The sequence below is a fragment of the Anabrus simplex genome, chromosome 8 (assembly GCF_040414725.1).
Source record: "Anabrus simplex isolate iqAnaSimp1 chromosome 8, ASM4041472v1, whole genome shotgun sequence".
Taxonomy (NCBI): domain Eukaryota; kingdom Metazoa; phylum Arthropoda; class Insecta; order Orthoptera; family Tettigoniidae; genus Anabrus; species Anabrus simplex.
In genome coordinates, this window is record NC_090272.1 from 164,765,040 (window position 1) to 165,053,397 (window position 288,358).

General features: G+C 39.5%; 2 protein-coding genes across 2 annotated transcripts; one reads left to right on the forward strand and one right to left on the reverse strand.

Moving 5' to 3' along the window:
- The first annotated feature begins 20,662 nt into the window (after window positions 1-20,662).
- On the forward strand, window positions 20,663-130,034 carry LOC136878912 (NHL repeat-containing protein 2). The gene is made up of 11 exons (XM_067152516.2): window positions 20,663-20,934; window positions 35,874-36,040; window positions 36,132-36,291; window positions 41,484-41,773; window positions 47,480-47,617; window positions 56,738-56,961; window positions 65,976-66,201; window positions 84,046-84,258; window positions 91,348-91,461; window positions 109,197-109,371; window positions 126,690-130,034. The coding sequence occupies exons 1-11, from the start codon at window positions 20,772-20,774 to the stop codon at window positions 126,926-126,928; spliced, it is 2,109 nt and encodes a 702-aa protein (XP_067008617.2). The 5' UTR covers window positions 20,663-20,771; the 3' UTR covers window positions 126,929-130,034.
- Window positions 130,035-171,020: 40,986 nt separating this feature from the next.
- Window positions 171,021-189,942, reverse strand: LOC136878914 (tubulin alpha-1 chain). Its single transcript, XM_067152517.2, has 3 exons — window positions 189,785-189,942; window positions 181,535-181,757; window positions 171,021-172,235 (listed from the first exon to the last, which is right to left on the reverse strand). Exons 1-3 carry the CDS (start codon window positions 189,785-189,787, stop codon window positions 171,109-171,111), a joined length of 1,353 nt encoding a protein of 450 aa, XP_067008618.1. The 5' UTR covers window positions 189,788-189,942; the 3' UTR covers window positions 171,021-171,108.
- Window positions 189,943-288,358: the final 98,416 nt, after the last annotated feature.

Sequence of the window (288,358 nt, forward strand, 5' to 3'; positions counted from 1 at the left end):
AAAACACGTTGGATAAGAAAAAGCACCCATCATGATGGCAAAATCCCATTTTTTTTAAACTTCCATTGTAATTTGGCCATCGGTATACTGTTCGTAGTCAGTTTATGGAAATCTTGTACCGTGTAATTTAGGCCTACATCGACTTTTTAACATTATGTTGAACTCGAGAATATGGTTTTGAATGATGTAAGTATTGATTCTCAAGTTCTGGAATGCATTATATTCAATTCTGCCTGTCACTAATCACAGTCAAATTGGAAAGAGAAAAAATAACATCAAAGCTTCCGAAATTACGGTTATTCGTGACCTTGAGCTCAGCTGGAAAGCGCGCTCGCTGTACAAGTCAGTACGAGTGCGAAATTATACAAAGTTTTTAAATGTAACGTGCGCGAATAAAAGGACTGCAGTTTTTATAACATTTTAACACACGAACGTGAAATTCCCCTTCTTATCATAGGACTAAAACAGTAATAGGCAATCCCAAAACCTCCCATGGCTTTATGTATGTAAGGTGCAACAACTGTTCTGGTCTCGATAACATAATCGTATACCGTACGATAAGATTAAAATACTAAATTTGTGTTAAGAAGGAGCAGTTTCGATTCCTGCCTGAAAGCTCGGTGACTATACAGTGCCCTGAGGGAAGTGCCGAAAACCTGTTCGGCGATACACTCGGAAAAATAAAATAAATAAACATGTGACCCTGGACAATAATGTAGACGTTTTGCAAGTACGAACATTTGACGAAACTTGTTCCATCTTCAAGTAGAGCTGTCGAAATGCGCTCTGTCTCCTTCCAATTGTTGTGGACACTATGATTTCGATTTTCTAAAACAATACCACCTGAATGAGTCGATCGCTTTTCCGGTATAGTACTTCCTCAAATTATCGCAATGACGGGACGTTAACACCAAGATCCGTAAGTATGCCATAGCCTCATGAGATACAGTTACTTGAAAAACACGTGATCGAGGATTTAGTGTTGATGGGACTGAAATTTCTGGACGGTTGATGCGGGAAATCGTTTCTTCGAGGAACGGAAAATGCAGGATTTTTACAACATGATTTAATTAGGATGCTTGCGGGACCACGTAATTTGAACGGATAATATGGGAAAACGTTGTTTCCGGGAACATATAATCGAGGTTCTACTGTAGTTCTTTTCCATTGCTTTTGAAAGGTTTAAACTGTGAATCATTGTTAGTTGCCATGCAGTAACGGATCTTAGAATATTCTTTGATGCGGCAAGGGTTGGCATTTCTGAAGTACGACTTGGCGGTTAATTCGAAAACACATAATTCGAAGTCCGATTTTTGCATCCCAACGACTTCGAATTAACGAGGTTTTACCATATCGTAAAACTGACATCGAAGTTCGCCGGTGTGTCTGTTTAAACTGTTTACATTGCATGAAAAAGAATTATCCACCACCGGTCTTGTTAATGTCTGCGTGAAGAAAAGACCGCATATGAAAAGTGTTTTAGACATGGCGTGTAACGAATCTGTAAGTAATATAGGAGAGGGTACTATTGATGCAAAAGACAACAAATCTTTAGATCTACAAGGAATCGAGGCTACTGCATTTGCCTGGTTTGAAAATAGGAAACCACGGAAAACCATCTTCAGGGCTGCCGACAGTGGGATTCAAACCCACTATCTCCTGGATGCAAGCTCACAGCCACACGCTCCTAACCGCACGGCCAACTCGCCCGGTAAGTTCAGATTAATGAAATACCTAGGCCTACTTGATAATTTTCATGGCAAATATATTTTATAGCAGTGATAATGCATTTCTCAAATATGTTCAGGCAAAGCAGCTATAATCGTAAATTTGCACGTTCATATTTGTGTAAAGACCACGTGGACCTCGCGGAGTGATACGAAATGTTTGTTTATGCCTATGTTACTCTTTCATTGGAAGGAATTTTTGTTCATTTCATTTTTTTTCAAAATGAGCCTGCCTAAAATTAGGTTGCGGGAATTATTCAGTGGCAGGGATTATTCACGTAAATACGGAATTATTAAATTTTTTCATTTTAGAAAGTTGTAGTAGTCGGGAAAATGATTTTCATATCAAATACTTTTCTTTTTCTTTCCTCAAGGATAAATTATCTTATTTCTGCAATAGTTTTTTTTTGTGGGCACCTCCTCATAATCTGTCAGCCATTTGGTAAAACTTTCTGTAGCATTTAAAGTTAAAAATTTCATGATTGTTCCGTATTGAATAGAGAAATATACAATATTAAATAGAAGGAAGAATCCACCTTTCAATACTCCGTTGTTTAGTTGAACCAAATAGAAGTTACAACCTGTTCATTTGGGACCGGTTTCAACACATTTGAAGTGTCATCATCAGCCAATTAGCAAAGCAGTGCAAAAATGAGGTCATAAAGATCTAAAAACAACTAACACAATGATCACAGGCAAAAAAATTAACACTATTTCATGCCGAAGCAATTCGAATTGATGTTCATAACACAATGATCACAGTCAAAAGAGTAAAAAGAACACCACTATTTCGTGCTTATGAACTTCAACTAGATTTGTTTCGGCACGAAATAGTGTTCTTTTTACTCTTTTGACTGTGATCGTTGTGTTAATTGTTTTAGGTCTTTATGACTTAATTTTTGCACTGCTTTGCTAATTGGCTGATGATGACACTTCAAATGTGTTGAAACCGGTCCCAAATGAACAGGTTGTAACTTCTATTTGGTTCAACTTAACAACGGACTATTGAAAGGTGGATCCTTCCTTCTATTTAATATTGTATATTTCTGTAGCATGTTTTATAACATTTACTTTTTCATATTTATGATCTTAAGACCGCTAGGTATGATAAGGGAGAAATTTAAAACTATGATATTATCAGCCCCAATTTTTTAAACCTCTTCAGACAACTATTATTATTTACGTACTATAAAGGATCTTACCTTGTAATGTATTTATCACTCACATTCTATGAAAGGACTTAGTAATCTATATGACAACACATTTGAAGGCCTCTTGAATGATTATTTTCTACACTCCAGCCAGTTGTTGGGATGGTACTTCGTGGCAAGTCCTGAGCACCTCTCCTAATCCTAACCTATCCTTAATAATTGCAAGTATAAAAACTAGAAAACATTCAACATAAATACTGCTTGAGACAACATTCACACGCATGTGTTCATGGCAAAGTCTTTCGCTTCAGTATAAAGAGAATGTTAAAGCCAAATTGTTTTAGAAATGAAGTGCTTTGTATCTGAAATGGCTTAGTTGTGAGTATTCATGGATATCTTGTTACATTAGCAAGATTTATTTCATGTTTTCATAATAAATGGTGACTACTAGAGATTTGAGTGTGTTCATTGTTTTCCCACTTCTCTGTTATAAAAGTGAAGAAGGCTTAAAACGTTGGCCGGGCTGAGTGGCTCAGACCGTTGAGACGCTGGCCTTCTGACCCCAACTTGGCAGGTTCGATCCTGGCTTAGTCCAGTGTTATTTGAAGGGGTTCAGATACATCAGCCTCATATTGGTAGATTTACTGGCATGTAAAAGAACTCATGTGGGACAAAATTATGGCACCTTGGCATATCCGAAAACTGTTAAAAAGTTGTTAGTGGGACGTGAAAACAATATTATTATTACAGGCGACATACTAATTATGTCAAGACCAGAGGCCATGTTTTGTGGTATTTCTTTGTACTTTACTTTCGTTTTTACATTTTGTTTTACGTCACACCAATGCAGAGAGGTCTTAGGTGATGATGGGATAGAGCAAGGGTAGAACTGGGAAGGAAGTGACCATGGTACAGCCCCAGCATTTGCTGGTGTGAAAATGGTAAACCATGGAAAACCATATTCAGAACTGCTGACTTACAGCTTTGAACCCACTATCTTTCGAATGCAACCTCACAGCTATGAGATGCAAACTGCGTAGCCAACTTGCTTCGTTGTCAGTGTTTAAAAGTGTGTGTGGTATTTAGTTTAGCCTCAGTTCTTCATATATAGTATGCAATTTTTGGGTTTTCTGATCCTGCAAAATGAGATCAACATAGCAAAATTGGGCAAAAACTATGGATTTTGGAAAGTACATACCAATATTAGCATTTTAATGGGGGGGGGGGGGAAAAGCTGTCTCGGATGTCTGTTGGTTTCTTTCTACTGAAACATTAATACGAATAGAGGGTATAGAATTTGTTTGGTTTAGATACTTTGTTTTATGTATCAGAACTCGGGCAGTGTGTTTTTGTCATGAATACACATTATGATCGTGTTTCCACATGAGGATGTCATTTCATGCAATAACCATCAATATACCAACTACCAAGCTTCACGCGTCACTAAAGCTCATAGTTACCGGGACATCGCACAGATCGCAGCATGGGAGAATCAGTCTTATCGAGAACTCTTCGAGATTCTTGAGATCTGTGATGTTGGTCCCGAGAGTTTCGGGTGAGATCATTGACTATCCCTATCAATAAAGTACTGTTTCCCACAAAACAATTGTAATTTAATATTTGTTCAATTGTTTTTCATATTATGATACATATTATAGAGAAGGATGGATATTCATAGGTTGACTTATCTTAGCTTCATTGATTGAGAAAAAGCCTTTGATAATGTGAACTGGAAGCTGCTTTTTCAAACTATAAAGAACATTGGACTGGACTGGAAGGATAGAAGACTGATCAATGAGCTGTATCAGAACCAAAATACAAAAACAAACATCACTGAGGACGAGTCAAGAATCAGAAAAGGAGTTTGACAAGGAAGCCCCCTCTCTCCATATTTATTTAATTTGTTCACTGAGGGAAACTTTTCAAATCATAAAGGAGAAAACAAAGATAGTGACATGAAATGGCGTATGGCTTTTAGTGCCGGGAGTGTTAGAGGACATGTTCAGCTCGCCAGGTGCAGGTCTTTTGATTTGACTTCCGTAGGCGACCTACGCATCGTGATGAGGATGAAATTATGATGAATGTGCCAGCAAAATTAACGAATGATGGTTAAAATTCCCGACCCTACCGGGAATCGAACCTGGGACCCCTGTGACCAAAGGCCAGCACGCTAACCATTTAGCCATGGAGCCGGACAACAAAGATAGTAAAAGTCAATGATGAAAGGATACACTGCATCAGATTTTCTGATAACATCATAATAGGCCTAGTTGCATACACATACACACACACATACATACATACATACATACATACATACATACATACATATATACATACATACATACATACTACACCATTCCTGCATCCAGGGCGGGTGGCAAAGAAATCCAGACTAGCTTGCTCAGGGTCAATTGCCTATCAGAGTTTCTCTTCTTTTTCGTGGATTCGCAGAAGTTGCGAAGACCTTTCTGACATAAGGATAAGTCATTTATCGCCAACACCGATGAACGTCTCCATCGTACCAACTATCAGTTATGTAAAAAAATAATTCCGCATATATCTTAAATTAAAAATGAATATACGAATATAATGCTTATGCTAGATATAAACATAAGTACCAAATATATCTTTATCTCATCTATTTATTCAAATTCTGAGAAATTTAAGGAAAAGAAGGAAATATAGTTAAAAAGAATAATCATCCCCTGTGAAAATTCGTTAATTAACTTTCATTGTTGTATCAAAGATCTTTGATTAAATTGCAATCATAATTATGTACAACAGGAAAATTAAAATGATTCTGTACAACTCAAGTCATTGGAATGAAATCGAGGGTTTATTGTAAAGATCATCTTGATTAAACTTTTAAAGACCATGAATTATTTCAGTTTTTGTTGAATAGCTAGAGTGTTTACTTAAGTATTTACTTGGGACACTTTAAAATTAAGCGATATGAACACAAAAATCATCTGGTATTAAGAAAGCTGCAGAAAGTGTACAAGTTACTCCATGGTAGTTTTCACACATGAAATTTATGCACTACGTATCTTATAGACAAAACATTCAGGTGCATAAATCCTGCAAATCAGTTGTGGAGAGTCTAAGAACATTCCAGAAAAATCTGTGACTTTCTTAAGCTTGCTTAGTTTAAAAACAGATTCTCCTCTGAGGTAGCAGCCTAGAAGGTGTCCTCCTCAGTGGGTAGAAACTCTTCTCAAACCCATCCCTTGATGACAACCAAAAATTATTTTTCATCTTCAAGCAAATCACGGAAGTCACGGTGAAGAAGGTCCGTTGAACTTTCAGGAGCAGCAGCTATATATGACACAATTGAGGATGAGTGTTAAGCAGTCAGCTGTTTTCAGATAGGTTTTGACGCTCACAAGGTGATGTCACACTGCGTGACATAGGCCGTAATAATGTTGATTGAAACGTGGTCTTTTGCGCTGCGTGTGAGGTTTTAATTTTCAGCACTGGATAATTTTTGACACGCTCAATGACATTACGCTTAAGGAATCGTTGCAAACGTTTTCATAAACATTTCAGAAAAAGTAAACTGATAAATACAATGTGAGAATTACAAAGGAGAGCTATGAGGAAGGCTGATAGAGTACGCAAAGTGTAGCTCCACTCCCATTCAGCAGACCGTCTGGCGCAGGGAGAAGGGAAACATGTTGCAGGGAACCAGAAGGATGTGGGAAAGGGAGGAGATGTAGAGGTGTGGCACGAGGCAGGCCAGCAAGTATTCATCTGTTTGTGCGGAACTTGAAATGTTGCAACTTTTAGGCCCCTTAGATAATGCCCTAATGAATGTTGGCGCCCAAAATTGATGCTGACATCTTTTTTACATGTACCTCAATGTGTTTTCCAAGTTTCATCACGATCGGAGACTTAACCATTGCCGATGTTCCCTCGTAAGTATTTTCATTTTATTTATTCAAGTTCAACAACCGCTAACCTATGTCAGTTTTACGAAGTGCATTCGGGCATTGCTGCTATAACTGTTGCTGCTCCTTAGCTCCTTTGACATAGAAAGAACTTGGTTGTTGGGGTAGCATCTGCGAGATGTCTTTCTGCAGTGGTTCCTCTACCTTGAATTCCTTCCAGATAGTTTGAACTGTAAAGGGCTGAGGCAAAAACCTCCCAACATATTTCAGCTGGAATTGCTGCTGTTAAATTGGCCATGTGGGACTGTGTATAATTGTGGACAAGAATGGCAATTTCAGACATCATTACAGGTCTCTTTCTTTTCTTAGTTTAGCACCCTTCATCAGTGTACATTAATAATTGGCGCTCATTGTGATCCCTATCTCCATATGAATAATATCTTATACTGTATGTTATAGAAGACAGTTGCCAAAGTCTTAGTGGCAGGTGGCTGTGCTTAGTTTTATTCCTTTTGGCCAATAGGGAACCCTTGCCACTTCATATTGCTGTTTTTACTCTCTGTGGTGAAATTGCAAAAATGAATTTAATGCTGAATAAGTTAAAACATTGGTTCATGTGATATTTTTTTGACTTTCTAAGAAATAAGTCATTATTGAGCAATATCCAGGTGAAAAGTTTTAAAGGCTTGTGTATTTTAACCATAAAACTGAGTGTAAACAATTCAGAACAGAATATAGCTGAATGCTTAGAATAAAATAAATATATTTAACAAACCAGTGAAATCTTAAATGAAACACATTTATGCAGCTCATGGTTCAAAAGAGTTGCCCATGCTTACTGCATGACTTACTTGACGTATTTCATGTAGGCGTACCTCCTAACTACAGCAGAGGACATAATGTACTTCCACCACCGGACTCTGTTCTGCGCCATTGTCCTGATCCTGATCCAGGTCTTCCCTCCTTTCTCCATCCCTTCTGATATTACATTCCTCCTCCATGTGTTCCCTGATTTGCCTCTTCTCCTGCTACCTTGTGGGTTCCATTCCAGGGCTTGTCTTACTATGTTGTCTTTATGTATGTCCAATCCACTTCCATTTCCTATGACGCATCTCAATGTCAGTGGGTGTTTGATGGGTTCTTCTCCACAACTCTTCATTGGAGATTATTGTGGCCACCATATCCTCAGGATATTCTTCAAACTTCTGTTCACAAATGTTTGGAGTCTGCTAATCAGTTGTTTGATAGTCTTCCAAGTTTCACACCCATAGAGCAGTACTGACTTGACATTTGTATTGAAGATGCGTAGTTTGGTACAGGTGTTAAGGTCCCTAGATTTCCAGATTGGTCTCAACAATCTAAATGCTCCTTTAGTCTTATTTATTCTATTTCTTATATCCTCAATAGTTCCTCCCTCAGTGGTGACCATACTTCCCAGGTAGCAAAACTGCTTGACATGTTTTGCTATAGATAATGGTGCATTATTTCGGTTATTATAGCACATCTCCTTGGTTTTCTTTCCATTGATCTTCAATTCCACCTCTGATGCTTTGGTTTTTAAATCATTCAGTTTTGCTTCCATATCTTTTAAACTGTGGCTAGCAAACACAAGTCATCTGCAAAGTCCAAGTCCTCCAACCTGTCTATCAGTCCCCACTGAATTCCTCTTTGGTGATCCATTGCCTTCATCATAAGAAATAGTATATGTGATAGCAAACATCCTTGCTTAACTCCTGTATTTACTGAGATGGACTCAGACAACATCCCCCGATGTAAAACTTAAATGCTTACTGCATATCTCGGTATTAATTAGCATTTTTTTTTTTTTAAGTGGTTGTACTCAATAAATTTCAGTGTGTTATTTGTTACGTAGCCTTGCCTCAGCAAAGTCATTCTTTTTGTCCCACAATAGATTCTGATTCAATTTCTTCTCTTAATTAGCTTATGGATCCTTATAATAAATACAAAGCTCATAATGAATTTGTTTAATATGTACTTCTGCTAGTTATGCTCGTTGTATTACCAATGATTTTATATAGCTACAAATATTTTACAGCTCTCTCTCCGTTTTGAACCCAAGAATTCAATTTCTGCTTAAAAATACAGAGGCTTTTCTTAAAATGTTGGTACATCAGAACACAGAAATAAGTATTTTTATGCATATTATTTATGTATAACAGACAAAGACAATATTACAAGAATAATTATAACATTAAATTATGTATTAACAACAAAATTTATGGTTATGATCCTCTTGTCATGATATGATGTCTTAAAGTTCACTTAGGACCTCAGGCAAAGAAGTAAATCTGGAAATGATAGCCAGACCGAGCTCGATAGCTGCAGTCGCTTAAGCGCGGCCAATATCCAGTATTCGGGAAATTGTGGGTTCGAACCCCACTGTCAGCAGCCCTGAAAATGGTTTTCCCTGTTTTGCCATTTTCACACCAGGCAAATGCTGGGGCTGTACCTTAATTAAGGCCACGACTGCTTCCTTCCCATTCCTAGCCCCTTCCTGCCCCATCGTCGCCATAAGACCTATCTGTATCGGTGCGACATAAAGCAATTTGTTAAAAAAAAAAAAAAAAATTGATAGCCAGAATTAGGAATTAATAAACATACAGAAAAGAAATTAAAAAGGAGAAAAATGATTTATTTATGAGACTCACCTCTAATGTCTGATGTAGACATTCTGGAAGAAGCAGGCAGACCATGTAACAAAGAAGTGGGCAGGGAACAAGCACAGACCTGCTGTAGGAGGCAGGCAATGTAAACACAGGAGTAAGTAGGGGGGGAAGGGGAGGGAGGACAGAAGGGGTGTCTAAGGTGGGGCTGAAGGATGTAGAAAGAAAGACTGCTGCTGAGATGGGAATTTAAACAGATTATAAAATAAATAATTCTTTTTATCTGAGACATGATTACTCAAGATAGGAATTAAAAGGTCAAATAAAGTCTTTGATTTTTCCAAAATTTCATTTAGATTGAAGTTAGGATCGAAAAACTGTTCCAGATGGATAAAACAATTTTCCGTTTTTGCGTAATCCTATTTCGTGAAGAGATTTCCAAATCTGACTAGAATTTTGAATGTTCAAAATTTCATAAGAGCGATATATTTTAGCATTTCTAATCAACTGTGTTGTGTTTCAGACTTTTTTTTATAGTTTCCAAAATTGTCTGATGTAAGGTATTTCACGTAATAATTAGAGACTGCATCTCTGATTTTAATCTGGTCGCGTGTTTCTTGGGAAAGCCATGGGTTTGAAGGTCTCTTTTCCCTAACAGTACATAGTGGTGCATGTCTGCCATACAAAGTCAGAAGTAATTCATTAAAATTATTTACTTTTTCGTCAGTGCCACTTAGGTACTGAATGTCGTGCCATGGTGTGTTAAGAGCATCTTCAAAAAATGCATCTTTGTTAATGTGTTTAAAGTCTCTATATGTGATTAATTTCAGCTTGAATTTAGGACACTTTAAGGGATGTGCAGCGTAAACCATATCATGTTGGGAGAGACCGGGATCGGGCATCTGACCAAGAGTTAGGATTCGGTTGGTATTAATAGTGATTATTAGATCAAGGAGCGTATGTGAGTTGGCAATGTGATGTGTAGGGTTTAGGGGTAGTATTGTCATATTAATAGATGTAAACATTTCAGTCAATCGTTATGTTTCGGTGGATTAGTTTGTCAAGTCTGTATTAAAGTCTGCTGGTCATACCTGGGTGTTAGTTCATGTAGGGCTTCCTCCAGATTTGTGATGTTATCAGTCTTCGGCATACGATACACTACACCAAGCAAGCACTTCATACCGCGAACTATGAGCTTAACGAACAAGACTTCAGTGCTATTGGAGAAATCACTGGGGGATTTTAATATCACCTTATACTTCACATCATCCTGTATTTAAACATAACCGACACCTCCACCGAGCTTACCGCTCCTGTCATTCCTAACTAATGAATAAACCATTCGTTCTAACCAGAGATGAAGGGTTAGAATGACGCAACCACGACCTGGAGAATAGTATGTCATGCAGGTTGAGAATATTTCAGAGAATTCTGGGAAATGTGGAAGAATGCTCTGGGTGTTTACAAGAGCTATTTGTAACAAGGTAGGGTAGGGCGAAAGATTGTCTTGAAGGTGATTAGCGGTACTTAGGGTGGGGGCTGGGAGATGCAAGTAATAACCTGCTTGGAACTGTGGGTTGGAGAGGCTGAAACTAGAGTCATTTGTTTCCTAGTTGCTTGTTGGTGCCAACTTGAATTTTAACTGTAGATGTAAAAGGAAAAACTACACTGGATAAAATTAAGGACTAAAACTGAAATTAATGATAAAAATGTATAGCTATACTAATTAGTTGAAATTCTGATTAAAGTTCTGTACAGAGGTCTTTAGTTTACAGAATGTCGGCTCATGGTTAGCGAATACAATTGAGATCTTTGCAGTTTGATACAGGTATTTTATAATACCAGTATAAATGGTCTGTTATTGGACATAATAAATTTTCCAGCTAACTCATTCCTGGTTGCCAGCGTTTCACCCCAGTGTGCTAAGTTGGGCTCATCAGTTGGTAATTAACACACCCACCAAGACACACGGCTAGTGCATACCGTGGAGGCCACTGCATAGGCTATTTGGAGCCACTGGCAGTGCCAGTGCACTATGAGAAACTTTGTCTCATTACCAAAATTTGATGCCTGCCTGGCCATCAGATTATATAGATATTGATTCCCATAGGGAACCTGAAATATTTGTCCCGAATGAGTAAATTTATAATACCAATATAAATGGTCTGTTATTGGACATTATAAATTTTCCAGCTAACTCCTGCCATGCGTCTTGGTGGGTGTACTAATTACCGACTGATGAGCCCAAGTTAGCACACTGGGGCGAAACGCTGGCAACCAGGAATGAGTTAGCTGGAAAATTTATAATGTCCAATAACGGAACATTTATATTGGTATTATAAATTTACTCATTTGGGACATATATTTCAGGTTCCGTATGGGAATCAATATCTATATCATCTGTTGACACAGGTATTTTACGAGTTCCCTGCTTAACATAAATTATGCCATCCTTCATCCACACGTTCCGCACACTAAATTTACTTATAGCATCCTGTAAAAGCTGAAGTCCCTCTGGGGTTAGGTCCTCTCTAATTGTTTTGTTTGTATCCCTGAATTTCTTTTTGTTTACAAACATTGCATTTCTTTTCTGGTACAAAACAAACTCCTCAATTATGGGTCTTGGACAGCCATTTTGATTTTTCCCAACCCTATGGGATCTGTCTATTTTGTCCACTGAGAGTTCCACCCGAACTTCACATGCAATATCATTGTCCGTGTTTTCTCCTGCAGCTTCTTCCACACCAAACACACACAAGCACTGTCTTTTTTTTTATACTGCTCTAAACTGTTTTAATTTGCAGTTTCCTCTTTAATTCTCTTATGGTCGTGTCTCTTTCTTCCAGAGTATGCTTTAGTTCCTCGATCACACTTTTATTGAAATTTGTAGTTTCTTTCAGTTGCTCTACAACTGTCTTCGTCACCTGATCCTGGATGAGGTGGCAAGCGTGTTGAGAGTTTCCTTACTGCTCAGCGCTTCCTGCACTGCTTGCTTCACAATAGCTTCCATTGGCACGTCTTTAACTTTGGGGGGCATGATTGTTTTCATAGATATTTTGCTTCAGGTTGCACTAAACACTTCACGAACACTGATGTAAATAACTGTACAAGTTACAGTAATGTATCACACGATTGTCAAACTGCTGAAATTCACCTCTTAATGTCACACAAACCACGAGCCTCATATATTGTGACTATACACTATCCCCCATGGTGGCAGCGAAGGTGTTAAGAATACCCAGACACTTCTCTGTAATAATAAATTGAAGCCTAGATGTCTTCCTGCTGTTTTTACCAATACAAAGGGAGGCAGAGTGCTGTGTGTTGTTCATTAATAAGTACTACTAGGTAAATGGAAGATCAGGGGAACTCAGTGACTTCAGCATGGAATATTTATTGGTTGCCACATAAATAATAGGTCTACCAGGGACACATTTCTACCCTTCTCTAAGAGCCTAAATTGATGTAATTATGAAATCTCAATTTTCAACATGTATGCAAAAGCTGTAAAATGAAATGTCGTAGGGCTTTTAGTGCCGGGATATCCCAGGACGGGTTCGGCTCGCCAGGTGCAGGTCTTTCTATTTGACACCCGTAGGTGACCTGCGCGTCATGATGAGGATGAAATGATGATGAAGACAACACATACACCCAGCCCCCGTGCCATTGGAATTAACCAATTAAGGTTAAAAACCCCGACCCGGCCGGGAATCGAACCCGGGACCCTCTGAACCGAAGGCCAGTACGCTGACCGTTCAGTCATGAGAAAGGACAATCTGAGTCTAGGTGTGTAAATCGGTGGTAGAAATTTATCAACTTCAGGTAAGCTGACGTTACCACATTTTTGAGAAAAATCAAGGAGGACCTAGGAATATTTTATCAGGAAGGTAAAAGACAAAAGTGAGAAGGGTGGTCCGTATCAAGAATATCAAGAAGAGTCACAATAGAAAAAACAGCTGTAAAGATTTAAATTAATAATGAAGATAGAGGTGATTAAGAACTTCATTTTCTTTGATTCTAAAATTAATTACGAAAGTGACTGCACTCCTGAAGTTAATCGTTGGCTGGCACTATGAACACATGCAATGATAAGCTTGAAGAATATGTGGAAAAACAGGGACATGCTACACAGGAATTGTTATGTGTCTTGCTTACTGGCAGAGCATTGTTACAAATCACCAAATCAACATTAGAAGCATGAGATTGGTCAGTCAGCAATCCACATTGGCTTCACCAAGTGGAATGCCTATGTTATGGAGAGCAAATGTGTTCTTGAATAGTAGGTCATCATCTCATAAGACAATTTTTCATGGATGGGTCACTGAATTTGAACAAGTATATAACCTTCCTAACACACACCTTCCTTCTACCTATAATAAAGGACGGCGCGAAAGAAGTTTAAGTGAGCAGAGATTGTTATCGGTGGCATATTGTGTAGGAGGTATACTGACTGGAGGGTGATTGGGGATTTTAATGAAACTATGGAGTGGGTATATGGAAAATGTTTGCCTTCAGAAACAGCAGGAGAGACATGCAGGATGAGAATTACCCAGGCCAATGAAACACATCCAGCATTGAAGGTCTGAATCAAAACAACAGATGCATTTGACTTTGAGCACTGTGTAACATTGTGCATGTGCAAACAAGGTACAGAAAGAAGTGTTTACACTGAGTGCTGAGGCAACTCACAGACACTAGGATGGGACTGGCTCTCATGTATTTGATGTGATTTCATTGTATTGTTACAGGCGATGAAATGGTAGTTCATCACGTGACACCAGAGACGAAACTAATGTCCAGGGCATGAAAACATGCTCATTCCCCACTATCAAAGAAGTTCAAAACAATGGCATCAGCAAAGGAGAGTATGGCAATTGTCTTTTGGAACCACAGGGGTGTGCTGCTGGTTGATTTCCTCACTCAAGGCAGACAGTGAATGCTGCTCATTATTGTGGCATACTACAGCTGCTGCAGAGGTTCCTTTTGCACACAACCGGGACTGCTATATGCGGACATCGTGTTACTGCACGATAATGCCAGATTACACACAGCCACCAGCATTTGACCTCTTACGACACTCCCAGTGGGGGTACTTAGTATTGCTTCCACTTACTTGTGTCAGGCTCCTCACTTTCATCTATCCTATCTGACCTTGGTTAACTCTTATTCTTTTCTGACCCTGGTGTTATTACGTATGGAGGCCTAGGGAATCTTTCATTTTCATGCCCTCCGGGGCCCTCGTCTTTCTTTGACCAATATCTTCATTTTTTGAAATGTCGGACCCCTTCAGTTTTTCCCCCTCTGATTAGTGTTAATAGAGGATGGCTGCACAGTTGTACTTTCTCTTAAAACAACGATCACCACCACCACCAGTGATTTTCATCTGTTTGGACCACTGAAGGGACACCTGGGTAGAGAAGACGTTTCACAACCTGGGCTTAAACTGCAACCTCGTTGGTCACTTGGGGATCCCAATGAGATAATATACTCAGACCCCTCTCCCACAGCTGTTTTGTACAGATATGATATGAAATGTGAAATTTAAACATTTGAATATATGTGAAAATATAATCGCATAATTTTTGCCCGTCATGCTAACCTGTAATGGGAGTTGCATGGTTAGGGTGAGCTACTGTAATTTCAAAGATATCACATCCATCTTTGTTGTCGAGTTTGTTAATGAACTCTTATTCTGCAACATGGGTAACCTTCTTCAACTGGTGTTGGTTTTACCGAATTCAAGCTCTGAAGCAGCAAGAAGTTCCCGTACTCTCTGCAACTAAAAAATGGAGTTACGTTCTACTAGGACTCAAAAGAGACCAAATCACCTGACAGTCTGCTTTATACACCAAGACCACTTGAGCAGTGTTGACACAAAAAAATGGCTACAATATTTCAAACAGTGATAGAAGACAATTTGGTACAGGCCCTTGGTAACTAAGATTACAACTGACTAGTGTAATTTGAGAATCCTCTTTTGGTGAGTAAGTTTGTCTTTTAATCAAATTTTGACATAAATTAATATCATTATAGGCTAAAGATAAAATAATTATATTCATATGAATATAATGTATCTTTATTTCTTCAGCTTGAACATTGGAGTTTGTAGAACTGGTATGGTAAGCCTGCATAGTGTTCTAGTATGCTTATGGGTATTAGCTTCCTCACTCAGTCTCCAGTCAGCATTTAGTGCTGCCACCCAGGTGGCAGACTCCAGATCAATAGTTTACTTAGTGTTTTCTTAATTTTTTTTTTTTTTTTAACTGAAAATCTATCGAATATCTCCCTCAGTAAATTATTAGTGTAGCTTGGCAGGTTCGATCCATCGTCCATATTATCACGCCGGCAGATAAGCAGCTGGCAATGGGAGGGTGGACCGAGCTCGATAGCTGCAGTCGCTTAAGTGCGGCCAGTATCCAGTATTCGGGAGATAGTAGGTTCGAACCCCACTGTCGGCAGCCCTGAAAATGGTTTTCCGTGGTTTCCCATTTTCACACCAGGCAAATGCTGGAGCTGTACCTTAATTAAGGTCACGGCCGCTTCCTTCCCACTCCTAGCCCTTTCCTGTCCCATCGTCGCCATAAGACCTATCTGTGTCGGTGAAACGTAAAGCAACTAGCAAAAAAAAAGGCAATGGGTGGCAAGCAAATGGTTCAACAATTACTCACCAAGTTTGTAGTTAAGCTCTCTACTTCCTTAACTGCTAAATGTCTGCAGTTCGTACAAATTAAGTATTTTTATGTATAATCCCCTCATACCGGTATCTCACACCGATATTTACAAATCTTAGTTTCTACACTACCTTCTCAAATTGAGCATGCAACTTCAGTTCCGTATGCAAAGTTTTTTGAAAGTAGATAAATTAAATGGATAGATGCCAAATTAAAGCTACATGCCTTTCATAGATAAAAATTGAGCCACTTTCTTGCTTTTGCTGATAAGATTTCAAGGAACTTTTAAAACCTTCCTGTTGAGAAGTTTCTTATTGAGTTTTACAAATTAATCGCACTTCAGTAAATGATTGTCAGAAGTGATACAAAAGATGATGTTGGATATCTTAATCCTCTCCAGTCCTGTAATCTTATGAAGGACAGCACTGGGGTTTGAGTTGCAGGACTTGATATTTCTTCTAAACAACCATCACAATTTGTTCTTCCTTCTGCCCGCAGACCAAGTATCCTGCTACCATAGCAATTGAAATGTTGGCCATATTAGCTACAATTTATGAAATTAAATAATAAGCCATTAATTACATTGAAATTACATTAAATCAAGAGATTAATTTATTTCATTGAAATTATATATCTTGGATGGATTTGTCCAATATTTGAAGAATATGGACTGGAACAGTAGGAATTTTGGCACACACAGGGGCTTCTTGTAATGCAGTTCCCGTTTTTCAATAATTTGCTGCATGTTCTCAAAGTTGAGGCTTCATAACTTGGATCAACATTCCCATGTTTCAAGGCAGCTATCAGACCAGTTTGAGTGTTGACTCAATGGCATATATACAAGACCTTACATCCATCATAACATTATCACCCCCACCCTCTTTATGTCTTAAATACCTGAAGAAGAGCTCAGTACCGTCGCTGGAAAAATTCCTTTTGTGGACATAATGGAAATTGTTCCTAATAAGATTTTTACACAGGCCACGTAGATAGGATAAGTAGGACTAAGGCGTTGTATGTTCCCCTTGTGGATTTCCTGATCCTCTCTGAATTACTTTGGGTATTTTCCATGTAGGGCAGAAATTCATTAAGTAACCAATCGAGTCTCTCGTCATCAGTTTTGTTGAAAATAAATTATTTCCATTCTTGGAATGTATTCCATGCATTGCGTTACAAATATCATGGATGTCAAATCATTTTTTGAATGTGTCCAAGAAATTTACTGCAGACTGTTTCTATCTTTTACTTTTTTTAGACATATAATTTCCATGCTCTGTAAATCAGCGGGCACTTCCTGGGAAAATACAGTTTTTGCCCTAGCCACATTTATCATTAGTGTTTCCTGAAAACTTTACAAAGTTTTGACATGTTCTTTGGTTATAGTGTTGCCATTCAGTTCAAAATTCCAATCAAACACTGCAATCTTACATTGTTTATTATATGACTAGAATATAACTAAGAAATAAGAGCCATTTCGTTATCGAATGGATATATATTTTGATGTTTCAAAGTATCACGTTCCCCACATAATGTTTCAAACATTGAAATACTAACCTGGTAATTATCGGTTATTATTCAGAGAACTTGAAAACCACGTTATTTGATTGCTTCAATGGCATCTAATGTTAATTTTGCCACTGCTATCCAGTTAGTGAATAAGCGAAATAGAATGAAACCAGTATTCGATAAAATGTTTAAAATCCCTTAATTGAATAAACAGTATGCTTATATTAGTGAAGTGATCTCTGTCTTTCATTTTGAGTACCAAATATAGGATTTTTGGGTTTGTGGATGAGGCAAATACAAGATGTTCATGCCCCTCTGAAGCCTATAACTGGATGGAGTGGAGATCTCAATGACAAAAAAGCACACAATTTTATTGTAGCTTCACATTATTTACACTTTTTTTTCCAAAAGCTTCAAATTGTTTGGTTAAAAAATTGGCTTTTAGATCTCCGTCAGCTTTCCTATTTAGATTGATACGTTGAGTTTCAAACCCATGTTGATTTTGTTGTTCCTTCAGTTTGCAAAAACTTTTCTTCCACGCAGCTTATTTTACTTCTTAAATTTGAAATAAGAACTTCTTGCTCTGCGTTTCTTCTAACCATTTCCCTTCGCTCCGTTCACAAAATTTTGAGAGGCATAACTTTCATTCTAGGAGAACACTGCATACTTATATCTTTAGCCCTAATTCCATCATTCATATAATGTTCGTATGATGTCATGAAGCTTGTGTTGATATATTTTATCCTCTTATAGAGTATGATACTTTCTTTTTCATTATGGCACCATTTAGGAGGACTTCTTTCTTCAGAAGTTGCCTGTTTGTGTCTTGGATAATCCTCAAAAACGGAGGGGCCAACTTTAGGGATAAATTTATTTGTAGAGGTACTAATACTGAAGTCGGTATCTCTGAAATGCCTACTTCATATAGTAGAGCTATCATTTGGTGTCCAAAGGGCCTGTTGTCTTGCCGTGAAATAGCTAGTATTCATTAGTGCCTTATATTGTGGCTTCGATGGGGCTTTATGGAACAGCACCACTTTGGTTACACTTTGTCTTGGTCACAAAAAGGAACGACGCAATAAACCATTTTATAAGAATTGATATATTTACTACTTTAGTACAGTAACACTAATTAAAAAAGAACATGAAGATATACCATAGCCACTAGGAGGTACGCAGTTAGGGCTCCTCCTGAGGCTCCTGATTAGTGCACTATAGAGAGCAAAGAGGGTATGACAGGGAGCCTGCGAGTGATCCTAGCGGCGACATGAGGAACAACATAGAACCAAGCTTTACAGATGAAACCATCTCTATTTCCCGGCCTTTACGTAGGTGATGGTGTGATCCTAGCTCATTCGGGTGGTATATGAAGGTGTTCAGATACTTCTGCCTTATGTCAGTAGATTTACCGGTACATAGAAGAATTGCGGGAGAAAATTCTGGCACTTCAGCGTCTCCGAAAACCATAAAACTAGTTAGTGGGCCGTAAAACCAGTAAATCATTATTATTAATTCGAGAAAAGTGCTGGGATAGGTAGTACTGTACCTTATTTGAGTTCTTCAGGCACAAATCAATACCAGAAACTCCACATTAACTAAGTTGGTTACACGGTACGAGTCATGTGGCTGTGAACTTCCATTCGTGAGTTGGTGGGTTGAAACTCCATTGTCAGCAACCGTCAAGAAGGTTTTCTGTGTTTATATTAGGGAACTGCCATAATGCCGGAGCTGACTGCTACCTTCACAAACATGGCCCTTTCCCATTCCAGTGTCGCCAAAAACCTGTATGTGTTAGTGCGACGTTAAAAATGAATATACATTTTAGAAGAGTTTCTACGATTCTACATAAGTCTACACATTTCTAGTCATGAAAAACCCCTTGTGGGTGGGGGACGCTGATGCAAAATACACCCACGATATCCCCTGCCTGTCGGATGATTGAATCAGAACCATGAAACTACTTGTGATTAGTACCATCATGCGGGGAACACCATGGGTTGCCTTTACTTGCGAATAGTGTCAGAAGCATACTTAATCATACAGTTAAAATAAAGTGATAATTAGACTATTTACAAAACTTACAAAAATGGACAAAGGAAAACTGATAAGTACCATTGTGAGAAACACCACGGGCCTGGACGTTGCCTGTGATTAATAGCACTATATGAGCGACACTGTGAGTCTGCGTTGCATGTGATTAGTACCCACTATGTGAGGAACGCCACGAGATAGTATGAGTCCCTCTGATTAGTACACCCATGTGAGGAACACCGTGGGTTTGCGTTGCTTACGAGTGGCGCCATTATGTGAAAAACACCCTAGGTCTGCGTTTATGTGCGCGACGTACAATACTTGTGAATAGTATCATAACGATTGGAACACCGAGAGTTTATGCTACTCTTGATTAGTTCCACAACTTGAGACACACCATGTTTTACTAGCGATAAGTACTATTATGAGGGGCCATTGACCTGAATTTTGGACCTCTGCGGATAAGAATCATCGATTCAGAATTGTGCTTTGTAAACTGTCCCTTGGTAAGCAGGGGCTAATACTAATTTTTCAATATAGCCTAGTTTCTGGGAAGGTTAGGCATTGCAGGTCGGATCCACTGATTGTTTTAAGTTCATAGTCATTGCTTATTTTGGAATTATTTTTAACTTTCAGTATATCGTGAGTTAACTCCGCTGACTATTTTAAATTCATATTTATCCTTTCATTCTTCATCATCGCGTTTTAAATTCTAGTCGGTGGATGAATTTTGGAATTTTAAATTGTCATTGCATTTCGTCTCATTTGGTGCCGATGACCTAGATGTCATGCCCCTTTAAGCAACATCATCAGTCATGAAAAATAAATTGCAAACAGCACATGACGCGTTTTATGAAGCCGAAGTATGAAATTACGAAAGTACTTGGAGGTTAAAGACAAACGTCTATGGCAATGAATAATTATAACACGCCACTTGTGCAATAATATTACAGTTGGCCATAAAAAGACACCGCCTACAAGTAATACCGTAAGAGTGTCTTCCAGCTGAGTTTGTTGACAGATAGTGCAAACAAGAGGCAACGTCGCACCTTACCGTCTCTTAATCTCTAATACTCGACGGCTCTGCTCAGCTGTGCTCAGTGCCGCGACGAGGAACGAGTACATAGCAAGAAAAAACTACCTTTACGTAAACTTTTTATTTTGTTTGAACATGGATGAGACGTTTCTAGGTCCTGTTTCATTAGCTTGTGATGATTTATGTGAAGTTCTGACGAATGTCAATGACAAGAATGAAAGAGAAAAGAAAATTGTGGAGCACATCAAGCATTGCACCAACTTAACTAAGGGCGGTAAAATGGTTGATTTTAAACCTGGTGAGTTTTCTTTTCTATATTTAAATAGCAAATTAGAGAAGACAGGTCATTGATTCAGATAGTAACGACTGTTGGCTGTTATCATTAAATTCACTTACTTTTGTATGCAGGTTAGGGTATAGGTGAGGTAATTCTATTTACTTTCCGCCTAAATCAAATTTAACCTGTCATACGTCCTGAAAAAAATTAAATTAATCTTATTTATTAAACAAGAAGGTTTGCTTGTCTAGATCTTGGTGATAGGTTTGCAGGTGTGATTCATTCAGTGCTTCACAGATGATAACACCGTCTTAAAATACTGTAAATTTGAGGGGGGGGGGGGGGGGTCGGAGGCAGGAACTGTATGTTACATAAACCTAATACGGTACAGATGTACAACCATGTCCATACAACGACATTGTGAGTAAAGTAACCAGTTAATGAAAAATCGGAAGATAACCTCTGATTCCCATTAAAAGGGATTGGATGTAGAATTAAACATAACATGCATACTGTATTTAATGCGTCCAAAACTGTACGTTTAGAGAGTTTAGAGATGTTAGTAATTAGTATTTTGCTGAAATCTGTTAGTTCTTATGCATGAAGATAAGCTTGTCTGGTTGCAGTTGGTATTATGTGTTTTACTCGGTCCATCAGTCCACAGACTGGTTTAATGTGGTTCTCTATGCCACTTTATTCTGAGCTAACGTCTTCATCTTTACCTGCTTATTTTATCCTAAATATACTCTAATTAGTTGTCAGAATTATGTCTTGGTCTCTCCTTTTCATTATGGATCAAATTGTGAGTGTCTCAAAATGTATCCTATCCTGTCAATCTCTCTCTCTCTCTTCCTGATCAAAGTTTACCAAATCGTTCTCATCTCCAGCTTGATTCAGTATACCTGCATTTGTTATACAGTCTTTGCATATCACCTTCAACAGTCTTTTGCAACTCATTATTCCAAACATTTCTGTGCTCTTTCTTGTACTGGTAATAAGTAGTTATTTTCTATGTTTCACTTCTGTAGGTATGAAGGTGGATCAGATATAAACAGAATTTTTTAAAAAATTTATTGCATCAACCAAAAAAAAAAATACGCATAGGCTATAGAGATCACTTTTCTACAGTGTCCTGCCTTCGATACACATTTTCTCCATCTGATTGGTAAGTTTTTATTGCCATCCTGATAGAAGAGGAACATGTGCAGAGCCAGTTGCGCGCGAACACTTCTACATTTGCATCATCATCGAACTGCTATCCTTCTAGGTCTTGTTTGAGTGGTCCAGACAAAAGGTAGTCGCAGGGCGATAGATCTGAACTGTACGGAGGGTGTTCCAGAGGCCTCCAGTGAATTTCCTCCAGTTTTTCCCGCGTTAAAGTGTCAATATGCGACCATGCATTGTCATGGAGAAGAATGACGTCTGTTGCTGGCGTCACTTGTTACAATACGCAGCTTTTGCTTCATCCAAAAGGCAACATTAATAGGCTTCATTAATTGTCCTTTGTTCGTGAAGAAAATTTACCAGCAAAACACCCACGGAGTCCCAGAATACGGTTACAAGCACCTTTCCAGCAAATGGGCGTGTTTTGGCCTTGACCGGACCTGCTTCATCTCTTCGTCGCCACTCCATGCTTGCTTGCTTTCTTTGACTCTGAGGTGTAATATTGCACCAAACTTTCATCACAAGTCAAAATACAATGCAAGAAATCCTCTCCCTCCTCGTAGTGATGGAGGAGTATGACAAACTTCCTGGCGTAAAGTTTTTTGTTCCTGGTTGAGGAGACAAGGAACCCACCTGGCAGACACTTTTCTGAAATGGAGTTAATTTCGGATGATGGTTTGAACACTTCCGTAACTTATTCCTATGGCTAAAACAGTTTGCAAAACTTTTATTCGCTGATCTTCACCAATAATGTCACGAACGGCAACAATGTTGTCTGGAGTGATGCTTGTCCGCGATCTCCTTTCATGAGGTTCATAGGGTTCGAACCCCAATGTTGGCAGTCCTGAAGGAGGTTTTCTGTGGTTTCCCATTTCCACACCAGACAAATGCCAGGGCTGTACATTAATTAAGACCACGGCCGCTTCCTTTCCACTTTCCTTTCCCATCGTCGTCACCATAAGGCATGCCTGTGAAGGTGTGATGTAAAGCAAACTGTAGGAAAAGAAAAGTCTTCCTGAATATTTAGGAACATGAACCAAGCTAGTGATGTATTGAGCAGTTGCCATCTCCACCTTGCTCTATGGATGTGAAACCTGGACTCAATCCTGCCGTGATATTAAAAAACTAGAGCGCTTCCACCTATGAAAACTCTGATCCATTTTGAACATCAAATGGGATGGTATAACACAACAATTCATGAGAGACCGGGCGAGTTGGCTGTGCGGGTAGGGACGCGCAGCTGTCCCTTGCATCTGGGAGATAGTGGGTTCGAATCCCACTGTCGGCAGCCCTGAAGATGGTTTTCCGTGGTTTCCCATTTTCACACCAGGAAAATGCTGGGTCTGTACCTTAATTAAGGCCATGGCCACTCCCTTCGAACTCCTAGGTGTTTCCTATCCCATCGTCACCATAAGACCTATCTGTGTCAGTGCCACGTAAAGCCACTAGCAAAAAAGAAAAGTTCATGAGAGGGCAAAGGTGAGCAGTATAGAGGCTACCATTAGTGGTCACCAACTCAGATGGATTGAACATGACCAGCATATGAGAGACGGCAGACTTCCTTGACAAACGTGTATAGTGAACTTAGTACAGGTAAGAGACCTTGTGGTGCCCCTCTGAAGCACTATAAGGATCAACTGGAGTATACCTTGAGGAGCACATACATTGATCCGTGTACTTGGTGTACCATTGCAGAAGATCGTACTCGCTAGTCCACACCCACTTCAGCTGGTGTTGCACAATTTGAACTTGATCGTCGAAGATACGATGAAGAGAAACGTAAGAGACATAAACTCAGCCAGGTCCTCCACCTTCCATTAAGTGCAATTAATGTGGCCATGTGTTTCATGCCAGGATTGGTCTGCTAAACCGTCAAAGACATCTACATAATAGAGTATCTAGATAATGAAAGAATTGCAGGAGAGAAATGAATACTCAGATACAAGTTTCAGTCAACAACAATGAGTGTCAGGGTGACCAGATGTAGTAAACAGAAAAAGGACATTGCGGCCCAAAATCTAGAACATTCAAGAAAAATGTAGGACATTACAGAATAAAAAGCTAAAAATACTCGTGCTGTATATTGATTTTATTTAATTAATGTCAAATTATACCTTATTACATATGAGACCATCTTGATGCCAGCATGCAAAAGATCTCTGGTAATACACTTGGTGTTTACCTGAGAAAATTAAGTAAAACTCAGCCATAGATCACCCAACAGACGTCTGGTTTACTCTGTCATCTAGTAGAGTAAAACGGAACATCAAAATTGACTTGCAGAGAGCCTAGATGGCATTAAATTAAAATGTCTGCACGTGGTAACTGATGCCATTCTTCTTCAATTCCTTACGAACAGGATCAACATAGTAAGTAAGAAGTTTGGACTTAAAATAACCATTCAGAAAACAAAATTCACGGTTATTAACAAGCAAAAGAGAAACAACTCTGTTATTACGCTGGATGGGAACACAGTTGAAAAGGTGTCACATTTCATGTACCTAAAATGTTGGCTAATGGAAGAATCAAATCTGGATGTAGAAACCAAAACCAAAATGGTCATTTCAAGGTATGTTTTTAGTTGGATGGAAAAACAATAACATGATTAGGTATATTTTTCTGAAGTAGGCAACTTGACATCCAATTCACCTTCCACAACACCCCCATGATCCTCCTTAGATACACCCCCCACCCATTTTTTCCTTTCCCTCCCACCCTCTAATAAGCGCTCATTATTCCCCACCCTTTTCTCTATTTATCATCTCCCATTCATTTGTCAATCACCACGGCAAGCTGTTTTGAGTTGAGCCGCACATTGTAATTTCTTTTAAAATGATTTCCTATTTTTTATATTTTTATTTGGTTTTATTCTTTTTAATGATTTAAATTATTTTAACAATTTATATTTGCACTTTGTATTGTCAAAATTAAGGTCTACACTGTTTTCCTAAGACTTCAATTATGTCACCTTTTACTCTTTGGCCAGAGAAACAAATGCCTACAAGACCTGCCTAGCAACAACTATACATAACTGCATATCACAAGTTAATGAGTTATCCTTCAAGTTTTCATATTAGAACAAGTCCTTTAATTCGTTATCGATCTCAAATACATCTTCATACGTCTTCATATGTGAATGCGGCATAACAGGATTGTACTAGACCTGCTTATGAACTTCAACTGGATTTGTTTTGGCACAAAATAGTGGTGTTCTTTTGACTGTGATCATTGTGTTATGAACATCAACTGGAATTGCTTTTTGTCTGTGATCATTGTGTTACTTGTTTTTAGATCTAACATATAGGTCATTAGCCCAGAAGAATTATGTTATTTGTGTAATGACAAACAGGTGGGAACAATAGCAGGAGAGTACTCAGAATGAGGAGATAAAGGCTAAGTTAGGAATGAACTCACTGGATGAAGCTGTACGCTTGGTGGTGGGGTCCAGTGAGGCAAATGGAGGAGGATAAGTTACCTAGGAAAATAATAGACTCTGTTATGGAGGGTAAGAGAAGTAGAGGGAGACCAAGACTCAGTTTCTAACGATTTAAAGATAAGATGTACTGTATAGAACCAAATGAGACCACAGAACTAGTTCTAGATAGAGGATTGTGGCAACGTTTAGTAAATTTTCAGAGGCTTGCAGACTGAATGCTGAAAGGCATAACGGTCTATAATGTATGTACGTATGTGTGTATAACTAGCTGTAGTACCCAGCGTTGCCCGGATAGTTTCTGAATATTTACCTTTTAAGGTTTGAATTACCAGTTATGTGTGAAGTGAATTTTTATAGAATTCCTTTTTGACTTGCAGATTGATATGTTACGATCTATTATGTAGTTTTAGAATTATTTAGATGTGTTTGATTTCAAGTTTTAGATTATTTAATTTTCGAGTAAAACTTTGTCCTTATGGAAGCTCGAATCAACTGGGAAGTATTTGGTCCTGTCAAAAATTAATAAGTGATAACTATATGTATTTAGCCGTCTCACTATAGATACGATGTACAGGATTTCAACTGTCAATGAGACTGTCCCCCTACGAGATAAAAAATCTGGATTATCGCCATTCATCTCACTGACCCTGAAAATTGTAGATTCAACACTGTTTTCGATTATTTTTATATCTCGCCCTCACCCCAAGGGGGGCTGAACATGAACTTTAAAAAATTCGGAGTGGCACTATTCATTTCAGTGACCACGAAAAATTTGGATTCGATACTATTCTAGATTATTTTTATATCACGCCCCCTGCCCATAAAACGGTGCTAGGGGCATCTTACCCCCACGCGGTTTGTCTCCTGATACTAATTGATAAGTGTACCAAGTTTGGTGAAATTGCTCCAGTGTTTTAGGAGGAGATGTGTCATTTACACACACACACACATCCATTTTTATATATACAGTAGTAAAATTTTTAACTTCACCCCGTTTCCATCCCTGCCCAAAGGAGTCCTATGAGTGCCTTACACAACAATATATTTTTTCCATGTAGTAAGTCTTATGTGTACCAATTTTGGTTGGCAGCTATGCCCAAACGTACATGCATAAATTCGCTGCTCTAGAATCCTGGAGCTGACGTTGCCATGGTTACAGCAGTTCATTTCTTTTATCCGATTCCTAGAGCGGGGGTAGTGTGGTGCCAAAATCTCCATAACGGTTGGTTGTAGGGGCTTACCGAGTTTTATTCTTTGCGCCAAGAGGATTAAATTGAGCTTTGTCTCATCCTAATATGACAAATTTGATATTTTACCTATATTAGCCTATTATTTTTATATATCCCCCCCCCCCCGTGCCCCCCACCTCGAATTGTTTTGAAAATAAAATACAGCCCATATTACTCACTGGCAATGTAACTTTCTATACGTGAAGAATTTTTAAAATCGGTTCTGAAGTTTTTGAGTCTATCCGTTACAAACAAACAAACATACAAATTTTTCCTCTTTATAATATTAGTATAGATGATCCTTCATTTTTCCAAACATGTATCTTATTCCTGAAAGCAGATATGGTCAACAAAATCATTTTTGCAGGACTGGAGAACTGCACAGCCCTAGAAGTAAGCCATGAACATTTGAAGTGAATGTTGTAACCTTTATTAATTTTTTTCATAGCTTATTTTTAGAGCTCTGCACGGATGCAGATATCCGCGAAGTTAGTGCCTTGGCAGATGCAAACTGCATGGCAGTGTGGATAATTTTGCTGATAATTTCTAAATAATTGTAGTTATTGATTTTCACTTAGGTGTACTTAGTTTATCTCGTGAAGTCAGTCCTTCATACATTTCAGGCAGTTGTTTTTACGTGTGGTGAAGCAACCCTTGATATTATTGGTATGGGAGAATGGTGATATATAAAATGCCTTGAGTCCATAAAGCCGTAAATCTGACCCAAGCCTAACTGGCTCCTGCCTGCAATTAGTGATAGGAGGGAACAAGGATTCCAAAAGAGAACCGCTCAAGATGTCGATAGTTGTCGCAAGAGGAAATCCTTCACAAACCTGTTACTGTAGGGGGACTAGTGCCAGGTATCAGGCCTATTGTATTATGTCAATACAAAGGACACTAGGAAAGTTTTGCAATACGCAAAAATGGTTGGCTGGACACCACTGTTATGGTGAGGGATGAAAAGAGGGGTGAAAACCAGTCTAGAAGACAGCAAGGCGCGACCTTCACACCAGTTGTTACCAAGCAGTGGGATTGAAAGCAAGTTAATCTGTCAGTGTAGTCTAAAGGTGAATATCTTGCAATTATCTGCTACAATTTTGCTTGTGGATTAACTGTTTTCCAGTGCCTGGAGGAAATGACTCTTCTGCTGGAGAAAGACTGTCCACATCGGACAACAATTTTCTGTTGGTACAAAGAGTTCCAGAGGGGAAATGTTGGGGTTGAAGACGATCCTCATCTGGGCGACAGTTTGAATCAGTGACTGAGGAAAACATTGAAGCTGTGAGGAAAATGTTGCAGCAAGAGAGGCGGTTGACATATCGGCAGGTAGAAGAGACCCTCCACATCCCTGAACCAGCTATTCATTCATTTCTACACGACCATCTCCATGTTAGAAAGGTTTGTTCCCCTCGGGTGCCCCATTCACTTTCAGAGGAACAAAGGGCACATCGAGTGAACTGGTGCTGGAAAATGCTAAAACAGTTTGAAAATGGGACTTCGCGTAACGTCAATAGCATCGTTATGGGTGACGAAACTTGGCTGTATTATTACGATGTCCCAACAAAATCCCAGAACTAGGTGTGGCTGTTTGAATATGAGGGTACTCCTGTGACTGTGCGAAAGTCAAGGTCAGTGAGGAAAAGGATAATTCCTCACTAACTGGGCCATCCTGACTAGGGTAGTGCTAGAAACACAAAGGACAGTTACTGCGAAGTGGTTCAGCGAGACTTGTCTGCCTCAGGTCATCCAGACTCTCAAGCAGCTCCGTCCAAGTTCACAGCTCAACACTTGGCTCTTGCATCACAACAATGCTCCAGCACATCGTGGTAATGTAACAATGGATTTTCTTGCCAGATCAGGGTTGACTGTGCTTGATCACCCTCCATACAGTCCTGATGTGACTTCGCACTCTTCCCAGAAGTGAAGATGAAGGTGAAAGGGCGGCGTTTTGTATCCAACGAGGAGCTTCTGGCAGCATGGATTCAAGAGTGTGTAACGGAAGAAAAGTGGCGGAGTTGGTTCAGTGACTGGTTTCGACGTGGGGAAGTGTATTGAGTGTGGTGGAAATTATTTTGAAAAAGTCTAAAGCATTCACTCACATTGTAAAACTTTCCTAGTGCCCTTTGTAGATCTATCTGCTTCACTACCAGGGGTGTAATATAGTTAAATATCCACGGATAACCATTCGCGGGTGCATACGAAGGAAGTGCAGATGTGGAGCGGATGTGGATAATATTTTGTATAACCACGCAGGGCTCTACTTATTGTAAGGTATTTTGCAGTGTGTCTACAAGTACTCATCTTTCCTTTGAGAAAACGGAGCTTCTAATAAAATGAGCATACTTACAGAATTTGCATTTAACTGAAACCTGCTTGCATTGTCAACATTTCTGAAAGCGAGCAGTCAAAATTCTCTCTTGATCTACTTAGCGGTTTGAGTTTGCATGCAACAGAGAGAGAGAGACATGTAAATGTCCTACGACAATATACAAGTACAGTATTTTACTACCTACGTGTGAAGGGTACACAGAGAAAACGATCAAGGTTCATTTACGAAAAGTTCCAGAAAAATATATTTTAAAGTTTAATTACTTAAAACTTACTGTAGTGTGTATCTAAATGACTACAACATGGTGGAGTAAAATAAATTACTTTTTATATTAAGTACACAGTGGTTTATGTTCTGAAAGTTGGCTAGAAATAATGAAAATGTAGCATAGTCAAAGAGAGTGTAAACATCCTAAGCAATAACGATCAAGATCCAGAGGTTGAAATCAGCTTAATCAGCTTTATTCTAATAAAGCACCACTTCTAAACAGAAGAGTCCAATGTGTAATGCGGAATAAAATGTGAGCACTATAATTAACATTACATGGCACTTCACTGCAGTAATGTTTAATCAACATAATTTTCTTCTCTTCCACTGACAAAGCAGTACTTTTGGGCAACGGGACTGAAGAACTATTTCAATTCATGATTTCTCCTTAAATTAGTTGGTGTAATATTATGCTTTCTCCTTGTCTCAGAATATGCTAACAGTGAGGTAGCCAGTGATTTCTTTTCAGGGTAATAATACACCTGTTCGTGCTAGGCTAAAAATGCTCAGTGAGCTACCTAGACATCTTGTGTTCGTCCGTTTGTATTGGCACGCTCTGTAGGCATAAGAAAAATGGTGCCTAGGTTCGTCTAGCCTGTTCTTCGTTCTTCACCTCACAGGATTCACATTGATTAGCCCAGTCGGATGAGGGTTCTTTGCTACATTTGGGAGCATTTCATTGAATTCCCTTATTGTTCTTTTGTGCAAGAGGAGTGTTATCAAAACATCTCAGTTGTGAGCACTTACAGTCATCTCCTTTTACATAACTTGTGGCTTTAACCTTCTTCCATACATCAGAAATGCGTCCAAATACTTTTCTTTGTTGTATTCAACTCGGGACTTCAATACTTGTCACTCTCCTCTGCATTTATTGTTTTCATTTCACTGACCTTAATATACTGCCTGCAGGACAGTTAAAACCAAAGGAACTGATGTAAAAATTTACATTTCTTTACTATACCATGACAGATATCTGCTTTTTCATATGCAGCAATGGAAACATAATTATTATTTCAGTCAGGCATATGTCAGCTACATAAACCAAAACCAAACCAAATCCCTTGGCACTACAGCCCTTGAAGGGCCTTGGCCTACCAAGCGACCGCTGCTCAGCCCGAAGGCCTGCAGATTATGAGGTGTCGTGTGGTCAGCACGATGAATCCTCTCGGCCGTTATTCTTGGCTTTCTAGACCGGGGCCGCCATCTCACCGTCAGATAGCTCCTCAATTCTAATAACGTATGTCAGCTAGATAAGGCTGCAGTAAACAGGTAAAAAGAAAGGAGGAAAATAGGAAAATGTATTTTGAATTTCCTTTCACAATTCAAACAACAGTCTGATCGTTTCTTTCAAGTTCACTCTCTACATCGTTAGTTGATAACGTGTCTTGATCTGCCAATAGATTGTGAGAACAGATTTAGTAGACCACAAGCTTTTAAGGAGAGAAAAAAGATTTCCGGAACTAATTAAAATCCCCTACATTAAATTCCCTCACAAGTGTTAGGAAAAGTTTGTTTTGTATTTTGACTTTCATTGGTTTGTGTGCGAGCAGGTTCAGCAATGGTTGAAAATATTTCCCTCGCATACATATGACATAAGGCTGTTCTGCATCTAACTGTCATATTTATCCATTTAGTGGGTGGAAATTGCTGCTGAACCTAAAAATGTATGTCTATGATTCTGCACGAAAAGTATCCTTCACTGACTGACGTTGCACTTCGTGAGTCCTTGTTTTCAAGCATGAACTTAATTAAAAATTAGGTACAGAATTGTTTTCTTATGAGCATTTGGAATCATGCATTCAAATCAGTGTTTCAAATTGTTCACCCAACATGAAGGCTATTGTTAAGAAAAGTTCTGCCTAGTTTCACACTAAGAAGAAAGTGATCGTAAACTTTTATTTTTTGCATCCGTTTCCAGTAAACTATAATATATTTCCTTGCTGCCTAGAGCCTTTTTACCATTACATTAATTGTTATTGTTTGAGTCATTAGTCCATAGACTGGTTTGATGCAGCTCTCCGTGTCACCCTATCCTGTGCTAACCTTTTCATTTCTACGTAACTATTGCATCCTACATCTGCTCTAATCTGCTTGTCATATTCATACCTTGGTCTACCCCTACCATTCTTACCACCAACACTTCCTTCAAAAACCAGCTGAACAAGTCCTGGGTGTCTTAAGATGTGTCCTATCATTCTATCTCTTCTTCTCATCAAATTTAGCCAAATCGATCTCCTCTCGCCAATTCGATTCAGTATCTCTTCATTCGTGATCCGATCTATCCATCTCACCTTCAGCATCCTTCTGTAACACCACATTTCAAAAGATTCTATTCTCTTTCTTTCTGAGCTAGTTATCGTCCATGTTTCACTTCCATACAATGCCACACTCCACACAAAAGTCATCAAAAACATCTTTCTAATTCCAATATCAATGTTTGAAGTGAGCAAATTTCTTTTCTTAAGAAAGCTCTTCCTTGTTTGTGCTAATCTGCATTTTATGTCGTCCTTAGTTCTGCCATCGTTAGTTATTCTACTACCCAAGTAACAATATTCATTTACTTCCTTTAAGACTTCATTTCCTAATTTAATATTTCCTGCATCACCTGCCTTTGTTCGTCTGCACTCCATTACTTTTGTTTTGGACTTATTTATTTTCATCCTGTACTCCTTACCCAAGACTTCATCCATACCATTCAGTAGCTTCTCATGATCTTCTGCAGTCTCAGATAAAATAACAGTATCATCGGCAAATCTCAAGGTTTTGATTTTCTCTCCTTGGATTGTGATCCCCTTTCCAAATTCCTTTTTGATTTCCTTTACTGCCTGTTCTATGTAAACATTGAAAAGGAGGGAGGGACAAACTGCAGCCTTGCCTCACTCCTTTCTGGATTGCTGCTTCTTTTTCAAAGCCCTTGATTCTTATTACTGCAGACTGATTTTATACAGACTGTAGATAATTCTTCGTTCTCGGTATCTGATCCCAATCACCTTCAGAATCTTAAATAGCTTGGTCCAATCAACATTATCGAATGCCTTTTCTAAATCTATGAATGCCATGTACGTGGGGTTGTCCTTCTTGATTCGATCCTCTAAGATCAGACGTAAAGTCAGGATTGCTTCACGTGTTCCTACATTTCTTCTGAAGCCAAACTGATCTTCTCCCAACTCAGCTTCAACTTTTTTTTTTCCATTTTTCTGTAAATAATACGTGTTAAATTTTGCAGGCATGAGATACTAAACTAATGGTGCGGTAGTTTTCATACCTGTCAGCACCGGCTTTCTTGGGAATACGTATAACAACATTCTGACGAAAATCAGATGGGACTTCTCCTGTCTCATACATCTTACACACTAAATGGAATAACCTTGCCATGCTGGTTTCTCCTAAGGCAGTCAGTAATTCAGAGGGAATATCATCAATTCCAGGTGCCTTGTTCCTATTTAGGTCGCTCACAGCTCTGTCAAACTCTGACCTCAAAATTTTGTCTCCCATTTCATCAGCATTAACCGCCTCTTCTTGTTCCAGAACCAAATTATCTACATCTTTCTTTACCTTGATACAACTGTTGGATATGTTCCTGCCATCTTTCTGCTTTGCCTTCTTTCCCTAGAAGTGGCTTTCCATCTGAGCTCTTAATATTCATACACCTAGATTTCCTTTCTCCGAAGGTTTCCTTGATTTTCCTGTATGCAGCATCTACCTTTCCTAGGACCATACAATCTTCGACATCCTTGCACTTCTCCTTCAGCCATTCTTCCTTAGCTACCTTGTACGTTCTATCTACATCATTCTTTAATTGCCTGTATTCTTTTCTGCCCTCTTCATTTCTAGCATTACCGAGCTCGATAGCTGCAGTCGCTTAAGTGCGGCCAGTATCCAGTATTCAGGAGATAGTGGGTTCGAACCCCACTATCGGCAGCCCTGAAAATGGTTTTCCGTGGTTTCCCATTTTCACACCAGGCAAATGCTGGGGCTGTACCTTAATTAAGGCCACAGCCGCTTCCTTCCCAGTCCTAGCCCATTCCTGTCCCATCGTTGCCATAAGACCTATCTGTGTCGGTGCGACGTAAATCAACTAGCAAAAAAATAATTCGACAATTCAAAGTGCATATATAATTTTTATAAATAATTTAAATCGTTAAAACGAATAAAAGCAAATAAAAAAGATAAAAAAATAGGAAATAATTTTAAAAGAAATTACAATGTGCGGCTCAACTTGAAACAGCTTGCCGTGGTGATTGACAAATGAATGGGAGATGATAAATAGAGAAAAGGGTGGGGAATAATGAACGCTTATTAGAGAGTGGGAGGGAAAGGAAAAGATGGTGGGGGGGTGTATCTAAGGAGGATCATGGGGGTGTTGTGGAAGGTGAATTGAATGTCAAGTTGCCTACTTCAGAAAAATATACCTAATCATGTTATTGTTTTTCCATCCAACTAAAAACATACCTTGAAATGACCATTTTGGTTTTGGTTTCTACATCCAGATTTGATTCTTCCATTAGCCAACATTAGCCTATAGCATTTCTAGCATTCTTGTATTTTCGTCGTTCATCGATCAGGTCTAGTATCTCCTGAGTTATCCACTGATTCTTAGTTGATCTTTTCTTCCTTTCTAACATTTCTTCAGCAGCCCTACTGACTTCATTTATCATTACTATCCACTCTTCCTCCATTGTGTTTCCTTCAGTCTTTTCATTTAGTCCTTTTGCAACATGTTCCTTGAAACAATCCTTCACACTCTTTTCTTTCAACTTGTCTAGATCCCATCTTTTTGCATTCTTTCCTTTCGTCAATTTATTTAGCTTCGGATGGCATTTCATGACCAACAAGTTGTGGTCAGAGTCCACGTCTGCTCCTGGGAAAGTTTTGCAATCCAACACCTGGTTTCTGAATCTCTGCCTAATCATAATGAAGTCTGTTTGATACCTTCCAGTGTCTCCAGGTCTCGTCCACGTATACAGCCGTCGTTTCTGGTGTTTAAACCAAGTATTGGCAAGGACTAAATTATGATTAGTGCAGAATTCTACCAGCCGACTTCCTCTTTCGTTCCTTTGTCCCAATCCGAATTCCCCTACTGTATTACTTTCTCTTCCTTGGCCTACCACTGCATTCCAGTCTCCCATCACAATTAGATTCTCGTCACCTTTTACATATTGTATTAAATCTTCTATCTCTTCATATATTCTTTCGACTTCCTCATCATCCGCTGAGCTAGTAGGCATATAGACCTGCACTATTGTGGTGGGCATTGGTTTGGTGTCTATCTTGACGACAATAATTCTTTCACTATGCTGGTCGTAGTAGCTTACCCGCTGCCCTATTTTCTTATTCATTATTAAACCAACTCCTGTATTTCCCCTGTTTGATTTTGAGTTGATAATTTGGTAGTCGCCTGACCAAAATTCCTATTCTTCCTACCAATGTACTTCACGTATACCAACTACCTCTAACTTTAGTCTATCCATCTCCCTTTTCAGATTCTCTAATTTACCACAACGATTCAGACTTCTAACATTCCACACTCCGACTCGCAGAATGTCAGTATCCATCTTCCTGATGATCGCCCCCTCTCGTGTAGTCCCCACCCGGAGATCCGAATGGGGGACTAGTTTACCTCCGGAATATTTTACCCGGGAGGAAGCCATCATCAGTACATCAGCATGTCCTCGGGAGTTAGTTACGGCTGTAGTTTCCCGTTGCTTTCAGCCGTGTAGCAGTATCAACACAGCTAAGCCATGTTGAGTATTATTACAAGGCCATATCAGTCAATCATCTAGACTGCCGCCCGTGCAACTTCCGAAAGGCTGCTACTCCCCTTTCGATGAACCATTCCTTAGTCTGGTCTCTCAACATATACCCATCCGATATAGTTGCACCTGCGGCTCGGCTATCTGCTTCATTGGGACACGCAAGCCTGCCTCCCCACCGCGGCAAGGTCACATGGTTCGCAGGGGGAGGTTACATTAATTACCTTTTCGAAATAAATTATGTTGGATTTCAGTTGTTTAAAGGATAGATCATTTGAACATGTGAGAACATCTCAGTCGATCATTTAAGCATCAAGGTTGATGGCTTCTGCCCTACATTCTCTTGCAATATTATTATAAAGAGGGCATTATAGTCATCTTTCATAAAATGTTGAAAGGAAATGCTCATTCCTGGAGATATGACACTGTAGTAATGCTGTTTCATTTACACACAGTCTGTGATATTATCCAAATCACATGTTTTAGGCTATATGCCTATTACAGCTGCAACATCAATTTTCAGACTGGGGGAGGGACATGATAGTCAAGTGGGAGTGTCATGGACTTCTCACCAAGGCGCTCATGGTTCGAATTCTGGCCAGTACATCTGAGATTTTCAAAATGAAAAGTCACATCCCTGTAGTTTGTATTCCACATAAAATTGGAGGTCCCATGGCTATGATCACACTATCAAGTCTTGTAAAACTATAAACTTTATTTTTAACCAAGGGATTTCCTGTTTTCGAATCAAACTAATTTAAAACTTATGGTTTCTTTTCCAGGACTGGAATGGTTCAATGTATCAAAAGCTCTTTCTTTAAAGAAAGACTTGAAAGGAAAAGTGGTTGTACTGGACTTCTTCACATACTGCTGTATTAACTGTATGCACATTTTACCTCATTTGAAGTTGCTTGAAGAAGAGTTTACAGTTCAGGATGGTGTTGTGGTGGTAAGCAGAAAATATATGAGGTGTTCCAATACTTCTCTTGCAGTACATCAGAGTGGAAATTAGACTTAATATATGAGTGTTCTCTGTACAGGTTGGAATCCACAGTGCTAAGTTTGATAATGAGAAGGATTCTGGCAACATCAAGGCTGCAGTGCAACGATACGGCATTACTCACCCTGTAATGAATGATTCTGAAGGAAGTATGTGGAATACATTGGGAATAGCCTGTTGGCCAACACTTCTTGTTTTAGGTGAGTAGTATATTATTAAGTAGCCGTATATCTTTGTAAGACATTATTACTGCTGCCCTTCAAAATAACACAGAGAGAACAGCAACCTCAGACTCGAGGAAGACAGAATTGAATGGATGAAAAACTTCAGCTATCTTGGAAGTGTTGTCTCCTGCAATGGGAATATTAAACTAGAGGTACAAAATATGAGTGTTCAAAAAATCCAACTTCTTCTACCAAGTGCAAAATCTTGTCTGGGGCAAGGCAGTTCCTTGAAGGGCAAAACAGACAAATTCAAATCATACCTTCTGCCATTCGTACATGTTACAGAATTTCCGTGGCTCAAAGAGGATTAGCAAGCACCTGGGTTGATTGGCTGGACAAGGAATTACTTAGAGCAACTTTTAGTATAACAAATTTGAAAATTTTATTTCTTCCTTTTTTTTTTAAATAGAAAATCTGAACGAATAACAAGCAGTAGAACAAGTTATTAATGAGCTCGTCAGCTCTAACAATTAAGGGTTATGAACTTCATATTGTTGGTCCGTATTAAACTGAGATAACATATAAATAATGCACAGTAGAGTTTTCCACCTATTCAATACTAAGTTGTATTTACAGTATTTACATTTCATGGGACTAGTTTCAACCCTACTCGGGGTCATCATCAGCCATAATAAAATATACACAAAATATATGGCAAAATCCTAAAACATGTTTTCTAGCAGTAAGAGTCTTATGAAAAATATAATTTTACAATATGAAGTGTGGTTGAAATGTTGCACATGAAAATGAGAAATATTATGTGTGATGTAGATGAATAATAATTAATACATTATACATGCTAAGAATTCTGGAACAAAAGTGCAAATAAGGTGCTCTGTGTTGTTAAAATATATAGACTCATGGAATTCAGTAGGTCCTGGTGATACATAACGGTTGTGGACCGAGTGCTTTGGCAATAAGAATGAACACAAAGTAAACTGACATATAAAAATATACAGGTATGTACAATGTCTGAGTAACAAAATGTGTAGTTGATACTCTCTGGAAGAAGAATCGATTAAACACTGGATCAGCTTAAGCGGAGAATTTGGCGGTTGGTGTATTGAGTAACCAAGCCGTGTTGATGGGCTGCATGGTTGATTGTTGTGCAGAACGTGAAGTTTTTCTAATTCTTGTTGAGAAGAAAGTAGACACCTCACACTGTCAGCTAAGCTACACAAACCACAGCGCGAGGTCCAATTTGTTTTCTGCTATGAACTGAGAATTCCACCAATTAATATCACCACGTGCAGTAGAAAAGGTTTACCAATAACACAAATGAAATTTCCTAAGCTCTAGGTTAATTTTTAGTCCATGAGAGTGCACTAATAAATTGATGATAGTCATCTAACAGTAGAAGATGAAATTTCTTGGGAGTTTACAAGTTCAAGTCAGTTGGCCTAGATGGCCGTAGAGATGGCGCACAGTTTAAATAGCCGGGAAAGGTGTACCCCTGGTACAGTACACAAGTAAAATGGTTTGGCCATGTAAGGCGAATACAGAAGACACAGATTCCCTGGAAGTACTTAGAGAGGATGGTGCCTGGAAAAAGACCAGTTGGACATCCTAGTAGCAGGTGGTTGGACTTAATCAAAGAACATCTAACAAAAAAGGGAGAGACATAAGAAGATTTGAGAGAAATAGTTTACAAAGACAGAAACAGATGGAGGCATATCATTCACACAAATCCTACCTGGCTTGCTGGAAGGATCCACAGATGATGATGATGATGATGATGATGATGATGATTGTTGTTTACCAAAATGAAGGCATTCACACAGTATCACTCTTTGTACGTTTTAACAGGTGAAGCTCGTGCTAAGGTAACTATGCAGGCTTAATGTATGTTTTTTAGTCTTGAAATCGTAATTGTCAAGTAGAAAATAAACAGTCACAATTTATGAGTGCTACAGAAAAAAGAAAAAGTTTGGTCTGGGAAGACTTGGGAGTAAGGAGAAGAGATGCTTGATTATGTGCTATGTTTCGAGCTGTCAGTGGAGAGTTGGTGTGGAATGACGTAAGTTGACGAATAGGCTTGAGTAGAGCTTTTAAACGTAGGAAAGATCATACTATGAAGATCAAGTTGAAATTGAAGAGGACAAATTGGGGGCAAATATTCATTTATAGGACGAGGAGTGAGGTATTGGAATAAATTGTCAAGGGAAATGTTCAATAAATTTCCAAGTTCTTTGAAAATGTTTAAGAAAAAGCTAGGTAAACAATTGATAGCCCTTTCAGACCTGAAAGAAAACTGGCGGTGTGAATTTTTGTTTGTACGTCAAAACTGACTAAAATGCTCTTAAATACATATATTTTTAGTTTATTCTACAAAATAAAAATGAACATCTGAAAAAAAAGCACCCACACAATTGTGCGTGTCAGGACTTGATTCACTACTTACAAAAAAGAAAAATTACCTCAATGCATGTGAATATACGTATGTACATGATGAAATGTTCTATTTTACAGTGGGGAATAATTTAAAACAATTAAATCTTCATTCAAGCACAAGTAAACGTTACATTTTCTACATTGAGGAAGAGTTTTGCTTCTACTGCCCTTTTGGCAGCAGCAACGTGTCGTCAGACGTGAAAAAAATCTGGAGGTGTCAAAACGTCAAAAACCTACTAAAATGCTCTCAAATACATGTTTTTAAAGTTTATTTTACAAAATAAGAACTATCGGCTGAAAAACGGAACCCACACAATTGTGTGTGTCAGGACATCATTCACTACTTGCAAAAAATAAAAATAAAAATTCAACTCAGTACATGTGAATATGCACATGTACAAGATCAAATGTACTATTTTTCAGTGTGGAACGATTTTAAACAATTAAAATCTTATACATTACATTTCTCATGTAGAGTAGGAGTTTTGCTTTCACAGTCCTTTTTGTGACAGCACCCAGCACTCCTGCATGCATTGCCTGTAAGGAAACCTAGCCCACACATGTGTGTATCAACATTCAAAACCTCATGGTATTACGTACGATGTTGTAAGTACACAATTTACGTTTGCTACACAATTTACACACTTCATTGATTATATTCTGATATTCAGTAAAGCTTCTAGATTAATATGAATGCAACAAATAAATACTTAGTTTAGGCATTACTGCTTCCCGCCATCTTGCTAATGAACTGTATTTTTAAACTCTTCTTCCTGCCCCATGGTGGTCAAGTACTAAATAAAAACAGCTGAAGTACATGCTACTTGACCCGCACAAGCACTGCAGTCCGGTCTAGCGCCAAGAAAACATCAAATAAGCTCAGACAAATAAAATACGAACCCGCACAATTGTGCGTACACGGTCTGAAAGGGATAGAGAATCTGCCACCTGGGCGACAGCCGTAAATGCAGATCATTGATTGATTTGATTGAACTATTGTACATTACATGTGAAAACACCACACTTTTTTGCAGTCTGTGCATTATTAGTACCGGTATCCTTTGCCTTGCATAAAACCTGTAATTTTAAATTTATGTCATAACCTCTTTTGCATTAACACGATGATGCCAAGCCAAGCAAATATTAGAACACAAGCCACAAATTTGGAAAAAAAGAAATCATCAAAACTCGAGAGATTTTGGTATTGTGACCTTGATCTCAGTTGTGATATGTGTGGTGATTTCCGCTGTACAAGCCAGGACAGTTGAGGAATAATACAAATAGACCTTCACCCCATTTTCACACCAGGCAAATGCTGGGGCTGTACCTTAATTAAGGCCATGTCCGCTTCATTCCCATCCATGTCCTTTCATATCCCATTGTCTTCATAAGACCTACCTGTGTCGGTGCGATGTAAAGCAGATTGTTGTAGACCTTCACAAAAATCAGTCTTTTTAAATGGAAGGCTTATTTATAGGGAGGTCAGAAACCATGGGATTAATCGGGTATATCAGCTACATGTCCGTTCCGTTGATTTTAACATGACAGTTCACTGTTTTCAAGAGACATTAATTTTAAGGATCCTCCTAAAGGTTTGTATGTTTTAATGTATATCTTATCTATGTCTTTTAGTTTATAAGAGAATTATTTTTCTTTACCATTTGTTAGCTGATGATGGCTTGAAACAAGCCAGAACATGTACTGACCAATTTTAACTCATCACAAAAAACAAGTTTTGATTAGGTTGACCTTAATTAACAAATAATTTTGTAACAGGTATATGAGCATTAAAGGATTGGTCATGCTGATAAATAATTTTTTTTAATCCTTTAATATCTCGTGCCATTGTCATTTCATCAGCTGCTGTAGTTAGCCAATCATATCGCTTCGCTGGTGAATTCAAATGGGTTTTGCAAGGTGGCGTTGCTAAATGTGCATATGGCTTAAGACCAGCTAGAGGATGCTGTTTGTGAGACCAAAGGAGTAGTGATTTTCACATCTTTTGTGATCCATCCCTTCTGTTTCGCTATGCCTTCATTCTTTGAAGTGTTCTCCTTTTTCTTTTTTGATCATTGTATAGTTTAGGGGGGATGGTTATCTAGTTACATTTCCCCTTAAAATAATAATCACCACCACAAAACTAATACAAAGACAATTTTTAGAACCTATTTTTCAGTCTTTGGGTCTTTGAAAGTAGTTAATTTTAGTATCTTAGTATTAACTTGTAGGGTGTAAAAATAGAATGTCAAAGAATGTAAAAGACTACAGCAATTGAAGAATCTAGCCCTGTATAATATTTACAGTATGTTACCTACTCCTGTTACCAGTATACCCATACTGTTTCCACTCTCTCCACTGTCATACAAATGCACAAAGATAATATTTAACTCCCACTAAATGAATTTAAAACAAGGAGGAGTCAACAGTCGTTACTTATTTCAAAATGTTGTTTAGCTCCCCAAAAGTTGGGTTCACCGGGCGAGTTGGCCGTGTGGTTAGTAGCGCGCAGCTGTGAGCTCGCATCCGGGAGATAGTGGGTTCGAATCCCACTGTCGGCAGCCCTGAAGATTGTTTTCCGTGGTTTCCCATTTTCACACCAGGCAAATGCTGGGGCTGTACCTTCCCATTCCTGGGCCTTTCTTGTCCCATCGTCGCCATAAGCAAAATTAAAATAAATAAAAAAAGTTGGGTTCCTCAAAGCTTTCATTTCAATATAATGTCCATGCAAACAGAAGAAGAGAAAACATTTCCAATCATAGTGTTCTTTCTGTTTTCAGGTCCTGAACATGAAGTGATATACATGAGTATGGGTGAAGGAAATATGGATCTTTTGTTTTTAGTTGTACGAAATGCTGTGACTTTCTACAGGCAACAGAATCAATTATCCAATCATGCTCTTCCCACTGCACCTTCGATGCACCTTTTATCACAGGCAACAGACTCATTGTTATTTCCTGGGAAAGTAGCAAGTTTCTGGAGGAAGAATGATCAAGTCAGTCAATGGTTAGCTGTTTCTGATACTGGTCATCACAGAATTGTGCTTCTGACTGAAGATTTAAGAGTAGAGGTGAGTTACTAGTAGTTTTAAATATATTTGCAGTGACTGTGGACACTTCTAAAATTAACCTTATCCTCAGATACATTTTTATTATGATATTTCCTGTAGTGACATTTTATAATTTGTCCTTTTAAGTGTTGAGTTACTAATTTACTGTTTATTACCTCATTGCTAATTTTTTTCACTCACATGTAAGAAATTTTTAGAAGGCATAATGTTTTACTTATCAGGGGCATGTTAGGCATAAAATGTCTAGGAATATTGGGTCTTTGTTAATTTAACATGTTCATCCTGATGTGTGCCACCAGTGGTACATGATTAAAAAGATTTACCTTACAATAATTGCTTTGTGTTTAGCATTACATTCCTAAAAAGATGACATTGAGTTTTTATACAAACAACATTGTATTTCACATGAAAAAATGAAATGGCATATGGCTTTTGATGCCGGGAGTGTCCAAGGACAAGTTCGGCTCGCCAGGTGCAGGTCTGTTGATTTCACACCCGTAGATGACCTAAATGTCGTGATGAGGATGAAATGATGATGAAGACAGTACATACACCCAGCCCCTGTGCCAGAGAAATAACCAATGATGGTTAAAATAACCAATGATCCCTGCTGGGATTCTAACCCGGGACCCCTGTGACCAAAGGCCAGCATGCTAACCATTTAGCCATGGACCCAGACATTTATAATAATAATTTCACATGAAAGCCCTTGATCTATGTCTGTTTGCGTATTATAATTGTTTTAGAGACATTGTACGCACTTTATTTTGTGCGCCACTGGTGGCGCACAATGGCATTCGGTAATCATGCGGCAGTCTCGTGCTGTCGTGCGCCACCGGTGCTACATGTAATTTCATGGTCGTTGAAGCAGATTTTGAAGCTTTGTAATTTCCAAAACTGCTTGTTTGAGTGCAACACCTCTCATACGCAATCAGTAGGGCGCTCTTTTAATGTATCTGTGAACCTCTCACTTTCAAAAAATTTGAAACAATTTACAGTTCATTAAGGTTAATAAAAACTATTGGAAGACAAAGAGAATGGCTAAAGACAGAACAGCATGGAGAATTCATGCGAAGACCACCAGTGATTTTTTTTTTTTTTTTTATCTAGTCGTGTCAGTAGCACAATACAGATTACAGATGCATATTAGATAAAATATATAAAAATACAATATTATATAAAATTAAACAGTTATTTACAAAATATCGGCCCAGAATTTGTTCACGTTAACAAGCACTGATACTAGCCTGTGCCAGATCAAGTTCTGTGCATTTAACAGGGCATCGAGGGCAATTAATAAGGTACCTTGTCGTTTGTACCACGCCGTATTCACATAGGGTCTGATCCCCCTTCAGGAGGCCCCATTTCTTCATATTGTCCTTTGATCGTCCAATGTCTGCTCTTAGTCTGTTCAGTGCCTTCCATATAGTCCAGGTTTCTCCATGACCAGGGGGAAGCTTTTCCTCCAATTTTAAGCGTTCTGGACGAAAAGAGATCTTCTGATTCCAGAGTAGAAGTTTTCCTTGCATCTGCACTAGCGGGGGATGAGGAGTGCATAAAACTGTTCCTGGACTTCAGTCGAGTTGGTGGTAGTTTGCGTCCATGTAAGGGGGTGGGCTGAGTTGGTAGAAGCCCTTAACCTCTCCACATTTGCAGCTACGTCGCGTCTGATCTCAGGAGGGGCTATTCCTGCAAGGGAGTACAGTTTGTCTGTTGGTGTTGGTTTCAGACATCCTGTAATATGTCTGCATGTTTCATTCAGGGCGACATCGACCTTGTTGGCATGTGTAGATTTATACCAAACGGGACTAGCATACTCCCCTGCTGAGTAACAAAGTGCTAAGGCTGTTGTCCTTACCGTATGAGGGTGGGCGCCCCACTTTGAACCTGTCACTTTACGGAGCAGGGAGTTCCGAGAGGAGACCTTTGCCTTGATGTTTGAACAGTGCTCCCTGTAAGTTAGAGAACGATCCAAAGTAACACCCAAGTATTTTGGTGTGTAATTATGTTCTAGAACTTTGTCCTTCCAATTCACTTGCAGCTTTCTTGAGGCTTGTTTGTTCTTCAGATGGAAAGCACATACTTGAGATTTTGATGGGTTTGGTTTGAGATTATTGGTCTCATAGCAGTGAGACAAAATATCCCATGCTTTGAAAGAGTAGAAAACAATCTCACCACCAGTGATGATGATGATGATGATGATGACAGTTCATTGTTTACGGTTTGCATCATTTTTGTAGTCATATAAAACGGTACGTTTTGCTGGCACTGTTTTAGAAAGTGTAAAACCACTTTCCTATTTTAAATATTTATTATGGATCCTGATGAGATTGAAGAAATCCTAAATGAGAACACATGTGTGTCTGAACTTAGTGACCATATTATTGTCTGAAAGTGAATATTTGTTGTCAGTTACTGAAAGTGATAGTGACCTTATAAGTGTGGTAGAAGAAAGTGAGGAAGAATGAAGTGATGCAGAAAGGAGTGACGGTGATCCAAAACAAACGGTAGTAAGTGCTATTCATAACCATGATACAGATGTTGGTTCCCATAGGGAACCTGAAATATTTGTCCCGAATGAGTAAATTTATAATACCAATACAGTTGGTCCGTTATTGGATATTGTAAATTTTCCAGCTAACTCATTCTTGGTTGCGAGCGTTTTGCCCCAGTGTGCTAAATTCGGCTCATCAGTTGGTAAATAGCACACCCACCAAGATGCATGGTTAGTGCATACCATGGAGGCCACTGCGTAGGCTACTTGGAGCCACCGGCAGTGCCAATGCGCTATGAGAGACTTTGTCTCATTTCCAAAAATTGATGCCTGCCTGGCCATCAGATGATACAGATGTTGATTCCCATAGGGAACCTGAAATATTTGTCCCGAATGAGTAAATTTATAATACCAATATAAATGGTCCGTTATTGGGCATTATAAATTTTCCAGCTAACTCATTCCTGGTTGCCAGCGTTTTGCCCTCGTGTGCTAGGTTGGGCTCATCAGTTGGTACCTAGCATACCTACCAAGACGCTAGCTGGAAAATTTATAATGTCCAATAACGGACCATTTATATTGGTATTATAAATTTACTCATTCGGGACAAATATTTCAGATTCCCTATGGGAATCAACATCTATATCACCTGATAGCCAAGCAGGCATCAGTTTTTGGTAAAGAGACAAAGTCTCTCACAGTGCATTGGCACTGACGGTGGCTCCAAGTAGCCTACGCAGTGGTATGCACTAACCAGCGTCTTGGTAGGTGTGCTAGGTACCAACTGATGAGCCCAACCTAGCACACGAGGGCAAAACGCTGGCAACCAGGAATGAGTTAGCTGAAAAATTTATAATGTCCAATAACGGACCATTTATATGGGTATTACATAAAAATATATAAGTAAAATTTCATAAGAGCTCCCATTTTCATTATTTTTATTACTTTTATTCTTGAACAATTATTATTTTTATATCATTTTCATTATTATTGTTGTTTTTTAATTGCAATGCAAATTTTACATTATCAAAATAAGGTAAATATAACAGTATTTCAGAAAACTGTTCTTGCTTAGTAATCCGTCAGACTTTTTTCATTCGCAGAACATGGTACAATATACTGTATATAAACAATTTTAAAATCTCTAGAGAGAGCTGACGTGAAACAAACAACATTTATCAAAACTAGATGATCAAACAAGCACAAAGAAGAAAGAATCATGCAAATCTCATATAGGTACAGAGATATAATGTTTTTAAATTCCTTAAGGGGGGAGACCTAGCTCAGCACGGGGAAAATAGGCCAATATTCATTCGATTGTTATATATGCTACAAACGTTGTTGACAAATGCTGCACATACCCCAGTATTGCCATGCTTAAGGGCAATCAGAAGCAACTTCAATGATGTCAAAATTCTAATTATAACATTTTAAAATAAAATGTTCAAAATTTCCCGCCTTTTTAACAATATATCACGGTTTCCTTCATAACTCTCTTACTGATTCACGGATAATTATGATTTTTTCAGAGCTTCCTCCCATAATGTTGTACTACAATCTGTACCTCATTCATATAAATAGGATTTAAATTCGATTTTATATAACATTTTTACTTAAAAAGCTATTAATATTTTCTGGTGCTCGGAATAAAAACGCGACAAAAAATCCAAATCACAGTACATGTTAATGATTGAGGTTCATTTTGTAGCTGGAGTTTTGATACACACTTTAAAAAAGGAAAAGTACGAAAATTCTTATAAACTTGGAATTTATAAGGGAAACAGTGATATACTTTTAAAAAGGCAGGAAATTTTTAATATTTTATTTTAAAATATTAAAATTATCAAAATTCTGACATAATTGAAGTTGCTTCTTGTTGCCAGGAAGCATGCCAATACTGGGATATGTGCAGCAATTGTCAACAACAATAGTAGCATATTTAACAATCGAATGAATATTAACCTATTTTTTTCCTTTGTTAAGCTGGGTCTCCCCCCTTAAAAATGCCCAGTCCAGAATGTTTGTTAGGGATATTCAGGCCCAGACTTCTTCTTCTTCAGGTGCCATATCTGGTTGCCCAGACGTCGGCGATTACTCTGGAGAAAGTTTTTCTGTCTTCTGCTAGTCAGAAGAGTCTCTCAGTTGTCTCAATACCGGTCCACTGCTTGATGTTGTGTAACCATGTTATCTCTGGTCTGCCAACTCGCCGTTTGCCCTCTATTTTACCTTGGAGAATGAGTTTTATGAGGCCATATTTGTTTCCTCTTAATATGTGACCTAGATAAGCTGTTTTGCGAACTTTTATAGTTGTTATTAGTTCTTGCTTCGTCCTAGCTCTCCTTAGGACTTCATCGTTTATCATATCTGTCCAGGGTATTCTAAGCATTCTTCTGTGCAACCACATTTCAAAGGCTGCAAGTCGTTTGATACTTGTGGCTTTTAAGGTCCATGTTTCTGCTCCACATAACAGTACTGACCAGATGTAGCACTTCATTAATCTCTGTCTGAGCTTCAGATTTAGATGATTATTACAGAACAAAGAGCTCATCCAGTGAAATGCAGCTCTAGCTTTCTCAATTCTGCATCTGATTTCCTTATCTGGATCCATACTGTCTGTTATGCTGCTGAGGTACTTGAACTGGTGGACTTGTTCTATTTTACAGTTGTTTATTGACAAGGTGACATTTGCATTACTATTTCTGCTAAATACCATTAACTTAGTTTTTGCTACATTTATATTGAGACCATACTGTAAACCTTTGACATGGATTCTGTTCAGAAGTGGGTTAAATGGGGGAGGCCGGCCTTTCCAGATACTTCGTGAAAACAGAAGTCTTCCATAGTCCTCTTGAATCTGAATGCTCTAGGTTCACTTTCCAGGTCTTTCTCCCACCATCGGGAGGCCTCCATCGAGTTATTTTATGGTGGCAAAGAGAGCTGGACTTGGCATGCCTGGCTCATTCCTGACTGGTTGCTGAGCTGCAGGGCCCTAACCCAGTGACGCCACTTGTGACCAGCTTCGGGTTAACTTGCTCCTCCCAAGGTCTTACAGTAAAATGGCAGACACCATCACGATATGTCATTGTATAAAGTGATTATTGTGCAATTTAGTTTTCCATCCTGTATGGTTTATAAATTATTTTAAAATATGCAATTGCCATTAATTTTTTTACTATTTATACACGATTCTCACTAAACAAATTTCTGTGCAGCATGTTGTGGGTGGCTTGGAACCAGGCTTTAAAGATGGAAGCTTTACGGAAGCCCAGTTCAATTGTCCACAAGGAATTGCATTCCAAAATAATGAAATCCTGCTTGTAGCTGACACTGAGAATCATGCCATCAGAGAGGTAAGAGAGTAGGTTCTAGCATTTACTATTCAAGTCTCAATTATTTTTTTTAAATAAATGAATTCTCTATCATATTGGCTTAGGTTATGAATGACTCAAGTATATTTGTCTTGAATTTTTATGTTATTAGCAACTGCAAATTATTGTCATTATGGTATTTATCTTGAGTGAATGTTTCCACAAGTATTATACAGGGTGAATCACCAAAAACTTTCACCCCAAATATTTCTGAAATTGATGTGCTGTTTACAGAGAATTTAAGTGTAACCAAGGGCTCATAACTGTAGCTCATACACAGATGTTAATAATTATTAGAAATTATTTTAGAAAGTTAATTTTTTTTTCAAATTTAAGAATGCCTGTTGACATTAACAAAATAAATCTGTAGGAAATTAGAATGCCAGTGGTGTTTTTATCAGGATTCTAGTACAAGTAGTTTACAAGCATTGTAGTTTGAAAATAGTAAATACCGACAACTGTCTGCTCCAGTGAACTGCTTAGTTATGAGACTATGATGTTCTTATCAGGCACGGCGGGTCTATGTTTGCCGTGTTAGCTGGGCTAACACCATCTAAAATGAAAGATCAACAAATATGTCTACATAATATTACGGCATATAAATTGTTTATTTAATACTGTATAATATACAGTAGAAGTCCGTTATAGCGAGAATTCATAACGGCGGATAATTTACTCGCTATAACGGATTGTCGTTATATCCGATTTTTGTATAAAAGTCGGAAAACCCTTCATGCACTTTAAGATCGGTATGAAACGGCAATTAGTCTGTTCAAAACTTGCGTTTCCGCATATGATATCCACACTACGGCTTACTTATTTGTTATTTTTCGTAATCCGACACTACGTGAAAGTGTACGTTTAATTTCATTCTGAAAAAGATATAGTACCGTATTTTGCCGAATCCAAGATTGAAATCAGACTCAAAATGAAGTTTGTAAAATCATATGAATGCCTTGTTGTACAGTAGGCCTACGCATTTTTATACGCCGAACATCGACTTTCGTCACGCCGTTTTTTTTGTTTTTTTGTTTTTTTTTGCGGCTGCACAGTTATTCTTTATTTCCGCGGGTTTAAGGACCGTTAACTTGACATTGGCATCATAATACCGAGAAGAACTCGTTGAAATTTTTCCAGCAATACCTATTCCATGCGTCTCTACAATACAATGATCCATCAGGAAATTATTCTTGCTGTCTATAAAACTGTTACTTTTACGCAGCGTCAGATATAACCGGCTACCGCTGCACGCACGTCTCGCTTGTCGGGTTCGGCCAAATTCAGCAGCTAGTGATGTATAGTGATGTAGATGTTGATTCCCATAGGGAACCTAAAATATTTGTCCTGAATGAGTAAATTTATAATACCAATATAATGGTCCGTTATTGGACATTATAAATTTTCCAGCTAACTCATTCTTGGTTGCCTGCATTTCGCCCTTGTGTGCTAAGTTAGGCTCGTCAGTTGGGACTTAGCACACCACCCAAGACGCAAGGCTAGTGCATACCGTGGAGGCCACTGCATAGGCTATTTGAAGCCACCAGCAGTGCCAAATGCACTACGAGAGCTATGTCTCATTTCCAAAAAATAGATGCCTGCCTGGCCATCAAATGATGTAGATGTTGAATCCCATAGGGAACCTAAAATATTTGTCCTGAATGAGTAAATTTATAATACCAATATAATGGTCCGTTATTGGACATTATAAATTTTTCAGCTAACTCATTCTTGGTTGCCTGCGTTTCGCCCTCGTGTGCTAAGTTAGGCTCGTCAGTTGGGACTTAGCACACCACCCAAGACGCAAGGCTAGTGCATACTGTGGAGGCCACTGCATAGGCTATTTGAAGCCACCAGCAGTGCCAATGCACTACGAGAGCTATGTCTCATTTCCAAAAAATAGATGCCTGCCTGGCCATCAAATGATGTAGATGTTGATTCCCATAGGGAACCTAAAATATTTGTCCTGAATGAGTAAATTTATAATACCAATATAATGGTCCGTTATTGGACATTATAAATTTTCTAGCTAACTCATTTTTGGTTGCCTGCGTTTCGCCCTCGTGTGCTAAGTTAGGCTCGTCAGTTGGGACTTAGCACATCACCCAAGACGCAAGGCTAGTGCATACTGCGGAGGCCACTGCATAGGCTATTTGAAGCCACCAGCAGTGCCAATGCACTATGAGAGCTATGTCTTATTTCCAAAAAATAGATGCCTGCCTGGCCATCAAATGATGTAGATGTTGATTCCCATAGGGAACCTAAAATATTTGTCCTGAATGAGTAAATTTATAATACCAATATAATGGTCCGTTATTGGACATTATAAATTTTCCAGCTAACTCATTCTTGGTTGCTTGCATTTCGCCCTCGTGTGCTAAGTTAGGCTCGTCAGTTGGGACTTAGCACACCACCCAAGACGCAAGGCTAGTGCATACTGTGGAGGCCACTGCATAGGCTATTTGAAGCCACCAGCAGTGCCAATGCACTATGAGAGCTATGTCTCATTTCCACAGTATGCACTAGCCTTGCGTCTTGGGTGGTGTGCTAAGTCCCAAATGACGAGCCTAACTTAGCACACGAGGGCGAAACGCAGGCAACCAAGAATGAGTTTGCTGGAAAATTTATAATGTCCAATAACGGACCATTATATTGGTATTAGTGATGTATAGGCCTAATCGCGATCGTTGAAAGTCAACGAACGAGTTTATTGCGCCATGGTATGGCCATTTCCGCCCTTGCGTTTTTCGTACACATACCTCACAATTTCATCTTCGACTTCTTTAAAGCGTCCTTTTGCGGACCACTGAATGCATTTTTTTTACAGTACACATTTTTTATAGCTCTTTGTCTTCACGCTAACGCCCAATATTGGCTTTAGTTAGGCCTATGACGTATTTTCTTGCGGCTGCACAATTATTCTACATTTCCGAGTGTTTAATAAACATTAACTTAAAATTGGCATCATAATATCGACTAGAACCCGTTGAAAATTTGCTGGCGAAACCTTTTCCACGTATCTTTAAATTACGACTATCCATCACGAAAATATTCCTGCTGTCTATAAACCTTAATTTTACTAAGCGCCAAGTTCAATAGACGCGTTATGACTCTGCCACTGAGTAGCCATGGCTTTTCTAAGAATTCGAAGGGTTGGATGTTTTGATGCCATTCTGCAGATTTGAGAAACACACAGGCACTGTGCAACCGGTTGTCGCGGCTAGCGATGTGTAGTAAAGACGCGGTCGTTTATTGTCAACGAGTTCTGTGCGCGTGTGAAAAGAAGCAGCGTGGTTACCGCGGTAGTTGCCTGTGGTATCCATTAACTTACTGTTGGGCCGCGAATGCAACAACCCTTGAGTTTTCGCATGAGATTCCGAGAAAAATAAAGTCTTGGATTCGGAGAATACGACATCACTCCAGAGATTTCTGTGGCAAACACCTCAGCTTTCTTGTTCAAACAGCATCACCTAACCTAACCGTATATGTAGCCTATCATGAAAACATATTTGAAACGCATAACCTCCTCGCGAAAAATTTACATGTAAATAGCCGTAACTAAACGCGAGAAGATATGAAATATCCTCTGAAATCAGTGATGTACTGTGCCATATCTTGAGGTTTATCACATTCTTACTTAATTTCCGTATATAACATTAACATTAAGACATCGTTTACTTCAGTCTTTTTTTTTAACGAGTTAACAACTGCTATCGGCTACGTTATTTACGCATTTATTACAAAAACATGTTATCCTCTTTCATTTCGAATTTTCTTTAGAGAACAGCAGTCGATGGGTATTACTAATCAACTCCAACATCGCCTTTGAATGTCAACGAGAGAGCTTGCAAATGCACAAAGTGAGAAAACTATACCGTACCGAAGATGATCGGTTGCATTTTGTTGCAAACATTTCAGTTTTCTTATTCAAACAGCGTCATGTATCCTAACTTAATCGTACTATACGTATGATGAAAATACACTTCAAGCGCCAGTAGAGAAATTATACATTTCTTGCTATAAATTTTCATAATAGCCTTTCCGTAATTTAACCAGACGCGACAAAATATAAAGTAACCTCTGAAATCAATTAAGCACTGCCAAATCTCGAGGTGTATCCCATTCTTACTTAATTGCAGTATTTAGTCTCAAAATTAAGTGGTTGTTTAGTCAGCCTTAATTTTTAACGAGTTAACAACCTTATCGGACACGTTATGTACGCATTTATTACGAAAATATGTTCTCTTTCATTTCGAATTTTCTTGAAGGAACAGCTGTCGACGGATATTACTAATCAACTCCGACATCGCCTTCGAATGTGGACGAGAGAAATCGCTAGTGCACATAGCGAGGAAACAATGCCAAAGATAATCGATCACATGCAATATCATCGCTGGGGTGCATAAATATCGGTAACGGAAAAATCACGCACGCTTAATCGCTCGTAATAACGGATGCACTAGTGATAGGGTTCTCGCTGTAACCGAAGGACCATACACAGTTTAATATAGGAATTTTGAAGGGACAGAAAAATGTCGTCGCTATAACGGAGTTCTCGTTATATGCCGTACTCGCTATAGTGGACTTCTACTGTAACAACAGTAAAACCTAATTCTCTTACGCATAAATTTCACTTTAAGTGGTGAAAGTTTTGCATCTAATAAGTAAGATTCTATTAGAATAAAATTTAAAATTTGTATCTTCAGTGCGGAACAAACATGAGATTTGTTACTTGTAGCTTTGCATCTGTCGAATGATGAAGATATGCTGACTGTGGGCTCTGTTTGCCTTTTCGCAGAGCTAAACATGAGAAGCGTGAATTCAGTCGAGGCGTGCTTGCACATTCAATGCACTCGGAAACACTACACAGAGCTGACCTTGCTGGCTACTAAACATGCGTGATTGCCCCAATCAAGAGGTGAACTTAACAGTAATCATGTGCAATGTTCAGTGGTGGTTGTTTAGAGCATGTCTTCTGCCTGCAACGATTTGTTTTTGCTAAAGGGAGATTCAGTTATGATGGAGGACGAATGCTGCTGTGTTATTGAGGACTTATTAACACATTCATTCTCTAGCTGAACTAATGCTGCTAGGATACAAATTATAGACAATGGGAGACCCACTCCCAGTATATCAGCTATGGTAACAGAAAGAGTAGGCAAAGTGCATCGTCTTAATGATTCCTGGTACACAAATGATACATAGCTGTGTGGCTGAAGGAAATTGTGTTCCTTGTATTGCTGGCCTTGCCTTTTTATTTTCAACAGATACGAATGTTTGGACAACAAAGGGAGTTAGTGATGTTAACAGTTATTATGTACTAAAGAAATGACATGAACAGTCTGTAGAACATGTTAATTCCAAAATAGCTTTACTGAAGTTCAGTAGCAATAGAATAGAGGAATCCCCAAGTTTTGCCTTCAAAATTAATCGGGACAAACATATTGAAAAAATAAAGCAAACGGATATCTAGTTAGTTGTCTAATGGATGCTGTTTGTTTCCTGGTGGAGTAAAAGCAGCCTTTTAGGGGCCAAGCAGAAATCTTGTTCAACATTTTACAAACTAAAACTAATAATGTAAGATATTGTGCTCTCAAGCTCAATGAATTAAAAAGATTTCTGAATGACATTTGTTACTATTTGTTGTTCATTCTTCCTGTCCTTCGCATTACCTTCGCAATTGGCATTTGGTAAATTGATATTACCTGCTACAGTCACATTCCTTTCATGTTGTTTCCCACGTAGGTTATTATCCTATCAAATAATTCCACATCAGCAACAGTGCCTCCCTTTCTAGGCCTGTACGCCCCAAAAATATTAAGTTGCCTATTATCTTTAGAGATGAGCCTTACACCTAGAATATCTTGTTTCTCATCCTTGACATACCGGTACTGTATTTGTAGCTGACAAATTTTTCTTTCTCCAGTATGAATACTCGCCCTTCTACTGTTTTTATCCTGTGTCTACGGTATACACTCTAGTTTTGTGAGAAAATTTCTACATTCATAATATCATTTCTCAGCTATGATTCAACTTCTAGGCCTATTACAATATCTGGTAAAAATATGTCTATTAAATTGCGGTACGTAATTCTATTCCTTTCTTTACAATACTCCTACAGTTGTACACTAAAAACTTTGTCATCCTTACTTATCAACCATACGGTACTCTTATCTCTGCTCCCTAGTCCACCCCATTTCCCTGAATGTACCTCGTATAACCCTTCTAAACAAATCTGCTAACTTATACATACCACGTTAATTCAAGTGAAGGCTGTCTGAGTGCAGATCCCTATCTCCTATCTACCCATTAAGATCTGCAAATCTCGCTCACAGTTTCCCCAATGCCTGCTCCATAGTGTCATTTAAATCCCTGATCACTTTTCACTCTCCTGCACAGTATTTCGATCTCTGCTCCCTTGAACTTCTCATGTGCTTCATTAACCAGATCCCACACATCCCTGTGTTAGTACTATGCCTGCTTGCCTTACATTGTTGGTACCAATGTGAAAAACTACCGCTTTCTCTTTACCCTCTTCCTTCTCTTCTCCTTTCCTCAACATAGCAAATGTTTCATTCTTCCTGTCATTCGCATTACCTTCGCAATTGGCATTTGGTAAATTGATATTGATTGTGTTCAGTTTATACTCTACCACTGAGCGAGTAGCTCCTTAGTTAGGCTCGTGTAGCAGTGAGCTTGCATTTGGGAGATAGTGGGTTTGAATCCCACAGTCAACAGCCCTGAAGATGTTTTTCCATGGTTTCCTATTTTCACACTAGGCAAATACTGGGGCTGTACGATAATTAAGGCCACGACTGCTACCTTCCCAATCTTAGCCCTTTCCCATCCATGCATCCCCGAAAAACTTTGATGTGTCATTGCGACGTTTAACAACTAGCAAAAAAAGAAGGCTCTCCAGACTGGGCCCGCTATCTCACCATCAGATAGCTCCTCAGTTGTAAACACGTAGACTCGTAGAGGACCTCAAACCAGCCTTCAAATCCAGGAAAAAAATCCCTGACCTGGCTGGGAATCGAACCCAGGGTCTCCGTCTTTTACCACCCACAAAGGCATATTTCACACAGCACACATCTGTTAGGAAATTTCTACGACTTCACTCGTAGTTATGTCCTGATAATTTGTTGATGTCACCATCATTTACTTGAAAAATGTGAGGTATTTCCATTCTGTAATAAAAACTGAAAATATATTTTGGAATATTGTGCTTTAAGTTCTGCAAACATAGATGGATGTATAGATAGATAAATCGACAAAATTGAACTGTTAGAAAGAATTGCTAATATACATGATACAATATTTCATTTTCAAGAATTTGTCACATACATTACTTGATACTGTTGATTACATGATTCTTGATGCAGATCTTTAAGTTAATGTGCTGAATGTACATGCTTCTGATTGGAAATTCATGAATTTCTGTTCTGATTTGTTCTGCGACAAATAAGTCATGCAAAGCATTGTACTAAAAGAAACAGTGGCCCTCAATTGCTACTATCCTCTTGTTACCAAGTACACCTTAAGTTTTAACTATTTACAATTGGTCTGAAGAATTTTATGCAATGAAAAAGCCAACAGGCAGACAAATTATAAATGAAGTTGTAGGAACTGCATTGAAACCTTTTGCAAATGTTATTGAATAGTTTTGAGATGAAATATCAAATGAGAACTTTACAAAGGCACAGCAGTTCTCCATATAAACTTATTGAAAAATGGTATGTTTCCATAACTATTTTTATTGCATAAATGAGATTCTTGAGAGGATTTGAAAATGTTACAAGGAAGGATAGGTAAATGATTGGCTACATTAGGGAAATACTTTCTTACTCTGTTCCCCACCAATCAACATTTTGTATCTATGTTTTGTTTTACTTTTTACGTAGTTTATGCTCCCATTGGAGCACTTTTATCAGTCATATACATTAAAGTCTAATAGTATTAAATAGAGTCAACTTCTTCTTCTTCTTCTTCTTCTTGTTCTTCTTCTTCTTCTTCTTCTTCTTCTTCTTCTTCTTCTTCTTCTTCTCCCAAAACTTCATCCTGTCTGACCTGGCTGCCCTTTGGTTGTCAGTAATGGTGTAGGCCTACTACTTCCTTCGTTCAAATATTATGAATTTGAATCATAAGTGTTTATTCCTTAGAATGTTCTTCTCTTCTCTGTCTTCAATTTGGAGCATTGATAAGTTTAATTCTTCTAAATCATTCATGATCTCTGCGAACCAATTGTTCTTTGTAACTAAATAACTGCTTCACTAGTATGGTTTCTGGAAGTCTGAATTCATGACATAAAAGGCAATTTTCCTTTTCTGCATTGTATATAATATTGATTTTCTTTCACGATATACACTTTGTTAGGTAATAATCTCCATTGGCCATCAACTTGGTGTTTCTTATTGATGATTCTTCTGTCTACTTTTTGCAATTTATTGGTTGTTGATTTAGTGTTCAACTTGAAGAGTGTTTTCTGTAGCATAATTTGCTTTGGGTTTTACAACTGTATTGTAATTTTGAAATTTAGCATTCATGGAGAGAGAGAGTTTTTTTTTTTTATAAGTTGGCCAGGTGATTCGCTGTGCTGTTGTCAGTTTAGATGTTCTGCTGTCGATCGATGTTTCCTCTTTTGTGTTCCAGGTTATAATTTCTCCAAGATATTTGAACTTAATCACAATCTTAATTTGTTTGCCTTTGTGTATGTGAATGGCTGGTATTTCAGTTCTGAAGGTCAGCATCATTTCAGTCTTTTCAAATGAGATTTGCAGTCCTTTTTTTGCAACAATTTTCTTGAGTTCTTCAGTTTGAAATTTAGCTTCTTCCCACACTACTTGCTAGTAATGCAAGATTGTTTCCGAATGCTAGGCGATTAAGTTTAATATTTTATTTTATTTTATACATAATATATAAATGCAGTCTTACCATATTTATATCAATTTTTAAAATACCTGCTTTGTTTTAGATGTTATTGAATAATTGACTACATAATTATTGAACTCCTGCTTGCTCATTATTTTTTATCATGAAATAACAATATACCATAAATATTTCTTTATTGTATGGCTATAATTGTCATTGTTTTATAAAATGCTTCAGATCAACTTGAAAACATTACGTGTGACAACAGTAGCTGGTAATGGAACCCAAGGCAGTGACTACACTGGTGGAGGTTTGAAGGTCGAGCAAAAATTATCTTCTCCTTGGGACTTGTGTATTGTCAAGTGTCCAGACTCTGATGCTCAAGTGCTCCTCATTGCAATGGCAGGCTTGCATCAGATTTGGGCTCTGTTTCTAGAGGGAGGCTTGTGGTGGAAGAAAAAGTATGTGTATTATATCTTGCATTTTTTAAACAATATTTTCAAGTAGTTTTAGTGTGTGTGTGTGTGTGTGTGTGTGTGTGTGTGTGTGTGTGTGTGTGTGTGTGTGTGTGTGTGTGTGTGTGTGTGTGTGTGTGTGTGTGTGTGTGTGTGTGTGTGTGTGTGTGTGTGTGTGTGTGTGTGTGTGTGTGTGTGTGTGTGTGTGTGTGTGTGTGTGTGTGTGTGTGTGTGTGTGTGTGTGTGTGTGTGTGTGTGTGTGTGTGTGTGTGTGTGTGTGTGTGTGTGTGTGTGTGTGTGTGTGTGTGTGTGTGTGTGTGTGTGAGGACAGCCGACAGAAAAAAACATGGCATGAAGCACGCAATCTTGATTTTTAGGCCCATGTAATGATAGGCCTTAGATTTTGCCTGGTAAGAGGACTGGGTCTATAATTTATAATAGGTTCCGGCCTTGTGAATTTTGGGAAGTGATCTTAACTGTCGGCAAAGCCGGGTCCGTGGTTAATAACTTTTGTTTTTCTTGTCCTATAAAAAGGAAGGAAGAATCTTTTTAAGATTTGTTTTAGCTGTCGTTGAATGAGTTGTGTAGGGTCCTTCTTTATAATTGAAAAAGAATCATTATTAAAAAAGTCTTTGGTTTTTTTCTATGTAATCTCTTTTATCCATAACTACGGTTGTATTGCTCTTATCGGTAGAGTTCGTGGTTTATAGCATTTAAAAATCAGACATTTAGCGTTTTGATTTTCAAATTTAGCGTTTTGTAGCATCTATACTTCTGACATTTAGCGTTTTATAGCAAATTTGTTAAAAGTAGGCATAATTTGCAAAATTGTACACAACAGTTGGGAGTAAAATCATACTGTTTAATCACAAATTGCTCGTCATGCAGTTTTCAATACACTATGGAAAATAAGACAAATTAGCATACAGTTACAAATTACACACGAAAATGAATATTTACAAATTTACAAACACAATTTCAAAGTGAAAAATACTATTCTAAACGTATTCATATATCACAGTACAGCAGACCTACAAGGAAGAGGAATTTCAATGATGGTTGAAGTACAACATGCCATTGTTTGAATGGTGTCCTCCTTCATTCGAGTCCGCCTATTAGTAACAATCATGTTGTACTTGCTAAAAAAACGCTCTACATCGACGCTGTTCGTAGGGGCCCAAATGCACTGCAGTGCTGCCGAGGCAAAGGAAGGAAACTTTAACTTAAGTGCCATCAACATTTGAAGAGTGTCAGTGGTTTTGTCCATTCTAATGTTCTGCAGCATCTGTTGGTGATATGCCTCGCAACCCTCGACAAACTGATCAACAGTGACACTTCTAAAAAATGGCAACTTATGCTTCAACGACACAAGTGATTTGGGTTCCAGAGCACTGTTTTGCCCTGCAACTGCAGGATTAAATAAATTGCACACTTCCTTAAAAAACACATTAGTATTATCACTGACGCCCATGAGCTTCGAGAGCTTAGTTATGCATTTAAGCATACACTGCTTAAACTGCACCTTAATTTCTTCTTTCTTCGTACTGTTTCTGAAACTCTCCAGCAGGTTACTTGTTTCCAACGGAAACCATCCGTCAGCACACCTCTTCATTTCTGCACAAACAGTGGTAAGATCATCCCACAGCTTGTGAGCATACGGGTAAGATGATCCCTTCAGTACTGTGAGTGCTGCATTAATTTTTACAGATATCTGTGACACAAACTTTATCTGAACTTTCAGCAACAGAAGCATATCCTGATCTGTAAACATTTCCAACACTGAATGGCCACTGCTATTTAGGGAATTCTCATCAAGAGAGCTAAAGAACTCTACCAGGGGTGTGAAGTGCTTGTCAAGATACTGGACTGAGCGAAACCAAGAGTTCCATCGGGTGATGACAGGAGCTGGGAACAACAGTGCATTCAAATCGGGGAAATTATCTTGCAAAAAATTTAGATAGGAGTTCTTCAACTTCCTACAGTGGAGAAAAGCCATCTTAAGTTTTGAAACTAAATTGTTCAACTGTGACAGTTCCTTGAGAATAACATCGCCCACAAGATGCAACTTATGTGCAAAGCATTGGAAGTGAAGAAGATGGTCCCCAATAATTGTATGTAATGCCTGGAAACATGTACCCATGTATCTGGCAGAGTCTGACACGAAACCCAGCACGTTTTCATAATCAATATTATAGTCTTTCAGAGCATCAATGATGGCTCGGCTGCATGATGTCCCGTTAGAGGTATCAAAAAATGAACAGCTTGCCAAATAAACTTAATGTTCAGCAGTTGGCGTGATCATTCTGAATAGAACAGCAAAGACACATCTTCCTCGGCTGTCTGACGTCTCGTCCGCGATTACTACAATGGGCTTCCCGTCCAATGCAGCATTCACCTCTGCCTTTGCTGAATCTCCGCAACGTGGAACATAATCTCTGCTAAGGGTACTGACTTGAGGCAGATCTCCTGATCCTGGGACGTACCTATGGGGCCAATAACATTTCGTTAAACATGCTAATAATAATAATAATAATAATAATAATAATAATAATAATAATAAAGTTTAGAGGTAAGGACAAATACTTAAAGATTTGGTGTAGTGCTGGCCTAGCGAATCACTGAATGAGTTTTAAAGCTTTTCGCTATAAACTTCCATTTATATACATGGAAACAAGCTATTATTTTACATCCTAGATGGTCTGTTAAATTGCAACATTTTAAAATAATGTCCATCCATGTTTGTTTGGTTTTTTGGTTGAAAATTTGAATAACCTAACCTAAAATTCCATGTGAAATCGTCATATTCGAAAACGTGCATCTACGTGGTTTTTGGTACAAAGTTTACCTAACCTAAAATTTAACAAGGCCGTATAGCAATAGTAATACTTAAAAACAACCATCCACGTGGTTCTCTTTGGAGGGGGGAAGAGGAATATAGGCTAGTTTATGAATATTGCACAGTCAGGTAGGCTATACCACTCAAGATGGTGTAAATGTATTAACACAAATATAAATAATGCCCAAAAATATGTCTGAAATCGACACTTACTTTTCAAGGTAGTCTCGGAAAGCAGGATGGTCCAGCTTGTGGATGGGGATATTAGTCTGCAGGCACATCTTCACAGTATCCTCGATGAACGTTTGTTTGTCGGTTTTTGCTCGTTTTGCCTTTCCATCCATTTCTACTATCGTGGCTTGCCGCTTGATGCCACGCTGTTCACATGCTGGTTGAGATAAAAATCGCTCCTTTAGTAGCACATGGTTTTTGCTCTTGCAGTGTTTATCCAAAACATCTTTCTTCTTCCATTCAAGCCTTTGATTGCAAAGTCGGCACATCAATATATCTGTATCGCTTATATAAAAATGTTCCGATTTGTAACTCTCGGCACGCTGTTTTATCGTCACTTCGTTTCTACCCATGGCTAACGGACAATAAATCGCTACCGTACTTTAAAACCGAACTACTCAGCACCTATGTCGAGAATAACCAACTATGATCAAGCGTCAACACAAAGTGAGTGAACGCGTATGCTTGAAAGTGATACCTAGGTTCCCTAGTGCTGAATCGGTAGACCTCAGTTATCTTCGAGATTCGTATTGGCAACCTTTGAAACACAAACTATGAATCGAGTAGGTATCGCCGCGCGTACTCCATTAAGCTGTGTGATTGTTTATTCTTTGCATGGCTCTTTGGCCGTTGGAAGATAGTCTACACATTGAAAGATTTACGGCGCCGTAATAATTCTTTTCACTGAAATAAATAACCACATATATCTTATTTTTAAGAAAAAGCATCGTTTTTAAAAAGACGTGTTTATTTCGGATAAAACCGAGAATTTCGCATAAATTGTGTAATTTCGCATTTTGAACCAATTTCACATTTTATCGCTAATTCGAAATCGCTAAAAACCACTCGCAGGGGTCATATAAGGTGAAGGCACATACACTGACAAAGTTTAAACATATTTCGCATTTATCGCAAATGCTAAAAACCACAAACTCTACTTATCGGCTTTTGTGATTAGACCCAGTCCTCTTTACAAGCTAGCACAGTTCATTCAAACATTTCTTGCTAAAAATTACAAATTTTTTTCAAATAATTCTATTAAGAACACCACAGAATTAATTAATAGATTGGATCATCTTGTTCTTCATCCCTTTCACACCATGTACTCTTTTGATATAGTTAACATGTTTCCCAGTATAAATAGCAATGCACTTTTTCTCATCATCAAGAAGAATCTTCTTGCTAATAGTCAACTCAGTAAGCTAGAAGTTCTAAATTTTATGAGTCTTCTCAGCTTGCTGATTAACAATAATTACTTTACTTTCAATAATATCATTTGTAAGCAGAATGGTCTGGCAGTGGGGTCACTGGCCTCGGGGATTTTGGCAGAGATTTATTTAGATTTCCTGGAAAATAATGCTATAGTCAACAATTTAACGTTCAGTAATATCCATTTCTGGGCCAGATATGTGGACGATAGTTTTGTAATTCTCGATGAACGGTCCACAGATGCAAAATCTACCCTTGATAATCTCAACAGTTGAGATCAAGATATAAAATTTACCTTAGAATCCGAGAAGAATAATCATTTAAATTTTTTGGACTTAACAATTACTCGATCACTTTCTTCTTTTTCATATAATATCTATAGAAAGCCTACTCAGACTGCTATCACCATCAGGAATGACTCTTCCCATCCTCAGACTCATAAAAATGCTACCTACAATAGTCTGGTTAACAGAGCCTTTAGAGTTCCTATGTCAAAAAAGAATTTAAATAAAGAACTCAATTTAATTTGTGCGATAGCTAAAAACATTTTCAAGGATGTCTTCATTGAGAGAATCATTACAAGTTTAAGTACCATCCTAATACTACCCTTTTGAGAAGAAAACTCAAAGTTAGTACTTTTTCGACCTTCATTTTTACAAATAAAATACACAGTATCACCAACGTCTTCAAAAAGCATAACACTGAGATTTCTTATCGAACTAATAATAGAAGCATTGACATCCTGCATAACTCCACTTCAATAAATAATAATAATAATAATAATCGTATGGCCTCAGCTACCTTGTGCAGACATTTCAATTTGACGCCATCTGGCTGTCTGCTCGTCAATTTCGACGTTCCGTTTTATTCTAGGGCCCCACTAGATGGCAGACCGAGTAAACCGAAACTCTCTTGGGCGTCTATGGCTGAGATTTAATGAATTTTGTCGGGTAAACATCAAATGTGTCACCAGAGATCTTTTACATGCCGACATCGTACGACATGGAGTGTCGAATGGACTTTTTTCCGCCCTTCAAAAATCCGACTACCTCTGCCGGGTTTGAACCCGCTATCTTGGGATCCGGAGGCCGACACTCTACCGCTGATCCACAGAGGCAGCTACTTCAATAAATAAAAATGTTTTTCATAGTTCCGGAGTGTACAGATTATGCTGTCATGACTGCAGTAGTTCTTATCTTGGACAAACAGGAAGAAATTTTAAAATCAGATACGCAGAACCGTTAATGCCGTCAGATACAATAGGTTTTCGGCAGTGGGGCAGCATATAAAAAATTTTCATCATAATTTTACTAACATTGATCAGGATCTCACAGTTTTACAAGTTCTCAATAAAGGTACTTTGCTTGACATCACTGAGAGTTGTTTCATTCACCTTGATCGATATTTTAATTCTGGTTTAAATCTCAACGATATTTCTGAGAAACCAAAAGTATTATTCGATTTTTTGATAGCATTTTTCAGACTCAGAAAAGTTTCCAATAGCAAATCAGTCTTTCAAAGCATACAGAAAATGTTCTCACGCCACGCCCTCTCACCGAATTGTCCTACATAGTTCCCCTCTCTCTTCCCTCCTTCTTTCCTTGCCTTTAACTCTAAGCCCCTCCTTATCCTCTTCCTTTCCCTGCCTATCCTGCTATTTCCCCGCAATACCTCCTCTGATAAACTTCTCCCCCTTCCCCTCCAACACAGGCACATTGCTCACGGTGTCTTTCGACTTTCAGTGTCTTCTCTAACATCTGATTACACACATAATACACGCCGCCAGAGGTGAGTCTCATATTCACGTTAATTTCTTAGGACAGGACCTTATCTTTTTTTCAAGAGTTTTTCTTAACATCCCCCTCTTTTTTATTTATCTGCTTCAGGTCCCATTTTGAACCAAGAATATCGTTTAGCGCCCCGGGAAAACACGGCGTCCTCCTCATTTTCAGTTAAAATTTGCTATAGAATACTTAGTAGACCGAAACCAGCCACAATTTCTTAAGTTAAAGAAGACATGCATTTTACTACATAAAAAAACAGAGTTTCAAGTTCCTTCATGTTCTCTTTAGATTTAAAATCTGTTACGTCTTAAGACTGGTTAACCTATTTTAACGACCGATCTTTTTCAATCAGTGGTAAAACAAAATATTTTTTTATTGAAGTTCTTAATATTTGCACCACTTACTTCAAGACTCGGTGAATGTTCATCAAGAAGCTCATACAAATATTCTCATTAAAAAGGAAATATGGTGTTGGACTTTTAAGATAGTGATATATAAGTTATTGTCCTCGGTTCATTGTTAATCTAGTCACATATCATTCATAGTTTTTAAGATTTTGTGAACTCTTGTTAAGAGGACGTTTACACAAAGCTTTAAGATAATTGGTGCTATATATTTTTTAGAAGAGTGAACTTTTAGGTTAATGTTATAAGCTAATGTTAACAGCTCATGTTTTTAATCAAGTCATTCCTCCTATCATTTATAAGATTTGTGTACACTTTTATGCATTGTTTTTGCAACCTTAAGTTGTGATTGTATGTTTTTCTGATTTTGTGGCCCAAGATTATGCACACCAGCATCGAAACCGGTCCCATGAATAATAAAATGTTATAATTCATTTTATAACATTGTATTGTATTGAATAGGTGGATCCCACTTTTTTGTTCCCATTAGATTCTCGGTTCAATACAGATTTAATATGAAGTTTTTAAACTTGAAGTAAGCATAACCCTTCAGAGAAATAAATTGCCAGATGATGCAGTTTTATGCAGTTTTCTGACCAGTGGGGTGACAGCTTGTTGTAATTTAAAATTTGGTCCAGTGTGAATGCGGTCTTAGAGTCTTCAGGATTGCGCTCAATGGTGCCCATTCTTCTTCTTATTCTCCTCCTCCTTATTGTTTCATATAGGCCGACTAAGGACCACGATATTCAGTTGTTGCGTTTGGGTTTGGTTTTTAATGTGTGCCCAGTAATTGTGCATCCTATGGCTGGGTTGTTCTTTTCTGTCCTTTGTCCGGAGGGTACTTGCCTTCCTTCATGGTGGTTTGTCCTGGAACCTCTTTTCTTTAAGCACCTTCCTGAAATATGTCCGGGCTTTTAAGCCTCTTTCTGTTCTAGTTCCTGCAGATCTTTGTTTACTTCCGTCCTAATCCCTCAGCAATGTGGCTTCTGCCCAGGAAAGAGTTGCACAGAGCAGATTTTACTTCTAACCCAGCACATTGAGGACGGGTTTGAAATGAAGAAGATCACTGGTGTGGATTTTGTGGATATTTCAGCTGCCTATGATGCAGTAAATCACAGGATATTATTACACAAGCTTTATAGAATGATTACAGACATCTAGGTAACCAAGATGATAGCTACTTTCCTGGAAAATTGTCACTTTTATGTTGAATTCCAAGGACGCCGAAGCAGATGGAGAAATCAAAGGAATGAACTGCCTCAAGGCAGTGTACTGGCTCCTATTCTTATCAACATCTATACTAATGACCAGCCATTACCAGAAAATACTAAAAGCTTTATCTATGCTGATGACCTTGCACTTACTCCTCAAACTGATACCTTTGATGAAGCAGAGAACCAGAAGATACTAAAAGCTTTATCTATGCCGATGACCTTGCACTTACTCCTCAAATTGATACCTTTGATGAAGCAGAGATCTCTTTAACTGCTGCATTAGAAGAGCTAGGTACCTATTATGAGAAAAACCAACTCAAACCAAATCCAGCTTAGACTCAAATTTGTGCATTCCATCTGTGGCATGCACAGGCCTCTCAGAAACTCAAAGTACTATGGAAAGGGAACTTACTGGAACACTGCTTTATACCAAAGTACCTGGGAGTTATGCTGGATCACACATTAACATATAAGAAACATTGCCAAAACTTAAAACAAAAGATAGCTGCTAGAAACAACATTCTACAAAAATTGTCAGGAACAAGTTGGGGAACACAACCACAAACAATTAGAACATCAGCTCTAGCTCTATGCTACTCTGCAGGAGAATATGCTTCCCCGATTTGGTACAGGTCAGCTCATACAAAGCAGGTTGACGTCGCTCTAAACGAAAGCTGCAGGATCATTACTGGATGTTTGAAACCTACACCCATTGAGAAGATCCAAATTTTAGCTGGTATTGCTCCCGGTGAGATTCATAGGGAGGTAGCAGCTAACAAAGAAGGGCTCCAATCATCTTCAGAAGCACATCCTCTCTACGGATACCACTCAGCCACACACAGGCTACAATCTAGAAAAAGTTTTCTCTGCACATCAGTTAACCTTGAAGGGAAGGCAGAGAATGCTAGGGTCAAAATGTGGAAAGAAAGAATCAACCACCTTTCCAACTGGATAGAGCCGAAGAAAAGTCTTCCATGTGGACACCAGGAGAAGTGGACAGTATGGAAAGCCCTTAACAGACTCCGTACAGAAGTCGGCAGAACAAAAGTAAATTTGTGGAAGTGGGGTATCTCAAGTGATTCATCACTTTGTGTCTGCAGTGCTAAAGGAACACGTAACATGCTGTTGTTGTGGGGTGTTCATAGCTTTTAAATTCCAATTCCTTGTTACTCGTCTTAAGTTGACCCATTGTTAGTACCTCTCCTTTTCTTCTATGTTGTATTTCTTTTATTCCTATTTAATATTATTCTTTCAAACATGAAGTGTCTGTTGTTCAAATAGAGCTAAGTTATATTTTAAGTAATGCTTTATAATAATATACAGTGTATGTTTTAAATGGCAGGAAATATGCAGCAGGCACTTGCGTAGCTATTGCTGGTAATGGCAAGGAACAGAACCATAACAATGCCTATCCCCATGCAGCAGCTTTTGCTCAACCCTCTGGTCTCGCCTTGGCAGAGCAATTGCAAGCAGTGTTCATTGCAGACAGTGAAAGTTCCAGTGTTCGTAAGCTGTCTCTCACTGATGGAAGAGTTTCTGCAGTTGTTGGAGGCGACAGAAATCCTTTTGTAAGAATACTGTACTTTTATTACTAGCTATCTGACAATTTCTTAATTTTATAACTTCTTATGTACACACTTACTCTTTTCATGTTAAATCACCACTCCCATGATTTTTGTAATTGTAATGAAAATGAACAAACAAGAATATGAACGTAAACTGCTTTACAAACCAAGCATCAGAGGTTAACAATGGAACATCTCAAGAAAACAGCCCAAAATGTATTGAATTAGGAAAAAAATCATCAAGAACATGCTTGCAATGGCCACCACAGGAACAGTGAGGATGCCCAACATATTTAAGTCATGATTTTCTATTGGTTCTAGAGCGAATGACTGACCAACGAAGTGGAAAAGCAAGTCTTGTTTTCATAGACATGTGATGACTAGGAACCGGATTTTTTGAAAATGCATATGCGCTTATTTTGTGGGTTTATTGGATTTATTGCATGTTCTAAACATAACGGCAAATTACAGCATATTTATTTGTAATTAAATATAATTTAAAACATCTTGAGCAAAACTGGGTTTGCCTGCTTGTTGGACATCCCTTGTAAGGAACTTTCTGAGTAACAGATAATGAGATAACAACATTTTACACAAGCATGCTGCCTGGCTATTTCAAGAAAGAGATGGGATGGGTCATTCCTTTCACTATCTGGGCAGTCAGTAGCCCAGGGTTAGTTTTGTGAGGACTTTCTTCAGTTGATCTGTTACTTTATTCATAGTCTGCTTATCCTTTACTCAAAATGCCTAAAGAGAAAAGCAGCAGAAAGTATTTATTAAATCAGTGGGTGTCAGGTAATAGTGATTATTCAGCTGATGGCGTTGTCGTCTATTGTTAAGTATGCACGAAGGAAGTGAAATGTGAAAATAAATTTCAACGTGAACAACATGCAAAAACTACTGCACATGTTATGGCATAGGAGAGAAAGAATAGCAATACACTAAAACTACTACTTATGCATGTAAAACTGAAACCTCCACTTTATAAATTTTCAGTCGATCTTTGTAAGGCTTTAGTATGCAGCAATATTCCACAGAATAAATTAAACAATCCAGTTCTACTATCATTCCTGAAGAAATGTTCTGTAAAGCAAAATATCCTAGGACTAGAGAAGATTCATAATTAGTCAGTACTCGAATCGAATGGAATCAGGGTGTCTTTGCCAGATGAATGTTCAGAACCTTTGGTGCAAGTGTATCAATTTTGTCCCATCACTTCACTTGATGTGGAAAGGTCATTCTCAGCCTATAAACTTGTTTTGATAGACACTAGGCTTAATTTGTTTCTAGAAAACATTGAGAAACTTGCAGTGAAATGTGATGCTTCTTTCTTCAGTATGTATCAAAGTGAAAGAATAAAATTGGTTTATTCTTAAGTACATATTTTTCATCTTTTAATGCATTCTTTACATTTTTAGTGCAACACGCATATTTTAATTGGTTTTAATCCGGTCCCTAGTGATGACATTGTTAATGATGTCAGAGGGCAGTGCACAGGGGAATTTGCAAATTATGGAGACTCTTTTCAGCTGTCTGGGAGGGCGGGGGGTGAGGAGGGAGTGATTAGCTTGGTAACTTAGCTGCTGGCTTCCCCACCTGGGAGGTTGAGGTTCAAATCCTGGTTGATTCTGAGTTGAGATTTTCATCTCAGATATCACATAGCATCAAGAAGGGCATCTGGCCTTAAACCCATGGCCGAAACCAAAATGAACCTGAGTGGCTCCAATGAACCCAGAAAGCTGAAGGAAGTTTTTTCAGCTGTCTGTGGTCAGTGAGTATTCAAGTGTGTAGGTGTTGTGAGATTGCATCATTTTGCAACAGTGTGATTTACCAGAATTTGTAGCAAGGAGAGCTGTAGGAGGGATGGAAGCTGGGTAACTAGTGATGGCTGCAGCCATGTTATTCCTAGACGTTGGACATGATTTCAGACAAAAGGAAATATTCGAAGAGGACAAGGCTGTATTACAACAGAGGATGACTGTTTTATCTCATTTACCACCATGTTGGGAGGACCAACATGGGTCTACGTTACTTAGGAGTAGTATCATTCTGTGAGGAACACCATAGGTCTGGGCATTGCCTGTGATTATAGTGTTCGTGTGAGAGAATGTGCCATACGCTGCACTGGAATGTGTTATTTTTCCTGTATTCAAAATGGTTCTGGGGTACCTAATAGTAGTACCACTATATGAGGAACACCATGGGTCTACATTGCCTGTGATTAGTACAGCTATGTGAGGAACCATGCAGGATTGTGCATCGCCCGTGTTTAGTACCACTACGTGAGGAAAACCCTGGATCTGTGTTGCTTGTGGGTGGTACCATAATGTGTGATTCACCGTGGGTCTACAGTATATTGTCTATTATTTTTACCACTACGTGAGGAACACCACATATTTAGCCGGTGACCATGATTAGCCCCACTATATGAGGAACACCATGGGTCTGCATTGTTTGTGTGTGGTACCCTTATGTGAGGAACACCAAGGGTCTTTGTTACCGTGATGTGTGACTTACCATGGGTCTACATTACCTGTGATTAGTACCACTATGGGAGGAACACCATGGTTCTGCTTTATCAGTGATTAGTATTATTATGAGGTTCCAGTGATTTGGATTTTGGACCTCTTTGGACAACAAGCATCATCTCAGAAAATAAGGCATTGTGAATTAGATCCACTGATTGTTTTGGATTCGTGGTAATTTTTTCATCATCATCATTTTAGATTCTAGTCAGTGGATACATTTTGAAGTTTATAATTATTGTTTGTCCAACTCGTTGGCTGAATGGTCACCGTACTGGCCTTCGGTTCAGAGGATCCCGGGTTCGATTCCTGGCCGGGTCGGGGATTTTAACGTTCATTGGTTAATTCCACTGGCTCAGGGACTGGGTGTTTGTGCTGTCCCCAACATCCCTGCAACTCACACACTACACATAACACTATCCTCCAACCACAAAATCATGCAGGTACCTACATATGGCAGATGCTGCCCACCCTCATCATAGGGTCTGCCTCACAAGGGGTGCACTCGGCTAGAAATAGCCATACAAAATTAAATTAAAAATTAAATTATTGTTTCATTTCGTTGCACCTCATACCTTTAGGGACCGGTGACCTAGCTGTTAGGCCCCTTTAAACAACAATCATGATCATCATCACCTATTATATTAGTTTAACAGGAAGTAATATAGCTATTTAGAAGGTTGTTTAAAATAAAAGAGAATACAGTTTGATCCTTACTAGGAGGGGTCCCAAATCCTATGTACGTGTTACAATTCGCATTGAGTTATTTCTGCAATAAAGATTTTTCTTCTACAAGAGAAATAAATTCTAAAGAAAAAATGGATCTATTTTTCATTGTAATAAAGACATCTCTTGATTATAAATGAGAACAGCAATGATTGTGACACGTGCAATAATTTTGATCGCGATACTCATTCTCCAACCTGAAGCGATGATGAAGAACCAAGTTTGAGACTCGAGCATAAATTCCTGGAATCTAGTGATGCACCAAGTCTGACTTCGTGTAAGTTATCAAATTCCAGCTATCTTCCTAGTCCAGAAAAGAAACCTAAAGGACCCACTATGAGCAATGCTTGTAAGAAAAAAACTGAAGTTCTGGATTAATGAAGGTGGCAAGAAGCAGCAGTTTTTTACAAACATTCGGAAGTGCTTTCACTTGGTTACATCAGTACGTTGTGCTCGTTCGCACGTCCACGACAGATTACAAAATGGCGCCGACCTAAGGTATGGGCCTAGTAATCTAAAGCAAGCATGGAATAGTCGCCTGCTAAGATGTCTCAGAGGGCCATATATTTCACGGAATGGTAATGTTTTCGAGTAAGATGGACAGTGGACGGTGCACAGTATTGTTTTCAAAAAAATAGAAAAAGTTTATTATTGAAAATCTTCATCTTGAAATTTGCACGGCATCGAGAGCGGACGCAATTACCGTAATCGTAATATTTGATTTGGAGAAGCAAAGGACTGCGCATATAAAAGAAAGGAAAGAATACGACGATTAAATAAGAATAAAGTATCAGTCTTCACCAAAATTCAAACGGTTAAGACGAAAATAAAAGTACTGAAGTCGATACGTAAGAAATTGCGAAGACGACGAGGAGCTACGAAATAAATTAAAATTTAAGGATAAACGACGTCAATAGTAAAATGGCAACATATCGTAATATTACTAGCTTCGATTTTGAGATTGTCAAGAAGATGATCAAGATGATGCACTGAATTCACATGATGGACCGACCTGGGAACAATTCATCTTACCATACGACCAGGAAATGACGAGGAAGGCGACGGGTAACCATCCTACCGAGCCATGACGAAAAGAAGGCGACGGGTAACCAGATAATACTACCAGAGCGGAGGAGCGGATGACGTTCCAGATGTCTTACCCGTGACCGAACCGAAGACCCATCTACATCCAATGGGAATGGAACAGCTGGACCAGGGACAACTATGAGCGAGCTAAGTCATTCATAACATTTTATTGCATAATTTTTGGTTTGCTTACACATGTACCTTAGGTATGTGCTGATGGCTAATTGTAGGCCGATAAGAAGGCAATGCAAGTGATGATTATCATCTAAGTGTGAGATAATTAAGTCATAATTACGAGTTAATAACATAGCAGAAGTTATGCTATATCGGCTAGAATACTTGTAGGAAGCGTGAGTTTTGAAGAGAAATATGAAACAGCTGATTGAATTGACATAATGAGAGATTATAGAGATTTCATTGATGTAATGAATTAAGTTGACGTCACGAATGGATGTGCGCGGTGTAGAAAGAAACATGGAATTACGCATTTGTTGGTTCATAGAAAGGGGCATTGAACTCGTCGATAGGTTATGAGGATCTGCGACTTGTGAATTTTATTAAGAAACAGTGTGGTAGTTTTACGTAGTCGTCAAGTTTGGAACGCGATATATTATTATGGAGGCTACGGTGCTGATATTAGATTGATGTTATAATGAGAATATGAATATGATAATTGAGGAAAGTTACGAGTTATAGATAGTGATTTGAGATGTTTGTTACGCGATGCAGGACCATCGTGTACCTGCAAGTTAAGTTGTGCCACACTACTAGTGAAGTATATGTTTTATTTGCGTAAGAGTGCCCACACCGCAAGAGCTACTTAAGCCAAGGTACGAACTGCATGTATTACTATAGATGTATGCTCGTGACGTAATTGCATTTCAGTGCAGATGTTTTATAATGAATATTAGAATACTTCGACTTTGAATAGCTGTAGATAACCAAAAGCATTACGACACCGATATATATATAAGATGATGTTTGCCAAACCTCGCAGTTAAGCGCTTCCATGTTATTTGCAAGAGAGTAGTGTAGCTTGCATTGTGGTTGAATGTTATTGAAATATAACTATTTAATGGGACATAGAACCGACAAGGGCATGTGTGGGACAGCCAAAGATTATGCTGAAGTTAGATAGATAGCTAGATCAGTTAATATTCTCCGTTTGAACGTACATTTTTTATTTACGAACTTCAACTAGGGAAAGGCAAGAGTAGGAGCCGAATTTAACAGGCACTAGGAAGGAATGCCTTAGTTCATATGTAGTTTCAACGCACAACAAGAGCAGTGCAACAAAATCATGACTTCGGATTTTATTAAAATTTAATTTAAAATATTCAGATTTATTTTCGATTTCCTAAAATTCCATTAGAGCTACTTAAACGAATTCCAATTTATTTACACTTCACTTATCAGTGTATTAGAGATTCATTGCGGCTGGATATTGTATCCAGGTGAGAGTGCTTAAATAAGACCAAAGAAAGTGAACTTTCGGAACGAGTTTATTGTGTCGATGTTTTACTTATATTTAAAATGCGAAGTGGAACTCGGATAAGGTCCAGTGATCTGTTGTAAATGTGTAATTTTTGAATTTCAACTTCACAAAGGAACTGATCATTTCATTAATTTAAATACTGAATATTATTTTTTATTTATCATACGAGCCAGCGCTGACTCATACATATTTTCATACATATTATCAGTCAATTTGAATACTGCGTTACATAATATGGAAATTAGTAATTTAGTATTTTATTAATAAATATTTGGTTGTTTTTCTACAATTGCTGGTGTCATGAGTTCTTTAATTAAGGTCTAGATTGTAAGTTAATGTATAGTGAAGTAAGGAATCGTATAATTAAGTATTCATTTTACCATGGCAAGTTTCTCGAGGTCAAAACTCTAATAAGGTAGTTGGCGGTGATTATTATAATGTCGTAAATAACGATGGGTGACATCCGTGGGTCGGATTTCTCATGGATCCACGTTAAGCGAATTCTACAGTAGGATTACAGGTCCTACTAGCCATAATTAAACCCTGAGGTATCCGCTGACCGACTCCATTTCGTCAAACTAGGCTGCCAAGCGTCGAGTTAGAGAATGGAGGTATCGGGCAAAGAATGTTTAACCCGTTGGTTGCATTAATCGGTCGCCTATCGTGGCGCAGCAACTTAGATTGAGGCATCGGGATAGGTTGCACTGACCAACGGGTTACATTTAATTGGCTGCCCAATCGTGGGGCCTAACTGAAGAGAAATACTCCGCGGCCACATTTAATTGCTGCCCAATCGTGAGGCTATTTAAAAGAAAGACACCGTGGGAGTATAATGCATTAAATTGGAGTACCAACGGTGACCAAAAGTGAAAGACACCGCGGGATCGTCAAGAAAGAGATTGAATATTAGAATATTTCAGCTAGCTCCTATACTGTGACCGAGAAGAGAAGTCGCCGTGGGAACGTATTGTTATGGAATACTATAAGTTCAGATAATATTGATCAACATAGATAATAATATGTAGAGATATTGTATGGAAAGGATTTATTAGGTTTGTAATGTTTGCAAGATATATGACGAGAGTCTGTGATGGAGAAGGGGGTATAATATATATGAGTATAAAGTCATATTAAATGAAATGATCAATGTTGAGGAGTGAATGAGGTTTGTTAAGTGTTTATTTTCCTCTGGTCATATTAATAATATGAGTTAATTTTAACTGATTTTATTTAAAAAAAAATATTGCACATGTTAAAGGCTATGTAGGCTTGTGTATGTAGAAGGTAGGCTAAATGCCATATAGTAATAATTTATTTTCTTCTATTATGATCAGTTCCGGAGTGAATTCAAAATGATAAAATCCGAATTCATGGTCTAGTTGTTCATGGTCTACCTGGTAAGATGATGCTGTTTCCAGCAAGGTCCATCCATATCATAAGTGATTGGAAACAAGAAACTTTAACCTAGTGCACAATAGTGACATAAGAGACTATTTTAGTATAAGTAGTTTAAGGAGCTGTGAATTGTGTTATATATATGTATGTGTATTTATACCCTGTGAACTTAGAGGATTGCTAGGAAATTTAGAGTACCGTAGGAAAATTGAAGAATTGTTAGGGATTTAATGAAAGCATATTAAATAGAATTTTACTTGACGGAAACATGGCGATGCAAGGAAGAATACAGACCAGAAGGGGTCAGGAAGAAGAAATGAGAGAAATACAGGAGAGACACGACGGAACCCCGATGTGGTTCTTAGAGTATTTGAAAAAGCAAGAAGAGAAGGAGAGAAGGCAGGAAGAAGAAAAACAGAAGGAGAGAAAGGAACGCGAAGAGAAGGAGAAAAAGCAGGAAGAAGAAAGACAGAGAGAGAAACATGAACGTGAGAATGAAAGAATAAGGCAGGAAGAGGAGAAGGAAAGAAGACGAGCAGAAAAGGAACGAAGATTAATAGAATGGCAACAAAAACAAGTTGAGGATAGAGGAAAGGAGATACAGGAATTATATGAGAAGCAAGTGGAAGAAAGGAGAAAGGAACGCCACGAACTAATACAGGAGTTGGACAAGAAACAGGAAGAGTGGCAACTAAAGCAAAAGGAGACTATGGAGGAAATCGTTAGCAGAATAGAAAGCAAACATAAAGGGATGATTCAAGAATTAAAAGGGAAACAGGAAAAGATGACTGAAGAATTTTTTGGAGTTAGGAATGAAATACAAGGTTTGCGTGCCGAGTTGACCGAAACCATGGAAAATAAAAACCAAGAGATGCGAGAAGAGATAAACAGAATGAGGGCAGAAGTGGCACAGAATCCGAATATCATTACGACACTGGTGGATGAGGAAATTGCCAAACTGACTGACAAGCTAGAGGAAATCAAAGGCAGTAATGAGAAGAAATGGGAAGAAGTAAATGAAATAAAGAAGAAGATAACTGAAGGACAGGAAACTATCAAGAGATTAGAAGATGTGAAGATAAGTGAAATAGCGAAGGGTATGGAAGGACTAAGCCTGAAACAACAAGACTTAGTAGGAAAATTTAACCGAGCTTCAGATCAGGTAGCCGACAAAATAAATGAACTGAAGGAGAAAATGGAAACTGATAAGGCCGATTCAGAGCGGAAGATGGAGAAGACCGATGAGGAAATGAAACAAATAAGGAAAGAACTTCAGGAGATGAGGGTAGAAAACCAATCGGCGAAATCTGTGTTTTCGAACTCAAGTGAACGGCAAAGAGTTATGGAAACACAAGTACAAGAAAGAGAAAACACACCTTCAGTAACAATCGACTCGAACAGGCGAGACTTGGATATGATGAACGGAAGCAACCAGAGTGATAGCACTCCCATTATTAATATCATTAAAAATTATGATGATCGGCCCAAGCACTTCGACGGTTCAGCGAAGATCTCTCCCAAACAATTCCTTAGAGATATCGAAGAATATTTTAGAGAAGGGAGAATACAGGAAGAAAAGAAATTACGCATAATCGAGAAGCACTTAGATGGGAACCCGAATATATGGTTTCGAGCATTTAAATACACTTTCCACACGTACGATGAATTTAAAGCTGCTTTCTTGAGAAAATTCTGGGACTCAGAAATACAACAGCAGTTGAGATTGGAGCTCTACTCTAGGAAATTTTCTAATGCAGGGCAAACACGGTATTCCGATTTCTTTTCCTACCAGTTTCACCGTTTCCAAGACTTAGATTGCGCACCGAGTGAATTAGAAGCGATCAAGACTATACAGAGACAACTACCGTTAGAGGTACAGAGGTTGTTAGCGGCCACGGATATACAGACCGCTGTAGACATGGAAAAACGGCTGAGGCAGATTGATATGACATCATCGTGCCTGGTGGAAAGAAATCCCAGAAATATTAGGCAAGTAGAAGCGATTAACACTATTAGGCATGAAAGCACAAGCGGTAGAGTGAGCGGATCTAAACAAGACAGGACCGAGAATCATTTTAACACTCAAGATAACACACGAAAAAGACATTGTTGTAGATGCAGCGGAGAACAACCTGCGAGATGGGAACCAAGAGATCGTAGAAGTAACCCACAATACAGGAACAATATTCGATATAATAGAAATAGGAGCCAACCCTATCCAAGAAACAGAAGATGGTATAATGAAAAACGACGGCCTAATGAGTATAATAGAAATGAAGAAAATAGAAGGTATATACAAGAGCTTAGAGAGCAAAGGCAGAATAAGACACGATGGGAGGATGCTATTAGAGACAAAGATATCAATGGAGACCTCGAAGGAGTAGAGAGTCTCGAGCTCCAAGATTATAAGAGGAAAAGAGGAGAGGAGAAATTTAAAGAAAACAATACGCAGAGAGGTACGCCTGATTCCGAACCATCGGTAAGAAAAAAAAAAACGCCGATGGAATAATAACTCAGTTGGAAGAAGAAAATGATCAGGAAAATAGAAACATTGTCAAAATTCGTAGTTGGATTATAACACAATTTGATCACTGGGACATCCGACCAGAAGACTTGGTTCGAGATGAGACATGCGACACAAAGGAACCAGCATTTAAATTGCCAGTAATATTGGTTAGAGTAGCAGAAATCAAAATATACTGTTTGGTTGATTCCGGGGCCAGCATTAGTGTCATGTCAAATACGTTATTTCAAGAACTGACAAAAAGGATGGAAATACCGATAATACCAGTATCTGGAGTTAAGATTAGGGGTGTCATTCCAGATAAATCGGTAGAATGCAAGATTCAAGCATATTTAACAATAAAAATGGGTAGACGCGAGTTCGAACACCCATTTCTAGTAATGAAGAAGATAAAATATAATATAATTTTCGGAATAGACTTCATGATGGCTTCCCAAATGACGATAGATATGGAACGTTATGAAATTAGATTCCCTATTAGGGAGAATGATGGGAATAAAACTTTAGAAACAATCCAACTTAAAGACATGTTACATCCTGAAGAATACTTGAAGATTGAGGGAAAGGAAGTCGACTTATTGAGTAAAGAGAATCCAGTTTTGGTAGAGAAAGATGAAGAGCTGCAAGAAGACATCCAAATGACAAAAAGGATCGAAGAAATCATAACCATGGAGGAAGAAAATAGTGAAAAAACAGAGATATGGGAGGCACTTGCTCAAGCCGACGTACCATCTGAAGGAAAAAGAATACTGTACGGAATTATCAATAAATACAATGACGTTTTCGATGATAAACCAGGGCAAATTCCGAATTTCAAGTATAAGATAATAGTGAATGACTGGACTCCATACATGGGTAAAATATATGACGTGCCGGAGAAATATTTCAGTGAAGTGAAGACGATTATCCAGCAAATGTTAGACGATGGAATAATCATAAAAACCACCACTCCCTATGTGAATCCAATTGTAATCGTTAGGAAAAACAACGGGAAACTCAGGCTGTGCTTAGACGCGCGAAGTATCAATGGAAGACTTATTCCTGAGTACAATAGGGCTCCTAAGATCAAGGAGGTAGTAAAGAAATTTCGTGGTCAGAAGTACTTTACGACCATGGATTGCACGGCTTCTTTCCATCACATTGTCCTCGAGGAAAGGTCACGGTTGTTGACTGGATTTATGTTCAACAACCAAACATATGCCTACTGTCGTCTTCCATTCGGATTGAAGAATAGTTCTGCCGTATTGGTGAGAGCATTGGATAGAAGCCTTACTAGTGAAGTGAAGGAATTTATTAATTGTTATATCGACGACATAGTTTTCGGAAGTTCCACCTTTGAAGAGCATTGCATTAACCTAGAAAAGTTGCTCAAAAATCTGCAGAAAACTGGTTTCAAAATAAATATCTCGAAGTCGAGATTTTGCCAAAGTCAAGTACTCTTTGTCGGACACTTAATCGATGGCGAGGGAATAAGACCTAACCCTGCCAAGATTAAAGCTATCTGCGAGTTTCCTCGGCCGACAAAGGTCAAACACGTCAGACAATTCCTCGGAATGACGGGATTTTTCTCAGACCACTGTGAGGGATATACTGAGATAGCCGCACCACTGTACAATTTATTAAGAGCTAACAACAAGTGGAAGTGGAATGACGAGGTTGAGCACGCTTTCAATAAGATGAAAGAATTGATGAAACAAAGCATAAAACTGGGATATCCAGACTATGAGAAAAGATTTATAATACAGGCAGATGCTTCGAGTATCGGCGTAGGCGCATGCTTGTATCAAGAAAACGAAGAGGAACAGAAAAGAACATATCTGGCATTCACCAGCCGGAAATTAAGGAAACATGAAATGCACTACACTACCACCGAACTTGAACTTCTAGCGATAATCCACGCGTTACAACAGTGGAGAAGGATCATTTATGGATATCCAGTGACCATAAGAACTGACCATAAAGCATTAACTTTTGGATTAAAGGCAGTCATGGTAAGCGAGAGGATAACGCGCTGGATGTTGTATACACAGCAATTTGATTTAAAGATAGAGCATTGCAGTGGTAAACAAAATATTTTAGCTGATGCTTTGAGTAGGAACCCTCCAGAACAAGAAGAATGTATTCTAGAAATCGAGTTAGACATTCGAGAGCAAGAACTACTGAGAAAGCTCAAAAACCTAAAGGAATACCAGGAGTCTGACAAAGAATTAAAATATATTATCGACAGGTTAACAGAGAAGGAACCAGATTCTGAATGGCAGAACAGTCATGAGATTGTAGACGGAATACTGATCAAAATTATGGGTGGAGTTGACCGAAAAAAAAGGATTATAATACCACAAGTATTACAAAAAGAACTGATTTGGTACACCCATAACATCACGGGTCATGCAGGCATAGACAAAGTGATCAGTACGTTAAAAGAAAAATTTACTTGGAAGGGACTACGAAAATCTGTCAGGGACCTAGTTAAAACTTGTGACATATGCCAGCGTGTTAAACACAACAACTATGTATGCGGACATAAACCAGTGTCAATCATTCCAACAAGGTCGCACGAGATATATGCGGTAGATATTTTTGGCAAGTTACCGACTGCAAAAAGAGGAAAAAGATACATACTAGTGGTTGTTGACATATTTTCCAAGTACATTTCACTTCAAGCTATACAAAGAGCCAATGCTAAACAAGTCATACGAGCCCTAGTGGAAAAGGTTTTTCCTGAGATGGGTAAGCCGAAAAAAATTCTCACAGATAGAGGTACGCAGTTTACGTCAGAAATATTCCGTGAACGAATGAAAAATGAAGGCATCAGACATACGATGTGTTCAGTACGACACCCAGAAGCGAACCCAGTAGAAAGATACATGAGGGAAATCGCCAAGTTCGGCAGAATATACTGTAATCAACAGCATTGGAAATGGGTGGAGATATTAAGTATTATTGAAAAGAGCTTGAATAACACCATTAATCAATCCATCGAACAGATTCCCAGCGTAGCTCACAAGAATATCCATCCTGAAAGGAGTTGGGACAGAATATTTAATATGCCCTTGGAAAAGAAGCCAGATCCACAGCAAATAGAGACTATGATAAAGGAAAAGCTACTGGAACAATCACAAAAAAGACTAAAGAGGATGCAAAATAAGGAATTCCATGCACCTTATAAACGAGGTGATCTTGTATTAATTAAGACGGTACCAATATCTAATGCACCGAACAGAGTATGTGCGAAGTTCCTACCATTATACAACGGTCCATATAAAGTAGAGCGTGTGCTAGGAAATAATGCATACGAATTGACAAGCATGAATGGAAAGTACAGAAATGTACACAATGCTTCAAACATCAAGCCTTATTACCAAGAAAATCAGACTAATGAAACCACAGAACTAGTAGAATAAAGGGCCAAGAATGTATAAATTACATACCAATTCAAGTTACCGTTTGCAAGTCATTTGAAATTACGTTTTATTATGTTTATTGAAGGAAAGAATCAGCTGACTACATAAGCACAGTCGAGGATAGCAATGAGCATCTCTAAATCTGGAGCGATAATCAACGTTGATGGTTATGAATTTCATGTTTTTGGTCCGTATTGAACAATATATAAGTAATAATAATAATAAGTTATTATTATTATTACCGATAATCAACGGTCGATATATTAAAATCGATTAGCCAGTCGCAATAGGACAATGAATATATATAAGAAGCGAAGGCACATTTATGATGTGAGTTTAAGAAAGGAAAATATATTGTGACCAATATATTTTATCCGTGACGGGGGAGAAAATGTGCTCGTTCGCACGTCCACGACAGATTACAAAATGGCGCCGACCTAAGGTATGGGCCTAGTAATCTAAAGCAAGCATGGAATAGTCGCCTGCTAAGATGTCTCAGAGGGCCATATATTTCACGGAATGGTAATGTTTTCGAGTAAGATGGACAGTGGACGGTGCACAGTATTGTTTTCAAAAAAATAGAAAAAGTTTATTATTGAAAATCTTCATCTTGAAATTTGCACGGCATCGAGAGTGGACGCAATTACCGTAATCGTAATATTTGATTTGGAGAAGCAAAGGACTGCGCATATAAAAGAAAGGAAAGAATACGACGATTAAATAAGAATAAAGTATCAGTCTTCACCAAAATTCAAACGGTTAAGACGAAAATAAAAGTACTGAAGTCGATACGTAAGAAATTGCGAAGACGACGAGGAGCTACGAAATAAATTAAAATTTAAGGATAAACGACGTCAATAGTAAAATGGCAACATATCGTAATATTACTAGCTTCGATTTTGAGATTGTCAAGAAGATGATCAAGATGATGCACTGAATTCACATGATGGACCGACCTGGGAACAATTCATCTTACCATACGACCAGGAAATGACGAGGAAGGCGACGGGTAACCATCCTACCGAGCCATGACGAAAAGAAGGCGACGGGTAACCAGATAATACTACCAGAGCGGAGGAGCGGATGACGTTCCAGATGTCTTACCCGTGACCGAACCGAAGACCCATCTACATCCAATGGGAATGGAACAGCTGGACCAGGGACAACTATGAGCGAGCTAAGTCATTCATAACATTTTATTGCATAATTTTTGGTTTGCTTACACATGTACCTTAGGTATGTGCTGATGGCTAATTGTAGGCCGATAAGAAGGCAATGCAAGTGATGATTATCATCTAAGTGTGAGATAATTAAGTACCGGGCGAGTTGGCCGTGCGTGTAGAGGCGCGCGGCTGTGAGCTTGCATCCGGGAGATAGTAGGTTCGAGTCCCACTATCGGCAGCCCTGAAAATGGTTTTCCGTGGTTTCCCATTTTCACACCAGGCAAATGCTGGGGCTGCACCTTAATTAAGGCCACGGCCGCTTCCTTCCAACTCCTAGGCCTTTCCTATCCCATCGTCGCCATAAGACCTATCTGTGTCGGTGCGACGTAAAGCCCCTAGCAAAAAAAAAAAAAAAAAAAAGATAATTAAGTCATAATTACGAGTTAATAACATAGCAGAAGTTATGCTATATCGGCTAGAATACTTGTAGGAAGCGTGAGTTTTGAAGAGAAATATGAAACAGCTGATTGAATTGACATAATGAGAGATTATAGAGATTTCATTGATGTAATGAATTAAGTTGACGTCACGAATGGATGTGCGCGGTGTAGAAAGAAACATGGAATTACGCATTTGTTGGTTCATAGAAAGGGGCATTGAACTCGTCGATAGGTTATGAGGATCTGCGACTTGTGAATTTTATTAAGAAACAGTGTGGTAGTTTTACGTAGTCGTCAAGTTTGGAACGCGATATATTATTATGGAGGCTACGGTGCTGATATTAGATTGATGTTATAATGAGAATATGAATATGATAATTGAGGAAAGTTACGAGTTATAGATAGTGATTTGAGATGTTTGTTACGCGATGCAGGACCATCGTGTACCTGCAAGTTAAGTTGTGCCACACTACTAGTGAAGTATATGTTTTATTTGCGTAAGAGTGCCCACACCGCAAGAGCTACTTAAGCCAAGGTACGAACTGCATGTATTACTATAGATGTATGCTCGTGACGTAATTGCATTTCAGTGCAGATGTTTTATAATGAATATTAGAATACTTCGACTTTGAATAGCTGTAGATAACCAAAAGCATTACGACACCGATATATATATAAGATGATGTTTGCCAAACCTCGCAGTTAAGCGCTTCCATGTTATTTGCAAGAGAGTAGTGTAGCTTGCATTGTGGTTGAATGTTATTGAAATATAACTATTTAATGGGACATAGAACCGACAAGGGCATGTGTGGGACAGCCGAAGATTATGCTGAAGTTAGATAGATAGCTAGATCAGTTAATATTCTCCGTTTGAACGTACATTTTTTATTTACGAACTTCAACTAGGGAAAGGCAAGAGTAGGAGCCGAATTTAACAGGCACTAGGAAGGAATGCCTTAGTTCATATGTAGTTTCAACGCACAACGAGAGCAGTGCAACAAAATCATGACTTCGGATTTTATTAAAATTTAATTTAAAATATTCAGATTTATTTTCGATTTCCTAAAATTCCATTAGAGCTACTTAAACGAATTCCAATTTATTTACACTTCACTTATCAGTGTATTAGAGATTCATTGCGGCTGGATATTGTATCCAGGTGAGAGTGCTTAAATAAGACTAAAGAAAGTGAACTTTCGGAACGAGTTTATTGTGTCGATGTTTTACTTATATTTAAAATGCGAAGTGGAACTCGGATAAGGTCCAGTGATCTGTTGTAAATGTGTAATTTTTGAATTTCAACTTCACAAAGGAACTGATCATTTCATTAATTTAAATACTGAATATTATTTTTTATTTATCATACGAGCCAGCGCTGACTCATACATATTTTCATACATATTATCAGTCAATTTGAATACTGCGTTACATAATATGGAAATTAGTAATTTAGTATTTTATTAATAAATATTTGGTTGTTTTTCTACAATTGCTGGTGTCATGAGTTCTTTAATTAAGGTCTAGATTGTAAGTTAATGTATAGTGAAGTAAGGAATCGTATAATTAAGTATTCATTTTACCATGGCAAGTTTCTCGAGGTCAAAACTCTAATAAGGTAGTTGGCGGTGATTATTATAATGTCGTAAATAACGATGGGTGACATCCGTGGGTCGGATTTCTCATGGATCTACGTTAAGCGAATTCTACAGTAGGATTACAGGTCCTACTAGCCATAATTAAACCCTGAGGTATCCGCTGACCGACTCCATTTCGTCAAACTAGGCTGCCAAGCGTCGAGTTAGAGAATGGAGGTATTGGGCAAAGAATGTTTAACCCGTTGGTTGCATTAATCGGTCGCCTATCGTGGCGCAGCAACTTAGATTGAGGCATCGGGATAGGTTGCACTGACCAACGGGTTACAACGTCTAAAGCAGTTGGAAAATCAAATTGGAAGAAAATAATAAATATTGTATATAAGAGGCTAGAAAAGCAAAAAGAAATGTTAGTGATGAAGACTTACAACCGTGGGCTTTGGAAATTTGGCAAGAACTTCTGCCTGTAAAGGGTGATTTGTGCACATCTCATACGTGGATTGATGGATTCAAGGAAAAAACACAGAATTAAAAGCAGGATTACTAAATTTGTTTCATGATCCCATGTATATGATGATCCAGAAACTGACAAAGCAATGGAGGAATTTGTGAAGACAGCCAAAGAGCAGTTTTTAATTATAGCCCCTCCTCAATTTCCAACACAGACCAGAGTGGATTTGAGCAAAAAATACGGTGTAAACAGACACTATTTTTTGTTAGTAAAAGACACATTCACAGTATAGTACAATCTCGCTCATGTACTGTAATGCCTACGATCAGCATGGGCCAAAATTATTTATTGTGTTGCAGGAAGCTTGGGCTCAGCAGTTTTGAAAAATATATTTAAAGCTGATAATATTATTGTCACAGTTACAAAATCAAGGAAAATGGGAAAGGGAGAGTGAAGACAGTGGTTTAGAGAAGCCTTCTTCCCATATTCAGGTGACAGTTGTGCTCTGTTTAAGTTTAAATGATAACATTTGCTACACATTTCTCTAAATGGTGCTTATCACTTCCTTAACTTTGCAAGTTTAGTACAAAGTGTGTTTTGGACAAATATGTATTAAAGAGTAGGACAAGAAATATTTTGTTACAAAAGACCATGGCAATGGATGAGGTATACAAAGTTTGACACTGATTCTTTTGTACAAAATTCTGCTCAGTGATTGTGTCAGGAAGTACACCTTGCTTTTATTATCTATGTGTTTTTTCAATAAATCTTTATACCAGACTTCCACAAATGTCATTATATCCTTTTCATTTGCCTAGTGGTTTTCATATTTTGTCTGATAATGAAAATGGTCACCTCTTCCTTTACCAGTGTTCTAGAACCTGTTAAATGATGTACTGGAGACTTTGCATGCTTGCCTTGGTTATAACTGTTTATAGCATTTTGAAAGATGTCAGGAGTTTTGCCTGTTTAGCATAGAGAAGAGGCAGTTTGTATAATATACTTGATATATTTTTTGAAGTCAGATGTGCTCTTCTTTTCAACAGAACTTATTTTGCTTTGGTGATGCAGATGGCAAACAGTATGATGCTAAGCTGCAGCATCCTCTTGGTGTAGCTTGGAGCTCCAAGGAGGCCACATTATATGTAGCAGATTCATATAATCACAAGGTGAAAGCTGTGGATGTACAAAACAATACGTGTCGAACTGTGATGGGTTCTGGGCATGCTGGAGATTCATGTACGCCTGGCGCTGAACAGGTATGTGGTGGATAACTAAAATTAATTTGCTCCCATAATCTACTTTGAGCTCCATCACTTATCCATTAATACTGCAAAGACAACAATTGAGCTTGCCACTAATAATTTATGTATATTAATGGCTTTGTGGAAATTAAATACTGTAATACACCCTTCTTTTCTAGCTGTATATTTTTTCAGCCATTTAGTACCATGGTTAACATGAGTCAGCCCTTTCTGGATTTTCAGCACTCCATTTTGGTTCTCCACCCTTCAGAATACTTTGTGCTGGTTCCTCTTTTTGCTCTTTTCAGAATTCCCTTTACCCCATGCATTATTATTTTCCTAAAAGACCTCTCCATATTGACTATCGAAGGTAATGAACTTTAATTGGAGCAGGTTACTATGGATGTTAATCACAGTGGTTCTGATCACTATATTGTCAAAATTAAATTTTCACCACTAAAGAAGAAGAACATAAAAACTAATAAAGAGGAATTATGACCCAATGCAGACAATAAAACTGACAGATGATGTTGAAAAATTTATCAAATTCTTAAAAGAACAAGCTGAAAATTTAACTCCATTGAACCCTTGTAAAAAACATGCCCAATGGACAACAGAATGTGACAAAATGCATAAGGAAGGACATCAGGCATGGTTAGAAGAAAATTCTATTGATCTGAATAGTATCAGGAAGAAATTCTCACAAAATATTAGAAGAATGAAGAGAGAATGTCATAAGGATATAATAAACTCTACAGAAATTATCATAACACCAATTCTAGACTATTATACATTTTTTTAGAAGACAATTACAGAAATATGACCATGCTACATTAATATTGAAAGTTGAAGATGGAAAAATGGCACATAGTAATAGTGAAAATGCTAAGATTATGGTAAAAACATCCTGTAAACTTTTGAATTGTAAAGAACGTAAGGGACTATTACAAATGAATACAAATACCCCAATAAAAACCAAATATAATAACTAGAGCCCGGAAGTTAGGCAAAATGCCTTTTTTATCTGACTGGATATATTGAAGAATCAAATAGAGATAAATATGTTTTCGTGCATTTAGAAAGTGTAGAGACAATATTTTGCCTTTTTTGCATATTTTGGCTTCCGTTGCATATTTTAAGATTTAAAGCCTTTTTTTTGTGCCTTTTTTGATCGTTATGAAATTTTTTTCTGCGATTTACATATTTTTAAAAGCACAAAATGAATTTCTGCACATCGAAGACAAAAAAAAGTTGCAAAAATTAAATTACATATTGCTGTCACAAATATCTATTTAGAATATTGTTCCCTGTAAATCGTTTATTTGTTTTTAGGCATTTGAAAGCTTATTTTCTCAACCCGTTCATTTAACCTCTGTAAATAGCAGAACCTTCCTTAGTGAAAGGAATACACAAGCATAATGAATACCAGGAAAAAGAGAGGAGGAGGGAAGTACGTCTCTTCTCCTTCCTCACACCCCTTTTGCTGTGACAGTGCGTAATGACGTGGTATTCCCGATTTTGAAATGATAAGATAATCCAGAGGAAGGGAGGAAATCACTTCTGTCTAACAGGTCAAACATAAAAGAAGTTGTTATTCTGCTATTGAACTTGTTAAAGGCAACTCGGGTGTTTACGCTGACTTATTTATCATGCCGAAATTTTCATCATTGCATGGTAAATTACATGCCTATGTTCGCGAATTCGGTTTGAATACACTTTCTACTGATGGAGCTATACTCTTTTGCAAAATCTATTAATCAGGAAAAAAAGTACTTTATAATTCTACATTTCGCAGCAACGAAACATAAGTCTGGGTTAAATATTGTTGGCCCTAAGATCATTTTAATATCAACAGCAGTTACAACATCAGCAAGCAATCTCAGTTTTCCCAGGATCTATGTAACGCTTTCTTGGACTCCGGAATTCCGTTCTGGAAATTGGAAAATCAATCCCTCAGGACGTTTCTGCAGAAGTACACTAAAGAAGAAGTTTTGTCAGAATCCACATTAAAAAAAACGTATTTGAATATCTCCTTTGAAGAGACCCTACAGAGGATTCGAAGCAGAGTTGCAGAAAAGAAGATCTGGATCTCCATTGATGAAACTACGGATGCAATGGGACGTTACATGGCCAACGTCATCATTGGAACTATGGAAGCAAAGCAAACTGACCTGTCATCAGTATTTCTTTTGACGACAGAAGAGATGGAGAGAGCAAATGGTTCCACAGTGGCACAGTTGTTCACAAATTCATTAATGTTACTCTGGCCGGATGGTATACGGCATGATGATGTCCTACTTTTTGTCACAGATGCGGCACCTTACATGAAAAAAGCAGCTACAGCCTTGAAAGTTCTCTTTCCTAAAATGCTCCACCTCACATGTCTAGCCCATGGACTGCACAGAATTGCTGAAGAGATAAGATGTTTGTATCCTCACGTGGATAACTTAGTTTCAAATACCAAGAAAATCTTCCTAAAATCACCCTCCCGAATCCGGGTTTTCAAGGACATGGCACCAGAGCTCCCTTTACCTCCACAGCCAGTTCTCACCAGAAGGGGAACCTGGATCTCAGCAATCGTATATTACAATAACAATTTGGACAAGATACGTGAGGTACTTCATGCCGTATCAGTAGACGAAGTTGCTTCAGTTCGCGAGGTAAAAAAGTTGTTGGACCATGAAGAGCTCAGCAATGATCTGGCTTTTATAACAGCACATTATAGTGTGATACCGGAAGCAATCTTGAAGTTGGAGAAAAGAGATGATTCGCTGGTATCATCTATGGCGATCTTCAAAAATGCAGTAAATCAACTGCTGCGAGCACCAGGAGAAAAAAGGAAGCAGTGTTAGTGAAAAGTGTAAACATGTTCTGAGTGCTAATGTGGACATTGAAAAAATGAAGAACATTCGTGATGTTCTGAAAGGTGAAAATTGTGTTTTAACTGACACGTGTCCTTCTGAAGTAGCTTGTTTAAAATTTGCGCCAATCACTTCAGTGGAAGTAGAATGTTCCTTTTCCATGATGAAAAACCTTCTTTCTGACAAGCGTCTGTCTACGACAGTTGATACTTTGAAAAAGTACCTGTTGTTGCTTGTAACCAAGGAAAGTAAGAGTAAGTACGCTAATTATGTGATAAATTGATAATAAAGAAATGAATGAGTATTTAACATACATATTTTCATTAATAATGAGTGAGATTCCTCTTTGCTTTCACTCCTAAGAAATGCCTATTTTAATTACAGTACTGCCTATTTTCAGTATTTCAAGTGGCTTTTTGCCTGTCTATTTTAACCAAAAATAAATGCCTAACTTTCGGGCTCTAGTAATAACATAGACCCTTCAACATTTCAAGAATTAGAAAAGGCATTCAAAGAACTTAAAAATTATAAGGTATGCAGAAAAGTCCAGGTTTTTGTAGAGATGTGGAAATATTCAAGTAACACGATTCAGATTTCCTTACACATGGCTTTAACAAAAATTTGGATTACTGAACAATTTCCAGAACACTGGACAACGGCTTTAATACTCCCTCTTTGCAAAAAAAAAAAAAAAAAAAGGAGATTATTATTATTGTTATTATTATTATTATTGTTATTATTATTAAGCATATGGAATTTACATAATGGACAAGTATATACAATATTATACAAATGAAAAAAGAAAAACCTGCAAAGAATACATGGTACTAAGTAGGGAACAGTTACACATGGATATCTAAATTATTTATTCACTGCTTTAGGGATACTGAGACATCAGCAAAGTATTTCCGGTCTCCACCATAAACACGCAGAGGGCATTCATCCATTGTGCATCTCTAATATAATTAACACCGTTTTGAGTAACCATCAGGAACTCGGCTGGATCTCCTGAGAAGGCTGTTAGAGGCCATTCTTGGATAATATGCTGAACAGTTTGTCTTTCAGCACCACAACTACATTTGACGTGGAGTGGTCGACGTAGGATGGGGAAGGAGGCCCCTGTTGTCAATACATAATCAAGTTCAACTTGCGTCATCAGTATAACTCCACCTCTTAATCAAGATAACTATTTTAATGTGGCATTACCACCACACTGTTTTATGTACAATATGCATATAATTTTATTCGCACAGCCACTCACATTGTTTTATAATTGAAAATTCGTTGTTTTGAACAACAATTTAATCTGTGATTTTAATTGGATTTCATGCTTCATATCATGTTCACGCCGCACCATTTTAACAATAAAGATTGACAAGACACCATCACGCCTCATCACAGGACAAAAGACTTTTTATTCACTTATTTCAACGTGTCCTCGCCTTATTTTTAATGTTTTGTATTTGTGACTGAAGATGTCCCATAAGAGGACGAAACATGTTTCATGAGATAATTTAATGTAGTCTTTTCAATAAAGACAGTTACAGTATTGTAAAGGTGGAATTATAAATTCAAATTTTCACAAGTTGATACTTTGACAATATGGGCTCTAATATGAAGTTTATAACATGCAATAGTAAAAGGTCAAGCCAAAGAACATAAAAATTGGAAATTCCAAACCGTGTTCTATTGTCCAGTAATATTCAGGAAACTCGACACCAAATTAAAGCTCTACAAGGTATAGCAGTGCAAGAGATCTGCCAGGCAATACTTTGACCTTACTCACCAAGGAAAGAGACCAAGGGGAGGGCCAAGGAAATGCTGGATAGACACAGTGTCGGATGGGAAAATGTCCTGGAACGAAGATGTATGCAGACAGGAAGATATCACAGAGATACGTTTTTAAGGTGATTGCTTGCACACCACACTCGGGGAAACAGGAGTTGGAAAATTATGATAATTATGAAGGAATTGCACAAAAAATAGGTCTTAGAATATCCTTTGAAAAAACTGAGATCATGTTTACTATATTATTATTTATCGTATGGTTTACAATTACATCACAATAAAAGTATTTTAAAACTATTTACACGTCTGAACACATTAAGTCAGAATGTCAGATTGGTATCTCTAATATAATTACCACCGTTTTGAGTAGCCATCAGGAACTCGGGTGGATCTCCTGAGAAGGCTGTTAGAGGGCATTCTTGGATAATATGCTGAACAGTTTGTCTTTCAGCACCACAACTACACTCGGGAGATGGAATTTTCTTCCATTTATAAAGGAAGTCTACACATCTGCCACAATTAGTTCTGATTTGGTTTAGAGTACACCAGATTTTTCTGGCGAGCTCAAAACCTGGTGGCTTAGATGTGATGCATGGCATAGCTTGCTGTTCTGGTGTAACATCACTAGTAAGTAAAATAACAAAATTGATGGACAAGAAATCATCTGACGCACAAATCGTCATCAACAGCGTCATGTGCCCTCACTCCATACGAGAAATGCGGAGAGGTTTGGAATTGAGTCCAGGCTTTAGGCACGCAGTCTAGTGTTTAGAAATTCTATACCACCACCTCCCCTACCCTGCTGGCCAACATTCTGATGGTGGAAAGTTTTTTCGACCAACAGGACTTGAACCAGCTAACCATGGTGTCAGACCGTTTAGACTTCAGTGCCTTAACGATCAAGGCCACCAGTTGGGCTAATAGAATAAATAAATCGAACAAAGCGAATTATATTACCAAGACTACATGCAACAAAATATGCTTATCGATAGCAGTAAAATTAAGACAGTCATACAGCTTGAAATAACTTATGTTAGTGAAACCATTTTTAAAAATACTATTACAGCTGAAATAAACAAAATACTTAAGACAGAAAGAACAGCAATTAGAACATATATAAATAAACAATATCAAGTTAATGGAGAATAGCATCAAATAAAACAGTTTATAAGGAAGTTGGATTCAAAATTGTTAGGTATGGGGATCCACCTATTCAATACAAGAAATAGTGATCATTATAAAGTCATCACATGCTAGATACAAGGAAGTTGAACCATATTGAGCATGATTAACATACCCATTGAATACCCATTGAAACTCTCCAAAATCGAGTAGATTCCTTGCCGAGGAGGTGTCAGGTTTTGAGATCAAAAGGCTATCCCACCAAATACTAGAGCCGAGATAAGAAAGTAATTAGTGAAGTGTAAAATTCTGGTTTTGTCCCTTCAGTTAAGAAATGCTACACGACTGCTATGTGAAGGGCAATAAATTAATTTGTTACCTTGCATTAGAGAGGCAATAAAACAAGTTTTCAGAAAATATATAGATTATATTACTTGTAATGACCTGTCACACTGAAACATGAAATCGTTTGATATGAGGAGAAAATTCACAGAGTTGCTATTAATTTTTCCGGCAGTGTATTTCTTGTTGGGGCCCAGGATGTGCATGTTCATGATTCGATCATTAATAGGTGTGACTTCTTTGACAGAGTTAATGACGGATTTGCGGGCAAGAAAAGCCATTCCGTAGATTGTTGTACCTTTCGCGACTCTCTGTAATGTTTTGCTCTTGAAAATGCGGTAATTTCCATAGTCCATAGTTTCGTTGTCGGTCATCCTAGTTTCTTGAAGAGCGAGAATGAGAATTTTTTGTGTGTCAATTTCTTGTGTAAGATTGTCATTTTCTGAAGAGAGTGTCTTGCCTTATTATAAAGGGTCGAAAGGGCCACGATATAAAATTGAGAAGCTGTGTTAGGCAGAAGAGAGATGCATAGTAAACTGTAAATGATCTAGCGGAAACCGTCAATGAAGCTCTAATCTGTAATGGAAAAATGAGGTTGTGTGAGAAACGTGGGGTGATAAGTAAAAAGTGTAGAATGGGTGTGAAGAAAGCTTAAACTTACGGTGTTTAGCAGGTGGTTGTCCTCTCAAATCGATCGATCACACATTCTTTATACATACAAAGTAAATGCAGAAATAGTCAAGAAATTACATCGTCTGACTTCCTTGTTGCAGACCACATTTCCAGTCATTAATCCATAATATTTTCCCCTCAGTTCCATGTATTAACATATGTAGACATTAAAATAATGGGGCTCTAGGCTTTTGCAGTTTGTTTCCTCTTTTTAAAATTAGTACAACAGCAACTTTCTTTAATTTGTTTTGTGTATTCTTAATAGATCCATTGATGATCTGAAATTAAGATTTGATTTCCGGGCAATCCTTTGTTACAGTTTAGCGAACCAGGAGGACTGTGTGTTCGTGTTGATGGCAGTGCTCTCTATATAGCAGATACTAACAACCATTGCATCAAAATGCTTAGCATACCTGATGGAAAACTTGTCAAGGTAAGTATGTCCATAAATAGTATTTGAATTGGCACAGTCACAAGAAATGGCAAACTGAGTTAAGCAAGAAAATTGCATGTTATAGGATAGTTTCAATTGTCTATGCTAAAAAGGTTTGAGTCACATGTGCGGGTTACCTAATGTTACCTAAGGAAATTCTTTAACGTACGCTAAAAGGTTCTCAGTCCGTGACTGGGTCCTGTCTAGCATACACTGGTGGCAACACTGCCTGACTATTTTGCGCACTTGGTCAGCTGTCATACTTGTTTGGTGTTGTTGTTTCTAACCTACCCTTACTTAGGAAGACTGCACTGTGTGTATTGTATTATTTAAAAAATTAAATGTTTGTTTCACTGTGGTTTTATAAAACATTAAAATTTTTTGTACTTAATAATATCAGTGGAAGATTAAGTAGAGAATAGTGAAGAGTCTGTTGGCAAGAAGCATAAAATTAACAAAGACTTGTGGAAGAGGAATGGAATTTAAAGAGCTAGGGTTAACAATGAAGAATTTGCCGACTTGGAAGAAAATGTTATTGTACCTAAGAAAAGTACTGGAAATGCCTGCAGGTAAGATATATCAGTGTAATAACAATGCAACCCATTTTTAAAACTACTAACTTAGTTATTATAAAAACTAAAAACTAACCTACATATAAATATTTGTAATTTGGAACTTGAAATCAAATTCCCTTTTAATGAAAAACATAGGCCTAAATACTTTTGATACCTACACATTTTATAATGTAAAGAATATAGCCTAGTTTGGTCCTATCCGTGTCCAACCCAACGTACACAAAGTGTTTTTGTTTGCATTTTTAGTCTCTGTTACTAATGTTTATGTTCTCTTTCAGTTTCAAGAGAAAGAACTAATTTGAAATCACAACCAAAGATGAACAAGCTGATATTTTGGCGAAGTTTTATGATTTGTCCACCAAAGATTTACAAGATTTGCATCTGCAACATTTTATTGATGTTCTTGCGATACAACGAAAATGTCCTAGAAAAGGAGAAGATGCCAGAGAAAATAGCAGCACTTTTCGTTAGCATGTGATGGTAGGATCTTAACTCTCCATTCAGTGTCAGTAAAAAAAGTTAAGAGACTGAAATCCTTAAAAGTATTGGAAAACACGTTAAAAAACCCACGTGCCAAATACAAAACAGCTTTTGCGGAAGCATATTGAAAGTTTACCTAAAAAACAAACCCATTATGCATCAAAGACTTGTAGCTACTTAGATGCAAGGTTGAACAAAAAACAATTGTGCACTGTTTACAATTAAAAGAATCCGAACAACAAAGTTAGCTGATCATTCTTTTCAAGATTTTTTCATTAAATTTTAACTTGCATTTTGGAATACCACAGAGTGATAGTTGTTGCATTTGTGAAGAACTGAAAGTCAAGTTTAAAAGCCCCCACCTAAATGAGACAGTAAAAGAGTGACATCTGTGGAGCTTTTAGTTCATAACAGAAAAGCCTCAAAGTTTTATGCTCGTTTGAAAAGGGAAGTAGTAACCAAAGACAAACCAGATGTCCTCGCTATCTGCTTTGATTACATGTAGAATGTCCAACTACCTGAAATACCCATTCAAGAACCTTCCACCTACAGCAGCTGACAACCAGCATGTTTTGTATACAAGACATTTTAAAAAACGAGGCAGTTATTTATCTGTATCATGAATGTGTAGCGAAAAAAAGGGCCGAATGGAGTACGCTCACTTGTTTGACTTTTTGAATAGCATCCCCCCACAATACACAGATCTCCATGTGTATTCAGACAACTGTGGGGGGCAAAATGAAAATCATGCCCTATCTAGAATGCTTTTGGCTTTGACCGACACAAAGCGTTTTGAAAAACTCAACAATTTTTTCCTGTCCGAGGACATTCTTTGTCTACCATGTGATAGGGATTTCGCCATAACAAAAAAGCACTGAAAAAAACACGGCAGAATTTATGGCATCCATGAACTAACAAAGCATTATCATCTAGTCAAGTAAAACTCGCAAGTTCACAGTAAAAGAAGTTCAGTCTGCAAATATTGTCAAGTTCAAAAATTGATAGCCATGCAACTATAAAAGGAACTGTATCTCAGAAGAAACTAAACCCAAGACTGTTCATAAAGACAAAAATTAATTTTATGATCAGTACATACATGCACCTTACCTAAGACTCCAGGTTTAAATTCCAGATTGTCGCAAGACTTTTCATTGATTCTGTGATAACCTACACATTTTGCCTTAAACAACGCGAGTTCAAGGAATTAAGCTTCCAGATGAAGTAGCTTTACCCCCTTGAACAAAGTCCTTATAAAATCTGCCAAAGTAAATGACATTAAAAAGTTAATGCCATACATTCCTCATGAGTTTCTGGAGTTCTGTACTGAAATTCTAGCCTGGCCCACCTCTGAAATCAGCAGTGATGATCAAAATGATTACTAAGTTCAACTTAATACATCCACGCCCGTATCCGAGTTATTGCCTATAGTGCATGTCCGTGCTCTGGACTGTATCAGAGTTAGTCCGGATAAGCACAACTTTGAATTTTAGCCATTCCTATGCAGCTGTGGTTTATTTTTGTCCCAAATATGTGCGACAGAGATGGGGGTAATACCCTTTTGAATGCTTCTACCTGCATCTACTCAGCAGAAACCCATGCTTGGCCTGGAGATTTTCCCTCCCAATGCATTTTTTAATTCCATTTCTGAACGAAGGCTAGAGCTGGCCAAGCTAGTTGCGTAGTTGGTTTGTGATTACACAAGCATTTGTGTAGTCATGTTCTGAAGTGTAACCATGGCGTTTAGGGACAGTATAAGTGTTGACAAAATTGCCGACATCCTATTCAACGAAGACTCAGGTGCTGAACTAATACCTGAACTAAGTGAAAGTGACAGTGATGACAGTAAAGGAGATTCTCCTGAACATGTGACAGAAAGCACAGTACCTGAAGATTCGCCTTTATTTCTCTCCCATGTACAGCTAAACCCGGTCTAAATATTGAAACGCCAGGCTGAGTAGCTCAAACGGTTGAGGCACTGGCCTTCTGACCCCAACTTGGCAGGTTCGATCCTGGCTCAGTCCGATGGTATTTGAAGGTGCTCAATTACGTCAGCCTCGTGTCGATAGATTTACTGGCATGTAAAAGAACTCCTGCGGGACTAAATTCTGGCACCTCGGCATCTCCGAAAAAACAAATAGTTAGTGGGATGTAGATCTAATAACATTATTATTAAATATTGAAACAGAAAACTCTAACAAGATGTCATTTGCAAATCTATTTCTCACAGCTGAATTTCTCGAATACCTGTGCAAGCAAACAAATCTGTATGTCAGTCAGGTAATCAGTGCTGCGCCACGCCCCTTCTCTAAACACTCTCTTTCACAAACCTGGAATCCGGTGACGATTTCAGAAATGAGATAATTCCTGAGTTTGATGCTCACTACCGGTGTAATTAGTAAACCATCACTCAGAATGTACAGGACAGAAGATCCTATTTTCTCCACTCCTCTTTTCTCAAAAACCATGTCACGAAATTGTTTCGAAAGTACCCTGTCATTTCTCCACTTTAGCGACAGCAGTGAATACAAGCACAGCACTGACAGTTTATATAAAATTAGACCCATTTTACAGAAACTGTTTGACAGATTTACAGAGCTTTACACTCCCACACAGAAAATTGCTCTGGATGAGGGAATGCTAGCCTGGAGAGGGCACCTAAGATTCGCGTATACAACCCCGGTAAAATAATAAAATATGGGATTTTAGTGAGGATGGTTTGTGAGTCTAACATGGGTGCAAGTGGTATATGATATATAATGCAAGTGGTACGAATTTACAAAGCACAGTTCTTCAGTTGCTTCTAAATAATCTTGGTCAAGGGTATACAGTATATATGGATAATTATTACAACAACGTTGCACTCGCAAAATCAATTACGGGAACAGAACACTGCCCTATATGGAGCAATACTGTCAGATAGGGGTGTACCGAAAGATCTAAAAGAACACCAGGCAATTCTCAAACGGGGCAAAATTACTTTCAGGAGAGATGAGGATGTATTGCCTGTTTCTTGGAGGGAAAAAAAGGTTATTATTATGGTAACCACCATCCACTCAGCAAAAATGGCTGAAACAAACAAATCTGAAAAAAAAAAAAGAAAAACTGGAACTAGAGTCTGTGACTGACATGCATGGTGTTCATATTGCAGACCAATACTTAGCACTCTATCCTTTCATGAGGAAAACAGTAAAGTGGCCAAGAAAGGTTCTCTTTAATTTACTGTACTGCTCACTTTTTAATGAATTACGGCTCTTTCAGAACCCAAATCCTCAAAAAACAATAACATTCCTGAATTTCATGCAGACAGTAGTTAGGAACTTGCTCCAGGAAAAAAAGTAAACCTGACATACAAGTACAGTCACCTCTCTTCGACATCTGAGTATCCTCCACTTCATCAGCTCCAAATCCACATCCTGCAGTTTTGCCGCCAAAAAGGTCACTGGCCAAGGAGCCTCCATTTAGGTTAGAAGGGAAGAAAAAAGAACACATTCTTTTGTAGTTTCCACCATCAAATAAGGTACAGTCCTCCGCAAAAAGGTACATAGTGTACTTCAAAAATAAAATTATTAGTGAAACAAGCTATTTGTGTGGAAAGTGCGGTGTTCCCATTCACCCAGGAAAGTGTGACATTAGCTACCACACCCTCCAGAGATACTAGAGGACTTCTTTAAGGTATGTGCAAAATTTTGTTTCCATATCCTGTTTAGTTTAGAACTAATTGTGAAAATAATTTGTTGTTGTTTGCTGTGTCACTGAAAATGAAAACCTACACCCTGCTTTCCATTCATTGACCGGGTCAGGCATGTAATGAATGAACCATATATAGGCTGTTAGTACGATGGGGTCGCCACTCCCAAAGTGATTTATTAATGACTGATGAATGCTATGAAATGATAGTGGAGAGTGTTGCTGGAATGAAAGATGACAGGGAAAACCGGAGTACCCGGAGAAAAACCTGCTCTACCTCCGCTTTGTCCAGCACAAATCTCACATGAAGTGACCGGGCTTTGAACCACGGTATCCAGCGGTGAGAGGCCAACGTGCTGCCATCTGTGCCATGGAGGCTCCTGCTGTGCCACTAACAACTGGAATAGCTGGGCCAGCCATTTCAATAGCCCGCTCAGATTGTGGGCTTGAATGTGTTAAATGACATTTTGTACTGATACATTAAGTGTTTGTTACCTTTAAATAAATATGGCACTCATAATCGTTGATTGTTAGTAAACAGATTTTTCAAAAAGCAAAGATGTTCTGTTTTTATTTTGTGAAAATCTTGCAGTATGCTACAAGGGCCTCAGTCCACAGCTTTTAAACCTAGCTTGAAAAATAACTAAACATAAAAGAACGTTAAAATAATTAAAAATTAGGACTTCTTTCCTTAAAAAAACTGTGTTGCTTCGACTGAGGCCCTTATAGCATGTGGTGGTTCATTTAAGATTCTTATGCTTCACTAATTACAGCATGAATTATGAATATTATTGAAGTACTACAGCTAACAGGAAACAGTATATCCATATTAAGAAAGTAGAAGCCCTCGAAGGTGCGAGTTTCAACATTCACATCACTTCTGAAGATGCAAATGCTAGTCCATATCAAAGCTGACATCTGTATATCCATATTAAAAGAGTAGATAAAAAGGTCTTCTTCTTCTTCCTCTTCTTCTTCTTCTTCTTCTTCATCATCATCTTATCCCGCTTCAAGCGGGGTCGATGTTTCTGGCAAGTCTTTTCCACTTTATCCTATCCCACACATCATCTTCCCTTAATTTCTTCTCCTTCAGATCTCATACATTCATTATCTGTCCTTCTTGGTCTCCCCTATTTCTAGTCCCATCCACAGTCATATCCATCCCTCTCCACCCTACATAGCTTTCATCCCTTCGCATAATGTGTCCGTACCATAGCATTCTTCTCTCCTGTACTTTCTTAGATACTTCTGTCACTTTAACTGTTTCTCTGATTTTCTCATTTTTGATGCGGTCCATTCTAGTGACACCACTCATCCATCTTACCATCTTCATCTCTGCAACATCTAATTTATTACATTGTGCCTGTGTTTTTGCCCAAGTCTCTGCACCATGCAACATGGCTGGCCTCACTGCTGTCATGTAGGCTTTTCCTTTAACCCTTATGCCAAGTCTTTTGTCACACAGGATGCCAGACATTCTTTTCCAGTTCATCCAAGCAGACTGCACTCTGTGGTTATTCTCCATGTTTAGGTTGCCATCCTTAGACACAAAAGATCTTAAATGCTTGAAACCAACCGCTGTTTTTAAGCATGTACCATGCACCTCTAACAATTCATTCCCCTTACCTCCGAGGCACAGGTATTCGGGTTTTTTTTTTTTTTCCTATTCATTTTTAGGCCTCTGTCTTCCAAGGAGTTTCTCAATCTTTCCAACCTCTCTTCTAATTATATCCTACTGGTGCTACACAAAACAATATCATCAGCAAACATCATGCACCACAGTGCTTTAGTTCGTACACTATGAGATAAGGCATCCATCACAAGGTTGAATATGTATGGACTCTGCGAGGACCCCTGATGTAACCCAACTCCAAGTTGTATCCATCAAGTCAACCCTACACTGCTTCTTACCTTCGTTGTAGCTCCCTCGTACATATCCTGGATGATTCTCACAAACTTTTCCGGTACTGCCCTGGACATGGGACTCTATCATAGGCCTTCTCTAACTCTATAAAGACCCTGTGCAATATTTTATTTTTGTCCCTGTGCCTCTCTATGGTTTGTCAGAGTGCAAAAATTGCATCAGTGATACTTCTCCCAGGCATGAAACCAAACTGTTCATCCCCGATTGCTGTTTCTTCTCGAAGCCTTTTCTCAACAATCTTCTCCCAGATTTTCATCGTATGGAATATTAGTTTTATCCCCCTATAGTTAGAACATTCCTGGAGGTCTTCCTTCTCTTTGTAAATAGGCACTACTGTTGTCTGCCTCCTCTCCATGGGCATTTTCTCTTTCTCATAAATCTGCTGCATTAGATCCCAGAGCATATCCGTTCCTTTCTTTCCAAGGCACTTCCAGACTTCCACTGGAATTTCATCAGGACCTGTTGCTTTTCCATTTTTCATTTTCCTAAGAGCAATCATCACCTCTTCTCTAGTAACTTCAGTTGTTAAACCCTGATTGGGGTCACCATCTTCAAAAACCAAGAAAAGGTGTACATTAATCTTAATTGTTTTGCTGTACATTACTCAAAATGATTTTTTGTCTCATTCTTATCTGATCCATGCTTGTTTAATGGAACAGAAACAAATTGGTGTATACAGGTATAACAAAGACCAAAGAAGGAGTAGGAACACATTTAAAGTTAACCACAGTGACAAGCTAATGTGGGCCAAGGTAGAGCAACAAAAAGGAGAAAAAACATGAAAGCCCGATAAGAACAATCTCCTCTTCTTCACTCATTATCTTTGCGTACGGGCTCCCTCCTTGTCAGTCCCACTTTATCAAGGTCTATTCTTTTCATCCTCTCATTATTTGTTTCTGCTTCACTGCTACATCAGAGAAACAGGCATCCACACTCACTGAGGGGTGCCATTCCTGAAAGAGTTTGATTCTTGATAAGGACACTGTAGTATGTGTAGTAAGCCTGTCTTTGAATGCAGGAATGTGCAGAGATGCCATTGCTACTAGTCGGACGTTCCATCAACAGTAAAGGAATTTATTGAAAACTAAGCCTTCTAGTTAGTCCCAGCATTACTTTCACTCATTACCATAGGCATTTATTTGTCAAACAGATACAAATACAGTAAAACATCATTAAGACGTTTCTGCAGGGAGTAAGGAAAAATAACATGTTAAGCAAGGAAATGTACGTACCGAATATACAAATAAAAACTATACAACACTAGCAGAAAAGGTTTTCATATTTCTTCTCTTGTATTTTCCACATCTTTTAATACATAAGGGCATTTTACATCGAATATCTGCAGGTACAGTGAAAACTATACCTACATTTTCAGGGCTAGGAAAAATGTGATCATACAAAGCAGCATGCCTTTGCTGGCGAGATGTAGTGTTTACACTGCACTATGTCTTCTGGTATGTGCTAGAATAAATTTGTTACTTTCATTGACTTGTCTTAGTCTCATCCTTGGCTTTGACAGTATGAAAGTGACTGAGGTATGAGCGATGCTAGTAATACCATTCCTTATGCAGCCAGTCACTGTTATGAATGGTATGAAAATATCACTCATAGGGTTGGTTGGTGCGTGCATTTCAGTGGGCTTGGCAGACTGGTATGTAGGCAACTTCTGGCTCGGTGAGGAAAGCAACGGGAAACTACCTCACTCCTCATTTCCCTAGTACGCCTCTTCAGTGATACCTAGGCCATCTATGACAGCTGTTGGTATAGCTGTGGAGGATCAAACCAGCCTTCGGGCTGAATACCCAATATACATACACTAAGCAGTAATAGCAAAAATTCATGACGCGATAAGTGAGGTATTTTTATATAGATTTAATACGATGAGAATCGTGACTTAGAATTTACGACGTACTAAGCGGGAAACATGTTAATGAGGAACGCATTAACATGGTTCAATCAATCAATACTGATCTGCATTTAGGGCAGTCGCCCAGGTGGCAGATTCCCTATTTGTTGTTTTGCTAGCCTTTTCCTAAATGATTTCAAAGAAATTGGAAATTTATTGAACATCTCTCTTGGTAAGTTATTCCAATCCCTAACTCCCCTTCCTATAAATGAATATTTGCCCCAGTTTGTCCTCTTGAATTCCAACTTTATCTTCATATTGTGATCTTTCCTACTTTTATAAACGCCATTCAAACTTATTCGTCTACTAATGTCATTCCACGCCATCTCTCCGCTGACAGCCCGGAACATACCACTTAGTCGAGCAGCTCTTCTTCTTTCTCTCAATTCTTCCCAACCCAAACATTGCAACATTTTTGTAACGCTACTCTTTTGTCGGAAATCGCCCAGAACAAATCGAGCTGCTTTTCTTTGGATTTTTTCTAGTTCTTGAATCAGGTAATCCTGGTGAGGGTCCCATACACTGGAACCATACTCTAGTTGGGGTCTTACCAGAGACTTATATGCCCTCTCCTTTACATCCTTACTACAACCCCTAAACACCCTCATAACCATGTGCAGAGATCTGTACCCTTTATTTACAATCCCATTTATGTGATTACCCCAATGAAGATCTTTCCTTTACTGTATGTCTTTTGGAACATCAAGTGTGTCTTCTTCAGGTGTCTGATGAGTCCAATTCTAGACCCACAGACTGTACTCTATTACAGTGATAGCACATACTAGTTGTAGCAGCCGAGGGTTGTAAGGGAGCACCATTCTTCGTTCTTGCTCACGATTCCATCTCTCAGGTTCTAATCTATCCTGTTCAAAATGTTTCGACTCCATCATATACGATTTGGCACCATTTTGACTTATAATTGCCTATAGTTTCCCAGTTGACAGTGTCAATTTGATATTATATCATTGCCTATAGTTTCCCAGTTGACAGTGTCAATTTGACATTATTTTTCGGATTACATTTCAGAATATCCTTATATCATTTTAGCTGCCCTCCATGATTACGCAGTCCATTCTTTAGTTGGGAATACATGATTTACTTTGGGAGCCATGTTTCTGGCATGCAAATGATATGTCCAGACCAGCGTAGTTGATCCCTGATTATCTTTGCCTCCATGCTTTTAGTGTTAGATTCTTCAAGGATACTGGCATTTGTCCGATGATCTTGCCACTTAATTTTTAACATCCTCCACAAGCATCATTGATGGTATCTCTCAAGTCATTTTAGATGATTTCTATAAGCAGTCCAAGTCTTGCAACTGTAGATAAGTTTTGGAATTACAGTAGCATTGTAGATATAGAGCTGTGTTCTATCACTTATATTATGATTATCAAAGACTCATTTTAGGAGACTGCCAAAACTGGCACTAATGCATCTTAAACTGATATTGGACTTCTTCAATGTTTGCAAATGTTGAAAGGTGCAATCAAGATAAGGAAAAGAATTTATATTCTTTCACTACCAGCACCACTAAGTTATACCCCATACAAGGCAGGTATGACTGCACTTCATCCAGTATTATCTACCGCTTCAACACAGACTCTGCCCAGTCTTCTACAATGGCTTAAATACTATCACACTAACCAAGTGAATATATGGTCACCACATTACCTACAAACAACATTAATCATCCAATGCCCATTCACACTCTTATACACACAACCAAATTAGTTAAATGCTTCACTATAAGCAAAATTATCACAAAAATCATTTATTTTATTATCACCACCTATTCAATACAAACCTACATAATACTATATAAATTTCTCAGGGACATGTTTTGCCCCTTGTTAAGGGCATCATCAGCCTGTAGGTACCCCCTTAAGGTCAAATGTGTGAAACACTATCTACTTATCCATGGTTTACAATGAGAATTACATTACACTTTAAAGGTCTTTTAAATTTACATGCTATAATTATAAAAAGATGCCACATTGCACACTATGAGTATCGAGAATTGATAGTGTCTTATACACGTGAAAATTAGAAGCTTATCAGTGCTGTTCATTTTCCTCCAAAGCTAAAATGGATCCTTTTCATAATAACTTGCAGATCATTGGGATAGTAACAGTCTTGAGTAGAGAGTGTAATCTTTCTTGGGTACATTTGTTCCAATGTTCAGTGTACCTGTTCGTGATAAAGTCAATGTCAATTAGCTAGATATTTAAGAATAAATTAGATAAGATTGAGTGTTGTTGTTAAAATGTTGTATTTTTTTAAAATATACGATCATATGTTTTCTGTCACGTAAAGCGGTATCACGATTCCAAGTTGAAGCTGCTGCTTAAATGTGAAATTGTGTCCTTGACGTTTACAAACAGTCATGTAATTATTAGCCTTTGAGAGGGATATTGTCTGTAATGAATTAAAAGAGAGGTTAAAATTAGTATTTTGAAGCATGCGTATTGACAAGAAACTTCAAGTAGCTAATATGTCAATTGAGAAGTAACTTACTCGTCAAGGTAGATCTGACTGTTACGGCAGCTCCTGCCTGCCTAACGTTTCTATTCCTGGTGTTATACTTGTGCGGTAAAGGGGGTGTGGATGGGGGTTGTAGAGGAGGAGAAGGGTTAGGTTGATCCATAAGCGCCTGTGCCATTACTGGAGGGGCGTTAATAGGGGTGGTGGGGGTAGACCTAATGTTTCGCTTGGTGGATGAAACATTTCGATGAAAGGATTTTAAAAGATTTGGGATTTTATTCTGGTGTGAAATCATGATATGTATTAATTTTGGTGTTAATTCATACGAAGGATTTTTATTTTCTGTGACCTCTTTTAGATTATAATTGTTATTATAGGTTTGGTCCAAAAAGATCTGTAAATTTTCTGTTTCAATCAATCAATCAATCAATCAATACTGATCTGCATTTAGGGCAGTCGCCCAGGTGGCAGATTCCCTATCTGTTGCTTTCCTAGCCTTTTCCGAAATGATTTCAAAGAAATTGGAAATTTATTGAACATCTCCCTTGGTAAGTTATTCCAATCCCTAACTCCCCTTCCTATAAATGAATATTTGCCCCAGTTTGACCTCTTGAATTCCAACTTTATCTTCATATCGTGATCTTTCCTACTTTTATAAACGCCATTCAAACCTATTCGTCTACTAATGTCATTCCACGCCATCTCTCCGCTGACAGCTCGGAACATACCACTTAATTGAAATAATAACATTAAGTTATTTATTAGACCACCTAATCAGTACGGACCAAAAATGATATTTATTACATGTAACATACCACTTAGTCGAGCAGCTCTTCTTCTTTCTCTCAATTCTTCCCAACCCAAACATTGCAACATTTTTGTAACGCTACTCTTTTGTCGGAAATCACCCAGAACAAATCGAGCTGCTTTTCTTTGGATTTTTTCCAGTTCTTGAATCAGGTAATCCTGGTGAGGGTCCCATACACTGGAACCATACTCTAGTTGGGGTCTTACCAGAGACTTATATGCACTCTCCTTTACATCCTTACTACAACCCCTAAACACCCTCATAACCATGTGTAGAGATCGGTACCCTTTATTTACAATCCCATTTATGTGATTACCCCAGTGTAGATCTTTCCTTATATTAACACCTAGATACTTACAATGATCACCAAAAGGAACTTTCACCCCATCAACGCAGTAATTAAAACTGAGAGGACTTTTCCTATTTGTGAAACTCACAACCTGACTTTTAGCCCCGTTTATCAACATACCATTGCCTGCTGTCCATCTCACAACATTTTCGAGGTCACGTTGCAGTTGCTCACAATCTTGTAACGTATTTATCGCTCTATAGAGAATAACATAATCTGCAAAAAGCCTTACCTCCGATTCCACTCCTTTACAAATATCATTTATATATATAAGAAAACATAAAGGTCCGATAACACTGCCCTGAGGAACTCCCCTCTCAACTATTACAGGGTCAGACAAAGCTTCACCTATTCTAACTCTCTGAGATCTATTTTCTAGAAATATAGCAACCCATTCAGTCACTCTTTTGTCTAGTCCAATTGCACTCATTTTTGCCAGTAGTTTCCCATGATCCACCCTATCAAACGCTTTAGACATGTCAATCGCGATACAGTCCATTTGACCTCCAGAATCCAAGATATCTGCTATATCTTGCTGGAATCCTACAAGTTGAGCTTCAGTGGAATAACCTTTCCTAAAACCGAATTGCCTTCTATCGAACCAGTTATTAATTTCACAAACATGTCTAATATAATCAGAAAGAATGCCTTCCCAAAGCTTACATACAATGCACGTCAAACTTACTGGCCTGTAATTTTCAGCTGTATGTCTATCACCCTTTCCTTTATACACAGGGGCTACTATAGCAACTCTCCATTCATCTGGTATAGCTCCTTCGACCAAACAATAATCAAATAACTTTCCTTTACTGATACATCTCAAGGAATCTCAAGGGAACAGACTCTACAAAGGTATACCAGGAAAGAGAGTGACAAAAAATATTCCCCAGTTTGGAACAGGCTTTTTGGTTAGCCTTAAAATAATAAAATCTATACAAAAGTTTAAATCTCACTCCTCAAGGTTCTCCATACTTATGATAAAGACTGCTAATAAAATTTATAACATAACTAATGCACATGCTCCTACCAATGATAAGAATCTCTTTAAAAGACCATGTAGAGATAGAAAACTGTTGTGATCTATTAGACGATATCCTAAATAACATTCCTGAAAACCATGTTAAAATATTAATTGGGGATTTTAATGCCCAACTAGGAAGAGACCGTAGATATTGTGATGTAATTAGTAAATGATCTGCTCAGAAGAAAACAAACAAAAATGGTCCAAAACTCATTGATTTTTGCAGGAATCATGGCCTAATATCAAAATCTACATATTTTAAGAGGAAACCACAAACACTCAAAACATGGAAACATCCCGATTATACTAAAGGTGAATGGCAATTAGATCATATATTTATGGATAAATTATATCAAAATTGACAATGTCAGGGTTCTTCGAGGAATATACACAGGCCCAGTTAAAATTAAAATCAATTAACTCCCCAAAGGAGACTACAACAATAAGCCTATAAACCAAAAAGGAAAACAGATCCTACACTGCTAATTAAAAATGAAAATTATCAAAAAGCAATAGAAAAAATTAAAATCACAGATAACATAGATGACGTAGTTAGTAACCTTCAGCAAATTGCAGAAGAATTGGCCCCAATAAAGCCTCGTAAAAAACATCAGTGGTGAAATAATTAATGTGATGATATGATTGAGAAAATACATGAAGCGTGGTTATTGCACCAGCCCCAAAATTCTGAAGCATTGTTTCAAAATTTTGTTAAACAGCAGAAAGATACAACTAAAACCTTAAGAAAAAAAAGGACAGTATCTTAAAGAAACTCTGAACTCAATTGAAGAAGAATTCAAAATATCACATTCACAGAATTATTACCAAAAAAATTTTAAAAATTTTACTAAGTATGAAGCCCCAACTTTATTATTACCAGATGGAAATGGTGAATTAGCCCACAACAATCACGATAATACACAAATCCTGGCTAAATATTTCAAAATGCTCCTAAATTGTGAAGAACCAACAGAATTCCTTCACTTAGATGTCAATACACCGATAACGACCCCAACGGAGAATATAAACCCTCCTACAATAAAGGAAGTTTACACAGCACTGAATAACATGAAGAATTTTAAAGCACCTGGAGAAGATCAGACCTTTGCAGAAATTTGGAAATATGCTGGAAGTTCAGAAATAATTGCCCTTCATCAACAACTAGTCAGCATCTGGATTACAGAAAAATTACATAAAAAGGGGACAAAACAGACCCTAATACTATCAAGGGATTTCACTCCTGGACATTACTTACAAAATTTTCTCTAGAATTATTCTCAATAGAATTAAATTACAACTTGACAATGAACTAGAAGAATATCAAGCAGGTTTCAGGCCTTGGAGGAGTTGCCCTGACCAAATTATGAGCCTCAAACTGATAACGAATGTTGTAACAGAAAAAGAAATAAGAGATATATTGATAACATTTATAGACTTCAAGAAGGCCTATGATTGTATTCACAGGAAAGCTTTTAAAAACTTTACGACACGTGGGATTACATCCTAAATTAGTACCTATGACGAAATTAACTCTTACAGAGACCAAATCAAAAGTAAATTTCAGAGGCGAATTATCAGACCCATTCAAAGTTAACTACTGGGTTACGGCAGGGTGATGGCTTATAACCATTACTTTTTAATTGTGCACTAGAAATGGTAATGCAAGAATGGTTTAGGAAATGCCCTCCAAATAATAAAATATGTAGGAAAATTCAAACAAATTGCCTTGGTTTTGCAGATGGCATGGCATTACTAGCCAAAGATTTAGATGAAACAAAAACTCAAATATCAGAGCTTCACACCATTGTAAATAAAATTGGCCTTAAAATACCATTTGAGAAAACAGAAATTATGCTCCAAAAACCAATACCATGCTTAGTTGTCAATGTGACTTGAGACTGACAAGGTCATCTCCATTCGAGACGACAACTTTTATTTACAAGTAATTTAAATGAGTTTTCTTTTCTTACATTATTTTTAACTTGTTTTTCATCCACTCATACTTCCTTTTCTCATTACAGATGTTACACACGTTTTAATCCATGGTATTGACGGTCTCACTACACTGCTTAGCACAGTGTTTTCATTTTAACAGTCAGCAAGTTTTATTTGACAATCAAGAACGACCTATCAGACGAGAGGACTTTGTACCTCAATATGTTTTTTTAATTCACTAATCATGATCACTGTCATTTCACTTCATCACGATTTTTAATTTGTTTGTGTTATGTAATGATTGTTCTGCTACTGAAGATGGCCTTGAGAATAGGCTGAAACATGTATAAATAAGGAGGATTTTATAAATACTTTTATTTGTAAAATGGAAGGAAATGCATATTAACGGTACTAAAATTAAAATTGTAACACAATTCAAATATCTAAGTGAGTTAATATGAAAAACCTTCAATTCAGATAAGAGCAAACAAGTTATCTAAGGTACAAAAATTAACATGGGAAACTTACAAAAAGAAATGCTTATCCATTAATGCAAAAATCAAACATTACAAATACAGTCATAAAGTCATAAGCCACATATGCCGCAGAAACATTATTCCATCAAAATGAACAATCAAAAACTGAGTGATTGCAGAAGATCAAAAGGCGGATTGGAAGAACTTGTACCAGGTGAGTTGGCCATGTGGTTAGGGGTGCGCAGTCGTGAGCTTGCATCCGGGAGATGGTGGGTTCGAGCCCCACTGTCGGCAGCCCTGAAGATGGTTTTCCATAGTTTCCCATTTTCATACCCGGCAAATGTTGGGGCTGTACCTTAATCAAGGCCACGGCCGATTCCTTCCCACTCCTAGGCCTCACCTATCCTATCGTCGCCATAATACCTGTCTGAGTCGGTGCGACATAAAGCGAGTTGTAAAAAAAAAAAAAAAAAAAAAAAAGAATTTGTATCAATAAAAGCTATGAAAAAGTTGGGCAGTGGTGAATAGTACCTAACAACGTTGTATATTTTATTTATTTTATTTATTTATTGACTTTAGCAGTGGCGAAGTTAGGGCTCGTGGCCCTCTCTTACACTTAACCACATAATCTACAGATAATACATATATAAAAGAAATGTACTATTCTATCATAAAATCAAAGATAAGCTAAAAATTACAGATTTGGACAACATATAATGAAGAAAGAAAGCAGAGTTCAACAAACAAAGAATAAAATTTGGAGCGTATAGATAATGAGAGACAAAGTCATAATGAAAAAGTAAGATACAAACTGAAAAAAAGCAATGCAAAAAAGAGAACACAATAAGTAATAAAGTAAATGGAAATATAAGTATGGCCATAAAAGTGATCTATGTACATGAGTAAGAAGCTAAAATTATGTACATTACACTATAATAATAATAATAATAATAATAATAATAATAATAATAATAATATTATTATCAGAAATTAGAACCCATTACTGATACCATGTGCAAGAAAAGACTAGGATACTTTGGCCACATCCTGAGAATGGCAGATTCGCAACTTTTGAAACAACTAGTGCAGTACAATCTTGCTTCAAAAAATACTACAACTGGATGCAGATGGATAAAAGAAATTAGGTAGGATATGAAAGAAATTGGCCTTACACCAGATTACACTATGGATAAGAAAAAAGCAAACACAACACTTTAAAAAAAATATAACTTTCCACTTCACACTCACAAAAAATACTCCCAACTAGAATATTCTCTGCACATGAAAGGGCAAGAATATAAACACGTATGAAAAAGTAGTGGGAGGACTGCTAGGCTCGGACAGTTCCTGCCAAGAAATCGACAGATCATAGGGTTGATTAAAGTGATACAATGTGGTCTCAAAAGAAGAAGAAGATGATTCCCTTAGATGTTCTTGTTTTGCTATGTACAACTTTATTTACTCTTACGTGTTCCTTTCCACCATTACTTATAATGGTCTGCTGGGTTCCTTTTCTCCTTTCGTGTTTGTCCTGTGTTCCTAGTCTTCTACCACCTGTATTCATCTTTTAGTCTTTTTTTTTTTTTTTTTTTTTTTAATCAGGCTTTCATTTTATCCTACAATTCCCACATCAAGACTGAAGATCTGTTGAGATGGCTCCTCAGTGAGTCTAAAAGCCTGCCCTCCTGATGAAGCTGAGAAGCAAAAACAGGTTCTTCGGAGGCTGGGAAGAAATGCGCGAGTAAGAGCTACAATTGATGAGGAGAAGGCTAATCTATCTGAAAACAGCAGTGTATGAAGATGTGGTGATTGTCAATATGCTTTTGTGTTTCTTTCTATTTCTCATTCTTCCCACACTGACTGTCATTTTGTGTTTCTCCTGTTATACGTTCCTTTCATTGCTCCCGTTTTTCCATATATGACTTGATTTGTACTTGGTTGTTCTTTCCATTACTTACTTCCTTTTATGTGTATTCTATGAGCATATTCTTATCTGGCAAACTGATGCTTAGCTTGCCATTTTTTTCATGTATATTGCTCTTGTTAGCTTTAATATTAGAGCATTTGATTAAAACGTAATTGATTTATTGCAGCTGGATATCAGTGCAGCCTCAGTGCAGAAGAACCTGCAACCAGGAGAGAGCAATGAGACTGAAGTATTTCTCAGTCCATTAGGTGGGACTATCTCACTGACTGTGTGTTACACTCTTGACAAGCAGCTTTCTCTCACTGATGGTGCCCCTCAGAAGTGGAACATAAGACTTCCAGGTACTATTAATAATCCTACAATAGAGCAATAATAATATTAATATTATCATTGTACTTATTAAATGCCCTTGCAGTTACCAACAGTCTTAAGGGATATCAGGGTGTTCAAATTTTATCCTAAAGCAGTTCTCTGATGTCCCAGTAAAACTACTGCCAGGGATCTGTCACATTTATGCCCCCTGAATGCCTACCAACTGTGTTAGGCTTCAGTCTCATCTGTAGCCACAAGCATCTTATCAACTGTGTTCAGTAATACCTACTGAACAATATTTGTTTATTTCAACTAGCTGATGTACCTGTGCTTCGCTATGGAATTCTACATTGTGTACAGAATTCTAGGTTAGGTAGTGTACATGCTGTGAGCAAGATTGTATTAAATTGCATAGCACTTAACGTTACCGTAGAAACGCTACGGGGAAGTCACCAAACGTCTTTTCTCATATGAAGATTGGGTTAGAGAATTTTCATTGTAATGGTAGGCCCCCTTGCCTACTATTAGTCACAATCAGGTTGGAGAGTTTCCATTATAATGGCAGACACTCACTTTCCACCTGCTTTTTACATCCTCAGAAAGACCGTCTTAGTAGTTTTCCCAATTGAAATGAACATAGGTCATTACAATGACGTCAGTAGCAATGGCACGATTAAAAGCAATGCTTTCATATGAAATACTTGGTCAAACGAAAAACCACACATTTTCCCACTTTTAACGAACAGTTCCACGCTGCCGATCTAACAGTCCAAAGTTCCAGGGCTGGAATGGCAAAGTCACAGACAGCCGTGATCCGTGAACAATCTTCGTCTTATTTTGGCCGGGTGGGGGTGTCGAATAATGGAGACTCCCAGGGCAAACACTATGCCCTTTTACCAATCTGTTTCCTAGGAGTACCCGATGAGTCGGAAAATCTCAGTTCACTACACAGGCGGCGGAAAAATCTATCTGACTTGGAGGTAAATTTTCCCTCCAAGCCAGGGGAGAAACCCCCTCTTCACTGCTAATTTGGAATAAAATGAATGTAGAATTTTTAAAAAAATGAAGAAGAAGAAGCTTTTCTTGAGAAACGGCTCTTTTCATGGTTGAATTTTGAGTTATTTAGTGAATTGTGGTGCAATAATTAGGAATAGGCCCAAATTGTAATTCTAAACCAGGTCATACTACTACTACTACTACTACTACTACTACTACTACTACTACTACTACTACTAAGTGAGCCTCTGCCTTAAGTATGCACACTGCTCATTCAACCAGCGCGTCAGAGTAGGGATCGAATAGCTGGAATACTGTGATGAACCAGGCTGTTACGTACCGACAGTATCAGAAACTGTATGAACCAGAGGAATTGCATGCTAAAGAAGAAAGCTTTGCAACTCCCCAGCTATTTTCCGCCAATATTCAGTCAGGCTGTTATACTCAGTACGCAACAGTAATCCCATCTATCTGAGTTGAGCGGCAGCTTAAGAGACGAAGAACATCACAACAAACAATGGTCAGTGTAATGTTATTGTTGATAAATATTGCAGGCCTTCAAATTTAGTTATCTTCCGACTCTGAAATACCTCTCTTATCATAGTCAGTACGGTAAAACTGAATAAAACATAAATGTTCGGAAATTGTATTCTCTATAACTTTTGTTATGTAGTACTTTTCAATAGGACCAATAACATACGTATTTAAAAATTCAATTTTAGGCGCCTTACCCTAAACTGCAATTTCATCCAGGGTGAATAAAATTGTTTATAACTTGGACTCTAGTTCCTTATTCCCCGACTCTATATACAGACTTTCATTAATTCTGTTAACCCATTTTCTCGTGGCTCGGCGTTGATATGGATTTGGCAACAAAAATACAAATTCATGATTATCTGTTTATCAAAGCCGGTACGGTGAAATGGCGTATGGCTTTTAGTGCCAGGAGATCCCAGGAAGGGTTCGGCTCGCCAGGTGCAGGTCTTTTGATTTGACTCCCGTAGGCGACCTGCGCGTCGAAATGATGATGAAGACAACACATACACCCAGCCCCTGTGCCAGGGAAATTAACCAATGATGGTTAAAATTCCCTACCCTGCCGGGAAAGGTGGGGTTTCTCAAGGTAAGTCTGTCATAATGTGTTTTCATGTTCTTGTTTGTGATGTTTGTGTTTTTTTTTTTTTCTGTGTTCAGGTTTCCACTTCTCCAGCCCAAATTAATGGTCTGCGATACATCTCATGATACAGAGCCAGGAAACTAAAACCTCTATCTTGTATTCAAACAGAAAGGCATTATCTATATACGAAGTGTGTTTTTTAAGTAAGGTCCGTTTTGTTGTTGACACTACAGTAGTAGTTTGCGCACATATCGCAATGAGCGCTTGCGTCGCGTACCGGCATGCCTCGGGAACAACTGTGCTCAGTTTCAGCTCTGTAACTAACCTGTACGGTTCTGTTCTGTGCTTTCAAAATGTTTAAGTCTATCAACTCGCCCGCCATGTGCGAGGTTCGGTTAGTGATACGGTTTTTGTCAGCAAGGAACCTGTCTGCTGTAGAAATTCATAGACAGATTTGCGAAGTGTACGGTGATAATGTTATGAGTGAAAGCAAAGTGCGTAAGTGGATACAACAATTCAAAGATGGCCGCGACAACGTCCATGATGAGGACCGCTCCAGTCACCCTTCTTTGATTACAGACGATTTGGTGGCTTCAGTTGAAACGAAGATTCTTGAGAACAGGCGCTTCACAATAACAGGTCTCTCAAACGAATTTCCTGACGTGTCGAGATCAGTGCTTTACAACATTGTTTCTGAACAACTAAAGTTTAGGAAACTGTGCTCCCGTTGGGTCCTGAAACTCCTAACAGAGGGCCACAAAAACCAAAGATTTGAGTGTGCGATGAAGTTCTTGACTCATTATCTGCAGTAAATAATGATAATCATTAAACAGTAAAATTTTAATTAATGAAAGCGTAAAGTATCTTTTTGAAATACTAGATGAGAAAATCATTAAATAATAAAAAATTAACAGACCGAGGAAATGAAGTTTTAATAAATGAGTTTAAATGAAACTGACATTAATATAATTTAGGGATCCCTTTAAAAGAAAAGGATGGCCCCATGGTGTAGAGGTAGCATGCCTGCCTCTTACCCGGAAGCCCCGGGTTCGATTCCCAGCCAGATCAGGGATTCTTACCTAGACCTGAGGGCTGGTTCGAGGTCCACTCAGCCTACGTGATTAGAATTGAGGAGCTATTTGACGGTGAGGTAGCAGCCCCAGTCTAGAAAGCCAAGAATAACGGCCGAAAGGATTTGTGCTGACCACACTACACCTCGTAATCTGCAGGCCTTCGGACTGAGCAGCGGTCGCTTGGTAGGCCAGGGCCCTTCAAGGGCTGTAGTGCCGTGGTATTTGGTTTTGGTTTGGTCTTCTTTAAAAGAGAGAAATAAAGAAAGAAAGGAAATAGCTGAAAACACCAAAGTAAAATAATGATATAAGTGCAATACCATATTATGATCATTAGTTTCCAATAGTGATGTAATACAACACCAGCTAACATGGCTAGAAGTGGAGTCTGAGCTGAAGAACATGAGAAATGGGAAGTCCCCAGGGTTTGATGACCTCACTGCTGACATGATAAAGGCAGCTGGAGCACAAGGCATACAGTGGTTGTATGGAGTTCTCTATATCATCTGGAAAGAGAACAGGATACCAGAGGACTGGATGAAAAGTATCATTATCCTGTTTTTTTTTTTTTAAAGGAAAGAGGAAGAAATGTGGAAATTATAGGGGCATCACTCTACTTTCTCACTCACTTAAACTTCTGGAGAAGATAATTGAGCCGGGCTGAGTGACTCAGACGGTTGAGGCTCTGGCCTTCTGACCCCATCTTGGCAGGTTCAATCCTGGCTCAGTCCGGTGGTATTTGAAGGTGCTTAAATATGTCAGCCTCGTGTCGGTAGACTTACTGGCACGTAAAAGAACTCTTATGGGACTTAAATTCCGGCATCTTGAAAACCAAAAAGTAGTTAGTGGGATGTAAAGCCAATAACATTATAACAAGATAATTGAAAGAAGAATCAGGAATATAGTAGAACTGGTATTGGAGGAGGAGCAACACGGGTTCAGAGAGAGTGGAAGCACTACTGATATGATATTTGTCATCAGAATGCTAATAGAAAAGCACTGGGAATATGGTAAGAACTTAGGGATAGCTTTTATCTACATCAAGAAGGCCTACAACAGTGTGCCTAGTGAGATAATCTGGGAATGCCTCAAAGGTGTAGGTGTGCCAAACTTTCTGATAACCAAGCAAGTTGACCATGTGGTTAGGAGCGCACAGCTGTGAGCTTGCATTCAGGAGATAGTGGGTTCGAACCCCACTGTCGGCAGCCCTGAAGATGGTTTTCCATGGTTTCCCATTTTCTCACCAGGCAAATGCTGGGGCTGCACCTTATTTTAGGCTGCAGCAGCTTCCTTCCCACTCCTATCCCATTGTCACCATAAGACCTATCTGTTTGGTGCGATGTAAAGCAACTTTATTAAACAAATCCACCTCAATAATACAATACAATTTTTCTTATGTTAGGGCTTATACCTCACGATTAACATCCTAATTGGGACATGTTTTTTTGCCCCACATATTGGGCATCATCAGCCAATATCTCGCACCTCAAAATCAGTTCTAATCAGGATCCTGACTATGTGTCAAATGTCTGTATACTTCCTACATTATAAAGGGTGGTGATTAAAAGGTCCATTTTTAGTGTTTTCATTTGACTATTAGAAAATTGCTTATTTGATTATAAAAACTCCTAAGATAACTGCTTAACATACGAAGATAATCCCAAAGATAAGGTCTCCTATTTTTTTTATAAATACATAGACCTGTTTATTTTTACAATGGTTTACATCATTTTACAGCTTGAACATTTAGTTATTTTTCTACATAATCACCATTTTGGTTGATATATTTTTGTAGACACTGTGACAGTTTTTGTATGTCCAGCTCGCTGCCATGCTGTTCAGGAAGTTGTGAACCTCATCTTCCACCTCGTCGTCGGTGCTGAATTGCTTTCCAGCCAAATGTTCTTTCAACTTAGGGACCAAGTAATAGTCACTGGGTGCTAGACCAGGACTATAGGGTGGGTGGGTGATGATGTTCCACTGAAACTGTTGCAGGAGAGCGACGGTTTGCCGGGCGATGTGCGGGCGAGCGTTGTCATGGAGAATGTTTAGCCCTTGCTCAACATTCCTCTTCTCCGGTTCTGAAATGCCTGTCTGAGTTTTTTCAGGGTCTCACAGTACCTGTCAGCATTAATTGTGGTCCCTGCAGCATAAAGTCGACCAACAATACCCCTTTTCGATCCCAAAACACAGTTGTCATAATTTTACCGGCAGACTATGTTTGCTTGAATTTTCGCAGCTTTGGCGAAGAGGGATGCCGCTACTGGCGTGATTGTTGCTTGGTCTCAGGTGTTAAGTGGAACACCCAGGTTTCGTCACCCGTGACAATTGAGTCCAAAAAGTTGTCCTGTTCGGCTGCAAAGTGTTGAAGAAATGCGCAAGAAGAATCAACTTGTTGCCGCATGTGGTCTTCAGTCAGCATGCGTGGCACCCATCTTGCGCACACCTTCTGGTATTCCAACTTTTCCGTTAAAATTCTGTGAGCGGCGCTTCGGGAAACCTCAGGAACCAAAGTGCAGAGATCATTGAAGGTGATCCGCCGACCTTCATGCATGATTTGCTCAACCTTCACAACTCTCGCAACAGTCTCAATGGAAATTGACTAGTCAGGGTCCTGATTAGAACTGATTTTGAGGTGTGAGGTATTGTCTGTTGATGCCCAATATGTAGTGCAAAACATGTCCCAATTAGGATGTTCATAGTAAAGTATAAGTCGTAATATAAGAAATATTGTATTGTATTGAATAGGTGGATTTGTTTGATAAATATATGTGATATTTTAATATTTATATAATATTCACTACAGATCAAAAATGAGATTTATTACTTGCAGTAAAGCAACTTGTAAAAAAAAAAAAAGAAAGGCAGGGAAGTGCCTTGTCACTACTCCTGTTCATCATTGTCATGGATTGGATCATAAAATCCATTAAAGAACATTGCAAAAAGCCCAACACTGTAATATTTGCAGGTGATGATCTGATCTGGGGAGAAAATGAAGCAGAAGTACGGGAGGAACTATATCTTTGGAATGGAAAGTTTAAAGAACATGGACTTAAACATTAGTAAAACAAAAACTGTTGAAATGACTATCTGTAGGAAAGGCACTGTTTCAAACATTTTCCTGGAGGGAACTCTGTTACAATCTGTTTCTAACTTCAAATACCTAGGAAGTACATACCTGCCAAGTATTCCGGTTTTTCCATAAAATGTACGGATTTTGAGTGTGTTTTATGATTGTTCTTTTTTTTTTTTCCAAAATGGCGCCCGGTAATGACGACGTTGTGTTTTATTCTCCGAGTAAATTAACCGTAAAATGTGATGAAAAGTGCGGAAAATGTCGAAAATTAGTGAAAAATGGAATGTTGTGTGATTCATGTGATCGATGGTGGCATTATAAGTGCGGAAATTGCCCTAGAGATGTAAAAACTAATGAAAATGTTGACTGAATTTGTGAGCAGTGTGTTCGGAATGTTGTTGTTGGGGACGGCCTTGACGAAGCACCGAAAACAGTCGATGAGGAATATAAAAGTGCATTAGAAATTATAAACATTCTAAAAAAGGACAATGAGACTCTTAAAGTTGAAAATCAAGAATTAAAAGAAAGACTGCGATCGCTAGAATTTGGGACTGACCATTCTTCGAGTGATATACCGGTACAAGTAACAAACTCGAGCAAGTGGTGTCAGGTAGTTCGTGGATGGCCGGCTAAGAAGAAATCTACAACTGAATTTCCGGAAATAAACATCAGAAATAGGTTTTCTGCCCTAGATAATTTAATTCTGGAAGAAAGTGATCGCGCGCGTGAAACCAAATCATCGCGATCCGTTGCCGTGCCGAGTTTAAAATTTAGGCCTAGAATTCAGATTCAAGACCCAGTTAGGCCTAAATCAGCGAAGGTAGCTGTGTTTGGTGATAGCCAAGGAAGGGGAATTGAGGGAGTGATTAACGACGAGAATATAGCAGCAACCGGAGAAATATATCCAGGAGCTTCTATCAGAGTGTTGTGGAAAACGTAGAAGCAGCAACTAGGAACTTCGGGAGCGGCGATGCAGTGCTTATCATCGGTGGGACGAACGACGTAGCTCGCGACGACGCCAAGAATGTAAGATCACAACTTAAACATACACTAGGGAAGCTGACCCACACTAACGTTTTTGTAGTGAACGTGCCCCACAGGCATGATTTGAGTAGAGACTCGTGTGTGAACATTGAAGTGGACAAGGTCAATACAGATATTGTTAAAATTTGTAAACATTTTCGGAATACTGAGGTTATTGAATGCAGCAGTTTTGAGAGATACTGTTATACAAAACATGGCCTCCATCTAAACAATTCAGGTAAACGAAAGATAGCAAATATTGTTCTAGATTTTATTAATCTTAAGATATGTACTGTAAAACAGGCAACTCCCTTGAGTTATAATACTGACCAGGAAAACTAGTAGAAAGAGCCAGCTGTACTTCAAGCTGGCTCAGTCAGCTAGAAAAAGAAACTCAGGATAGTAAGGAATTTCAAGTTACCCAATTGCAACAGTCAAGTTTTAGGGAGGAAGGGGGTCTGAGATTGCTCTTGGTAAACTGTCAAAGTGTAGTAAATAAACAATTAAAATTCGGTACATTGATGGAATCTTATGAGACTGATGTGGTGATAGGAGTGGAATCGTGGTTGAAAGAAGGGGTGGGTAATAGAGAAGTATTTCCAGAAGGGTACACAGTCTATCGTAGAGACCAAGGAGATAAAAAGGGAGGGGGGGGGTGTATTCTGGTGAAGGAAACTTACTGTTCACATGCATGGTTTACCGATGGAAGGGATGAAATATTAGGGATAAAATTAGTTTGTGATAATATGAAGGAGGTGGGAATTATAGGAACATACAGGCCTGGAAGAGAGGAAAGAGACATGGAAATCTTCGAAAAAAATAATAGATTATACTCGTAAAAACAATAATAATGATATGGTAATAATTGGGGGAGATCTAAATTTGCCTGAAGTTGAATGGAAAGGAGCTGCAAGTGAAGCCCATGAACAGAAACTGGCAAATAAGTTAATTTGGGAGGGAGGATTTACACAAGTAGTACAAGAACCGACTCGTCTCAATAACTTACTAGATGTATTCTTGGTTAAACCATGGGAAATTGTTGATAAAACTGAGGTAATTGAAGGAATAGGAGACCATAAGGCTGTAATAATGGATGTAGGACTCGTACCAAAAACGCTTAATAAGAGGGTTACACAAGACAAGAAATTATACAGAAAAACTAAAGTTGATGAATTTGGGACTTACCTTAAATCACAATTCAGTTGTTGGATAAGTGAAGGGAGTAACGTGGATACACTTTGGGCTAAATTTAAAGGAATTATTTGGGAAGGAGAGAAGAGATTTGTACCTGTTAAGAAGGGTAAAATGACCTCAGACCCTGTTTATTATACAAGGGAAATAAGAAAATTAAAAAGAAAATGTAGAATAGTAAACAGGAAAATCAAAGAGGGTAGGGAGAGTAGAGAAACTAGAAAACAGCTAATGAGGGAACTGAATAGAGTGAAAAAGGAAGCAAAAGAGAATTATATGAATGGCATACTTCAAGAGGGTAATGACCACAAAAGGAAATGGAAAAGCTGTATTCATATATCAGGAATCAAAAAGAAAAAGGAATCCAAATTCCTACAATGGTGGGAGAAGGGGTGAACACTATTTAACAAATACTGAGAAAGCAAACCTATTTAGTACGGAATTTAGAGATTCAGTAGATGATTGTCAAGAGTTGGAAACCGAAACAGAAGATAAAGAGGGAGAGAGACAGAGGGAAACAAGAAGCTTCTCATTCACAAACGAAGATATTTTCAGAGAAATCCAACTGCTTCAGTAAGGAAAAGCAGCAGGAAGTGATCAAATTACTGGGGAGGTATTAAAGACAATGGGGTGGTACATAGTGCCTTATTTAAAATTTCTCTTTGACTATGTCATAAATAATAGTGTAATACCAAAGGAATGGAAGGAATCTATAATAATACCAATTTATAAAGGAAAGGGTGATAAAAGGAAACCAGAGAACTACAGACCAATCAGCCTGACCAGTATAGTTTGTAAAATTCTGGAGAGTTTAATATCGAAGTACATCAGAGGGATATGTGATGATAAAAATTGGTTCATGAGGAGCCAGTATGGATTTAGAAAGAAATTTTCTTGTGAGGCACAACTGGTGGGATTTCAGCAGGACATATCAGATCAGTTGGATTCAGGAGGTCAGTTAGATTGCATAGCCATAGATCTTTCCAAAGCCTTTGTTAGAGTGGAACATGGAATATTATTAAAGAAATTGGAGGGAATAGGATTGGACGTAAGGGTTACACGTTGGATAAAAGCATTTCTAAATTCAAGGGTTCAGAAAGTCAAAGTAGGAAATAATGTATCTCAGGAAGAGAAAGTTTGGAAGGGAATTGCACAGGGTAGTATAATCGGTCCGTTACTTTTCTTAATATACGCAAATGATTTAGGGAACAATATAACATCAAAAATAAGATTGTATGCAGATGACATAATTGTTTATAGGGAAATAAACAACATTGAGGATTGTTCAGAATTACAAAGGGACCTTGAAAGTATCCAAGAATGGGTTGAAGAAAATAATATGAAGGTTAATGGAGGCAAATCAACTGTTACAACTTTTACAAACAGGAGCTTTAAAACTGAATTTGAATATACTTTGGATGAGGTAGTTATCCCAAAAGATGGCAAGTGCAAATACTTAGGTGTGAGATTTGAAAGTAATTTGCACTGGAAGGGTCATATTGATGACATTGTTGGGAAAGCATACAGATCATTACATGTCATAATGAGGCTACTGAAAGGATGCAACAAAGAATTAAAAGAAAAAAGTTACTTGAGTATGGTTCGTCCATTATTGGAATATGCAAACAGTGTTTGGGATCCTCACCAAGAATACCTAATAAAAGAAATAGATAGTGTGCAGAGGAAAGCAGCAAGATTTGTAACAGGGGATTTCAGGAGAAAGAGTAGTGTATCAGAAATGTTAAAGGAACTTGGGTGGGAAACTTTAAGTAAGAGAAGGGAGAAAACTAGACTTATAGGATTATATAGAGCCTATATAGGAGAAGAAGCATGGGGAGATATCCGTGAGAGGCTTCAGTTGGAAAATAATTACATCGGCAGGACTGACCACAAATATAAAATTAGAAGGAATTTTAGCAGAAGCGATTGGGGTAAATTTTCATTCACTGGGAAGGGTGTGAAGGAGTAGAACAGTTTACCAGGGGTATTGTTTGATCCTTTTCCAAAATCTGTACAGATATTCAAGAAGAGAATAAACAGCAACAGATAAAATAAATGAAGTGTTAGAGGGCATTCGACCAGTGCAGGTTATTGTAAATAAAAAAATGTGTGTGAATAAATTAATTCCATCCCCTGGTCTAAGGAGTTTGGACAGCCAAAGTAGGGGACTGCCTGTAGGGGTGAAGTACAGTGGGGACTTCGAGGGCCCTGGGACCGCTACGGTAGCTGTGAAGGCCCTTCAGGAACTCTGAAAAGTGGTGGCAAAAGGGGCTCTGGTTAAGACGCAGCAGGTCGTTATGCTACTTAGGATCCAGAACGGGTAAAAAAAAAAAAAAAAAAGTAAATAAATATATAAATGCAATGTAAATATTAATGTTATACCAGTTGTATAGTATCATTTGAAGTAATTCCATATACTGTATATCAGTTGACTATATTTGTAAGTAGTACAGGAGATATTATAAGTAGAATTTTGTAAACAATATAAATTTATTAAGGATGAGCTGTGTGTTTAATAGAAAACATTGTTAGCGTAAATTGTATAATATTGTATTATAGGAAAAATTTTCTTCTCTTGTTAATTTAATATTTAGTGCTTGACAATAATGTATTTTAGTGTACCATTTGCCACCGAGGTAGACACCTCATTTGCAAATAAAGAGATTTTGATTTGATTTGATGAACAACGTTATTGAACAGATTTTGAATATCTGCGCTTGGTTTCGCTTTCTGCGGTCAAATCGGATTTTTTGACTTTCGATAGTAGCTGGTAATACAGTAGAACTTCGATTTTCCGTTTTTGGAGGGACCACGAAAAAGAAACATGTAACACGGGAAAACGGAAAATCCAGGAATGAATGAAAACCATCAACAATTTGGCTAAACATCACAAAAATGAAATATGTATAATTATAATCTTACAAACACAACTAAACCAAACCAAACTACATCCCCAATGGGCCTTTGCCTGCCAAGAGACCGCTGTTCAACCCAAAGGCCTGCAGATTATGATGTGACGCATGGTCAGTGTGACAAATCCTCTCGGCCGTAGTTCCTGGCTCTCTAGACTGAGGTCACCATCTCACCGTTAGACAGCTCCTCAATTAAAGGTAATTACGTTGGCTGAGTGGATCTGGAACCAGCCCTCATATCCAGGTCAGTTTCCTGACCTGGCAGGGAATCGAACCCGGGCCCTCTGGGTGAGAGGCAGCCAAGTTAGACCGCGGGGCAGGCTTCAAACATTAATTACCGGCACGCGAATTAAAATTCTCCATACTTCACATTCAGTTTTACCAGAGAAACGTCGTCAGTTTCCCGTGAAAACTTCTTTCAGTTCAGCAAGTTTGATCAACCAAACGTTGAAAAATCTAATAACGCCAAGCCAAACAACAATCGACCGCAAGTAGTTTTTAATTCTCTAATCTAATAAAATAAAGCACATTAGATACTAAAGCGCCTAACATGATGGCAAAAAACCCTTCTTTTCTTAATCTTCTGTTATCTGGTCTCCGGTATACAGTTCGTAGTCAGTTTCTGGAAATATAGAACTGCACAAATTAGGCATACATCAACTTTTAAAGGTTATGTTGAACTCGACACTATGATTTTGAATGTACGTATTGATTTTCAAAAGTTCTCCAATGCGTTATATTCAATTCTGCCCGTCAGTAATCACAATCAAATTGGAAAGAGAAAATATATCGTCAGAACTTCAGAAATGACGGTTATTCGTGACCTTGAACTCAGCTGAAAAGCGTGCTCGCTGCACAAATCAGTACGATTTGGAAATGATACAAACTATTTAAATGTAACGTGGGCAAATAAAATGACTGAGGTTTTCATGACATTTTAACACAGAAATGTAAAATTCCCAGTCTTATATTAGGACCAAAACAGTAATAGGCAATCCCAAGACCTCCCATGACTTTCTGTATATGTAAGGTGCAACATATGTTCTGGTCTTGATAACATAATCTTATATGATATTAAAATACTAGATTCGTGTTAAAAAGGAGCAGTTTCGGTTCTTGCCTGAAAGCCCAGTGACTATACAGTGCCCTGAGGAAATTGCCGGAAACCTGTTCAGAGATACAGTCGAAAAAATTAAAAATATAAACATCTAAATCTGGACATAATGTGGACGTTTTACAAGTGTGAGCATTTGACAAAACTCTTCTGTCATTAAGTAGAGCTGTCTAAAAATGCGCTGTCTTCTTCCAATTGTTGTGGCCACCCTCTGCTTTGTGATTTCTGAGGATTCTCTAAACAGTACAACCCGAATGCGATGCTAAGATGGTCCCTTACGCAAGTTAACCGCCGATTGCTTTTCCAGTACAGGACTTGCTCTAATTATCGCAATAACGGGGCGTTAATGCCAAAATCCGGAAGTGTGCCGTAGCCGCCCTTTCGTCAGATACAGTTTCTTGAAAAATACTTAATCGAGGATTTAGCGTTGATGGGACTGACATTTCTGGACGGTTGATCCGGGAAATTGTTTCTTCGAGGAACGGATAATGCGGGATTTTTACAACGTGATTTAATTAGGATGCTCACGGGACCACGTAATTTGAACGCATAATCCGGGAAAACGTAGTTTCTGGGATCGGATAATCGAGGTTCCACTGTACTAGGTGCTGTGTTTGAAATCCGACCGGTAAATATTTTGATAATCACATCGATTATCACCGTGCTTTTGTCACCTGTTCGACCTCAACTGTTCCCAAACAAGTATCAGATCAAAAATTAGAAATATGGCTTTTCAGGCGTTGCTCTATTAACCAGCATTTCGTCTTAGGTCTGACACTAGACTCTTCAGAGTGGGATGTGTCAGACCCTACCCACTGATGCTGGGGTGTATGCAGGTGAACTTATCAGAAGCCTTTTATGAGGCACAGTCTGATAACTGCATAAATAAAATTAAGGAAAAATATAATGCTTAAAATAATATTAATTCAGGACAATAATACTCTAATCATAAATCATCCAGAAGGAAACAGATTAACTCATGTAAAAAGTCATAAGGTGGAGATAGAAATAATGAATCACAGGTATCTCAAACAACTTTAAATTCACAGATACGCAGAATAATGGAGAAAAATATGAATAGTAACACACAATTGATAACATCAAAATCGAGGCTGAATACATTATAGTCGAATCGTAATACAATGTACTTGAATACGACCTCTTTTAATGTTTCAAATGAAATTATTAAACCTTTTATCATTAATTAGAGGAAGCACAATGTAGAAGAAGTTCAACAAATTCAAATAAGGTAAAATACATGGGCAAGTGACGTCTCTACAATTGTTACCATAATGTATGCAAGCAGACACACTGTTCGAAAAATGACGATGGGTCTCAACCGAACCCAACTTCATGACATCGCTATTGCCATAATACAATTTTCAATAATCATAGTCCGCAATCATTTATATAGCATTTGACAAGCTGTACATCATGGTACATTTCCAAATTTATTTCTGAGCCTTGTGATCTTTGCTATTTCTATGCAGCCCATTCTAGCAAATACACCAATGGCTTGGAAGGCGTAATATTTTTTAATCGATGTACTTTGTCCTTGTGGCAGCCTCCTCATGGGGGAAGTTGTATTAATAAATAAATATCAATTAATTCTACATTACATGGTTAAATGTTACAGTTGGGGAAATGCTATAGTATTATTATTTTCCAAGTTCACAATTTTCCAAGTTGCAGTACACCTTAACACCAAATCAACATAGCATCTATTTCATGGCTTCATGATGCCTTGTCCCTCCTTAAGCACAACTTCATTGATAACTTTGAAGTGCAGTCCAAAAATAAGGAAGTGAGTCACACTTGATCGAATGAATCACAGTAAGGTTCAAGCTGAGAAGATGAAATGTAGATTACTCACACCATTCTTCATTTAAGGAATCTTGAAGTTACGTATCATAGAGCAGTGAAGACTTTACCACATTGCAGTTCCTTCCTTTCCACGGATACTATGTTTCCACAACTAGAAGATTACAATTAGTCCAATGTTCTCCAGTTTCTTCATCTGAACTTGAACTTCTGAAAGTAGGATAAGCCCAGCTTCATTTTAACAAGGGCATGCAGCGGCATGATGGAGGTCAACATGCCACCACAACGCGATGAAACAGATTGCTTGCTCTCGAGATCACAACTGCTTCGAGACAAGCGAAAGCCCATAGCCATGCACAGAGGAGCCGACATGTAGTACACAATAATTGTAATGCTAGGTAGCACGCCTATGTTCATCTGTATTAATAGCAGCACTGCGCAGTTCAGTTCATAGCATTAGCAGGATGAACACTCATAGGAAGTATGACAATTACATTTGAGTAAGCGGATGAACAGCTCTCCCATAGAAATGACACAAATTTAAAACTTTCAGTCTTGCCAAAATTAATCAATTTTAATGCCTCAATCGTTATAACTTAATTATTTTTCATTACTTCCAAAGAGAATATATATATATATTTTTTACAATTTACTTTATGTCGCACCTACACAGGTAGGTCTTATGGTGACGGCAGGACAGGAATGAGTTAGGAGTGGGAATGAATCAATAATGGCCTTGATTAAGGTACAGCCCCAGCATTTGCCTGGTGAGAATATATGATTTCATCTATTGGAAAGGTATTCTCTACAAAATTTCTCTGAATATTCCCAACAGTATACTTAATATCACATGAGAATGTAGGGTTTCTGATGTTACATGGCCAGAAAAGAGCTTGTGAAATAGGAAGCTGTGTTGTATTTGTTATCGCCCAATGGACTAGTGATTGTTATTTTCTTTAAAATTTTGTTTGTGTGTGTGGAGTTCATGCAACATTAAAATTATATTTCAACTATAGAATGCTTCAAATTGTGAACAGCATGCTGCAGTACATTTCTGTGAAGGCCATGGAAACAGGTTAGATGATGTAAGACCCAGACTATTACATATTCCTCACTGCTTGATTCCATGAACTGGTTGATGAACATTTAAAGAAAAATCGTCAAATTACCCTATGTTTTCTGGAATGTCAGCCACAGTCATTTGTTCTGTTATTCGTTGTCTGTAACTCGTTTCTGAAAATACAATTTCTCCTGCTTACAATCCACTAGCACTCAATGCTGTTTATGCTTGTACTTCTGATGACTGAACAAGCCAATTCTAGCGTAAAACATGTCGGCACAGATTGCACTCTGTGAATGGGGAGGGCAAAGCTCCATGTGATAGAGTATCCATATCTGTAATTTAGCCTCTTCATGCCTACACGCTCTTGCTCTAACAGTTCAACACCAGCAGAGGTGGTTCAGTGCCATAGCATGCAATCCTTGGCAAATGTGTCCCAAGTTTGAAAGTTGATGTTTGTAACTTTCACGGTTTGTTAAAGCTGGTCTTTACAATGATTCCAAGGGGCACCACTGGGTCTTGTGACTAAAGAAAGTTCACCATGCAGGAATAGGCGAGGAAGTCTGGTGGAACTCATATGGCAGATATGCCCAGTCCACTGAAGCCGATGGCCAATGCTAGAGGCTTCTACACTGTTCATGCATACTTTCTCAAGAACTGCTAGATTGAAGACATGGTTCTCCCATTTGTTTAAGGTGGAACAAAGTTTCTGTTGATGAAAACTCTCAAGTTTCTTGATGTCATGGCAGTATAATGCCTAGGTTTCACATCCATAGAGTAACATTGTGAAGATGAATGCATGAGTTTGGTATGAACTGTTAGGTCTTTATTCCTAAAGACCCATTTGGTTAGCCAATGAAATGCCAAATGAGCAGCACACAATGTTTTCCACAGCCTCGGTGCATGAGAAGTGTTCTACCTGTTCCAATGTCAGGGACAATAAACTCTGCAAGGCTAGTTTCTGTGATAGGTTGGGCAAGGATCTTGTTTTTCTATGCATTGATGGTAACACCAAAATGCACTCTCGAAACTATTGACAGACTGCTGCAGCACCTGAGGTGTTTGTTTATTGTATGGCTTTTAGTGCTGGGAGTGTCTGTGAACATGTCTTTCCTTCGGATGATTGTGTGCCAAAAGCCCGTATTCAATTCCAAACTTCTGCAGTGTTCATATGGAGTGAGAGCATATGACGCTATTGATGGTGATCTGTCTGTCAGATGAAAATGTTAAGTCTTGAGCAGACCCCTTTGTGTTATTTGACAGGAGTAGACTATGTGCCAACACTGGGTTTCACCCTCTCCCTACCTTATTATCATCATCACCATGCCACATCCAGACACACAGGTTGCCCATGGACATCAAATAGAAAGACCTGTTCTAGACGAGCCGAACATTTCATCGGATACTCCTGGCACTAAAAGCCATACACTAAATAAAAATAAAGAAATAAATAAATAAATGATTATCATACATGTCAACTTGTTTGTTTCATATTGTAATGTTGTTTTGCTTCTCTGCTTATTTATTTTTCTATTTAAATAAATATTTTTGAGTTGTTGTTGTTGTTGTTGTTGTTGTTGTTGTTGTTAGCTTGAAGGGATCTGGATGAAAATGATAAAATTTACTGAATCACAGAAGTATGCCTAGTTTCTAAAACTAATTATTGACTGCTTGTCTAGATTTACAACACCTTTTAAGAAAGTAAAATTACAACCTCAACTTCCATATTTTTTACATAGACAGAATCGCATTGTCTCATTAGAGATGGATAGTGTTCTAACAAATAAATACATTATAGGAAAGCTAGCTCTTGTACCAGTGATCATCCTTCGGACACCCGTAACATACACAACAAGGACATTTACTAAAGTCAAGATTAAAACTTTCTGTGAGTATGAGGAGATGATACACAACATGATATGTATCTTAAATAAATCTGTGTATTAATATGTCAGTTTCTGTTACAGATTCCACATGGTTAGCTGAACCAAGCAGTGGAGAATTTACTTCTCAGCTGAAGCTACAGTTGACAGTACCAAGCGGAAAGCCAAATTCTATAAGCCGTGCCACTCTATCACACCGGCTTTTTGTATGTGAAGGTGCTACTCGGTGTTCTCTCAAAAACATTCACCTCAGTATAGTTGTACACTATTGTCCTAGTGCCTCTACCTCTATTTCCCATAAATTTGAGCATATTGTTCCATAGCATTGTCATAATTCATAGTTGCATATCACTGTAATGCTTTAAAACTAACTTATGATTTTCTGCACAAAATAGCCTGTAAGAGAAATCTGCATTTTAAGAAAGTCTGCAAACATTCTTGTAGCTAAATACTACCAGTTTCTAGTTTGTGATCATGTTTTCTACTTCAATCTGTCCCTGGCATAAATAGCAACACTTTCAGAATTTTTTGCCAACTTTTTATATAATGCTAAATTGAAGCACATTCACACTAAACAGCTGTTGGTTTGTTGCTAGACCCATTTTACTTTTATTTGTATTTATTTCTGTTACCATAGGGTTGCCAGATGTGCAGTTTTACCTGTAACAATATCTTTTTTTCCTAATTTTATTTCACATAGGCCCTACAATGCAACCTGAATGTTCTGTATTGTTTAGGAAAAAATGATCTTAAAAATCTTGCATTTTATACCATAGCACTAGAGTTAAAAAGTGTGCAGTTTTGATCAAAAGTTGAAAATATTTTTAAGTTTATTAGAGTCAGTAGGTTTAGAGGAAAAGCTAGATATTGATTTAATATATTCTTAAGTTGTTAATTAAAACATTCAACTTGTTTTCTGAAGAGGGTAGTGAGAAACTAAAAGTAACTATTCAAACTGGATATGCAGTGCTCAAAGAATGTTTTGTATAGTACGATTTCACACAGTATATCATCACTGCCGGTACAAAACCTCTTATGTGAAATATTATAGCTTAGAAGTTTGGCCGGTAAGGTTCTGTCATCTAAGGTGCAATATTGTGTGCATATCGTCAAGGCATTCTCGCTCTTCATACTGTATGTGCTGCGGGTCAGTATATCTCCAAAAATATTATCACATAGGAGGTTTTGTCCCGGCAACGACGATATGTCACAGTACTTCAGACATGTTTACAGTATGCACTGTAGGCCAATGTCCGAAACACCATCATAGTAACGCTCCACACAGATCAGGATTGATATGTGTCTGATAGAAGGAATTTGTCATTTTGGTTAGTTTAACATTATCACTCATAAGGTCGGTGGTGTATGGACAACACATGTAGGACTGAGGTAAACACTGCAAGAGTACCCATATCTGCTACCAACCGCATTCAGTTGTGACATTGTTGCATGAAGAATGGCATCAATTGGATGTTGCTGCTCATGTTTGAGTGAATTAGAGTGATATCTCCAGAGTATAGAAAAAGTTCATGAAAACACAAACGGTTGCTGATCAACAATTTTGCCCACGCAAAAGAACTTGCTTGGTGGATCGGTATTTGTTGCTTGGGGCACATCGTAGGCCCACTGCTACTGCCACCTCGTTCAGCCAGGATCTTCAGAAGGCCTCCGCACCGGAGTGAATGTGTTAGATCGGGTGCAAAATCAGCTGTACTGTGGGAGGACTAATATCTAGGAGGCCTGTGCCAAAAGTCGTACATCGTAGTGCAGCTTGTGTGAGGTGGCCAACAGCTAATAGCCCATGACATCAGGAACTGAGGAACTCTTTTCTGATGAAGTCACAATAAACTTGCACCACCAATACAACAGGAACATTAGTCGGAGACAATCTGGTGAGAGATGGAACAAGCCCCTTCATACTGGAGCGCTATCAGCAGCAAGGGAGTTCCATCATGTTTTAGGGAAGGATTATGTTTGGTCGATGTATGCCTATAATTCCTATCCAGGGTAGCATGACTGGTCTGATATACTGAGATAACAACCTACAGTTATAGGATTTATTGCCACTGTGTACGAGGGCTTTACACTAGTGGATGATAATGTTCGTGCCCATCGAGTCAGTGTTCAGTCAGTATCTTGAAACACATGGCATACAGAGTATGGCGTGGCTGGCATATTCTGTGTATATAAACTGTGTTGAGCATGAATAGTGTGAACTGGAGAGAGCAATTGCCCACTGTCCTAATTCTCCTGCTAACATTCAGCAACTGACTGAAACTGAATCGAAGAGTGGGATAATCTGCCCCAAAACGTGTTGGATTCTTTGGTGCTGAGTAAGCTTCATTATATTTAATCATGGCTCAGGGTCTGACGTTGTTGTACACTGTATTGATCTGCCACACAGTGAACGATAATTTTGTGTTCAAAATCCCACTTAACCAACTTTGTGCTTAATTGTTGCAATCTGTAGCTTTTGCATTGTTGACTGCATATTATTTATCTTTGTATATACACTTTGTACTGTATAATGTACATATATAATAAAAAGCACAGTAAACCAGAACTTGCAAAACTTTCCTTTGAGCACTGTATATTATAGGTTTACTGTAATTATAGCAGAAAAAGTTAATATTTTAGAGAGAAAATCCACTAACGATATATGTATGTTTAGTCATCAGCCCGAAGGCTGGTTTGATCCTCAACAGTTCCACCATCAGCTGTCATAGATGGCCTAGACATCACTGAAGAGGCGTACTAGGGAAATGAGGAGTGAGGTAGTTTCTCATTGCTTTCCTCACCAAGCCAGAAGTTGATTTTACATATCAGTCTTCCAAGCCCACTGAAATGCATGCACCAACCGACCCTATGAGCAACAGTTTCACACCATTCATAGCAGGGACTGGCTGCATAAGGAATGGCACTACTAGCATCGCTCAAACCTCAGTCACTTTCATATTGTCAAAGCCAAGTATAAGATAGAGACAGATCAATGAAAGTAACAACTTTGCTCTAGCCTATACCAGACGACATAGTGTACTGTAAACACTAGGTCCTGCCAGCAAAGACACTAACGATAGCTGTCATATTTTTAGGGGAACCACAACGATTTAACCTACTTATTAATCCATATAAGGACGTAAGAAATGAAAATACATTTAATTAATTTTCATGGAATTTTTAAATGTTATAATATTCATTATTCTTGGGCAGCTACCCCCGGTGGATTCTATTCATTCGAATTACTTTTAAATTATGCAGATGATCTATACTTCTTTGTTAAGTATATTTCCATCTAACGCATGTATGGAAAATTAATTTTAGGTAATGACTATAAAATGGAGGAATGAAAGAAACAGAAGTTATCTAGATGTATTAAGAAATGAATTATATAGTTTATCTATGATGAGAATTCTAAGCATTTTTTTTTTTTTTTTTTTTTTTTTTTTTTTTTTTTTTTTTTTTTTTTTTTTTTATAATGGAAGCCATTTGTTTTCAGTTTTGACTTGGTTTATCTATAACTATTAAGTTCTTCAGTGTGCCAAAACTAATTCAGGATAAAATAACAGAAAAAGAAAACATTTAATAACAGATTATACCTGAAAAAAAGAAACATTTAATTAATTAAAATCTGTTATTGATTTTTTTCCAGATATTTTGCTCATTTATTTTATCCTGTACATATTAGTTTTGTCAGACTGAATAACCTAATGGTTATAGAAGTCCAAGGAATTCTCACAAAAAAAAAAAATTGTTGAGCTACCGAGGCATGTTAAAATGAGAAGTACTGTACTTGTGAAATGTAAGTCTATACTGTATGTATGTTCCTCAGCCCTAAGGCTGGTTGGATCCTCAACAGCTCTGCCATCAGCTGTCATAGATGGCCTAGACATCACTGAAGAGGCGTATGAGGGAAATGAGGAGTGAGGTAGTTTCCTGTTACTTTCCTTACCGAGCCAGTAGTTGCTATTTCATACCAGACTTGCTGCATGAGGAATGGCATTACTAGCATCGTTCATACCTCAGTCACTTTCATATTGTCATAGCCAAGGATAAGACTGAGACAGGTCAGGTCAAAGAACATAACATAATTGCTCTAGCCTATACCCGAAGACATAGTGCACTAAAAACACTAGGTCCTGCCAGCAAAGGCATAAGTTTATACTAATTAACAAATTATTAGTTTCTAATAAATATTTTACATTGGTATATTATTAATTATTAGGTAATATCTTTGATCTCTTCTTCCATTTATGAAATGGCTGCACTGTAAGGTAAAGAAATCAAAGTGTTCCTTACTTGCCAATTGGAATCTGGCAACCCTACACAGTCATCACCATCATCGTCATCATTATAATTAGTAGAGATATGGCGATGAAACCGGAAAGAACTACAGCAAAACCTTGTTGATTCGGAAGTCATTGGTCGCAAAAATTGGACTTTGAATTACGTTATTTTGAATTAACCGTCAACTCGTAATTCAGAAATGTCAACCCTTGCCGCATCACAAAATATTTTAAGACCTGTTACTGCATGCAATTAACCTTGATTTACAGTATTCAAATAACACACTCGGATAACTCACAGACAAACATAACCTCACGCAACGAAAGGAAAAAAAAGCATGATTCAAAGATGAGGAGAATTCTATGCTTGCTGTCGTGTGCAAGTGCTTTATTCATTGGATTACTGTACTGTATGCATTTTATATGCCCTGTACTTGCACGGAAAGCACCCGATGTTCTTAAAACATCGTGGCTTATCAAACTTTCCTATGACGAGGGGATAAAGTCTCTTACTCCCGTGTGCGTTGCAACACAGTACAATGACCCCAACCCTTGTATAATTTTTCGGCTGGCATTTCTCTCCTTTAAAATCATACAGTAAGTCCATTAAGGCTCGGCATTAAAAAGTGCAGTTTCATCGGCATTGACAATATTGTTCGGTGCGTATGAATTGATTATATGAGCCATGCTTTTTCACCAACTGTCGGCATCGCCTGTATTCGCGGATTCAGCTTCTCCGCACACTGCTGCTACTTGATGTGGCGTTCCTTAAAACGCTGAGTACAAAAGAAGTACGATTTCACTTGAACCTAGCAAATATGAAGCACACTGTAGACACACTGGAGTGAAGGTACGGAAAGCTACCCTGATGCAGATAAAATTTGAATTGAAGTTACTCTGTGAAATACTTTTTTTTAATGTAAGGGCAGTTTTGAATTAAAAGTCTGAATTTCGGTAATGGGACAGACATTGTTCTTTGAATTACAGATTATCCGTATTTCGAATTAAACAATTGAAATAACATGCAAAACCGTACCATGTTTCCAGGAACGAGACCTTCTTCGAATTAGGCGGGATTTTGAATTATCGAGATTCTACTCTAGTTCCACCGACATGCTAGTGGCCGCGCGATTAGAGTCCCACGGCTATGAGCTTGCACTCAGAAGTTAGTGGGTTCAAAGCCCACTATCGGCGGCCCTGAAGATGGTTTTCCATGGTTTTCCATGGTTTCCCATTTTCACCAGGCAAATGCTGGGGCTGTATCTTAATTAAGGTCACTGCCGCTTCCTTCCCACTCCTAGCCCTTTCCTATCCCATCGTCGCCATAAGACCTATCTGTGTTGGTGCGACATAAAGCAAATTGCAAAAAAGTGGTATTAAAGAGCAGAATCTGCCTTGTGATTTGCTATCAGCCCAATGGCCTTAGCATTTTGTGGCAAATGTTTCAGTTTTCTTATTCAGACAGTGTCAGCTAACCTAACCATACTATATCATGGAAACATATTCAAAGCGCCAGTAGAGAAATTATAACATTCTCGCTATAATTTTACATGAGAATAGCCTCTCCAAAATTTAACCAGATGCAAGAAAATATAAACGAACCTCTGAAATTAGTGATGCGCTCTGCCATATTTTGAAGTATATCGCATTCTTACTTAATTTCAGTGTAGAGTATTCAAATAAAGCGATAATTTACTTAGCTTTTATTTCTAACGAGTTAATAACTAACTGCTAATACCAATATAAATGGTCCGTTATTGGACATTATAAATTTTCCAGGTAACTCATTGCTGGTTGCCAGCGTTTCGCCCCCGTGTGCTAGGTTGGGCTCATCAGTTGGTACCTAGCACACCCACCAAGATGCATGGCTAGTGCATACCGTGCATTCCCTATGGGAATCAACATCTATATCATCTGATGGCCAAGCAGGCATTAATTTTTGGTACTGAGACAAAGTCTCTCACAGTGCATTGGTACTGCTGGTGGCTTCAGTTAGCCTACACAGTGGCCTCCACTGTATGCACTAGCCATGCGTCTTGGTGGGTGTGCTAGGTACCAACTGATGAGCCCAACCTAGCACACGGGGGCGAAACGCTGGCAACCAGCAATGAGTTAGCTGGAAAATTTATAATGTCCAATAATGGACCATTTATATTGGTATTATAAATTTACTCATTCGGGACAAATATTTCAGATTCCCTATGGCAATCAACATCTATATCATTAACTGCTATCGACCATGTTATTTATGTATTTGTTACAGAAACATGTTTTCTTCCTTTATTTCTAATTTTCTTTACGGAACAGCAGTTGATGGATGTTTCTAATCGACTCCAACATTGCCTTCGATTGTTGAGGACAGAGCTTGCAAGTGCGATACCGAAGGTCCCACTTTGCGGCAAACGCTTCATTTTTCTTATTCAAACAGCGTCACGTAATCTAACTTAACCGCGTATGTACCATGAAAACATATATCAAGTGCCAGTAGATGAACCTTCTCACTATAAATTTAGTTGGTAATAGCCTTACCGAAATGTAACCAGACGCGAGAAAATATAACCTAACCTTGGAAATCAGTGATGCACTCTGCCATACCTTGTGGTGTATCGCATTCTTACTTAATTTCAGTGTAGAGTATTAAAATTAAGCAATCATTTACTTAGCCTTTATTTCTAATTATTTAACTGCTATTGACCAACTTATTTACGTATTTATTACGAAAACATGTTCTCCTCTTCCATTTCTGAGTTTATTTATGGAACAGCAGTTGGCAGATGTTACTAATCGACTCCGACATCACCTTTGATTGTCGAGGAGAGAGCTTGCATGTGCACACAGCGAGAAAACGATACTAAAGGTCACATTTTGCGGCAGACGCTTCAGTTTTCGTATTCAAACAGCGTCACCTAACCTAACTGTACTATATGTATCAGGAAAACATATTTCAAGCGCTGGTAGAAAAATGATAACCTTCTCACTATAAATTTTTCATAATAATACTTTCCAAAATTTAATCAGACGCGAGAAATCATAAAACTAACCTCTGAAATCATTGATGCACTTTGTCATATCTTGAGGTATATCCCATTCTTACTTAATTGCAGTATTTAGCATTAACCTTAAGTGATCGTTTACTTCAGCTTTTATTTTTAACAGTTAACAACTGCTATCGGACATGTTATTTATTCATTTATTACAAAAACATGTTCTCCCACAAAGTATACACAACCATACTTAATGGATATCAATTTCTAAATTTTTTTCTCATATGAATCATTTCAATACGAGGATTAATAAGGGAGATATCATTAATGGACCGTTTTTCGGTACAAGTCCCGCCGGACTTAACTCAAAAGCGGGTGCGGGTAAAGGCTATTTCTTATAACTTGAACAGGTATTTCTAATTGACTCCGACATCGCTGCGTGCATAAATGTCTGTAGCGGAAAAAATCACACACGCTTAATAGCTCATAATAACGGATGCATCGATGATAGGGCTCTTGCTGTAACAGAAGGATAATACTCAGTTTAATATAGGAATTTTGAAGGGACAGACACAAACTGTTGTCATAACAGGGTTCTTGTTATATGCAGTACTTTTTATAGCTGACTTCTGCCGTAATTCAAATACCTGCTGCACATAGTAAAAACTATTAAAAGCAGGATACGTCCAGTAAACTTACAGATATCGAAGACGAACAGTGTCTTCTCTTCTAATTTATTTTCTCATCTCTTCTCCACCTTCATTACTTCCTTTTGAATGAGCTATGACTAGCAGAGGCACATAAATTCATAAAAACTGGTGTAAAACTACTTGTTGAAGCAAACTTCTTGTATATAGAGAGTAAGTCAATAAAATATTTTCTTTTATTTAGTTTTTTCTATTTTTCTCCTCATTTTGCTTTCTTTCCACACATTTTTACTGACCCTTTGAACAAAGAACCTGTCCCAACTTTGAATTGCACCACCTCATAAGGCCAACTCAGGTAGTATTCTTGCTTTACTTTGCTCGCTTCTCACTATGAATGTGTGACATGATCATGGTACCGGTTCCTCTCATACAAACTGATTCCAGCTCTTCACACCCCTTGGAAATATTTTTGGGTTCACACTTTGTGTCAGGATCGTGTATATTTTCATTGTATAAAACATTCTTCACTGACTGACATAGGTCTTGATAGTACTGATCTATCAAGTTCCAGTCATTTATGCACATCCGTCATAATTAGAGCCTAGATTTGTATCCGAAAGGCATGTTGTTTTATTTATATATTTACAGGAGAGTGATAATGATATACTGTGTAAATCATACCTTCACAGAAAATTTGGTAGTGCATACAAACACATATTGGAGAGAAAATGCATATATTAAATTTTTAATAAAAATGCATATTTTACATATAACTGCCATATTAAATTATCCCCTATCCCCCTTTTTTGTCATTGGTTAATTTCTAGTAATTAATTAACTTATTAAATCTCTACAATCAGTTCGATATAAAATAACAAATAATAGAGGAACTAGTATGTGTCTGTGTAACCTGGGAATGCCCATGCTTGTTGTGGAATAACATTATGCAGATCAATTGTTTTCTGAAACTCATGGTATTGCTAAAATTGTATGTGATAATTGTTGTCATGTATTAAACAACATTTCTGGATCCAAAAGAATCCGTCAAATTAACCAGAAACTATCTTATGAAGAAATAAGAAAAATAATTCAACAAAGAACTGTGTTTTTCACATGGACCTGTGACATCATGCAATGCAGGAAATATACTTGTATTTTCATATAAAACATTGTTTTCTGACAGACATTGCAGCTTCTTGCAAGAAAATCTCAGGACAACTTTCTTTATATACTCCAACAGCCATGATTTCCCACGACACAATTTCATTTCATTTCATTTCATTTCATTTCATTTGTTTTTGTAAATTATAGTGCTTTAACTTTTTTAATTTTCATGCATATTTTATTCTGTGATTATGCATACAGGTCCAGGCTCTAATTATAATACAGTAAAACCTCGGATATCCAGATTAATGTGACGACGAGTGGTCCGGATATCAGAGAGTATCATTAAAATACAGGCGAATTCATACAAAGACCCTTTAAAGCTTTATTTTGTAAGTAATTAGGCCTATAATAACATTACAAGCTATGCATTAAAATCAAACATAGTACTATATTTAAATACAGTACAAAAAGTAAAATGTAAAAAGCAGTGGCGTATGCTGCGATCAAGACGTGGGCTACCACTAGACTTAGGTTACGCCTTTTCGATAGTTTAGTGAACATCAAGCCTAAGTGTTTTGAGCCACCGAAGTAGCTTGCTGTGTTGTCGATGCTGTTTCAAAAGCTATTGCCCCAGCCTCTGTCACTGCCAAAACTGAACACCTGATCAGTGGAAATGGTAGCTTCGGGTTTAACAAATTAAAGTCCGTCTTTATGGCTAAATGGGTAGAATGTTTGACTTCGGTCCAATGGCCCCAGTTCAATTCTCGAAATCAACATCCTCGTAATCTTAATTCTCCTCGCTTCGGAACTGGGTGTTTATGATGTCTTCGCCATTCATTTCATCTTGACTGGGTCACCACTAAACCTTTTCAGGCTATGCACCATATTATTATTATTATTAACATGTGAAATTTTGCAATGTTACAAGCAATCTTACATTTCGTTCACTGGTTTATTCGCTTTCTCGGTAGATCAGTGATGGTGTCCGACCCATGATCACGGGTTCGATTCCAAACAACAAAAGAGAATACTAAACCTGAAAGAATACATTTCATTTTAGCAAATCTACTTATAAAAAGAAAACTATATTACCCCTATAACAGCAGACATTGCAGTGTCTTCCTACAAGGATGTAGAAGAAGATGGGAGTGAAATACTAGCACTCTGTTATCTATATGATTAAGTCAGAAGAATGAGGTTAGGAAGTATATGTGATATGGAACGCATGGTTACTTTCTGTCCCTGGTTAGCAGTGGCAATCTGACGGACCGAAGCTTTGCATACCTATCCCCTCGGTCCCCTCACCTATCTGATATACAGCAGCAAGCTGCTGGAGGTGAGTCGAGAGGAGAGGGACGTACCACCAGGGCTGCATTGTAGGTCTCCGATGCCTTGCATTCAGAAATACGAGCGACGGTTTTTCTCATTGCTTTCAAATTTTGTAAATTGAACAACATGTCAGATGTTTATATTATAATGTGCTTTAAGATTTCCATTGTCTCATTTGATATTTGGGCTTTACCGATAGCTTTGGTAGTCCTCAGTATACGCCAGTGATAAAAAGCAAACATAAAAATCTTTCACTCACTTTTCTTTTGTTAACAAGATTGTTATCATAGCCTGTTTACTCCCTGTAGTCTTTTTTTCGTTTCTCTGGCCATGCCTTGATTGTAATACTAATTAAAATAACACAAACTGTATACCTTAACTATAGCCAGAAAATCACTAACGGGCTGTACCTTAATTAAGGCCACGGCCGCTTCCTTCCCACTCCTAGCCATAAGACCTATCTGTGTCGTTGCGACGTAAAGCAACTAGCAAAAAAAAAAAAAAAAAACACTAACACTGGCGAAGGCAATACAGTTGGTGTATAAAATTACTAAGAGCAAGTCATCAACCACCCCATCGTCGCAATCCCAGTGCACACTTCCTCCTTGCATTCCTTCTTATGCTACAGTCCAACTCAATAATGTAGTTCACTCAGAGCCATCTACAATTAAAGCCGGAAGGTACACTTGCCAACACTGTACCCATCTGCCAAACAGAGTCCAAGAGAAAAGTGGGGGTGTGTCTAACTTTGAATGACTTCATCCATATTCACTACATTTAGACCAACAAAATGATTATGATGAATTCACATTCTTCGTAAAATGATAGTAAGAAACACACATATCAGTAAATGAAGTTAGAAATACACATTTTATATGAATAAAAACAAAACACTTTCAGAACAATACTCATAAGCTCAATTATTGTGGAGCATTGATAGCTTCCTCCGCTTAATGTTTTCATCCTCATTGCTGGCATAACTCTTGTTCTTCATCTGCTTTCTATAGTTATTTAACACAAGATTAGGAAATGTAGACAATAAATCTATCAGACCATTATTGTCATGTCCACAATGATGGCGTTCAAACCAGAACTGTTGATTTTCATCTCTTCCGAAAGCAGCTGTAGACAGAGAGATGAGAATTTCTTTGTGATTTCCACAATCCAGGTAGTCTCCAGGTACCAGGAAAGTAAATATTCCTGTCACTGTTACGCAGACACACACAACACAATATGTTGGCTCCACTAATCCACATGTGTCACAGCTTATCCTTCTGGATACTGTTCTTACTGCATACCCAGAAATGTATATTATCCCTGACATCTCAAAATGCCCACCAAAAAATTAACATGATAAAAGTGAGTCTAACTTGTTTATTACTTCAATATTGGGCCTAATGTCACCTGCCTTGATGGAATCAGATATTTCTAATTGGCTCCAGCCAAACTGCACTTTTCCATACCAGCACCACTGCAAGCCTAGAACACCTTTAATCCTAATTTTCATCTCCATGGTTAAATGGTTAGCGTGCTGGCCTTTGGTCACAGGGGTCCCGGGTTCGATTTATGGCAGGGTCGGGAATTTTAACCATCATTGGTTAATTTCCCTGGCACGGGGGCTGGGTGTATGTGTTGTCTTCATCATTATTTCATCCTCATCACTACGCGCAGGTTGCCTAAGGGAGTGAAATAAAAGACCTGCACCTGGCGAGGCGAACCCGTCCTGGGATCTCCCAGCACTAAAAGCCATAAGCCATTTCATTTTTTCATCTCACTTTCTAGGACTGTAAGTGTAGTAACACTGTAGTTACAACCACTAAGCTATCGGTACTGACCAAAACTTATTTCTAAGCTATCACTTTGAAACTTCCCTAACAGCAAATAATTTGCTTTCACAGTTTCAAACGAAAATTTTGAGTAACTCTTCTTTTAGTACAAAGTTCGAATTGTTCCCTTAAATATGTGAGGTAGGACAAAGAGTCTGTGCTTTCACTGGTTATGTAACGAAACTCTATGAGCTTCTCAAGCATTTTTAATACATTTCTTTGTACACATTTAACGCTAACACTGCTAGCAGTGGCTCCTGTATAATGTAATAAATATTCCTTCAGTTGAGACCAGTCTGCTCATTTACAAATAATAATGTTATTGATTTTGTGGGAGATGCGGGAATTTTGTTCTGTAGGAGTTCTTTAGTCCGCCTCTGTGGTGTAGTGGTTTGTGTGATTAGCTGCCACCCCCAGAGGCCCAGGTTCGATTCCCGGCTCTGCCACGAAATTTGAAAAGTGGTACGAGGGTTGGAACGGGATTCACTCAGCCTCGGGAGGCCAACTGAGTAGAGTTGGGCTCGATTCCCACCTCAGCCATCCTGGAAGTGGTTTTCCGTGGTTTCCCACTTCTCCTCCAGGCAAATGCTGGGATGGTACCTAACTTAAGGCCACGGCCGCTTCCTTCCCTCTTCCTTGTCTATCCCTTCCAATCTTCCCATTCCCCACCAAGGCCCCTCTTCATCATAGCAGGTGAGGCCGCCTGGGCGAGGTACTAGTCATCCTCCCCAGTTGTATCACCCGACCCAGAGTCTAAAGCTCCAGGACACTGTCCTTGAGGCAGTAGAGATGGGAGCCCTCGCCGAGTCCAAGGAAGAAACCGACCCTGGAGGGTAAACAGATTAAGAAAGAAAGAGGTTCTTTAACGTGCAAGTAAATCTACCGAAATGAGGCTGACGTATTCGAGCACCTTTAAATATGACCGGACTGAGCCAGATTTAAACCTGCCCAGTTGGGCTACTCTGTCCTGCTACGCCTTCTAGGCTCTGCGTATGGTTATTTAATCAGTTATCTTGTTATTTATACTGGAGTATTTGCGTGAAAAATAAAACGAAACGCAAGACGAAGTTCACTACACACCAACATATACGGATAGCTTCTGCGCTTTCGCCTTAGCCTCCGGTGCACGTTGCCAAAACTTACATGACTCCGGCTTGTAACTGTAGTCGGCTATGAGTTCACTACATCCTGGCCCAAAAATATTAACTTGTCTAATGCATTTAAAAAATTAACCTCTGGAAACCAGGCCGGATATCAGAGGGCTGGATATGAAAGTTTTTATTTTAGTAATAATTCTTTTCAGTTTTCTTGGTTCTTGTAGGGATATAATGAGTGGTGTAACCAAATACCTTCCTTCCTTTGAAGAAGTCCTATTGGTCAGCTACAGAGTAATTCAGAACATAACACTGATGTGTTTCAATCATTTATGCTTTCTATACATAACTGAATGTAAGTAGTTTAAGTCAAATTAATATTTTTAGACTGATACAAAGATATTTTGAGATTATTCCCGATGAATAGTTTTATTTTATTTCTGGAGTGTTCTTTCTTATTTCATTCTTCTGAGCTTTCCTTTCATAGAAGCTTGTCACCATACTTGAACTAGGAACAGATAAATACTATTCTAATCTCCAGCCTACTGTGACTGTTGTTGTTGAGACCTTGGATGCTGATGAGCTGGGCCAGGTTTTTTGTTATTAGTAACAAACACAAAATGTAACAGAGAGATGCAGCAACAAGTATGTGCAAGATCTATCACAAATGTGACTGATATATAGCTGTCATTTTGTTGCAAATTTTTGCAAATTTGACTATTTTTATGAAAATCTTAATTTTTATGATAAAAATGGTGGTGTTAAAATTTATGTTTTAAAAAAGTATTTGTTTGAAGATGTTGGCTGCAAAGGAATGAGAAATCATTTGGAAAGGTGCATTAAACCGTAGGTCTGTTATTCTCTTTTATGACCTGCAAGACTATGAATGGCTGGATTTTCCTGATCCTGTGGAACAATCTGTTTATACAAAAAAGCATTTGTTTTTGAATTATTATAAGCTACAAGAGTATGGAAGGCATGACCACATGAACTATTATTATTATTTTGGGTTTCCTCTTTGCCTCCATGACCATTGTGGTTTTCCAGTTTACCGAGCAAGTTGGCCGTGCGGTTAGGGTCGCAGCTGTGAGCTTGCATTCAGGAGATAGTGAATTCCTAATGTCGGCAGCCCTAAGATCGTTTTCCGTGGTTTTCCTATTTCCACACCAGGTTGTGCCTTAATTAAGTCCATGGCCACTTCCTTCCCACTCCTAGCCCTCTCCTATCCCATTGTCGCCATAAGACCTATGTGTGTCGGTGCAACGTAAAGCCAATTGTAAATAAAAAAAATAAAAACTTCAAAAGCTGACTACCGGTAAATATTATTCACAATTAAATAAATATTTATTGTTGTTCCTTCCATCATCTTTATCCGAGAATCTCCTGTGTCTGGCAGTGGGTCACTGACCTCCATCCACTTCTTGCACCTACCTGGAGATAAAAGATATAAGTTGCCTCTGGAAAATTCCATAGCTCTTCGTCGTGATCCACTTCAATGCTTCATATAGCCTATTATTTCTAGAGAGCAGATTTTTATGTGCTAAAAACATGATGAAAACATTAAAATATTTTCTTCTTCTTCTTCGTTTATGACCACATAGGATCACTTTAGTCAGTCCGTCGTTCAGGTCTCTTTGAAGGGATTGTTCGGGCTTTGCGGTCCTCCCAGTACTTCTTCAGACGCTCCGATCTTCGTGCCCTTTCCTCAGTTGAAAATGTGCGTGTTGTTGGTTTGTTTTGTGTAAGGGTAAAGCGGAGGTTTGTATTCTTGAGTTTTGTATTCAATTTTATCTTATTTTTGGTGTCTTCTGTTGTAAGGCCTATTTCCTTCAGATCCTCTCTTACTTCTCTGATCCATTTACATCCTGTTGTGGTATTTTTTGAGACGAGATTGTGTTGTACTAGTTGTTTCAGAAGTCTCGAGTCCTGCATCCTCATGATATGTCCAAAGAATCCCAGTCTCCTCTTACGCATAGTATCTGTAATGGGTTCTAGCTCTTTGTACACGACTTTGTTAGGTATTAACCGCCACTGTCCATCTTTCTGATATTTTTTGTTGATACAGGTTCTTCCAATCCTCCTTTCAATTTTCTGAAGTCTGTCAGTCTTTGATTGTTTATTCAGGTAAAAGAGTGTTTCTGCTGCATATGTAGCTTCCGGTTTTATAACTGTGTTGTAGTGTTTTATTTTTGTATTTATTGATAGACATTTCTTTTTGTAGATATCCCATGTTAATTTTTGTGCTTTAGCTAATCTATTTGTTCTTACTTGGATTGAGATTTTTTCATTTAAGTTATGTGTTATTACTTCTCCAAGATATTTAAACTGAGTTACTATTTTGATTTTATTACCATTTATGGTGACTTCTTTTAGCTGTGTTGGTTTTTGGGGCATAATTTCTGTTTTTTCAAATGATATTTTGAGGCCAATTTTATTTGCAATGTTTTGAAGTTCTGATATCTGAGTTTTTGCTTCTTTTATGTCCACTGCTAGTAATGCTAAATCGTCAGCAAAACCCAGGCAATTTGTTTTGATTTTTCGGCCAATCTTTATTTTGGGGGGACATTTTCTAAACCATTCCCTCATTACCATTTCTAGAGCACAGTTAAATAATAGTGGTGAGAGCCCATCTCCCTGCCGTAGTCCAGTTTTAATTTCAAATGTCTCTGATGTTTCACCCCTAAACTTCACTTTTGACTTGGTATTGGTGAGAGTCAATTTTATCATGTTTATTAATTTGGAGTGTAGTCCAAGGTGTCTTAAAATTTTAAACAGAGATTCTCTATGGATGCAATCATAAGCTTTCTTGAAATCTACAAATGTTATCACCATATCTCTGTTTCTTCTCCTGTTATAGTCCATTATCAACTTAAGACTCATGATCTGATCAGGACAGCTCCTCCAGGGTCTGAAACCTCCTTGATATTCTCCTAGTTCTTTCTCAAGTTGTAAGTAAGTATTGTATTAAAATATGGTGCTACCAAACGTGATCCATAAGGAAAATGGATGTCTGTGTATGGAAAAGTGTAGTATATTATATTCATTTTTGTTGTACCAGAGTAGATATAATGGTATTTACAAAAAAAAAAATGTTTAAATATGACAAAGAAAACTTATCATCTTTGAAAAGTTTGCACCACTTCGTAGTCACCAATCACGCTGGAATATTAGTTGCTAGAAGTAATATCAGAATTGCAATGAACAGCAAAGGTCATCTCCAAATTATCCATCACAAATTCATGCCGATTATCTCTAAAGAACATCTTATATTGTGCGAACTATCACTCCACATCACAGGACCTCGGACGTGCATAGTTAAAAAAAAGGAATGTCCCCAACACTAACGCCATCAATTTCACCAACGTGAACACCCTCCCCTACTTCAGCAACTTCGCACAATTTTTTAAACCCTCTGTTTTTCCAGAACAGATTTTGATATACAACCTTTAACTGTCCCCGTACCAGCAAGGCCGAGATTGAATCTTGTTTATTTTCAAGAGCAAGCACCTCCTTTACTGTTTGTCAACAGGTTATTGGATCTTTCAAATATGTCTATCGTTTTATGCAAGATACTTAAATTGTCAGATATACCAGGTAAATGCCAAGTTATTTTTCAAAGAGCTGTCTTTCAGTAACTCTTGAAGAATCTCAATTGATGACGTGTCGTTTTTATCAAGTGCATTCAAACGGATGTGAAACTTTCAAAACTGTCTGTGTACTATACAGCAGCACTAAGCCAGGTACCTCACCATGTGACAATAAGCAGATGAGGCTAAAACCTGGGTTTTTCTCTTTAAACAGATAAGATTCCTAACGGTGCTTTTACAAAGACTCTTGCCATTAGATACTAATTTATCCGCTTTGGGATAATGAGATCCTACAGTTTCACATAACCTGTGTAGAGTATGAACTACGCAAGTTATGTGTATCATTTTTGGAAAGCTTAGAGAAAGGCTTGCGGCTACTTTTTTCATATAAGCTGCACGGGCAGAAAGTAAAAACAATAAATTTTCATATTTTACACCTTTTGGCCAAAGTAAGTGCATGGCTTCGTTAAAGAACTTAGCTATAGTGACATGGTTTGCAGCACGCATTTCTTTGCACACTAGCAAATAAGGATGTCCACAAGCAGTCTTATCATTCAACACACCAACTACATTTCCTACTTCTCTGCCACTTGAATCAGTGGTTTTATCAATGCTCACTCACAGTTTTTTGCTGCCATATACTGCCCAAATTCTTTGTGACATTTTAGGAGGTAGTTTTTTCTTAATGTATTTTGTTGAACAATTTCTCAGTCCCAGATTATTTATTTGGCCAAGAGTAATGTTGGCGCAAACAAATGTTCTACATAGGCTACATCTAAATTAGTCAGCCCCCGGGCCGAACGTGGCCCACTGAACCCTAACATTCAGCCTGCCTGATCAGTTCTTGAAAATTTATTTCTTACATAATGAAGAGGAATTATTTATTTTTGGTAGTGCATTGCAACTTGGCAATGCTATTAAGACAAACCCTGACACCAAAGCTAGCCTTTACTGCCAACCCGGTCCCAACTGTATTATTTTGACCATTGTGGTCTATTTTTCAGTGTTGTGATTATAATATGATCCCAGTCGGCCTTGTGCTGCAAAACTCACCAGAAATTAAGTTAACATGCGTACTCCGGATGTGAATGACCTTTGGTTTTGTTTCCTCATGTGTAAGGGTCTGCTCACTTATTTGTGACATCCTTGTGTGCAATGTACTGTGTAATGTGGTGTTACCTTATTAGGCTGTCGTTAATAGTGTTATTGTCACATTAAAAAAAAAAAAAGAAAGGAAAGTGAACACCAAATGTCACATGTTTCAAGAAGAGCAACTCATAATAACTTTTTCTTCTATGAGAAAGATATGCCACTTCGTCTTATTTGTCAGAATATAGTAATAATGAAAGAGTATAATATTAAAAGGCATCATACTTCAGAACATTCTAGTTTTGATTAATTTCAAGAGTAGTTTCCCCAAGACAAAAAACGTGAAAATATTTTTGATCAGCAAATGCTTTTTTAAAAAATAAAACAATTATGTTGATGAAATTGTCCACACTAGTTTCATTGTAAGGGAAAGAATTGCTAAATGCTGCAAATCTTTTCATGATGGTGACTTTGTAGAAGTGTGTCTAGTGGCAGTTGCAGATGAAAAAAGCAGCTGGTTTAAATGAATAATTTTGTTACACAGTAGGCTCATATATAACATTGACGATATTATATCAGACATGAAGAACATCAATACATTCAAAGCATTCTTACTAGCTTTGGATGAAAGCTGCACCATTGTGGGCATGGCTCAGTTGGCTGTTTTCATACTAAAACACCTGCAGTGGTTTTCACCATAGTAGATGGCCGTAGGTACATATCTTAGATCATCGTCACATACACCCCAGAATTTTTTGATGTTGTTGTGCTGCCCATACAATATCTCTAGGATTGTGATCAAAGACTTTCTCCAGTGATCACAAGTATAAACATTGGACTTTCCACCTAATCAATACATTATTTCTTATAAGGTACCTACTTAAAACATTTTTACATTGCAGTCCCAGTTTCCACCTTAATGTGGGTCATCTTCAGCTGCTGAAGAACCTTGATCTTATTAAAAATAACATATAATATTAAAACACTACTTGTTCTAATTTTAAATGACTAATTCTAAATTACATTGATGCGTTGTAATATTAAAATGTGCTTGAAAGAGAGATTTAAAGGTATAAAATTATTCACCAGTTCATTATAATGTCACTGATCTTGATGTTTACTCACACATTCATTTGATTTCAGTATTACAATATTGATACTCTTATTTTAGGTTTAAAAAAGTCTTATTACTAAGTCAAAGGTGCTATGTTTTGTAAAACTTGTGTCAGTAGGAAGTTTAGTCAAGTGCACGGCACGCTTCCGACAGTCACAAAAATGGCAGGCCGAGACAGCTAGTAAATAATCCGACACAGTCCAACAGATCGCATCTATGAAGAAGGGAACATTCTCACTTTAGATAATGAAACATCAAGCTCAGACAATTTGACCCTGACCAAACTACAAGAAGATTTTAAAATGTATTCGCTCAAAACACGTGACTCAACCTGTTTTATTGTACAAGCACATCAAGATATATGATATTTTATTGCTAGCTCACTGCAGCTTATGATGTTTCTCAATCAAGATCCCCAGAGTCTGAATTGAATCACTTGTTGACATATCTGATGTGAAACTACACTGGTTCTGGTGGATGTTAATCAAACCCTTGATGCAATCTCGTATGATGCGCTTCCAGATTTTGCGTGCGTGCGTGCGTGCGTGCGTGCGTGAAAAGTGAGTTTGATGCCTCTGTAATTCTCACATTCTCGGACATGAACATAGACATGAAAGGAAAATGTGATTCAGATTATGAAAAATGGCCATGTTTTCTCTGAGTTCAAATGTAGGCCCATTCAAATACTGTACTCCCAGTATTATTTCTTGTTATCCTACACTTCCCACATCAAGACTGAAGATGTATCAAAATGGCCCCTCAATGAGTGTTGTTGCCTGCCTTCCTGATGAAGCTAGGAAGCAGAAACAAGCCCATTGGGAAGGCTGAGAAAAGATGGATGTAGAACTGGGATTGATGAGGAGAGAGCCTATCTACTCAAAGCCAGCAGTGTATACTTGCAGACAAAACATGATGGACTCAGTTCCTGGAAGCAAGCAATCACACCCTGCACCCTGCTGAGTTAACAAGTTCTAAGTGATCGTTGTTTGGTGTGGAGAGGTTGCCAAACCACTTTTTTCCACACTCTCTTCAGTCTTTACCCTAGACACCGGGCTGCCGCTGGAGAGTAATGGTGTGAGGCAAGGTCGTCATGTTTTTTCCCCAAGTATAGGAAGATGTGGAGATTTGTCCTTGTCCTTTGTGTTTTCATGTTTGTCCTTGTTTCTTCTTTCTGTTGCTTACTCTTCCCACACTGACCTGCCATTATGTTCTACCTATCTATAACTATTTGACATTTGTTTGTTCCTGTCCAATTTGGGATTCTTTTCTCCTTTCAAGTTTATCCTGTGTTCCTAATCGTTTATCACATGTTCTTATCTTTTCCTGTATTTAACCAGCTTTCTTCTTATCCTACACTTCCCGCATCAAGACCTGTAGATCTGTCAAAGCGGCCCCTCAACGAGTGTTGATGCCTACCCTCCAGGTGGAGGTGGGAAGCGGAAACTAGCACGTTGGGGGCTGAGAAGCAATAGATGTAGAAGAACTCGAATTGATGAGAACTTCTGAAAAATACTCAGAGGCTTATGGTTTTCTTTTTGCAGAATATGTGTACCCCTCTACAGGGTGTCTTTGAAAAAGTTTCCAGTATTGCAGAGGAGGCAGCACAAAAAAAATGAAAGAAAAAAGTTCCTATAAACATTGGTCGCAAAACCAATACCTTTGGAGTTATGGATCGCTACCACTACCATCAATGTCTTTGATCTACTCTTCAAAACATGTGTTTGATGTAACCACCATCCATGCAATGCAGCCTTCCACCCTACAGTGCCACAACAAAACATGCGCCATTTGATCACTACCGTACACCTGATGAAACTAACCTACCTGACTGTGAGAGCAATACGGTCTTTGGTATGCAGGGGAATGCTGTATGTTGACTAGTGTGTTTTGTTCTTGCTTGATTTGGTACAAATGTGCACATATGATGTACTGCATCAATTGTCTATGTACAGTGTTTTCGCAATTGTTTCCTGATAAAGTGCTCGGAGTGCAAGGTATGTCCCTGCTAGATAATAAGACCCTGTCACAACATGTTAGCAGGTTTACAACCAATGTTTGTTTAGGTAAAAATATTCCGTTTGTTGTTCCATACGTCCCTCAGTAAATTATTGGAACATCGCAACCATTGATGGTGGTGGTAACAGACCATAAATCCGAGAATATTGGGTTTAGGAGCAATGTTTATAGAGCCTATTTTTCCTTTGTTTGTTGTGTACTCCCTCCTCTGTAAATATTGGAACCTTTATCAAGGACACACTTCATAACCCAAATTGTGGAAACCATTATAATTACAAGTATGTCCAATACGTGAGCCTAACCACTACCAAACAGAGTCTAAAACAAAACACTAAATCATCCTGAATTATTAAGAGAAACAAACATTTAATTTTAAGTGGAAAAGCCTAGTGCCTCCATTTCCATTTGTTTCTGTGTGCTTTCAAAACCACATCGGGATGGCACGGCCAAATGCCATGCGCATGTATTCTGAATTGTAATAATAACCAGATAATGCCACTTACTGTGGATTGGTCCTGATCATCAAGATATCTTCTATTATATCACTGCATAAGTCACAACAATGAGGAGAAAGTATTCACTTTAATGATGAAAAGTCTGTCGACACTTGCTTATGAGGAATTGTCTTGAACTCTTCTGTATGCATTGCTTAAATGTACCTCCAAATTCCTCCCATGATTGCCACAGAAACGAATTAATCTGTATTTAAGGCTTGTATTAATATGATTATAATCTGAGCAATTATCCATTGTAGATACAACAGAGCATATCGCCCAAAGCATAGCACAGTAAGCCTGTGATGTGTAGCAATTTAAGTATTAAGTACTATACTGTAATGTACAAACCTTCACAACATGCAAGCATCTGTAATTACATATTTTGCACCTGGATGTGCTCGATGTTCATTGATATTCGAAGTACTGGTATACAGGATTGGTTTTCTAGCCATTTTAACTTGCTCACCACACAGACAGGTGGGCCCCAGGGGCTCTTCTTGAGAGTGTGGGTTTGCAACAATGGGACCCTTAACTGAGTCCTGGTATTGCATCCACTTTTGTCAGGCTCCTCATTTTCATCTATCCTATACTGTACATCCTCCCTTGGTTAAATCTTGTTCTTTTCCAACCCCAATGGTATTAGAACATTTGAGACCTAGGGAGCCTTTCCATTTTCATGCCCTTCATCTTTCTTTGACCAATACCTTCATTTTTTGAAGTGTCAGATCACTTCCGTTCCTCCCTCTGAGTAATGCCAATAGAGAGAGCAGATGTAGGATGCAATAGTTATGTAGAAATGAAAAGGTTAGCACGGGATAGGGTGGCATGTAAGTCTGCATCAAACCAGTTTATGGACTGATGACTCAAACAACACAGAGTATGGTTGCACAGTTTTCCTTCCTCTTAAAACAATAATCACCAACACACAGCAGGTTTTACAACTGCAGCCTCTATGTAATGTAAGAGCAGACAGCACAGGTCAATGCGTATCTCAACAAAACAACCATTCGATCAGAAGGGTCACTTCCTTACCATGTAAACATTATGATGACTTACGAGGACTACTTAAATTACTTCGTAAGTATTCAGGTTTCACTAGTGATGGGCAGTCTGAGACGAGGTCTCGAGACTAACGCAGGCATTATTTCTCGCGAGAAATTTCGAGAAATCTCGAGAGCGTTGTTCCCACATTGTGTGGCGAGCAGCGTGTCGTAGGCCTACAGTAGTGGTGGGCAAAACTCTCGTTCGAGATACTCGAGACTGACGTCACTACTCTTGATGCATCTTAGAGGTCTACGTAGGGATGGGCATAACTCTCGTTTGATATACTCGAGCCTGACGTCATTATCTCGAGGCACGCTCCAATTGGACCTCAGCCAGGACGAATATGGTAGAAACAGAAATGATTACCAAACATTGAACTCGAGCTGTTAGTATGGCTCAGTTGACTAAATAGCATCGTTGGGTATTATCCTCCACTACGTTTTGTGGTGGTTCGAATTTTCTCTTCAAATATTTTTGTTTGTTTTTGTTTTGCAATCGGAGTTTCGGCTACCAAACACACGCCTGTTCGTTTAGAAATAACCAAATCCCTAATAGAAGTAATTGTAACGTTACTGAACATGCAAAATAACCAATATATAATAAAATCTCTTCCACTTGAACACATGCAATATACACCAATCATAATGTAAATAAACTTGATTACCTCGTGGCCATGTCATCAGATCAGTTAGCTTTGTATCTGTATTGCACTGAAAATAGTACTCATAATAATGTGATTTGTTTTGCGTCCGTCCTAAATGCTAGTTCTTGACAGACGCCGGGGTGTGGGAATTAGGTCCCGCAGGAGTTCTTTAGTCCACCTCTGTGGTTAGTGTGATTAGCTGCCACCCCCGGAGGCCCGGGTTCGATTCCCAGCTCTTCCGCGAAATTTGAAAAGTGGTACGAGGGCTGGAACGGGGTCCACTCAGCCTCGGGAGGTCAACTGAGTAGAGGTGTGTTCGATTACCACCTCAGCCATCCTGGAAGTGGTTTCCCACTTCTCCTCCAGGCAAATGTCTGGATCGTACCTAACTTAAGCCCACGGCCGCTTCCTTCCATCTTCCTTCTCTATCCCTTCCAATCTTCCCATCCCCCGCAAGGCCCCTGTTCAGCATAGCAGGCGAGGCACTGGTCATCCTCCCCAGTTGTACCCCCGACCCAGAGTCTGAAGCTCCAGGACACTGCCCTTGAGGAGGTAGAGATGGGATCCCTCGCTGAGTCCGAGGGAAAAGCCAACCCTGGAGGGTAAACAGATTAAGAAAGAAAGGAGTTCTTCAACGTGTTGGAAGCCAACGACATGGAATTTTTACCTTTAAAACAGTATACTGACAGAAAATATTGAACACACTGTGATAAAAGTGTACGTGTTTCTACAGAGGGTTATCGCATTACTGTGTTTTGTGTTGTACGTTTTGGTTATTACATATTACAGGCTTTGCTACTCTGGGTTTTGTGTTCTACGTTTTGGTTATTGAATATTGCAGGCTTTTTCTCTGTTGTGAAGATATTTCCACAGAAATAAGGTTGTTTGCGATAATAAAACCGAATAAATCATAATTTAATTACCGGTACCGGTTCTACTCTATTACGAGCCGCCGGAGACCACGGGTACCTTCTACCAATATACACAGAAGGTTTCCCTCAACAGTTTCCGAAAGTTTGTCGACGGAGTTCTGCTTCATCCTGTGTATGTGCCTTCAGGTCGGATAATATTGTGGCTGGTCTTGAATGATCCTTTTCATGGAAACGATCAATTTGTTACCATAGTTATATAAAAGTATCGATAGTCCAGAATGAGACTTATCCCGAGAACGAGTCCCTTTTCAGATACATGCACACATACATCAGTATCTTTATGCAATTACCGGTATATTTCCTTTCTGTTCAAATTATTACACAACTCGATGCATCGTAAAAGAAATGGTTTCAATAATATGTTAAAAATATGTCACACTCTTCATTACTATTTATTTCACATACCCAGTCCCCGAACCATAGGAGCTAATCCATGAAGAATAAAATGTCTTACCTAGCCGAGAATTGAACCCGGAAGCCCTTGGACCAAACGCCACCACGCTAACCATTTCACCGTGGAAGCAGACAGTGCATTAGTAAAATGCAGGAAGTACAGGTAGGTAAGTTGACTGCGAGTAGATTAAAAAGAGGTGGGCGTATCGTAATTAGTTGTTATAATGATGTTATTTGCTTTACGTCCCACTAACTACTTATTAAGGTTTTCGGAGGCGCCATTAGTTGATCAGCAGGCGTAGTATAGTCGAGGGATAACATACCGCATGCGCATGATGTCTTGTCTTGTCTTGATCGTATAATTTGATGGGCTTCGCTTGGGAGCGGTATACCCAGCCACGCATTCTCTAAACAAACACAAAAGATGGAGGAGACTGAAACAGAATAAGGAAAATGTAAAAAAAGGGGGTAAGGAATTCAACTACATATCTACCACACAGGAAAAGCACAAGGACACAAGGTAGGTACTAGACTTCACGCCAGAGTGACCGATACTTGGCGACTTCTACCAATCACAAACAAGACCAGGTCGACACATAAGGGGAAAAAGAAAAAAAACAACACCGAACCTACAGTAAACAATTAGTGTCATAAAGGAAATTCGAGAGGGCAATTACCGTAGTAGGCGTGGGATCGAGTATCCAACACGTCAATTGAGTGGGTAACTCGAATTGTGTACGAAAAAAAGGTTGTAACCATTTACGCCTGCTAATTTCGAGTAACGGACATTGAAAAAGTAGATGATTAATGGTAGCAATCGACGTACGACACTGACAGAGGTTAGACGCGACCAATTTCATCCGAAATAATTGATCCGGCGTGCACATGTGGTTAAACCGCAAACGGACAAGATTCGTAATATGACGTCGAGTATAAGGATGTTTTGTAAACCACGGAGAACGTGGGACATTCGGGAGAATTGTGAATAAGTTCCGTCCTTTTCGACACGCGGGGTTACTCCACTCAGTCTGCCAAATCTGTCGTAGAGTCTCGCAACAACCGCTCCAAAATTCCATGTAGGGCAACATCAAATAAAACGCCACACCCTGACCATGCGCAGCAGCCTGAGCTAAGCGATCAGCCTGTTCATTACCAGTGATATGGGAATGACCCGGAACCCAGATAAATTTAATCTTTTTACCTCGTTGATGGAGATCGAAACAAATTTTTCGAAGATTCTGAACGTACCAATGAGAGCGGTAATTGGGATTGTGTAAAGCCTGAAGCACACTCAAGGAATCAGAAGCAATAGTGGCAGTTTCGAGGCGGGAGTACTTAACGTATAAGAGGGCTTGACGGATGGCGAAAGCTTCAGCCGTAAAGATAGAAGTCTCCGACGGGAGGGAGAATTGTTTACCTAGAACAAGATCTGGGGAGAAAAAGGCCGCCCCCACACCTGGGAGGGTGCAAATTTTGGACCCATCAGTATAGAAGACTGGTGCTAATGTGTGAACATCCTGTGCCAAAATGTGATGGACATATTTCCGAGCACTTTGTGTCCGGGCCGGGCCAAAAGATGGGACCTCCCCTGACGTGGGGAGTATCATGTCAGGGACATAGTAGTTTGCCTGAAAGGGAAAAATGTAGTTAGCTGTGGACGGGTTACGCAGAATAGAGTTGCGAAGATAGCTAAATTTCCAATAAGCCCAAGCCAGCGCGGGGAATCTGTGTAACGGAGTACCCATATCTTGATAATAACGAACGAGCAAAGATAATTTAGGGATGAGAGGGTGAGAGTTTAGAGATAAAGTCCGTAGAAGAAACTTGGTTGCTAGCAATTTTTGCCGCAGATTTAAGGGGAATTCCGCAGCTTCAACCAGGGTGGCATTGTTGGGGGAAGATGGTAGAGCCCCAAGACAAAGTTTAACAAACTGTACTTGCAGTGAATCCAAGTGATTAAGTTTGTTCTTGGCCGCCGTGTCGATAAACCCCGACCCATAATCCAAAGACGATCGAATAATGTTACGATATAACACAAGCGTCGTACTAGGATCGGATCCCCAAGATCTATGTCGTAGGGCAACAAAGAGTGATTTTTTAGGAAAGGGCTTATCCACCAGGTATTTGAGGTGGGAGTGCCATAGTAATTTCCGGTCAAGGTAAATACCAAGATATTTAGTAGACTGGACTATCGGGATCGAAAACCCTTGGAAGCGAATAGGCGGGTGATCTGTACGCCGAGCCCAAGAGAAAATCATCGCACGACATTTGGTGAAAGATACCTCTTAAGTTATGATCATGGAGCCACTTTCCAAAATACAGTAACGTCAGATATAATGACTTATAACCCTTTTCAAGTTGTGGAAGACTGAGATATATCACGAGATCGTCAGCAAATTGGATCATACGTGCTCTGCGTGTAATAATGTTCTCGAGGGACATCGAATAGATTGAGAAGAGAATAGGACTTAGGATATCCCCCTGAGGGAGCCCCGTAGAGGTCAGACGTGTTGAGATTTGTGGGAAGTGTTTGAGTTGAAGTGATCTGTGCCTTAGCATATTCCATAGGAGATTAATAAAGAGCGGCGGAAAATTGTAATTCAGCAATTTTTGGAGTAGAATTTTTAGGTCAACATGATCATATGCTCCCCGTAAGTCAAAGAAAATTGCCAACAAAGGTTCCTTCCGACAGCGTGCTAAACTGATATCTGTAACCAAAAGATTAATGGCATCAGAGGCAGAACGACCCGGGAGGAAGGCAAATTGATATTTTGGTAACAGGTTATAAAAATCGAGAGACCATTTGAGGCGTTCCAGAAGAATTTTTTGGAAAAGTTTCCTAAGGCATTGGCCCAGGTAGATACCCCTATAACTATCAGTAAGGAGAGGATTTTACCTGGTTTCAACAGGGGTACTAGATAAAAGTCATTCCATGTGGAAGGGGTTCGAGCCGTCTCAAGGCAATGATTGAAAATGTGAAGTAAATGTTGCCTAGCTAGAAGGGGGAGTTGCTTTAATACGGAATACGAGATCGCATCCCGTCCAGGTGTCGAATTGTTGGAAGTATTGATAACCAGATTTAATTCTTCTATGTCAATAGGGCTCATGAGCGACGAAAAGGTATTGGAACTAGGAGGGATAACGAAACCATACTGAGGGTCTACCGAATCCGGCGTGAGGTGATGAAAAAAGGTTATCAAAGCATCCATATTGAAATGTATAGTAGACGGTGGATTAAGGAGGCGGTTCGATAGACCAGCTATTGCTCTCCATATATGTTTTGGACGGTGTCTGCCTATTTAACGAGGCAATGAAAGTTTTCCAAGCTCGTCGGCGTTTATCATTAAAAACATTTTTCGATTGTGCTACTATGACTTTATAATGTAAATAAGATTGGAACGTACCCAAACGTCGAAAGGAGCGCAAAGCTGCTTTCCGGCGTGATATTAAGGCGGTGCATTCCGCGTCCCACCAGCGTGCATAAACGATAGATTTAGGTGGGAAATATGGTTGGAGTGGATGGTAGAGATCTAGATATTCAGTGATAATAGCTGTGAAGGAACTGTAGGACACCGGTTGACCTCCTAAGGCTGCAAACTTGTGGACTAAAAAATATTGAAACTGAGAAGAATTGAAGTTGCGCATTCGTCTGTTTACTTTAACCGGGGGTTGAGCGGCGGGGAGACTGTCAGCCAACCCAATAAAGATAGGGAAATGGTCGCTGAAATGGGTGTCTTCGACGACCTCCCATTCCACACGGTGCGCCAGATTACTCGAACAGATAGTTAAATCCTCAGCACTTTTATGCGTAGAAGGGGGTATAACGCGAGTAGGTGACCCATCATTCAAAATCCGTAAATGAAGTGATGTCGCTAATTTAGCTATTTTATTGCCCTTAGGGCACGAAACGTCACATCCCCAACTCCGATGGTGCCCGTTTAAATCCTCCCCCCCCCCTCCAGAAGAAAGGGGTGCGGCAGGTGTGAGAAAAAAGTCGCCCAATCAGCATAAGTGCCTTGAATTCTCGGGGAGCAATAGATGGAAATAAAATGGATGTTGTCGATCACAATAGCGACCGCCTGTGTACCAGGTATTTTATACGTTAATGATACCGACGCGTATGGTAGGCTGTTATGGACCAAAATACACGCCCCGTCAAAACCATAATTGTCATGACGAATAACAGTATAATGGGGTATATGAAAATGTTTGGCCGGAGCCAACCAAGTTTCACTGATGAAAATGATATGAGGTTTGTAAGAATCAATGAGTAAGAATAATTCATGTCTGGTTATCAATACGCTACGTGCATTCCACTGAAGAATGATCATTTAACGATATAAATGATACTAATGAATGGAGTAGTGACTGAACTTCCTCTTGCATGGTGAGGAGCATTTTAGACCATTTGGCATCGTTTTCAGCCGCCCGGGCATAAGCAGAGAGTTTGTTTGAAATAGCTGTAATGGTAGCCGATACCGGGTTCGAGGCCCGGGAACTGTCTTGCTTTGAGTATACAGTAGAATCTACATGCCTGGAAGTGGCCGGGAGGTTCGTCCCCGATACGGAAGGTATAGGATGTATAGCAGTTGTGACAGAGGGAGGCTGTTTGAGAAGGGCACGATATCCCTTGACATCGTAACCTGGCGAACGATCCGGACTAGGTGGAGGCGATGAAACGACCGCCGTAAATTTTCGTTTTCTCGTCGGCTGGGGTTGAGGAAACGGCGAAGTGCTCGGAAGCGGAGGAAAGTTGTGTAAGTTCAAAAGGGGGTTGAATCTATTGGCTGTCGGAGTAAAAAAGGACTCTGAGGATAACTGAGGGACGTCCAACGCCTGCTTTTTTTTAAGGTCCTGTTGCCGTTTATGTTCTGGGCATTGAAGGGAACCTACGGAATGTTCTCCTGAACAATTGAGACAACGTCGGGTAGAATTCTTACATTCTGTAGTTTCATGTTCATGTGCGCAATTAGCGCATCGAGGGAGTTGAGCCCTACAGTTTTTTCTGGTGTGGCCGTATCGTTGGCATCGCCAGCAAATCGTCGGCTGGAAAACAAATGGTTCGACCTGGGTATGAACCCGGTAGATGGAAATGAAAGCAGGGAGAGTCTGGCTGCGAAACGTGAGTTTAATGGTGCCAGTTGGAATGTAACTGACGCGGCCATCCTGAAAGGAGCGTCGTTCATTCTCTGTGCTTCGACTAAGGGGGCGGTTGATTCAGCAACCTTACAAAGTTCCTCGACCGATAAATCTTTATCAACCCCTCGAATAACGCCTATCTTATAGAGTGATGCGGAAGGAATAAACGCTTTAAGGTTTTTTCCCTTTAAGATAGGGTTGGTGAGAAAATTGTTAGCTTTTGTTCGTGAATTAAACTCAATTTGGATCCTATGGCGACCTCGCCGAGCAAGTTGAGTAACACCCTCAAATTTACGATCATAATTTTTTTTTCCCAAAGCCATGGGATGGATGCTGCCCAATTTCTTACCGTCAGCCATGGCCTCCACAAATACTAAGTAGGGTCCCGTATGTGTCTCATCATATGTCTGTGTGTCAGGTTTCAGAGAATACACATCAACTTTAGGAGAGGGAGCACGGTTACTATCAGGTGGGGGTGGGTCATTTAACACAAGGGTGTCATCCAAAAAGAACTCACGACTATCTACCTCAATTGACTCCTCCTCCATACTCTGTCCCCCACTCGACTCCACCATGAGGTTCGGAGGGAGTTGGGAAATTAATACATATAATTACTCACAAGACTCCCACACCACTCCCAAGGAAGCGAAGAAACTTGAACACCTTACCAAAACCGAACCTACTCGCACACTATACCGATTAATACGCTAGCACCGATAGTCACGTCCACTCGCCACCGGGAACCAGCGCGAACTCCATGCGCATGATGTTCCGATTCAAACTTCGAGATAGGATTACCGATACGAGTCATGGACTGCATCACTTGCTCGAAATGCATCGAGAGCTCTCGATACGTTTCCCAGCACTGCCTCGAGACAAAGGACTCATGCGCCTGAGGTCACTGTACGGCATCGAGATAGCATCATGAGGCACGTACTGCATCGCTTGCTCAGAATGCATCGGGAGCTTAGCATCACGCGACCTAGCCTACAGGTAGTTGGAGCTGAATGCTGTTTGTGCCGAGTATGCGAATAGCAAACCACGCGCCTTCTCCATTCCGTAAATGTGTGTCAACAAACGACTAGGGCGATCATTTCTACCGAGGTTTATTTTGAAGCTGTACAACATAATTATAAAGGATGCGCATTCTGGCATTACATGCATTGGTGAGTACACAAATGAATAGGCTAAGTACAGAAACTGACGGACTGTAACCTGGATACTATAGGCGTGCATTATTCGAACATGAGACGAGACAAGATCCGCCTTGCTGCATATGCAACCACCATTACGCATGAGTGGAATGTGTAATCTAAAATGCTTGAGTTTGCTCCAATTCTTTCGACAGGTAATGTACATTATTATCAGACCCGACATTCAATATCACATGACCACTGCTTGTGACTACCGATATTTTGGTGACGAAGGAAATAATTCCATATAATGTTATAGAGTATTCGCGTCATAATTAGGTACTTCGATATATTATGGTGCAATGTGTAATTGTGTCTAGTTGTACGCGAAAAGACGATGTTCGAAACGCAACGTAAGTCGTGGATGTCTGTTATTTTGAAGAGATGTCACATAGCACAGCCCGCTATGTTGCTTGTTCAAAAGAAGTAAAAATACGTCGGCAGAAATACTTATTGGATGATCCGGCACTTACAATCGCATAATATCAATGATGAATCGTCACGGAACACCTCCGGGTCGGTCTGCATCACAAGAAGCTACCCTGTCGACAACGATTGCGAGGTATCCAGGTAGATGTACATCCTATCTACAGTTATTAACAAATTGTATGGATTATTCGGCTAAGAAGTCCACCTGAAATAACTCGTGAACGGTTTAAGATTCTGACATTCTTGTTTTCACTTTCGTTAATGGTATTAAGGAGCTCACAGTTCAACATGCAGTGCTTTCTTAAGCTTTTGACAAAATTTATCACCACACACGTTTCCATTATGAGAACTGCTGAAGATATACTATGAAGCTTACGCTCGAAGTTTCTGGGACATCGCACAACTCGCAGCACACAAGAATCGGTCTCGAGAGTGTTGCGCATCAACCGTGTCATAGAGTTGGAGCAAACTCGGGCATTTTAGATTACACGTTCCACTCATGTGTAATGGTGGTTGCATTTGTAGCAAAGCGCATCTTTCCCGTCTCAAGTTCGAATAAATGCACGCCTCTAGTATCCAAGTAGGTGTACATCCTATCTACAGTTATTCACAAATTATGCAGGGTTATTCAGCTAAAATTTCTACCCCAAATAAGTCGTGAATAGTTTAAGATACTGACAATCTGTTTTCACTTTCTTTAATGGTATTAAGGGGTTCACAGTTAAACATACCGAGCTCGATAGCTGAAGCCGCTTAATTGCGGCCAGTATCCAGTATTCGGGAGATAGTAGGTTCGAACCCCACTGTCGGCAGCCCTGAAAATGGTTTTCCGTGGTTTCCCATTTTCACACCAGGCAAATGCTGGGGCTGTACCTTAATTAAGGCCACGGCCGCTTCCTTCCCACTCCTAGCCCTTTCCTGTCCCATCGTCGCCGTAAGACCTATCTGTGTCGGTGCGACGTAAAACAACTAGCAAAAAAAAAGCAGTTAAACATGCAGTACTTTCCCAGCTATTGACAAAATTTATTGGCTCACACGCTTCCATATGAGAACGTTATTTCACGGGATAGCTAACGATTATATACTATCAAGTTCACATTCGTAGTTACTGGTACGTCGCACAGCTCGCACTACAGGGGAATCAGTCTCGAGATCTGCGACGTCAGTCTCGAGCGAGAGCGTTGCCCATCACTAGGTTTCACTCTCAATCTTGCATTCTTTTACAGTATTGTACCGGTATGAACATCCTATTAGTACATAATACCGGTATTTATGATGTACGGTGTCCTATAATGGTAATGTCAAAATAATTATCATTAGAAGGAATCTCCAACTATCACAAATCAAAAGAGGCCTGAAATAAATGGTCATTATCTGCCTCATGGGTTGACTAGGGTAAATTTTGCATTACACCACCTTTCCTTTTTTTCCCCCACACAAGATACATTTTTTTAAATGCTATTTGTTCGGGGCATCGACCCATGTGGGTCTTTTGCCCCAAATTAGAAGATTACTTACTATTCTAGACAGTTTCACGAGATGTGTTAGCAATCCATCGAGAACTTCCAAGACGTGCTCACGTTTCCAATCTCTAGTCTGCACATGCAGAAATCTTACCACTGTTCACTTTGACTCTAGAGCAGGGCCTCTCAAACGCCCAAAATCTCACGCGTGCAAATCGAGGCGCAAGGGCTCCGTGCACTGTGCATCGGTCCCGCTCGGTTCGCCTCGGACCAACGCTTCGTCTCTGGGCTACTCGGCTAAGCTCGGCTCGGATGTGGAGGGCTACGGAGCAAGTGAGGAAAAGGGTGACAGGCGTGGGGAAAGAGAGAGACAGCGCTATTGCTCCAAATCGAGGACTGGGGGTCTGCACTCTGGTCAATCAAGCGAAGTCTTTTTTTATATATATACGGGGGGCCCCCGTAGCCCGCTCCCCCGCCGTGACCATCGACTCAATCTGCATGGCCTCCGAAATGCTATTAATTTCTAAGAAGAACAGAGATAGCTGGGTAGAGTGGGAAGTGATACAAAGAGTATCTGCCTGTTACCATGTCAGACACGTTACGAGGCGAGATTGTGTTAGGTATATGGTGTTGAAGTATGGTATTGAAGGGTCAGGGAAAAACCACATAGGCAGAAAATAGAAAAGCCTACATGTAAATCCTGACATCTTTTGAGAGCACATGCAATGATGTGGGCTGGAAAAGTCCAGAGGTTGTGTTAGGAGTATGTGTCATGCAATCATAACCATTTACCTAGCTTTTGTCAATTATTATGGGGAATCAGTCCTCCTTGCCGCCTGATGCGGCTCGGGTCCGCTGGCGCTGGCGTCTGGGATTTGGTCCAGCAGCCAACGGTCCCTGGTGCCAAGTCTCCTTTCAGGAGAAGGGCAATAGAGCCAAGCCTTACTTGGGGTAAGGGGCTTCTTCTTTCTTGCCTGATGACGTCCCTTCTTTGCGGTGTTGATGGCACACACTTGTCACTGCAACTATATACATACATCACATCATATATACATTAATACTCTTCCTCTGTAGAGTGCAGGCCGCTCTTTCGCTCTCGTGTCCTGTAAAACAAGTAGATTAAATAGTTGAATGGTATTTGCAGGGGTGGGTTTTTCCGTCCACTCCCTTGTCACTGGTGGGGGCGGGGGTGGATTGGGTCGTCCCTTATTATGGCTGTGTTGCCTTCGTCATGGTGTATTTCTTCTCTTAATCCTCCCTCGCTTGATTCCCTGTGGTGTCTAGATCTATAACATAATAATAATACAACATAACATAATCCAGGACAAGGATATAGGTAAACAGATATGCACATATATACAGGTGTTTGCAGTGTGGTGTGCGTGCGTAGTATTAAGTGGAGCGGTGTATTGAGTTGGTGTGAGCTAAGGAGGGGGGGGGGCGTTTTTGGACTCCCAGCCTCCTTACCCTGTGGCTGAACAGAATGTGTTTCGGCGTGGGGTATTTGGTGTATAGATCGACGTCGTAGCGTCCTATTCCACTGACTAGTGGGTTGATCTTATTACCCCAAGACTTCGTGTACATTCGGAGTGTTTGTTTTCGTATGCGTTGCCTTATCGAGCTGACTTTCGCAATTGAGCGTAGTTGGCGTATTGGCGTGTCATACGGGAGTCTAGCCGCTGCTCGAATGCGTTTGTTTTGTATTAGTTCCAGCTTATCCAGATTCGTCATAGCAATGTAGCCCCAGGCGGGGGCTGCGTACGTTATTATTGACCTAATTAGGGCCTTGTACATGTTGATTGCTACTCTCTTGTTAATACTGGATCTTTTATTCAGTATGGGATAGAGCTGTGACAGTCGTGCGTGTGTTTTCCGCTGGATGTCTTTAATGTGATATAGCATGGTTAGTTTTCTATCTAGGACTACTCCTAGATATTTGACCTTGTCGTGCCATGCTATATCTCGATTGAATAGTTTGAGCGGTTTTATATTGGCTGGTCTGTGTGTGCGTTTGTTCTTCCTAGTGAACATCACAGCTTGGCATTTGACAACGTTGACCTTGATACGCCATTTGGTTAGCCAGGGCTCGCAGTGCTACTTGTAGTCTCTTTCGGGTGCATGCTAGCTGAGGGTGTTGTACTGTGATAGCAGTGTCATCCGCGTAGAGTTGCGTGGTAGTGAGTTCCGCTGTCGGCATGTCATTCGTAAATAGGATGAACAGGATTGGCCCTATTAGTGACCCTTGGGCTACGCCCGCCCTGATCGGTCGCGTGCTTGACAGTGTGTTATGAACATCTACTTGGAACTCTCGGCCTTCCAGGTATGATTTATTTAATCTTATGTACCCTGGGTGGAATTAGAGGTCTATTAATTACTATAATAGGCCTTCGTGCCAGACTTTATCGAATGCCTTCTGGATATCAAGGAATACCGTGCCTGTGTCCCTCCGCTTGTTTAGTCCGAGGGTCGCTTGTTCTAAGACCCGGGTAAGCAGTTGCGGGGCGGAGTGGCCGTTCCTAAAACCGAATTGTTCATTTCGAATTATTCCTCTTTCCTTGATATGTGATATTAGCCTTTTCAGCAGTATTTTCTCGAATACTTTGCTGAGGGCGTCCAGGAGACTGATGGGCCTGTAATTATTAGGGTTAGATTTGTCCTTGCCTGCTTTGCCAAATACAAGGATTCTCGCCTTTTTCCACTGTTCCGGATAATACTGCAATTGGAACATTGCATTGTATATTTTAGTGAGTAGTGCGAGGGCTTTGGGAGTTAGCTTTTTGAGTATTATATTCTGAATATCTTCTGGGCTGGCTGCCTTCTTTGGGTTAAGGTGATCTATTATCCACTTAATTTCGTGGATATTAGTCTTCTTAACCTCGGGCTTAGGTGCGTTTGCTAGGAATTCCGCTACCTTGGCCTCTGTTTGCCTAATGAAAGCGGGGTCTGACGGTTCGTCATTGGGCGTAAAGGCCTCTTCCAGTGAGTCGGCTATCACCTCGGCTTTATCTTGGTTTTCATATACTGATCCGTTAGGTCCCTTAATTGTTGGGATCAAGTGTGGTTCTCGCGTGAAATATCTCGCTAAGTTCCACACCGGTCTGGTATTTGTGTCAAACGTACTCAGTTTGTTATTCCAGATCCGCGACCTGTATTCCATTAGTTCGGTTTCGATTTCAGTTCTGAGCTCATTTTTACGTATTCGGTCTTCATTGCGGTGGTATCGGGCCCAGTTGCGCTTGTGTATTAAATCTTTAATGTGGGCCGGTATTTCGATGTTAGTGTGTTGTTTAGGTTTGTGTACCGGGATACTCACAGTTGTGGCTGCCTGGATCGCATTTATGAGTGTCTTTAAGGATTCATCCGTTTGGCCTGGGTTTACTATTTATATGTCTTCAGTCCCTTGTAGGAGTGAATCGAGTTTTCTTTCGAATTTACCCCATTTGGCTGCTTTATAGTTGAGTCGGCGCTTGAGGTTATTCTCATATTCCTCTGGGTTCGCTTCCAGTGTAAGTATCACTGGTTGATGCCTTGACCCTGGGTCGTTAATGACCTTTATGCTGTGTCTATGAGGAATATGTCGCAGTAGGGCTATGTCTAGAATATCGTCGACCTGTTCGTTTGGCACTAGGAACGTGGGTTCACTGGGGGCTGTTACCACATAGTCCTGGGATAGCATGTGGTTGTACAGCCTTGTGCCGTCTGCGTTAGGTTTCAGGCATCCCCAGCTGGCGTGTTTCGAGTTTAGGTCTCCTCCTAGGATCGTGTTTCGATTTAGCCTTAGTACCGATTCAATGTCTTGTGTGTTAAGGTTTTTAGGTCTGGAGTATGCCGATATGACTTTGACGAGTGTTCCTCGCACTGGCATGGCAATTCCGCATGCCTCCAGCTCGACCAGTTCTGGTAAGTCTAGTTCCATGTATTTATGTCCTTCCTTACCACAACTGCCACTCCTCCGACTCTATTAGCCTTGTCGCTTCTGTGTAATTTGTAGCCTCTTGTGGTGAACTTCTTCCCCGGTGGGAGGAAGGTTTCTGTTAGGAGAGCTACGTGTATAGTATTCTCGGCTAGGAAGGCTTCGAGTTTGTATTTTCTAGACCTGACGCCCTGGCTCGAAGCTCCTGCGTGTTGTTGTTATTATTGTTGTCATCGTCTTGTTGCTCAGGCATCTCGGGTCAGGAGGTCTGAGATCACATTAGCCAGGTCCCTTAGCCAGGGGAGTGAGAGCATGTTGGCCATCATAACCCCAGTGGTTATGACTGCCGTGAGGCTCTGTTTCGGGAAGAAGATTTTCAGGACTTCTTCTATCCTTTCCCTGAACTTCCTTACTGCCATGCTCCCTTCTGGTAGCTGTGCCTGTTTCTGTGTTAGTGGTGTAGGTGTGGTGTCGGGGGCGGGCGTACGGGGTGGAGGTGCGGATGCCTGTTCGCTATCGGCAGGTGTCTTCTTGTGGGGGTGGAGCTTGCTGGGGGCGGTATTTTGTGGGTATGCCACTGCATCTACTCACCATTTAAGGTACAAGGTAATCCCTAAGAATGGTTGGATAGTCTAAATACAACATCATAAATGACGCAGTTATGGCTCAAAAGTAAAGAAAGGTAAGGGACAGGACCTAGTGTTTTAAGTAGAATCCGTATCAATAGAACGCAACTTCCCATTTTAAAAATGTTTCATGCATCGACTGCGATTCAAGCCTGCACTGTCCTGACGAGAAGATAGAACCATTGGAACCGAGTTATCACACCCGCCAATTACAAAATATTTACCCGCACTTTTGATGGTGCCATTTGGGTTCTCAATCAGTCCCCGGGCATTTGAAAAAATATATAGGCCTATCTATCGAACTAAAGCACGCATCTGCAATTGTCTTGCTACTGTTACCAAGGATGCACATAGTTTTGGCTTCTCAGCGTTAAAATGGTCCCTCTTCAAAAAAAAATTAATTGTATGGCACAAAATGTGGAACTAACGTGCAGCTCAAAATCCTGTCATAGTCTTCCCTACGCTGCAACTTAAACACAGCACATCTCTCAACCACGGTACAACCCGAGGATCTCTAGGACTGTTGTTTCCTGGAACCGATGTGCAAAAGCCAACACGATGTTGTAAGCTTAAGTTGTTCGTACCATACGTAAAACAACAGCTGATCCTCGCTCTAGTTTCAGGAAACATTTTGGTTAGCTACGCCAGTGTCCCACACCTATTCCGCTGAACTATTGTTTGAATAAATTTTGTGCTCTTCAATAGTAAGCTGAATCTGAAATTAAAAGCAAGGATTCTACAAACCTAATTCAAAACTTGCAGGAATAATCAACAAATTTTCCAATAGGATTACTTGCAGTTCACACACCCCACCCAAGATCTGTCACTAGAAAAATCTACCACTACCTTAAGTTTCCTTAATATTAGTGATGGGCAACGCTCTCGCTCGAGACTCTCGAGACTGACGTCGCAGATCTCGGGACTCTCGCGAAAATCTCGAGACCGATCCTCCTGTAGTGCAAGCCGTGCTACGTACCACCAACTACGACTCTAAACTTGATAGTAGACCTAATCATTGGCAGTTATAGCGTGAAGTTCTCATATGAAAACGAGTGAGCCAAAATTTTTTTTTATCAAAAGCCTGGAAAAGTATTCTGTGTTCAACTATGAACCCCTTAATACCATTAACGAAAGTGAAAACCGAATGTCAGTACGGTATCTTAAACTGTTTACGGCTCATTCGAGGTGGACATCTTAGCTGAATAACCCTGCATAATTTGTTAATAACTGTAGATAGGATGTACACCTACTTGGATACTATTCGCGTGCATTATTCGAACTTGAGACGGGAAGATGTGCTTTGCTACATATGCAACCCCCATTACACATGAGTGGAACGTGTAATCTAATATGCCCGACTTTCTTTCAGCAGGGGTGATGGACAACGCTCTCGAGACCGATTCTCGTGTGCTGCGAGCTGTGCGACGCGACGTCCCAGTAACTACGAGTGTAAGCTTGATAGTTATCATCAGCAGTTCTCATATGAAAACTTGTGTGACGATAAATTTTGTCAAAAGCCTAGGAAAGCACTGCATGTTGAACTATGAGCTCCTTAATACCATTAATGAAAGTGAAACTGTTCACGAGTTATTTCAGGCGGACTTTTTAGCTGAATAACCCGTATAATTTGTTGATAACTATTATTAGGGTGTAAACCTACCTAGATGCCTCAAAATCGTTGTCGGCAGGGTAGCTTCTTGTGATTCAGACTGGGCCGGAGGTGTTCTGTGACTATTCCTCTTCATTTATATTATGTGTTTTTAAGTGTCGGATCATCCCAGAAGCATTTTACTTCTTTTGGATAAACAACACAGCGGGCTGTGCTATGTGACATCTCTTCAAAATAACCGACATCCACGACTACGTTGCATTTCGGACATCGTTTTCAAGTTGTCGCGTACAACTAGACACAATTACACATTGCACTGTCATATACCGAAGTACCGGTACCTAATTATTATTATTATTATTAACAAATACATCGCAAATGGGAAATATCCCGGTGGAAACGGTCACTTACAGTAGTGTAATAATAACCAGCATACTGATATGGGCAAGTTTTCCTTCGTAAACAGGACCATAAGGGATTGGAATAAATTACCTGCAGCAGTCTTTGATAGATTCTCTTCCGGTATCGTTTTTGCCTGCTGCCATTACTTGATGGATACAGTACTTTTGTATCCATCTCTTGGCACAGGCCAGAGTAAAGTGTAGCTTCCACCGAAGTCCCAGTCTCATCCATGGCTGTGACAATATGGAAGCTGCTGGGGTATGGGTGGTGCTGAATAATGACATTCAGAGAACGACTAGTGCATCTGAGTGTTATGAAAGGTGTTGCTCATAGGGTCAGTCGTGCTGCAATAGCACTTTCTGACCCAGTGAGGAAAGCAATGACAAACTACCTCACTCCTCGTCTTGCCTAGTACGCCCCTTTTTTGTGCTGCCATTGGTTTTTGCGGTTTCCTTATAACCGCATAACCTTTGGTGGTGCTATTTGAGGATCCAACCAGCCTCTGGGCTGATGACCTAACAGACAGACATCAAATCGTTTAAGATGATGATTAGTGCTAGTGCAAAGTAAAAGCTGTAAACGACGGACACTGAATTTGTGATTTTCTGCTGGATTTAGAATGTTAAACGAGTAGTATTTCTTCTAATATTTTCTCTTCATGGAATTGCTTGTTGTACTCGTGTTGTTGTAGGTGTTGGGTAGTTATGGTTTAACTTTAATATCACTTGTAGTGTTAAGCTAGTAATAAGTTCAACCTGTCTTATAGTTATTTTAAGCCATAGTGTTAAGTAATGGAAATACTTAAGTTGTGTGTGAATTTGTATATAATGATGCTGGATTTAGAAAGTTAAACTAGTAGCATTTCTTGTCACATTCTTTCGTTGTCGTCGTTATAGTTGTAGGGTAATGATGGTTTAACTTCACTTTATTATCACTTGTAATGTTGAGCCAGCAGAAAGCTGCACCTATAGTATTGTAAGCGGCAGTGTTAAGCACTGGAAATACTGAATTTGTTTATGATGCTGGAATTAGAATATTAAATTAGTAGTACTTGTAGTATTTCCTTTCCAGGGAATTGCTTGTTGTACTCCTGTTGTTTTTGGGTAATTATGCTAACTTTGCATATGGCGCGAATACTCTATAACATTGTAAGGAATTATTCCGTCACCAAAATATCAGTAAACACAAGCAGTGGTCATATGTTATTGAATATGGGTCTGATAACGATGTACACCTATCTGTCGAAAGAATTGGAGCAAACATTTTTAGATTACACATTCCACTCATGCGTAATGGTGGTTGCATACGCAGCAAGGTGCATCTTGCCTCGTCTCGAGTTCGAATAATGCAGGCCTCCAGTATCCGGGCACATGTACCTACAGTAGCCGTCAGGTTCTGTACCTAAACTACTCATTCGTGTACCTATCAGTTGTGATGGGCAGTCTGAGACGAGGTCTCGAGATTTCTCGAGACTAGCGCAGGCACTATTTCTCGCGAGAAATTTCGAGAGATCTCGAGAGCGTTGTGCGGTGAGCAGCGTGTCGTAGGCCTACAGGTAATCGGAGCTGAATGTTGTTTGTGCCGAGTACTCGAATAGCCAACCACGGACCTAATCCATTTCGTAAATACGTGTCAACAAGCGACTAGGGCGTTCATTTCTCTCATTTTTATCCAAGTCTATTTTGACGCAGTATAACATAAGTATAAAGCTTACACATTCTGGCATTGTATGCAGTGGTATTGTAAGTACACGAATGAATAGGCTAAGTACAGAAACTGACGGCTACTGTAGGTATACCGACCTGGATACTAGAGGCGTGCATTATTCGAACTCGAGACGAGGCAAGATGCGCCCTACTGTCTATGCAACCACCATTACGTATGAGTGGAATGTGTAGTCTAAAATGCTTGAGTTTGCTCCAATTCTTTCGAGAGGTTATCGTTATCAGATCCCACATTCAATATCATATTATGACCATTGCTTTTATTTACCGATATTTTGGTGACGAAGGAAATAATTCCTTAAAATGTTATGGAGTATTCGCGTCATATGTAAAGTTAGCATAATTACCCAACAACAACAAGAGTACAACAAGCAACTCCATGGAGAGAAAATATTAGAAGAGATACTACTAGTTTAACACTCTAAATCCAGCTGAAAATCACCAATTTAGTGTCCGTCGTTTACAGCTTTTACATTCCTCTTTACACCAGCGCTAATCATCTTCTTAAACGATATGATACCGGAAGAGAATCTATCAAAGACTGCTGCAGGCTATTTGTTCCAATCCCTTATGGTCCTGTTTACGAAGGAAAACTTGCCCACATCAGTATACTGGTTATTATTACATTACTGTAAGTGACCATTGCTACCGGGATATTTCCCATTTGCGATGTATTTGTTAATAATAATAATAATAATAATTAGGTGCTTCGGTATATGACAGTGCAATATGTAATTGTCTAGTTGTACGCGACAACTTGAGGACAAGGTCCGAAATGCAACGTAAGTCGTGGATGTCAGTTATTTTGATGAGATGCCACATAGCACAGCCCGCTGTGTTATTTTTTCAAAATAAGTAAAATACGTCGACAGAAATACTTCTGGGATGATCCGACACTTAAAAACACATACTATAAATGAAGAGGAATAGTCACAGAACACCTCCGGCCCGGCCTGCATCATAGGAAGCTACCCTGCCGACAAAGAATGCGAGGCACCCAGGTAGGTTTACATCCTAATAACAGTTACCGTATTAACAAATTATACGGGTAATTCAGCTAAGAAGTCCACCTGAAATAACTCGTGAACAGTTTAAGATACTGGCATTCTGTTTTCACTTTCGGTAATGCTATTAAGGAGCTCATAGTTCAACATGCAGTGCTTTCCTATGCTTTTGACAAAATTTGTCATCACACATGTTTCTATATGAGAACTGCTGATGATAACTATCAAGCTTACACTCGTAGTAACTGGGACGTCGCACAGCTCGCAGCACACGAGAATCGTTCCGAGAGCGTTACCCATCACATTTGCTGAAAGAATTGGAGCAAAGTCGGGCGTTTTAGATTACACGTTCCACCCATGTGTAATGGGGGTTGCATATGTAGCAAAGTACATCTTTCCCGTCTCAAGTTCGAATAATGCACGCCTCTAGTATCCAAATAGATGTTCATCCTATCTACAATTATTCACAAATTTTGCATTGTTTTTCAGCTAAGACGTCCACCCCAAATAAATCGTGAACAGTTTAAGATACTGACATTCTGTTTTCACTTTCGTTAATGGTATTACGGGGTTCATAGTTGAACATGCAGTACTTTTTCAGGCTTTTGACAAAATGTATTGGCTCACACGTTTTCATATGAGAACTGTTATTTCGCGCAATAACTGCCCATGATATACTATCAAGTTTACAGTCATAGTTACTGGTACGTCGCACAGCTTGCACTACAGGAGGATCGGTCTCGAGATCTGCGACGTCAGTCTCGAGCGAGAGCCCATCACTACCTACCAGTGCATACAACGCCAGAATGCGTATCCTTTATAATTATGTTATATTGCGTCAAAATAGACCTCTGTAGAAATGAACACCATAGTCGCTTCTTGACACGCATTTACGAAATGGAGAACGCCCGTGGTTGGCTATTCGCATACTCGGCACAAACAACATTCAGCTCCGACTATCTGTAAGCCTACGACACGCTGCTCGCCACACAATGCGGGGACAACGCTCTCGAGATCTCTCGAAATTTCTCGCGAGAAATAGTGCTTGCGCTAATCTCGACAGACCTAGTCTCAGACTGCCCATCACTACTTAATATTACAGTTGTGTTTCAATTACAAAAAATCCCACGAGACAAACTATTTGAAGCAGACAAATGGTTCTCATTTGTCTCCTACACACCTTTCCTGCTTTCTTTAAAACGATCTACATTTTTCCATACTTTCCCGATCTAAAGTTGCAAGCATGACAACTTTACAGATCTCTTATTGTATATTATCAGCACATCAAGGTGTATGTGTTCAGGCTATAGTAAATTTTACAGCAATGCTCTTGAAGGACAGCCATATACCTGGTAGTTACAATTAAACTTCCTTATTAAACAGTCCGAGAAAAAGTAACGATTGCATCATGTAAACATTGCCAAGAATATGGGAAGAGAAATGACTACACAACTCTAATGAAACTCTTTAACGAGTTGACATCCTACAATCTGCCTGGTTTTCGGCAACATTGTGTCGCTCGCAATAAAAAGTGCGCTCGAAATTGCACCCACCTGTATCTAGGATTCTAGGCCAATCTGAAAGTTTAGGATACCTTGCTGAAGCATTTCTATAGGTTTCCCCGATACTGTTAATTTGTTGTGCGCAGCGTTATATGCCGCAACAAGGTAGTCTAACTATCGCTGGTTGCCTGCAGGTATCTGCCAGAGCAACAGCTATTTCTTCCATCAGTGGCAAAACCGATTCGCAGCCTCTTCCTGCAGTGACACCCAACATTTCCCTTGCTTTGAACTACATTTCCTTTCATGCAGCAACGTTCTTGAAGTTCAGCTGCAGCATTGCCGCTACTTTGATAAAAAGTGATTCACCAGCAAGGCCATGCTCTTGCAGGGCAGCCATACACCAGGTGTTTACAATTAAACTTCCCTACTTAACCACCAAAGTATGGGGTTGGTAGTTTATACCCCACGGTACAACATGCAGCAGGCCAATCCATACTGGCCTGAGAGGTCAACATCAGTGTTTGATAATGACACCTGGCAGTCTTTCATATTGATGGATGTGGTAGACCATGTGAATGTATAGCCCATAATCTGGAGACATTACTCCTACCAATTTTGGTATGCATACAACAAAGTTTCCTGTCAATAGTGGTTTAATTAGGGAATTTTTAATTGTAACCACCCAGTTCATCCAAATATGAAAGGAAAATCTTTGACACTCCATGATGGTTGTACGAGTATCAACTTTTCAACAACTATCACATGAAGGCAAAGCAAGCTATGAAAATTGGAGGATATAATAGACAAGGAAATAAAAAGACAACTGTATTTGCAAATGTTATTTTAATGACTTGCAGGAACGTTTTTCATTTTTTTTTTTTATATATGAGCATGTAAATCAATGGTTCAACATATTAGTATTCTTCAGCTCCTTCACCTTCTCCTTCAACAGAATCCATTCCAACTTCTTCATAATCTTTCTCCAGGGCAGCCAAATCCTCACGAGCCTCTGAGAACTCTCCTTCTTCCATACCTTCTCCTACATACCAGTGAACAAAAGCTCGTTTGGCATACATCAAGTCAAACTTGTGATCCAGGCGAGCCCAAGCCTCGGCAATGGCAGTGGTATTTGATAACATGCATACAGCACGCTGTACCTTTGCCAAATCACCCCCTGGGACCACAGTAGGGGGTTGGTAGTTTATGCCCACCTTGAAACCTGTAGGACACCAGTCCACAAACTGAATGGTACGTTTAGTTTTGATGGTAGCAATAGCAGCATTCACATCCTTGGGGACAACATCTCCACGATACAACATGCAGCAGGCCATGTATTTTCCATGACGAGGATCACACTTTACCATTTGGTTTGCAGGCTCAAAGCAAGCATTTGTGATTTCTGCTACAGACAGTTGCTCGTGATAGGCTTTTTCTGCAGAGATTACAGGAGCATAAGTAACCAAGGGGAAATGAATCCTAGGATAGGGTACCAGATTGGTTTGGAATTCAGTCAAATCTACATTGAGTGCACCATCAAACCGGAGAGAAGCAGTTATAGAAGATACAATCTGACCAATAAGCCTATTCAAATTTGTGTAAGTGGGGCGTTCAATGTCCAAGTTACGTCGACAGATATCGTAAATAGCTTCATTGTCAACCATGAATGCACAGTCTGAATGCTCCAGTGTAGTGTGGGTGGTCAAGATGGAATTATATGGTTCAACAACAGCAGTAGATACTTGAGGAGCAGGATAGATGGCAAATTCCAGCTTGCTCTTTTTGCCATAATCCACAGATAGCCTCTCCATGAGAAGAGATGTGAAGCCAGAGCCAGTGCCACCTCCAAAAGAATGGAAAATCAGGAAACCCTGAAGACCCGTGCACTGATCAGCAAGCTTTCTGATGCGATCCAAGACCAGATCAACAATTTCTTTTCCAATAGTGTAATGACCCCTGGCATAATTATTGGCAGCATCCTCCTTGCCCGTGATAAGCTGTTCTGGATGAAACAGTTGACGGTAAGTCCCAGTGCGAACCTCATCTGCAACAAACAAAAATAAAAAATTATTACCCACACAAATGTTTTACTTTGTCACAGAAAATTCTGAACCTCTCCAATACAAAAGATTCCTAAAAATGCATCAAACAATCTGGAGTTTGAATATAACATTGCATGTGAATATTCAGTTGACCCAAAGAAAAATGAAGTCTCCCTTCAGTACAAACACACCATATAATAACAAAATGACAATCACTTCAGTTTTTTACATTCATATTTACAATACCTCACTTGCCAATAAATCATTTAGCTTCAGCAGAGCTGTGCCTCCAAGTCTTGTGAACATGCTCTGCTATAAAACGTTTAGTATAAACACAAATTTGCACGACCTTGATTTAGTGTAAACCTGCATTCAACGGAAGAAATTTCAAGTTCCGAAAATTATTCCAAAAGAGGAGGGTAATTTTACATTCGATTTAACGTAATTCACATAAGGGCAGAACCTGCATTTATTGTAAGAAAATGTTAAAATTCTCAAGTATTTCTTTGTATTAGTTATGGTTATGGGACATTAAGAACCTATGAAAAAGTTATAAGCTTGCTAAGGAAGATTCAAGGCAGAAGAGGAAATCAGAATGTGGGCGCTTAGTACTGAAGTGAGATGTCTGGCTCCAATACACATGCAACGGCAGCTGCTCTAGTACAGTACAAGAAAACCCTCTTGTAATGATAAATGTTTTCATGCCCTTCAGATATAACGAGAACCTGTTCACTGATTCACAAGTTGCTGCAAACAAATTTGGGCACGTTAGCTTTCCGTTACACACACTACTCCAGCGTGTATACTGAATGCGATCGATCATCTTCTGTATAGACACCTCACTACACCAACAAGAGAACTCTCCGACATTCAAACATGCTGTCAACGTTTAATAACGTATCACAACTCAGACTGGTGTAAACAAACATTAGAAGAAAATTTTTTCACTAAGCGCAAAAATGAATGCACTTACAGCAATTGTTAACTCCTTAGAAACAAAGGCTGAAGTAAACAATTGCTTAATTTTAATACTAGGTACTGAAATAAAAGAACATGATCATTCGAGATAGAGCAGTGTGCATAACTGATTCAGAAGTAAGGCTATATACTCTTGCATCTGGTTAAATTTAAAAACAGGTTGTTCCCATGTAAATTTATAATGAAGAGGTTATCAGTCTACGTGCACAGTAAACCTAGTTTAGTTCACTTTGTGGAGTACAAAAATGGAGAAGTGTGCCACAGAAGCCTCTGAAGCAATGCTATTACAGTTTTTAAAAATAAAATTTGAACATGCGTGTTCCCCAGAATTATCAAATACTGTACTAATCAATAAGCTGCTGTATGGAAAATATAAACAAAAAGTTTTGAACAAACCTGATTGTCGTTTCATACCGATTTTAATGTATTTTTGTACGAGTGTGGCATCTTTTCAGACATTTACCGAAAATCGTTCATAAGCCTATAAGAACCACCTTAAACCGAAACAGATTTGCATTCTCAGACAAAAATGTTGTCAAAAGGGAAGGTTAACCATTGGCTCACCAATATCAAGAACAATAGCAAACATATTCCTAAAAACACTGAAAACATTTTCTCGAGCAACTAAGATGTAGAGGGTGACCAAAGCGATCAGTTTTAAGAAGTGTGGAACTGAAAGATGTTACAGAGCCGGTTACAAAGAGGATTACGGAAGTACTTAGTTAATTCACAGAGGCTTGCAGACTAAATGCTAAAAGGCATAGCAGTGCACAATGAAGACGTATGTACAAGAATGTCCAACTATGAGCCACATTTCCCTATGTGTGTGCCCTGAGGATCACTGCATGAATGGACAACAAAACCTGTTCAAGTTTCATAAACATAAAAGATGACCCAAGATTAATTTCACTGTAAGAATCTTAAACGAGGTGAATGGCAAAACCTGCATCTAAAATTCACAAATTAAAAAAATATGTTCGGATCTGTCTACCTACGCCACCTGGCACAGGTACTAAGCCTCCTGTACACCAAACTACTGATCTTATAAACAGATAAACCTAATTAAATGCAATGTGTATTCCTTCATTTAATGTGAACTTTTAAGTCCTTACATTGCTTCATATCATTGCCAAATGTTAACCAGACAGCTAAACAGTTTTCAGGAGAGTTTGAACCATGCTCTATGGACTCCTGCATATGCAGATGTTCCTGCAGGGAATTTTTGCACTGTACAGATGAGCGAACAAGGTTCTGCCAAGCTGCTAGCTCTCATCCTGACTAAGCAAAAGCCAGATGTTTAGCAGGATGTTTTAAAAGGAGGTTTTATTGAATGACAAATTTAGGCAAACTATACCCTATCTCAGATAACCTGGAAGACAACACAAACATAGTGGGAAATAAGCTGGAACAGCCTGCCTCCATGTGTAGAGGCTATTTCTGCACAAATCGTGTATGTACATCATCTCACTGCATACAACTTTAACAAGCTGCTTTCAATTCTTAATTGAAACTTATGCATTAAACTACCTTCTGAAAGGGGGAGTGCCAACCGTGACAGCTATTTTAACTGTCGGTGCAGGCTTACATGGGGAATAGCTCTCCACGTAATGTATTGCCATGTACAATTTGCCACACTAGGAGTCTCTTATTATTGCAAGTTTTTTCTTATGTTTAGTAATATAGCATTATTAAGCTGGTAGTTAACTGTTGTAAGTGCAACGCTTCACAGACTCAAAAAAAAAAAAAAAAAAAAAAAAAAAAAAAAAAAAAAAAAAAAAATTAAAATTTCAAGTTAATACTGTGTAATCTTCCACCACAGCAAAACTGGTATTTGCTACCCTCACCACTTGCACGTTTTAACTACACAATCTCAACTTTCACTCACTGTTCGCTCAATCATACTGTGCAAAAAAAAAATCACAGACTACGAAGTGTAAATAATTAGGTCTACAACTATTGTCAACGCTTTATATTCTGTGTTATCATCACTGCTTGTATTACACCTCAATTTTAATTCATTATGACAATATTGTTATCCGAGTAGGATGAATGCTTGCAATTAGGCCTAGAACTAGTGTCATTACTTGAGAATTCCCACATTGTATACAGAATTCTGGGTTAGGTAATGTACATGTTGTGGGTACGATTGTATTAAACTGCTTAGCTCTTGCCGTTACCCCCAGAAACACAAGGTGGAAGTCACCAAACTTCTTTTTTCATGTAAAGACTGGGTTAGGGAATTTTCATTGTAATGGTACGCCCTCTTGCCTACCATCAGTCACAATCAAGTTGGGGAATTTTCATTTATAATGGCAGACTCTCTCCGCCTCCCTTTTTACATCCTCAGAAAGACTATCTTAGTGGTTTTCCCAACAAATCAACCTAGGTCATTACAATGACGTCAGTAGGAATGTCGCGCTTGAAAGCAATGCTATCATATGAAATACTTTGTCAAATGAAAAACCACACATTGCCTCACTTGACGAACAGTACTACGCTGCCAATCTAACAGTCCAATGTTCCAGAGCTGAAATGACCAGGTCGCCGACAGCTGTGCTGCAGTATTCCGTTAAGTTTCCATACTGCTCATTCAAATCAGAGTGTCAAAGTAGGGATCAAATTGCTGGAATATTATGAAGAACCAGTGTGTTATGTACCAGTAGAATCAGAAAATTTATGAGAGAGAGGAAAGGCACGCTAAAGAAGTTACCTAACTCCCCAGCAATTTCTCGCCAGTACTCAGGCAGGCTGTTTTGTTCGATACGCAGCAGTAATTCATTCTATCGGAGATGGGTGACAGCATAAGAGACAAAGAACATCACAACAATGGTCAATGTAATTTGATTGATTATCAGTTTTATGCGCTTTTGACACGGCAGGCCTTCAAAATGAGTTTTCTTCTGACTCGGAAATACCACTTTTATCATAGTTTGTACGGTAAAACTGAATAAAACAAATTATTGGAAATTGTATTCTCTGTAACTTTTGTTATGTAGTACTGTACTTTTTGGTAGGACCAATAACATATTTCTTCTTCTTCTTTTCCTGCCGCTTTTCCCACACCTGTGGGGTCGCGGGTGCGAACTGCGTCGCACATGTGGATTTGGCCCTGTTTTACGGCCGGATGCCCTTCCTGACGCCAACCCTCTATGGAGGGATGTAAGCACTATTGCGTGTTTCTGTGGTGGTTGGTAGTGTAGTATGTTGTCTGAATATGATGAGGAGAGTGTTGGGACGGACATATACACCCAGTCCCCGAGCCAGAAGAATTAATCAGAAGCGATTAAAATCCCCGACCCGGCCGGGAATCGAACCCGGGACCCTCTGAACCGAAGGCCAGTACGCTGACCATTCAGCCAATGAGTAGGACAGGACCAATAACATATTTAAAAATTAAATTTTAGGCACCTTTCCCTAAACTACCATTTCATCCAAGGTGAACAAATGTATGTATAATCTATAGTTTTTTTATTCCCTGACTACATACCGATTTTCATTAAATTCTGTTTACCCATTTGCTCGTTGCTCGGCGTTGATATGGACTTGGCAACAAAATTACAAATTTATGAACCATTACAGCCGGTACGTCAAAAATGTACTATAAGACGACAAATAATCAAAATGTAATTCTATATAACTTTAGTTATGTAGTATTTGAATGATAAGACGAAATTGAAATAAAAATATATTGTGGTTGCACCTATTAAATACAAGGAAACTTATTAATGCAAGGTTACATTATAAGTCAATCACAATTTATTGGGACCGGTTTCGACCTCTAGTCAGGACCATTTTCAGCATGTCGTTCAAAAGGTGCAAGGTAAACAATTCACTAGCAAATAAAAGATGGAGAAAAACTTCTTCACAAGATGAAAGTACAATAATCATCATCATCATCATCATCATCATCATCAGATTGCCTTTCCAGTGAGCTGGGTAGGGTGTTTGGAAACTAGAGTCTTCCAAAGTTACCTGTTCAAAAAGGTTTTGTTGTCCGTGACAGATTCCCAATTCCATCTTCTCTCCATGTCTTCCCTCAGTTGGTCCACCCATCTTCTTGGTCTTCTACCTGTTATTCTCTTTTCCAAATGGTAACCTTGTGCTATTCATTCATTTAACATGCCCAAACCATTTAAGTTTAGATGACCTAAGTCTTTCCTACATAGATTCATTTAGACCTAGGTTAGATCGGATTTCATCATTTTTCACGTGATCATGTCTTTTGGCAGACAGTTCTAAGAAATTTCATTTCACAGGCTTGAATCCTACCACAATCCTTTGTTAGTGTGCAGGTTTCAAGAGAATATGTAAAGATGGGAATGAAATATGACTTTGTACAGGGTCATTTCTGTTCTTTGTGGGACCTTCTCATACCATAGGTGTGTAACGATACTGTGAAAGTTAGAGCCTTTGGTTACTCTTGTTTTGTTATTTCTATCTCAGCTCTATTATTACTAGCGATTACGCTTCCTAAATATCTGAATTGATGTACTACTTCAACTTAGTGGTCCTGTATTTTTATGTTCCATTCTGTATTATGTATGATTTTCAATGCTACTGTTTTTGATGGGTTCAATTTCATTCCATAATCCTCAAACTTCCTACACCACGCATTCAGATTATTTTGCACTCCCTCTGTTTCATCCTATATTGCCACATTGTCGGCCAACACCAGAGCCTGAAGATCCTTATTACCTTTTCCTTTTAGTTCCTTTAAAATGGTATCCGTAACTGCTATGAATAGGTGATAAGGCACTTCCCTGTTTTACTCCTTTGGTTGTATTGAACCATTCAAAGTGACCATCTCCAATATTGACACAGCTTTTGTAATGAGTATATAGCATATGGATCTTCCTAATAAGGTACTCCGGTACACCAAGTTCTCTAAGACTTTTCCAAGTAGCTGATCTAGGAATATTATCATACGCCTTTTCAAGGTCCATAAACACAATTAGGTCTTTTCCTCTTTCCCAGTGTTTCTCTGCCAACAACCTTAATATCATGAAAATGATGCACTGGGTATTCAAAGGTCTTATAAATCTTGATAGGGAGATAATTATCTCGATGTTGGATCTTTTAGTCATGTTTTATAGATTGACAAACAAATAGCTGATTGTTATTGTTTTTATGCAGAAAAGTTGAAGTTAAGCACCAGTGAGAAGAGAAATAAGTGCAAAATTGGAAACAATTTAGTATCACAGAAGACGACTAAAGGTATCATTAAATGAATGCTGAAAGAGTTCATACGGCGGCGAAGTGGTCAATATAAAGGTAAAGTCGTTCTGAACCATATTTGAGAACAATTCTCAGTTCAATACGGAAATAAAGACATTTATAAAAAGTAAAAATCAATTTATGAGGTGGATAGGAGTAAAAAGGCACGAGGAAATATGTCATATTGTAACGTTTATGACATGCAGTGAGGGATAATATTTGGAAATGAGTAAGAAAAAGGAGGGGAAAAAGATAGATCTGAAAGAGATTTTAGAAAAGGAAGTATGAGGAGTGGGTCTGAGTTGGGTCAGGTAGTTGAGGTAATTGGGGCAAAAGACATGGATACGAACCATGTAAAGCGTGGAAAATTGTTATTTGGGTTTAAAGAAGTAGCCTTTTAAAAAATGAAAATAAAGTCGTAAAGAATATTTGGTTTTTCTGAAACGTAGTTTAAATTGAAATTGGGATTTGAAGAATTGGTCGAGGTGTTACGGAAAGAAGAGGGCCTTTATTTATTATTTCAATTATTTTGATGTCTTGTTTTATTTCAGTGAAAATGTGTTTAGAATCACGTATAATGCTGCACTACACAGAATCTATTATATTTTAAAGCGTTAAAATGTTCTTAAAAAAATCGGCAAGTCAACGTTTTCTTTTGATGGACCAAAAACTTGTATCGTACAAACCAAAACGGGGAAAGTCTTTCTGCTATCCACTACTCACGAGGACATAGAAATAAGGGATAACAGGGGCAAACCTGCAGCAGTTTAATTTTATAACAAAACAAAAGGTACAGACTTTTGTACAAATGTGTTGCAGCATGAACTGCAGTAGAAAGACCCAGCGCTGGCCTCTGTGTGTATTCTTCACTACAATCAGTATGTTCTTAGTGAATGGATATATATTTTTTTGCCACAACTTCCTCCGAAAGGGAGAAAAGCCTATCTCGAGAAGGGCATTCGTGCAACAGTTAAGCGGTGACCTGATTAGACCTCGCCTCCAGCTCCACCTTATGCAACCAACTTTGCAGCGGTCATTATGTGGTATGATATTCTCGATGAAAACCATATAGTACACAGGCCAGACCAAGCACAACTTGGCAAAAAGAAAATGATGTGCATTTTGCCTCCCAAAGCTACGAAGAATGACTTTTGTACTGTTTGCTATCGAGCCATGTGCGGTGACCACCGATCAACAACGTGTGCCGAGTGTTGAAATGACACGAGTCTGTCGAAAACGGAAAAAAAATTCTGTACACAGAATGTATTACGTGCTGGGTTAGTGTTAAGTTTTAAATAAAGTAATTGTGAGAGTTATGGAAGTTTTTCCTCTTTTCTTTTTAATAGTCTCATAGACGAATGCTTAGTGATAACATACTTCATAGAAGAGCTTAGTAATCTAGGGTTAATGGGTCTTAGAAAATTTTGTGACGTGGCAAGAGTTGGCACATCGATTACAAGAAGGGCCATGGCAGAAAATCTTATACTAGGATAGAGTCGCTTTACTGTGTCATAATGCAGACGGAAGCGAGAGATTTTCTCCCCTCGTCATAAAGTTTGATAACCCAAGATGTTTTTAAGGGCATAGGGTACTTCCTGTGCAAGTACAGGGCATCTAAAAATGCATACAGTACAGTAATCCAATGAATAATGCACTTGCGCAGGGAGCCAGCATACATTTCTCCTTGTCTTTTATTCATGCTTTCTTTTTTTTGTTGAGTGAGTATTCCAAGCGCAATATTTGAATACTGCAAATGCACCTTATTGGGTACATTTTGAAAATTTTAGAAGTTTAAACTGTGAATCAAGGTTAACTGCATGCAGTAACGGGTCTTAGAATATATATTTTTATGCGGCAAGAGTTTGCATTTCTGAATTGCGAGTTGGCGGTCTGTACCTGCATTCTGTTAACAGAGGGCTCATTATCCATCCTGCTCCCTCAACCGAGGTTTCCTCTTTGCCTGGTAGTGTTCATACTGGGTAGCCCCCTCCCTCAGGAGGAGAAATTTGGCCTTTACCCCATTATGGTAATGATGGTCAAGAACTCTCTCCTTTGTCAAGGCAGGATATCTTCAAGAGCCTTGTAACAATACGATCTATGCTAACATTTCATTAGAATGGAATAGCCTTTGTATAAATGAGGCATTCAATCCCTCATTGGTTTTCCAATTACTACCGTTTGGTTTCATTCTATTATCTACCATGATGCAAGTAGAATGGGATTATTTTCTTTATAAACGAGGTATGTTTAGATCCCAACTTCATTTTAACAGCCTACCCATTTGCCCTCAAATCTGAGGATGCTTGCCAACACTAGTTGTTAATAATAATAATAATAATAATAATAATAATAATAATAATAATAATATCAGTCACATTACTTATATAGGACAGCAGGCAGGTCATGACCGAAAAGTGATGCACACAGCTACTAGAAAGAGAGAGAGAGACAGAGACAGAGAGAGAGACAGAGAGAGACAGAGACAGAGAGAGAGACAGAGAGAGACAGAGACAGAGACAGAGAGAGAGAGAGAGAGAATACGGTTACATGCGTTTAGCCAGCAAGAACTCTTCCTCCTCCACACTGTCTCCTCTGACATTGGCAGATGAAGTTTTGCAATAGAGGGGAGGAATCTTCCTTGTCCTTTGCATGTTTGGTCATCTCTTGCCTGCTGACCATTACCTACATCAAACCAGTCTTTCTAGACTACTCTTTAATAGTTCTGGATTCTGTCCTGTTATTGGTAAAGCTTCCGTAACCAGTGGGCGAAAAGTTAGGTTAGAGGTCCAACATCTCGTGGCCTCTAACGGCATTGCAAAACATTGCAAACGTGCCAACATTATCATGCAAGCAAAGGAACGTAAGGCTGCAAAGCAACTTTCAGGCTTCATGTATCTTCAACAAAACCACTGGTCTGAATGTGGCAGCCCCATGATTATTATTATTATTATTATTATTATTATTATTATTATTATTATTATTATTATTAATTTATTTATTTTCTTTTTTGGCCTGTTATTGTATTTGGTCCCAGCCACAATATGAATGATATAAGCAACACACACCTATTTATTCAATTGAAATGAGCATTTTTACTATACAAGCTTACCCACTACTGTAGGTTCCAAGTCAACAAAGACAGCTCTGGGGACATGTTTGCCTGCTCCAGTTTCACTGAAGAAGGTGTTGAAGCTGTCATCTCCACCCCCAATTGTTTTATCGGAGGGCATTTGACCATCAGGCTGTATGCCATGTTCCAGACAGTACAGCTCCCAGCAGGCATTACCAATCTGCACTCCAGCTTGCCCAACATGGATAGAGATACACTCGCGCTGCAAAGACAAAAAATGTTGATGAGAAAGATTTCCAAAATAATTTATTATTCTTAGCTTTAATTAACTTCACTATACTTGAGCTGCAGTCAGGAACGTATTGGTGGTAGCGAGCAGATGGGGCACATCTCCTGGGAGGGGGGTACTAAACTGCAGAAATATTTGTTGACTATAGATACATATGATAAAAGAAAACTTAGTAAAATACAAAACCAAAAATTATAAAGGGAGCTAAATGCAGACCAAGTGAAGTCTTGCACGAGGCTGATGGAAGTAATGAAGGGGAAGATGGATAGGTGGAGCAGTAAACTGTGAGTGAATTCTAGTGACAAACACTACAGCACAACAAATTCCCTGGAAAATATTCAAACCAAGGTAAAGGTTTCAAGCCACTGAAAACACGAATAGTTTACTTTATTTCCTCAACTGAGCTCAGTTTGAAACAATGGAGAAGATTTGAAGAACCAGGTACTCGAGTTAGTTACCACATATAAAGATAGAAAAGGACAAGCTGGCAATAGGACTGGAGAGTTTTATGTATCATGCCTTGGATTTAGGCCCTAATATGAATACTGCTACACCATCAGGTCTTCGGATGTTCATATTCAAGAACAGAATTGAAGGTGTGAACCCCAACATAACGACAGTGTTGGGAAGTATCCTCACAATGCCAGTCTGTCGCCTCAAATGAAAGGAGTTTCAACAAACTTAAAGATAATAAAAATTTACCTCAGAAACTTACAAGACAACAAAAAGCATCATATCCATAGCACACAAGTCAGCTTTGAAGCAACCTTTTGAGGACAATGTAAAAACATTTATAGGGAGGGAAAAAAAAGCCAGGGAAGAATGGTTTTCATCCAGTGAAAAACCCTCTACCCATTTCAAGTCAACTGACGTGCAATGAACAAGAACCACATAACTTCCACCACACATTTTGGAACAAGACACTTATTTACTGCATACATTACATAAATATCCACCAATTAAACACTGGCTGGATGTGGAAGCTTGTCTCATCCCTACCTCAAACTTACTACGTACAGGAGTAGGCCTACAATTAACACTACTACAGTAACATACCTTAGTAGGCTATACTTTATAACAAGGGCCTAGATTCATTGAGGTCTCATTCTAGCAAGCCAGATGATCACAGGCAACAAGAGCATGCCGACACCTGCTACCATCAGACTTCGCCGAGATTCGATTCTGTAACGTTGCGAGTTAGGGAGACTTAACACCTTGACCAATTGTAATTTTTAATTAATTATGATAATCCTTATTGGCAGCAAACCAAATCACATAATATCAATCATTAATCAGATACCACCTAGTCCAATTAGTAGACTTGCAACTGATAACATCAAGAGAATATCACGACAAGTGGACAATAGTGCACTTTAAGATTTTAAATCACGGCCTTACGAAAACAAAACTTTTTCGTAATGAGAACATTTCAACATTCATAATATCATCCTCACTTCAGTTTTAAATGTTTTTAACTACAATACATAATGTCAATTTTAGCAATCTACTGAAGATGTTCCAATTAGGATCAGAACGTGTATAGTTGTCACAAATGTGAAATTTAAGTTTCTTAAAATTCACATTAACCATAAGGTATTGAATAAGGAGGATACTGTTCAAAAATAAATCATTGTTCTAGTTTAGTTGTCAATACAGAAACTTGAAATTTATACTTTGTGGTAAAGCAATTGTAGTTATACAGCCTATCTTTTATAAGCGACTGAACTAAACTGGAGAAGGCTGATAATATAAAATATTTAGCTGACAACTGAAAATGAGAAGTGTCTGAATTGTGTTCTTTTTATTTGCTTCACGTCGCACAAACACAGAGGTCTTATGGCGACAATCACTACTGATCTGCATTTAGGGCGGTCGCCCAGGTGGCAGATTCCCTATCTGTTTTCCTAGTCTTTTCTTAAATGATTGCAAAAAAAATTTGAAATTTATTGAACATCTCCCTTGTTTAAGTTATTCCAATCCCTCACTCCCCTTCCTATAGGCTAAACGAATATTTGCCCCAATTTGTCCTCGGAATTCCAGCATTATCTTCATATTGTGATCTTTCCTATTTTAAAGGCACCACACAAACATTCGTCTACTGATGTCATTCCACGCCATCTCTCCACCGACAGCTCGGAACATACCACTTACACATCAGAATTCTCATATTTTGGTCCGTATTGAATTGTACATTTAAGTCAAAGAAATATTAATGTTTATTAAATTCCACCTATTCAATACATACATTTTTGTCCGCCTCTGGTGTAGTGGTTAGTGCGATTCGCTGCCATCCCCGGAGGCCCGGGTTAGATTTCCAGCTCTGCCACAAAATTTTAAAAGTGGTACGAGGGCTGGAACGAGATACACCCAGCCTCAGGAGGTCAACTGAGTAGAGATGGGTTCCATTCCCACCTCAGCCATCCTGGAAGCAGTTTTCCGTGGTTTCCCACTTCTCCAGGCAAATGCCAGGATGGTACCTAACTTAAGGCCACGGCTGCTTCCTTCCCTCCCTCCCTCCTTCCTTGTCTATCCCTTCCAATCCCCCCCAGACCCCTGTTCAGCATAGCAGGCGAGGTGCTGGTCATCCTCCCAGTTTTATCCCCCAACCCAGAGTCTGAAGCTCCAGGACACTGCTCGAGGCAGTAGAGGTGGCATCTCTCGCTGCATCCGAGGGAAAAACCGAGCTTGGAGGGTAAACAGATAAAGAAGTGTAATTTTAATTAAGAATTCAAACTTATGAAGTTAAATTATAGGGACAAGTTTTGCCCTTTTTAAGGGCATCTTCATCCTTAATCTTAAACCTGAATGATAATAAATCAGGATCCTGCTTGCTCTTAACTTTTAAGAATAATTACACATAAATGTGAGGATGAGGTTGTAGGTATTATCCGCACACTTTATCTTGGTGCATTTACACCACCGCCGTCTCGATCCTCTTATACTGCCTGCTCTATGCCACTAGTTTAACACAGGAAGGCGCGACTACCAATATTTCTCCAAGTCGCCGTAAGAGTGCAGCAGTAGACGCACAATATTCGCTGTCAGTATGGGTGTAGCACTGTGTTATTGGTGCATGAATGTGTGTGAAAACCTGAGTTATTTCGTACAATGAGTAAACGTATGTGGTCACTTCCGTTCGTACAAGATATATTTTGTATAGAACTGTGAAATGAATTAATCATGCTATGCTTATAGATATTTAAAAAGTGATTTTAAGGTGTTGGTACTTGTTTCTTTCCGTTTGTGCAAGGTTTATTTTTTGTAGAAATGGAACTTTGGATTCTTTCCCCGAAATATTCAACTGCTGTGTACTATTTTGCCAATCTCGGCAAGGTGGTTCGCAGCCAGAAAAGATACGACTCCATGAAATACCATCTAGAAGGGAATTAAGAGAAAAGCGTCTGTCGGCTTTATCTAGGCAAGGACCTAATAAAGGAAGTAATTGGATATCCTCAGATTACTCTCGCATCTGTGCCTTTACACTTTATTACAGAAGCTGATGGAGCCTCCGCGGCTCAGGCGGCAGCACGCCGGCCTCTCACCGCTGGGTTCTGTGGTTCACATCCCGGTCACTCCATGTGAGATTTGTGCTGAACAATGCGGAGACGGGATAGGTTTTTCTCCGGATACTGCGGTTTTCCCTGTCATATTTCATTCCAGCAACACTCTCCAATATCATTTCATTTCATCTCGCATTCATTAATCATTGCCCCGGAGGAGTGCGACAGGCTTCGGCAGCCGGCACAAATCCTATCCTCGCTGCTAGATGGGGGCTTGATTAATTCCATTCCTGACCCGGTCGAATGACTGGAAACAGGCTGCGGATTTTTTTTCAGAAGGTGATTAAAGCCGTGGAGGATAGTGGATTCCTTGTGATAAGAATTGTGACGGACAATCACAAAACAAACGTCTTCATGTTTAGACATTTTGGACAACTTCAGATATCCAGACGATATTCCAATCAAACTAGAAACAGGAAATCAAATCCTAATTTGCGGGTATTAGGTTCGTGCTGTTGAAGAGAGGATGGAGTGTGGCATTTGTGTCAGCAACATCTCACTGCCGAGAGCTTCGGCACCGCTAAATGGCTGATTATGCATCAGGACAGAGGAGTTCGATACCGAAACCTTGTTTTGTTGCTCTGGTGAAACATCTGCAGGAGTTCGTTTAAGCTGCTGTGCCCTATTGTCGAAGTTCTTCAAACGTACGAGCGTAATACGAAGAATTGCGACGTCTTCCCTTTCAGAATACCGGGCGAGTTGGCCGTGCGGTTAGAAGTTCGCAACTGTGAGCTTGCCTACGGGAGATGGTGGGTTCGAACCCCCACTTTCGGCAGCCCTGAAGATGGTTTTCCGTGGTTTCTCATTTTCACACGCCGTCTTCTTCCCATTCCTAGGCCTTTCCTATCCCATCGTCGCCATAAGACCTATCTGTGTTGGTGCGATATAAAACAAATAGCAAGAAAAAATCCTTTCAGAATGTGTTTTGTTACAGTGTGAGGTCAAAGAACATCAGCAAACTGTTAGTGATATTATACTAATCAAGTTCGTAAGACCTCTATTATTTGATATTTCGTTGGCAAGAACACAAAAAGTACGGTACCACTCCAAGCCTTCGTCCGGGAAAATCCTTAAATTGTGCATGAACAGGTAATATTGTCGATATTTAATATTACTGATGTAATTTACGAGCTTAACTGAACATATGACCATACTGCATAGTGTTTTGTAGGCTATCGTCATTAGAATAAGTTTAGAGCATTGTGCGTCCATGTCTGCCATCTAGCGGAGAAATTTTGTCGCAGCGTAGTCGCAAAAAGGCTCGCATAGAGCAGGCAGTATAGGAGGATCGAGACGGCTGTGATTTACACCTTAGTGCTGAATCGATCGACCTCGGCGATCTTCGAGATTCGTACTGGCAACCTTTGAAACACAAACTATGAATCGCTTAAGCATCGTTGTGCGACAACTGGCGTACACTTTACGTACTAGTACTGTTGTTTACACAACAAAGCCAAAGTATAGAATTCATGCTAGGAACAAGATCCGCATCGAGAAATGTTTTATAATGTTATATAATGTGTATGTGACATAGTTGTTGGCGTAAGATGATAACGGTTTAGAAATTTCATATCGATCGATCATAATCTCGATTCAATTCAGATTTCATTTTCATTCAGTTGGCAGCACCAGGCAGCACTATCGATACCGGGACAGCTCCCTCCTTACTCCTCACCACGGTACACAAATGCACCAAGATAAAGTGTGCGGTTAATACATGAATTTAATAAACATTAATATTTCTGACGGTTATGTGAACGAATCTAATCCACGAAATATCACTATAATAATTGTCCAAATGGAAGAAAATTGCTTTTACTCAAAGTCTAAAATCTGAGGTAAATTAACAGATACCGTCGTTACCAGAGAAATCTCTAGAGAAATATGTATACATATATACTTATGGGCTGTAAACAGGACTCCATTATGTTGCATTTCGCTGCTCGCGCCGTCTTTTCTTTCTTGAGGTTCAGGGTTGGCACCGATGAATGGGAGTGCTATGTCTAAATTCTCATTATCTTTGTCCACATGTCTAAGGTAAATAGCATGATTCCTGGACCAATAAATCATTTAATGAAGTCAGGACACAAGTTCACAACTCGCTCTAACGAGATGTCATATGTTCGTTTCTTCAAAATATTCATCCTTTTTCTTCCACACATTTCTACAACCATTTCCAGATTCCTATGAATTTTGCTATTTTTTTTTTTAAATTATCACGTTAGACTCGTCTAAATTAAAAATGTCCATAGAAACAACATTTCCAAATTAACACTATGCGGTAACGTATCTCTGTATTTTAGTTCGCTAGTCCACAGAATTCTTCTAATGTACATAGGCCACAGCTTTTTATCGCCAATTCTTGCATACTGCGATATAATTTGAGGAAATGCCATTTTACTTCCTTTGCAGCACTACCGTGAAATGACAAATGGATTGACAGCCCTTCAAATTACATCGAATGATAAAAATCAATAAAACGATACCAAAGAACGTCAGTGAGGAAAGACATCACCACGACAGACAAAACACTTACGGAAGCGCTGCAACGTAGCAGAAATAGTGTACCTGCAAGCAAATACTGTATTTGCTGCAAGGCAGTAAAGCACGTAGCCTATTCTCTACAAATAAAATATTTCGTATTATTTATTAATTTACCTCAGATTTTAGACTGTTTGAGTAAATGCAATCTTCCACTTGGGACACACATAGTGACATTTCGTGGATCAGAGTCGTTCACATGACAAACACCCAGCTACTTACAGTGATCCCAAAAGGAACTTTCACCCCATCAACGCAGTAATTAAAACTGAGAGGACTTTTCCTAGTTGTGAAACTCACAACCTGACTTAACCCCGTTTATCACCATACCATTGCCTACACTGTCCATCTCGCAACATTATCGGATAGGAAAGGGCTAGGAATGGGGAAAGAAGCGACCGTGGCCTTAATTGAAGTGCAGCCCCAGCATTTGCCTGGTGTGAAAATGGGAAACCACGGAAAACAAACTTCTGGGCTGCCGACAGTAGGATTCGAACCCACTATTTCCCGGATGCAGGCTCACAGCTGCGCGCCCCTGACCGCACGGTCAACTCGCCCGGTAATTGTTCTGATATGGTTATTCCCGAGTTTCATTTTAAATATTCTTGGTAATATTACACATTTTTACACATCATGTAAAGAATTTAACATTTCTAGATAATTATTCAAAAATTTAAAAACGGTTTGCCAGCTCGTTTAATTTTTAAACTATAGTAAGTACATTGGGGCTAATTAGCGAATTTCACATGACTTTCTGCGATGTTTAACGGTCCTTCTCAGCCTACAAGAGAGGTTTATCGGATGAGCGTCAAAACATCACAATGGTAGACATGGGAGTGTTGAATGGGAACTGGGTATCAAGAAAAGGTTCGCGTACTATACCTACCTGGTGATACTGCGCATCACGATAAATGAGTTACCACCGTACTATTATTTGTGTTAATAGGGATTTAAAGGCAGGCTCTATATTAACTTTATTTAGTAACATCTGTTTCTTTCTTCAGGGCATGAGGGCAACAGAAAATTAGCTACCGGTACAATCATACTTTGCGTAATATACTCCGCGATTTACAATGCACAACATAGTGTTTAAATATTTGAAGTATTGTGATTACCTGTATGCCCTTGTCAAAATTAGAAAACAGACTATATAAACTAGTTGGCCCAATTAAAGTTTTAAATTCATTATGAAGGGTGTTTGTAATTGAAAACCAAGTAATCGTGAGCAACAATGATTACTACTGTATATCATAAGACATGAAGGTTTTTTAAAATTTGTTCTCACATATAATCATGTCATAATAAAATACAATTCTTGTAAATTTAGTGCATTAATATTATTGCATATTTTATGGATATTACATATTTCACTGCTTTTACTGCATTTTATTTACATATTACGTACTTTGATATCAACTAAAAAGTAGTCTGATGAACATGAAATTAGCGCGGAGGAGGCATGTCAAACAAGCGCGAGCTGGAGTCTGTACAAGTTCTTCCTTTAAATGTAGTAGTATACACCCTCAAGTTTACGACTTGTAATACACGAACTTCAAATGGAGCTCAATGGGTGGTTACGGAAAATATGTTTTAAGAACTTCTATAAAGGGGTTCCCTGAATAAAATGAATAAAAAACAACCGATCCCTACCTACTGTGCGTAACATTAATATAGAACACCGTCAATGTTAACCTTTACTACAAAATTTCCAACACACTGATATCGTAATATTTAAGTCTCATGCCCTCACTGAACCACTGTTCTCAAAAGAGGAGTTTCTATAACCGGCAAATTATACGAATTTCTAACGACGCAATATTAATCGTCAGCCAAAAATCAACTATACCCCGTAACTCTTCACAAATTGGCATGATCATAAATGTATATTGATTTACTTACCATTTTGATAAAATGTAAAGATGATCACCGCTAAAAACAGTAAATTCGAGATAGACTACGTTCGGACGAAGCTTACAAGGCCGCTTCTCCAAACGAACAATGGAGAAGAGATTCTCGAAGACTCCTTTTATAAGTTCACCCCACACCGTTAGGAAGGTTCTGTGATTGGTCATACGCCATATACTGTGCGTGACGTCATAGAATGCGGGAGCTTGCAGTGCTTGGAGTGCTACGCATTAACTTTGTTTACTGTATTTCGTTAAAGATTTAAATTATAGATGAAATACAAAATCTACAAAGTACGAAAAATAATCTGAATGACATTTTTGCAACGACTTTTTGTTTAGTGCTTTTTTAAATCTTTATTTCCATGGTTGTTGCTGCGCATAATATCGATTACAGAAACTCAGAGACAACATGGAGTGGTCGGGCATTGGATGAAGTACTCCCATTTTAATATCCATAATACTATTTCTTTGATCGGAACACCGAGCAGAGCGCTTAAAGGCATTCGGGGGAAGAAAACAGCGAAAGCAATGATGATAACGTGATCATGGCCACAGTTTTACCTCAGGGACGAGAAATTTCTATTAATAAATTCCACATGAATTTACATGACCATTTGGCTGTAATAAAACTATTATTATTAAATCCCACATGAATTCGCCGCGATTCGAATCACGGCCCCCTTGGTGACTTTGGCTTTCGGTTATTGCACCTCCTCCCCCCATCTTCACCGCTAATCTCTGGAAGTCTGGAAGAAAAGAATGCGATCATTGATGAAGAATCGTTCGATCTCAAACGGCTTTTTGTTAGGATCAGCACTTAGGTACCAAATAACTAAGAAATACTTTATAGAAAGGGAATATACAGGCATAGTAGTGTTATGTAGATTTCGGAAAAGCGTAGGCCTACGACCGAATACGTTCACGAAGGGAATATATGTTGGTCATACTTAGGGTCAGGGTTTATAAGATTCAACATGCCAGTTTTAAGAAGTTGTATGTAGCTCAGACTGTAGAGCGCTGGCCTTCTACAGTAGCTGAAGTTAGCAGGTTCGGTCCTGGCTAAGACCGGTGGTATTTGAAGGTGCTCAATAAGTCAGCCTCGTATCGGCAGATTTACTGGCACGTAAAAGAACTCCTGCGGGACAAAATTCCGTCACCTCGGTGTCTCCGTAAACCGTAAAATTAGTTAGTGGTATGTAAAAACCAATAACATTATTATTATTATTATTATTATTATTATTATTATTATTATTATTATTATTATTATTACACTTTTAAAACCCTTGTAAACATGGTCAAATGTTCTTTGTGCTTGTCTTAACTTCGTTGACCGCAGAATACCCACAATCTACCGTATTTCTGATGGAAAACTTTTGAATAAACTACAATGTATATCCTTAAAACCTGAAATTCACCATTACTCTCCTGCAGATCATTCAAATCAGAGCTCATATCAAATTATTCGGAATCCAGAATCTGAATCTGAATTAGTTATTTTAGTAGATACCATATTTTACACAGGGCTTCAATAAACAAAGCATGTTCCTACAAGTATGATGATAATAAAATACGTCAAATAAAACTAAGCTTGTCTCAAAGTAAAACTGAGGTGGTATTTTTCCTCACTGCTTTTCTTTTCTAAATATATGTTATCTGCCAATTGACGTCCGGAAGTGACCCATTTATCAGCTATAGTAACAGTATCCCACAATTTCAAAGGTAGTCCATTAAGTTTAATTGTCATCAGGGACTGAAAAGTGTTCACCAACAAGTTACTTATTTCCGCTGTCTTGATGATAAGAACAATACTGAAACCACGTTCAGAAGCGGCAGTTGACGCAGGCACTGTATGGATTTTTCGTATTAATGCTTTCAGAACAGCCAAAGTATTTACAGTTTTTGAGCGTATCTTACAACCCACTCCCTCCATTGTAAAACAGTAAGGTCATTATCGAAACCTAATAACTCAGCTGCTCTGTATACATCAATTACCGTGCAAACCACTGACAACGCTGTTTTATTCTTTGTCAACACTGAAAAACACGTTATTACTTCGCTTAAAGGAAACCTTCCGTCCAGTTCAGCTATTAAACCCTGAATGACTTGCTCTCTTACTTTGTCAAACTGTTTCCACCTTCCTCTTCATGTTGGTTTTTTTTTTTTTTTTTGGTAGGCTCTGTTAAATCATTTCCTTGGAAAGTTTAAAATTAATGTAATTTTTTCACGCACATTTCATTTAAGATTCTGCAGAATTAAATTTATTTACTATTTCAACATAAGAAACCGTACAGTGTTGAACTAATGAGGGACAGAACACTGGATTAGATTTTTCTCTGTGACAGCTTTGTACAGAGTCCTGTTAATTTAGAACGATCTCTACTTATAAATCTATTGCTTTCTGATTCAGCGATTAGATACCGCATGATGACGGGAAGTCTTTGAAAACTGTTAATAAACAATCCTTACAGACAAATGCCCTCTCTCCATACGAACACTGCGGAGATGTTTGAAACTGTATCCAGGCTTTTGGCACGCAATTTAGTGCTTAGAAATTGTTTACCACCACCTCTCCTACCCTGCCGGCCAACATTTTGATGGTGAAAATATTTTCATTTGCCTGGTGTGAACATGGGAAACCACGGAAAACCATTTTCAGGGCTACCGAGCTCGATAGCTGCAGTCGCTTAAGTGCGGCCAGTATCTAGTATTCGGGAGATAGTAGGATAAAGAAATAAAGTTATGGGCCTCTAGTCTGGCTGGACTCTCAAAGAGCACCAACGTAGGTTAAAGGGTTTATGCGGAATTATAAAAAATCAAAGCAGTGCTGCAAAGAGGCATACTAGGCGAAGAAAGGACTGCTGTAGTTTGTCACTGATTTCCTCATTGAACCAGAAAGTATTGCTGCAACAGAATTGACCTCTCACCCCGAGCGGTAACGGTCTGCTATTGCAGGGATGTCATGCGGTTCAGGGTTCAGCGACTAGAAAACCCGTCAGACAAGTTGCCAGCTTCGATCCCAGTCGAACGACAGGAGTTTCAAAATGGATGTTCAAGAGATAATAGTAGTAACTGGGTACATGTGCCCTAGGAAACAAGTAGAATGTTTTGCAAATTATACTAAGACAATATCCTGATAAATTCTCTACCTATTTATTTTTAGGCATAGGATCATTTGACGAATTATTAAATACATTATACCTAAACTAACACGACAAAGGAGATATTTGTCTAAAAAAGACCAAAAGAGAAGTTGTTGGTGCCATTTAGGTATGTTTTGTCTTTTGTATATTCTTGTAATACCGGTATTTGTAAATTTTCATTGTGGGTGCTGTATTATGAAAGCTAGTGAGTAACCACGAAACCAAAAGCAATAGTGTTATAAACGTATTCGTTAAACAATAGTAACCCTGTTCATCAAATCGACATTATGAGATCAAGAAATGAAGTGTTATTTAGCAAGGGAAATATCCATTTGTATCACTTTAGAGAAAGTAAGTTTTACAATCATCAAGAATGGAGAGAATTTCAATTACATAAATATATTGAGGCATAAGTAAAACCAAATTGTCCATCTACACACACATTTTTCATCGTTAAACTTCCATTGTGGTTTCCCATTTTCGTTTCCAGACAAATTTCGGGACAGTTCATCTCATCTTCATTGAAGTTGGCATTAGGACGGGCATCCAGCCGTAAAAGTATGCCATTTCATTTCATCTCACCTCATCTCCGTATCAAGAAATGGGACGAAGGGGGTAGTATACATTTGGATCTACTTGCCTGAAATACGACTGATATGGAATGTGGGTGAAATCTACATAGGGTTATTCACCTAACATGTTACACGCAAATAACTTCTAAACCATTAAAGATATCAGCATTCTGTTTTCATATTCGTAAATGGTATGCAGGGTCTTGTAAAATAACGTGCTACTTAGTCCTATGGAGTGATTAACAACCGAGATATTGATACTAACTCCATATTTTTAAATAGATGGCACAAATTTATACAGCTGATTTAAAAGTTCGTCTGCGTACAAGTTCAAATATGTAAGTATTTTCAAAATCGAACAATTACTTTTTGTGATATAAGTAAGAAAAGCATGCGCTGTTTTGCATGCCGCATCAGACGGCGTGAAGTCGGGCAAGGACATATTGAGGCGAAAGCAGTTTCCTGGGAGTGAGTTCAGCCACAGAATGGATACCAGCCATGTAAGCACCTCGTACACATGTGAATGGGTTTGCAAAGTGTGTATGACAGGCGAACTCATGACAGGACAGAAAGGGTTGATGTGTTTAAAACGAATAAAATAAGTACTTTGCCTTGAAAGGAACATAACGAAAGCTATAATTGTCACTGGTTTTAGTGTACAGTTCATACTACTCTATGAGTTGAGTAATAAACACAACACAAAACACCGGAAGAGCTCCTTCTAGAAAAGCAAATGTTCAGAGCTGATCGTAGTGAGATGGCAGCAACACTATTATTTATGTTTTATTTTAAACGCATTAATATCCGCAGAGCTCCAGCGCGACTGTAGTAGCGTGCATTCGGGAGAGCGTAGGTTCGAGTCCTGCCTCGCCCAACCTGACACTGATTTTCATGGTGTCCCATGTTCAACACCAGGCAAATACCGGATAGGTACCTTTGTGATACGCCACGGCCGACTTTCTTTCCCAACCCTTCACATTCCCATCCGTCAGATAAAATGCTAAACTGAGCGCAGCCTATTACATGTCAAAACAAAACAATACAACTTTAATCTCCCTTCCCCGTTGTGTGTTCGCCAGTCATACAATAACGTTGCACACCCAGGGTATGTTACGGTACATCACATTATGTTTACAGTACATGTCTGGTATCCGTTCTGTGGCTGGAATGAAGGCCAGGAAGCAGCTTGCGCCTCAATATGTCCTTGCCCGACTTCACGCCGTCTGATGCGGCATGCAAAACCGCGCATGCTGTTTTTATTTATATCTCAAAAAGTAATTTTCCGATTTTGAAAATACTTACATATGTGAACTTGTACACTGATGAACTTTTAAATCAGCTGTATAAATTTGTGCCGTCTCATTTAAAAATATGGAGTTAGTATCAATATCTCGGTTATTAATCACCCCATGAGACTAAGTAGCACGTTATTTTACAAGACCCTGTGTACCATTTATTAATATGAACACAGAATGCTGATATATTTAATGGTTTAGAAGTTATTTGCGTGTAACATGTTAAGTGAATAACCCTGTATACATGAACAATAGATGCCCAGTTACATTCTGCATGAGAAATAGTTGTTCGTTTATTTTTGTTCAATATTTGGTGCTTAAATTCTCTAAATTCGAATACACTTGCCTTTGGTTACGTTCACTTAAAGACCCAATATGGCGGCTCCATAAGTAGCATTCGTGACTTGACCTCCCTAGACAGACCTTGGCCTGGGCGAGGTACTGGTCATCCTTCCCAGTTGTATCCCCAGACCCAATGTCTCACGCTCCAGGACAATGCTCTTGAGGCGGGATCCCTCGCTGAGTCCGAGGGAAAAACCAACCCTGGAGGGTAAACAGATTAAGAAAGAAAAAGAGAAGGAAACAATAATAATAATAATCATCATCATAATAACAACCTGAAGCGAGGTACTGGTCATCCTCCCCAGTTTTATCCTCCGACCCAATGTCTCACGCTCCAGGACAATGCCCTTGAGGCGGGATCCCTCGCTGAGTCCGAGAGAAAAAAACAACCCTGGAGGGTAAGCAGATTAAGAAGGGAAGCATTGAAAAAGAAACATTGTCTGTACAACATTAAATAAGTAGGCCTACAACTTTTTTAAAGCTTGTCCCAGTTATTCCTGAGGTTGCTGGCGCTATTCAGATGCTTTTGTTGCTAGTGGCTTAACGTCGCACCGACACACACAGGTCTTACGGCGACGATGGGATAGGAAAGGGCTAGGAGTGGGAAGGAAGCGGCCGTGACCTTAAATGCCCCAGCATTTGCCTGGTGTGAAAATGGGAAACCATAGAAAACCGTCTTCAGGGCTGCCGACAGTGGGATTCGAACCCACTGTCTCCCGGATGCAAGCTCACAGTTGCGCGCCCCTAACCGAACGGCCAACTCACCCGGTCATTTTGGGTTTGGTCGAGGGTGTAAGGCCGGATGGACTTCCTGCCGCCACGTGATTTTTGAGATGATAATCTCAACCCAGGATCAGTCGGAACTCTATCGGGATTCGAACCTCAGCCTTCTCGGTAGGAAGCCAGTAGCTAGGTCACTGAGATAATCACGCCCTCCGCACAACATTAAACAATATAAAGTATAATAAAAATCTAACTGTAAACAACTGAGTTAGACTACGTCGGATACAGTAGTGTGATACCGGTACTTGCAGATGCAGAGTGCAGATCATAGGAGCCAAAGGGCATTGAACAAGATGACTCAGAGTCTTGGTTTCTCCACATGCAAATAGTGCAGTATCGTTATCTCCCAGTTAAACCCATTTCTGTATTATGCTGGGTACGTTCCTATCTCAGTGGACGTAAACAATGTGTGTCAGTGGGAGACAATATGTCTAGATGGCTAAATACTGAGATGGGGGTAGCACAGGGTGGGGTGTTATCACCGCTTCTGTTCTCCCTATACATGAACGACCTATCAGAACAACTGACGAACTGTAAATATCACTTATATGCTGACGATATCCAATTGTATATTCATACCAAGCCGAATGACATACAAGAAGCAACCATGAAACAAAACGAAGACCTATTTAACATTAACGAATGGACTAGTAGCCACTGCCTGAAGGTAAACCCATTAAAATCTCAATCCACCATAATAGGATCTAAAAAAGCGCATGCCAAGTTAGAAAGTATCAATATACCGGTTATCAAGATCAATGAAACACCTATAACACTGAAAGACTCCGTTAAGAACCTTGGAATAATTTTTGATAAGTATTTAAGTTGGTCAGAGCACGTAACAAAAATTTGTCAACGTGTATTCGGCTCATTACACTCACTGCACAAACTGAGGGACTTTCTTCCTGTCAAAACCAGGAAACTGCTCGTTCAAGGACTAATTCTACCAATATTTGATTATGGTGACGTAGTCTATAATAACATAAGTTATTCACTTGGTTCCAAACTTCAACGGGCGCATAATGCCTGCATTAGATTCGTTCTAAATGTTCCGCTCCATTCCCACATCAGCCCATTCCTCCATCAGCTGTCCTGGTTAAGATTATGCGATAGACGCAAGCAACATGCTGTTTCCCTTCTGCACAAAATATTGCGAACAGGTAAACCAGACTACCTGAGAATAGATTTCAGCTACCTCTCCCCCTCAGGTAGAACACCCGCAAGGTCATCAACACGATCCCTGTTGTCCATCCCCATTCACCACAGTAGGATGTATAACAACTCATTTGTACCGGGGACCATACGTTCCTGGAATTCCCTCCCGGCTGAAATTAGAGACATAAGCAACCGAAAGGTATTCAAAAGAATGTGCTGGAACTTTTATCTACAATCAGAATAATTTACACCAAGAAGTACCCACAAATGTTAGATTAAGTCAAACGAATAAAATGTAAATGTAAGATTAGTAACATTGACAATTTTCGAGGTATAGTTTTAATAATAGTAAATAATATAAATTAATTTTAAAATGTTAAAAACAAATTATGATACTTTAATTTTCAGTTAAATTACATTTCACGCTAATTTTTAATTATATTAAACTTATTTTTAATTTTAAGTAGTTATAATGTTCTGTTTACACAGGTGTACAATTATATGGTTTGGCATAATAGCAGGCTTCATAGCCTGAGCCCCACTATGTACAGAAAGACATTAATAAATAAATAAATAAATTTCCTTTGCATCTTCCCACTCCTGTTTGAACTCTGCTTAGGGTTTTCGAGGTTTTCAATCATATTCATAACTTGGAGGAAATTGTTCTTCCGGTAGTAACAATGCAGCCAGTTCTGTAGTTAGGGTACTCCAAAGTTCTATTTTGGTTCTTTCTGTGATTTTTGTTGATAATTGGAGGTTATAAACAAAATGTCTGTCCATCGGTTCAGGCTGGGGAGCTGCGTAAACCCCTCTTGTCGGAAATGAAATAGCGATCGATACTCTATCGAGCAAGGCAAGCAGCTGGCAAGTTGGAGCGGGCTACATGTCACTGTCCTACCGTTCCCTCCAAAGAGGTTCCCTCGTTTCCTTCCCCCTGCGTTACTGGAATGTTTGGAAGGGCGCCAACGTACTTGGCTGTGCTTACATTCAGAGACAGACACTTCGCGGCAGACACATCGATCATCCCTTCAGCCCCGAGCTTCATGTTCGGCGGTATCGATGGCGGGAGGGTGCATTTGACTGAGCTATCCTAGACTGTAGCCTTGGGACACGTAAGTCCAGGGGGACACATCAAACCGAAGCACTAAAGAATCGACTGTTTAGTAGTATCTTGCAAGGGTTTTTTTTTTTATTACTGACTAGCAAATGTACCCGTGCTTCGCTACGGTATTCCATGTTGTATACGGATATCGAAGTAAATTACTGTACATGCAGTGAATAAGATTTTTTTTTTAAATTCCATGTCTCTTAGCGTTATCCGAGAAACAGCATAGGGACGTCCACATACGTTGTTTCCAATGTAAAGTGTGAGTTGCGGAGTTGTGACGATAACGGCAGATCCACTTGCCTATTGACATTCGCAATCGAGTTGAGAATTTTCATTATGATGACGGGCCCCATTCCCTGCTGCGCGGTCACAATAAATTTTGGGATTTTTCGTTGTAATGGCAGGCCCCATTTCCTACTTCCAGACAGATAACAACTGAGGAATTTTTGTTATAATTGCAGGCACCTTCCCTACTGCCAGTCAAAATTGAGTTGTGCTATTATCAATATAACGACAGACCCCATTTCCTAATGTCAGTCAGCTTACTACCAGTAAACCGAGTTGGTGACTTTCCATTACAATAGCAGGCCGCTATGCCTAACTTCAGTCACTTTTTAGATGGGTAAATTTGTTTATAATGGCGGGCAGCCTTGCCTACTGTCAAACACAATCGGGTAAAGGAATTTTGAAGAAATCGCACTGTCCCTAGCTTTCTGCCAGTCAAATCGAGAAGGAAATTATTATCGAAACCGACTTTCAACCTATTAGGTCGTGTTACATACATTTAGTACGTGTTAAAAAGATGTTAAGTACAGAACAAAAATGGCCAACCGGACACCAGTGGGAGGTTGTGGGTTCGATTATTTTTATATATCACTCCCCCTGAGCCCCTCCCCTAAGGGTGCTAGGGATGGCTTACCCCCATAGTGCTCGTCTCCAGATAGTAAGTTATGAGTGTACCAACTTTCGTTGATTTTTCTCCAGTGGTTTAGGAGGAGATGTGTCATTTACATACATACATACATACATACATACATACATACATACATACATACATACATACATACATACATACATACATACATTCCTTTTATACATATATAGATACAGTGGCGTATACTGAGGGCTACCAAGGCTATCGGTGAAGCCCAAGCATCAAATGAGACAATGGAAATCTTAAAGCACATTATAATGTAAGCACCTGCCACATTGTTCCATTTACAAAACTTGAAAGCAATGAGAGAAAACGTTCCTCGTAGTTCTGAATGCAAGGCATCGGAGACCAACATCGCAGCCCTGGCGGTACGTCCCTCTCCACTCGGCTCACCTCGAGCGGCTTGCTTCTGTATATCGGATAGGTGAGGGGACCGAGGGGATAGGTATGCAAAGCTTCGGTCCATCAGATCGCCACTGCTAACTAGGGAGAGAGAGAGCAACCATGCGTTCCATATCACATATACTTGTATGTGTGTATGTTCAGTCCGTCAGCGATGCCGCTGGTGGGATCCTCAACAGCTCTGCCATCAGCCGTCATAGATGGCCTAGGCATCACTGAAGAGGCGTACTAGGGAAATGAGGAGTGAGGTAGTTTCCCGTTGCTTTCCTCACCGAGCCAGAGTCGCTATCACATATCAGTCTGCCAAGCCCACTGAAATGCATACACCTACCGACCCTATGAGCAACATTTTCACACCATTCATAGCAGGGACTGGCTTCATAATGATTGGCATTAGTAGCATCGCTCATACCTCAGTCACTTTCATATTGTCAAAGCCAAGGATAAAACAGAGACAGATCTATGAAAGTAACAAAATTGCTCTAGCCTATACCAGAAGACATAGTGCACTGTAAACACTAGGTGCTGCCAGCAAAGGCATACATATACTTCCTAACCTCATACTTCTGACTTAATCATAAAGATAACATAGTGCTAGTATTTCACTCCCGTCTACTTCTGCATCTTGTAGGAAGACACCGCAATGTCCGCTGTTATAGGAGTAATACAATTTTCTTTTTACGTAGATCTGGTCAAATGAAATATAATCTTTCAGGTTTTAGTATTAATCTTTTGTTGTTTGGAATCGAACCCGTGATCATGGGTCGGACACACCACTGATCTACCGAGAATGTTAATAAACCAGTGAACGACGTGTAGGACCGCTTGTAACGCTGTAAAATAATTCAACATGCTCATTTGATAATAATAATAATAATAATAATAATAATAATAATAATAATAATAATAATAATAATAATAATAATAATAATGTGGTGCATAGCCTCTGGAAAGGCTTGGTGGTGACTCAAAATGTCATAAAAGAGTACTAGGAGGTTGATTCCGAGAATTGAACCGGGGCCATCGGACCAAACGCAAACATTCTACCCATGTATCCATAAAGAAGGACTTTAATTTGTTAAACCCGAAGCTACCATTTCCATTGATCAGGTGTTGAGTATTGGCAGAGGCCAGGTCGTTTGTTCTTCTAAAAGCCGTTTTAAGCACGGACAATTACCTTCAAGCGGAAGCAGTTATACAAAATGTGATCATGTTTATTACTGCTAAAATCAGAAAATTTAGTAGCTTTAAGGACATTCACACAACTTGTCACGCAGCAGTTTATTAGTCCTACTCGGACACTGGTGTTTTGCTAACCAATCATTTCACTGGGCGAGTTGGCCGTGCGATTAGGGGCGCGCAGTTGTGAGTTTGCGTCTGGGAGATAGTGGGTTCGAACCCCAGTGTCGGCAGCCCTGAAAATGGTTTTCCGTGGTTTCCCATTTTCACACCAGGCAAATGCTGGGTATGTACCTTAATTAAGGCCATGGCCGCTTACTTCCCACTCCTAGGCATTTCCTATTCCATCGTCACCATAGGACATGTCTGTGTCGATGCGATGTACAGAAAATTTTTAAAAAAGGAAAAGAAAAACAATCATCTTGCAGCGTTCGGATGTTTGAGGTCACGGTAAGCAGAAATGGATGCTTAAAAAGTAGTTTCAGTTTTGTTGTATTCTGTGGATTGGATAGTAATGTGGTGTCGATTTTCTTTTAGTGCAGAATTGTGGCGAAATGCAAGTGAAAAACATATTTCGGAAATTCTAAAGAACGTTTCTAAATACGGTGCATTTTTCTGTTAAAAATGTGTCCGAGGAAAGTCTGATAACTTTAGCTCAAGATCAACAGGTCCTCCAATCGAAGACCCGAGATTAGCACAGGTTGAGATTGCTCTCCTCGATATGATAACTATGGAAAAATGACTGTGATGTTGCCGACACACCACCAGTTCATCAAAGTGAAGTAGAACCAACAAGTAAAATAAATCTATGTGATCCTACTTTGTGGTTAAATTTAACTTCCAAAGATTCCACTCTAAACTTGACAAAACACCGTGATATTAATAATTTAGATCTTTATCATTCAAAGACTGGAAAAACTGTGCGATTAACTGAACACGAGCGTAGTAATTAACATTATTATTATTATTATTATTATTATTATTATTATTATTATTATTATTATTATTATTTATTTATTTATTTATTTATTTATTTTACCGCGCGAGTTGGCCATGCGCGTAGAGGCGCGCGGCTGTGAGCTTGCATCCGGGAGATATTAGGTTCGAATCCCACTATCGGCAGCCCTGAAAATGGTTTTCCGTGGTTTCACATTTTCACACCAGGCAAATGCTGGGGCTGTACCTTAATTAAAGCCACGGCCACTTCCTTCCAACTCCTAGGCCTTTCCTGTCCCATCGTCGCCATAAGACCTATCTGTGTCGGTGCGACGTAAAGCCCCTAGCAAAAAAAAAAATAAATATATATATTATTTAGCTTATGATACTGTGATGATACCATGAAAAACGGTGTGTTTGAAGTGATTACTGAATGCTGCGAACAAGGAACGTTACCAACTGATTTTATTAAAAGTAGAACAATTACACTCCCCAAAATAGGAAATGCATGCGATTGTTCGAATTATAGAACGTTAGCGATCCTTTCTCACATTTCTAAGATTTTACTTATCATCACTAAAGAAAGAATTAGAAGGAAAATAGAACAACAAATGGATAACCATCAATATGGCTTTAGAATACGAAAAGAACTAGGGAGACTATGTTAGTATTAAGTCAAAGTTTGGAAAGAAGGATAGAAGTCGACAGGGAAACTTATGTAGCAATTATTGACTTGGAAAAAGCCTTCGATAATGTTGAGTGGAAATTACTTTTTCAAGTAATGAGGAATACGGGACTTGACTGGAAAGACAGGCGCCTTATTCTGAATCTATATGAAGCTGAAACCACGGTCGTTAATATTAATGGTATTACAAGAGAAGCAAAAATTACAAGAGGAGAACGACAAGGCTGCCCAGTCACCATATCACTTTAACCTGTTCATAGAAAACGCAGTTAGAGAAATGTAAGACCATACTAAAGGGGTGAATTTTAATGGTATAGGTGCACAGCAACCGCTTTGCAGATGATATTGCTATCTTAGCTAATTCTGAAAAGGATATGAGTAACGTGCTAAGAACATTCAACAAATCCTTATAAAAATGTAAACTAAAATTAAATATAACGAAAACAAAATTCATGATAGTAGACAAAAAGAAGGATACAGGTAGAAAACATTTGAAATTAAATAACACACCGATAGAACAAAAGTCACAGAATTCTCCTATTTGGGTAATGTAATTACCTCTGATAACAGATCCCTTTCAGAAATCAAGAAAAAAATAGTGGCAGCAAAACAAGCCTTCCCAAACAAGAGAAACTTATTGCTAAACAAGCATCTTAGTTTGGAGATCAGAAAATCATTTCTCAAGACCTTTGTTTGGAGTGTTCTACTGTATGGATGCGAAACCTGGACATTAGAGAAACAGGAAAAAACAAAACTTGAGGATATACAGTATAAGCAAATTAAATAATATCTTAAAACAATGAACTATTATTTATTGAAACAATATCACTCTCCTTCATCCATCAGCCGATTGAGTACTTGGCTAAAAGATGGTGGCTGGACTGGACTTAGCCACTCTGTACATATAGTCATTGTAGTAATGTACTTGGCATATGCAGAGGAAAGTGTTTAGAAGGATATTGGAAATGTTAAGTCAGTGGAACAATAATTGGGAACATACTCATTTGTGGGAAGAAGGAAATCTTAGTATTCTTTTGCAACGAGCGCTGTCATGAAGAAGAGAGGAAACAGAATGGTCACCTACTTAGAAATATATTACAAATCCTGTTTAATGTACAAATGAAAGCTCAATATGTTGATTTGTTAAGGGAAATGTGATTGTGATAATAATAATAGTAATAATCTTCTTTTCTTCTACCGCTTTTCCTACATCTATGGGGTCGCGGGTGCGAATTATATTGCACATGTGGATTTGGCCCTGTTTTACGGTCGGATGCTCTTCCTGACGCTACCCTTTATGGAGGGATGTAATTACTATTGCGTGTTTCTGTGGTGATTGATAGTGTGGTGTGTTGTCTGAATATGAAAAGGAAAGTGTTGGGACGAACATAAATACCCAGTCCTCGAGCCAAGGGAATTCAGACAGGATTAAAATCCACGACCCGGCCGGCAATCGAACCCGGGACCCTCTGAACTGAAGGCCTCAACACTGACCATTCAGCCAGTGAGTCGGACAATAATAATAAAAAGAAGCCATTTCACACAGGATACAATTTATAATACATGAATTGCTCTTGGTTGAAAACTTGCTGATGATTTCTCAGATCAATATGAAAAAGAAATAACAGTCACATATCCCACGAAAAATCAGCATAAGAATGTATTAAGCTCTTATTAATACCTTACATTTTACAGGAATTGGAATTCAATTGTTTGGTAATGGTAGGTGACGATTCTGTTCCCTCACCTCTTCTTGAGCACGCTTGTTGTAAATATAGTATAGCCCTATAAAGTTAAAAAAATCGTCAAAAATTTCGACCAATGGGCTAAATATTTTTACTGATTACCTTATACAAGACATTCATGTACGATTTAATTTTGGGGTTACTAAATCTTCAAAGGCGTCATCCTCGACATTGCAACATCTTGCAACAGGCCATTGGTGAAATGTAGCCGAGGTAAAAACGGACTGGCAGGTTCAATGTCTCCCTGTGAGCTGTATTGATCGTCGTATGAAATGCCAAATGAATTGAAACATGGCGGCCCTCAAATGGACTGTCTTATCGGATGGTGTTATATCGATTGGAGCTAAGAGAACTCACCGTCCAGCTTCATTTGCAGTTATTGTTTCAAAACGTAGGCGGTTCTCCTGCAGAACGTTACCAGTAGTATAGTTCCAGCTATACCGTTCGAAAACTTCCCCTCACAAAGATGTGGTACCGATGACACCTAAGGTGCAACGTGGTACTATTTGAATTCTTAGTTCCCTTATATGTCCGCCTCTGTGGTGTAGTGGTTAGTGTGATTAGCTGCCACCCCCGGAGGCCCGGGTTCGATTCTCGGCTCTGCCACGAAATTAGAAAAGTGGTACGAGGGCTGGAACGGGGTCCACTCAGCCTCGGGAGGTCAACTGAGTAGAGGTGGGTTCGATTCCCACCCCAGCCATCCTGGAAGTGGTTTTCCGTGGTTTCCCACTTCTCCTCCGGGCAAATGCCGGGATGGTACCTAACTTAAGATCACGGCCGCTTCCTTCCCTCTCCCTTGTCTATCCCTTCCAATCTTGTTCAGCATAGCAGGTGAAGCCACCTTAGGGAGGTTCTGGTCCTCCTCCCCAGTTGTATCCTCCGACCCAAAGTCTTCCGTTCCAGGACACTGCCCTTGAGGCGGTAGAGGTGGGATCCTTCACTGAGTCCGAGGAAACATCAACCCTGGAGGGCAAATGGATTAAGAAAAGAAGAAAAAGTTCTCTTATATTTGAGGTGAGTGGTTCAGTCAAGAGAAAGGAGTCGGTTTATCGGATATCTTAATAGTCCTCTTCCTTCTACAAACTATTCTAAATGTCCACAATTCGTGGAATATAGACAAGTTCAATTAGTTTCGTACCTTAAAGTATCTTCTGAAATAGAGTTTTACAAGTGATATTGCTTATAGGCATAATTTACATTTTCAAGATGTTCGTGATCAGATTCCAGACGTGAGATGATGACGATGCTTGTAGTTTAAAGGGTCCTAACATCTAGCGATATACAACTGGCCATGGTTATGTAAAGGCTGTCACAAGTAATTAGCAACACGATCTAAAGTTTGTATTTTAGCCTTTTTTTATAGATGTACACAATTTCAGAGGAATGTGAAATGTTCGCTGTTTAGAGGGAAAACGGACAGTATTTTATATCACCAAGGCCGAACACAGAGTGGGGGCGGGATTACGGGTGTAAAACCGTCCCCCACCTCCAAAAGAAATAACTACTTTATAAATTTGAACAATAATAATAATAATAATAATAATAATAATAATAATAATAATAATAATAATAATAATAATAATCGTATGGCCTCAGCTACCGTTTGCAGACATTTCGATTTGACGCCATCTGGCTGTCTGCTCGTCAATTTCGACGTTCCGTTTTACTCTAGGTCCGCTAGATGGCAGACAGAGTAAACCGGATCTCTCTTGGGCGTCTATGGCTGAGATTTAATTAATTTTGTCGGGTAAATACCAAATGTATCACCAGAGATCTTTTACATGCCGACATCGTACGACATGGAGTGTCGAATGGACTTTTTTCCGCCCTTCAAAAATCCGACTACCTCTGCCGGGTTTGAACCCGCTATCTAGGGATCCGGAGGCCGACACTCTACCACGGATCCACAGAGGCAGCTTTTAAACAACATACATGGGTTTTCGAAAATTTAACCCATTCAATCAAAACTACAATGTTATGAAATCAAGCAGTTGCAAAATAAAACGATTAAGACTCTTCTTAAGACTCAGCAGAAATGAGTCATACGTATAGAAGAGCTATAGCAATTTCAAACGAACTGAGAACATTACGATCGGAACTAATGAAAAAAATGCTGGGTAGATCACAAGAACTAAACAGTACAACCCTCAACGAGGAAAGTAAGCGTGGAACGACCCGAGTGGTCCAATGTAGCCAATAACGTTAATAATAAAATTATTAGAAATTTGTGACTGTAAACTGGAATAAGCAAGAAATATGTGCTCATTGTATCTAAATACATATCTGGGATCATTCACATTTTTTTAAAAAAAGACTGCCTGTTGTAAAATGGGAGACCACGGTAAACCATCTTCAGGGCTGTCGACAGTGCGGCTTGAATCCACCATCTCCCGAATGCAAGTTCACAGCTCCGTGACCGAAACCACGTGGCCAACTTTCTCGGTTCGTGTTAAGTTTGGTCGAGGTAGTGTTGCTGTACGAGTTGCAGGCTTAGGTTAATGGCGCCCTAGGCAAGACTTACTGTAACTCAGCCCCCCAACACCACCACCTCTCTCGCCAGAATTTGAGATGGTGGTGTATGCACAAATACAACAAAGAAACAATCTTTAAGTTAACGTTATTCCTCTTCTAAGCATTAAGAAGAAAGGAATGAAACATTTTTGTTCATACTTATCTTCTTAACGCGTTTTTCTTCTTTTTTTCGTACTTGCTTGAATTAAGCGCCCTAAGCATTTGCCCAGTCTGGCCATGTAAAGCCCGGGGTCAGATTTCAGGACTGTTGGGGCAGCACAAATCCCCACTCCCCAAGCCAAGACAACTAATCGATCGCGATGGATATTCCACGATCCGGCCGGGAACTGAACGCTCTATTCCAAGACCCGAAGGGCAAGACGCTGACCACTCAGCCACGATTATAGTTCAGTTTATCCCATGGTGGATTTTTGGCACTGTGTTTACTCAGAGGGCTTTCACTTCAACCTTTACCCAACAGCCCCCCCCCCCCCCTTTTATTCTGAACAAATGCATTATGTGGATGATTCCTCACATCGAGATGGAATCAGGAACTGGTAGCATTAAAAAAATCTCAGAGTACGCTATTACTCTACCATTCAACCACGCCCTCCAGCCAAGCTATGGTTTCCCAAAATGGAAAGTCAGCATATGATTTAAATCAGAATGAATTTGAATTATAGAAGAACTACAAGGCATTCATTTCTCATAATAGGTATGAATTCTCCGTACTATCCTTGCGATGGAAATACGGCTTTAATCGTTTGTTCTTCGCGTGCAGTAGTTACCGCAACAACAGGAGTCCCTCATGAAATCAGTCAGTAACCATCACCAGAAGTTCTAAACTTGCATATCTACATGTCTTGATACATTATCTCATACACGCTCATCGTGCAATGTAACTTCTTTCTTTGATGATCAGTTTTATTGTGTAACCTTTGTAGGGCGTTCCTTTTACAGTGCAACTTCAAAAAATTTACTCGCCTCATGCCTGGGCGTTAATTGTAACTTTACAAAAAACAAAAAAACTTGCTCCACTTTTGATCAGCATTTTTAACATTAAGAAATAAAATGTAAAACAAATAAAAAGATAGATAAATAAATAAACGATAATAATAATGTAGACTATAATTTGCCGAAAGTGCGGATGAATGGGAGCCAGAGGTCACCATATGATCCCTCCGTTTATAATAATAATAATAATAATAATAATAATAATAATAATAATAATAATAATAATAATAATAATAATAATAATAAATGGTAGAATATAGAAGTTTCCTCTCAGGTCGTGTTCATAAAAGCTGCAAAACTGGTATTCTGTTGACTGGACCTGCAAACCTGACCACCCTCTGCAAACTTTAGAAAATAGTAGGAGCATGCTAACTAGACTATCATAAATAACTTTAACTAACTGTTTCGCTCTATTCTATATTTTAAGAAACAAAAACATATCGACATTTTACCAATTTAAATCCTTTTGTGTGAATCACATCCGCCCTAACACATAGTAAAATCGAGCTCGATAGCTGCAGTCGCTTAAGTGCGGCCAGTATCCAGTAATCGGGAGATCGTGGGTTCGAGTCCCACTGTCGGCAGCCCTGAAGATGGTTTTCCGTGGTTTCCCATTTTCACACCAGGCAAATGTCGGGGCTGTACCTTAATTAAGGCCACGGCCGCTTCCTTCCAATTCCTAGGCCTTTCCTATCCCATCGTCGCCGTAAGACATATCTGTGTCGGTGCGACGTAAAGCAAATAGCAAAAAAAAAAAAAACAAAAAAAAAACCCAAAAAAAAACACATAGTAATTTTCCATTTTCTTCCCACCCTTGTAATGGGTGTTTATTCACTGCAGTAGATTGTATCTTCCGTGATTGGATTTGAAGCTTCACGTCCTGTGAGTCCAGAACTGTCCTAGGTTCGAACTCCTTGTGACATGTTCCCAAACTCGTGCCGGATTATGTTAGCGCGCATATCTCCATCTGCTGACATAAGGTGCCGTCCATTCTGATGTACTTGATAATATTTGTTGAGCTATTTCCACATAGGACCCCCTTAAGTCCAACCCCTCGTCCACGTCGTGGGGGACGGGCAACGGTACGAAGTAGGGGATAGCCTGTAAGGGTGAAGTACAGCGGGGACCTTGTGTGCCCCAGGACCGCTACGGTAGCTGTGAAGGCCTTACAGGAACCCTGAAAAGTAACGGCTAACGGGGCTCTGGTGAAGTGCTTAACAGCAACTGAGGCGGAGAAGGAGACCTTCGGTACGGCAAAGTTGGCGGAGGAGGCAACCCTTCCTCTTGGGGTAAAATAAAGAGGAAAACCACTGCCTTGTGGTGAAGGGGGATCTTCAAAGGCTAAGGGAGACTACCCCAACAGTAAACAGCAGGCTTGGAGGCGTAGGTGGCAGCCCCACCACCAAGCACGGGTGCTGTGGGCCAATAACTCGCACAACCTTAAATTACTTTATTACAGAAACATTCCCACATACTGACAATAGTTCGTGTGCGTTACTTCTAATACTGTGACCGAACTGAGACGAAGTCCACAGTCAGTCCTTCGCTTATAAAGGTGGCGCAACAAGATATAACCATATAAACTTCACAAATATAGGGCTGACAGCAGTCATGGTCCACAGTGTACGAGTACAGAATGAGAGTTACAATCAGAGTAGCGGTAAGTACCCACAGAATTCACAACCAAATGAGTAGACTTCGGATCTATATGAAGATGCATATCTTGTTTGCCAGTATGTAGACCTCCAAAACCGACAAGGAAGTGAATTTGAAGGTGAAATTAGACGAATTATTAAGTTGAATACTGCATTATGTATAGTGTATGTATTTGCATATATTTGAGATTAGTGCATACATTTCAAATTTCGACTTTTATTTTGCGTACTTTGACATGTTTTACAACCCGTCTTCAAGAAAATGTAAATTAATTAATGACTTGAACTCTTTCGGCAATGACACTGTTCAAAGGCAACTGGCACTTATATCTAGCTGATATTATTTGGAAGTTTTCCTTGATAAGTGCCAGCTCCCTTTGAACCGTTTCATTGCTGAAAGAGTTCACGACATTAATTACTTTACATTTTATTGGAGACTGCTTGTAAAACATGTTAAAATATGCACAATAAACCCGAAATTTCAAATGCTGATTATGCTTGTTCTTTAAAGGGGCCTAACATCTAGGTAATCGTCCCCAATTTCAAATGTATGCAATAATCTCAAATATATACAAATATGCATATATATACGATATATGCACTGTCAAAAATAATTAATTCAATTTATCCTTCAAACGCACTTCCTTGTCAGTTTTGAAGATATACATATCGACAAACAAAATATGCATTTGCATACAAATCCAGTGTCTAGTCGTCTGAATCATAATAAGAAAATATCCCCAAACTAACACTTCCTACGTTTTTATGTGTTGTTTTTCATCTTTCCGACTGAACTCCGAGCGAAATTTCCGTTCTGCTCATGTCACTCTACGGTTTCCAAACCAGTTGTTTGTATAAACCCAGGATAACTTTCTGCTCTGGGGTTTTCACTACTTTACATCTCAGTGCACGTCCACTTGAATGTGTTTACCAGGATATGTTTGGACATGGTTTTACCCAAAATAACAATCCCTCTTGCACACAAGTAGACTAAGTTGAAATGTCCCAGAAAAATGCTGTGTCATTCTTACCATGTATATACATAGTTTCAGTATTTAAATGCACGAAATATCTTACTTCATTATTAAAACCCAGAAACTTACATTATAATAAAAAATAATTATGGCATAATACTAACATGATTGCCTTCAAATTTTCTAACATATTACACTATTTCACATTAATAATATAAATATACCTAGATTGCTGTGCATGTAACTAGTAGCGGCGACTAGAGGGGGGGGGGGCGATGAGGGGCAGTCGCTCCCTCCACTTTTTGGAGAGAGCCGATGACCTTAGATGGTAGGCCCCTTTAAACAACAAGCATCATCATCATCATCAACAATAACAACAACGTTTTGGAGAAAATATTACATTTTTATTCCATTTTAACCGGCTGAAACTAGGAATTATAGGAATTATTAAATAAAGCCATTTGTACAAGACCTGTTGTCTTATCAGATAATTCTTTTCTTTATTTTCTTTAATCATTAACAAAATTATTAGCGAAAATACGCACAAAATGTTCTTCGTCCCGGCTAACCTATTTGTATGGCGCCACAGCAAATAGTGGAGAGTGCCTGTGCTATGAGGAAGGGTACAAGGACTATATATATATTTTTTTTTCTTTTTGCTAAGGTCATAGACACTGAGGTACGATTCACCACCTTGTCGCGTGCATTCGTCAGTCTGTCAGTCCCTTTAGTGTGTGTTAGATTTTTAGTGTGTAGTCAAATACTAAATGATTTTAATTGTATAATAACGCCGTATTTCTTTTTAATTGCAATAATTGTGTATTATTGTTCATTTGGTGACAGTTTCATTGTACAGTGTTGAATCAAATCTCAAAAAAAAAAAAAAAAAAAAAAAAAAGAAACTATTATTACCGCATTTAAGTTGGTAAACTGTCAATCTTCACTCTCTGTCGAAATTCGCTGAGAGAGCACAAAAAACTTACCATTTTGTGGCCTTTATTAGTTTTGATGTATATACCTCCCACTCCCCCCCCCCCAATCTAACGCTATATCCCATAAAACCCGGGTACTGTGTGTTGTCTGTTTTTTTTTTTTTCCCACACTTTTAATTCCCAATCGCCGTTACTGCATGTAACATGGTACATGTTACAACAGGCACAAGTTAACACGTTTCAGTTTGGGTAGATCAATCTGCAAGTTTGTATCTAAACACCAAAATGATGAAGGTAATGTTGTTACGAGACATGACATTCTCCCTGTTAACAAGACAGTTGCTGGTAAAACATTAGAGCAAGTTCACAGTCTCAGAACTATTGGTTTTTTTACTTAATCACAAATGGGACAATTTAAATTTTTTAAAATCTCGAACTGAGCAGGAGAGGGCTGCATTTAGGAAAATATCCAAAATCAAAGAGGAATTTGGAAAGGTAATCACAATCCAAGGAGAGGAAATCAAAACCCTGAGATTTTCCGGTGATATCGTCCTGAATGGTATGGACGGAGTCTTGAATAAGAAGTTCGTTCGTAATCTGTTTACCCTCCAGGGTCGGTTTTTCCCTCGGACTCAGCGAGGGATCCCACCTCTACCGCCTCAAGGGCAGTGTCCTGGAGCTTCAGACTCTGGGTCGAGGGATACGACTGGGGAGGATGACCAATACCTCGCCCAGACGGCCTCACCTGCTATGCTGAAGAGGGGCCTTGTGATGGGGATAGGAAGATTGGAAGGGATAGACAAGGAAGAGGAAAGGAAGCGGCCGTGGCCATAAGTTAGGTATTGCCCCGGCATTTGCCTGGAAGAGAAGTGGGAAACCATGGAAAACCACTTCCAGGATGGCTGAGGAGGAAATCGAACTCCCCTCTACTCAGTTGACCTCTCGAGGCTGAGTGGACCCCGTTCCAGCCCTCATACCACTTTTCAAATTTCGTGGCAGAGCCGGGATCGAACCCGGGCCTCTGGGGGTGGCAGCTAATCACACTAACTACTACACCACAGAGGCGGACTGAATAAGAAGTACTAGATGAAAATAAATAAGTCCAAAACAACAGTAATAGAGTGCAGTTGAACGAAATCAGGTGATGCAGGTAATATTAGATTAGGAAATTAAGTCTTAAAAGAAGTAGATGAATATTGTTATTTGGGTAGTAAAATAACTAACTATAGCAGACGTAAGAAGGACTTAAAACGCAAACTAGCACAAGCAAGGAAGGACTTTCTTAAGAAAAGAAATTTGCTCACCTCGAACATTGATATAGGAATGAGAATGACGTTTTTGAAGACTTTCGTGTGGAGTGTGGCATTGTATGGAAGTGAAACATGGACGACAACTATCTCAGAAATAAAGAGTATAGAAGCTTTTGAAATGTAGTGTTACAGAAGAATGCTGGAAGTGAGGTGGATAGTTCGAATCACAAATGAACAGATACTGAATTGAATTGGTAAGAGGAGGTCGATTTGGCTAAATTTGACGAGACCGGGCAAGTTGGCCGTGCGCGTAGAGGCGCGCGGCTGTGAGCTTGATCCGGGAGATAGTAGGTTCGAATCCCACTATCGGCAGCCCTGAAAATGGTTTTCCATGGTTTCCCATTTTCACACCAGGCAAATGCTGGGGCTATACCATAATTAAGGCCACGGCCGCTTCCTTCCAAGTCCTAGGCCTTTCCTATCCCATCGTCGCCATAAGACCTATCTGTGTCGGTGCGACGTAAAGCCCCTAGCAAAAAAAAAAAAAAAAAAAAAAAGATTGACGAGAAAAAGGGACGCAATGGCACATCTTGAGACATCCATGTTTTGTTCAGTTAGTTTTTGAGGGAAGTGTAGATGGTAAGGCGGCCCCGTGGTGTAGGGGTAGCGTGCCTGCCTCTTACCCGAAGGCCCTGGGTTCGATTCCCGGCCAGGTCAGGGATTTTTACCTGAACTGAGGGCTAGTTCGAGGTCCACTCAGCCTACGTGATTAGAACTGAGGAGCTATCAGACGGCGAGATAGCGGCCCCGATCTAGAAAGCCAAGACTAACGGCCAAGAGGATTCGTCGTGCTGACCACACGACACCTCGTAATCTGCAGGCCTTCGGGCTGAGCACTGTAGTGCCATGGGGTTTGTTTGTTTGTGTAGATGATAAAAAACGGTAGGGGTAGACCAAGGTATGAATATGGCAACCAGATTAGAGCAGATGTAGGATGTAATTGTTACGTAGAAATAAAAGGGTTAGGATAGGGTGGCGTTTAGAGCTGCATCAAACCAGTCCTTGGACTGATGACCCAACACATCCAAAATCTTAAGAAGCAGTGAATTTAACGGAAGTTTTCGTCCACGCATACTTCGGTGCTACATATTTTCACTATTGATACGCGATGTTGTTACCTGGTCATACGCAGCCAGTTCAAGCAAATTATCAGAATTTTCAGAAATTTTGTGCTAAATATGCATACTAAATATATCATATGTGGAGAAAGTACGCAACACCAAAGTGCTTAAACGACTACAAAGAGAACTTGAGGTCATGCAAAGCATCAAAAAAAGAGAAAATGACAAATGACGAGAAACAACAGGTACCGTACCAACTTCTTCAAATTACCATCTAAGGTAAAACTGAACGGATAAGAGGCCGTGAGCGAAGACGAATATCTTGGTATAAAAACTGCATGACTACAGGACTTCCACATTGTTCTCAGTTGCGAGGAATAAACAGCAAATCGCCCTGATGACATCCGATATCCGATGTGGATATGGCGAAAGAAAGAGAAAAAATACACACAAACTGTTACGGTTTGTGCAGAAGGAAGCCATTATTTTGAGTGTTGATTCGATTAATATAGCCTGCAACCTGTTGCTTTTTTTCAGTCTGTTGAAGCATGAAATACAAAATGTATAACTCTATAAAATACCTCTTCAGACACAGAGACTGGAGAGAACAGACTGCACTATAGCTCTAAAATATAAGTTCAGACAATATATCCAAATCTATTCAGGTGTCAAAAACAGACTTTCGGCATTCGTATCGTCCGTCACACTTGTTCATAATATCGCCCATTCATAATCATCGTCAAGTTGCTGCAACTTAAACAACACAGGGTCTCTCTCATAAATCCAGACCGAACGCACGGTGTTTGTACTCCGGGCTACGGCAGTTGCAGTGTGGAAGGCGCGCGCATAGTTCTTGACCTTGCAAGCAGCCTGCACATGCTCGACCTGGCAAGCATGAGTCGCCAATCTGAATCAGAACTGTTAACACGATGAGGCAGTTATCGTTGCAACACCGTATTTTCGTATGTAAAAGACCTGATAGTCCGCCTCTGTGGTGTAGTGGTTAGTGTGATTACCTGCTACCCCCGGAGGCCCGGGTTCGATTCCCGGCTCTGCCACGCAATTTGAAAAGTGGTACGAGGGCTGGAACGGGGTCCACTCAGCCTCGAGAGGTCAACTGAGTAGAGGTGGGTTCGATTCCTACCTCAGCCATCCTGGAAGTGGTTTTCCGTGGTTTTCCACTTCTCCTCCAGAGAAATGCCGGGTTGGTACCTAACTTAAGGCCACGGCTGCTTCCTTCCCTCTTCGTTGTCTATCCCTTCCAATCTTCCTATCCCCCGCCAGGCCCCTGTTCAGCATAGCAGGTGAGGCCTCCTGGGCGAGGTACTGGTCATCCTCCCCAGTTGTATCCTCCAACCCAGAGTCTGAAGCTCCAGGACACTGCCCTTGAGGCGGTGGAGGTGGGACCCCTCGCTGAGCCCGAGGGGAAAACCGACCCTGGAGGTTAAGCAGATTAAGAAGAAAAAGAAGAAGAAAAGTTCTGATTTCGTCTTAATGGTCGTGTGGGCAGTCAAAACTCTCGCTATTTGTAAGCAAAAAAATCCTAATGTGTTCATGAATGCTCTCATTATGATATGAGTATTGGTATTTAATATCCTATTAATGCAAGACGAATAACTGGGCCTATTGTTTGCGAGACGACACTAAATTCAGAGAAAGTTTCCTTCTTACAATGTCGGAAGTGTTTGCAGACAGAATGATCAGTGCTGGTCTATTTCCCCCTCGTTCTCCAGGTCTAATAGTGCTTGATTTTTACTTGCGAGGTAGACTAAATTAAAAAGCGTATCGAATAAATCCTCAAAAATGGGGGAATTGAAAGAAAACATTACGAATGACATCAGAAACTTTACTGTGGCAGATCTCACTCGAGTCAGCTAGAATGTGGTTACCAGATACAGTACCTGTATAACCCCGGAAGGACGACATTTCCAGCACCTTTTATAAGGTAAGATTTCATATAAGATTGTATTCACGCTTAAAGCAGGGCGGCCGCGCGCGACATAAGTTCGGCTGAGGCAGCTGTCGTAACGCAGAGTATAAACACCGTGCGTTCTGTCCGAGTTTACATGAGAGACCCTGCATTTTACACATACCGTATACACATGTTTTAAAATGATTTGATAGAATCTGAGGATGTTCTTGTAGAACGAATCGTGTCATATTGTTACTAATCTTCTTTTCAAGGTATCCTGTAGCGTTCTAAATTGTACATTTTGTACTTTGACAGACTTAAAAAACTAATCGTTTATATACAATGTTATAATTCTACAAATAATTACATGCATGAAAATAACGTCATTTCCAAAATGAGATCTTGTAATCCGAATTTTAGATTTGAGTGCAACTAGCTGTATAGCTTAGAACGTCAAAGGAATTATTATTTTTAAAGAAGATGTGAATTGTTCATATACAGTATCTAGCTGATGGAATTTCAGGAAGCTATTAAGTACTGTAGTTGTCGACATACGAATCAAGGTAAATGATAGGGAGTATCATCCATGTAGTGAATAAAGCATTCAATCTTATGAATGCAATGGGAGTACACCCTACCTACGAAAATAAGTTGTTCATAATCATGCGGCGTATCGATTTAGTTTAGGACCTCTGACATAACGTGTGTCACGCTACACTACGGCGACCTCGTCTTTGGGCGGGATTGCGTCACGCGAAGCCGTTTTCTCAAGGCGTTACACCAGCTAGGAAAGCCAGCAGATATTACTTCACGGTACGAGAACCTGAGTAGGGCGGAACTAATGAAAGATTTAACGGGATTGCGAGTTCATCTGGAGCAATAACCCGACCTACAAGACTTATTAATAAAGCTGGAAATGTCTCAAGCTCTAACTTCCCACAATATGTACTAATATGAAATTAGTGAAATGATGGAGTCGACAAGCTATTCATCGATAGAGAAATATTTCTTCTTTTTTTTCTTACAGTTGGCTTTACTTCGCACCGACACAGATAGGTCTTATGGGGACGATGGGACAGGAAAGGGCTGGGAGTGGGAAGGAAGCGGCCGCGGCCTTAATTAAGGTACAGTCCCAGCATTTGCCTGGTGTGAAAATGGGGAACTACGCAAAACCATCTTCAGGGCTACCGACAGTGGAGTTCGAACCCACTATCTCCCGGATGCAAGTTCACGGCCATGCGCTCCTAACCGCATGGCCAACTCGCCCGGTGAGAGAAAGATTTAGTGATTCTTCTGAAGGTTCTTCGTAACGAGTGTCGACATCTAGTTGCTAGCGCCCGTGGTGAATCCTTAACGCAGGCAACGTTAAAAGAGGGGCACATGTGGAACGTGTCCGACCCAATGATTTTCTGTCATGTCTTATGTTAATGCTAAATGAAGTTTGTATTGAATGACGTTAGTAAAACGTGTATTGAAACTGACCAATCTTCATTTCACCATAACTGTTGCCATCATGCCTATATCGAGCAAGACCGAGCTCGATAGCTGCAGTCGCTTAAGTGCGACCAGTATCCAGTATTTGGGAGATAGTAGGTTCGAACTCCACTGTCGGCAGCCCTGAAAATGGTTTTCCGTGGTTTCCCATTTTCACACCAGGCAAATGCTGGGGCTGTACCATGATTAAGGCCACGGCCGCTTCCTTCCCACTCCTAGCCCTTTCCTGTCCAATCGTCGCCGTAAGACCTATATGTGCGGGTGCGACGTAAAACAACTACCAAAAAAAAAATATCGAGCAAGGAGGTAAGACTCACTAATATTCGAGGCATTCCATGTGAAATCAGACAGCAAATAAAAAAAAAGAGACAGAGAATTTTTCAATTTTGAAGTATTGTCTGTGAAAAATAAAGCAAAGTCATCTCCGTACAGGGCATTACGGCCTTGGGATGGGTGGATGTCAAAGGCTTCCACTATCCATAACCTCGACACTTGATGGGGTAGAGTAATTAGCTCTACGCCCGGCTGCCTTTGTCCCCAAGAATTAACCTGGTACTCATAAAGTGGTTTGATATGTTCATTTCTAAGAAATACCAGCTTCCTCTGTTCGATAGTCTTTCCTATATTAAATTTTGAATATAGTAAGCCTATATTTTCTTATCGGTAAACCTTTTAAAGAAATATTATGAACCAACTACTAATGACGGGGTAGGGTCTTTATTTCTTTAACAGTAATAAAGATAATACTATATAAAATACCATAATAACTGTCTTGATATGTTCTAAAAAATGCATTTATTAAATCTGACAGAATTCCCCGCATTGAGACATATTTTGGATAACACTACAGTTTTCTTTTGAAAAGTATTCGCAGGATTTTCTTGTGATTGTATGGAAGTGAATTTATTTGTACAGTTTTCGAAACTAATGCCTGAATGTATACAACCCTTCGAGCTCTTTAGTAGAACGCACGCTGCATTGCTGCTACCTGCTTGATGAATAGCTACGTGCTTGTTGTGGGAGCTCAACCTCACCATAGTAATTACTATTTACAGTTATCCCTCATTATAACGCCATCGTTTGTTCAGTGCATTTGTTGGCGCAATAAAGAGGGTGGCGTTAAATCAAGTTAACGATTTTAACACAGCAAGTTTAATGACTTGAGCGTCTAAGTAGTGATATACTGTACAAGGATTTTCTGAAACAGTATTCACCAACATTTGATTTTCAAATGTTTGTATTTTGCATTAGGGCAATCTCGTGACTGATGCTACATACTTCAAAACTTCCTCAGCTTATGATTTTCGCCCTCAACAAGAAACATGGTTTGCAACGTTCTGCTGATTAACAGGATGCCGTTCTTCATAAGCACACACTTCTCGCTCTTTTTTCACACATAAAATATGGCAGTTTGTATATTCATCGTAGAAACTTGTACACACAGGAGAAACAGGGCTGAAGTTTCAAACAGGTCAAGGTGTTGTACTGTCAAGCTCTGTATCCTGAAATTTTTTTAATATATATATATATATATATATATATATATATATATATATATATATATATTTTTTGCTAGTTGCTTTACGTCGCACCGACACAGATAGGTCTTATGGCGACGACGATGGGACAGGAAAGGCTAGGAGTTGGAAGGAAGCGGCCATGGCCTTAATTAAGGTACAGCCCCAGCATTTGCCTGGTGTGAAAATGGGAAACAACGGAAAACCATCTTCAGGGCTGCCGACCGTGGGGCTCGAACCCACGATCTCCCGGATGCAAGCTCACAGCCGCGCGCCTCTACGCGCACGGCCAACTCGCCTGGTTGAAATTTCTTTGTCCAGGCTTCGGGAGATTTTCTCGGAAAGAGTCCATTATGGTAAGCCTTAAGGAAATTCCCATCTATGGCAAGACGAAGAGATTTGCCAATGATATTGTTATTCTATCTGAGTCTTTGGAAGATCTGGAGACATTGTTGAATGGTATGGAGACAGTCTTGGTGAAGGAGTACAAGAAGAAAGTAAATAAATTCAAAAATAAAATAATGGAGTGCAATTGGTCTGAAGTCTGGTAATGCGGGAAATACTAGATTAGGAAATGGAGTCTTAAAAGAAGTAGATAAATATTGTTACTTTGGTAGAAGAATAAATATTATGGAAGAAGTAAGGAGGGCATAAAATGCAGACTAGCACAAGCAAGGAAGGTCTTTCTTAAGAAATTTGCTCACTTCGAACATTGACATACGAATTAGAAAGACTTTAGTCTGGAGCGTGGCAGGAAGTGAAACATGGACGAATACGAGCTCAGAAAGAAAGAGAACAGAAGCTTGTGAAATGTAATGTTACAGAAGAATGCTGAAGGTGAGATGGGTAGATCGAATCACAAATGAAGAGATACTGAATTGAATTGGTGAGAGAAGAACAATTTGGCGAAATTTGACCATAAGAAGAGTCGGAATGATAGGGCACATCTTAAGACATCCAGATCTTGTTCAGTTAACTTTTGAGGGAAGTGTAGGCGGTAAGAACGGTAAGGGTAGACCAAGGTATGAATATGACAAACAGATTAGAGTAGATGTACGATGTAATAGTTACGTAGAAATGAAAAGGTTAGCACAGGATAGGGTAGCGTGGAAAGCTCCATCAAATCAGTCTATGGACTGATGACCCAAACAACAACATGGCAAAACGATTCAATCCCAGAGCAAGTAAATCGACGAAATTTAAATTTAATGTACTCTACCTCTGTGCTGTAGGGGTTAGTGTGATTAGCTGCCACCCCCGGAGGCCCGGGTTCGATACCCAGCTCTGCCACGAAATTTGAAAAGTGGTACGAGGGCTGGAACCGGGTCTACTCAGTCTCGGGAGGTCAACTGAGTAGAGGGGTATTCGATTCCCACCTCAGCCATCCTCGAAGTGGTTTTCCGTGGTTTCCCACTTCTCCTTCCAGGCAAATGTCAGGATGGTACCTAACTTAAAGGCCACGGCCGCTTCCGTCCCTCTTCTTTGTCTATGTCTTCTGATCTTCTATCCCCCACAAGGCCCCTGTTCAGTGTAACAGGTGAGGAAGCCTGGGCGAGGTACTGGTCCTCCTTCCCAGTTTTATCCCACTTACCCTAAGTCTCACGCTTCAGGACACTGCCCTTGACGCGGTGGAGGTGGAATCCCTCGCCTTGTGCGAGGTAAAACCCAACCCTGGAGGGTAAGCGGATTAAGAAAGAAAGAAAAGTCATATGCTTACTTAATTTTGTCAGGAACAGTTTTCATGTAAAACCAACTGTGAAAAATATGCATCGACTTTTATGTTTCGGGTCTCCTCTGAAGTCTCTCTCTTGCCGTATTTTCACGTTAGATGAAAATCCCGCTATTTGCGATGCGGCAATAGACGAACAGACAGCAGATGTACAGAGAAAAATTAAATTTAACCCGACGTTTGTCCCGTGCGGTATAAATACGTGTTATCAGGCTAATATTCGAAGTACAAAGAGACGATTTGATAGTAAGTCTAAGTTCAAAGTTTCGTGATTAAGGTGCAAAAGACGAGCAGTACCGCCCCACGACAGGCTTTTGTCCGCCGAGGAAACTCGATGATTGAGGATATGTCTGTCTGTTAGGTCATCAGCCCAGAGGCTGGTTGGATCCTCAAATAGCACCACCAAAGGTTATGTGGTTATAAGGAAACCGCAAAAACCAATGGCAGCACCAAAATGAGGCATACTAGGCAAGACGAGGAGTGAGGTAGTTTGCCATTGCTTTCCTCACTGGGTCAGAAAGTGCTATTGCAGCACGACTGACCCTATGAGCAACACCTTCCATAACACTCAGATGCACTAGTCGTGCTCTGAATGCCATTACTCAGCACCACTCATACCCCAGCAGCTTCCATATTGTCACAGCCATGGATGAGACTGGGACTTCGGTGAAAGCTACACTTTACTCTGGCCCGTGCCAACAGATGGATACAAAAGTACTGTATCCATCAAGAAATGGCAGCAGGCAAGATTGAGGATATATTGTACATTTTAGATAGCAGGTATATCTATATCTTATATCCATGCCACCAGCGGCGACAGAACTTCGGAACTGTTCTTATCTAAAATAAAAATAGTTGTTTACCTCAACTGTACCTTCTAAATAGGAAATCGTTCGTCACATGTGGAACGAGTGATGTCATCTATTTCATAACTAGACCATAATAAGTCAAGGACAGGTATGTGTGAGGAAATGTACGGTGTGAGTGGGCAGAAACTACTGTACTTCTTTGTCACACCTAAGATTACAAGGGGGGGAAATAATCATTTTCCGCGCAGTCCAAAAACATTAGGCTGGAGAGTTTCAAAGTGAGATATGTATGTAGTGTCAGTGGTATGCAATGCACTGTTAAGTTGTACATCTTGACGTTCTTAATGTTGTTCCCGTACCTGCTATCGCAGTCTGCTGAGCGAAATGACATTAAGGAGACGCGTGGGTTCGAACCCCACCGTCGGCTGTCCTGAGAATGGTTTTCTGTGGTTTCTCATTTTCACTTCCAGGCAAATGCTGGGACAGTTCCTGCTAATAGGCTACAGCCGATTCCTTCCACCTCCTTACCCAGTCTCATTCATCATCATTCATTTCATCTTCATTAACTCCCCAACTGAGGTTGGCGATAGGAAGGGCATTCGACCGTAAAACATGGCATATAATTTCTTCTCACCTCATCCCCGACCAAGTGGTAGACATGCATCTGCTATCACAATCTAACGACTATTTTCTTGGTATTGAAGTAGGCCATCGGGTTCACGACTGATAAGTGACTTGAAGTTAATTCTCATTCTCACACAACCTTTGAGCGAGCGACAACTCGTGGCTAACGAACTTTAAAACAGGTGTGATCGGATTATGAGTTTGAAGAGCGGGAAAGTGAGGTTGAGGACACTGTATTGTTTTTCTTCATCATCATCATCATCATCATCATCATTATCATCATCACCATCATCATCACATTATTATGTCCAGCACTGACCTTTGGTCCAAGGAATCCCGAGTTCCAATCTCAGTCGCGCCGCGGATTTTAACTTGCACTGGTTAATTCCTCCGGTTCGGTGGCCAGGTGTTTGTGCCATCTTCAGCATTAGATTCATCTTAGGTAGGACCTCATCCTCACAGACACGCAGGTCGCCTTTAAGGCGTCAACTCAAAAGCCCTGCACCAAGCCTCTTCGGAGGCTCCACGCCGTTGTAACCAATTAAAATCAATTAGTTAATAAAATAATAATACAAAACCCCATCACGCTACAGCTCTAACAGGCCTTAGCCTTTCAAGCGACCGCTGCTCAACCCGAAGGCCTGCAAATTATCAGGTGACGGGTGGTCTCCCAATCGTTATTCTTGGCTCTCTTGACTGGGGCCGCTACCTCACCATCAGATAGCTCCTTTTGTTGTTCTTGAACCAGCCCTTAGGTTCATCTAAAATTTCCTTACCCCACCGGGAAACGAGCCCAGGGCCTCCAGATGGAGGCATACTCGCTACCCCTAGACTGTGGGACAGGATTAATAATAATAATAATAATAATAATAATAATAATAATAATAATAATAATAATAATAATAATAATAATAATAATAATAATAATAATAATAATGCATGTTGGGTATTCAGCACGAAGGCTGGTTTGATCCTCTGCAGCTCCGCCAACAGCTGTCATAAATAGCCTAGGCGTCAATGAAGAGGCGTACTAGGGAAATGAGGAGTGAGGTAATTTCCCGTTGCTTTCCTCACCGAGCCAGCAGTTGCTCTTACATATCAGTCTGCCAAGCCCACCGAAATGCATGCACCAACCGACCCTATGAGCGATATTTTCACACCATTCATAACAGGGACTGGCTGCTTAAGCAATGGTATTACTAACATCACTCATACCTCGGTCACTTTCATATTGTCAAAGCCAAGGATGAGACTGAGACAGGTCAGTGAAAGTAACAAATTTGATGCAGCCCATACCAGAAGACATAGTGCACTGTAAACACTACATCTCGCCAGCAAAGGCATAATAATAATAATAATAATAATAATAATAATAATAATAATAATAATAATAATAATAATGAAATTTAGTATAGTACTTGCATTTCTATGTTAATTTGAATACATGACCTGTTATCCTGTTTTCTGGCGGACGGAATGTGGGCTGAAAACTTCCTGCAGCACGTCGACAGAATATAATGCTTTGAAGACATTAGCCCAGTTCTAACTCCATAGCTCCTTCAAGCTGGACCTAGAGTACGCTGGAAAAAAATTACCGTAAAAATAATGCACATCGGTATCTGGGAAGTAGTCGTACAGAATTCCATGATAACATACTGCACAACACAGTACAGTATAGACATTAGGATAAATGGAAATGTCATTAATAACATCCGCTTTGCTGATGACACAGTCGTGTTAGCCTGTGGCCGCACTGATCTTCAAATTATTATTATTATTATTATTTATAATATTGTAAGAATCAGTGCAGCATTGGTCTGTTCATAAATATTGAGAAGACCAAGCTGATTATATTTTCGAAAACACCTAAGCAGGCCTCCCTGCACGTCAGAAACAAAATATTGCTCAGCAAGTGTCATACCTGAAATATCTTGGGAGTACAGCGAATGAGCATTGCGATCCCAAGAATGAAATCTTATTCAGCATGGGGCAAGACAAAAATTTGTTCAACAGCATGAGGACCCTTTACCTTCAAGTTCGGATTTTGCCAAGCTATGTTTTCTTTGTCCTTCTGTGTGGTTTCAAAGACTGGACGCTCAGCCCTACGCTGGAGAGGCGGATTGAAGCTTTCAAAATGTACATGCACAGAGTATTGCTTCGAATATCCTGGGTAGAAAAAAACAATGAGGAAGTCTTCAAGTTGTTAAATAAGGAAAGAAAAAAAGAGCCTCTAGCAACAGTCAAGGATTGAACGCTTAGGTACATCGGATACGTCGTGAGAGGTGAACGATATGAACTTCCCCAACACATCATCGAGAGGAAAATAGAAGAGCGAGGAGACGGAGATATTCCTGTCTTAAAGACTTGCGCCGCTGGTATGCACGAACTTCTATTGAAATCTTTCGAACTGCTGTAATCATAATCGATTGGATCGCCAACCTTCATAGGTAGACGGCGTCCTAAGAAGAAGAGGAAGAAGAAGAAGAAGAAGAAGAAGAAGAAGAGGAAGAATATAGTGATAAGTAATATATGGTGGGGTCAAGCCTCGATCGCTCTTAGACATAAACTGCCCCTGCCAATGACTTACATCAGCTTTAGATGAATGCCAAGTCAAGGTGGTACCTGACACTAGGTCACCGCCCCTTTACAATCGTTGTTCCAGTGACAGTTGAAAACACAAGAACGATATAGCCTACTGAAGGTTGTCGACAGACTTCACATGCCTTACATACGCAGGACAGTTTTCCAAGTCCATAATGTCAAACAATAATGACAACGGTGATCCTAGTTTTCGTAAGTTATTTAATTTAGTACGAGAGCGATTCGATTATTGCAGATAAAGAAACGTTTGTTGAGATATATGAGATAATATAAGGAAGCAAGACACTTGGCACTAATTTATCAATTCATCATTCAATTTCAGCATGTACTTGTCTTAAGATGCAGTTAAACGTTCGATTCTCTCGGGACAGGAATCCGCTCCTTGGCCATCAAGCACATGTAGAACCGAAGTCTGCTCCTCTTCATTGTTGGCAAGTTTTTGTCCTCTCAGGTGTTCTACTAATTTTCCGAAAATATGAAAATCCGCCTCATGGTGTCTTCCGTGATGGAAGTTGAAGACCTTTCATGCCCATCAGCATCAGTCAAAACTGTGTAACCGCGTTCAACCCGCTGACAAAATTTCACTTTGGCTGGATGTGACACTGCATTTATATCGAACACAGCCGTTCTTCCAGGAATAATGTCCGAATAATTGAGACAATTTGTCCACAGAAATTTGTCTCTCCTCAAGTTTGGTGCGCAATTCCAAGTGACGCATATTTTTGAATGCTCGTTACATTGTTTTCATTATCACTCCGGCAACGAAACTCATTAGGTGATACTGGTTCATATAAAATACTTTTGTTGATCTAACTTAATCTAGCATGACAGAATCAGTACACACATACATGCACACAGTTACACTTGACAACGAATGGCAACCTTTCACTAATTGGGGATTGATTACAAAAGTCCCTTATTCTCACAGCAAGTCTCTCGTTAGCTAGTATTTACCTGGAACAAGCGATCTCTTCGTAATATTGATCGACAGATCTCACCGTTCACTTGGCTTCGCACGCCGACGCATGATGACTGCATACTTGGCTCGACTCCAGAAAAGGTCGATAACTCACACAATCAATTCACGTGACTGTTCTACAGACTAACTACTTAACACATATCATTCGGCAAGACAACTACAAAACACAGCTCAACACCAACCACCAAACAACGATAATAACTGCTTCAACACAACGACATTCTCCCAATGCTTACTACGACACTATTCCAACATTACTTTCTAACACATAGACACACCTGTTCAGGGCGAGCCTGCTTCTATATATCTGGTTATGATGTTTTAGGAGTATCTTCGGGGTGCCCCGAGAATTTCGAACATTCTAGTTTCATCTTCCAGAAAATCCATGGAAACACCCGACTAAAAGCAAAATACAAGGAGAGGCCGTCACATGCCCTCAGGCCTGCCGGAGGTTTCCGGCCTAACTCACTCATTCCTTCCAGGAAATACCGAAAGGGGCTTTCAGAGGGCTGGCAGTCGCATGGGTACGTAACATTATGAAGTCCATTCTGGTCGTGTTGCACGCTTATTGTGCATTTCTAATAATATATTCTAATACTATTTTCCGAATCGCTTATGTGTTATGTGTGATATATACCTTCAAGCCATGATAATTATACAGCAGTTGCGCTCGACTGGCCATGTGATCGGAATACTTAGCTCTCGACTTCCAAAACAGGTGTTATTCCCTGAGCTTACAGAAGGAAACGGTGACATCGGAGGACAAAGGAAACGTTATAAGGATGTTGCACAAGTCAGCTTCAAGAAGTGCAATATAGATATCAACGTCTGGGAAAAGTTATTCTTGGTTCGCTCATTACGAAGGAAATCTATTTATAATGGTGTGGAAATACAACCGCCGACTCGCTTCGGCAGATAGAGGAGACATCAACAAAGAACTGATTTCCCACTAGCATTCCTTCTGGAAATATCTTCAGGTGCTCTGATGAATACGCAGCTCTCGCACTGGACTCTGCCGTCATATGAGAACACGATTACAACTGTGTTCAAATGACCACGTTGTGGAGACAAACCTATCGGCATCGAGTATTTGCTAACCATTGTACAATTTCAATTGGTTTAGGTTTTTAGTGGCGTCAAAATGCCGAAATTATGTCCTAAAAAGGATTCTGTAACCTGGCAGTAAATACACAAACAACAGTTTCTTGTATTTAATCACGGGATAGGGGGTTCGATCTGGCGAAGATAGCGAGCGCGTAATCAGTGAAACTCGACGGAAAGGGTAACACAATCCACTTACTTTTCCACTTACTTTTATATTACTGTGATCCATTGTTCCCAAAACATTTTAGAACCACTGTGTCCTAAGAGTACCACGATGTTTTCCACGTCGTCTAAAGACAGAACGTACCCATCATGTCATGTTCATAATTAGCCAGGAGATCCTCGGATACTGTGGACTTGCATTCAGGAGATAGTGGGTTCGAACCCACGAGGGCGCGAGCGGAACCTCCGTGGCTCAGGCGGCAGCGCTAGGTTCCGTTGTTCAAATCTGGGCCACTCCGTGTGAGATTTGTGCTGAACAAAACAGAGGCGGGACAGGTTTTTCATCGAGTACTCCGGTTTTCTCTGTCATTTTTCATGCCAACAACACTGTCCACTATCATTTCATTTCATCTGTCAGTCATTAATCAATGTCCCAGAGGAGTGCGACAGGCCTCATCAGCCGGCATAATTCCTATCCTCGTCGCTAGATGGGGGCTTCATTCATTCCATTCTTGACCCGGTCAAAAGACTGGAAACAGGCTGTGGATTTTCTTTACGGAGGCGAGCACCTCTATACCCCATCACTTCAACACGATAACAATTTGGAAACAACGCTGGGAAGCTCAAATGCAACAACAGCTGTTTAACATCTGCACGCTCACACCGTTGAAGGTTTTCAACTAATTTCGTCGAATATGGACAACCCATTGAGCTAGAACGAAACTCATGCAGGACTCGCTTTTCAAGTGGAAAAAATGTAACGAGTCCAGAGTGTGACGGTGGAGCCCAACTAGCTCCTATGGAGCCCCTCATGTAACAGCAACGCGTGCATCCCGAGTCCTTCTGGTTGTCGGAATGATGTCATAATAATTGTTACTTCAGAGACTGTTTAAAAGAATCAACCAATTCAATGTCCAGCCGTGAATATTACAGTATAAGTGTGTCTTTGTCTTCATCTTTCTTTCTTTCTTTCTTTCTTTCTTTCTTTCGTTTATAATGTACCAAGTACGCAATGAGAACTGGTAGGAGGAGTTCTTGGTTCAAAGCTTTACTTCGATAAAGTTGTAATCTCGTTTGTTGTTATACGACTCCATGGCTAAATGGTTAGCGTGCTAGCCTTTGGTCACAGGGGCGCCGGGTTCGATTTCCGGCAGGGTCGGAAATTTTAACCATAAATAGTTAATTCTTCTGGCACGGGGACTGGGTGTATGTGCCGTCTTCATCATCATTTCATCCTCATCACGACGCGCAGGTCGCCTACAGGCGTCAGATCAAAAGACTTGCACCAGGCCTCTCCGGAGGCCACACGGCATTTCATTTACCTTTGTTGTTCATAGTATACAGAAACCTCTATGGGGAGGATACTTTTAAGAAGGCTTTAAAATTCAGCAAATTAAGGAGGTAAAAATCTATATTCTTTATGTTTTCTGCTGAGATGCCCGGATCATAACATCATTTCCAACTGTGTGGAGCTGAAGCACACGTTAAATACTCTGAAGGCCAAGAGAATACGAGTATATCTACGCGCTAGCAAGGCTCTTTTAATCGAGAGAGTGCATTACACTCGTAAGGAAATGGACTCAGTCTCCCGAGAGGTGTTTCGTTTACACCTGCTGTTAAGCAACACTCCCCCGCAGGAATTGTAGTTGTCTTTCAATCGCATTACTGCTATACAGGCTGAACGCAAATTCAACCCGGTGTCATTCAGACAGAAATCCTTCCGACTAGCTCAGAAACAGACGGTGTCTTGCACGAACCCGGATGCTAGTAAAACTGTCGTCAATCCTTTCAAGAAGTCCTTGGACGAGAACCAAACGGCAGTTCTAGCTAGGGGTCTTAATTTCGCTGTCGCTTCCTCTAAAATTCCCACTGAGGAGTTAATTACATCCGTCGAGGCAGCCATCCACAAACTACCTACGGATGGGGCTGAGGAGTTAAGACAGAAATGTGTGAGACTCGTAAGGTCCGCTGTTGTACCCGCGCCCAATTTAACAAGAAGCGAGAAGAGAGCTCTGAAGGAACTTAGAGATGATTCTGAACTGACCATTCTATTAGCTGATAAGGGTAATGCGACGGTGGTTATGGACACTGACGAGTATAAGAATAAGATCTCAGCTATATTGTCAGAGCGTGTTTACAGACTGAGCTCACGTGACCCTACCACTCGTGTGTCTAACGCCACCGTGAAGGTCATACGGCAATCTTCAATTCCAAAAGAGGAGGCTAAACGTCTGTCCCCGGGGTACGTAGTGCCACCTAGATTATATGGACTTCCTAAGATCCATAAAGAAGTTGTTCCTCTCAGACCCATTGTTAGTGCAAAAGGTTCTCCTGCGTATGCTCTGGCTAAATGCCTAAACAAGTTGCTTCAGCCACATATAGGTCGTACTGAATCATACGTTACGGACTCTCGGTATTTCGTCAATAAGTTGTCAACCATAACCCTTCAACCTAATGTACTTTTGGTGAGTTTCGATGTGGAGTCCTTGTTCACTAAGGTGCCGATTGACTCGGTCATGTCTCTCATTGAACATCTGTTCCCTGAGGACATTACTAAGTTACTTTACCACTGCATGACTTCCACCTATTTCCTGTAGGGTGGGAATTTTTATGAACAGACGGACGAAGTGCCTATGGGAAGTCTACTTGCGCCCGTAGTGGCTAATTTCTTTATGGAGAACTTTGAGGAGTAGGCTATTGCTTCGGCGCCCGTCAAACCTATGATTTGGTGGTGGTATGTTGATGATACATTTGTGATCTGGACAGATGGCTCTGAGAATCTTCATCTATTACTAAACCACCTAAATCAGCAACATCCTTCAATTAAATTCACTATGGATAGCCTATGTTATCGGACGGATGCCTTCCTTTCTTGGATGTTCTAGTAAGAAAAAAAAAACCGGACGGCTCCTTAGGACATACCTTCTATCGTAAGCCTACCCACACAAATCTCTATCTTCATGCAGATTCTCACCACCATCCAGCAAAAAACAAAGCATTCTCACGACACTCACCAAGAGGGAAAGACGAATTTGTGAGCCATCATATATCCAGGTTGAGATGGACACATTCAAAGTCACGTTCAAGGGTAATGGTTACAGCGATTTTCAGATTCATAGTGCCCTGCACCCCAGAGAAACGACCAAGGAAAGCTCACAGAAGGAAGAAGTGAAGGGAACTGCCTCAATGCCTTACATTCACAATACCACAGATCGAATTGCCAAGGTCCTCCGCAGACACAATATACACTGACTGACAGAGCAAATGCAACACCAAGAAGGAGTGGTTCGAAAGGGATGAAAGTTGGGGAAAAAACAGAGACGGCACGGACGAATAATTGATGTTTATTTCAAACCGATATGCAGGTTACACAATGCGCACGGCATCGACTCAGTAGGATGTAGGACCACCGCGAGCGGCGATGCACGCAGAAACACGTCGAGGTACAGAGTCAATAAGAGTGCGGATGGTGTCCTGAGGGATGGTTCTCCATTCTCTGTCAACCATTTGCCACAGTTGGTCGTCCGTACGAGGCTGGGGCAGAGTTTGCAAACGGCGTCCAATGAGATCCCACACGTGTTCGATTGGTGAGAGATCCGGAGAGTACGCTGGCCACGGAAGTATCTGTACACCTCGTAGAGCCTGTTGGGAGATGCGAGCAGTGTGTGGGCGGGCATTATCCTGCTGAAAGAGAGCATTGGGCAGCCCCTGAAGGTACGGGAGTGCCACCGGCCGCAGCACATGCTGCACGTAGCGGTGAGCATTTAACGTGCCTTGAATACTGAATACGCACTAGAGGTGACGTGGAATCATACGCAATAGCGCCCCAAACCATGATGCCGCGTTGTCTAGCGGTAGGGCGCTCCACAGTTACTGCCGGATTTGACCTTTCTCCACGCCGACGCCACACTCGTCTGCGGTGACTATCACTGACAGAACAGAAGCGTGACTCATCGGAGAACACGACGTTCCGCCATTCCCTCATCCAAGTCGCTCTAGCCCGGCACCATGCCAGGCGTGCACGTCTATGCTGTGGAGTCAATGGTAGTCTTCTGAGCGGACGCCCGGAGTGCAGGCCTCCTTCAACCAATCGACGGGAAATTGTTCTGGTCGATATTGGAACAGCCAGGGTGTCTTGCACATGCTGAAGAATGGCGGTTGACGTGGCGTGCGGGGCTGCCACCGCTTGGCGGCGGATGCGCCGATCCTCGCGTGCTGACGTCACTCGGGCTGCGCCTGGACCCCTCGCACGTGCCACATGTCCTTGCGCCAACCATCTTCGCCACAGGCGCTGCACCGTGGACACATCCCTATGGGTATCGGCTGCGATTTGACGAAGCGACCAACCTGCCCTTCTCAGCCCGATCACCATACCCCTCGTAAAGTCGTCTGTCTGCTGGAAATGCCTCCGTTGACGGCGGCCTGGCATTCTTAGCTATACACGTGTCCTGTGGCACACGACAACACGTTCTACAATGACTGTCGGCTGAGAAATCACGGTACGAAGTGGGCCATTCGCCAACGCCGTGTCCCATTTATCGTTCGCTACGTGCGCAGCACAGCGGCGCATTTCACATCATGAGCATACCTCAGTGACGTCAGTCTACCCTGCAATTGGCATAAAGTTCTGACCACTCCTTCTTGGTGTTGCATTTGCCCTGTCAGTCAGTGTAAAAACCGTGTTTGGCACCGTCACTAAAGTTGCTCACAGTCTGGTAAAATCAAGAACAAATTGTCCCCACTTTTACATCCTGGGGTATACGAAATTTCCTGTACTTGCGGTAAGGTATACATGGGCCAAACATGCCAGTCCATTGGTACTCGTATCAAGGAATATGAACGAAATATTCGTCTCAAACAGCCAGACAAATGAGGAATAGCTGAATACACCTTATCGTCGGGTCATGATTTCGTGTTCCAAGATGCTCGAGCTCTTACCTACACTAGACACTACAGGTGCAGGATTATACGGGAAGCTCCACAGAAATCCCAACAATTTCAACAGGGACACTGGCTATCAATTAAGTAATACGTGGTTGCCAGCCATTAAGGATTTACGTAGGTAGTTCCCTTCCTTGTCCCTTCACTATTGTTATTTCGTTTCGGTGTTTTCCAAATTTGTACGTTCCTCATCGCCAGATGTTTCATTCCAGGCTTGTGTCAATGTCATACTTTCGTATGTGTATACACCTGTTATGTCACACCCTCATACTGATTCTGATGGTTCCGTCAGCTTCCGCTTCGAACGCTAGCGCTGTTTCGCGTCCGGGCAGCCATCTGGTGACGAATGAACGTACTATTTCCACTTCTATCATAACGTCTACATTCAGACCTAATTGTTTAAGAAGCCTTTTTCGTGAACAGTCGAGAGTTTCTTCTGAAGACACAGAGCAAAGTTCTCTGTGAAACGTAAAGAATTTTACCTTTTTTTCTTGACACGGCATAAGCCCAAAAGCTTATATCATGTCTATAGACTTTATTATTATTATTAGACAGAGATTCAGAAACCAGGTGTTGAATTGCAAAACTTTCCTAGGAGCAGACGTGGACTCTTATCACAACTTGTTGGTCATGAAATGCCATCTGAAGTTGAAGAAATTGAAGAAGGGAAGGAATACAGTGAGATGGGATCTAGATGAGTTGAAAGAAAAGAGTGTGAAGGATTGTTTCAAGGAACATGTTGCACAAGGACTAAATGGAAAAGCTGAAGGAAACACAGTAGAAGAAGAATGGACAGCCATGAAGAATGAGGTCAGAAGGGCTGCTGAAGAGATATTAGGAAGAAAGGAAAGATCAACTAAGAATCAATGAATAACTCAAGAGATACTAGACCTGATCGATGAACAACGAAAATACAAGAATGCAAAAAAAAAAAAAAAAAAAAAAAAAAAAAAAAAAAAAAAAAAAAAAAAAAAAGGGGAGAGAAATGAATACAGGCGATTAAAGAATGAAGTGGATTGAAAGTGCAGGGCAGCTAAGGAAGAGTGGCTGAAGGAGAAGTGCAAGGATGTTGAAAATTGTATGGTCCTATGAAAGGTAGATGCTGCATACAGGAAAATCGAGGAAATCTTTGTAGAAAGGAGAACTAGGTGTGTGAATATTAAGAGCTCAGATGGAAAACCACTTCTAGGGAAAGAAGACAAGGCAGAAAGATGGCAGGAACATATCCAACAGTTGTATGATATGGTTCTGGAACAAGAAGAGGGTGTTGATGCTGATGAAATGGGTGACCCAATTTTGAGGTCAGAATTCGACAGAGCTTTGAGAGACCTAAGTAGGAGCAAAGCACCTGGAATTGATGGCATTTCCTCTGAATTACTGACTGCTTTAGGAGAAACCAGCATGGCGAGGTTGTTCCATTTAATGTGCAAGATATATGAGAGAGGAGATGTGCCATTCGAATTTCGGCAGAATGTTGTTATACATATTCCCAAGAAAGCCGGTGTTGACAAGTGTGGAAACTACCGCACCATTAGTTTAGAATCTCACGCCTGCAAAATTCTAACACGTATTATTTACAGAAGAATGGAAAGACAAGTTGAAACTGAGTTACGAGAAGATCAATTTGGCTTCAGAAGAAATGTAGGAAAACGTGAAGCAATTATGACTTTACGTCTGATCTTAGAGGATCGAATTAAGAAGGAAAAGCCCACACACATGGCGTTCGTAGACCTAAAAAAAGGCATTTGATAATGTGGATTGGACCAAGCTCTTTGAGATTCTGAAGGTGACTTAGGTCAGGTACCAAGAAAAATGAATTATCTACAATCTATATTAAAATCAGTCTGCAGTGATAAGAATCGAGGACCTTGAAAAAGAAGCAGCAATCCAGAAAGGGGTGGGGCAAGATTGCAGTTTGTCCCCCCTGAGATTTGCCGATGATATTGTTATTTTATCTGAGACTGTAGAAGATCTGGAGAAGTTGCTGAATGGTATGGACGTACTCTTAGGTGAGGAGTACAAGATGAAAATAAATAAGTCCAAAACAAAAGTAATGGAGTGCAGTCGTACGAAGTCAGGTGATGCAGGAAATATTAGATTAGGAAATGAAGTCTTAAAGGAAGTGGATGAATATTGTTACTTGGGTAGTAAAATAACTAACGATGGCAGAAGTAAGGAGGACATAAAATGCAGGCTAGCTCAAGTAAGGAAGGCCTTTCTTAAGAAAGGAAATTTGCCCACTTCGAATATTGATATAGGAATTAGAAAAATGTTTTTAAAGACTTTCTTTTGGAACGCGGCTTTGTATGGAAGTGAAACATGGACGATAACTAGCTCAAAAGGAAAGAGAATAGAAGCTTTTGAAATGTGGTGTTACAGAAGAATGCTGAAGGTGGGATGGATAGATCGAATCACAAATGAAGAGATATTAATCGAATTGGGGAAATGAGATCCTTGTGGCTAAATTTGACGATAAGAAGAGATAGAATGATAGGACAAATCTTAAGACTTGTGCAGTTGGTTTTTGAGGGAAGTGTAATGGTAAGAAGGGTAGAGGTAGACCAAGGTATGAATATGACAAGCAGATTAGAGGAGATGTAAGATGCAGTAATTATGTAGAAATGAAAAGGTTAGCACAGTATAGGGTGGCATGGAGTGCTGCATCAAACCAGTCTATGGGCTGATAAATCAAACAACAACAAGACTGATCCCGTTAGACAGAAATTGTTAACACCAGCTAATACTGTTCTGGTATTTGGCAGCTCTTTATTTAATCGCTCCTTATACTGTTCTTTAACGTGAAGCAGACTCTGCCCATTCTGACGCCCTTACTTCTCAGGGCCGGAAATAATTTTCACAGTGTCAAACTATTGCATACAGTAAATAAACACTTCATTGCTAGGGCAAAAGGGATGTCGTTTCCTTGGAAATGCTTTATGGTTAAATGAAACTTGTATAGCGCGTTTCGCGAGCAATTATTTGTCATAGTAGGAAGGACAAAAGAATGTTAGGAATATGGCTAGTTTGCTGTTAGTCTTCTGAGTAAATTTTTGACAATATTTAATTCCTTATGCATCATATTTTGATATATTTAGAACCTAATCGCACGCATATTTCTAGATTAATTACATCATAGAAATCTTTGCCCTTATAATTACTACCACCATCTCTGAATCTTGTCAATCTCTTTCTCATCTTGGTCCAATATTGATTAATCGTTTTCTTACCAACTTGGTCCTGTAGTCTTCAGATCTCCATGGCTTCAGCGGAAGGCTAAATACTGTTTACTTAGTTCAGCCCTGCCATGCTCAAGCTTCGTCCCATTGTTAACACCTGCCAAGAAGAAAGGTGAATGAAAACACTGCGTTGAATCACTGATCCCTATTGAAAGAGAGCACTCATCAGAAAATATTTCCTAGCAGTTGTCTTAGAGAATTTCAACAGGAGTGTCATGCACAACATATTTAAAAAACAAAACAAATTGTGTTAGTGATACCACTGGTATGTGCTAATATGCTCAAATTATCATATAACGCCATATTCTTCCTTCACACCACACAGTAGGCCTACACCTTCAAATTTATCATATCACAAATTTCAATTAATACAAATCATCCATTGTCTTTATTGATAAGGACTAAAACTACTCACACTCGTATTAATATTATACAACAATATTATCAAATTTAAAATATTCATGAACAGAATAAAGGGAATGCATGATAAATAATTTCGTAAATTATAACATGAACATGTTAAATGGACGTTCTTTCACCCCTGGTGGTAATTTGTTGAGAAATTTTAAACCTCTAATATGACGGCTCGATGCTATCGTTTTTAATCTGCACCGAGGTCCATCAGCTCGATTTATCTGCTTATATTATAGTCATGAATGTCATATCTGAGTCCAACTTCATTTTTGTTCACAAAGACTTTAAATAATGCACTGTAAATATACATACTTGTTACAGTCGTTAATGATAGTTGAATAAAGAGAGGCTTCACCGGGCGAGTTGGCTGTGCGGTTAGGAGCGTGCAGCTGTGAGCTCGCATCCGGGAGATAGTGGGTTCGAACCCCACTGTCGAAAGCCCTAAAGATGGTTTTCCGTGGTTTCCCATTTTTACACCAGACAAATGCTGGGGCTGAACTTTAATTAAGGCCACGGCCGCTTCCTTCCAATTCCCAGGCCTTTCCTGTCCCATCGTCGCCAGAAGACCTATCTGCGTCGGTGCGACCTAAAGCAACTAGCAAAAAAAGGCTTGCAACGAATAGGCATTGATAGTAATAACACGCAGTGCTTTTTTAAAACAACTTGAACGTCTGATATTCTGTTGTTCTTGTCCTAGAGGACAATACCATATTGTAGAATACCATGAAAAAATGCATAGTAAGCAGTTAAGAGGTTTTTCGTTTATGAACTTCATCACTAATTGCTCTGAACATACATATTACTCTGGATAGTCGACTAGTAATAAAATAAATGTATGAATCCCAGTTCAGTTTTGGATCTAAATATATTCCTAACAATTTTACTGGTTCGTCATTTTGTAAAGATAGGTTTGAATTAAGATTAAATATAATTTTATGCGTTTTATTACTATTTAGTTGCAACTTATTTGCAGAAACCCCCTGAATAGTTAGGTTTAGTGCTTCATTCGACAAAGTTTGTACCTCTGAAATTGATTTACCTGCAGTTAGCGATGCTTTATCGTCAGCGCACAGAACTGAAAATGTTCTTGATCGTACATTATGTTAAAAATAATTTATAAAGATGATAAATAAAAATGGGCCCAATACCGATCCTTGTAGGGTTCTATGACGAATAATGAAAACTTTTGATCTTTTTCCTCCCACTTCAGAAGTTGTTTTCAAGATTTCAAATATGAAATTAGAATATTGAGCTATTCACCTCTGATACGATAGTAAGTTACCTTAAATTCTAAAATAATTGCATGTGGACCACAATAAGATTTCTTGGTAATATCACATACTGTAATCCATACCTGACTTTTTGCTTCCAAAGCGTGAAAAACTTGGTTTAATAAAGAATAAATTGCGGCAACGGCTAATATCTCATTGCGATACCTATAATGGTTCTTACAAAGAAGATTATTTAAATCAAAATGAGCTACTATCTGTTTTATCATGCCACATTCAATAACTTAGCAAATACAGACATGACTTCTCCTCAAAACTTAAAACAAATGCCTGAAAAAACTGTCAAATTTATTACAAACCTAATCTGATGAATCCTCTAACGCTGCATTCCAGTCAACCAATACTAGCCTTGGCTTGAAGTTGGTCTTTGTCCTTTGTGTAAAGAATCGTTCATACACTAGTTTAGGCAAGATGGAAGGTGATTCCAGCAAGCTGCTATGAAACTTCATCCATTTAGATTTATGATCAGAGACCGATTAAGTTGGCCATACATTTGGGGTCGCGCAGCTGTGAGCTTGCATTCGGGAAACAGTGGGTTCGAACCCGACTGTCGGTAGCCCTTTAGATGATTTTCCGTGGTTTCCCATTAGCACACCAGGAAAATGCTGGGGCTGTACCTTAACCAAGACCACGACCACTTCTCTCCCACTCCGAGCCCTTTCCTATACCATCTTCTCCATAAGACCTATCTGTGTCGGTGTAACGTAAAGCAAATGGTGATTAAAAAACAACCTTGCCTTACTCCTCGTTGAATAGCTATCTCACTTGTTGATTTCTTGGTGATATGGATTAAAGCTGCCTGTCTCCAATAAATATATTCTATTATCCCGATATCCTTGCTATCAGCGCCTATTCTTTTGAGCTCTTTGATGAGTTTTGTATGTTTAACTCTATCAAATGCTTTTTTCGTGGTCTAGAAGCAAACCCAACACCTCATGCTGAATGTTTAGGGTTAAAATGAGGTAATCCTTTCTGCTAACAATGCAAGGTAAGCGATTATATATGAGAATGGTAAACACTAATTTTGTATTTACATGCCGCTTTGACTAAAGGAAGTAATTAATTAAGGTGAGAACAGATAATGTCATTGTTCGGACCCATGTCACGAAAGACCCGGTGTGTTAATTGGTTTCAGCCCTTACTGTTATTGTTAATTTGTTGTCGTGTGAATACTGGAGTCCATTTAGTAGGCGTAGGAGGCTTGCCCTGCAATGATAATCGCAAACCACTCATTAAGATTTTTCTCTCTCTTCACATCGTCATTTTGTGGGGATGATTCATTATTCTGCTTCCCCCTCCCCATATAAAAGAGGCCGCAGCTGTTCACTTCACATACATTTTTATTATCTGTTAAGCCATCAACTTGAGTCAGTGGTTCCCCTTTGTTGTAAATTATTATGTCCTATCTGCACCTCGCAATTGATACCTTTTAACAGGGGGAAGCTCAAGTGGAGCGTGACATTGTTCTAACCCCCTCAGGCTCGAAGTCATCAAGCGTACCGCCCAACATTTAGGGTGCGTATTTCTTGTTTTGTGTGGTAGGGGTAAAGGGAGGTGGTTATTTGTCCTAACTTACGTTTTGAACTTCTGAAAATGGACTAAATATGCTTAAACGATTGAGTGAATAATGTGTTTACTTTACAAACACTCTCTGATCAAGTAACCTCAGTTCACATCACACACATACATTTTAAACATTTTTCTTGTAGACTGCCTTTCAGCTCGCAGTTTTCAAACCTCTGTGAAATAAGCTAAGAACATCCACAATACTCTATTTGCAACTACAGGGAGACTTCCCACTACTCGTCACAGGCCGCGGGAATCCCCGAGCGAGTGCTATATGGCTTGTTTCAAACTTTGCGTGATAAGAAATGTTGACAGCTGACACCAAATACTTAGCTCTAGAGGCGGCAAACTATCGATAGTAATCGCCATCGATATTTTCCGATATTATGAGCTCTACTATCGATAGTAATCGATAGTTTTCAAAAAGTGGAACGAATCATATCATTATGCATGAAAATAGGTCCTTCACTGAACATAATCCACACAAAAATTCTGTAGAAATTACAACTAATTCATGCTATGTAATTTCTGAAATTCAAATCGGAATCACTCAAATCTATTTAGTGGCACGTCCGAGACATTCTCGAACTGCACGCGCTTGCCCGTAACTTGACCGCCCGAGAAATTTTCGTTCAGCTGCAGTGTTCATTTGCGATCGCCCGACATTTTCTCGGGTATAGTAATATCTTTGGAAAAATGTTTTACGGCCTTCTGAACGGATGGCAGGAGAGTTTTCAGTTGCTTTCGTGAAGCCTTTGGCCTAAAATTTGCCTTATCTTTTCTCGCCTATAAGTTATACAATCTCTGACTCACCAGCTGACAAGGTAAACAGAAATGGCGAGCGCGAAAAGAATGAAATGCTTGTCTGATGACAAAATAAGGGACTCGCCTACATCAAAGATGAATCTCTAAATGATATTGGTAATTCTGATAGTAGTAATAATGATTTTTCGCATGATGACCTTTTATTTCTAATGAACGTGAGGAATATATTTCGTCGGAAACAATGGTGATGGTAGATGTAGCACATACATTCGTGTGGAAAAAATGTAATCCTGTAAATACTGAACGATCTAATATAATTCCATTTGCGGATATTCTGGTGTAGGGGTTCTATTACAGTATTCCACACTCATTGCACTTAGCCAACTTTTCATTCTCACTACACCTAAACCACTTCCAAACGTCAGGTATCTTCCTTTTGGGCATCTATATATGAAGTTCAAAATTTTAAACCGGGATATTAAAGTTACTACCAAACAGTGAAACATCTGTACAATTTCTGTTAGTGCGAAAAATAAGCCAATAACGAAAAAAGAAAACCATCGTTGACTATCGATGTCAGACGATAGTGGTCGCTATCGATAACTATCGATAGCACTATCGATAGTTTTCCGCCTCTACTTAGCTCTCTCGCTCAGTTCGCTAGTAACTATTGAACTATTAAAGGTGTCATAAGGTTATTATTATTATCGCGATGGTCAAGTGCACTGCTATGCAGAGAAGACTTTTGGTCGAGTGTTATTTGCACAAGAAGAAGAAGAAACCAGTTAAAAGATACCTTCGAATATTCCGTAGACAGTTCTTCGGTTCTACAGTACCATCAAACCGTTATGTGCGGCAACTTGTTCACAAGTGGCGGAGTACTGGTTCCGTAACTAATAAGGCAAAAATAGGGAAGGAGAACAGCTCTCACACAGGAGAGGTTAGAATACATACAGGCAGGACTGCAAGTCAGTCCACATTTTTGCCGCTTCAGAGAGTAGATCAGGAAACTAGTGTTTTAAATTCATCAACACGTAATCCAACAAAATTATAACATTTTCTATCTTACGGGCCTCATTCAGTCCGTAACATACAGCCTACAAATTTCATAGCAAGTATAAGATTTTCCAGATTGGTTAATGAAGAGTGTTCACGATATCGTGGATCCGAACTTCACTTGTATTTACTTATTTGTTTGTCCCGAGCATGGATATAACTGGTGAGTTCAGTTTCTTTTAATTTCTATAGGCGTAATCATGCCGCTTCGCTGAGACGATTACGTCCGCTCGCCATTGCGGTCACTGCGCTCGCTGTCTCTGCTTCCATGTGTTCCTATTCCTCGGTACTCTGCTATGAAGTCTTAAATTATACTCCCTTTAGCTCCGTGACCTCGTTTAGTTCCACACCTCTTATCATTAAATCATCAAAAAATGCATCTAACCAACGTCGGCTGGTCTCCATTTGCTTCTCTTGCCATCCGTGGTCGAGTCTATTATTCTCCTTGGTAATCTACATCTCAAGGTAGACGAGGATCGACGAAGTAAGTATACAGACCTACTCTGATCATTGGTCACAAATGAAGGATCGATTTACTGTACTTTTGAACAGTCACATCTGAGACACGTGTACCTTGCCATACCTCCGGCATTACTTTTCTTGGGTTACCTACCAGAGTTACAAGAACTGAAGGGAACCAAAAACTCGCGTACTGCTTTAGATAGGCATACTAAGAAAAACTGAAATCATTGTGGAGGAGCAACAGAGCTTGTTTCGAAGAACTCCACTTGCATTAATTGGATGGTGGTCCTACAAGGTAGGAGAGTTTATAACCAGAGTTGGGAAGTAATCGAGTAAACTTAATCGAATTACTTTCAATGATTACGTTTTAGTCATTTTGTTTCCAATTTCTTTCGCGTCGCACCGACCCAGAAGGACTTATGGTGACGATGGAATAAGAAAGGCGTAGTTGTGGTCTGAATTAACGTACAGTACCAGTATTTGCCTAGTTTCAAAAAGGGAAACCACGGAAAAACAACTTCAAGGCTGCTGACAACGGGGTTCGAACCCCCTATGGAGTGGTCTAAATGAAGGTACAGTCCCGGTATTTGCCTAGTTTGAAAAAGGGAAACTACGGAAAAAACTTCAAAGCTGCCGACAGCGGGTTTCGAACCCACAACCTCCCGAATGCAAGTAAATAGCTGCGTAACCTAAACCACTCAGCCACTCATTTGGTACATTTTTAGCCATTTTAACTTGCAATCGTCACTTCTTACTAAATGTAATTTTTACTCGTAATTTACTTCTTGTCCACCTTTTTTTTCTATTTGCTTTACGTCGCACCGACACAGATATGTCTTATGGCGACGATGGGACAGGAAAGGCCTAGGAATTGGAAGGAAGTGGCCGTGGCCTTAATCAAGGTACAGTCCCGGCATTTGCTTGGTGTGAAAATGGGAAACCACGGAAAACCATCTTCAGGGCTGCCGACAGTGGGGCTCGAACCCACTATCTCCCGATTATTGGATACTGGCCGCACTTAAGCGACTGCAACTATCGAGCTCAGTTTGCCCGCCTTTATGGTGTAGTGGTTAGTGCGGTCAGCTGCCATTCCCGGAGGCCCGGATTCGATTGTCTGTGCCTCGAAATTTGAAAAGTGGTATGAGGGCTGAAACGAGGTCCACTCAGCCTCGAGTCAGCTGAGTAGAAGGGAGTTCGATTCCCTCCTCAGCTATCCTCGAAATGGTTTTCCGTGGTTTCACACTTCTTCTCCTCCTGGCAAACGCCGAGATGGCACCTTACTTAAGTCCACGGCCGCTCTCTTCCCCGTTCCTTGCCCATCCCTTCGAATCTTCCCATCCCCCACAAGGCCTCTGTTCAGCATAGCAGGTGAGGCCGCCTTGGAGAGGTAGTGGCCCTCCTTCCCAGTTGTATCCCCTGATCAAATAACTACTGTTCCATGACACTGCCCTTGAAACGGTACAAGTGGGATCCCTCGCTGAATCAGACGGGAAAAGAAACAATCCTGGAGGGTAAAGGGATTAAAAAGTAATTATAATGGCATAATGGCCTCCGGAGAGGCCTGGTACGGGTCTTTTTCTCGCAGACGGCCTATTAGACGACCTGCATGTCTGTGAAGATGAGGGCCCTACCTAGGATGATTTCTGATGCTGAATACGCCACACACACACACACACCCAGCCCCCGAGCCATTGGAATTAATCAATTAAGGTTAAATTCCCAGACCCGGCCGGGAATCGAACCCAGGACCCTCTGGACCAAAGGCCAGCATGCTAACCATTTAGCCACGGAGCCGGACTGAATAATAATAATAATAATAATAATAATAATAATAATAATAATAATAATAATAATAATAAATAAATAATTTACTTCTTGAAATAAAATATTAACCGTTTCTTTCTAGTAATCTAACTCGTCACGACGCTTATTCGCATGGAAGCAGAAACGGGAAAAAGTAATTGATGATGAAAATAAGTTTTTCCAGTTCTAGTACAGGATACCAGCAGCTTCACCACTGCTGGATGAGATATTTTCTTACCTCTCCAGTTCTTCCAAAGGCAGCAAACTTATTCTACAATATCCATCACTGCTGGAGATGTTCTTAAAATTAAACTCGGGTATTCTTTCAAGTGCCTCCGTGGCTCAGGCGGCAGCGCGCCAGCCTCTCACCGCTGGGTTCCGTGGTTCAAATCCCGGTCATTCCATGTGAGATTTGTGCTGGACAAAACGGATACTCCGGTTTTCCCTGTCATGTTTCACTCCAGCAACACTCTCCATTATCATTTCATTCCATCTGTCAGTCATTAATCATTGCCCCAGAGGAGTGCAACAGGCACAATTCCTATCCTCGCCACAAGATAGGGCTTCATTCATGCCATCCCTGACCCAGTCCTTTACTGGAAAACAGGTTGTAGTTTTTCATTTCATTATTCTTTCAAGTGCCCCTGTAGAGCGTCTTTTCAGTAAAGGCAAAGACGTAGGCCTACTTTGGTTTAGCGATGAGAATTTTAAAACCAATTATTTGTAAAGTAAATGGCAAATTAACATTTTTTTAGATGCAATATGTTACTAACTAAAGAAAAGACGGGGAAAATTATTTTGAAAGTTCCAAGGTATCATTTCTAGTCTCACTTAATGATGGCAGCCACTAAATGCCTCTATGCTAAAAAAAAGTCTTACAAAATAAAGTAATATGTTTTTCTTTGTAAACGTTGGTATAATTCCAGCCCCATGTGTAAAACATGATGTCGAATTTCCCTTTGGGAAAATCAAGATTATATATTTTTAATAAATGAAACTTAACATTGTTAACGACTTATGCACAGTACATGCATCTAACGAATCATTTTCGAAAGACATGTGAATGGAATTTGGAATGGACAAGTGCATCGAAAGGGGCAAACTGAGTCAGAGCCTATGAAAGTACCACGGCTTAAATAATCAGTCCTCCAGAGTATGATGAAGTCTCTCAATCATGGCCATCCATCAATACTTCACATGACAGTCTGCAAGATTACATCGACCATCTGTACTCTTTGAAATGTCTGTTAGTCATGATCTTCATCAGTACTTCACATCACAGCCTGTACAGTCGCTAAGTAACATCGCATCACACATTTCATATCGGTAATGTCGTGACGCATACGTTTTTTCAGAATGCCCTTAGCTATAAGGTATATTATGACAAAAAAAGTCAACGATTTCCTTTAGACCGTCTGTGAAGTAATTGTAATTTTTCAGATTACTTGTTGGAAAAAAATTTGTAATTGTAACTTGAAAAACATATATTTCTCACGTAACTGTAATTCAGTCCAATTACTTACTTTCCTTGTACTTGTTAAAGACTTTCCACGCAATTCGATGCGGACTGCGGATCCAGCAGACGTGGCGACTATACCTGTTTCCCCTCCTGAACGAAGGGTGTGGTTACTGCACTCGGTGTGCTAGGGTGCTTCCCTTCCGGTTTGTTAGTTGTCTGATGTACTCTGTATAATGTTTCCTGTGGAGCACGTGACGATATCTACAGGACTATGAGTCAGCTTTACAGTGGTGACACAGCGCAGCTTTTAGTGAAGTTAATGCAGTTTTGAAAGTGTAATTTAGTTTAGAATATCGGACTTATAACATTTGAGTGTCTATGTTTTGGTGCCCTTTTACAGTACCTGAGTAACTTATTTGTAATAAGTGGGGTACGCTGTCACTGTGTCCCTATGGAAGAGTGTGACTGGATGCCCATCCGGAGGTGACCATGGTGAATGCTGCGTAAGGCTAGGGCCACACTTGCGTGATTGCACGTTGCGTTACTGAGTGAAATCTCGCGTCAGAAATGTACGACACTAATTTGGACGGGACCGGCCACACACAGCGTGATTTCCCGCAGCGGGACACGAGACAAGGCCGAGGTTCATTTTGGTTGCGTGTTTTCTCGTCCAGTGCCTGGCCACACTTGCGGAATGAAGACACTGCGATATTGCGCTCTTGTTTGAATATTGCGCGTAGTCCATCTGCGTTCATTTTGTACTTTCACTTTGCAAATTCAAAACTTTTGGAGGTAAAAACGTACCCGTACCTTTACGATACAAGGACCAAGAATTCAAAAACAGAGACATGAAGAGAGATGCGTGGTTACCAGTAACGGGCGCTGTGTTGGAGGAGACTTTTTTTTTTTTTTTTTTTTTTTTTTTTTTTTTTTTTTTTTGCTGATAGCATTTTTCAACAAAAAGAAAATCATTTCAAATCAGTTCTCGGACATTCTGTAAATACTAAAAAATTTCTCTTAGTTATCTTTTTGTTTATTGTGTAGGAGCACAAATTGTCAACATCATGACCTGTCACTTATTATACGATGGAACCAATATTTTCTTTGACGACGAACAACCAATGCAGCACGTAATCCAACAACGGAGTTATTACTTAATGCAATTCCTTCCATACACAGAACAATGGCGATGCTTTGCTTCCTTACAACACACTAATAAAATAAACGCCGTACAACCGTACGAGTGTGGACGCGCTCTGTCGTCCAGTTGAGTGAAAAACACGCAGAAATCCAGCGTGACAAAACGAAAGTGTGGCCTCCCACATCGCAGGTCGTCCAGCTGCATGAAAAATACGCAATAACGCAGCTTGAAGTCACGAAGTGTGGCACTTGTCTAATAGTAGAGCGATTTTTTTTTTACAAGCTGCTTTACGTCTCACCGACACAATAGGTCTTATGGCGACGATGGGATAGGAAAGGACTAGGAGTGGGAAGGAAGTAGTCGTGGCCTTAATTAAGGTGTGAAAATGGGAAACCACGGAAACCATCTTCAAGGCTGCCGACAGTGGGGTTCGAATCCACTATCTCCCGGATGGAAGCTCGCAGCTGCGCACCCCTAACCGCACGGCCAACTCGCCCGGTAACTGTTGTGCGTGGTTAGGTGTTTTCTCACAGCATTGGTGTTCCAAGGAATGAACATCCTTGCGGGGATTCTTTGGTTTAGTGTGACAGGAGAGGTGTCTCGCACAATGGGGCTCCACGGTATTCGTTAGCTAGTGACTGTGTGATTACGTCAACTTTGGACTTACTACCCTTGTTAACAGACGCTGTGTTTGTATAGTATCATTTTTTATTTTTTTGCGGAGGGCACTATTTGAAACCTGGGCGTTAGCTAGGCGGGGTCCACAGATCAGGAATAGTGAGGCGGACTGTACTTACAGTAGGGTGGCCAGTTCCTTTCCGCTTCTCCTCTAACCAACAGCAACATGGCTTTCCATCCAAGTGCTGACCACTCCCAACGTTGCTTAACTTCGGAGGTCTGGCTGTATCCAGTGTTCGATATGGCTACGGTGTTGGTCACTACATATTTAACTTGGGTTAAAAGTTAAATAAATAATATAATTTTTAACCAGGTAGCAGGTAGGGACCCTCTTCGGAGGCAGCCCTACCCAGGGAGTGGCGCCCCTGCCTATGCGAGTCCCAGAGCACACTGACTCGGTGTGTATCATCTGGTAAGGGTCCCAGCTCAGGGTTACGAGCGAAGACCTCAACGGAATCTACAGCGGAGAATTTGAACTTCGGAACGGTGGAGATTGCGGAAGAGGCAGCCCAGTACTCAGGGAATTGTATGAGTTCACTATTTATCAGCAGCGTCTGTCTCCCATGTTAGGGGCGGCTGCAAGGTGCTCGGTCAACGGTCTCGAAGGCGGAAGAGGAATCTTAACTCCCAACGGCAATGAGAGCGGAAGAACCTAGTGGAGTAAACCACGAAAAAATAATCATTTCGGACTAACAATCCGATCTTACTTTGGAAGCTAATTCCTTCCTTCACAAATCAAAACTTCATTCGCAAGATGGAAATATCGCTGAAAGAAAGCACTACCCCAGGTGGTAGCTCGGCGGAGAAATCCACCATTGCACTATGCAATGCAACGGGACCTAGGATTCTGGGGAGTCCCAACATCTGCGAGAAAGACGAGTCGGAGCGTCTTGAATCACCTTCCAAACTCAAATTCAAGAAGAACTATTTCATTGGAACAATAAACGTCAACTCACTTACAAGAGTCGGAAAACAAAAAGAACTAGAAAAGCTTTTGGAAAAAAATCAAATCGAGATCCTAGCTGTACAAGAGACAAGATTCCTGGAAGAAAACATCATAGACATCAACCAATACAGAATATTTAAAGGAAAGCCGGCGATTAGAACAACCACCAACATGCCTCTGCTCGGAACCTGCTTCTACGTAAACAAGAAGATAGTAAACATTGTCACAGACTTCACATCAAAATCTGAAAGATTGTCTCTACTAACTATTAAATGCAAGAATAAGAGATACACTCTCATCAACTGTCACACCCCGATCAACGAAAACAACAAGAAGAACCCACAGAAAGTTGATGACTTCTGGGATCTTCTGGAAACTGAAATCACCCGGATACCCAAGAGCAACGTAAAAATCCTGCTGGGAGACTTCAACGCACAGATTGGGAAGGAACGAAAGTACAGAGACATCGTAGGGGAATATCCAGCACATAAGAGGACAAACAAGAATGGGGAAAGGCTCATTGGACTCTGCAAAGCTTTTCAGTTGAAACTTATGTCAACACACTTCAAGAAACTCCCGAGAAAATCAAAGACATGGGTATCTCCGAATCCCGAACTAGGGGAATTCCAATTGGATCACGTAGCGATAACAAGAAAAAACTCAAAGGAGGTGATGAACGTCAAAGTGATTAGGAACGGTGAATTCGATTCAGACCACTATCTCTCCAAAGTTAAAATCCGTTTTCTCCCAATAGGACAAAAGAGAGACTCACCTAAAATAATCAGGTACAACACAAACAAAATGAACATCACTGAGGACATCATTAGAAACTTCAGGGACGAAATCCGGACCAGCAGAAAGGGGAACTGGCAAGAACTATGCACAGGAATCAATGAAACCGCAAAGAAAACACTCGGACAGGCTAGGAGGAAAAGAGAAATATGGTGGAATGAAGAGTGCGAGGAAGCTCTCAGGGAGACGTCCGAGAAATGGAGAAAATGGAAATACTCCAGAGGAAAGGAACAAATGGAACAATTCAGGCAACAGAGGAAAGAAACATTCAGGATATTTCGAAGGACTAAACGATCATTTGAAAGAGCTCAACTGGAAGAGATCCAGACTGACTTTGTCAAGAACAATTCCAGAGACTTTTATCAGACTTTCAAGAGAAAACTCAAAGGATACCAAGCGCCAAGTTTGAGCTTCAGAAACGAACAGGGTAAAATCGGACTGAACAACCAAGAAAACTGTGAGATATTAGCCAGATACTTCCACACTCTCTTGAATTGTCCTTCCCCAACCTCTAAACTAGAATTTCCAGACATACCAGAGAACTCAGAAGATGACGAACCACCAACAAAGAATGAAGTCAAGGAAGCTCTTGAAAACCTCAAAAACAACAGGACAAGTGGAGAGGACTCAATAACGGCAGAAAAGTTGAAATGGGCAGAACCGGAAATCTTAGATGATCTCCACCAAATCATCAAGGAAATCTGGGAGAAGGAGACAATCCCAGAAGAATGGAAAATAGCACTTATCCATCCGCTGCATGAGAAAGGGGACAAGCAGGATGTCAACAACTATAGAGGCGTGTCCCTCCTCCCGATCGCCTATAAAATTCTCTCAAAACTGCTTCTTAATAGAATAGAAGGTAATCTGGACCAACAACTTGGGGAATACCAAGCAGGGTTTAGGAAAGGCCGCTCCTGTATCGAACAAATATTCAACTTGAAGTCAATACTCCGCCACAGAATGTTGAGTGGTAAGAAAATTGTGGTATCGTTTATAGGTTCAAAAAAGCCTTCGATTCGGTGAACAGAGAGACTTTAGATAAGATCATTAGGGAATTTGGAGTCAAAACTAAACTGGCAAATATAATCAAAGAGACCCTAACAGGCACAACCTCCAAGGTAAAATTCTTCGGGCATCTCTCACAATCATTTGAAATCAAGACAGGCGTGAGGCAAGGGGATGGAATATCCCCACTCCTATTCAACTGTGTCCTAGAAAAGATAGTGAGAATATGGAACTCAGAACTTGAACATCAAGGGATAATCCCGATCTGTCTAGGGAGAAAATTAGATGGGATTAAAGTCAACTGCTTGGCTTTTGCTGACGACTTTTCTATACTATCAGAAAGTCCAGAGGTCGCAACCATCCAGATTAACCTCTTGGAAAGAATCGCCAGCCAAACAGGACTGAGGATCTCAGCAGAAAAGACCAAATTCATGACTAACATCAAAGATGGACCAAAATTCTTGAAAACAGAGATAGGACGGATAGAAAGGGTCAAGAAGTTCAAGTACCTTGGTGAGACGATACAGGAGAATGGACTAGAAAAAGCTGCAGTGGAAGATCGGATCTCAAAAATGGAGAGAGCGTATGGCTTGACAAAAAGAAACACATCTACAATAAGAAGTGCTTATCTTGGAATTCCAAATTAAAACATTACAACACCGTGGTCAAAACAGAATGCCTGTATGCCAATGAATGCCTGTCCATGAACTACAAGCTCGAGAAGCTAGAGGCCCTGGAAAGAAGAATCCTCAGAAAAATTATGGGAGCTGTCCAAACTGAAAGCGGATGGAAACTTCGGAGTAACAAAGAAGTTTACCAGAAGGTTGAAAGAATCTCAGAGACCATGAAGAAAAGGAGGCTGGCGTTTCTTGGACATCTATACAGAATGAACGCAAACAGACTTACCAAACAGATATTTGATTACTTCTGGAGAAAAAAGACCACTACAGCATGGATTAAGGAAACGAAGAAGGATATGGAAAGGCTAAGCATCTTGGAAGACCAGCTGTTAGAAAGGAATACGTTTAGGAACACACTGAAGAATTTGGAAGGTGTTCAAGCCGCAGGAAGAACTAGGAAGAACTAGGAAGACCGGAAGAGCCTGGACAGATGAACAACGGAAGCAGGCCAGCAAACGCATGAAGGAGTATTGGACACAGAGAAAACTCCGCACGAAGAGAAAGAAATGAAGTTGTAGCGTGATCCTTAGTGGTTCATTCGCTTGTAAAAAAAAATATAATTTTTAACAGCACGTGTAATTCAACTTCCCGTGGATGGAGGTTGCCCAGTAGACAAAGCATTCCGAACGTAAGTTCCAGTATGTCTCATAATCAGATGGTAAATTAGATTTCTACATATCAGCCATATGAGTTATACAAATGATTCCTAATAATAGAAACCAAACCCTTAACAGCCAACAAAGTCACAGTCATCACAAGTTGATTGCCGGTCTGAACAGTTTACAGAACTCTACAAATATGGATGTAATTGTGCTTCTAGTTCCAACTATAAGACCCGCTACTTCTATAAATATTGACTTCTATTCTGCTTTATAGTATGACATGGTGAGTTCGTAGGCGTTACACTTTTTTTAGCTGGTTGGGTTTCAGAAGACTCAGTTCTAACTGTAGGTTCACTTATGAAACCATGAGTCAAGCCTGTTGGAATGGCTATCGTATCTATCCGCTTGCAGAATCCATTGAGCGCCAGCTCATATACATCCCCGTGCACTTTATATTAACGTTCCCTTAATGCATCCCCGAGCAAGGTCCGAATACGGTGATGGCACGCATTTCTAAGGACTTCTCCATGTTTGCAGGCACCGAAGACGTGTGTAAGTGTTTCTGTCTCACTGTGGCAACAGCGATCTTGGGATCTACCTGGCAATGCCCGGACTGCATGTACGTTCGCAATGATTTTGAGCGAATCAATCAATCAATCAATCAATCAATCAATCAATCAATCAATCAATCAATCAATCAATCAATCAATCAATCAATCAATCAATCAATCAATCAATCAATACTGATCTGCATTTAGGGCAGTCGCCCAGGTGACAGATTCCCTATCTCTTGTTTTCCTAGCCTTTTCTTAAATGATTACAAAGAAATTGGAAATTTATTGAACATCTCCCTTGGTAAGTTATTCCAGTCTCTAACTCCCCTTCCTATAAACGAATATTTGCCCCAATTTGTCCTCTTGAATTCCAACTTTATCTTCATACTGTGATCGTCCCTACTTTTAAAGACACGTTCGAACTTATTCGTCTACTGATGTCCTCCCACGCCATCTCTCCACTGACAGCTCGAAACATACCACTTAGTCGAGCAGCTCGTCTCCTTTCTCCCAAGTCTTCCCAGCCCAAACTTTGCAACATTTTTGTAACGCTACGCTTTGTTGGAAATCGCCCAGAACAAATCGAGCTGCTTTTCTTTGGATTTTTTCCAGTTCTTGAATCAAGTAATCCTGGTGAGGATCCCATACACTGGAACCATACTCTAGTTGAGGTCTTACCAGAGACATATATGCCCTCTCCTTTACATCCTTACTGCAACCCCTAAATACCCTCATAACCATGTGCAGAGATCTGTACCCTTTATTTATAATCATATTTATGTGATTATCCCAATGAAGATCTTTCCTTATATTAATACCTAGGTATTTACAATGATCCCCAAAGGGAACTTTCACCCCATCAACGTAGTAATTAAAACTCAGAGGACTTTTCCTATTTGTGAAACTCACAACCTGACTTCTACAGTTGAGCACTAACATTTTTATGTCATCCCTACTTGATTTCCAGTTCACTGTTCCCTTAACACCGCTCCCTAGGCCACCCCGTTTCCCTGAATGTTCCTCCCTACAACACTTCTAAACAAATTTCCTAACTTATATGTAACACTGCGGTTTAAGTGAAGGCCATCTGAGCGCAGATTCCTACCTCCTACCCACCCATAAGGATCTAGAAATATCACTCCCAGTTTCCCACATACCCACTCCATAGTCTCATTTAAATCCCCAATCACTTTCCAGTCAGTATCCCTCCTACACAGTATTCCACTGATAGCAATTTCCGCTTCCTTAAACTTCAACCGTGCTGCATTTACCAGGTCCCACACATCCCCAACTATGTTGGTACTTATACCTGCTTGTCTTACGTTGTTAGTACCAACGTGAAACACTACCACCTTCTCCTTTCCCTCCTCCTTCTCTTCTACTTTCCTCGACATCTGCCTTAACCGAATTCCTGGATAACACTCTACCCTGGTACCCTTTCCTCCACACACTTTCCCGACATGTCTAACGATGGAATCCTCCATGACCAGTGCCTCAACCCTACCCACCTCGTTGCTCAAAAATCATTCGGGATTAGTTGGCATATGTTCCCTGAACAGGAATAACTCCTTTGCCCTTATGAGGTAAGAAGCACTGCCGTACCTTTTGTATCGTATCAAGCGTATTACGTCCCACTAACTGATTTTTGTGTTTTTTTCTGAGGCTCCGAGGTGCCGGAATTTGGTCCCGCAGGAGTTCTTTTGCGTGCCAATAAATCTACCGACACTAACCTGTTTTATTTGAGCACCTTCAAATACCAACGGATTGAGCCGGGATCGAACCCACCAACTTTAACTTGCAGTAGAAGGCCACGCAGGACTCTATCGTCTGAGTTTCTCAGCCCGGCGGTTGAAATATATACTGTGCATGAAAGTACTATCCAAGGTGTTCTGTAAAGTCTTCAATCCGGAGGCTGGTAGGAACATCATAGAAGCGCTACCAAATCTTATACGATTATAGGAAAATCACAAACACCGATGGCGATGCCATAATGAAGTAGAGCGAGGTCGTTTGTCATTGCTTTCCTCAGCACCAGTCGTGCTCTGAATGTCATTATTCAGCACCACCCACACCTCAGCAGCTTCCATACTGTCACATCCATATATGAGACTGAGACTTCTGTGGAAGCTACGTTATGCTCTGGCAATGAGGCAACACTGCGCTCTCAACACAGCCATTATGGTCACTGTTGGCATCCGCTAAACTTCCCGCTCAAATATTAATTAGTACACAATTTATGAATACGTGTAGGTTTTCTATAAATATCGATCATGAAAACAGTAATCACAGCGCTCATAAAGATGTTAACCGCAGCTTTGTCCGACTTCGCAGGACTGAGGAACCCATTACAAATTAAATTGATAACAGCTTTTTAAGCTATAGAGATAAACTCTTATAAGTTTGAAATCTTGTTTAAAACACTAAGGCTATGATCATTAAAATTTAATTACTTTTGGATGACGCGTTTTGAAATTACGAAGGTTTAGATTCGAGGTTTGTTCGCAGAACGTAAAAAAAAGGTCATTTTTTCCGTTCCGATTACAACAGCTGCAGAAATACATAAAACAAAAATAGGTGTATACCACTGTTAAACGCAGAAAGAATGGAACTACAATTTGTGCAATTCGGTTTGAGATTGGTGCATCCATTCATTTTTATTTTATTTTATAGAAGTTTAAACTCGAGTATGCATACTTTTGAATCCGACAGTAGTCAGTATGGGTTAGAAATGTTATTGTTAACGTTCTATTTCTTAATTCTAAACAAATTTACATTCCTCAAGATCACGAGTTCCAGATAATTTTCCACCAATGGAGCAGTACATGTACCGGCTTCGGTTCTACCAACACTGAACTCATCTTATATGTTTTTGATAGGCTCCCGATAAGCTCTTCGACGTTCGGCATTAGCTATTTTGAACTTTCTGAAATTCTGACTAGCCGCTCGATTGTCTCGAATGTGTTTTCGATAATTCCGAAGCCATTTATTGTGCATACGTTGCGATATTTTACGAAAGAAGGAAAAGGTTCGCACTTGTTCGAATATGGTCTTCCTGGTTAATAACTACTAGGAGTAATGGCAGTAAGTTACAAATACAACGAAGAAATTATGTTCATATTTAAACCAGCGCTGTCTTGATTTTTGTACAATAAACATTATTATCATTTTATTTTAATACAAATATTGCTAACTACTCATCCACCTAAATTCTTTTATAGCAGCCTTATTGCATGCTCCTATAAATTTTCTATTGTTTTCATAGGGTATCAGATAAGGCCCAGCCAAAAGAATACCAGATTTACAGCATATGTACCGCGACCTGAGATAAAAGTTTAGTGCTCTACCACTGTTTTTTATTTTGTTCACAACGTTGTGCCCAACTAAGGAGTGCGATTGAACTTATTTAACAGACGAAATTGATTTCTTCTCTTCCCAGAATCTCTTGATCCTCTCACTTTTTTTTCAAGACGTTTGTTCACCAACGTTCTAAAGTTAGGCCTGTTCCATATAATTTCACCTGTTATGCTGATTTCTTGAAGGTCTTTTTTTCAATTTCGATTATCCAATTATTTTTGACTTTCAGTGAGGAGGCATAGTTAAATTTCTTTTTAATAAGACTTTCATTGCCCACTCTTTGAATATGGCCATAAAATTCCAATCGCCTTTTGTTATAGTGTCTGATATTTTCTCAGAATGCTGATATAATTCAGGAGACCTCTTTTATCTTCACTCCTACGCATCCTGTGATAGTACATATATAACACCCTCGCACTGTATTCAGAAGTAAGAGATATTATTGTCATTTTCGCATTATTATTATTATTTAATTTCTATTTGCAACTGGGAAACTTTGTGTTAATCATATGGAACTGCCCAGATTCCGTTGATGTTGTTATGTCATGGGACCCGGAAGTGGTTCAGGGCGTGATCTTGGTACCGCAAAAGAATAATCTACTCGTGATTGGATAGCCAGGATCAATCTAGACGTATCCTGTGACAGTAAGGGAAAGCTGAGGTCTATATAGGCATGTGAGGAAACAGCGGATGGCGACTGAAAACTTTGGTAGTAAGAGGAGAGATAACTTTTGTGAAATGTACTTGACTTCAAACCTTGGTGGAGATAGATGACTCAAAACAGCGGAAGACAGGAGATGTAACTTTTGTGGAATGTTGTTGACGTGAAATTTTGTGGAATGTGATGTGTGATACTGACCTACAAATTGTGGAGTGCTTAGGCACTTGGTATTATATCACTTGTGGCAGCTTGGTGTCTTATATGTTGGTGAAAGTTATGGGGTGCTGTATTTCAGACTTTCCGTAATTTATGTTCTGGAATAACAAGCGTGTGTTGCTCGAGTGAATGTACCTTTAAACCAAGTGTTAGAGTCAGTGAACACTGTATTATAAAGGTACATTATCTGTGTGATATAACAATGAGAATATGCAAGTTGTGTTGATACACCCGATAGTGAAGGATATTTATCCATATACAGTATATATGTGCTTTGTAATGAACTTTCACCGGGCTGACTGCAAATGGTAGCTTGGTCCTCGCTTTTGGTTTCCCACTGTTTTTGTTGTTGCAGTATTTTGTGAGTGTATTTTATGTATATTTTGGTGTGTTGATGAGGTGCTCATGCACGGATGTTGTTTAGAATATAGTTAGTTATTTTAGAAACAGTGGAGTTATTGATGAACCTAGGTGCAGTTCCTACCTATTTAGTCGTTTTCAGGAGGTTAGGTAAGGCCTGAAATGGCGTATGACTTTTATTGCCGGGAGTGTCCGGAGGACATGTTCGGCTCGCCAGGTGCAGGTCTTTTTGAGTTGACACCCGTATGTGACCTGCGCGTCGTGATGAAGATGAAATGATGATGAAAACGACACATACACCCAGCCCCCGTGCCAGCGAAATTAACCAATGATGGTTAAAATTCCCGACCCTGCCGAGAATCGAACCCGGGACCCCTGTAACCAAAGGCCAGCACGCTAACCATTTTGCCATGGAGCCCGACAGGTAAGGCCCGAAGCAGATGTACCCGTACGCAGCTTTCTGTACACGCCCTGGGAGAAAGAATTATCATGCTTTATTAAAATTTGAGGGACCCATTCTGGTGAACTCTGGCGCCCATACTACGCACATTTCGATTAATTATTTTAGTAATTAATTTTATTTCAATTTTTATTCATATATAATAATAATAATAATAATAATAATAATAATAATAATAATAATAATAATAATATTTCAACACTGGGCCAAAGATGTTTCTAAGGATTTTCTTTTCTTATTTTTCTAAATGTTCAGTTAGTGATCTGCCTCCAATGATCTGATGCGTATAATGCTTGAGGCTTACAGTGTTATAGTGTTTTAATGTAGCGTTCCGAGATTATTTTTTGTTTTACCTGTTTCATGTGATTATATAGGCTCTTTGTAATTAAGAAATTCTCTCTCTGTTTGCTTCAGGATTTAATCCGGATGGTTGGATGATTTCCCCTACGTATCTGAAATTATTTAACTGAGGGAGTTTACCAAACTGTTACCAGAGGATGTTTATCTAAGTATCGGGGAGATTCTTCCATGAATTAGGTTTTCTTATATGAGATCTCGAGTCCAGTTTTAGATGTAATTGCATGAAGTTTTTACAGGAACTGAATTTCTTCTTGCCTATTGCCACTGCCTGTACAGGCCGTACTGTAGGAAGCGCACCAACCGATTAGCTGATCGATTAGGGCGCCGTACATGAATGCTATGAATGGTATAATACTTGTGAATGTAAAACATAGTAATTTTGAGAGCATTATTTGGATAATAATGGCTATTGAAAGACAGGCCTTTATTTTTAAGTATATTCCATGCCTGTACTCTAAATTTATCACATCAGGATTTATATAAACTGCTCTTGCTGAGATAATGAGACCTCGTAGTTTAGGTTAGGTATGTTATTTTCATGTGGTGAGTGATGTAAATTCAAGGACCGCAATGCTTCTCGTGGAATTTACTCACTGAATTGTTACCGCCTAAGCACATTCTTATGGAATTATTATGTTAATAATGTAAATAAATTGCCACATTGCCAGAAAGTTGTGCACATCACGACGAATATCCAACTATACAAGTGACTATACACCAATATCCTCATTTCATTTCTTTCGAAAGAGGGTAGGAGAAACTTATGGAAGATGAAAATCCTAACCGAAAATATAACTATTACGAAGAATACAGGAGTATGTTTCACTCATTTTCCCAAACTTGAGAGTGAGTTCTGCTTTTGACTTTCTTCTTGTTATGTAGATTTATGACAGTGCGTTTTACTGTTGATAAAGTACATTCCTAAAAGTAACATAGATGATCAATAACCAAGTGAGCCTACATTTATGTTATTTCTTGGGTTAGGTAATATTGAGAACGTGCAATAAAGTCGGAATCAAGTTCAAAATATAGAACTAAGTGCATTTTATAAAACCCAAACTTCTATTAAATGACTTTTGGCACTGTTATACATACATTTTAAACAATTTAAATTAAACTATTGCCAGTAGATAATATTTTGGTATTACAAGCAATGCAACTTAATTCCTTCTAGCATAGCGCCAAGAGTTCCAATAAAAGGCACCCACGAAAGCTGCACTGTATTAATGATCATCTAGAGGTATGGTACTATGGTTATTATTTTTATCTGTGCACGTTCGTAATGTCCATATTTTAATTAATGCACAGTTTATTATGATTTGTTGGGTACATAGCCGAGTAGGCCTACATCAATCGTTGTACATTAACCATTTTCATTACATTTGAAGTCTACTTCTCCTGGTACCGGTAGACCTATTTTACGAGATATCAAGCGATTACAGGTGTTAATGATCTAACCTGTTATATTAATACAATATTTCAGAATATTTCTTAACTACAATACACAGTCGTATAGAATGTCTGCATTAACGCGGGTCGGACGTCACCTTTTACCTGACGTCATCCGAACTACACTACGGCCTGTACATTACGAACACAGTGGGATTGCTGCATCTTTTGGTGACCTCTGGCGCCCATTTACATGCATTTTCGGAAAATTTATGAATTATTATTTTATCCACGTGAATCATACAACTTAGAATAAGGAAACTTCAATTAATGCCAAATGAGAGGCAAGTAGATATAAGGAACAGTTACATTTTTCTCCCAACAATGGGGGGAAAATAAAAAAAGAGTTACATAATTACACTGTAATTCATCGGTTTGGAGTGTTTCATGGCTTTTGAATTAAGAGTTTAACAACGTATTTTCGTATGTTGTTGATTTTTAAATGCAATTCGCACCGAAACTTTGAAGAGTCATGAAGCTGAATTGTAGACAGTGAACAGATATATCAGGGGGTTCCAATTTGTAAAGGCCCGAGGGCCACATTGGAAACCTTACGCATGATCGCGGGCCGCACTGTAATAATAGGACAATTTTCGTAAAATTCTGTAAATAGAACAGAGATGCCTGTACGAAATAATTTGCATAGTTCAATTGAAATGAAGGTTTAATAATTTTAATTGTTTAAAACACTGTTTTACAATTGCATAGAGGAGTGAAATTAAAAATAAATACTATTATATCCAGGATAATTGAATTTCAAAGAAGAGCATCCAACAATGTCATTTGAATTAATATTTGACAAATGACAAGAAAAAAATACCTAAAAACAAACTGAAATTAATAATGTAGTCAAAACAAAACTTAAAGAAGGGCACTTTAGTGAGAGTAGTGTGAAGGGAACAATGATATACAGTGTAAGAGCTTAAAATCCTAGCTATGTACTTCCAGGAGTACTTCCCTGAAAATATCTTCGAGTGTTGCAGCCAGTTCTACCAATGAGAGAAGAACGAGGACTTGAAACCGCTTCTTACACCAATGGCAATTAAAGTATTTCTTGGTATTTATTGCATGCATGCTACGTTGCATAAAATTTCATATTTTTATACAGGCACTTGTGAGGGCTCATTTTCCGCCGAAGTTTGGATTTTAATTTTTAAAAGAAAAAATAATCTCTTTAGACCAAGTGAATTCTTAAAAACAGAAAATACTATTAAAGAATTAATTAGTCCTGACTTGGGTCTATAAAGGCTATAAAATTAATCCATTTTTGAACGAACTATGAAAACAATTTTACAAATTTTCTTCGCATTTCGTAAAATATTTTTAAAGCCCTAGTGGACCGCAAGATATGGCAAAATATGGACACCCGAGATAATATCATCACATGCTACAATGCTTGTCCGCAGGCTGATGGAATGTATTTTCAGCAATTTCAGCACTTACTCTAATGCGGTAAGTTTTATTGTTTTTCTATGTGTTTTTCTATCCATTCATCGAAGGTCATGTGTTTTCTACGAGTGTACGGGAACAGTGTGACGGCGACCGGCCTCTCGTTTACCGACAGGCTGCATGCAGGAAGGATGGCAACTCTTGTGGAACTCGCCCTGCTATGGTGTAGTAGTGGTATTTCCTCTGCCATGAGATTGATCTGAACTGGTTACTGGGATTACAGAGGTATTTGTTTCTATGCCTTTGGCCCGATGTTTTAGTTTAGGCCTGCTTTCTCTGATGTAGTAGTCGCGCCGTAGTTTGTGTCATCAGTAGTCGCGCTGGGTTGTGAATTCGTACGTAAGTAAAAGAATATTTATCGACAAGAATATTAATGTACGAAGACAGCACTTCTTTCAAGATGATACACAACGATTACAGATAAAGAAAAATGTAACGGTTTAAAATGCCATAAAGAAAAGACCCTGAAACAATATTGTTGAAGTTTTTTTTTTTTCAATTTGCATTACGTCGCACCGACACAGATAGGTCTTATGGCGACGATGGGATAGGAAATGTGTAGGAGTGGGAAGGAAGCGACCGTGGCCTTAATTTAGGTACAGCCCCAGCCTGATGTGAAATAAGGAAATCATCTTTAGGACTGCCGACAGTGGGGTTCGAACCCACTATCTCCCGACTGCAAGCTCACAGCCGCGCTATACTTGCTCGGTGTTGAAGACAAAAATAATGATTACTCCTTGAATCCGTCTAAACAATCTCCACGTCAGCTCAGCACCATGCATTTCTTTATTACTGAAAAACATCCAGAACCGCAAAGAATACATACACATACCAGATTAAAAGTATCGATACTCAGTCCAAAGATAATCAGAATTTACCATTATCAATCCCTGACAATACTCACGGAGAAAGTTAACTCACACCACACTATACTGTGATAGGACAAATTGTTCTCCCGGTCTAAATCTCTGTCTGAGTGCCTCAACCGCGACCTTGTTGGAGTAAACGCATCACTTCTACTTTGTATGTCACGTAGATCAGTGTCCATATTATTACAGAGATGGAAATCAATAAATCATGCAAAGAACGAAAGAGAGGCCGTGTGCACATCCTAACATATACGGGCTTATTAGAACCCTGAAGGAGGACACATAGTCCCAGGATTCGTTTTCGACAAAAAGATCTCAACTTGCATAGCTAGAAGACAAGAAAATTAATTACGATCGGCAAAGGATTGCGAACAGTCTGAAGGAGCTTGATGAAACTTGTGACCTCAGGAAATGATTTAGGAATCTGGTATTCATGGAGACACTACAATAAAATGAAGGAAGAAGTAGGAAAAAAGAGATGAAATGAGTTCTTATTGAATTAACATGCATGCATAAAGCACATTAAATACAGCAACATGTAGAAAGAAATACAAAAATGACGAATTCTTCTTGAGTAAAACAGAAGAGTTAGAAGAGAACAAGTGAAGTCGGACAAGAAATAAGTCAAGAGGAGCCTGGCACATGTTTTTCAGCATAACCTTTCCGCTTTTATATGGTACGGTAGAGGATACGGGCTCAATTTTAAGGCTTGGCCAGGGTTTCAAGATCGGATGCCATTCCTGCCAGCAAGCGCTGGTCCTAGCAAAAATATCACCTAAATTCGCTGAAATTCGTACCCAGGGCTTAAACTTTTCTTAAACTTAAACTCTTTTCAGCTTATCCCAAGTTTTTTCACTACTTGATTTAATGTCGCACTAACACATCGAAGGATTTCGGCGACGGAATGGTGGGAAAGGGCTAGGATTGGGAAGGTACTATCCGTGGCCTTAATTAAGGTACAGACCCAGAGATTGCCTGTTGAAAAAATTGTAAACCAAGATTGTCGGCGGTGGGATACGAACCCACTATCTCCCGAATTCAAGCTCACAGTTGCGCGACCCTAATTGCACAGCCAACGCTTTGGATAGAGCCAAGTATTTTTTACCGTTGCAAAAATCTTCCTGGCTTCGTTTAAGTTTTCACCGGGGATTTTATGGGGGATGTCCTTGCTGACGCCCCGTGATTCTGCAGGTAGATACTTTTAACCCGGGATCCATCGAAATTCTAGCCACGGGCGTCCAGGAGGAAAGCTAAGCCACTGTGCTACTCATGTTCCCAACCTGGAACAGTAAGTGGAATGCCTAACTTACCTATCTCCACATGGTGCTGAAACCTAGATCATGCTATAAAAGTAAGAAAGTAGAATGATCACCTCAGAGATACTGTAGTAACATAGTAAGAGAGAGTGTGAAATGCAGCAATACAAGAAGAGATAAATGTGAAATCGGCGGTGTATATCATCCAGAAGCAAGCCCTAGGATGATATGGACACATTACAAGAATGTATAAAGAAAGAAAGAAATCCGAAGCAGATATTTGAGGCGAAGCCCGAAGGAAAGGTAGGCCTACTCGAAGAAGAGGGCGAAAAATGAAAGAATGGATCCATTAACAGTATGTCGTTGAAGTGGCGGAGACGAAGGTATAGAACAGGGCCTCTCAGGGTGCATGCACCAGTGCATTGCACTGCGCACGGTGCAAAAGACGACTTCGCTTGGTTGACCAGAATGCAGACCCCCACTCCAAGATTTGGAGCAATAGCGCTGTCTCTTTCTTTCCCCACGCCTGTCCCGCTCGCTCCTCCTGTCTCCCTCTTCCTCACTTGGTCCATAGCGCTCCAAATCCGAGCCGAGCTTAGCCGAGTAGCCCAGAGACGAAGCGTTGGTCCAAGACGAGCCAAGTGGGACCGATGCATTGTGCACAGGAACTCTGCGCCTCAGTTTACACGCGTGAGAATTTGGGCGTTTGAGAGGCCCTAGCATAGAAGATTGCAGTAAGCCAAGTAGTTAGTTAGGGATAGGAATGAATAGTGTAACGGATAATACTATTGGCTACCGTCCTCGGAGGGCCGGGTTCAGTTCCCGGTAGCCAGGAATACAATATTGTCAGGAAGACTGATGTTCAGTTAATGTGCATGCAGCTCACCTCTATTGCGGGTGTACCTGGAAAGAGCTGCACCACCTCAGTATGAGGACGCCAATTATTTACATTTACAGGAATGAGAAGTAGTTGACAGTCTTGACGCCGAGAGACGGAAGAAGAAGAAGAAGAAGAAGAAGAAGAATACCAGCCTCTTGATTGCCATGCTAATAAGTCCCTCACTTCATCCTCTCTTGATCGTAACCCCAGAACTGTTTTCGAACTTTTGGATGGTATGTTTTCAAGTCGAAAATCTCACATGTCGAAGTTGGATGTCCTTTATTGTATAGCGATGACATAATTCATGCATAGAGTTTTATGTATGCCTCTACTGAGTACTGAATTAAATTTCATCTAAAAGGAAATAGTCAATTACAATAATAACGTACCATTATTGCTCTCAAGGATAACTTCATAAAGAGAGGTTGACAGCTCAAGTGCCATGTATTCTATCGAGGTGCATTTGTCAAGCGCACGAGACTTGAAGAATGTTCCTTTTTTTAATGCGTCATTCCAGTAGTCTATTCTCACCTATTAGTGGCGATCTGTGGCGGCTCTGGATGAGAGCCAAATATAGCCTCGTGACAACGTTCAGAAACATTAGTCTATTCGTGACATAGCCTAAATTGAAATACACACTGAATACGGAGTGCAAATGAGACACTTTATACTAACTCCATAATTCCAAGACTAATGACAAATAACTTCCAGCAAAACTACTTTCCGTACCACCAAGCAAATAGCTGCGCAGTTTGGGTCTTGCATTCGGGAGATAGTGGGTTCGAACCTCATTGTCGGTAGCCCTGAAGATTATTTTCCATGATTTCCCATTTTCATACCAGGCAAATTCTGGGGCTGTATTTTAATTAAGGCTACAGTCGCTTCCTTCCCGCTCCTAGCCCGTTCCTATTCCATCATTGCCGTACGACCTATGTGTGTCGGTGCGACGTACAGCAAAACTGTATTATTACTGAAAATGGTTCCCCAGTTGTACTCTTAAAACAATATATATATAATTTGCTTTACGTCGCACCGACACAGATAGGTCTTATGGCGACGATGAGATAGGAAATGGCTAGGAGTGGGAAGGAAGCAGCCGTGGCCTTAATTAAGGTACAACCCCAGCATTTGCCTGTTGTGAAAATGGGAAACCAAGGAAAACCATCTTCAGGGCTGCCGACAGTGGAGTTCGAACCCACTATCTCCCGGATGCAAGCTCACAGATGCGCGGCCCTAACCGCACCTCCCCCTGTGGGTGGGGGCGGTAGAATGACACCCACGGTATGCCCTGCCTGTCGTAAGAGGCGACTAAAAGGGGCCTCAGGGGCTCTGAACTTTGGAGCGTGGGTTGGCGACCATGGGGCCCTTAGCTGAGTCCTGGCATTGCTTCCACTTACTTGCGCCAGGCTCGTCACTTTCATCTATCCTATCCGACCTCCCTTGGTCAACTCTTGTTCTTTTCCGACCCCGACGCCATTAGGTTTGCGAGGGCTAGGGAGTCTTTCATTTTCACGCCCTTCGTGGCCCTTGTCTTCCTTTGGCCGATACCTTCATTTTTCGAAGTGTCGGAACCCTTCCATGTTTTCTCTCTGATTAGTGTTATATAGAGGATGGTTGCCTAGTTGTACTTCCTCTTAAAACAATAATCACCACCACCACCCTAACCGCACCAACACCACTGTATTATTATTATTATTTTATGTAACCGTAACTTACTCTCTTATGTTCAGTTAATATACATGGAATTGTTTAAATCGGTTCGTTTTCTGATGTGACACTCGCGTAAAGATTGGTAATGCATGGCATACGAATTAATTCAAGAGTAACAAACATTCATGACTCAGAAAACTCTACAATCACCAGATTGTTTAAAATGAGTTTGAACCCTATTAATTTATATTCTGCTCGTGAATTAGTACTGTAGAAATATCTAAGTACATGATAAACTGTTGGTTGCACTTCTTATATTTTCTGTATTAAATCGTTATTGTTTACAGTATGTAAGCCAATGTATAAACAAATTTTCTGAAATAATTTCATATGTAATTCCGGCACAAAAATACCTCAACTTCTCCGTAGCACATATCGGCTGGCAAAGAAACTGGCGAGAATTACCTAAGAGTGAAGTTACTTTAAAAAATCAACAACAGTCTGCATATGGTTCTATTACAAGTGTCTCTATGAACAGTAAAAGAGAACTTGGACCTCTTGCAAATTTAGTCATTTTTGTGTATGACATATAGGCTATATTTATGTCATGCAGGGCAGAGACCAACTCATCCTGACTGTCTGATCATTTCATTCAAAATGACAAATTAGTATCTATGGCATAAGTTGCATAACCAAAGAGATAAAAGATGTGTGACATAAAGAAATATTCTAAAGCCTCTGTAGCTCAGGCAGCAGTGCACCGGCCTCTCACTGCTGGGTTCCATGGTTCAAATCCCGATAAATCCATGTGAGATTTGTGCTGGACAAGTTTTTCTCCGGGTACTCCGGTTTTTCCTGTCATCTTTCATTTCAGCAACACACTTCAATATGAATATCATTTCTTTTCATCTGTCAGTCATTAATCATTGCCGCAGAGGAGCGTAACAGACTTCGGCAGCCGGCACAGTTCCTATCTTCGCCACTAGATGGGAGCTTCATTCATTCCATTCTCAACCCGGTCGAATGCCTGGAAGCAGGCTGTGGATTTTCATTTTCGTTAAACTGGAAATATTATATTGCCGATTAAAGTAAGGGTAAGTAATCTTAAATAATTCAGTTTCGAAGATTAACATTTTTAAGACTTAATTTTGTGCGCTATTAAGTTTTTATTTGCAGGCTATTTAGTTTATTAGCAATAATGCTTGTAGTTTAAGTTTAAAGAATATTCATATTCTGTCAGGAACGAAGGTGGTGATTGAGTGTTACTAATTACTGTTTTGAGAGGAAGAACAACTAGATAATCATCTCCTAACAGCCTAACACCAATCAAGAGAATTTGCAAAGGAGAGGCAAGAGCCACGAATGAAGTGAAAATAAAAGGCTCGCGCTGCGTTGCAAACGTAATTCCGTCGGAGTCGGAAGAGAACGAGAGTTTCCCAAAGGAGGTCAGATAGGAAAGATGAGAGCGAGGAGGCTTGTATAGGTAAGTGATGCAATTCCAGACTCTGCTATAGGCCCGTTGGTTGTCACCCACACTCTCGAGTTGAAAGCCACTTGGTTTCCTATTTTAGTTGCCTCTTACAGGTAGAGGATACCGTGGATGATTTCTATAGGCCTACCACCATGCATAGGGGAAGTTCGTGATGATGCAGTATAGAAACTAAGCGTGCTTACTCTTTTTGATAGAACTAGAAAGCTGCACTGCCGGTAATGCTGAAATTATTCGTAGATCGTGGGGCTGGCAGTGTGGATTTTCCAGGCAACTCATTCCCTCCATACAAATGTTAGGATATTGCGCCTTATTTCAAGTTTCCAGGCACTTCTCTTAAGCCTGCCATCCCACTAAAAAAAGTGTTCTCTAACCATCCTCAAATTACAAGCAACGAGCAAATGGCTGTGCGGTTTGTGTCGCACAGCTATCAGCTTGCATTTGGGAGCTAGTGGGTTCGAACCCCACTGTCGGCAACCCTGAAGATGTTTTTCCGTGGTTTCTCCATTTTCACACCAGGCAAATGCTGGGGCTGTACCTTAACGCTTCCTTCCCACTCCTAGTCCTTTCCTATTACATCGTCGCCATAAGACCTGTCTAAGTCGGTGCGAAGTAAAGCAGATTGTAAAACAAATTACAAGCAAGCTTGTAGTTTTACATGACTGTTCCTGTTGATATCGTGATCCTAGCCGCAGGACCTCCAGATGTACGTGAAATCCGAACCACAGGGTTGTGAGTTTCGATTCCTAAAATCCAACGTACATTGACCGAGATTTGAACAACGGCCGCCTCAGTGAACAGTCAATGACTATGCCAATCGGTTCTGACGCCCCACGTTCTTACATTAAGTCCAAGGGGTGGATTTCCTATATCCTTGCTAATTGTATTTATTTATTTATTTATTTATTTATTTATTTATTTATTTATTTATTTATTTATTTATTTATTTATTTATTTATTTATTTATTTATTTATTTATTTATTTATTAGTCTATTCGATAAGTCAAAGGAAACTCTATATCGAAGTATCCTGAGTAAAGGGAGGACTGAGATAGTTTCCCGTTGCTTTTTTAACTCAGCAAGGCAGTAAAATTTCATTACCCCTCTCTGAACCTACACCCACTCGCAGAACGCTGAATGACATTACTCCTCCGCAACACGGGACTGATACTTTAACTTTAGCTTTTTCACTAGACAAACTGGCAACATTTACGATATGGCAAGATGAGCACTTACAGTCGGAACCCCAAAAGCGATCAGCAACTACGTATAAAAGGTATCAGGTAAAGAAGAAAAACCAAACCTAACCCCATCGCGCAACAGCCTCTAAGGTTGTCTTCGAACACCCAGCCACCGACGTTATCAGAAAGGAAATGTAGACAAATATTTAAGGGAAATATATTACTGTATACTCTTCTTTTGAGACATGAGAGAAAGAGAGAAAAGATCTTGATATGCAAAGTAATTTTGATTTCGCACATCGTCTGATCAGAATCTTCGAGATTTAGACTGGAGTTTAAATGCATTTAATTTTATTTATTTATATATTTATTTATTTATTTATTTATTCATTCATTCATTTATTTATTTATTTATTTATTTATTTATTTATTTATTTATTTATTTATTTATTTATTTATCGTATGGTGTGGATGTGCCATGACGATAATGAGGTTGGGAGAGGGTGAAACCCGGTATCGGCACGCAGCCTATTCCTGTCGACTAACACCAAAGAGTCTGCTCAAGGTGTGACTTCCCCTCTCGGAGAACAATCATCGAACGAGAAATGCAACCATTCAAGCTAAGGGCGCCAATCTTTAAGTTGAGGACTTAAAGATAAAAATTTATAATCAAGCTTGGACGGACTCTTATCACAGGGGTGGGGTGATAGTGCACTAATCATTAAGCAGGAGAATTAGAAATCATAAGGCTAATTAAGACAGATTGATTAAAGTGAACTAGAAAAATATTATTTATTATCTTTAATATAAATGACGACGGTTTAACGAGAACTGAATTTAAAATAGAAAATGAATTTAATAAAAAATTGAATGACTCTACTTCGCGAAAACTTGCAATATCTTTAACTCGCTTGCTCACCATGTAGTCTTGTTCTGCTGGTCCTTGGAAAGCTTCCATCCTTGTAGCTGGAACATCACCGGTCGTCTTTGAGATCTCTTCATCTGCAGCTAAGTACAATTCCTGCCTTGCAAATTGTACCCACCACTAATTGGAAGATGACTTCAAAACTAACACTCCCTATTATGCTTTATCCCATATATTGGAGATAAGCCCTAAGTCATAGTTAGAAGAACCACCTTGGGTTATATGGAGAGGATACTCAATTAAGAATCCTTCCACCTTTACTGAAAATGTGCTCTGAAGTTTCATTTCTATCTGGTTTAATACTACCTATTGACTTAGACTGGTTCAAACCGGTCTCGTAGCCGAGCTGTACGTACTTCCTGATGAGAGTGGCTATACACCCCTCATTCAGAATTTCTAAGTATCGAGACGAAGATTCAAGTAGAGAATCAATGTAGAATAATATCGATCAGAATCACGTAGAAGTCTCGTAGAAGATCCGTAGAAGACTCGTAGAAGATCGTAGAAGAAGAAGCCAAGAGCTCCAACACGCCCTTTTATAACCTTCTCTGGCGCTAATTACAGGTCGCTACACGTGGTCCAATCAGATGACACGTCTCTCCCCACTCCAGATATTAGAGTTGACGGGTCTTAACCATGATATCAACTGTTCTTCTATTAGTCCTTTCACTCAGTATCCATGGCAACATGACGCTCCTTTGAAAATATAGGCGGTGATCAGTTTGAATCATTCTGGTCGAAATACGGTAGCTTACGTTAGAACGCTTGAACACGTGCTCGCTTTTCCCAGAACTTGGTGTCTAAATTTGTCCTTCCTTCTTCCTCGGTGATGTGGCAAGATAGAGGAAATCTACTGCAAGTTAATTTTAACCGACTGTCGCAAGAATCTAAGTGAATATTAGGATATTCAGCCCTCGTTTACAAGTCGTAGTTACAAAGTAATGAAATGATAGTGAGCAAATGATTAAACATGAATTATAATACAATTACATACCAAAATAAATATCATGACGTTAAATTCCTGAATTAATTACATAATAAAATTAACATAATTACACTGTAACGTCTGGAACGTTACATACGCCCCCATGAGTTCTTAACAAATATCACATGAGTTGAGAACTCACACACTTACTCCCACATTGACTTGAAATACCTCTATTACCTGCCCATAACGAGCGACATTATTTTCATACAATTAATTATATCTCACTCTTTCCATATCTCTCTTAGACTGCTTACCATTGCGAATGTCTGTTATTTCAGTTCATCTTGAGGTTTAGATGCTAAATTATGCCCAACACAAGCAACTTTCCATTTTTGTAAAAAACAAGATTACCCTAGAGAATATAACATAATATATATACAATTCAGATTACAAACTCTGCCGAGTGTCTTTTTGTCCTTTTACTCCCCATCTCTCCGACATTCTTTGCTAGATAGCAGTAACACGTTCTCTTCCAATCTTTTATATTAAAACCATGGAAAACTAATGATACAAACAATTTACACTTTTATCACTCTTTCGAATGTTTCAACCTTATCTTGAAGCAGGATGCAATACACTTCACACGAATACCCACGTGATTTAAGCTCACGGTAAAATTATTGCAAGTTAGAAATGCACATACGGGAAAATTAATTATTTGCCGTCGTCAGCTTTAATTAGCCTTCTGTAACATCTCAGAAAACAAATATATAAAATTTCATGGCCTCACATACGGAAAACAGATGATCTATCGTCAATGAACGAGCGTAAATCTACCGCCACACAAACACCTCCCTTGTTTACAAACACAACTAGGAAATACCACCACAATTGAGACGTAAACTCATACCGCTCGTAGTCTGACATAACAAGTAGCAACTTCCCCGAGTTACTGACCTATATCTCACAATCCGGTTCAGCCACCTCACACGACAGGTATCTCCGTAAACTACTAATGTTATATGAACCATTCATTACGCTCTCGCCATCCGCTAACTTGTAAGCACAGGGTCCTAGTTTTCTATGTACTTTATAAGGGCCTTGATATAAAAGAAAACATTTCTTTGTTACCTTATCCTCACTATTTGACAACATTGGAACTCTCACCAAAACCATATCACCTACCTCAAAGTTATCCAGTACCTTACGTTTCTGCTGCCTTTTACGTTTATCTCCAGATTTAATCAGGTTCTCCCGTGCCAGTCGGACGTAAAATTCAGCATTACGAGGTGGTTCCTCAGGCAAACCTAACACTCTCACTAGTTCATTCTGAGGCTTACGACCAAAATGAACTTGTGACGGCGTCAATCTCGTGCTCTCACGTTGAACAGCATTGATCCATGTCTCTATGCGGGATAAATGAGCCACCCAGGCTGTATGCTTATCGAACACTAAGCATCTAAACATGCGAGATAACTCTTTCATAACGCGCTCACACATATTGCCCTGAGGGTATCTAATAGATGAATGAACCTGTGTAATACCTAGCTCTCTAATTATGGACTTCCATTTTCTCGAAATAAATTGCGGTCCACTGTCTGATAATATTCTGAGAGGAGTACCTAATTCAGGGATATACTTCTCTTTGATTATACGACTACAAGATTTTCCAGTGGCTTTTCTCATACCGTATAATCTGACCAATTTCGAGAAGGCATCAATAATGACTAAAATATATTGGAAGCCGAACTGTCCCTTAACCACAGGTCCAAATAAATCAGTACACACCAAGTCACCAGGTCTTTCTGAGATTACTGCCTGACGAGGTCCTTCTAAATAGCGGTTAGGAACTTTGCTACGCTGACACAGATCGCAAGTGGAAAGAATTTTTCTTATATCTCTTCCCATTTTGTCCCATATAAAATTCTGTCGGATCTCATACAGAACTTTATTAGCTCCAAAATGTCCTAATTCCTTGTGGATAAACCAAATCAATTCCTCACGTAGCGCTTTGGGTACACAAATCCCCCAGAGATCCTCGCCACATTTCCTGGCTAGAAACCCGTTAACCAGTTTGTACATGTGCCTGCCATGCGACACAGTGAGCTGCTCTCCTCCCTGAAGTACAGACAAAGGTTCCCGACATTCTTCGTCTACCGACTGTTCAACCAATAGGTTACGTAGTCTATTTAGAGCAGTTTCATTTTCCTTAGACAGACATGTACATATAATAATGCCCTCACGTGGCTCTAGAAGGCTACCTTCTTCGCACAACTTCGGATCACGTGACAATAAATCAGCAAGGACATTATTCTTTCCCTTAATGTGAGTTACCTTAAAATAATACTCTTGTAGGGCGAGTATCCATCTACTAACTCTGTTAGATGATAATTTACACTTGGATACAAAAGAAAGAGCATGATGATCCGTCCTAATTTCAAATTCGGTACCTAAAACATACATCCTAAATTTACTGAGGGAGTATACGATAGCTAGGAATTCAAGTTCCGTTATAGTATAACGCTTTTCAGCAGCACTTAAACCTCTGGAAGCTAAAGACACAATCCCTAAATTACCATCATCATCTACTTGACATAGTGCACCAGCGATACCACAGTGAGATGCGTCCATCAGCAACACATACTTCCTATCGGGCATGGGGTATCTCAAAACAACCGCCTGCCTGAATCCTTCTTTTAATTTTAGGAAAGCACTATCATGATCTTGTGTCCATTCCCACTTACTGCCAGCTTTCAATAGTTCTCTAAATGGCTCTAGTAAGTTACCAAATCTCACTACAAATCGTCTGAAAAAATTACATACACCAATATACGATCTGAGCTCCTTAATATTTCTAGGTGTCGTAGTATTCAATATTTTTTCAATTCTTGTGCTCTCAGGCGTCACTCCCATTGCCGATACACGGTGCCCCAAAAAAGTCACCTCTCGTCTACTGAAAACACATTTGTCAAGTTTCAGAGTAAAACCAGCATACTCTAATTTAGAAAAAACCCTCTCCAAGTGGTCCAAGTGCTCTTCAAAGGTACTAGATCCTATAACCAAATCATCGATATAAATAGTAGCATAATCTCCAGTATCATCTCCCAAGGCAATACTTAGTGCGCGAATAAGAGCTGCCGAACTCGTACGGGTCCCAAAAGGAACACGCCTAAATTGGTACAAACTATGCTTATAGCTGAAAGCAGTAAGAGGCCTGTCTTCTGATCTTAAAGGTATCTGCCAAAAACTACTCCTAAGATCTAACGTAGAAAACCAACTCTTACCCTGAAAACTCTGTATCAACTCTTCAATGGTTTGTGATCTCAACTGATCAGCACCAATACGTCTGTTCATCTCCCTGCCATCAATACACAAACGTATTGATCCATCAGACTTAGGCACGACAATTAAGGGATTAACGTATTGACTGTTTGATAATTCAATCATATCGTCTGCTAACATAGCTTGAATTTGATCCTCTACGGCTTTGGCATATTTGTGTGGTATCGGATACCGCGGTCCGCTGAATGGAGTCTTATCCAGCACAGAAAAAGAATGTTCATACAGATGGGTAACACCAGCTTTCTCGGAGAAAATCTCCACGTGTTCACATAACACTTCAAATAACTTGTCCTTCTGGATTTCATTTAACTCATTTCTACTTACGGCTTCTTTCAAGCCACATATTTCATCCTCATTAATCCACAACTGACACAACTTCAGGCCCTCACTAGCCTCTTCATTAACTTTAGAAACCTCTCTCATTCTCCACACTGTACTAACTTCCGTTTTCCTCTGAATTTCCTCCTCAAACTTGACCTTGATATCCTCATTATTCCACCTCAAATTTAGCACTAGATCATTGTAATTTAACTGAGCCAATTTTAACGTTAACCAGTCAGATCCCAAGATAAGATCAAATATCAAATGCGGAATTACCAAACATATCTGAACGCTAATAAAATTATTAATACAGATCGGGACAGCTACTTGTTTACAAATTTGCTTAGACTTCTTTCCAACAGCCGTAATGATGAAAGTAGACTTAACAGGCATTTCCTCCAACTGAATACCCTGTTTCACTAATGACTCATACCACTGAGAACTAATACATGATATTTGGCTACCAGAATCAATCAAAACTTTAACCCACGCCCCCCAGACTTTCAATTTAACAACGGGATTGACTACTTTATTACTTGAATCTCCATTATTCTGCTCGGGTTCATACAACAAATCGTCTCTAACATCTAGGTCATATGGTAACACTTTCATGGCAAGACACTTCGCTACCTTCGTACTAGGCTGGAATTCTGACCTAACATTACAGCCTCTAGTTAGTTTAAAGGTTCCCTTTGTGTATTGACGTTGGACTCATTAGTACATTGCTCTGGCCTCCGTTGGGAATTTCCTGTCCTATATTCAGGTGCTCCGCTCCTGCTGTTCTGCTGAGGTCTGAACTGATTGCGAGCTTCGTGATTCTGTATTCTACCGTTATGTCTCATTCCGTTGTGATGACTAAAGTTCTGAATATTCTCCGTTCTACTCCTAAGGTTACCTAACGCATCAAAACTGCCTAGTAGGTTCTCCATCTCCTGAATAGTTCCAACTTTTTGCATGCAGGCCGCTTCTCTCACCCTGTCCGGAAAATGTCTCAAAAGTAGTCTTACTACATCAGACCCCTCGGTTATACCATCTAAGTTCTGACAAATCATGACATGTGCCAGGAAGTACTCGGTCATAGTAACTCCTTCATGCTGTTTGTACCTCCCAAATACCACCCTTTCTCTCTCCCGAGCTTGTATCGCTGCATTCCAGAATTTATCTCTAAACTTATTTCTGAATTCTTTCAGGTTCGTCATCGTTTGCCTATATACCATGAACCAAGACCGAGTTTCTCCTACAAAAGCATGGCCAATATTTTCCATAACGTCTTCCCAGTCCATAGACCCTTCCTCTAGACGCTTTTCAAACCGTTTTTCTATCATCTTAAGGAAATCTAGTGGGTTCGTTTGTTTCCCATTAAATTTAGGTAGTTCAATTTCCCTAATGTAGCTATTTCCTAGACATTGCCTTCCCGTGAAAACCTGTTTATCCTTTGCCACCTGTTTTAACTTATTTTCTGCTTTCTCCATCCGGCATTCTACATCTCTGTCTCTCCTATCAATTTCTCTCTCCAAATTAACCTGCTTCTCTTTCAATGTCCTAATTTCAATCTTATTCTCTTCAGCTATCGCAAACCTTTCTTCACTTGCCCGGGTCTCATCTTCTATTCTAAGCTTTACTGTGTCAATCTCTTGTTGGACGTGGTCTTTGAATATCCGTATTTCCCCTCTTTGAGTCTCAACTCTCTTATCAATACTAGTGACCTGCCTCATTACTTCCTCCCTAGTAGAGTTGTTTTCCTTCCCCATTAATTCCAGGAATTCACTTCTCTGCTCCGCAAACTTTTCTTCTACCTCTTTCCCTTGCCGTACATATTCATTTTTCTGGTCCTCTAATCGCTTATTAAAATGTTCATTTTTTACCACCAGATCGCGTAACTGCCTACTGTGTTCGTCCATTCTCCGATTCGCTTCCTCCTTATTTTCCCTCATCTCCCTGCTTAATTCAGCTTTAGTTTGTTCTAACTGTTCTTTCAATTCAGATTTAGTTTGTTCTAATTCACCTTTAAGCTCAGATTTAGTTTGTTCCAATTCATTTTTTATTTCAGTTTTACTGTCCTCTATCTTACTTAACATTAACTGCATCATTCCCATTAACTGATCATTATTATTACTTTCATTGTTAGTTTACTTCCGCTTCGCCCCCCATCCTACTATCATCTGACTCCATACTGACTTCTTTCTGCTTGCCTTCACTCTCCATACTACTTACACTTCTATCTTCAATTTCCTCTACTAGACTACACAACTCTTCCTCTGAACTCAATACGTTATTGCCTTTTATCGCCCGTCCACTGCGCAACATCCTCTCCTCTTTCGTTTGATCAGCTATGACCCTTCCCACAATCAAACACTCCTAATGCAACGTGGATATCCAAATTTTGCCCATAATACGAATTCTGATATCGTTACTGTCATTAACTGCTCCGTACTTAATGATTTTCTCGCCACACGTTGGAGCGGCATTTATGTGACTTCCCCTCTCGGAGAACAATCACCGAACGAGAAATGCAACCATTCAAGCTAAGGGCGCCAATCTTTAAGTTGAGGACTTAAAGATAAAAATTTATAATCAAGCTTGGACGGACTCTTATCACAGGGGTGGGGTGATAGTGCACTAATCATTAAGCAGGAGAATTAGAAATCAAAAGGCTAATTAAGACAGATTGATTAAAGTGAACTAGAAAAATATTATTTATTATCTTTAATATAAATGACGACGGTTAAACGAGAACTGAATTTAAAATAGAAAATGAATTTAATAAAAAATTGAATGACTCTACTTCGCGAAAACTTGCAATATCTTTAACTCGCTTGCTCACCATGTAGTCTTGTTCTGCTGGTCCTTGGAAAGCTTCCATCCTTGTAGCTGGAACATCACCGGTCCTCTTTGAGATCTCTTCATCTGCAGCTAAGTACCATTCCTGCCTTGCAAATTGCACCCACCACTAATTGGAAGATGACTTCAAAACTAACACTCCCTATTATGCTTTATCCCATATATTGGAGATAAGCCCTAAGTCATAGTTAGAAGAACCACCTTGGGTTATATGGAGAGGATACTCAATTAAGAATCCTTCCACCTTTACTGAAAATGTGCTCTGAAGTTTCATTTCTATCTGGTTTAATACTACCTATTGACTTAGACTGGTTCAAACCGGTCTCGTAGCCGAGCTGTACGTACTTCCTGATGAGAGTGGCTATACACTCCTCATTCAGAATTTCTAAGTATCGAGACGAAGAATCAAGTAGAGAATCAATGTAGAATAATATCGATCAGAATCACGTAGAAGTCTCGTAGAAGATCCGTAGAAGACTCGTAGAAGATCGTAGAAGAAGAAGCCAAGAGCTCCAACACGCCCTTTTATAACCTTCTCTGGCGCTAATTACAGGTCGCTACACGTGGTCCAATCAGATGACACGTCTCTCCCCACTCCAGATATTAGAGTTGACGGGTCTTAACCATGATATCAACTGTTCTTCTATTAGTCCTTTCACTCAGTATCCATGGCAACATGACGCTCCTTTGAAAATATAGGCGGTGATCAGTTTGAATCATTCTGGTCGAAATACGGTAGCTTACGTTAGAACGCTTGAACACGTGCTCGCTTTTCCCAGAACTTGGTGTCTAAATTTGTCCTTCCTTCTTCCTCGGTGATGTGGCAAGATAGAGGAAATCTACTGCAAGTTAATTTTAACCGACTGTCGCAAGAATCTAAGTGAATATTAGGATATTCAGCCCTCGTTTACAAGTCGTAGTTACAAAGTAATGAAATGATAGTGAGCAAATGATTAAACATGAATTATAATACAATTACATACCAAAATAAATATCATGACGTTAAATTCCTGAATTAATTACATAATAAAATTAACATAATTACACTGTAACGTCTGGAACGTTACAAAGGCTTAAGGTCTCCATCCGACGAACGATTTTCCGTCCACAGCGCCGTATGCTCTCACTCCATGCGATCAGTGAGGAGAGGTTTGCAATTGAATCCAGGCTTTTTGGACGCAATCTAGCCATCCACCACCTCTTCTACCCTGCCGGCCAGTATTCTGATAGTGATTTTTTTTCCACCAACGAGACTCGAATCGGCTAACCACGTTGTCAGACCTTATAAACTTCACGCCTTAACGATCATGACCACCTGGTGGACTTGAATTCATTCTTATCAAGAAACGGCCTAGAATATGAGTTTTATGAACTCGTCTCCCTTTTAGGTTCTCCGTTGGGCGTTGCTTAGTTACATCACTACGTACATTATGTAATGTTACTATACGTTCGGTAAAAACACCATCTAACGGAGCTGTTGCGTAGTATTAAAAGTGAATCTGCTATGGATATCATGTTTCCTATCACAACGCAGGACAACACTCTCTGACCTATCTAATATCAGAGCAAATGAATAATCTGGAGGACAGAAATTATCATCCTCCTGAGCTCAGAAGTCTCGGAAAATCGCGGAATATAAATTACTCTATGGATATGTTGCAAGTCATAGCTTTACACTTTTAAAAAATTCAGATATTGGTAGAAATAGGTTCATTTAAAAGTTGTCAAATAATGTTTGTAACTAGCATTCACCATGTGAAATTATATTAATAATATCCTCCAAAATATACTACGAGATTAATCAATTATTATTCTTCTCCCATTTTCTCCTTGGGCTGAGTTGCACATGCGGATTGGGTCCCGTTTTACGATCAGGTACCCTTCCCATGTTCTGGAAAATATAATCAGGGAATGGCCCAGATCCCTACCAAAGAAAACCGAATTAAGGATGTGGATCAAAGCAGACAACCCAAGGATCCTATGCCTGGAATATAAACTGTATCTTACTAGCAAACGCCATGCAAGAGACTACTAAGCAACTCCAAACACGACCCTCAATAGCTGCCAAAAGGTGTTTCTTGATCAACATCGGAAAGACCGAATTCATTACCAAAATCAAACACTCCTCTGGAACGATGAGCATATCAAGAGAGCCAAAACTGTCAAGTTTCTTGGAGAATGGATTTCAGAAGACCTCCGTGAAAAGGAAGCTCTCGAAAAGAGGAGAATTAAACTAGAAAAGGCATACCACGTCTTCAGAAAAATGTACGCTTCGAAACATCTATCGATGAATATCAAACTAAGACACTGTACCGCAGTGGTCAGGAATGCCCGTCTCTAACCAAGAAGACCCCCTTAAGAGCTCTCGAAGTGCAAAAAATGAATTTCCTGAGAAAGACAATAGGTCCGAACGACACCAAAAAGAAAAGCTCACAGATGCCATCAGAAAAAGACGGTTGGCTTTCTGGGGAAACCTGTACAGAACAGACCCACAGGATGTCCTATAAGATCTTCAAAATAGCAAACAACTGAATCCCTTTGGATCAAAGAGGTAGAGGAGGATCTGGCAGAACTTAATATTAATCGAGACGTTAACAGGAGTAACTACCGTTTACCTATAGAAACCAGGGCGTTCCTAACATGCCTTGCAGAAATTAACAACAATGAGACAACAAAATGATCCGAGGAATGCAAGATAAGAGTCTAGCAAGGAAATGAAGGAATTCTGGGCTAACAGAAAATCTGAAGGTACCAAAAAGAAAGCAGCCATTAAGCGCACCACCAAGAACACCAAAAGCGGAAAACAGCAACATCGCAGCTAAAACACGAGAACCGTGCTCCACACGTGGTCCAAACGAACTTAACACAATAATAATAATAATAATAATAATAATAATAATAATAATAATAATAATGGTACATCTCCATAGCTGAATTGTTAGCGTACTGCCTTCGGTTCGGAGGGCCCAGGCGGCTTCACCTGCTATGTTGAACAGCGGCCGTGTGTGGGGATGGGAAAATTGGAAGGGATTGACAAGGAAGAGGGAAGGAAGCGGCCGTGGCCTTAAGTTAGGTACCATCCCAGCATTTGCCTGTAGGAGAAGTGGAAAAACACGGAAAACCACTTCAAGGATGGCTGAGGTGGGAATCGAACCCCGTCTACTCAGTTGACATCCCAAGGCTGAGAGGACCCCGTTCCAGCCCTCGTACAACTCTTCAAATTTCGTGGCAAAGCCGGAAATCGAACCCAGGCCTCTGGGGTTGGAAGCTAATCACACTAACCTCTACACCACAGAGGCGGACAAGAAGTAAATTACGAGCAAAAATGACATTTTGAAAAAGTAACGATTACAAGTAAACGTTACTAAACAAGTAATAAAAATTACCTTTATTAAATTTCTTCCCAACTCTGTTTAGCTCGAAAGGTAACAGCGGTTTTGTCGCCCAAAATATGTCATTTCCCATAAATGTGATGAATGATAGTAGAGGAGATGTGAGAGTTCTAAATTCTTAGTCAGCACTTTTTTTGTTGCGTCAGCACCCAGTAGTGTAGTTATGCCGGTTCCAGACCTGCAGTCATTGACCCCTAGTATAGTAGGTGAGCAATGACGATATGCGGATTTTGCATAAAAGAGCAAGCCTAACCTTACAGTCACCATCTTGAGGGGCCTAACTACACTTTAACGGCTAGTTGCCCTTCCCGAAACCTAAGAGAGCAAGCCTAACCTCCTGGAAGGGCCTAACCTTAGTTTTACGGCTAGATGCTCTTCTCGACGTGGGCAGTCGTTATCTTGGAGGGCTTAATTTTACAGGGCGTAGTTTTACGGCGAGATGCCCTTTCCGACGCTAGCTTGAGTAGTAGGACAATGATGATTCTCCCGACGTTGTTTTAAGTAGTAGGGCATTGGGGATTCACATAAGTAAGCACATGGAGGAGTCTACAGGGCCGTAGTTTTACGGCAAGATGACCTTCCCGACGCCAATTGCACAAGATAGCGGCTATACACAGCTCTTTATGAGACGGCCTAGAGGCGCTTGCGCAAGATGGCGGCTATTCTCCATAAGAGCCCATGTATAGCCGCCATCTTGTAGAATCGCCCATAGCCGGCATCTTTCTCCATAAGAAGCTGTGTATAGCCGCCATCATGCCCAACGCCCATGGGAGTCATCTGCCTCCATAAGGGGCCATGTACAGCCGCCATCTTGTACAATCGCCCATGACCAAAATCTTTCTCCATAAGAAGCCGTGTATAGGCGTCATCTTGCGCAAGCGCTCATGGCGGTCATCTTTCTCCATAAGAGCCCATGTATAGCCGCCATCTTGCGCAAGCGCCCCTAGGCCGTTTCATACGCAAGCACCCATGACCGTCATCTTCCTCTATAAGAGCCTTTGTATAGCCGCCATCTTGCGTAAGCGCCGATGGGTGTCATCTTTCTCTATAAGAGCCCATGTATGGCCACCATATTGTACAATCGCCCACGACCGGCATCTTTTTCCATAAGGAGCAATGTATAGCCGCCATCTTGCGCAAGCGGCCATGGTCGTCATCTTTCTCCATAATAGCCCATGTATAGCGGCCATCTTGCGCAAACGCCCCTAGGCCGTCTCAAAAAAAGGAGCTGTGTATAGCCGCCATCTTGTGCAATTGCCGTCGGGAAGGCATCCTGTCGTAAAACGACGGCCCTTTGTAGTTAGACTCCTCCATGTGCTTACTTATGTGAGTCCCCATTGCCCTACTACTTAAAACAACGTCGGGACAATCATCATTGTCCTACTACTCAAGATATCGTCGGGAAGGGCATCTCGCCGTAAAACTACGTCCTGTAAGGTCAAGCCCCTCCAAGATAACGAATGTCCACGTCGAGAAGAGCATCTAGCCGTAAAACTAAGGTTTTAATGAACAATGTATTTATTATGTGTAGAATTTACATGTTTAACACAACAAACAAAGAGAAATCTTTACAATTCACTGAAAATATATCTTCCCCTTCTTACAACCGGTGGCTTCAGAATGTTATCACCGGTGTCTGCTCAAACTCATCAGTTACATTTGGGAACAGATAAATACCAAACACTTTCGTAGACTGTCTGAGAGATGTTCCTAGGTGATTTCGTCCTCGATTTATCACTTTCAGTACCTTTCCTACAAATACCTTTTCCACACCTCGATCATATAAAACCTTCACTTCCACCCAGCTTCCTTCCCCTATTCCTTGTTCTACAACGTGTCAGAATACACTCTACCAATTCCTCCTCGAAATCATGTGATAAAATTGTCTGCCCACCTTTCCTCTTCATAGACACTACGGCTCCATCCGTGTTAGCAACACACCTTTGTCAAGCAGATTTTGAAATGTTGAATTTCTCCGCTGCTGAAAGTATTGACATGCCACTTTTCACTTTCAAAACTGCATTTTCCACTATTTCAGCATCCACAGGTAAATGAGTTCTTGAATGAGGGTCTCTGTTATACTTTCTTCCATTGTCCCTATTCACCACTTTCAAGTTATACGGTACAAGTTTCTAAAAAATAATGCACAGTTTTGTCACAGGAATCTTCCAGAAACTTCAGAAGTAGTTCAAAGAATATTACCGAATGTAATTATAATCCTAACACACCGTTTCAGCCTCTGAAATTACCGTAGCTCACCAACTAAAGTTTTCCTGAACCAAAAAATGGCGCCAAAACATCAGCTGCCTTACAGGCTGGCCACCCTGACAAAAATTTATTTTTGTATAAATCCTTAGACTTTTTTTTTGCTATTTTGTTTTACGTCGCACCGACACAGATATGTCTTATGGCGACGATGGGAGAAGAAAGGCCTAGGAAGTGGAAGGAAGCGGCCGTGGCCTTAATTAAGGTACAGCCCCGGCATTTGCCTGGTGTAAAAATGGGAAACCACGGAAAACCATCTTCAGGGCTGCCGGCAGTGGGGCTCGAACCCACTATCTCCCGATTACTGGATACTGGCCGCATTTAAGCGACTGCAGCTATCGAGCTCGGTCCTTAGACCTTCTGAAAAGGTAAAAGAATGAAGAACACTTCAATTTCCCTTCAATGAAAAAGAAATGAAAAAGATATCTTTAGTTGACATTTTGAAGTATAAATTATTATTTCTCCATTTTTGTCCTTATTCACCCCATTTTACGGTACCTATCAAAACTTAATTCAGGGGAGGGAGAAGGATCACAAAAACAATATACTATACAATATACTATTATACTATACTATGCTATACTATACTATACTATACTATACTATACTATACTATACTATTCTCGCGATGGCCATTTTGAAATATCTAGTTGAAACTTACTTGTGAAATTTTTCTGATGGTACGACCACCCTCATTTTACATCTTCCTCCTTGCCCATCAAGATCTTTGTCAATAAGTACATAACTGATATTTTAATGGCTGTGAAGCATGCAAACTTTAAAACGATGGCTTCTTGTTTTCAGAGATATAATGATGTGACGGGTAATAGAGTCGGGTTATAAGGATTCGTTGAAGAATATATGCTACTGAATACCCAAGAATAATATTGTGTTCATTATCACAATGAGCATTTTTGGTAGAAAGAGTAATGTGCCTGCGGTTAACAGAGTATACAATCTTTTTTGCATCAGTGTATTCCGGAACAAAAGTGAAGTTAAGAAGCCATTAAATAAATTAATATATTATTTTCATGATAGAATGTTCACTCAAGCACCACTGAGTTTTACAAATTCATCGGTTGGTCTGATATCCGCAGTAGGCCGCATAGCGATCAATACCTTGCCGGAACCGGCGGCTGCCTCTGCTGCGTTTAGGGACAACAAACACGCCACAGGACCGAGTAATGTCTAAGAGTTCTTTTCCCTACATGTTTAACGTCGTATTAACACATGGAAGGTTTTCGGAGATGCAAGGATGAGAAAGGACTAGCATTCGGAAAGTACCGGTAGCGGCTGAACCCTTGATTAAGGTACAGCCACAGCATTTGCCTGGTAGAAAATTGGAAACCACGGAAGACCATCTTAAGGGCTGCCGACGGTAGGATTCCAATCTACCACCTCCGGAATGCAAGCTTTCAGATACGCTTCCATTTCTAGAGGTAAATTGAAAGACATGCCCATTTTAGATAGATGGATATATGTCTTTATTGGCGTAGTTAAGGCCATTAGGCCTTCTCTTTCACTAAACCGATAAAACCTCTAAATAGTCGGTTTCAGGTGCAGGAAGCAAAGTAATTTACGCAGAGTTAGATATATTAGGCTTCATTTATAGCTAGGATGACCAGATTTATCAGCCAAAAAGCAGGATTTATTATACATTTGGATATTAAGAACGGGACTAAAGCAGGACTCTTAAATTGCAGAGGAGTATGACCTGAACAACAATGGTTAACTATCCACATTTACTAGGGAAAGAGTCAATAAGTAACAACTACTGATTACATTCAAGCACATACATGGACATTTTGACGTCATAGAAAGTGAGCTGCTGGCATCAGAATTAGAAACAATGTATTTTTCTGATGAATTAATTTATTTCAGGAGTTTGGGATTACTTAACAACAAATAATGATGAAATTGTTTACAAGTAAAATCGCGAAAATGAGTTGACAACAATAATTTATTGCTTGCATCGTTTATATTATAAAATGATCCTTCTTTTCAGTCAATAGAGAGTTTACAATAATATTGAGAAGGTTCGTTAAACAGTAGCTCTTGTGTCTGGTATAGCCAATACAAAATTCATTAACAGCTGCAGATCTTTAAACTCAATGTCATTTTTTGAGGGCAAAAAATACAGAGACCGAATTACGTGAACAAAACTGACCGATTCATTTGGCGTCCCGTTAACAATTTCTAAGGACAACGGAACATATGACGGAAGAAAAGAAAAGTTGCGTTAAAAAAAAAAAAAAAAAAAAAAAGGAACGTCTGGTCACCCCATTTATATCCTACTAAGACCATGATATTTTTTAAAGGGATCGAACGTGATGGATATCGGCCCCCAAATATATTATTGCACTTATGCTGTATGTTGATAAACAATTTCTATATATTCGTATCTATCTCTGGGTACCTGGACATAATCCATTTCATTAAAAACCGAAGCGCCGGGCTGAGTGGCCCAAACGGTTGAGGCGCTGGCCTTCTGATCCCAACGTGGCAGGTTCGATCCTGGCTCAGTCCGGCGGTATTTGAAGGTGCTTAAATACGTCAGCATCGTGTCGGTAGATTTATTGGCACGTAAAATAACTCATGCGGGACTAAATTCGGGCACCTCGGCGTCTCCGAAAACCGTAAAAGTAGTTAGTGGGACGTAAAGCAAATAACATTATTATTAAAACCGAAGCGGGTTTTACAGGAAAACTTCAGCTTATCCCAGTTAATTCGGTGCCGCTGGAGTCACCCAGGCTCATTTTGGTTTTAGCTGGGGGTTTATTTATTTATTTATTTATTTATTTATTTATTTATTTATTTATTTATTTATTTATTGTGTTTCAAACAGGTACAAACCTAATGATGTGAAACACATATACTATTACATTAGATAAAAACAAATATTAAATTAAAATTATAATCTCTGTTATGAAAGTCCTTGTAAAATAAAGTCATAAATGAAATAAAAATACACTTTTTTTCAGTATCATAATATTACAAGTATTCAGTTACATATGCACATAGTATAACAAGGTATTTAAAATATTACAATTAAAATTATTTACGAACGGCTTTAAAGTTGCATTAGTACTGTAATTATACATGATGGTAGTGATATTATCGAAGATAATAATGAGGATGAGGTAGATGGTTTAACTAGAAACTAGAAAGATAACTAAAGTTATGAGCTTAACAATAGGAGTCAGCAAAGTGGGATTTTAACTTAGAACAGAAAACAATTAAGTTATTTGTTTACATTGTTTTACTATGGATGTGTATGTAATTGCAAATATATCTATTTTAATAGTCTGTACTCATTGCCATATTTATTAAATATTTTCATTGAGTTTGGAGAATTACTATGTTGTTGGGTTCTTGATCTAGAGGAGTAGAAAGTAACATGTTTTGGGTGTATAGATGGATTAGGGACAGAGAAGATGAACAGAGTGAGCAAGTTAGAGCTACCAATAAGATTGTTAAATAATCTGTAGACAAATAGTAGAACTGCAATTACTCATCTTTTTGCTAAGAACTTATAGCCAAGTTGTTTCATTAAGTCATCATACGAATCAAATTTAGGGTAATTATTAGTTATTTTGTACATAAGGTATCTAAGAAATTTGTTTTGCACCATTTCAACTTCGTTTTCATATAGTTTAAAGGTGGGATTCCAAATGGTCGATGCATATTCTAGCCGACTTCTTACAAAGGAGTTGTATAATAGCTTTATCGCCTCGGGATTTGTGAAGTCATGTGTGCATCTCTTAATAAATCCTAATACTCTGTAAGCATCTGCAACAACTTCGTTTTTGTGTAGAGAGAATGTCAATTTAGCATCAAAATGCACAACAAGATCCTTGATAGAATTCACTGATGACAGATTAGTATTCAAAATATTATACGAGGGAGTAATTTTAATTTTATTCCTGGAAAATACCATTGCATGACACTTGTTAATGTTAAAATCTAACTTGTTAAAAACACTCCAATGTGATATGCTATTGAGGTCTTTCTGAAGAAATCTACAGTCCACCTGTATGGTTTTGAAAATGTTTACATCGTCTGCAAATAGCAATATGTTTGAATACTGTATGCATTTAGGAAGATCATTAATAAGTAGTAAGAAGAGTAATGGTCCAAGATTTGAGCCCTGTTTTCATTCCTCCCCTGAAGGGGGAGGCGGGCCTCTTAGACGATGACGCCATCTCTCAGGCCGGGAGAGTTGTTACGATGAAGGAGATGCTACCGGGCGAGTTGGCCATGCAGTTAGGGGCGCACGGCTGTGAGCTTCCATCCGGGAGATAGTGGGTTCGAATCCCATTGTCAGCAGCCCTGAAGATGGTTTTCCTTGGTATCCCATTTTCACACCAGGCAAGTGCTGGGGCAGTACCTTAATTAAGGCCACGGCCGCTTCCTTCCAACTCCTAGGCCTTTCTTATCCCATCATTGCATAAGACCCATCTGTGTCAGTGTGACGTAAAGCCACTAGCAAAAAAAAAAAGGTGAGGGGGTTGGCGGCCGTGGCCTATACTAGGAACTGTCCCGGCATTCGCCTTAGTGCAGAATGGAAAAGCATGGAAAACCATTCTCAGGACAGCCGATGGTCTCCCGAATGCAGAGGCATAGAGCTGTGGCCACCCTTCCTCTGCTCGGTTGGCCGGTCAGAGTGCAGAGCTGTTGGACCACGGACCAGCCGTGGTCACTTGAAGGCCGAGACCCACTTCGCATCTACCGACCTGCCCAGACGGATAGACACGAAAGCTAAGAACCACTGAAACGGTCTTGAGTTGACCTAAATCGGGTGAATATCTGAAAAATTGGCAAAACGAACGAAATTACAGACAGTGGACCCCTTACAACATTATTTATGTAGATAAATCCATCTCCCAACCCTCTCTAACAATATTAACAAGAGACATGAACTTGGCATCATCAAGTAAAGGTATATTCCAGAGCAAGGTAAATAATGTCTTAAAAATAAGTTCATGTGAAGTGGCTTGCTGCTATCTTGACCTGCAACGACTTGGGTATGATTATGGATATTTTTATCGCTTTCTATTTGGACATTTGTTATATATATTTATCTAATCTGGTTACTCTTTCGTTATGCTCGTTATATTTGACTACCATCAAAGTTTACGTGTATTAATTCAGCTGTTGAGGTTCGAATCCAGGTCGATCCTGGGTCGAAATTTTCATCTCACAGGTTGACATAGATGTTTCAGCTGAGCATGTATGTGTTAAACTTCTGAGGAAAAATCTTGATAGTATCTTTATTTGTGTGGTATACTTTCCGCCTAGTACTAAACTGGCTGCATATAATGAATTTTACGAAGGTATTGAAGCCAATCCTATTTTAAATAGTAAACAGTTTGTAATATTAGGAGACTTTAATTTACCACAAATTATTGCAGAAAATGATATAACGTGTACATCCGTACGCATGAACAATTTCTTACAATTCATGGGATTAAGAAATATTAACGGCATTGTTAAGAACAATGGCAGAATGCTTGACCTAGATTGTTAAATATCACTCCCATTACTGTCGACAAAACCTTTCATCCTCTTGTACCAGAGGACAAACATCATCCGGCCTTAAACATTACTTTTTGTTGCCAAAATAAGGGAGCAAAATGTAATGATGCGGGAAATAAAATTGTATACAATTATAACAGGACAGATTTTGAATTGTTATACAGAGGACTTTCGCACATAGATTGGAGCTTTCTGGAAAATTACACTGATGTTAACCAGGCACTGGATATATTTTATTCCAAATTTTATTCTGTTATAAATTCCTGTGTTCCGTCAACCGTCAGAAAAATGAAACTTACTACGGAGTATTGAAAGGTGGATCCTTCCCTATAATATTGTACATCTTCTTATTTCTCTATTCAATACGGAACAATCATGAAGTTTTTAACTTTAAACCCTTGTTGGTTTACGCAAGAGGTAATAAGAAATATTAGGTGGAAAGCATACCATCACAGGAAAATGCGCAAAGGGCAGAAAAATCAGACTTCCCATTTCTTGAAATTCAAAGAATTGAGAGGAAGTGTTAAGAAAGATATAAGGATCACGTATAAAGCCTATATCGGGCAGGTAGAGCATGAAATAGGCGTAGATACTAAGAACTTTTGGGCATTCTTTAAAAGTAAGCAAAGGAACCCCTATGTCAGTGTAATGAAATACAGTGGAAAAGAACTATTAAGCGACAACTCTGTTGCTGACAGTTTTGCAGGCTATTTCTCTTCTGTATACTCAGAGAAACGGACGTGGTATGATTTACCAAAATATGAGAATACGGAAATAGATCTATTGATGAATATACTAAATGTTAATGAAATTAGTACGGTACTACCAAAATTCAAAACTCAATACGCAAGATGAAACCTAAAAAAGCTGCAGGCCCAGATCTAATCCCTCCCTATATAATTAAAGAATGTGGAGATATTTTATTACACCCTCTCTCAATTATTTTTAACATTTCGCTTTTCTTGAGGCAATCACTAACAGTAAAACCATACAAATAACATCTGATAAATTTCAATATATACATTTTCAAATTTCCACGAGAGATTCTGACAGTAGTAAAATTGTTCCATTTTTTGGACTCATCTAAATTTGCATAAACAAAGTATATTTCTAGCAATGTTCTCATGGTTAAAGTACAGGCCTAGAATTTGCTTGCTATGAAATTAGGAAACCATGGAGAATTGTTTTAAAGGCTACTGGTAGTTAAGTTTGCATCCCTATATTCTGAGTACAAATTGACAGATACATGATCCATATCTCATTCCCAACTTGCTTGGTGACTAAAACTTATGCATCTCTGGAATTGACTTTTATAATCTGCAGTAACACAATAACATATGACTTTCTGGATTGTTGTTACAACAATTCAGATAATTAAGCCAAAGTCCGAACGACTTTTTGATGGAAGATAAAGGGACATATGTCTGATACCAGTCAATACATACTTAAAGAAACCAGTAACAAATTATGTAAATAAAATAACATAATCCACAATTTTACTCTTCCCCAAAGTCATTACAGCTCTTTCAAAAACTGAATGCAACCTATGACAACACAAAACTCAATTTAGAAGCTAATTGGTCACAAAATAATGTCAGGTATGCAACTTCTGAATGTGGTTAAAGTACACCTTGGATAGGTGGCGCTTGTTGATGCAACATGAGAGGTGGCATGGGACACTTTCTGACCACTATGATTGAACTTGGTCTAATAACAAAATTACTAACTTTTAAGAATCATATATTGATATATTAGCATATAAACCGAAGGTAATGGATCAGTGCGACTTGAGCAGACGTGCAGGTTGCCTCACAGATGTATGGAAAAACCGTCCCGTCAAATGAATGAGTTTGAAAGAGGGTGCATTATTGGCATGAGAGAACGTGATGCATCCATCCGGGAAATTGCTGCTTGTATGGGATGAAGTGTGTCAGAAGTGCAACAGATGTGTACAGAATGGTTCACAGAAGGCCGTAGAACATTACGAGATAGGTCTGGCTGCACCACCCAGACCACCCCTCCGAGAAGATTGCAGGACAGATCTGCATCCTCCTCAGTTCTGGCACAACAGTGGAACAGTGTAACACATCATACACTATCAGGAGTGACAGTCTCTCGCCGTTTATTATGGTCTTCATTACTGGCGCGTTGTTTACTTCTCTGCTTACCTTTGACTAATGTGCAGAAACATGCCAGATTGCAATGGTGTATGGAACAACATCACTGGGGACAGGAATGGCAGCAGATAGTGTTTTTGGATGAATCCAGATTCTGTTTGTTTGAAAATGATGGCTACATTTCGGTTCGCCGCAGACTGGGGTAGAGGCATCACATCGACTGCATTCACACAAGACATACAGCGTCAACTCAAGGCTTTACGGTGTGGGGTGCTATTGGGTACAACCACAAATCACATTTGGTGTGTGTCCAGTTTGACCTACGTAAATGACATCCTGCGACCCGTAGCCATACCCTTTCTACATGACACACCAGACGTCACATTTCAGCAGGACAATGCGCAACCACATGTTGCTGCACGAACACGTGCCTTCTTGTTGTCACGGGATGTCAGACCCTTGCCCTGGCTCGCCCGATCACTGGACTTGTCGCCATTCGAAAATGTGTGGGATATGGTGAAACGACGGGTGCGACGCTGTGACCCAATGCCAACCACCAAAGATGAACTGTGGAACCAGGTGAGTGCAGCATGGATGGCTATACCCCAGGACTCCATTCACGCCATATATGCGTCAATGCCATCTCGCATGGAACAAGTTATCAGTGCCCGCGGAGGACTCAGTACCTACTAGGCAACAGGACATATGCTGAACCTAAGTGACTGAAATGCTGATCGTTTCTGCAGAACATACTAATGAACAGGTCTGGAGAATATGATCTTCCTATTTCTAGTCTTTAAAGGTGTTCTGTTTTTTATGAACATGAGTCTAGTTTTTAATAGCTTTAACATCGTAAGATATCAATCTGTAACTGACCCATCTCCTTGACCACACTATATGCTCTTCCTCCTTGGAATGTGCTAAATATATTCCATGTTCCAATTCTCTTAACTGGGGGATTCTTCACACCCTCTCCCTACTTATGGGGTTCCCGGGACTAAGGGCCGTTATAATTTGATTCCGAACTATATCGATATCCTGCGGAAATATAATGTGGGGGTTTCCTGTTGCCTTCCACATCCCCATGCCATTGACTATTATATTGGTTCTTCTGCCTTTAGAGGCAATTTCCCATCCCAAAGACAAGAGAATGCCTGCTTCATCATGAAGATGAAGTTGGAAGCTTATCCCGGCCACCTTTCGGTCCTGTAGT

What these genes read in the sequence shown, in the direction of transcription:
- LOC136878912 (XM_067152516.2), top strand. Translation starts at nt 20,772, where the DNA reads ATGGATGAGACGTTTCTAGGTCCTGTTTCATTAGCTTGTGATGATTTA. An exon ending in AATGGTTGATTTTAAACCTG is followed by an intron (nt 20,935 to 35,873) that starts GTGAGTTTTCTT and finishes TTTCTTTTCCAG; the next exon opens with GACTGGAATGGTTCAATGTA. An exon ending in AGAATCATGCCATCAGAGAG is followed by an intron (nt 47,618 to 56,737) that starts GTAAGAGAGTAG and finishes AAAATGCTTCAG; the next exon opens with ATCAACTTGAAAACATTACG.
- LOC136878914 (XM_067152517.2), bottom strand. An exon ending in CTTGGAACCTACAGTAGTGG is followed by an intron (nt 172,236 to 181,534) that starts GTAAGCTTGTAT and finishes TGTTTGTTGCAG; the next exon opens with ATGAGGTTCGCACTGGGACT.